The sequence below is a fragment of the Bos grunniens genome, chromosome 14 (assembly GCF_055505025.1).
Source record: "Bos grunniens cultivar Pamir isolate PY7600 chromosome 14, Bosgru_T2T1.0, whole genome shotgun sequence".
In the NCBI taxonomy this organism is placed as follows: domain Eukaryota; kingdom Metazoa; phylum Chordata; class Mammalia; order Artiodactyla; family Bovidae; genus Bos; species Bos grunniens.
This window is the reverse complement of record NC_141178.1, coordinates 27,275,511-27,563,868: the sequence shown is the minus strand read 5'-3', so window position 1 is coordinate 27,563,868 and position 288,358 is coordinate 27,275,511. Positions and strand designations below refer to the sequence as shown.

General features: G+C 39.8%; 3 protein-coding genes and 1 non-coding gene across 35 annotated transcripts in view; 2 read left to right on the top strand and 2 right to left on the bottom strand.

Moving 5' to 3' along the window:
- SYBU (syntabulin) overlaps positions 1 to 67,329 on the top strand; it is an 88,225-nt gene extending 20,896 nt beyond the window's left edge. For 11 of the 22 annotated variants that reach the window (XM_086335369.1, XM_086335368.1, XM_086335365.1 and 8 more), the window contains 6 exons: positions 7,154 to 7,351; positions 9,855 to 9,914; positions 51,956 to 52,058; positions 60,895 to 61,098; positions 63,272 to 63,421; positions 65,454 to 67,329. In XM_086335369.1, coding sequence (XP_086191495.1) covers positions 7,154 to 7,351; positions 9,855 to 9,914; positions 51,956 to 52,058; positions 60,895 to 61,098; positions 63,272 to 63,421; positions 65,454 to 66,570 — 1,832 coding nt within the window. In that variant the 3' untranslated portion in view covers positions 66,571 to 67,329. Of the gene's footprint in view, positions 1 to 7,153; positions 7,352 to 9,854; positions 9,915 to 22,772; positions 22,973 to 51,296; positions 51,803 to 51,955; positions 52,059 to 60,894; positions 61,099 to 63,271; positions 63,422 to 65,453 lie in introns of those variants that run through there. The other 11 variants (XM_086335375.1, XM_086335373.1, XM_086335363.1 and 8 more) reach the window with 4 other exon arrangements.
- On the top strand, positions 38,625 to 38,696 carry LOC147359229 (small nucleolar RNA SNORD112). Its single transcript, XR_015141383.1, has one exon. It is a non-coding gene; the product is annotated as a small nucleolar RNA SNORD112 (small nucleolar RNA).
- A 9,203-nt stretch (positions 67,330 to 76,532) lies between the features above and the next one.
- Positions 76,533 to 96,059, bottom strand: EBAG9 (estrogen receptor binding site associated antigen 9). Of its 8 annotated transcripts, none has more exons than XM_086335390.1 (7): positions 95,971 to 96,059; positions 89,499 to 89,596; positions 86,772 to 86,850; positions 85,853 to 86,011; positions 84,257 to 84,364; positions 82,630 to 82,721; positions 76,533 to 78,198 (listed from the first exon to the last, which is right to left on the bottom strand). In XM_086335390.1, the coding sequence occupies exons 2-7, from the start codon at positions 89,579 to 89,581 to the stop codon at positions 78,078 to 78,080; spliced, it is 642 nt and encodes a 213-aa protein (XP_086191516.1). In that variant the 5' UTR covers positions 89,582 to 89,596; positions 95,971 to 96,059; the 3' UTR covers positions 76,533 to 78,077. The 8 variants fall into 8 exon arrangements, with proteins under 8 accessions (XP_086191516.1, XP_086191513.1, XP_086191512.1 ...); XM_086335387.1 differs by having other exon boundaries at positions 95,739 to 96,050; XM_086335386.1 differs by lacking the exon at positions 95,971 to 96,059 and adding an exon at positions 95,180 to 95,745.
- Positions 96,060 to 110,414: 14,355 nt separating this feature from the next.
- On the bottom strand, positions 110,415 to 287,987 carry PKHD1L1 (PKHD1 like 1). 4 transcript variants are annotated; one of them, XM_086335355.1, is made up of 78 exons: positions 287,806 to 287,987; positions 285,631 to 285,720; positions 277,356 to 277,500; positions 276,241 to 276,349; positions 267,166 to 267,223; positions 265,825 to 265,918; positions 262,745 to 262,798; positions 262,094 to 262,167; positions 260,936 to 260,978; positions 256,371 to 256,441; positions 254,911 to 255,021; positions 252,888 to 252,977; positions 249,273 to 249,541; positions 247,552 to 247,643; positions 243,538 to 243,697; positions 243,125 to 243,260; positions 242,222 to 242,365; positions 238,967 to 239,124; positions 237,804 to 237,917; positions 236,180 to 236,329; positions 234,504 to 234,628; positions 230,089 to 230,252; positions 228,442 to 228,614; positions 223,564 to 223,711; positions 222,675 to 222,829; positions 220,629 to 220,751; positions 219,829 to 219,934; positions 216,680 to 216,790; positions 215,274 to 215,438; positions 214,270 to 214,391; positions 212,448 to 212,580; positions 210,571 to 210,766; positions 210,312 to 210,454; positions 209,700 to 209,804; positions 208,802 to 208,990; positions 207,867 to 208,037; positions 207,093 to 207,319; positions 204,978 to 205,962; positions 202,242 to 202,490; positions 201,411 to 201,560; positions 199,302 to 199,476; positions 197,875 to 198,031; positions 197,327 to 197,483; positions 196,030 to 196,109; positions 195,383 to 195,512; positions 193,815 to 193,944; positions 188,246 to 188,487; positions 186,313 to 186,449; positions 182,781 to 183,810; positions 180,876 to 181,067; positions 176,931 to 177,082; positions 174,548 to 174,707; positions 173,780 to 173,951; positions 169,686 to 169,774; positions 169,255 to 169,403; positions 167,653 to 167,782; positions 165,679 to 165,797; positions 163,407 to 163,536; positions 158,147 to 158,320; positions 154,374 to 154,477; positions 152,645 to 152,774; positions 151,790 to 151,911; positions 150,121 to 150,211; positions 146,861 to 147,009; positions 146,656 to 146,778; positions 146,008 to 146,119; positions 145,810 to 145,926; positions 142,945 to 143,110; positions 140,226 to 140,458; positions 139,872 to 140,039; positions 134,710 to 134,867; positions 131,803 to 131,938; positions 128,426 to 128,770; positions 122,595 to 122,746; positions 122,055 to 122,201; positions 121,540 to 121,693; positions 118,782 to 119,023; positions 110,415 to 110,622 (listed from the first exon to the last, which is right to left on the bottom strand). In XM_086335355.1, the coding sequence occupies exons 1-77, from the start codon at positions 287,876 to 287,878 to the stop codon at positions 118,782 to 118,784; spliced, it is 12,729 nt and encodes a 4,242-aa protein (XP_086191481.1). In that variant the 5' UTR covers positions 287,879 to 287,987; the 3' UTR covers positions 110,415 to 110,622. The 4 variants fall into 4 exon arrangements, 3 of the variants coding, with proteins under 3 accessions (XP_086191481.1, XP_086191482.1, XP_086191483.1); XM_086335356.1 differs by lacking the exons at positions 110,415 to 110,622; positions 118,782 to 119,023; positions 121,540 to 121,693; ... (2 more) ...; positions 128,426 to 128,770; positions 131,803 to 131,938 and adding an exon at positions 133,375 to 133,526; XM_086335357.1 differs by lacking the exons at positions 110,415 to 110,622; positions 118,782 to 119,023; positions 121,540 to 121,693; ... (6 more) ...; positions 140,226 to 140,458; positions 142,945 to 143,110 and having other exon boundaries at positions 145,837 to 145,926; positions 146,008 to 146,024.
- Between the last annotated feature and the right edge of the window lie 371 nt (positions 287,988 to 288,358).

Below are 288,358 nucleotides of genomic sequence, written 5' to 3'. Positions count from 1 at the left end.
CACCAACTCCTGGAGTTCACTCAAACTCATGTGCATCGAGTCAGTGATGCCATCCAGCCATCTCATCCTCTGCCATCCCCTTCTCCTCCTGCCCCCAATCCCTCCCAGCATCAGAGTCTTTTCCAATGAGTCAACTCTTTGCATGAGGTGGCCAAAGTACTGGAGTTTCAGCTTTAGCATCATTCCTTCCAAAGAACACCCAGGACTGATTTCCTTTAGGATGGACTAGTTGGATCTCCTTGCAGTCCAAGGGACTCTCAAGAGTCTTCTCCAACACCATGGTTCAAAAGCATCAATTCTTCAGCACTCAGCTTTCTTCACAGTCCAACTCTCACATCCATACATGACCACTGGAAAAACCATAGCCTTGACTAGACAGACCTTTGTTGGCAAAGTAATGTCTCCGCTTTTGAATATACTATCTAGGTTGGTCATAACTTTCCTTCCAAGGAGTAAGTGTCTTTTAATTTCATGGCTGCAATCACCATCTGCAGTGATTTGGTAATATTTAATTGATCCTGGAGTTAAAAATGACATTCTAAGCATTAAAGCATTGAAAGAAATCACAAAGGAAATATGGAGAGATTTAACAACTAGACATAGAAAAGGTTGGTTGTTGAAAACATTTTAAACTAAAAGCCAACAATAAATTTGGTGAACTATGCTGGAGGACTGTGCCTTCCATATGTAAGAATTTCTTATAGATCAATAAGAATTCCTTAACACCTTAATAGAAAAATTGTCAAAAACATGCACAGTGCATAGAATAAGTAAAAAAAAGACCAGCAAACATATGAAAGACATTAAGCCTCACTGATAATTAAATACATGCAAACTAAAACATCAGAAATACATTTTTCATATTAACTTGGCAAAAATGCAAACAAACTAGTATTCATTACTAGCATAAATTTAATAAGTAGGGTACTCTCATACGAAAGTAACAGGAATATAAATTGCCTGAAATTTCTCAAAATTGTTAGTTTTTGTAAAAAGTGTTCATTTTACTTTTAGAGATACGTTCTATGAGGTAATAAAAAAATGTGACCATAGATTTATCTGTAGAGTGTTATTAAAGCAATTTCAATAATAGAAAATTGGAAACAACCTAAAAAACCCTGCAAGAAGGAATTGATTTTTGGAAATACTGCATTCCTGTTTTAAACAGTTACTCATTTAAAAATAATATTTTTGAGAAATTAAATAAAATACTTTGAAACTTTTAAAAACATACCCAAAGAAAGATGAATACTATAGTAAACCCTAATATGCTGCTTGTCCGTTCTATCAAGATTAAGTAATAGCAAGATGTCGTATTTGCTGCATCTGTCTCTTTCTCTCTTTTTTAGTTTGCTGAAGCATTTTAAAGCTTATATCCAGACATCATGCCATTTCATGTCCATACCTTAGCACTCATTTCTTTAAAAAATGAACATTTTCTTGCAAAAATTAGTGTCATTTTCATTACTAACACAATTAACATAATTCCTTGGTACTATCGAGAACACCAAAATAGCCCCAGTCATCTCGAAAGTTTCTGTTTCCTTCCTCACGGTATTATTTAAACCAGAGGCCAACAAACTTTTCTGAAAAGGACGAGATAGTAAATAATTTCAGCTTTGCTGGCCAGATGATCTCTGTTGTAATTATTCAGCTCTGCTTTTGTGCTTGAAAGCCACAGCCCACACCATGTAAAGGATTGGGCTGTTTTCCAGTAACATTTGATTTACAAAAGCAGGCAGCGAACAGGATTTGGCCTTCAGGCTGCAGTTTGCCAACCCCTGATTTAACTCATTCCTGTTCTCCATATTGTGTGGTGGACATTAGCTTTAAAGCTTGATTAGATTTAGGGGAAGTTTTTTTGTGGCAAAAATACTTCATGGGGAGTGCCGTGTGTTTCATCTCATAGCCCGTCAGAAGGTACATAATGTCCTTTGCCCCAGTTACGCTAAGGATACTCAGTGGGTACAAATGGGTAAGGCTTGATCCCTCTACTACAGACTCTCCGTCAGCCTTTTGTCTAATGGTTTCATCCATTGTGTTGTTGCTTAAATCTGTTATTCCATTAGAAATAATTACAAAGTTGACCCTTGTGCAACATGGGTTTAAACTGCATGAGTCCACTTATACTCAGACTTTTTTAAATGAATATATACTATGAGCTAAGGTTTGTTGAATCCTTGAATGTAGAACTGCATACACGGTGGATCAACTGCTATGTTTTACTTGGTTTTCTACTGCATGGGGTCAGCACCCCCAACCACCAACCACCCACGTGTTCAAGGGTCAACCATAGTAACTTTCTATTATTCCATCTTACTTCCATTAACCAGAATGCTTCTGTAAGAAAGAACTTTCCAATATCAGTGAGTGATTTAAGTTATCATAAAATACAGATTGTCCAGTAACAGCTTTTACAATCAGGATATTTTTTGTTTCCTTTTAATTGTTTTGGTTCCTACTAGCCTTAACAGCTTCTTTCTGTCTAACCTAACAAATTCCAGGGAAAAAAAATTTTAATAGCAGAGTAAATAAGCTGTAATGTATGTTGAAATTTTAAAAAAACAGAAAACAAGCAAGCAAGTAAATAATATGCATAAAAAATCAGTAAGAAATATACCAAATAGTTAAATATTTCTTATTGGCAGTACAATTCTAGGAAACTATTATCTCTTTATTTTTTTTACTTCTTTGTGATTTTTTGTACTCTAGATGTTCTGCATTAAAGAGTATTACTTTTATAATTTAAAAACCCAACAGAATATTTTCTTTAACTTAAGTTTCTTTAGTACATTTAAAATAATATACAAATTATTTTAAAAGGTGGTTTTGCACACTTTTTTCAGAATTTTATATAGAATAATTGTACAATTTTTAGCTGTATCCCGTATTCTCAAAGAGCTTATAATATAAAGAGAGAAGAAAATAGATTAAAAAATCATTTTTAACAACCTCCAAGCTCCAAAACTGCATTAGATATTTGTTTCTCCCATCTGTCTTTGTAGACCTTAAAATTTTTTTCCCTTAAAATCAATTTGGAAATGAGTTAGTAGTATATTTCTTACAGCACTTGAGGTGGGCCACAACTTCTGGAGGTTCCTAAATCTGTAAATATTTTTCTATTATCCTTAATCCTGTGGGTTGACATATTCAAAGAAAATAAACAGGAACAAATCAATGAAAGAACTTATTCCTCAGTATAAATAAAAGTGAATATTCATTGGAAGGACTGATGCTGAACCTGAAGTTTCAATACTTTGGCTACCTGAAGTGAAGAACCAACTTATTGGAAAAGACCCTGATGCTGGGAAAGATTGAAGACAAAAAGAAAAGTGGGCGGCAGGGGTTGAGATGGTTAGGTAACATCACCAACTCAATGGACATGAATCTGAGCAAACTCCAGGAGATAGCAGAGGACAGGGGAGCCTGGTGTGCTGCAGTTCATGGGGTCGCAAGGAGTTGGACACAACTTAGGGATACAACCACAGCAAAATAAGTGAAAGGGGGCATGTAAATTTGTCTCCTTCACTGCAAATGGTAATCATTTGGCCCTGATGAGGGTCCCTTTACCCTGAGATCCACCAGGGGCCATTCTGGACTCATGTAAGTGGAATTTTAAATTGTTGACCCCGGAAGGAAATCATCTCAAATGGATCACGCTGTAAAACATGGAAGTGCTCCTATTTCATGTATATTCTTAAAATGAAATTATACTTACCATGAATAATACCATGAGAAAGAAACATAAAAGCTCTACTATGTAAGAGCTGGTGTGGGTGTGTGTTTAAGCATGTTTTAAGAGAAAAACCCCTTTTCAGTAGAAGTGAAAATCTCCTCCACTCTCTTTCTAAAGCCTTGGAGCAAAGTTTTCCTTAAAACCAAGTTGAAATGTTCTTACTTTTCTCAGACATTCTGGAAATTTAAAACAACCCACACTTCTCTGGGTAAATCATTCAGGATTTCTGCCATTTCCTGCCCAGAAACAGTTTCTTCGTGGTATCCTCTTAGAAATTTCTGCCACTGGTAATTCCTTTATACTAACATAAGTAATGAGAATTGTAATTCTGCAAGACAGATTTAACAGTCAAAATAGCAGCAGGAAACAGAAGGCATGAAGTATTTCACTGAAGTAGGTTTAATAAAGAAATCTATTATGTGCTGGATCCACATGTAGTTTGGCATGTAGTGAGATTAGACTTGAACAACCAAAGAACATCAATTGGACTGTTCTTAGAATCTTGGAATAAATGTGAACTAAGACTGTTTTACATAGAATTCTGGAAAGGAATATTATCTTCATCTGGACTGGTGGTCTGCTTCCAGCTATGATCATGAAGTTAAAAAGGAAGAGAGGAAGAGGAGGGATTGGGAAGGGGAGGAAAGAAAGGGCCCTAAACAAGACCTGTTGAAAAAAACAAGACCTGTTGAACCACTTCTTCAGTGCTGTGCAGAAGAAAACACCTCAAGTGCCACAGTTAACCAGTTGACTCTGGTACTGAATTTCTGTTGTTTTTGCTGGGGTCTTAGTTTGCATAACTTAAAGTGTAGTCTCTGCAGTAGGAAAATTAATGGCCCCGGCCTTTCCAAAACTAGATTCCTTTGTCAGTGTTGGTTCCATTAGACAAAACAGGCAAATACCCCAAGCTTCTCTCATAACTCAGTTTTTCTGGGGTGTGGATATGCCTTAACAGGCTTACTAGTTAACAAGAACTATGCACTGGGAGAGATATTTACCAACTCCCTTTACTTGCTTATAAGCTCTATCAGTATGGGGGCTGGGTACATTCCTGTGGCTGATTCAGTGCCAAGACTGGATATATATTTGTTTAACTAATGAAAGAGGATGTCTCATATTCCCATCATTTCCCCCTCAAAATGAAGTGTAATACCAGACAGTTAAGAGATGATAAATGAATACTAGTTTACCAGGTGGTGATTCAAATGCTGTATGAGGTACCTGAAGTTAAAAATTTATTCAAGTATTCATCTTCTCAATCCCTGCCCTGGAGATAACAGCTGTAAATTTTGATGGCAAGTGAGACATACATGCCAGGTGAAAAATTGCTACTGCCTTCCGTAAACTGCTACCATTCTGAATAATTTTAGTCCCCAATTTTTAATCAGACATGTAGTCCTTGAAATGACTAGTACTGAAAACATGGCATGCACACATTCCTTCTTGTTTAACTCTGGCTAAATGAGAGTAGAACCAAACAAAGCGTGTTCGTTTTCTATCTATTTAAATTACAGTTTTGACAGTGTTTCTCAATACTGGAAACTGTTTAATTTTGTCCCTTGGAGTCAGATTTCTCAAGAAAAATTGCTTTCGAGGGTAGAGAATCTGAAGCATGACTTTTTGTTAATTTGGGCCATCTCTCTTTCAAAAGAAGTAACTTATGGAACTGACTCATAAGGAAATACTTTTAAAGACAACAGGTAATTTTGGATGATTAGACTTCATTCATTTGGGTTTATCTGCTTTGGGATAGGAATCAGGAACCAGGCTCTCTTGAGGCCATGGGCAGACCTGTTGAGCCTCATAAAAGTACTGGAATCTGTCTTTGCACCTTAAGAAAGGAGCTCAGATTTCTTTGGACTGAAGCATGGGACAGGCAAAAGTAAGAAGCCAGGGACAAGAGTGAAATAGCTGAGCTGTAGCAGCCAAGAGGATTCTCATCACTTTGTGATTCAGGGCCACAGTTTCTTCAATTCAAGAAGAACATAGCACATTTAAAAGAGCAGCAAAGACAGAAGGTATGAACGGTGCACTAAAAACCATTTACTTCTAGAAATGGACCACTGAGATCCGATATAGACTATTATGTCCAAAAGTCTAAAAGGATACGTCATTTTACTAATGCCAAGTTCACTTTGTTCTAGTAGCTGGGATATTTCATAACAAAAATTGAAATAAAGGCCAAAAATGAAGCAATGGCAATTACTTTTTAGATGGATTATCTAGTCATGTTAATTCAGGCAACCAGTATATTTTATTCAGTCCTAGTTCTGTTTCTGTCTTCATTCAAGCCATGAAGTTTTATGATAGCCTTTGATAGATGGCAAATTATTTTAGTTCCTTTAATATTTATAAAAGTATAGTAGTCCTAAAAGTTATTAGTACCAAATTCATTTAGTAGTATTCATTAGTACTATTCATTTTTTTGCCTACTTAGTTACTAAAATAGCTCTGCTGTCAAAATATTTCCATATAATAGAGAATTTTTCAGCAATGAAAATTTACCACTAATTGATTATTTTGAGTAGACATACTTTTAAGTAATGCTGACTGGCTTTACATTCCATACATTTCTCCTCAACACAGTATTAATGAATTAATCAACCATTATAAACATTTAGTAGATATGGAAAGAACTTAAAGGAATCAGCAGTGTAACTTTCTTGTTTGCTTAATAAGTATTTACAAGGTCACTGCGTATTATGCATATTAACTTACATTAATAACTATGGTAGTTAATATATAGCTTGAGAGTTAAGGGAACATTTCTAATTTGAGTATTATTTTTATTTTGCCCATTTACCCCTGACAGCAAGATATCTGACTGATGTCCTTTTGGTTTGGATAGGTGCGTTCGATGATAAAACAGGATCACTGTCTTCTGATTCCTTGAACTCCTGAAGTCAGCTGCCTTCTCTTTCAAACTCTGGCAACCAACTGATGGGTCCAGTAATTGAAAACTGGGTGTGGTCAATAACATTCAAGCAACTTTTTCCTAATACAGACAACCCTGAAGAATTCATATCAATAATTCTGAATTGCTCTGACAAACGTTTTATTACTAACCCCATCAGAAATGTGTGGATGAATATGAACCAGCAGTATACCACCTAAAGTCTTAAACAACAGGCATAATTTAGGTTTGGACAACAAGAATGTCACAGAAATATTTGTGATCCAAAAGTCTTACAGGGTTTTGCCTTAGAATCTATTCTTTGATCGTTGGTATTTCCTTTGTTAATGTGATTGGCCAGAATATGGAAAATAAAAGGCAAGTCATCCACAGGAGTTAGCCTGTGCCTCCTGAGCAGAGTATGTGCGTGTGAGTGCGCGTGGGCATGGCTCACTGCCTGGCTCCCCTGCACCATCATTGATCTCCTCCTCCTCATTAAACACTCGTCGATTCCTGTCTTCCAGATGACACAGGCTGCCCTAGTAGCCAGTCAGTATCGCCTGTGAAGACGCCCTCAGATGCTGGGAACAGCCCCATTGGCTTTTGCCCTGGAAGTGATGAAGACTGTACCAGAAAGAAATGCACAATTGGAATGGTTGGTGAGGGAAGCCTCCAGTCAGCGCGACATAAGAAGGAACCGAAGTCAGGCCTCGTAAAGCCAGGTAAGTGACCTTACTCTTCATGTTCTTATCAGAGCAATATGACTGGAGTGGTTTCAAGTGAAATTTGAAATGAAGCCCCTGGATATCAGGATGAGGAACACTAATGCCTAGTACCCAGAAATATCTTTTTTTTTTCTACAAAAAGAGATAGAGCAGAGAGTGGAATATTTTCTATACTAGTTGTTAATTGAGAATGCATAGTGATATATGTGTCTATTATAAAGACATGTTAAAAAGGGAGGCGATTTGAAGAAATGTTAACTGAATGGTCTAATAGACATTTAAACTATATAATTAAATCTAGCATAAGTTATACTAAGAAATTACTCAGTACCATCTAAACTATGCACAGATTGTGAAAAGAACAGGTTATCTTGAGGCAGATCTGTAAGGCTGGGAGTGCTTGCTAACCTAGCTATTTTATTTGCTTTTTTAAGACTGAAATATGAGTATGCTGCTATATGTGTGTATGTGTGTTTATGTATATATATAGAATGTTCAATAATGACAAAATAGTAAAAGCTTTGAGATGAAATGGAGATCATTATTACAGTGAATAAGATGCCATGAACTTCAGAACAGTTCTCAGAATTTGCAATATAACAATAAGTATTTTACATCTCAAAAATATATACAGTGTATGAGCAAATAAAGTTTTAGTCAAACTAAAGCTATAACTTGAAAGTAAAAGGACCTGAATATTGGCATTGAGAGACAACCCCTATAATATTGTCATTTTCTTCAATATCACCAGTTGTGCTATACATATTAATGAGCCTGAAAAGACAGATTAATGGCTTGCATGAGTTCCATTCCTTACATTTGTCTTCTAATTTTTGTTTGGTGATGACATTATTGTGCAAGGAGCTGTAGGTGGCTTTATTTCAATGGAGCCAAAGCTTGGTCCTTGTCTGCTTCCATTGGGAGGTCCTACATCCACTTCCATCTCTCTCCGCTTTTGTTCTTCATGAAGAATTGATATGCAGAGCATATCTTAATGAATTATTCTTCATCTTGCTTTTGGTCAATCAGAAAAAATGCCGTTTAATTTGAGAGCAAAATTTAAACTGTGTGAGGAAGAAATCCTTTATTTCCTATTGGTTCCTGGTAAATGTCAGTCAAGATGAATTTGTTGTCTTTTGCTTTGGTATAATATGAAAAAGAAAGGAAATGATACACAGTGGAGAAGACAGCATAGGAGAAAGATGGATATTATAAAAGAGATGTTAAGTACCCCTTTTTATGCCTTTTATGCTCTTTTATATACTTAAGACAGAGACAGTGTGTTCAAGAATGTCATATAATTATTGTATTGTTGTTATTGAGTCGCTAAGTTGTATCCAAATGTAATTATGGTCAAGAAATAAACCATTACCTTGTGTATTCAGAAACTAGAATGTCCTTCCTCTCTTCCCCAGCTCGGCTGTCCTTTTAAAAAATTAAGATATAATTCACATACTATAAAATTCACCCCTTTAAAGTGTACATTTCCATGGTATTTAGTATATTCAAAAGATTGTACAAACATTACCACTGTCCAATTTCAGGGCACTTTTATATCCCTCCAAAGAAGCCCCATACCCATGAGACGTCACTGTCCACTCTTCCTTTCTCCCAGCCCCTGACAACGACTTACGTGCCCTCTGTCTGATCTGCCTGTTCTGGACATCACGTATAATGGCATTGTATAATCTATGGCCTTTTGTGTTTGGCTTCTTTTGCTTAGCATGATGTTTTCAAGGTTCATGCACTAGCCCATCATTCTTTTTATGGCTCAGTAATATTCTACTGTATGAATATACCACATTTTAAAGTAAACTTTTGGTGAGAAATTTTGGATGTACAGAAAAATTGAGCACCCAGTACAGGGTTCTCATATCCCCTACGATATCTCATATCTCATACCACTACCTCCAGCTTCTTCTATTATTAACATCTTGGCTTAGTGTGGTGTCACACCACATTTTGCTTATCCGTTCACAGTTGATGGACATTTGGGTTGTTTCCACTTTTGACCTATTGTGAATAATGGTGTCATGAACAGTCACATACAAGTTTTCATACAGACTTTCAGTTCTCTTGGGTGTATACCTAAGACTGAAATTTCTAAGTCATATGGTAACTCTATGTTTAACCCTTTGAGGAACTGCCGAACTTTTTTCCCTAATGGCTGTACTACCTTACATACCACCAGCAATGTCTAAGGGTTTCAGTTTCTCAGCATCCTTATTAACAGTTGTTATTGTCTATCCTTTTGGTTATACTTACTCTAGTGAGTGTGAGGCAGTATTTCATTGTGCTTTTGATTTCCATTTCCCTGATGGCTAAAGATGACGAGCACCTTTTCATGTGCGTATTGGCTGTTCGTGTATCTTCCTTGGAGAAATGTTCTCAATTTTCTTTTAGACAGTTGGGAGCAGTCACCAATAGATTCTGCTTCTTGCGGCATACAGGATGTGAGTTTAAGAACAGAAGCCCTGTCATCCTCTTTTTGTATTCCTAGCACACAGGGTCCGGTGTGTATCGAGGGCACAGTCGACACTGGTTAACCTCAACAGCAAAGGTAGGCTATGGCATTGAGAATGTAAAATGCTGCAGGAAAGAGTGTCGGCTTTGGGGGTGGCCAAGAAAAAATAGATTTTTATTGTGAAGATGTTGTAGGATTTGAATGCAACCTGAAATTATTTCACTTCTGTTATTCACCACCCACCACCTTCCCTGACGGAGAAGGCAATGGCACCCCGCTCCAGTACTCTTGCCTGGAAAATCCCATGGATGGAGGAGCCTGGTGGGCTGCAGTCCATGGGGTCTCTACGAGTCGGACAGGACTGAGCAACTTCACTTGCACTTTTCTCTTTCATGCGTTGGAGAAGGAAATGGCAACCCACGCCAGTGTTCTTGCCTGGAGAATCCCAGGGACAGCAGAGCCTGGTGGGCTGACGTCTCTGGGGTCGCACAGAGTCGGACACAACTGAAATGACTTAGCAGCAGCAGCAGCACCTCCCCCGATCCCCACCTCATCCTCAAAACATTTTACAGTGGTGACTATACAAGTAAACAGTGAAACAAGACACGAGTGTGGTGCAGCAAGAACAAACTAAGTTAAACAAACTAAGTCTAAACTAAGTTAAGACTATCCTTGGCCTTCCCTGGTGGCTCAGTTGGTAAAGAATCTGCCTGTAATGTAGGAGACCTGGGTTCGATCCCTGGGTTGGGAAGATCCCCTGGTGGAGGGCACAGCAACCCACCCCAGTATTCTTGCCTGGAGAATCCCAAGGACATAGGAGGCTGTCAGACTACAATGCACAGGGTCACAAAGAGTTGGGCACGACTAAGTGACTTACACTTTCACTTTCACTTCAAGACTACCCGTGCCCTTCCTTGTTTCAGTGGTCATCATATGCTCAGTCACTCAGTCGTGTCTGACTTTGTGACCATACACATTTTGGTCCTCCAGGCTTCTCCGGCCATGGGATTCTCCAGGAAAGAATGCTGGAGTGGGCTGCCATTTCCTTCTCCAGGGGATCTTCCCGATCCAGGGATAGAACCCGTGTCTCCTGCACTGCAGGCGGATTCTTCACTGCTAAGGCCCAGGGGAAGCCTTGTTTCAATAATCATCATAAGAATAATCATATCTTAATGAAGGTTAAAAACCCTGTGTGTATGCACAGAATTCACCCTGAGCAAGTCTTGGTTCCTACAGAAGATACGTGTTGAATATCAGCTACTTGTCTTGCTGAGGATGTTTAAGTAGAAAGTACAGACAAAAAGACTAACAAGGAGTGAGTGGGAGGGAGGAAGGAAAAGAAGGAAGGAGGAAAGAAAGGAAACACGAGTTGTTCTTCATGCTGTTTCAATAATAATGGATCCTTTGAGAATCCTGAAGGCCATGGACCCATATTCCAGAAAAATATGCACAAAATATCACATACTATTTCTGGGTTTTATGGGCCCCCTTTATTAGGATTTTTAACTCCTAGTTAATAACCCTGCCCAGTGGCAGAGCCTGAAATAGCACCTTTGTCAACTGCTTCTGATTTAATCACCTAAGCAGTGCTGACCTCAGGATCTTTTGATTTATTTGCATTTGATCAAGGTCACAAGGGTCTCTAAAGTGTATTTTTCAGTTGCCTGAGGTTCCTAATGTCATCACTAAAAGGCATTGCTTGAGCTTTTGAATGGGTCCCTATCTGTAGGGACCCATTGGTTCCCAGTGGTGGTGGTGGTTTAGTCGCTAAGTCATGTCCGACTCTTGCGACCCCATGGACTGTAGCCCGCCAGGCTCCTCTGTCCATGGGATACTCCAGGCAAGAATACTGGAGTGGGTTGCCATTTCCTTCTCCAGTCTGTACGGTAAGCTCTTTGTATTTAAAGCAGTCTGCACTGGGACCTATAGCTCTCTGAATTTTCAGCAGAATAAACCTGTCAGTCTCATAACTAAGAAGAGAGAAACCCAAGACACAAGGGCCTTGGGTTACTCCAAAATCTATAAAATGCAGAGAATCTGTCGTGAAACCACAAGAAGATACTGCTCACCGGTTATTAAAATGTTCCACCTCCTCCACAGCCCCAGGTGACCATCTCCCCTCAGCCTAAACTCATCTTCCACTCTTGATGTATGCTCTACTTTTTTAAAATAAATCAACTCATTAGAACCAATACCAGTTTATTAAAATAGCAAGCAATTAGTCTCCTACACAGATGCTCCAGGGCCCTTTAACATTAACCTGGGCGCATTTAATTTTAGGTCTGTTGTTCTAGATTCTGGAAACTGCTGTTCACCTTGGAAAGGAGTTATTGAAATGCCCCTTTGGTTGTTCAGATAAGAACTAATAATGTTGTATGTGTGTGTGTGTGTGTGTGCTTAGTCACTCAGTCATGTCCAACTCTTTGCAACTCCATGGACTGTAGCCCACCAAGCTCCTCTTTCCATGGTGATTCTCCAGGCAAGAATACTGGAGTGGGTTGCCATTCCCTCCTCCAGGAATCATCCCAACCCAGGGATCGAACCTGCATCTCCTGCATTGACAGGCAGATTCTTTACCACTGAGCCACCTGGGAAGCTCCATAGTAATGTTGGCTGGGTACCTAATGCAGAAGGAGAAGGGAACTGTGTCACGGGATGCCAGGAAGGGCTTAGAAAGGTAAGCTGAGCACACCCGCACCTCCCCAGCAGGGCACCACGGCACTCACAGCATGGAAGCCTTGCCTTCTAGGCAGGACTCGTGCTGGACCTTCTCGGAGGCAGTGCGCCTTCTGTCATTTTGGCTTCTATCACTTAATGCCTATTCAGATTTAATTAAAAATTGCCACCAAACAGTGAAAGAAAATAACCCTGGAGTCAGTTGGATAATGGCTTTGCCTTTTTCATGTTTTCATGAGTCAACTCAGCAGACGTTCAAGACTGTATCTCTAGAGCCTAATACGATGTCTGTCATGACACAGGTGTGCAGTAAATCCTTCAATGAGAATGGAATGATGTTTAGTGTGGGAGGAGTATGGGAAAGATAGGCAGAGATGACCTCAGCATCATTCTTGCTCTTGGGGACCTTATCATTCAAGACAGAAAACTGTACAATAAAGCTGGGCTATAGTACAGATTAAAAGGAAGGGAATGAAGGCATGCTGTAGGGACCTCTTTATAATAATTCATTTTTATTGGAATATAGTTGATTTACAATGTTGTGCTAGCTTCTGCTGTACAGCAGAGTGAATTAGTTGTACATACACACGCTGTGCTATGCTAAGTTGCTTCAATCGTGTCCGACTCTGCAAGCCTATGGACTACAGCCACCCCCTCCCCTTCTCTGTCCATGGGATCCTCCAGGCAAGAATACTGGAGTGGGTTGCCATTCCCTCCTCCAGGGGGTCTCCCTGACCCAGGGGTTGAACCTTCGTCTCTTATGTCTCCTGCACTGGCAGGCAGGTTCCTCACCACTGGTCCACCTGGGAAGCCAGTACATATACATATATTCTCTCTCTTTTTTAGGTTCTTTTCCCGTAGAGGTCATTACAGTGTACTGAGTAGAGCTCCCTGTGCTGTAGAGTAGGTAGGTCCTTCTTAGTTATCTATTTTACGTGTATTAATAGTAGTGTACGGGCTTCCCAGGTGACGTTAGTGGTAAGGAATCTGCCTGCCAATGCAGGAGACATAAGAGACGTGGGTCCCATCCCTGGGTCTGGAAGATCCCCTGGAGTAGGAAATGGCAATCAACTCTGGTATTCTTGCATGGAGAATCCTATGGACAGAGGAGCCTGGCAGGCTACAGTCCATAGGGTCACAAAGAGTAGGGCAAGACTGAAGCAGCTTAGCACACACACATGCAATAGTAGTGTATATATGCCAATCCCATTACTTTTTGAGAGATCTACATTGTTAGCATTCCTTCTCTCAGATGCTTATCCTGATTTTAGTCCACAGTCAGTTTTCCTGATGAGATTGTTGTCACCCAGAAAGGAAAGTTTTAATTGGATTTCTGCACTAGAACATTAAATGATTTTCCTGGGCCGCCTTTAATGCTTGATTGTCTACGTGGGGAGCATCTTAACCCAAAGGAGAAAAAGACCCAGTGTCAGTGTTCTACAAATGCAAGTACTAAATCCTTCCTATACAAGGCTTGTGGGAGAGCTAAGGAAACAACTACACAATTTGAACAAATAATTAGAAAAAGTGAAAGGGAGGAAAAAAAAAAACCTGCCGTTTAAGGAGGTAGATCAAGAGCAAATGGTTAGGGTCATTATAACTGAAAAGAAATCCACATTTAGAAACTGAAATGTTGAAAACTACATTTGAAAGATGTCACCGCCACCATCAGAATTCAGAGTAAGTTAGTATTCCCCTGTCGTCAGACACCACCCAGGCTATTGAAATCAGAAACCTGGCCAGATGAACTGTAATAACCTCACCACAGTAACAGAGGATGGGTGACTTTAAAAAGATGATTTCCCACTTTCAGAGGCATTTGCTAGGAAACTCAGAAGGCACCAACTGGACTGATGATTAATCAACACTGGCTTAAGGAGACGGAGGCTCCTTCACACACAGCCAACGGCCCGCAGGTGTTCCCGTGCTTATCAGGGGCATCGTCCCTTTCGCTTTAAAGTTAGTTGTGTCGAATAAAAGGGACAATGTACAGGGTGGGGCGTGAGCGGGGCATATGTTCTTACAATAACTTGACTACAAAGAGGACACTCAAGAACTTAGCTTACACTTCTCCGCAGGTTACCCAGCTTGTGGTTTCTTGGGGGAAAAAGTGTGAATGGATGGGTGGGGTGGGGCTGCAGGGATACCTGACTAACCACCAGACTCAGGAATCCAGTACACCAGGCTCACAGCTTCATGCCACCTCTTTAACAATGCACTCTTCAACTACTTGTTATCTTCCAGAAACTTTGTGTTTGGCATCTTTAGAATGGGTTATTGTGTCCATTAAACAGATTAAAGAATGTAAGATGCCCAGCGTTCCATCTGGCAGAAAACAATGCCTTAGTAAATGTTAATAACAGTCATTCGTTGCTCTTAAAATAGCTATCAGAGATTCCTTGCACTTTGTTTACAAGGAATATCCTTGAAACTATCACACAGAACTTATGTTTATTAAAACAAAATTCTAGCATGTCATGTTCTCCCAGTTCATATAAAACAAGAGGAGTGTTTGCTATTGGAGGACACTGGAGAGAGCGTGAGTTGATTGACAGATGATGGTTTGACAATGAGGAAAGAGAAAATATGAAAGGGAAAATATGTAAAAAGCAAACAAAAGACCACTAAAAAGCATGACAGCCTATTAAATGTTTGTAGCACTTGTGTGTGTATGTGTGCTCAGTTGTATCTGACTCTTTGTGACCCCATGGGCTGTTGCCTGCCAGGCTCCTCTGTCTGTGGGATTTCCCAGGCAAGAATGCTGAAGTGAGTTGCCATTCCCTACTCCAGGGAATCTTCCTGACCCCGCATCTCTTGCATCTCCTGCATTGGCAGGCACATTCTTTATCACTAGCACCACATGAGAGGCTTCTTATAGCACTTAATGCAATACTTAATGTTCTAGAAACAGACTGAGTCATTGTGATGGTGTAGTTGACAGAAAATTATGTGTATGAAGGCAGGAAAATTCCTGAAACATTTTAGAAATATTTTCATAGAATGGAAAAATTAAAATTTTAGTGCTAAAAGAGATTTGGGTTTTATGGAAACATTCTGCATTCTTTGGCAGACAGTGCTTTTCTAATAGCTTGTAGTCTTTCAGCAGCAAAGCCCAATCTCAAATAAAGTCTTTAGTCTGTTTCAGATGCTAAACATATCTGGAAGACTATATTAGATGTAATTGTGTGCTTGCATGACTCTGAAATTTGATTAAAAATTGTTGTAGCCCATATTTATTGAGACTTAACTGTCCCAGGCAAAATTCCAAGGACTTTACTCATTTAATCCTAATATCAGTGTGAGAAGGGGGTATCATTGTCCCCTCTTTTTCAGATGGAGAAACTGGCATAGAGAAGCTAATTCATGCAAGGTCACAGTCTGTAAATGGATTCTAAACAGTGTAGTTTTGCTTTTGACTCTTAACTACCACACTGGTTGTAAGGTCCAACTTCAAAGGAAAAATTTTAATTGTAACAGGGAAGTATGACAATTGAGAAAGATGTGTTGATATAAGACAGGGATTTTTAAAAAAATTATCTTTGGAGCCCTATAGATTATCTGATACAGTCCCTATACTTATTATGCTGGCTGCTGCTAACCAAATCAATGACCCTCAATGTAACTTCAATGAAATACAGAAAATTGAACACAGGAGGCTATTTGGATGCAGATCAGGAAAATAAACCATGAAGATGTCAACATCAAAGGATGTGAGGGTCTTCAGAGTTTTCCACTTGATCATGATTACTTCTTTCTCTACTTGTCACAGTGTTTAATGTGCCACCCTGTGTGTCATTAATAGTTTCATAAACAATGATCATTAGGTTTTGTCAACTTAAACAGGAGCTTTTGCACCGATACTGAAGTGGATCTCTGAAACTTTCACTCTGAGAGAAAAAATGCCCCCCCAGGAATCAGCACAAAATGTTTTATGATGAGCTGCTGTATAGTCTGCCTCTTCTCCCCAGCAGAGACCAGACGGGTGGAAAAAAAAACGCTGAACTGTGATGAGGAGCCCTGGGTGTTTATCTTTATCGCAGGGTTACTTACATATTTACTCTCATGGCTTCCTCCCATCTGTGCCTTTGATGGTGCACCCAATCAATGTGATGCGGCCAAATGGTCTGCTAATGGTTTTCCCATAAGAATTAGTGAGTTATAATCCTCTTCTTCTCAGAGGTGACTGCTGTCCACATCCCAGGTCTACTGGGATTTATTGCACCTACAGTGTTATAGCTACCGATTTGGGGGCTCGCCAGATGCTTCCTAAGTGCTCTAATGTGCTGAGAACAAAGCGATAGTGGTATCTCACACATAGCAGATGCCCCAGCAGACCACACACCCACCATTAAAGATGTTTATCGACTACCAGCCCAAGAGAAATAAACCTGAAAATGTATTTTACACACAAACCTATAAACTAAGAGTTATAAATCATGCAGATATATGCTTTAGGTTGGGCTTCTCCCCCACCCACAGCCAATTGAGAAGAGTTTATTGAGGACACTGCATGTACAGAAATGGGTTTAATTAAGGAAACCCATCCAGTATGGGGCTTCCCAAGTGGCACTAGTGGTAAAGAACCCGCCTGCCAACGCAGGAGATATAAGAGACGCAGGTTCAATCCCTGGGTCGGTAAGATCCCCTGGAGAAGGGCATGGCAACCCACTCCAGTATTCTTGCCTGGAGAATCCCAGGGACAGGGGAGCCTGGAGGGTTATAGTCCATAGGGTTGCAAAGAGTCAGACACAACTGAAGCCACTTAGCATATAGCACAACCAGTATGGGAATGGCAACAGCTTGGAGTCCTTCCCTGTCGTGAAGAGGCAGAGAAAGGTCAAGGTACCAGAACCCAGAGCCAGAGAATTCCCAGGCTGCATGTGAGGGAACCATGCACTTTGGTGGCAAAGTGTTAGCTGCTCAGTCATGTCTGATTCTTTGCAACCCCATGGACTGTAGTCCACGACGTGCTACAGCCCACGGGGTCAAAAAGAGTCAGACACGACTGAGCTGATTGACTGGACTATAGGCTACTAGGCCCCTCTGTCCATGGGATTTCCCAGGCAAGAGTACTGGAGTGGGTTGCCGTGTCCCCTCCAGTGAATCTTCCCGACCCAAGGATCGAACCTGGGTCTCCCGCATTGCGGGCAGATTCTTTACCATCTGAGCCACTAGGGAAACCCAGCAAAACAATGTGCCTAACAAGAAAGGAGGTAGAGGGAAAAGTACCCTGACTTCTCTGTCTTCTTTGTCTGTATAATTAGGTGGGTGGCGTTTGGGTGGACTGGGCTACTGGTGGAAGTTATGTGTTGAACCAAACTTAAGTAAGTTTGTTGGGGTATTTCAGTGAGTTACAGTCTTCTACCACCTGAACCTGTGTCTAACAGCAGCCAAGCAGTAGGCAGTGTTGCTGCAGGCCACAGTTAAGTGAGGTGAGCTTCAGGAAACTGGCCACAGTGGACTTACAATCCAAGACGTTTTCAATTCAAATCCATTACATGGACTAGAATGTCTGTGGCTTTGCAGGAAGGTGATTTTTGTGTAGGAGCCTAAAAGACAGCAAACCTCACTCACTTCACCACCTATAAGGGTTCTGCTCAACTTCAGTTTGAATCCTGGCTGTACACTGATTGACCAGCTTTCACTCATTCACTCAACAAGCATTTACAAAGCATTTATTCTGTGCTGACACCATTGTTCCAGGCTTTCAGGACAGAGGAGGGGAAAAAACAAATAAGATGCCTGTTCTCTTGGAACCTGCCTGATATAGGGAGATGGCTGATACACAAGCACACAAACAAGATAAGTTCAGATAGTGACACTTAAAACAAGGGAAGGCTATAGCCAGTGATGAGCATTGGGCAGGGAGTGTCTGGGGAGGTGACATTTGAGCTGAGAACTTAGTCATATTCCTTTGCACTTGCGGAGGGTTTGCAGGGACAGTGAGTGAAGCAGTGAGCTAGGAAGAAGAAAGAGTAATTGCAGGTGAAGTCTGCATCAAACAATGGGAACCTACTGGCCAGTTTTGAGAGAGACATAATTTAATATATGGGTTTCCCAGGTGGCTCAGTGATAAAGAATCTGCCTGCCAACGCAGGAGTCACAGGAGATGCAGGTTCCACCCCTAGGACAGGAAAATTCCCTGGACAGAGGAGCCTGGTGGGCTACAGTCCATAGAGCACAGAGTCAGACACAACTGAGCATGCTCTCAACGCAACACAATTTAGTGTATATGTTCAAGGCCCTTTTGGTTGCTCTGAGGAGCTTGCATTTTCAAGAGATGAAACTGGAAGCAGGTTAATGAAGGAGAAGGCAGTGAAAACAGAGCCAAGTGTAGGAAACAGTGTATATGAGAGAATACAAGGTCCTGCATTTTCCTAATGAGATTAAAAATGTTTTATTTGCTAACTTGCATAAACCTTTAGAGATGGATGAAATAGTCAATAGCTGGTAGGTTTTTTTAATTTATTTTTTTTTAAACATACAAATTTTTAAACATACAAATGTATACTCTGTTATTTATTTAGAAGCAGGAATCTTGTTATTCATCATTAATATAAAAAATTTATTGCCCTCCTCATCCCTGGAGCTAGTTTTCAACTCAGATGTCTTTTCCAATGTCTTTTCCAGAGCAAGTTATCTTCACTTCTGCCCAATTTGTTTGATACAAAGCCATTTTGAATTCATATCTGGAGCTCTCATTGAACATTATTTTCAAGCCTATGAGTACTGTGAGGGTAGCTGTTAAGTTAATGTAAAAAGAGGCTCCCAAATCCAGAGGTTAAAAACTAGACAGAAGCTGATCTTCGTCATAAAACAGTCCCTAGGTGTTTGGGGGACTGAGGCTGGTAGGCAGCATGTCAGGTCGGCTGTCCTTCTCCAGGAAGAAGGAGGGAGAGAGGGACCAGGGGATACTCACCCAATCACTTTACGGTCAGGGCACAGAAGTGGCACACGTCATTTCCAATTATATCCCAGAACATCTGAGTCAGCTGGGCATCTATTATTATGGCAGAAGGAAAGAATGGGGATGGACATTGGAGGACAGCTAGCAGACCATCACAGCACCCATGGAGAGCATGGGGGCAGCTGGTTTTCTGTTCCCCTGTAAATGCAATGTCAGTATCCGTCAATACCTAAAGCTATTCAGTTACTAAGTCCAGTTAGCAAAGAGTATGTTTTTTTTTTTCAATCTCCACAACTTAACCTTTGATTATTGCTATTTAATAGCAGAAGCAGCAGAGCATGAGATTGTTGGATGGCATCACCGATTCAGTGGACATGAACTTGGGCATACTCAGGGAGACAGTGAGGGACAAGGGAGACCAGGCGTGCTACGGTCCATGGGATTGCAAAGAGTCAGACACGACTTAGCGACTGAACAACACTGCTATTTAAGCTGATCTTTAAAAAAGGCTGGAGGAGTCATAGCAGTCATACCACAGGAATAATTACAAAATCTGCTTTTGAATTTCTTGGCCCCCTTCATTTTAAACAATCCCATCAGTCGACCCCTGAAGGCAGCCCAAAACAATACTGATTGAGGTCGATTCAGTCCCCTGTGTCTTTTTCAAATGACACTTTTTGTTCAAAGAAGGTAATTATAAGAGAGATCTCTATAATAAGAGGCTTTGGAAAGACTTTAAAATAAGGAGCTTGCTTTTGTGTGAGGTAATTGTGGGAAGAGAGTGCCTCATCTTATATTTAGATATTGAATAGGGTGCACCACGTCACTTGCCAAGCAGTGGGAGACAGGGGAGTTCATATGCCGGATAGTTTCTTTTGTAAATATGAGGAAATGATTTCTCTTTTGTCATATGGAGGAATAATTACTACTTATCTTTCTTATGTTGCTGTGAGAATCATAAAATGCTGGGGTCCAGCCCCGGCTGATCCAGGGTATTCGAAGCGGGGACAGCGTCGGCGAGGGTCAGGATACAATAGCTTCAATTAGATATTAATTAAAGATATAAAGAGTAATAGAATAAGGATAGCTCAGTAGGAAAATTCAGTGGAGAAAAGAGGCTGAATAGCTTGGTTTACGTGGGAGACCAATAAAACTTCAAGACAAGAAGCTTGCACCACTTACGTAGGCCGCAGGCATCCTTCCGTTCTCCCGAAGGAGAGGAGACACTGAGGCCTCGCCGGTCGGATCTTAGAAGCCCAGGCATAATTAGTAAGCATGGTGGGTTCAGTGCTCCAGATGGAGACTCAGCCAGAATGAGAGAGAGAGCGACATGGGGAGACCAGTATTTCGAGAAACTGATCCCAATTCTTTATTTTCCATGGTCTACATTTATACACTGAGATGTTATGCAAAAGTCACGTGGGGTCAGCAGTCCTGACTTTTATCAAAGTCAGGTGCTTCATACAAATGTATACAGAGGTCTTAGGGGTGTTACATCATCTTCTGGCAGGGGGCCTGCTGACAATTTATGACCCTCTCCTTGTGACAGTGGTCAGTCAACCAGGACACTTATTTCTCCAGGGGTGATTATTCTTAAAACAGACGCCACCCAAATAAAGTTACATTCCTATAGGGTGAGGGTGTAGTGGGTTTTAGTTAAGGAAAGAATTTACTTAGCCTAAGGTCTAACGTGATTAATATCAAAGGTTAATACTTATTTCTTCTATATATTCATTAATGTGTGTAAGGGCAGGGGATATGGAGACTTAGCAACAAACATTGGCTCAACAAATGAAAAACCCTTCACCAATACAATTTCTAATCAGCCCACTATACTTATACTAATAGTTTTCTAACTTTTCTAAGGAACCTGTTTTTAGAAGGTTTAAAGCATCTTGTGCCTCTCACGGTTGGGAGGCTGTGAGCAATCACATGTGGCCGGACAAGCCTGTCAGGCAGGCCAGAGAACCTTCAGAGGAGTTTGTAGGTTAAAATACTCTTGTCACGCCCAGGAGTTTTTATTAACTGGAGCTCTAAGTTAACTCCTTCTCCAAAAGAGGTGGTGGGGGACAGCCCCCTGTAAAGTCAGAGGTGTAGGTGAGAGCACAAAGTAGTAAAGTAGGCAGGCTCTGGTTATGGGGGTAGTTGCTCGAGGATTTCCAGGGGGACTCTGAGGCTCAATCCCGCCTTTGCGTATGTCGAGCCTCCTTCCTCATGACCTTTGCCACGGGTGGAGTACCTCACTCTGGCCCCCAACAATAAAACATGTTACGTACGTAACAGAGTACAGGCCTACCTTAGAGATTTTGTGGGTTTGGTTCCAGACCACTGCAGTCAAGTGAATATTGCAATGAAGTGAGTCATGTGAATTTTTTGGTTTCCTAAAGTATATAAAAGTTATATCTACTCTCTACTGTAGTATATGAAATGTGCAATAGCATTGGGTCTAAAAATATATACATTTAAAAATAGTTTATGCTATCATATGCAGACCATCATCTGACAACTCACAGTACCACATACCTTCAGGTTTTTAAAAAATGCAGTATCTGCGAAGCACAATACAACAAAACATAGTAAGGTGAGATATGCCTGTATGTGCATCGAGTAAATACTGCACGATGCTGAGAGGTAAACGTGCACGTCTTACACCTTTGCAAAAATCAGTGTCAGCATTTGGCAAGTGTTTGTAGTTACCGTATTTTCCTGTTCTGCAGTGTGTGCTCAGTAAATGATCATTATGGTGATTAAATGAGCAAAGTTTACAAATAGCTCAACTTTAAGGTATTTGAATGCTCGCTTCCCATCTTGTTTGCATTGGTCCTATTTATCACAGTTACCTTCTTAGTAAGAATTATTCTAATATAATAAAGGGCTTTTCTGGATGCTTAATAAACATCTTGGCTCTGAGCAAACTCCTGTTTGGAAACACTGTGCTAACAGTTGTCTCAGACAGCCTTCAATTCATTTTCTCCCTTGAGAACAAGGATTGTCTCCTGGTCCTCCCTCCCAGAGAGAACTGTGAAGTGCCTTGCATATTTAAATAGCTGGAAGTCAGGAAGTACACTGAAAAATTTCCTCAAAGTGTCACGTGCTTGCCATTACATGTAGGAATGTGTTGGGTTTTGATGTAATTTCTTCCTTGCTCTTTGGGATATAAAGGCTCTTAAGTGTTGCTCTATAATTGTCAAAGATTAGCCTTGACTGTCCTGTAGGCCTTTACCTCTGTTTGACAATTTGATGTTTCCTTAAATGCTTTGTGTCCATTCATGAGGGCGATGGTTTCATTTGAAATGCTGCAGTCACCAGGGAGAAGCTCTTGTGCTCTCTCCTGATTGGCCAGCCTCCCCTCTGCCTCCTGTTGCTATGGTGCCCAGCAGAGTAACTTCCTTGCCCTGTACAAGTAGGAGGCTCAGTCTCCATGGATACCCCACTCTGAGACTGTACTCCACGGAGAGATGAGCTGAGCTGCACATACTGTATTTCTGCACAAGACATACCCCAGCCTGTGGTGGGAGGCTGTTTGCAGAGGCAGTGTTTGCCATGAAAGTCTACGGAGCTTATCTTCTAAGTAAGTCATATTAGTCACAGTAAGTAAATAATTATATTGGATCCCAGAGGATACGTTCTTTGTGTATATGTGTGTGTCAAGTTACTTGTGGTAGGCTAAAAATGTAGTCTGGAAACAAATTTTCAACCGTCTGCCTTTCAGATATCCTGAATGCAGAGTCTGAAACTAAACTTTGAAAAATACACACCTATATTGTTTTAAGTACCCCTTGTCATTTGTGAATCTGCCGTTTGAGGCAAATGGGAAAAGATGGACATGGATGATCACACTTGAGAATGCTCTCCTAACTCTCAGCCTTGCATGCTGCATTTGTAAATGCAGAGCTTGTCCTTGCCCAGTGACGTGCTATGGGAATAGACGAGCACAGGCACAATTAATGCTAATTGGCCCTGCACACAGTGTGCAATGGGGCCTCTGTGTAGGCTGAGACTCGATGTATTTATTATCAAGAGTGATCTTGCTTATGTGCTCATCTCTGCCAGTTCACCATGGAAATTACTCAGAGACCATCTCTCTAGCCAGTTTTAATTTATTTTTCTCATATAGTGTTCAGGAAAAATTCAGAAACTCTTCAGGTCCGTGGAATTGGGATGGGGAAGAATTTTGTGTTTATTAATGATTTGCTCTAACATTTCCGCTTTCTTGTACCTTCCAAGAGCATAAGGGTTGGGTTTGCAATGTTGTAAAACACATGAGTCATCTTAGAGCAATTTTCATCTGCTGGGTGAATGATTAATGCCTGTGGTGTTAAAATTAATGAGTGGAAACAAAAGACTATACGTATGGTTACCCCAACTTAGTTCAGTAATTCTAAAATTACATTAAATTAGATCTTCAGACTGTCCACAGTAGGTAGCTGGCGTCTAGCAGCTCTAGACAAAAAGCAGAATATACACTGTACTGGTGTAAGAGTGATTCATTTTTAGTTATATAGAACAGTGAGCACAGACTGTCACGCTAGATTGTAAATGTCTCTTATTTTCTGTACTCATGACTAACCATTCATGTAGAGGAGAACTGGTGTAATGTCATCTCTTCCAGCTGTTAGTCATGGCTCAATTTTAATTGCCCCAAATGATGAAAAGTCACCACCCTTTGAAGATGTGAATGTCCTGGTGACTCCTCTGGCTCTGATTTTGTCACTGAGGTCAGACTTTAGGTCACTGTCTTAATATTTTATAAATATAATTTCCACTCATCAAAGGGGCAGCAGACAAATAAAAGTTCATGATACACTCTGTAGTGATCATGGCTTTAAAGACATGGAAACAATGTCGATGACACTTTCTGCAAAATTTCTCACCTCATTAGTTGTGGCTCAGCTGGTAAAGAATCTGCCTGCAATGCGAGAGACCTGGGTTCGATCCCTGGGTTGGGAAGATCCCCTGGAGAAGGGAAGAGCTACCCACTCCAGTATTCTGGAATGGAGAATTCCATGGACTGTATAGTCCATGGGGTTGCAAAGAGTTGGACACGACTAAGCGACTTTCACTTTCACTTTTGGTATTGTAGGCTCCATTTCTCGTTTTCAGTGTGTCTGTGACAAATTCTCCTGCCCATCTCTGCAAACCAGCAGAGTATGGGAATTTTTTCAGCCTCAAAATACTGGAATTTGCTGTTTCCTCATCTATATCAGTTCAGTTCAGTCGCTCAGTTGTGTCCAACTCTTTTCGACCCCATGAACCGCAGCACGCCAGGCCTCCCTGTCCCTCATCTATATACTGAACTAATAATAGTACCTATGACATAAAGCTACTTTGAAAATTCAGTGACACCATCAGTAGCACATGACATATACTAAATAGTCACTGCTGTTGTATTATGATTACTGTAAGCATCGTTATGATCATTTTTACAATCACTTGTAGTTAAGGGAGAGTGTATTGAAGAGTTTGAACAGTTCTTTGGTTTGATTCCATTCAGCTTATCAAATTTTCTAGCAAATACTAAGAACCTAACCGTGGGCTTGGTGCTTGGTTTTCTGATGGAAATTATGACATTCAATGTACTTGAAAATGTAGACAACAAAACAAAACGTGAGATGTGTAGTAGTTTTTTCTTTTCAAATGTGTGGCTTTCTGTTTTTGTCAAATGGCCGTATCTAGATCTACACAAGGAAATGTTTGCCAATTCATTTTGCTGCCACTAACGGATATGTAAGAGTCCACAGCAGATATGTAAGCTAAAAGGGGCTGGGCTATAGCTAAGTGTAGTTAATAGTTATACCTTGAATTAAAAATGTGACATTTAAAAACTTAGGTTCAGATTCTAAGCTCACTTCCTTTCCTGAAAAGTTTTCCATTCAGAGTGCAATAAATGACATATTTTGAATGAGAGCCGTTTCATTAAGTTGAGTTTTGGGAGTGATTAGAAAGGAAAGGAAAGGGAAATGATTGATTAATCTGTATAAAAATAGGCCCCATGCTGGGGTTTTTCCTTTTGCACTAATCCTCTGTGACATCCGAACCAAAAAAAAGAGTAAAACCAATGCCATATGTGCAGAGCCTGCTGGTGCTGATTTTAAAACACATGAAGAGTTGACCCAGATAATATTTTGCAGTTTTATTTTCATTACAATGTCATTTTCATTTTCCATTTCTTCTTTCTGGCATGTTCTCTTCCTTCCATCTGTTTGCCCTGGAAAGAACGTGGCATGTGGAATAAGGGCTATACCAATTTGCTTGAATGGAAGAAAAGGGGCGGACATTTGTAGAAGGTGATTTAATATGAGGTCTCTAGAGGTTGAGGACCTGGGACTCACTATCTGTCCAAACATAGAACTAAATATATTTTGCTAAACCTAATTTCAGATGCAATATCACTCAAGTAATGAAGCTAGAATAAGACTTCTCTTGGAATATTTCAAGGCAAAAATCAAATCCATAGCAACATCCCACTAGCACGGCCACCTTTTATCTATATGACACTGGTCTGTGACAACATAATCCCCGCTTTCCTTTTCCACTGTCTTTAGTCAGACAGGCACACGCTTCGACAATGCACAATTTGTCGAGCATTTGTTAGGTGACCGGAGCTGCTGTCATGAGTTGGGGATCACGTCCTTCTGTGGACATCTGAGGAGCATTCTGAGGTCTCAGTTGGCAGTTCTGTTTGCTGAGTCCTTTTTTATCTGAGGGAGTTTACAGCAGTTTCAGAGGGAGGGCTGTTCCCTTGTCCTGTGTGGTGGCAACATTATTCAGGGAAACTGGATCTTCCTGCAGGTTTTGCTTCTTGTGCTCACCCTTGTGGCTGAGATAACGCAGGCTCTGCAAGCCTCTGCCAGGAAGATCTGATTTCTGCCCCGGCGACTGGCGGGCCTGACTGTTCTTGAGAGATGGAGGCTGTGCCTGAACGTGATCCTGGGTTCCTACCTGACTTCAGTGCTTTCCCCCCCGTGTTTGCAGAGGAAGCAGAGGATTCAGGCTGAGGGGCTTTGGTCCTCTTTAGTGCAGTAGAGAGCAGTAGTTCAGGATCTATGGGCCATGCCATGGTCTCCTATATGGCCGAGCCCAGCTTACCAGGGATAGTGGAGGGGTTTTGTCTGTGCAGAGCTGGGGCCTTCTTGAGTTTGGGATGAGATTCTCCAGCTTTGCATTTCCAGCCTTTCTTTTCTCTTCTGTCTCAGTCACCACTTAACAGATCTGAACCCAGTGTGTGTATGTGTGCTAAGTTGCTTCAGTCGTGTCCGACTGTTTGCAACCCCGTGGACTGTAGCCCGTCAGGCTCCTCTGTCCATGGGATTCTCCAGGCAACCCAGTAATGCTCCTCATTTGTTGTTTCAGCAACTCTTTATTGATGTGCCAGCCAGTGAGCCAGGCACCGGAATACAACAGTAAGCCAGGAGCGCCACATATGTGTGTGATGTGATGTGTTTCCGGGGAAGGTGCTGAGTCCCCTGAGTGTACCGAGGAGGACCATGGAACCCAGACTTTGGAGTTCTGGGAAGGGTCTCAGGGAAGTAATGCTAGATTGACACTTAGAAAGGGTAAAACTAGGTTTTTAAGTGTGAAGACACTCAAGGATCTGAATTTTACATGCCATTGCTGTTAACTTTAGTACTACGTACTTTCTTGTTATGCTTTACCTGCTAAGTCATGTCCCACTCTTTTAAGATCCCCAGGGACTGTAGCCCGCCTGGCTTCTCTATCCATGGGATTTCCCAAGCAAGAATAATAGAGTAGGTTGCTATTTCCTTCTCCAGAGAATCTTCCTGACCCAGGGCTCCAACCCAAGTCTCCTGCATTGGCAGGTGGATTCTTTACCACTGAGCCACCAGGGAAGCCCCGTGTACTTCCTTTGGAGTTTAAGTTCTATTGTCATGGCTACCATGTTGCAGTTAACATGAGTCTTTCCTCTGCTAGGATGTGAGCCTCTTTAGGATGTGGACCATGTTTTTCCCCTTCTTTCCTTCCTTCTTTCATTCTTGCCATCCCCCACATTTTGTTTTTATTTTAAATAATTCATGCTGCCTTCTTTCTTTCTTTTTAAATATTATGTATTTAATATACTGCCCATAAAGAACAGATATAACATGTGTAAGCTATGCCATGCTGTGCCATTCTAAGTTGCTCTGTCGTGTCAGACTCTTTGTGACCCCGTGGACTACAGCCCACCAGGCTTCTCTGTCCATGGGATTCTCCCGGCAAGAATGCTGGAGTAGATTTCCATTCCGTCCTCCAGGGGATCTTCCTGACCTAGGAAGCCAATCCACATCTCTTCAGTTCAGTTCAGTCACTCAGTCGTGTCCAACTCTTTGCAACCCCATGAATCGCAGCACACCAGGCCTCCCTGTCCATCACCAACTCCCAGAGTTCACTCAAACTCACATCTATCGAGTCGGTGATGCCATCCAGCCATCTCATCCTCTGTCGTCTCCTTCTCCTCCTGCCCCTAATCCCTCCCAGCATCATTTTCCAATGAGTCAACTCTTCGCATGAGGTGGCCAAAGTACTGGAGTTTCAGCTTTAGCATCATTCTTTCCAAAGAACACCCAGGACTGATCTCCTTTAGAATGGACTGGTTGGATCTCCTTGCAGTCCAAGGGACTCTCAAGAGGCTTCTCCAACACCACAGTTCAAAAGCATCAATTCTTCGGTGCTCAGCTTTCTTCACAGTCCAACTCTCACATCCATACATGACCACAGGAAAAACCATAGCCTTGACTAGACATCTCCTGTATTGGCAGGTGGGTTCTTCACTGCTAGTGCCACTTGGAAAGCCCATATATAAGCTATAGAAAATAATAATAAAGCAGGCACTGTGACCCGTCTTCCGCTGTAAGAATTACCACCACTGAAGCTGCCTACAGGCTCTTCCAGATCTCATTCTTGGCCTTTCCCCAGAGGTAACCACTACATTGAAATGTGTGTTTTATCAATTCCTTTCATTTTAAAAATAATCTCTACCACCTTAGGTATGTGCCCCTACAAATATGTTGGAGCCCAAGGGTAAAATTTAAACATGGAGCTATCTGCCTTTGTGCTCTCCCTAAGTCGCACAGGGCCTAGAACTTAAGAGGTTCTCATTGGATGTTTGTGGACAGATGGATATGCCCTTGTAGAGCCTGGAAGATATCTTTGTGATGCTATACACCAAGGAGATACTGGAATTCAGTTTTAGTCAGTTTGTTCCTTTTGAGCCTTGTTGGTTTTGTTCCTTTGGGATGCTTATGGATGTAGGTCACAGAAATGAGTCACATACCGTTTAATTGTTTGGGGAGACTTCCTACTTGGGCTTCCCTGGTGGCTCAGTGGTAAAGAATCCACCTGCCAATGCAGGAGACGTGGGTTGGATCCCTGAGTCAGGAAGATCCCCTAGAGAAGGAAGTGGCAACTCACTCCAGTATTCTTGCCTGGGAAATCCCATGGACAGAGGAGCCTGGCGGGCTACAGTCCACGGGGTTGCAAAGAGTCAGACACGACTTAGCAACTAAACAACAAAAAACTTCCTACTTATCCTCTTCATTTCACTGCCATGCAAACAACTGTCCAGTGGTCCTAAAGAGAGTGGCCTTAATGTTTTTTTTCATAATCTGTTTTGCCTTTCCATTCCATTGTGGCTTTTCTTAGAACAGTGTGGAATGGGGAGGAGAGAGGTGGAGAGACTAAGGAACACTGAGTACACTTGAATTAAAAGTTAACTTGCGTCGGGGGGTGGGGCAGAGGAGCCAGGCAAGCAAAGGGTTGGCTGGGGAACGCGTGCTCCGTGCCAGACGTCACTTTGAGTTGAGAGCCTGGGGAAGGTTCCATTAAACAAATCCATGGAAATGCAGAGCATAATTTGTGTGCAGAGCATAATCTGATGGTGAGAGAGCTTCATTCTTTTTAAATGCCAGGCACCACACAAGAACCAGCAGAGAACATTTTCAGGGGGACATTCAAAAACATTTTGTTCAGAAGCTTGAGAGTCTCAGTAGTTTTCAGTGGGTTAAACAATGGGGTGAGGTGACCTTTGGAGCTTGCTGCTGGGAGCTCAGCTTGTTTGCAGAATGCCTGGCCTCTGCCCAGGGAGCACCCAGCTCTGAAGGCGCAGTGGGAGCATGGCCTCTGGGTGAAGTCCCCTCCCCAGAGGTGCCAGGCTCTGCTGGCCTTGATCAGGTGTCCCAGGGCGAGAGTGCAAGAGCTGGTTGACCTGCCTCACACCTGCTTTCCTCCTAGCCCATCCCTCCACTCATCCAGATATCCTCTTTTGTGTTGCCAGGTCCTTGCCAGAAACATTTCCATGTGACTTCATTTTTCCCTCTCTCCCCGATTCTCACTTTAGTTTCTTGAACACACATCTGAATTTAAACAAACCCCATGAGACCTTTCATTGCTCCATTTGCTTGCTTTTGTTCTAACACTATGTACAGATGCCAGGAATTGCCAGAATTTACCCAGCTTGTTTGTTTTTATTTTGTTGACATTTGTGCTTGCAAATAAAAAATATTTGTGTTAAAGATTGATTGCGTGCTCAGTTGCTCAGTCATGTCTGATTCTCTGTGACCCCGTGGACTGTAGCCTGCCAGGCTGCTTTGTCCATGGAATTTTCCAGGGAAGAATACTGGAGTGGGTTGCCATTTCCTTCTCCAAGGGATCTTCCTGACCCAGGGATCAAACCCGGGTCTCCTGCATTGACAGGTGGATTCTTTACTACTGCACCACCTGGGAAGCCCCCTTACAGCCTACTCTCCAGAAAATATTACACAGTGGTGAAGGTAGCATTGATCTTGGAGCATGGTCAATCCATTCTGATTAGAGAATTCAATTTTTCACATAGTCCTCGGGCCATATGAGAAACATTTTTTCCTTTCGTTTGGCAGAGATAATTACTGTACATATGGCCGTTTCAGTTGTTCTTTGGTGTGGGTAGCACTGCGGTCAAGTGTGTAACATAAGATCAACATGAACGTGTTCGTCGCTCAGTTGTGTCCGACTCTTTGCAATCCCATGGACTATAGCTCACCAGACTCCTCTGTCCATGTAATTCTCCAAGCAAAAATACTGGAGTAGGTTTCCATTCCCTTTTCCAGGGGATCTTCCCAACCCAGGGGTCAAACCTGGGTCTTCTGCATTGCAGGCAAATTCTTTACCATCTGAGCCACCAGGGAAACCCAGGGTAAGATGAGGTGTCTCTTAATATTTAACTTGCTCTGTGCTTTTCCTGTTTTAAATCCTTTTGTACAACTGGGGTTTTAACTGATTTTGAATCTATGCAGTTAACTTTGTGAACCTAAGAGCTACGTGGAGAGGAACTCTGTAGGCAGGGCGCTTTCCCCCTTAGATACAGCCTGGCTCCGAACTGTAACAGTCACCTGCCTGGCCTTCCCACCTCCAGTCCCTCCTGCAGATTTCACTGCTGCAAGATCTCCATAAAACATCAGTGTATTCATAATAAAGCCCTGTTCAAAACTCGCCATGGCTCCCTCTTGCCTTCAGAGTAAAGGTCCTTGTTGTTGTTCAGTTGCTAAGTCATGTCCAACTTTCTGCAGCATGCCAGGCTTCCCTGTCCTTCAGTATCTCCCAGAGTTTGCTCAGACTCACGTCCATTGAGTCAGTGATGCCATCCAACCATCTCATCCTCTGCCTCCCTTTTTTTCCTTTTGCCTTCAATCTTTCCCAGCATAGGCCCTTAGCATAGCTTTACATTCTTCAACTCTCTTCAACTCACCTTTGTGGCTGCATTTTCTCATCTGATCACTACATCCCAGCCAAAGAAGGGGTTCAGTATATGCTAAATATGCCCTGTGTTTTCCTTCCTCTGGGTTTCAGTTCATACCACCCCCTTCACCGAAAGTCCGCTCCCTTCTGTACCCCCAGCACTTAATCACGTTCTCCCGACTGCTCAAGGCATCTCTCCCTTGACATTGTCCCTGCCCTCTTCTGCTCACACAGCCGAGAGGATTTCTTCCTCCTCTGTGGTCCCCTAATGCCCTCTCTCTATCTTGCACTCAGCATGTCCTCTCATCTCCTAGTTTTTTGTCTCTGAAGCTCGTCTCCTCCTGAGAAGAGCCTTGAGCCCTGGTACCATACTTCTTGTTTCCTCCCCCGAGTGCCTGTGCACAGCTCAACACACATTTGAGTTGAATGCTATCATTTTGGTTTCCAGATCTTAGATCATTGTGAATTCTGATGACAAGATCCCAAGCAGCGTGGACAAAGAAGAAAGCCAACTCTGGAGTCAGACTGACCAGCTCTGCTGTTACCAGCTCCGTGACTTGGAGCAAGTTCCATCACCACTCAGAACCTCAGTTTCTTCTTTTACACCCTGTATGTCTTTAGAACAAATGTCTTTAGATTCAAGAAACTATCAGAGGTAGGTTAAGTAGGCTTTTAGTACACAGCGGTTAGTAACGTTCGTGTCTGACTCTGTTGTCTGTTGCATTAGTTATCCCTTCAAGGTCTGTATAATCTCTAGTCTGCCATCAGCACCAGGCCATCCATGCTTTCATCTGTGTCATTAACAAGGCATGTTAATAGGATAAGGGCAGATACAAAGCCAGGTGACACGTTACTAGAGATTTCCCTCGAGGTTGGCAGGCAATCCATTAGTCAACATCCTTTGGGTCCTGAACTGTGCTGCCATCCAGTTCCCATGGCAGCCTTGTTCATAAGACTTTCCGAAGTGTTGTGGCTAATTGCCTGCTGAATTCCAGGTAACCCATTTGTGTGGCCGCCCCAAATCATAGCGCCGTCAGGAAAGGAATGAAATTTTTTTTATGACTATAGTCATATGACTTCTCTTTCTGGCTTCTACTTACCTTATGAAGGGACCTTTCCTACAGTTTTACTGGAGATCAACACCAAATGTAGCAGTTTGTGATTTCCAGGATTTATTGTTTCTCTGCTTTGATAACCTCTGTACTTTTTGTTCATCACCAACCAGCTACATCTCTTCCTTTCTGATTTCCCCAAAATTGGTGGTATTTCCACAGTCATATCTGTAAGTTCTTTTAGTACCTTCCTTCACTCAGTAAATATTCTTCCGAATCTCCTCTGTCAGGTACAGTGTTTAGTTTGGGGGGATACAGTGATGAACAAGACAGAGGTCTTCCCAAACTGCATGGTTTTTGTGTGCTAAATTTGGGGCTGAAAACTTGAATTTTAAGAAATTTAGGCATATGGGTAGGTAGGTATGCGTGTGTACTCAGTTACTTCAGTCGTATCCGACTCTGTGCAACCCTATAGACTGTAGCCCACCAGGCTTCTCTGTCCATGGGATTCTCCAGACAAGAATACTGAAGTTGGTTGTCATGCCCTCCTTCAGGGGATTTTCCCAACCCAGGGATCAAACCCACATCTCCTGCATTGCAGGTGGATTCCTTACCACTGCCACCACCTGGAAAGCCCTATTGGTAGGTAGGATTGGAGGGAATATTTATCCTAACCGTAAAGAACAACAGGCTGTCAACCCAAACTGAAAGGAGAGAAAGAGGAAGGTAACTCAGTCAAGAGCATTTCCAGGCGCCCTTGCTGAATACTGAGTATAGAGGAACTTTCAGTGTTATGAAACCTTTCAAGGCCATAGCAGCTACTGTGTATTCAGTGCTGCATTAGACACGGGTACAGTCATAGAGGAGCCCTCAAGGAGCTGACAATGGGCTGGGAAATTACAGACGGTTGCAGTGCAATGAAATGAATGCTCATTAAAATTCTGGGTGGGGTGAGAGCATAAAGGAAGGGCTTCTGATCTCTTTCCTGAAGGAGTTAAAGGTTAAAGCTAAGCTGAGACCTGAAGAACAGGTAGTAGTTAGCCAGGCCCAGAGGGAAAGAAAACTCATCCTTCCAGGTGGAGGGAACAGCTTTTGTGAAAACTGGAATCCAGAGATGGTTGTGCTGCCTTCCAGAAATGTCGATGGTTCCACCAGCCGGGGTGCAGTTGTGGCAGTCGGGACAGATTCTATGGACGGCTTGTAGATTATGCATTGAAGTTTGGACTTTATCTTCAGGACACGAGCACCATTAAGGGTTTCAACAGGGGAATCACCTAATTAGATTTATGCTCTGGAGCAGCCTGGAAGATGGAGTGCTCGGGGCCACGATGAGCAGCTGGATTACAGTGGGTGGTGGTGTCATAATTCTGGTAAGAAATGATTGTGGCCTGGGGTGGAGCATTCAGGATGGGAAGAAGCAGACAGATCATGGAAGTTACTACAGGCAGATTCGAGTAGATGGCTGCAATCTATAGTTAAATATTGAAAACCAGAGTCATTTACTGTAGTGGTTCTCAGACTTTAGCATGCATAAAAGATCGCCTGGGCATTTGTAAAAATGTGTATTATGGGAATGACTTGAGGAAATGTCAGTGGACAGATTTGGGATGTAAGTCAAGAATCTGTGTTTTCAGCAAGTGTCCAGGTGACACTGATGCGGACGGGCCTCAGACCACACCGTCAAAAGCCCCTCTCTATGAGAGGTTTTAAACTGGCAGTCTCTTAAGCGTATCCATGACAGTTAACTTCTCATTTAAGAATGAAGCATCAGTCCTATTTTTAAAAACTTATGTATTTAATTATTTATTTCCGGCTGTGCTGGGCCTGTGTTGCTGCACCGGCTTTTTCTCTGGTTGCCGCGAGCAGGCCTCTCATTGTGGGGGCTTCTCTTGTGGAGCACAGGCTCTAGGGCGCTGAGGCTTCAGTAGTTGTGGCCCTTTGAGTTACTGCAGTCCAGGCGCTAAAGCACAGGCTCCATAGTTGTGGCTCACAGGCTTAGCTGCTCTGAGGCGTGTGGGATCTTCCTGAATCAAGGCTGGAACCCATGTCTCCAGCATTGGCAGGCAGATTCTTTACCACTGCACCATCAGGGAAGCCCCAGTCCTATTATTTTTGTTGAGAATAGGTGAGTGGCTCAGCCTGATGGGTTCAGGTGCTAAAAAAATTTAAAAAGTGCTGTCTCCTGGCTAGTGTGGTCTGTGTTCACTAATTGTTTGCTCTCTGGTAAGCGATGCGGGGCTTCCCAGGTGGCTCGGTGGTAAGGAATCCACCTGCAATGCAGGAGACTCGGGTTTGATCCCTGAGTTGGGAAGATCCCCAGAGGAGCAAATGGCAACCCACTTCATTATTCTTGCCTGGGAAATCCCATGGACAGAGGAGCGTGGTGGGCAACAGTTCATGGAGTCGCAGAGTCAAACATGACTTAGTGACTAAAACAAGGGAGGCAGAACAGAGGGTGATAATCTTATTAAGACTCCTACAGCAGATGGTTAGTAAATGAATTTTCCAAGGTTTCTGCAAGCCCTTTGGTTGAGCAAGCCAGCAACCACTTATGAGGAAGATAAAGTCTCCCAGCTCTTGGTGCAGGTGTGCATTCTTAGTGTTCAGGGCATATTTTGACGCGTATTATTGTGGTATTTCTCAAGCTTAGATGTCCACCTTCAAATCCCAGCTTCACTATATACAAGCTGTGTAATCTTGAGCAAGTTACCTGTTCTCTCCTTCTGTCATATGTAAAATGGGAGTAAAATTGTACCTGTCTCATAGTCTTGATATGTATTAAATGAGAATACATGTACAGCACATTGACAGCGTGTGAACACAATAAGCCATTTCTAATCATTACTGAGATCTGTAATAAACTCATCACTTGAATTAAGAGTTTCATCATGTAATAAAGTCTTCACCTTCTTATTTAAGTCATGGTGCTTTAGAAAAACACATTTATGGAGCCCATATGCAAGAATGCTTTGAGAAACTGAATATTTAGCAACACATATCAAACATGGGGTTAAGTCAGCCAATAAGTAATAATGCTGAATATTAATCAGATCAGATCAGATCAGTCGCTCAGTCGTGTCCGACTCTTTGTGACCCCATGAATCGCAGCACGCCAGGCCTCCCTGTCCATCACCAACTCCTGGAGTTCACTGAGACTCACGTCCATCGAGTCAGTGATGCCATCCAGCCATCTCATCTTCTGTCGTCCCCTTCTCCTCCTGCCCCCAATCCCTCCCAGCATCAGAGTCTTTTCCAATGAGTCAACTCTTCACATGAGGTGGCCAAAGTACTGGAGTTTCAGCTTTAGCATCATTCCTTCCAAAGAAATCCCAGGGCTGATCTCCTTCACAATGGACTGGTTGGATCTCCTTGCAGTCCAAGGGACTCTCAAGAGTCTTCTCCAACACCACAGTTCAAAAGCATCAATTCTTCAGCACTCAGCCTTCTTCACAGTCCAACTCTCACATCCGTACATGACCACAGGAAAAACCATAGCCTTGACTAGACGAACCTTTGTTGGCAAAGTAATGTCTCTGCTTTTGAATACGCTATCTAGGTTGGTCATAACTTTGCTTCCAAGGAGTAAGCGTCTTTTAATTTCATGGCTGCAGTCACCATCTGCAGTGATTTTGGAGCCCCCAAAAATAAAGTCTGACACTGTTTCCACTGTTTCCCCATCTATTTCCCATGAAGTAGTGGGACTGGATGCCATGATCTTCGTTTTCTGAATGTTGAGCTTTAAGCCAACTTTTTCACTCTCCACTTTCACTTTCATCAAGAGGCTTTTGAGTTCCTCTTCACTTTCTGCCATAAGGGTGGTGTCATCTGCATATCTGAGGTTATTGATATTTCTCCCGGCAATCTTGATTCCAGTTTGTGTTTCTTCCAGTCCAGCGTCTTAATACATGAATAGTAATATTAATGCACTTATCACAGTTCCCATTATGTCACTGAGTCCTCACAATGGTCCCATACAACCAGCCTGGGATCCCTTTTTAGAGTGAGGAAATGAGTCATAAAGAGATTAATCAATCACCAAGGTCACACTGGCATTAAATGAAAGATTAGATATTTTCTCTCAGAACCCACCAATGCTGCTGCTGCTGCTAAGTCACTTCAGTCGTGTCCAACTCTGTGCGACCCCATAGATGGCAGCCCACCAGGCCCTGCCATCACTGGGATTCTCCAGGCAAGAACACTGGAGTGGGGTGCCATTTCCTCCTCCAATGCATGAAAGTGAAAAGTGAAAGTGAAGGCGCTCAGTCATGTCTGACTCTTAGCGACCCATGGACTGCAGCCTACCAGGCTCCTCTGTCCATGGGATTTTCCAGGCAAGAGTACTGGAGTGGGCTGCCAGTGCCTTCTCCACCACCAATGCTGGACTCTGCTTTTAACCACAGATGTTAAATACCTACTATCAGTTACATGAAGCACAGTTAGTAACACTCAGTATTATGCCAAGTAAAATCAGAAATTGACTCATTTTGAGTGCGAAATATGTAAAAAATTATTCCCAAAATGCATGCTGTGCTGTGTAGCTATATTTTAAATCAGAGCCAAGCCTGCTGCTCTGTTTCTCAGAGGCAGCCATTCAGGAAGCCGATACATGTGATCTCAGTCAGAGGGTGTATTAGAATGATTCCCAAGTTTAGTGTTCAGAGACCTGAAGGGCTTGTTAAAATATGGGCTTCCCAGGTGGCTCAGCAGGTTAAGAGTCTGCCTGCAATGGAAAAGACACAGGAGACATGGGCTTGATCCCTGGGTCGGGAGGATCCCCTGGAGGAGGGCACAGCCCCCTCCAGTATTCTTACCTGGAGAATCCCATGAACAGTGGAGCCTGGTTGGCTATGGTCCATGGACACGACTGAAGCGACTGAGCATGTAGCCCTGCCTCTGAGTTGCTGACTCTGTAGGTCTGGGGTGGGGCCTGAGAATCTGCATTCCTGATAACTTCCCAGGTGATGCTGCTGCTGCTGCTGGTTTGGAACCACACTGTGAAAACCACTGTCTTAGAGGAATGGGAAGATGGTTGGTGACTTTAGGGGCAGAGGATAGTTTAAAGTCTACCCTATAATCACCAGACCTGCTTCACCAACCTAATTATTTAAATTCACAAAGATGTTCTGAAGCAACAGAATGTCCGCTCTAGCATGTAGATGCTTAGATGCAAATCAGAAGATGGTCATCTTTACTTCGGTTTTAACATTTCTAGAGCAGGGTAATTGCTTTCTAATGTAGAGACTTTTATATAGTAGCTCCCCCTTCTCTAAAACAGTGGGGCCTGATTTAAGACTCAGCTATGTATTCAGATGGAGAAGCCAGTGGCAACCCACTCCAGTACTCTTGCCTGGACAATCCCATGAACGGAGGAGCCTGGTAGGCTACAGTCCAGGGGGTCGCAAAGAAGCGGACACGACTGAGCAACATCACTTCACTTACATATTCAGAACTTCACCTGTGATGCAAACCCAGCATTTCGTCTTAAAACTAGGTACTTAGCTATTAATAAGTTCTGGGCTGTCTTAAGCCATTTCATATCCCCCTCCTCTGCCCTTTGAGGGCCAAGGTCTTTCTCCCTCTATGAGGTTGTATGCACAGTCCAGTAAACTCTGGGTTGGTTTCTCACATTCATGGACTGGTCTCATTGTCTAAGTTAAGGGGCGAGGTCATGGAGTGACCTAAGCTAAACCCAGTAGGTTATCAGGTGATTCTTGAGATTTTAGGGTTACTCCAGGTCAGAATGACGCTAGAAAGGATCACCTTGGGCATGTTGGATCCTAAAATTGGGACAGGGTAAAGCAGAGTCTAGTTTTATGTTTAACTCTTGATTTCTTCACAACAATGAGAGGGAAGGGATATAAAGACAAATGTGTAAGCGCAAGTGACCCACGAGCATTTTCTTTTGTCCTTGGAATGTATAACATAGAAGTAGATTCACTGAGTTGATAGTTTTCTTTGGAGGATTTGAGCCTCTGGAAATGCAAGTGGATGCTTTATCAGAATGAAAAACCTAGCTAGATGAGTAGCTGGAATTAACCGAACTAATTTTCTCATCATCAGAAGAATTAAGACCTAAATTATGGAATAAGTCATACAGTGGACTATTATACAGTTGTCAAATGAATGTACTATAACTATAGGAGTATTTTAGCAACATAATTTTGAGTGAAAATTTTCCCAAATACTATACATATCATGATAACCTGTTTATTAAAAAGTGAAAAATAGATGAAACAAGAAAAAAAAATTGCCATTTGGAAATTCAAATAGATGTGATTGCTCTTTGTAAAAATGAAAACCAGGAAATGGTGAACAGGCAATAAGAAGAAGAAGTATATGTAAGTTGGTGTCGACCATCCAGTGTTTCTGATGAGGGTGGTTTCTTTATTTATTATAATATTAACTGTGAATAAATAAACAAAAACATAAACCAGGTAGAAAATAAAAATAGATAGTCTTTCATGAGTCAATGAGGAGTGTGTGTCAAGAACAAAGGAATTTGATTAATCCAGTTCTGTGCCTCTGAGACTCATGTTTCCATGCGGACAGCAGGTGGGAAAATAGCTTTCTGGGTTTAAGAGAAAATAACGCAGCCCCACTCTGAAGGTCCAGGCTCGGGTCCACGCAGCGCTGTGACCTCAAGTCTTGGCCACTGCCTCTCACCTTGTCTCAGTTTGTGCAGCTTATCAACGGAGATCACTCAGGAGGCAGGGAGGTCAGGAGGTCATCGAAGATTGTCCGTAGAGTCACTTCAGACAAAACTAAAGGCTACAGTGTCCCTGAAGTAGGAAAAACATAGATGTTTCCTTCTCTTTCCTACCCACCTGCCTGAGAACGGTCACGTTTACATGTTTTCTCAGAGAAGCAAAGGTCGGAGTTCTAGAAATGGAAAGATCTGCATCCAACCAAACTTTTGGGGATTTTAAACTCAGCTGGGTCTAAACTGCCTTGATGGCCTCGTTCCCGATGCTGCTTCCGCTCCCGCACAGCGCTGCTGTCTCCTGCCGCCCCTTCGCCCTGGACGCCCCTCTCCGCACTCCTCCTGCCGCAGTCTCGGATAGTCGTGAATCGTTTCCAGAGCTTGCTGGTTCACTGAGCATCTCCTGGAATCGTAATCCTTCCAGTAGGGAACAGTGTTTTCCTTTGTTGACCTCTCTTAGCACCTAATGAATCTCTGTCCTGAGAAGTTTGCTTCTTTCTGAAGAAACAGGTTCAGCATCTCAGCATGACGGTTGCTGGGTGTGCAAAGGAACTGACGAAATCTCGCCCTCGTGGAGATGCTGTATCCTGAGCGTGTGTTTGTGACCCCTGACCCTGCGAGAAGGCTCGATGGTTAGCTCTCTGTTTTTTAGTGTGCTTGAGGCTTTCCTGTGAAATTGGAAGATTCAGTCAATACAGCCCAGGTCTGAGGATTTACTCAATTTAGAATCTAAAGGGAGGAGGCAGAATCTTTACCATCCTCTGGGAGAATCTTCTGTTTATTTTCTTGCTTGTTTTGAATGCTTGCTCATAACTACACCCCACACTACAGCCTCACCTCACTCCTGCTCTGTGCTCCCCACCCCGCTCCTGCTCTGTGCTCCCCACCCTGCTCCTGCTCTATGCTCCCACCTCGCTCCTGCTCTGTGCTCCTCACCTCACTCCTGCTCTGTGCTCCCACCCCACTCCTGCTCTGTGCTCCTCACCTTAGTCCTGCTGCGTGCTCCCCACCTTAGTCCTGCTCCGTGCTCCCCACCTCACTCCTGCTCTGTGCTCCAAGTCCTCTCTGACTGGGCCCATCGTGTACTGGGACTCACATGTTATTCAGAGAAGGAGATCGTGAGAAGAAAAATCAAAATAATAGCAGTATTTTTAAGTTCTTACCAAGCGCCAGGCCCTACGTTCTACATGGTTTACCTATAGTAGTTTACATAACCCTTACAACAACTCTGTAAGAAAGCTCCCGTTACCATTCTCTGTCCATAGAAGGCGCAGAGAGGCTGAGTGCCATTCCCAAGGTCACATAGCTAGTAACGGAGGCTACTGAACTGTACCACCGCATAAAAAGTGAAGAGAAACAACTTCATGGGGATTGAAATGCTAGAGAGAGAGAGGATAAATTCTTCAGGAATAAAGGTGAAAGGATGTCGAAATATTCGAAGTGGAGCGAGGCCACGTGCTGACAAGATCCAGTGATGTAGTTCGAGGCAGATGGTTCAGTGGAGTGAAGAGGAAGGTCGGGGCTTCCGCGAAAGTCAGGAGAGCGTGGCAGCGTGAGGCGCAGCTTCCCCGGGGGGTACTGGGCAGCAGCCCTCCAGGAGCCTGGAGCCGAGAGCGCACACCAATCGGCGTGCCCCGGGTCACGAGGCGGTGACCGTGACGAGGATGCCGGGAGGCAGTCGAAACTGTTCGGTCTTGGAGTCTATTTTAGAAACTGTGCTTAAGGAGGTTTAGAAAGAAAGAAAGAAATGCTGTTTTAGAACCCTGCTGTGTGTCTCTGCAACAAATTATAAATTATGTCATCTTCTTCCTTAGCAAGTGGGTGATGTTGTTCCATTCATGGTCTCAAACTGCTTGCAGAGAGCAGGGCCTCACTGAGTGTGCAAAGTCAGGGGACTTTGAACAAGACCCATCCCTAATCCTTCCCCCTTATATCCTGCAGTCCCAGACAGGAATCCGAGCCGTGCTCTGCCTTTGTCGTCTTAGTGACACGTCAGTCCCCAGTTCTCCCCCACCCCATCACCACCCCCTTCCTCCCCGTCAGCTGTCTCCACGGTGACACCCCTGCTCCGAACCCACCACTGCCACCTTGAGCGCTGCTTTTTCTCTGATTTAGGTTTTCCTGCCAGACACGGAGGGCAGGCACCTCATTTTGGTAAACGCTGGATAAACACGTCTCCTTAAATAGAAGCAGCCGGCTCACCAGCTGGCTTTTTTTCCCTAAGTGGCAGCAACTCAGTTGAATAAACTTGACAAGTCAATGATGAGGAACATGTAAGAGTGAAAAATTCTTCAAGGAGGATCAGCTCATGTTATTACCAGGCCCGCAAGATAATCAGTGTGGATGAAGTTCACGGCCACCGTGGAGGCCACCCTTCCCAGACCTGTTTAGCGGAAGGCTGTGTGGCTGAGGGTTGCCCTTCGAGCCCCTGTTCTTAAGGGCCTGTGCCCAACGCTGGTTCAGTGTGGGAGGCTCTGCACGCATGTGTGGTTCCTTGGTTTCACTTGGCATGTCAGCCAGGGACAGCTCGAGCCTACCAGAGGGTTGGGGCTGATGGGATGACCCAGTGGAGAGCTGGCTGGGCTGTGAGCTGTATCAGTGTTGGATGATTGCTGATACCCCCAAGTCCAAAGCGTTCAGCCCTTCCTCTTTAAAACCGGATTATGAGGACTTCAAACCATGGATAAACTGCTAAATGTCCTACTGGCTTTATAAACTGACATGTGTGCACATGCACTTGGCTGGAACTGGTACCTTCTATATGTTCCCCCTTTCCTTCCAGTCCTCTAAGAATGCACCTAGCCCGGGAACGTGCTTCTGGAGGGCTGCGAGGGCAGAGATCACTCTGTTACACTCCTCTCTCCTGTGTGCCTTGTCGTCGAGTGAAGCCTTCTTAACTTCTGCTCACTCGCCTTCCACTTGCCATGGAAGAAAGCTCTTGAGTTTGACCAGACTGGAGAGAGATTCCCTGCGCTCTGTATCTTTGGAGCTTTCCTCCTCACAGTGTGGTCCATAACCATCTGCTGCACAATCATCTATGGTAATTACTTAAAATGCTGATTCCTGGGTCACCCACCCTTCCCAGCCTTCTAAAGGAATTTCTATGAGTGTTTCCCAGAAGTCTCCACTTCCCAGGTGACGCTTATACACAGTAAGTTTTAGAAATCATTGCATTATTAATAATTATCAGATTAATATTTGTGAACATGTCAAGCACTTACCATGCATTTCACTTTCCATTCATTTCAACTTTACCACAGCTCTACAAGGTAGAAATCACCCACCTAGAGCAGGGCCTGACACATGGCACACAGCAGATGCTCAATACATTTTTTATTAAACAATAAGTTAACCTTAAATATATGTGTGTGTGTATATATATCAGTTCAGTTCAGTTGCTCAGTCATGCTCGACTCTTCACGACCCTATGGACTGCAGCTTGCCAAGCTTTCCTGTCCATCACCAGCTCCCGGAGCTTACTCAAACTCACTGTCCATCTTGTCGGTGATGCTATCCAACCACCTCATCCTCTGTCATCCCCATCTCCTCCTGCCTTCAATCTTTCCCAGCATCAGGGTCTTTTCAGATGAGTCAGTTCTTCACATCAGGTGGCCAAAGTATTGGAGTTTCAGCTTTAGCATCGGTCCTTCCAATGAATATTCAGGACTGATTTCCTTTAAGATGGACTGGTTGGATCTCCTTGCAGTCCAAAGGACTCTCAAGAGTCTTCTCCAATACCACAGTTCAAAAGCATCAATTTTTCAGCACTCAACTTTATAGTCCAACTTTCACATCCATACATGACTACTGAAAAAACCATAGCTTTGACTAGACGGACCTTTGTTGGTAATGTCTCTGCTTTTTAATATGCTCTCTGGGTTGGTCATAACTTTTCTTCCAAGGAGCAATCGTCTTTTAATTTCATGGCTGCAGTCACCATCTGCCATGACTTTGGAGCCCCCAAAAATTAAGTCTCTCACCTGTTTCCATTGTTTCTCCATCTCTTTGCCATGAAGTGATGGGACCGGATGCCATGATCTTAGTTCTCTGAATGTTGAGTTTTAAACCAACTTTTTCACTCTCCTCTTTCACTTTCATCAAGAGGCTTTTTAGTTCTTCTTCACTTTCTGCCACAAGGGTGGTGTTTTCTGCATATCTGAGGTTATTGATATTTCTTCCGGCAATTTTGATTCCAGTTTGTGCTTCATCCAGCCCCTCGTTTCGCATGATGTATTCTGCATATAAGTTAAATAAGCAGGGTGACAATATATAGCCTCGACGTACTCCTTTCCCGATTTGAAACCAGTCCATCCTTCCATGTCCAGTTCTAACTGTTGCTTCTTGACCTGCATACAGATTTCTCAGGAGGCAGGTCAGGCAGTTTGGTATTCCCATATCTTTAAGAATTTTCCACAGTTTGTTGTGATCCACACAGTCAAAGGCTTTGGAATAGTCAATAAAGCAGAAGTAGATGTTTTTCTGGCACTCTTGCTTTTTCGATGAGCCAACAGATGTTTTACATATATATATATATATGCCTCCTACCTGCTAAGTCACTTCAGTCATGTCAGATTCTTTGCAATATGGCTTGTAGCTTGCCAGGCTCCCCTGTTCATGGGATTCTCCGGGCAAGAGTACTGGAGTGGGTAGCCATACCCTCCTCCAGGGGATCTTTCCTAGTCTGTTACGTCACGTCCTACATTTAGGTTCTTTACCACTAGTGCCACCTATGAAGCCCATAAACATACACACAGACACACACATTTGCTCCATAAATAAATAAGGAAACTAAGGTTTACAGAAGTTAAAAACACCTGGCCAAGAACACATGGCAAGTGAGAGGTGGAGCCAGGCTTTGTAGAGCCTTCTTTGGGTAGAGCTTGTTGGTGTGTGAGCTTTCAGGCTGGCGCCCCCTTCTGGGGATGCTGAGTTGTGCACGGCAGTGGTGCCAGAGGACCCCAGAGGCATCTGATTGGCCTTAGGTTGAACTGATTGATCTCTATCATTCACCTCTTAGCCATCTCTGATAAATCGGCAGGATCACATTTATTTATCAGTAATGAAGATAACAGGCCCAGGGAACTTGGATGATTGTTCACGAAGCCAAACGGACCCATGCTCCTGCCCTGTACTCTGCTGAGGTTAACCAATGCAGAGTCTTAATTTTCCTGGGGGGTGAGGTAGAAGGATGCTAGTTATATCCTCAGGCCCTGTGGGAGATTAATAAGCTTTTTGCCCTGGTCAGAAATGTTCGCTTTCTCTTCCCTTCTGGAAGTTTATTTATACTCTGCTCTTTGCTTATCATTTCTTCCATCCACTTTTCTTGCTTGGCAGGTAGTTTGTATTTCTGCCAAATACAGGTAGCTGAGCCAGGCCAAGATAAAGAAGCGAAGCTGATGGTGTTATCCTTGACCTGTTGGCCCTCTGTGCCTCCTCTCCCATTGTCCCTCCCGCCCTTTCTCAGGGGACTGGCCTCTGCCAAGACTTGAGCTGTTGTAAAGGTGTGTGCATTTTCCCTGGGCTTTTCTGAAAGCAGGCTTCTAGTGCAGGAGCAACTCTAGAGATTTTTGGAGGCTGTCCATGGGGACTTTGTTTTAGGACCATGGATATTTTTTTAATATAATCTGATTTATTTATTAATGGCTGTGCTGGGTCTTCGTTGCTGTGTGGGCTTTTTCTCTAGTTGTAATGAGCGGGAGGTACTCCTCGTTGCAGGACGCAGGGTTCTCATTGCTGTGGCTTATTTTGTTACAGAGCACAGGCTCCAGGGGCCCGGGCTTCAGTTGCTGTGGCACATGGGCTCTAGAGCACAGGCTCAATAGTTGTGACGCACTGACTTAGTTGCTTCTCGGCATGTGGGATCTTCCTGGACCAGGGATCGAACCAGTGTCCCTTGCATTTCGAGGCAGATTCTTAACCACTGGACCGCCAGGGAAGCTCAGGACTGTGGATCTTTATTACATAGTCTATTGTGTACACACATACGTACACACATATGGTTAAAAATAGAAACATGCTCTCCACTGAGGGAAGACCACCATTTGTAAAGAGTGACTATAAAAATGCCTGACTCCAGTGAGATAAAGCATTTCCTGTTGTGGGGTTTTTTAAGGGAACGATGCCTGAAAAAGCCCTCTTCCAGCCCTCAAACCACTGTATCAGTAATTCTAGTTAGAAATAATTCTAGCTAGAAATAATAATTTTACTTAGAAATAATAATAGCTTACCTGTAACGAGTGCTTGCTGTGTGCCAGGCACTGTCTTCATTTCATGTTTCACCTAATCCCCACAGTCCCTTAGCACTACCTACTCTTAATATTTTCATCCCTGTTTTACAGATGGGGAAACTGAGGCAGAGAGAGGGTAAACAACTTGCTTGAGGCTCCATAGAGTTAACAGAAGGGCTGTAATTCAAACCCAAGTGGCTTGACTCCCAAACCCTCATAATACTGCATTATATGGTGTGATTACTTTTATTATATGATGATTTTCTTTTAAAATCTTAGACTTTCAAGGAAAAAACCAATTGTCCATAATTGTACTATTCCCCTACTTATAATTTTTATAACAAGAGTCATATGCACCTGGTTAGAAACGCCACATGGCTCAGGAAGTTATAAAATGAAAATAAGAGTCTGTTTATATCCTCATTGTCCTATTTTCAAGGGAAACCATTATACCAGATCTCTTTTTGTTCCCCAAGAAAAATGTTCTGTACATGTAGCAGTTTATGATTTAAAGGTTTATTTACAGAGAAGCAAGCATGCCGCACTCACTCTTCTGTATCTTGCTTTCCTGGTCGAGTAATAGGTCTTTCCATCTCAGCACACACAGGTGCGTGTCACCTCTCATCATGATTGTAGAGTATGCATTTAGTTTGCTGTGCTGCCCGACTTAGGCTGTCAGTACTGATGGACAATTTTCTTGGATGCTTACGTGCGGGGTAAGTTCCCAGCAGTACAGTGTTCTTTTTTATGCACGTTGCACCAATTCACACTAGTGTTTTGCCCCAAACCCTTAACAGAACCAGTGTTAGCAAACTCTTTTTTTTTTTGCTGATCTGTTGGAAAAAAATCCTTTTTCATTTCCATTTTTAATTTTATAAGTGAGATTGTATGGCATTTCAGGTATATCGGTGGTTTGTTTTTCTCTCTTTGTCTGCCATCTGACTGTTCATGTCCTTTGCCCATTTTTCTGTTCTTTGTTTTCCTCTCTTTTTTTTCTAATTTGTTTGAGCTTTTGGTAAGTTAAGGAAATTAGCCCTTTATCTATAAATGTGTTATAAATATTTTCATTCAATTTATTATTTGTCTTTGACTCTGCTATTTTATTTTTATGTAATTAGATTTATGTTTATAGTTATATAGTTAGATTTATCAATACAAAATTATTCACTTCTACATCGGACATGATCTGATATGCAAGACATATCAGATCATGTCTTCCTGAAAGGTTGTAAATACCATTTCCATTTTATCATAATTTCAGAAAAGATTTATCTTCATTCTGATTGACGTTCATATGGAACTGCCATACATTTAAAAGCATATATAAACATTTATAAACAGAAGTTCAAATTTAAAGTATGTAGAAATGAATAATTTTGTATTGATAAATCTAACTACATAACTATAAACATAAAATCTAAGTACATAAAAATACAGTAGACTCAAAGACAAATAATAAACTGAAAGAAAATATTTATAACATTTATAGATATATTTCAATCCCTTTGTTGATCTTTAGATCAAATATTCCCTTTCTGACATAAATACCTATGGAAGTTTTGGGATTAGTTTGCAATAAGTAAAACAAAAATCCTCTTTTGGCTGTGAAGCATTTTTTGGATTCCTTGGCTGGGCCCCCAGAGCTCAGCTCTGCAGCTAAGAGTCAGTGCTACTGAATAGACTTGGAGTAGCGTCATCTGTAATTACACATGTCCACTGCTCCAGCTGCTCCTTAATAGTGCTACTTGGCCTTAGTGAAAACGGCTCCTCTCCCTTCCCCAGAGACCTTTAAATAGAAGATCTGTGTATCTGTGTGTGGGGACGGGGGATGGGAAGATGAATTGATGGGGGTCTGGGTTTTTTTGTGTGTGTGTGTGTTTTTAATTTGCTGATTCTGTTTGAGGTGGAGATATAGGTGGCCAACCTGAATTAATCTGATTGTTTTGTGGTAACAAAGGATAAAGGAAGGTTTGGGGTTGCTTGAAGCAGTGGTTTAGGATGGCTTATTACCACTTCGTAGACGTTAGGAGTTCTCTGTTCTCAGAGGCCTGTGTGATATTCTGATGAATGAGGAATCCACAGTGTCCTGAAAGCAGGCAAAAATAATAACGTCCTAAGAGACTGGATCACAGTGTTTTAAAAAAAAATGCATCTAGTTATCAGTAAATTTTGCCCATATTTTTTGTTTCCATTTTCCCTTCCTTCTCTAATTCCCAGCCTTACCATCACATGCATAGAATGCTCATTACCCTAAGGTTATGAATAAAAGTAAGGCCTCTCAAGAGAATCCAGCAGCACTCCTGAACAAAAACCCGCAGAGCTTCTGGAGGCCGGCAAGCACAGCTCCTTTCTGGCTGGAAGGTGCTGTCTGCTGCCCAGTGTGTAATCACCAGCATCAGCATTGCAAGATATCTCAAAGGTCATCGTGCTCCGCCTACCTAGTACCTGATTGAAGACAGTATTGATGAGGATATTGACTTGGATATGCACATTTTAAAATTCCCTTCAGCTTTTCAAGCACAGCTCTTCAGTGGCCAAATATTTTTCCCTGTGCTTTGCTGAAGGAGTCCCTGTGACATCGGCGATTTACCAATAGGTATCTACATACCAGCGGATGCGGGCAAATACTTCCTTGTCCCCCAAAACTGCTTTAGGCTCATGCCATCCAAAAAATCCCTATGGAATATATATTAAAGTCTTAAAGTGGGTATATACTTTGGTTTTAATGTTCTACGTTTAGGAATTTATTCTAAGGAAATAATCAAACAAGAATGTAAATCTGTATGCTCAAGCGTATCCATTAAGCCCATGTGGGTTTAAGAGCGGGCACTCTGGGGTTAGACGGCTTGGTTTCCCTCTTGGCTCCACTTATTGTGTGACCTGGTGTGTGTCACTCAGCTTCTCTTCCGTATCTTTAAAATGGTCTGATAGCTGTCCCTACCACATAGAATTTGTCCTGTCATGAAAAATAAGTGGCTTAACATGTAAAAGATGCTCAGGATGGTTTCTGGTACATAATGTTTGGTATTAACCATAGAAAAATGAGCATGGCCTACATATTCATTGATTTAATAAAACAAAATATGCCATGTTTTAAAGTTATTCCATATTAAAAGAAAAACAATTAGGTTACATAATAGTGTATTAAGTATGAATGCTGAATAGTTACATACCAAAAGGTTATTTTTCGGTGATGGAATTATAGGCTATATTTTCCCCTCTGGATCATTGCTGTTTTCTAAGTCTTCCACAAAAGAAATGCATAGTATAATAAAAATTGCCTTTTCAAGTCCTGCAGAGTAATAATAACAGCTATTTTGAGAGCTTACAACAGATCAGGTGTTTTTCTGAGACAGGAGATAGATACTCACTGCTTATAATAACCCCATGAGGTGAGTGCTATGATTATCAATCTCCATTTACAGATTAAGAAATCAAGCAGAGTGAGGTGAAGTAATGTGCCTACTACATCTTCCATCTCATAAGCAATAGAGGTGGGATTTGAACCTGGGCTGTCTGATTCAGGGCTTATGTTTTTAGGTTAGGACCTCTCTTTGTATGGCAATGGCACCCGGCTCCAGTACTCTTGCCTGGAAAATCCCATGGACAGAGGAGCCTGGTAGGCTGCAGTCCATGGGGTCACGAAGAGTTGGACACGACTGAGCGACTTCACTTTCACTTTTCACTTTCATGCATTGGAGAAGGAAATGGCAACCCACTCCAGTGTTCTTGCCTGGAGAATCCCAGGGATGGGGGAGCCTGGTGGGCTGCCGTCTATGGGGTCAGATACGACTGAAGCAACTTAGCAGCAGCAGCAGCAGTGACCCACAAGAGCATTGAACTACATACAGTACCCACCACAATCATCTAGTTGCATACACTGTTTAAAGGAAATACATAAAGAGTGCCTCTCCTTCTTGGTATCTTTGCTGCAGCTAATAGATACATAAGAGGTTTTCAGGTCTCCAGCTGTCCTCTTAGTTACCCTGTTTAGTAAATGGGGAGAATATATTCAGACGCCATAGTAAAATTGACTTTTCTGTATATCCCTTTTTTAAAAAGAGTGCATTGACTTTACATGACAATAAGCAAACTGTAAATAGTTTATATTTTTAAAAGTCATCAACAGAAATAGGTAAGTAGCATTTACATTCTTCACTATAATGTTACTCAGATAGTCCTGAATACAGTTGTACCCTGGATGGGTCTTCTCAGTCTCTTTCTGACGTGTACAAGGTAAGCTAGAAAAGCACAGGGACAAAGTGCCCTAGGCCCTGCAAACACTAACAAGTCATATATTGAGTGCCAGGAGCAGTAAATGTAGAACAACGTGGTCCCTTCAGTTCAGGGTACGTAATAACTGCAGAGGGGCTTCCCCGGTGGCGCTAGTGGTAAAGAACCCACCTGCCAGTGCAGGAGACGTAAGAGATGCGGGTTCGATCCTGGGGCGAGAAGATGCCCTGGAGGAGGGCATGACAACCCACTCTAGTTTTATTGCCCGGAGAATCCCATGGATGGAGGAACCTAGTAGACTACAGTCCATGGGGTCAGGGTTACAAAGAACCAGACACTACTGAAGCAACTTAGCACACACACACAATAACTGCAGGTCAGAGGCATCGTTAAATAACAATGGATTTTCAGCAAACATCTGTTTCTGTTCTAGAATTTCCATTTTTATGCAGGCTGTCAAATTATATTGATGGGTCTTTGCATACCTTTTAAAGAATGAAAATTGGGTGTCTCAGAGTAATAATTTTACATCAGAAAATAATATCTTACCCCTGATGGCTGCAACCACAGGACCTATTTTTGAAAATCATCCACCTTTATCATTTTATAACCAACCTGGTAATTTGCTAGCAGACAAAGTTGGAGTAGACTGTCAGGGCTACTGTGTTCCTCGGTAGCATTACCAATCATGAGTCCTTGAAACTGTGAAATACTATAGTTTAGCCAACGTATTACTCAGAGGCAACTAATTAAGTTCAAGGAGCTTCTGAGAGTTCATTACATCATTAGACAAAGTCTCTCAAATCCAGAAGGAATAGCCAGTCCTGGTTCTGATAAATTGCTACTGTAATCCTCCCAGAATTCTGCTGGGAGCTGGGATTCGCAGCTGTCATCTGCCCTAAGGGGTCCTTCCTGATCTGTTTTCCAGAAGAGGCTGACCTTCCCGAGAGGTCCTAGAAACCAGACAAGGGATCTTTCTCTTTGCCTTGCTGTTACTTGCTTCCCCCTTCAGCAAAACCAAAACATGCCATCAGTAAGAGCATTTGTTCACCAGTGGGCCAGTCTGGCCACCTCTTGTCCTCGTGGCTCATCTTGGCTGTCAGGGAGATGGTAGTTTATTCAGGAACCTCCCCAGCTCCCGCTTCTTTTACAGTCTTCTTGGGACATGTTATCACAGGGGTAGCATGGGGATTTGGTCCTGGACAGAATTCATCACCCACAAGCCTTAGGCAAATAAATCAGCTTTTGTTTCCTCAACAGTAGAAGACAAGATTAATATCTGCCTTACAAGATGTCAAGATTAATAGGTCAAGGAATAGAAAGAATCTTGAACAATAGTCTGGAACCTAGTAGGTTCTCAATAAAGAGTCATGATCATCAGGACTTCAGTAATTAAAGTTCTGTGCATCCAAAGCTGGGGGCATGGGTTTGACCATGATTGGGGAACTAAGTTCCTACATGCACACAACGCAGCCTAAAAAATAAAATTAAATTCAAAATAATAATGATTACTAGTCACTGCATATCAGAAACTCAGGGGATTTAGATTATTCATAGTTTGCTCAGTCAGAAATGTGATCTGGTTCTGAATTCTAGGCCAGAAGAGTCACAAATTGTGGCACAGGAGTTGAGAAACAAGATCGAATAAAATTGTGTGCCTCAATTGATTTTTCCAAAAGCATTTGGAATTTCATCTTTAAAAAAAAAAATCCTCTTTTCTTCCTGTTGTCCTGTTACCTCTTCCATGCCCCTGAACTTCCAGACAATCCATGGAATGTTTTCATTATTACTATTTCAAAACTTTGTTTTGTTAAAAATGAATTTATGTTAATTATTCTACCACACAGCATGTTTTCAATTATACGCTGAACCCTAGTCTGTGCTTAAAACGTACTGTGATCTTTGTAAACTAATAAACAACCCCTCCACCCACCCCCAAAAACTGCGGTTTCAAATTTCAATGATCATTCCCATGTTCCATCACTGGTCACTGTGAACTTTTTTCACAACTCTCTGGAAATGTTAAGTTCCTGCTGTTCTGTTAAGGTTGTGTTCTTCATAGAAAAGCTGCAGCTGCGGTCAGAGAAGTGGAGGAAGATCAGATAGCGGGGCTTGGAGCTGTTATCTGGAGCGCAGGCTTTCCTATTTCGAACCGGTTGATTATCTCCAGACCCGAAAGTGCCAAATTCAAGTATGGCTAGCCGACTGCAAAGCCGAAAGATAAACTCTCTTGGAAAAACCGCTCTGGGGCTGACAAGCATGCTTTTCATGCTGCCGAACGTTGGAGTCGGCGCGTTCATGTTCCGGGCGCGCCCGGGGAACCGGGAGGGAGCGGCGGGCGCTGTCTCCGGACCGGGTGACCGCGGCTCGTCCGCGGGAAGCCGGGCATCTAGGAAACCGGCCTCTCGGTGCTTCCAGGCTGTGTTTAGGCGATGCCGTCCTCATGCCTGCGCCTCCTCTCGTCGGCTTTGAGGAAAACGGTGGGAGCCTGGGAGCGCTGGAACCCCGCCACGTGCTGCGTCCGTGTGCAAACGCGGGAGCCGGGGACCTCAGAGGGCAGGGCATCGGCCAGCGGGCTCTCGGGTTTCGAGTTTCCTGTCCTTCATGCTTCTCCCCCGCCTTTGTTTTTTCAGGTAGTGAAGCCGATTTCAGCTCCTCGAGCAGCACCGGCAGCATCTCGGCTCCTGAGGTCCCCATGTCTGCCGCCGGGAGCAAGCGGTCCTCTTTCTCACGCAAGTAGGCCCGCCTTCAGCTCCGGCTCTGTCCTCATTGAGACGCGATGCACGGGTGTCTTACCTGTCTTTAACCTGTTTTCCTAGACACCTGGCTTTACTGCTGTCCATTTCCATTTTGTGATTCTTCAGTGAATGGGTTTGGGGTTGGTGGCATTTTACAGTGATTCACGGTTGGTACTTTGCCCAGCCTTACCTGCCGTGGTCTCGTGCTTGGCCCCGCGTGTGCCCATGCGGGGCTCCCCCCTCATCCCGTCCCGCGCTCGGGGAGCCCTGCTTCTCTGGCCCCCACCCGTGTGCTCACCTGTGGATCAGGTCTTCCCGTCCCCACTTCCCACCCAGCCTCCGCCTTCTTGAATCTGTCCTCTTGGCCGTAAAGCCTCTGACTTCACCCTTTTCTTGCCTCTAGCTGAGCTTCCTTTTTGTGTGAAGCATGGTGACCCTCTGGGCCACCCCCAATATTCACTTGGGGAAGGGGTGAAGAAAGTATAAAGTTCATAGGTCGGGGTGCCCCCCACCCCCCAAAAGAAGAAGTGTAACAGAATAGTGACCTCTGTGGGCTCTTGGTTAGAATGCCAGCACCACCAACCCCAGGCCTTGTGGCCCCCAGCAAGTTGTTCAGCTTCTCTATGCCGGAGTGTCCTCATCTGGAAAGTAGGATAATAGTCATACCCACCTTGTAGGGTTTATTTATTGTTCTTTAGTTGCTGAGTCATGTCTGACTCTTTTGTGACCCCATGGACTGGAGCCTGCCAGGCTCCTCTGCCCATGAGATTTCCCAGGCAAAAATACTGGAGTGGGTTGCCATTTCCTTCTCCAGGGGACCTTCCCGATCCTAGGGATTGAACGTAGGTATTGAACCCACGTCTCCTGCTTTGGCAAGCAGGTTCTTTACTGCTGAGCCACCTGGGAAGCCCTGTAGGGTTTATAGTTGGGGTTAAACTAGTTAGTTGAGTAAAGTGTGTTTGCTGTGTTTGAAGCACAGTAAACATCAGCACATGATCGGTGCTGTTTGGACTGGGGGGGAGAAGGACCATGAGGAAAAAGGGGGCCACCGTTCACGTTTGGAGGGACACATTGTCAGCTCCAGGATCTCTGCTGCCATCTGTAGCTTCACTTATTCAATTAGAATTTATTGAGCATCCATTATGAGGCAGTTTCTAGAGATATGGCAGTAAACAAAACTTAGGAAAACTATATTTGTTCTAGGAGAGAAAGATAATGAATGCATGTAAATAATATAAATATATATTTTTTTTAATGTGCAGAATAAGGATACAGAGACCCACAGTGTGTGGTATATTCTGGATAGGCTGGTTCTGGGAGACTGTGTGATGAGGTTAGCTCTGGGCCGGGACCTGAACAAAGCGATGGAGTGAGTCACGTGACACCGGGGGTGATGGGTCCCTTGACTGTCCTGGACCACAGTGTCCGAATGTGTAAAAAGGAGGTTGGACCACATGATTCTTAAGGTCCCTTTTCTGGACAAAAACTGTTTAGTTTCTAACTGCTTGCATTTCCAGGACTGAGCAAGCAAATGTTTCCCACTTCTCTTGGGTGAGCAGAAGATGTGGCTAATATTTATAAAGGGATCTGAGGCCCACAGTGCAGAGTTTTATTGTTAAAAACAAAGCTGAAGCCAGACAAACTTGTAACTAAAGAGTGAAGTCTGCAGTGAAGAACAATTGTTCTATCTCCAAATACCGTGTATTTTGGAAATAAAGTTCCTCTGGGATCACAGGATGAGACTATAAACATTCTCTGTACAGATCAGATGTGGCTTGCTCTGAGAATAAGCCATTTACCTCACCCATTCAAGGAATTAGCACATACCCGTGGTGCAAGACATCAAAGAACAGAGAAGCAAAAGAAAAAAGAAATGGCCTGAAGAGCAAACCAATTTTAATAAGCATTTCAAAGGGATTTGAGTCTGTCGTTAAATTCCAAGGTAATGTCAGGTATACTGACTGACTTAGAGAAAATATTCTAGTCTGGAACCCATGAATTCCCTCAGTGATGGAAAATTAATGTTTTAAACATAAAATAGCTTAATATAATTATGTGCAAATCAGATATACGCTTAATAGACAGGAAATTGAAATAGGCCAAGTGTTCTGTCCATTATGCTCACTTGTTAAAAATCTGACCCAGGCACAGACAGAGCACCATCAGTGGATTTCTGGGATGGAATGGTGTGGGTGTTTCACGTAATCTGTGTGTTCTACAGGACCACGTTTTGAGAATAGCTTCTCTGGATGGGCTGGTTCAGTTCAGTTCAGTTCAGTTGCTCAGTTGTGTCTGACTCTTTGCGACCCCATGGACTGCAGCACACCAGGCCTCCCTGTCCATCACCAACTTCTGGAGCTTACTCAAACTCATGTCCATAGAGTCAGTGATGCCATCCAACCATCTCATCCTCTGTCGTCCCCTTCTCCACCCACCTTCAATCTTTCCAGGTATCCACACTAAACTTTTAAAGAGCTTATGATCCTTTTGGGCTTCCCAGCTGGTGCTAGTGGTAAAGAACCCGCCTGCCAATGCAGGAGGCATAAAAGAAGCAGGTGCCATCACTGGGTGAGGATCTCCTGGAGGAGAGCATGGCAACCCACTCCGTATTCTTGCCTGGAGAATCCCATGGTCAGAGGAGCCTGGTAGGCTACAGGCCATGGGGTGGCAAAAATTCAGATACAACTGAAGTGACTTAGCACGCAGCACACCCCTGCATTAGAATCGCGGCATCTCGGCCACTCAACCACCAGGGAAGTCCTGAAGAGAATATTTTTGACAGGTGATTTCACAAACAAAGGCAATGGCAGCCCACAGAGGAGACTGGCAGGCTGCAGTCCATGGGGTCGCCGCACGACTGAAGGACCAACTCTTTCACACTTCACAAACAAAACCTGGAAGATTTACAAACGACCTCCTCTTAGAAAAGGCCAACTCCCTGGTCTTTCTGAGAAATTCTCTTTCTTAAACCAAAACTCTAATCTGACTAGAGGCAGCTAGAAGTGAAAAGAAAAAAAAAAAAAGAATTTGGAGTCAGATGTACCTGGGTTTGACTTGAGCATCTATCGTTTATTAGGTACAAGAAAGACCCAGAGTGCCCAGCCTCAGTTTCCTTTTCTGGAAATGGGGTAATAATGGCATTCACCTTCCTGATTTAAATAAACTGAGAAATCTTTGCTACCCTATGCACTAGCCCACCAGGCTCCTCTGTCCATGGGGATTCTCCAGGAAAGAACACTGGAGTGGGATGCCATGCCCTTCTCTAAGGGATCTTCTTGACACAGGGATTGAACCTGTGTCTCTTATGTCTCCTGTATTGGCAGGCAGGAGCCAGAGCTACCTGGGAAGCCCCTTAACACAGTGCCCAGAACTCAGGAAAAGAGTCATTAGATGGTTATTTTTAGTCAGAAGTGATAAAAATAATACTAATGAGTGGGCAAGATGCTGGTGCTGCCGCGGCCGATGGTGCTGGTGGTGGCGATGGTGATTATCATACCAGTTTGCTCAGGCTGTTATAACAAAAAAACACAGACTGGGGAGCTCTAAACAGCAGAAATTCACTTTGCACTATTGTGGAGGCTGGAAATCCAAGATCAAGGTGTTGGCAGGACTGGCTTCTTGCGGCGCCCCCTCTCCTTGACTTGGAGATGGCCATCTCGTCCTTCTTTCCTCACATGCTCTTTTCTCTGTGTCTGTGTCCAAGTTCCCTCTTCCTATAACCATACTAGTCATACTGGATTGAGGCCCACCCTAGCACGTTGTTTAAACAGAAATACCCTTTTTAAAGCCCTGTTTCCAAATACAGTCACATTCTTAGGTGCTGGGAGTCAGAGCTTCCACCTGTGAATTGGAGGGCAACATTGTTCAGCCTGTGACAATATGATGAAGACGGTGAGGGCAAGGGTGAGGATGTTACCTGAAGGAAAGGGCAAGGGCTGGCAAAGGGAGATTCCCCTGGGTGCCTTCTGAGGATCCCTTCTTCACCTCCCCGTTTCTCTCATTTCCAGTTACTGGTGCAGGTTTGCAGGAAGGGGCTCAGCGTAGCGGAATTCTCTCTCTGTGTGGACTGCATTCGTCGTATCCACCAGACCAGCACATGGGGAGGGCTAGGAAGGCAGTGTCCAATTTGCCTTTGCACGGCCTTGACCAGCATGGAAGCCTGCTTCTCCACTGAAATTTTTTTTATCATCATCCACGATGTTTCTCCCACGTTTGTACCCACATAAGTTAGCGTTTGAACTAAACTAAATGTAAGGGACAGAACTGATCATTTAAAGCATGCAGTTTCTTTTTTACAAGTTGGCTCTTACAAACAGCCTAGTAACTCATTTCCTGAAATATATTTCAAGACTCAGTTGTACTTGAGTAGTGTTTGATAGCTTGAAGAGTTTTTGCTTTATTTTGTATAGCTGAGGAATTCTTACAAAATCCTCACTTCATTTAATGTATATGTCACTAATCATACATCTTAGTGCAAGCACCAAACTAAAGAAGTTGGTGGTGAATTCTTCAGGTTAATAACCACATACCTCGCCAGTAGCTAGTATACCTGTTTACAAGCCCAAAACAATATACTCCATTTGTGAAAAGATGGAGACATATCTGTAGAGTTAAGAGACCTGGATTTAAATCCCAGTTGAGTTGTGAGTTCTTGGACCAGTTTTTTTTTTTTTTTTTCCCTGCTTGGGTGCGTGCTAAGTTGCTTCAGCTGAGTCCAACTCTTTGTGACCCCTTGGAGTGTAGCCTGCCAGGCTCTTCTGTCCATGGGATTCTCCAGGCAAGCATACTGGAGTGAGTTGCTATGCCCTCCCCAGGGAATCTTCCCAACCTAGGGATAGAACATGAGTCTCTTTCATCTCATGCATTGGCAGGGGGGTTCTTTACCACTAGCACCACCTGGAAAGCCCTTTCCTCCCCCCTGAGCTTCATTTATTGCTCATAACTTTAGTACTTCCCATACTTCATGTAATGTAAAAAGAAAATGATCATCTGACCAGTCTTACTGTCATAAATCTTATTGCCCTGATGGTCAAAGTTAAGTGAAACGATGTTCATAAAGCCCTTACAACAGAGCTTGGGTTGCAGAAGGTTCTTGGTGAAGAATTCCCTGGATAAACATGAGGGGTTGATCATGTTGAGGGGTTGAGGGCTTTACTTTTTCTCCTAACTTGTAATGGTTAACCCTCCACATGTCTCATAGCCACATGAAGAACTAGTCAGGCCAGTCAGTGCCAGACTTAGAAGTGAAGCAGAGAGAAGCACCTCCCAAGCCAGAGAACATGTTCTTTCCTGCCCCGCCCCTACCACAGAGTTGCTGAAGTTGGTTTGTCACAAAGCCATCAGCCCATCTGTTCCATATAAAGTGTCCCCTTTCACAAAAAAAAGGAGGCAGAGTCCATTTGGATGATTTCAAAAGGAAAGAACTTTTTAACTTGAGAATTTCATGATGTTTCATTTATATGTGATTTACTGGGTTGAGTACTAGTTCAAATTGTATTAGATTTTAAGTAATTGCAATTTTGGAGCCAAGTAGACCCAAGCACACACACTTATACTGACACTCATGTTTCTCAGTGAGATGTGTCTGTTGGATACACTTGCAATCAAAATTGCAAAGAGAGACTGTCAAAAAGCAGCCCTGCTGCGTGAAAAGTAACCTTTTCCCTTTTACTTCCTTGTAATGTCATCAACGGAAAAGGCAATGGCACCCCACTCCAGTACTCTTGCCTGGAAAATCCCATGGACAGAGGACCCTGGTAGGCTGCAGTCCATGGGGTCACTAAGAGTCGGACACGACTGAGCAACTTCACTTTCACTTTTCACTTTCATGCATTGGAGAAGGAAATGGCAACCCACTCCAGTGTCCTTGCCTGGAGAATCCCAGGGACGGGGGAGCTTGGTGGGCTGCCGTCTATGGGGTCGCACAGAGTCAGACACGACTGAAGCGACTTAGCAGCAGCAGCAGCAATGTCATCAAGATGTATTCCTGACATAGATGTGCTATCCTATTTAAGTAATTTCTACATTCTTAAGATGCTTCCTTACATTGCGTTGTTGTTGTTGTTTAATCACTGTGTCTGACTCTTTGCAACCCTATGGACTCTAGTCCACCAGGCCCCTCTGTCTATGGGATTTCCCAGGCAAGAATACTGGAGTAGGCTGCCATTTCCTTCTCCAAGGGATCTTTCTGACCCAGGGGTCAAACTCACATTTCCCGCATTGGCAGGCAGATTCTTTACCACTGAGCCACCAAGAAAGCCCATTCCTTACACTGTTTTGTGTGTATGTGTACTCAGTCGTGTCCAACTCTTTGCAGCCCCATGGACTGTAGCCCGCTAGGCTCCTCTGTCCATGGAATTCTCCAGGCATGAATACTGGATTCATGTTGCCATTTCCTCCTTCAGGGGATCTTCCCGACGCAGGGATCAGACCGGCATCTCTTGCATCTCCTGCATTGGCAAGCAGATTCTTTACCACTGTGCCACCTGGGAAGCCCCATTCCTTACACTCAGTTCAGTTCAGTCGCTCAGTCGTGTCCAACTCTTTGCCACCCCGTGAACTGCAGCACGCCGGGCCTCCCTGTCCATCACCAACTCCCGGAGTTCACTCAGACTCACGTCCATTGAGTCCGTGATGCCATCCAGCCATCTCATCCTCTGTCGTCCCCTTCTCCTCCTGCCCCCAATCCCTCCCAGCATCACAGTCTTTTCCAATGAGTCAACTCTTCGCATGAGGTGGCCAAAGTACTGGAGTTTCAGCTTTAGCATCAGTCCTTCCAATGAACACTCAGGACTGATCTCCTTTAGAATGGACTGGTTGGATCTCCTTGCAGTCCAAGGGACTCTCAAGAGCCTTCTCCAACACCACAGTTCAAAAGCATCAATTCTTCGGCACTCAGCTTTCTTCATAGTCAAACTTTCACATCCATTCCTTACACTGCTGCTGTTGCTGCTAAGTCGCTTCAGTCGTGTCCGACTCTGTGCGACCCCATAGACGGCAGCCCACCAGGCTCCCCCGTCCCTGGGATTCCCCAGGCAAGAACACTGGAGTGGGTTGCCATTGCCTTCTCCAGTGCATGAAAGTGAAAAGTGAAAGTGAAGTCGCTAAGTCATGTCTGACTCTTTAGCGATCCCATGGACTGCAGCCTACCAGGCTCCTCTGTCCATGGGATTTTCCAGGCAAGAGTACTGGAGTGGGGTACCATTTAGGGAGTGTCAAATCTATGGAACTAGATTAACAGGGAAGTTCAAACAAGATTATCCAAAAATAGTACCTTGCAGTTGAATTGCCCTTAACAGCTTATCCAGTGTATTCAACATGCATTCTTTAATTCCACATCACCTCTGTGAAAGTTTTCATATATCCCCAATAGTAAGTGGCTTACTTGCTAAGTTCCTAGTAAGTGGCAGTGCCAGGATTTCAACCCAGTTTATTCACTTAGCAGTCATTTAGGGAGAACCTACCTGTGCTAGGATGTAGTGGGGATGTAACAGCACAAGCTATGTTTCTGCCCTCAGGATGCCCTAGTCTGGTGGGAAGGACAGACAAGCCTGCCATGGTAAAGCACTGTGATAAGTTCCATGGTGAAGTCTGCACAGTGGGGTGGGAAGCCCCAGGGGACAGCACCCACACCAGCCTAGAGAAAGAAGAGTCCAGAGAAGGCTCCCATCCGTCTCAAAGTAGGAGGTATCCAGAGGCTCAGGGTAGGGAGCAGAAGAACATTCTAGACAGAGAAAATAAGTTCAGAATTAAAAGGATGATGGAGAGCATGGACCATCAGGAAATGAAATTGTCTGGAATGCAGGGGAAGGGGGGAGGAGGGGCAGGGAGAGGATGGGTTGAATGCGGTGGTGTGGGGATGGGATCAGACCTTGGGTATTGTATTAAGGAGTCTGGATTTTATTCTGGAAGCTGAATGGCTTTGAGGAGGCCAATGACACTCAAATTGCGCATTGGAAAAGCTGCTTTTACCGCAGGGACAACCTCCTTGCTGAGAGGGCCAGACAAGAGGCAGGGAAAGAAAAGGGGTAATATTTCAGCAGTCAAATGATAAAGGTTTTGCTAAGTCATTGGGGGCTTCCCAGGTGGCTCAGTGGTAAAGAACCCACCTGCCAATACAGGAGATGTGGGTGCCATCCCTAGGCTGGGAAGATCCCCTGGAGGAGGAAATGGCACCCCATTCTAGTATTCTTGCTGGGAAATCCCATGGACAGAGAAGCCTGGTGGGCTTCAGTCCACAGCATCCAAAAGAGTTGGACACAACTCAGCAACTGAAAGAACGACAAGTCATTGGGAACAGAAAGAAAAAGAAAACATATAGGTGGTTAAAATTATAGACGATGCATTTATGTGGGTTATATTTATCTGTCCTGTTTTTTCCTTCTTCCTTATGGGCAAACTCCTTCTCCCTGATCCTCCAAATGATCCACCCCAGTTTTCTGACCCAACATGAGCAAAACCTGAATATTTTAAAGTAGAAACAGGTATACTGAAATAGACGCCACGTCTTTAAAACAGCCTCTGGAACAAAACTAAACCAAAGCAACCTTTTACATGGTTTGTGTTCTTAGCAGGCTTTAATCCAAAACAAGCTTTATGGTCAGAAACTATTTGAAAGAACAGCAGAGTGCTGACAACACAGGAGAGAAAATATCGGGCAGGTGGGAAGAAGGCGCTCATAAAGCCACGTTGCTCTAATCATTATAGGGTTGACCCTTTCCAACCCTATAGGTTGGATTTCCTCGGTGGTGACTAGGTTTAAGAAGGAATAGAACGTTTGCACTTGGGTATCCCCGGCCCCAGGGATTCTAACATGCTTCATGCTTCTCTCCTAGTCGAGGTCCCCACGGGCGGAGCAATGGAGCTTCGTCCTACAAGTCTGCCAACAGCCCACCCTCCCCACGGGAGAAGGACCTTCTGGCCATGCTCTGCAGGAACCAGTTGAGTCCCGTTAACATCCACCCCAGTTATGCGCCTTCTTCCCCGAGCAGCAGCAACTCCGGCTCCTACAAAGGAAGTGACTGTAGCCCTGTCATGAGGTGAGTGCCGTCCATCTCCTGACTCATGGTTCTTAGTTTGTCCTACTTGTAAGCTTCTCTTTAAAAAAAAAAAAAAAATTTTTATATATATATATATATATATAAATTATACATACGTATATATATAAAAGTATATAAAACTCGCAGTGGCTTCCCTGGTGGCTCAGTGGTAAAGAATTCTGTCTGCCAAGTAGGAGAGTCAGGTTTGATTCCTGGGTTGGGAAGATCCCCTGGAGGAAGGCATGGCATGGCACTCCAGTATTCTTACCTGGCGAATCCACCAGGACAGAGGAGCCTGGCGGACTACAGTCCATGGGGTCGCAGAGTCAGACACGACTGAGAGACTGAGCATGCATGCATATAACTCTCAATCCCCTGCCTTGTCCTGCAATATGACACATCTCTTTACTTTCCCGCACTCAGTAACAATCCTTCAAGGGCTGCTGCAGAAAGGACAGGAGCCACAATTTCTAATAAGGCTCAGCAGTCCCAGGAATTACTGGCTGGGCAGGAGAAATGGCACAGCAGCAGTAGGACGGTCCTACGCATTTCCCTCCGAATGGGGAAGAGTCGTTCGTGTGTTTGCCGGTTCATTCAAACACCAGATGTTTACTGAGTACCACACTGTATCCAGTGCTGTGTGAAGCACTGGGAATAGAGCCATGAACAACAGAGGTCCCCATGCTGATGCCCAGAGGAGAAGAAAAACAGTAGCCATCTAATGACAGAAATGCATTAGGATTATTCTGCAAGTACCTGTCATTCTGTGTAAAAGCTGGGAACTGGGAATTCCCTGGCCGTCCAGTGGTTAAAGACTTCGCCTTCCAGTGCAGGGGAGTGCAGGGTCAGTCCCTGGTCAGGGAGCTAGGATCCCACATGCCTCGCAGCCAAAACATAAAAACAGAAGCAATACTGTAATAAATTCAATAGCGACTTTTAAAATGGCCTGCATCAAAAAAAAAAAAGTGGACACAGGATCCATTTGGAGGGGTCAAAGGAGGCCTCTCTGAAAAAGCGAAATTGAAATGAGATCTGAAGGTCAAGAAAGGAATGAATTAGTCCCTGGAAGGCACGAGGTTGCAGAAAAAAGGAACTGCACATCCAGATGGGCCCTAGCAGGCCAGTTGGGAACTGGATGCTGGGCACGGGCCATCTTGGATGGAGCGCAGGCTCAGGGCCAGCAGGGCGGATGCGGCGGCTTGGCCCAGGTCCTGAATTGGGGAAGAAGCTGCCAGCCCTCCTCCTTCCATCTTCCTCTTCCCGGGCATCCGGGTCTCACAGTCAGCTTTCTTAGAGCAGGAGGGATGCCCCGCTCTCGGCCAGGCCTGACAGGGGCCAGGACTCCAGTGAAGGAAGCTTCACAGAGCGCTGGACACCTGTCTTACAAACCCTATCTGGTGCGAGTAGACCAGCTCTTTTCCCTTCAAAAGAAGGAAACTTTACACCAAATCAGCACACTCACGTCAGGGACTGATATCAGAACAATCTGAATTCAACCAACAACAATCAAGATCTTTAGGCAAGTGGCACATTGTGTGGAAGCGAGGTCATCTCGCTCCCTTCCTGCCCCCACTCATTGTCCTTTAACATAACAGCCTCCTACTCTGAACTGACAGGTGGGTCTCTGGACAGTTGTGCGTTATTTTACAGGAGATCGTCCCTAAGCCACAGAAAATCTCCCTCTCCTGGCCCCACCCCCTTGACAAAGCTCCGCCCTCAATCTTCCCAGTTATGTGTAGTCCTAAGAGTGGCAGGTGGATGACTGTCCCCCTTCTGAAGTGAAGAGAAGTGAAAGTCGCTCAGTCATGTCTGACTCTGCGAACCCAAGGACTGTAGCCTGCCAGGCTCCTCTGTCCATGGAATTTTCCAGGCAAAAATACTGTTCCCTTCTCCAGGGGATTTTCCCAACCCAGGGATTGAACCCAGGTCTCTCCCACAATGTAGGCGGATTCTTTATCGTCTGAACCAGCAGGGAAGCCCAAGGAGACTCCAGTGGGTAGCCTATCCCTTCTCCAGGGGATGTTCCCAACCCAGGGATCAAAGTGAGGCCACTCACTGTTGGACTTTAAGATCCCAGCACACAGCTGCCGTTTCTTCTCAAGCTGTTTTAGCTGTGCCTTAACTTTCCTTTTTTATAGAAAAAGTAATATTTCATTTACTTGGATTGTTTCAGGCGGTCTGGAAGGTACATGTCCTGTGGTGAAAATCATGGTGTCAAACCCCCAAATCCAGAGCAGTACTTGACCCCTCTGCAGCAGAAAGAGGTTACGGTGAGACACCTGAAGACCAAGCTCAAGGAGTCCGAGCGCCGACTGCATGAGAGGTGAAGTCGCATTCCTTGCACGCTGTGATTTAGAACGCTTTCTTTTTCCATAAAGTGAAATGTGAACCCACGCTGTAGAACAGAAGAAAAATTACTTCATTTAATTTTTGTCGGATTTCTTAACTCAGTCTCTCAGAAGAGTCATTTGATAATCCTGAGTGATTTGACTCTTAGGAGTTCAGGGAACCCTCCTGGGTTTGAAGGGACCCTCTGCTTTTTCTGGGTGTGTCTAGCTTTGACGTGAAGAGCTGGGTGTGTGCAGAGCTATTTTTAAAGGACAGAACACTTGCAGGAACAATGCCGTACTTCCAGTAGACTGGGTCACACACAGCTGGCCCCTATGAAGCCCTGTTTATATGTGTCAGAGAGTGGATGGCCATGTGCATTGTGATTCCTGCAAGCTATTTCTGTGCTGAAGGAAAAGGTTCATTATTCTTCGCCAAGTGTTATGGTAATTAAAAAAAAAGAAAAACAACAGCCCAAGCTTAAGAGATCTTATCTCAGAGAGAAAAGACCTTTGACGTATTGGGACAGGCCAGATTTTTGCTTGGTAGTTTTTCTGAGAGCTCTGACCAGGGTTGATGGTGACATGAGTCAGATCATACTTTCTGGAAGTCTTGGTTTATGTTTTGAGGAATCTCTGGGATGGTTTGAATCTCTAGGAGGGAGGTGTGGAAAGGCAGTGAAACTAGAGAATAGTGAAGCCTAAACTTAAAGAAGCAATATGTACAACATCTGTTCAAATATGTCAGTATCCTGACTATGTGGTCTTGTCCTAGTCACTGAGAGAATGAGTACATACATTTACATTGACTAGGAAGAAATTATATGTAAGGAAACATTTTTTTTTTACAAATATCTAGAAATATTGTCCTGTGAAGAAGCTAACCATTCCCTTCAGTGTAGGATGGATCTAATGTCATCTAGCCTGAGAAGAGGTAGAATTATCAACATTTCATAAAGTCCTTGAAACATGTAACTTTTTATGATTTAAAAAAGTTTTTTTATCATTGGAATATGATCAGAACTGTTTTGCAATGCTAAAGTTTATCAGTCTGTCTTCTGCCTTTGACACATAATTAAAAGTGATATGGACTTTCCTTTCCCAAATTGTTTTGTGGACATATGAAAGAGTAGGCTATGGAGATTAAAGCAGGCTAAGAGACTCTAATGTGTTCTAATAAAATCATTTCCAGTATTAAGTACAGGATTGCCTCAGAGATATTGCAGGTTTGGTTCCAGACCACTGCAATAAAGCAAATTGCAATAAAGTGATTTATATGAAATTTGTCACTTCTTAGCATGTATAAAAGTTGTTTTACTACACTGGAGTCTATTAAGTGTACAATAGCATTATACCTAAAAAAATGTACAAACCTTAATTTAAAAATACCTTAATTGCTAAAAAATGCTAATCAGTGTCTGACAAAGCAGGGTTGCCACAAACCTTCAATTTGTAAAAGACATAGTATCTACAAAGCATGATAAGGCAAAGTGCAATAAAACTGTCTGTATTAAGCAGAGGATAATGCTTGAAAGATGGCTCAGACCACTGTAAAGAATATAAAGAATATGCCTGCAATGCGGGAGACCTGGTTCAATCCCTGGATTGGGAAGTTCTGGAGGAGGGCATGGCAACCCACTCCAGTATTCTTGCCTGGAGAATCCCCATGGACAGAGGAGCCTGGCGGGCTACAGTCTATGGGGGTCACAAAGAGTCAGACACGACTGAGCGACTAAGCAGGATGCTTGAAAAGTACTTAGTGCCATGTCAGACATAGAGTGGACACTATGAAAAAGGAGAGAAAAACAATCACAGCAAAATTTTTTTTCTGATTCTAGTAACTGTTATTATTTTAGCTATTTTACAATTAAAAGGGGGGCAGTTCAGAGCTAATACCTTCAAAAGAAAGAAAAAAAAAAAATAGAAAGTTACATAACCTGCACGTTTCCGGTGGGAGAGCATGGGCTCCAGGCGGGTGTCCGAGTTGACCTTTTTTCTTTCTGAGTCGCCCTTGTCTTCCGGCTCTAGGGAGAGTGAGATCGTGGAGCTGAAGTCCCAGCTGGCCCGAATGCGCGAGGACTGGATTGAGGAAGAGTGCCACCGGGTGGAGGCCCAGCTGGCCCTCAAGGAGGCCCGGAAGGAGATCAAGCAACTCAAACAGGTCATCGAAACGATGCGGAGCAGCCTGGCCGATAAAGACAAAGGCATTCAGAAATATTTTGTGGACATCAACATTCAGAACAAGAAGCTGGAGTCGCTCCTCCAGAGCATGGAGATGGCGCACAGCGGCTTGCTGAGGGACGAGCTGTGCCTCGACTTCCCCTGTGAGTCCCCGGAGAAGGGCTTGGCCCTCGGCGCGGCCTTGGGGCCGACGGAGGATGCTCTGTCCCCGGAGGAGCCGGCCACGGAAGAAGGGGCCGACAGCGAGCTGCTGGGGGCAGACGGCGCGGCCCCCGGCGAGGATGTGTTGGAGGAGCTGGTGACAGGCGCCATCCCGGAGCCGGAGCTGCCAGGAGCCGAGGTCGTGGCGCTGGGCGGCGAGGCGGCGGCGGTGGGCCGCGGAGGGCGCCGCGCGGTGGCGGAGCGGGCGGTGCAGACCGACGTGGTGCCCTACAGCCCGGCCTTCTCCGAGCTCCTCCGGCACGTGCTCCGGCTGCAGGACCCCTGGCCCTCCTCCAGCGCCGCGACCCCCGACGAGGAGTCCGGGGACGACTCGACCGAAAGCTTCCCAGAGCCCATCTCCACCTTCGTGGTCGATTTAACTCCCCGGAATCCAAACTCGGCTATCCTTTTGTCTCCCGTGGAGACCCCGTCCCCCGCGGCGGGTCCCGAGGCTCGTGGGAACCGCCTCATGAGAGAGCTGGATTTTGCGGGCTCGGAGGCGGCGGCGGAGGAGGAGGAGGTGAGGCTGGACGGCCCGGGCCCACTGGCCCGCGCAGGGGGCATCGCCGGGCGCTACTGGAGCCGCAGCTTCCTGGTGGATCTGCTGGCCGTGGGGGCCCCCGTGGTCCCCACCGTGCTGTGGGCGTTCAGTACTCAGAGGGGGGGCACGGATCCCCTGTACAACATCGGGGCCCTGCTACGGGGCTGCTGCGTGGTGGCCCTGCACTCGCTCCGCCGCACCACCGAGCACATCAAAACCTAAAGAGACGATGTGGCTTTGGTGGGGTGGGCCCGCCTGCCCCCACCCCGTGCAGCACGGTGCCCGGTGGAGAAGCCGCGGGGTCGACCGGTGGCGGGTCTGGTTCTGTCGTTCTTTGCTCCTCGGTATTTGATTTGCACTATATTTAGTTGAAAGCCTGTTCCCTGTTGAAAACCGGAGGTATCTTCAAAGGCATGGAGACCTGGTTCCAGTCAATGTCCCACCGGTGTGATAGAGAAAGCATGTTCGTGACCCTGCCCTTGTCGTCCAAGGTACCCCTGCTTATTATCCTAGTGGTTCAGGAAGAGAAAATGCAGAGTTTGCACTTTCAAGACAGCTTCTGTAAGGCTGGCATGTTATCTCCTTGCTTTGCTTTGTCCCGTTTTTCAAAAATGTGTAATTGTTAACAGCATTCCAATGGTCTTGTGCATAGCAGGGGACTGTAACCAAAAATAAAAATGTATTTGTGTAATGGGTTGGAAGAAGTCTTGAATAGCTCTTTAGTGTCTTAATTGGGGTTGATAAGGTTTGAGTGTTTGCAGTTTTTTTAAAACTAAATGTAGCTCCAGAGTCTGAAATGGCTTGTGTGTTCCTAAACCTGGTAATTGATGAAACTGTATGTAAGGTTTACATTGTATTAACTTATTTTTTGCTTATTATATATAGTGTTTTGTTGAAAATTGTTTGTAACCACACACTAAAGCATGATGAAAATAAAGATTAGTGTTTCCATTGAAATAAATGTTCTATCCTCCTATAAAATAACTATCTCTGTGATTTTACTTCTGCATATGATAAGAAAGACTATATGGATGGCACACCCTTCCATCTTTAAAAGTAGAAACTGTAAAAATGGAATTACATGATAAAGAGGGAAAAATAATTGTTCAATAAAGGCGAGGACTTCCCACTCTATCTTTTAAAATGCATTATTTTCTGGGCTTCCCTGGTGGCTCAGTGGTAAAGAATCTACCTGCCAATGCAGGAGACACAGGTTCGATCCCTGACCTGGGAAGATCCCACATGCAGCTAAGTCCGTGTGCCACAACTATTGGGCCTGTACTCTAGAGCCTGGAAACTGCAACTACTGAGCCCAAGCCCCATAACTACCAAAGCTCGAGAGCCCTAGAGTCCCATGCTCTGCAACAAGAGAAGCCGCTGCAAGGAGAAGCCCAAGTACTGCAGCGCAACTGTAGAGTAGCCCCTGCTCGCCACAACCGGAGAAAAGTGTATGAAGCCATGAAGACCCAGCACAGCCAAAAATAGAAATAAATAGAGACTACAATTGAAAAAATGTTTACGAAGCATTATTTCTGAGTAAAAGTAGCTTTGATTGTTTGCTCTGCGGTTATCCGTACACTTGTTTGTCCCCATGTTGGGTTGGCCACAAAGTTGTTCATGTTTTTTCATAAGATGTAACAGAAGAAACCAATCGAACTTTTGGCCAACCCTGTACTTATTTAAATACACTGAGTGTTTTCAGGAATTTGGGTTGATTTTGTTTGAAAGCATGCTAGGGGTTCAGAGAGGGAGGAAATACTGCACCATTTGGCTCCTGCCCTTGGAGTGATAGGGTGAGGGTGGGTGACTGGAAGGGATGAGATAGTATCAAATCTGTATTATTTCATTTGTTCTTTACACCAGCCTGGAGAAGTGGGTATTATTCTATTTTACAGTTAAAGGAGCTGAGCCTTAAAAGAGGTAAATTGCTCAGAGTGTCATCATTCATCTGTAGAAGCCAAGGTTTCAAGTGTGCAAAGCACATGCCTTTTCCACTTTGCACACAAAGGGAAGAGACTGGAGAATATCCTAAGTTTTCCCCAGAAACAATTCTTCCACAGCACCTAATCAGCTTTGTGTGCTAAGTCGCTTCAGTCACGTCCAACTCTTTGCAACCCCATGGACTGTAGCCCACCAGGCTCCTCCGTCCATGGGATTCTCCAGGCAAGAATACTGGAGTGGGTTGCCATGCCCTCGGACATACTATATTTTTGCTGACTATGTCTTAGTTAGTGCCCATCTGCCCCACTAAAATATTAGGGATCTGTGTTCTGTTTTATTCACAGATAAATGTCAAGAGCTTAGAACGGTAGGTGGCACATAATAGGGAGTTCTAATCAGAGCTGTTGAATGAATTCATCAAACAAATACTTATTGGGTGCTCTCATCCTAGACACCTTGCTAGGTCTGTTACCAATAATGAAGGGGACAGGCAAGGATTCTGCCCTCAGGGAGCTTACATTCTATCTGTGAAAGACACAGAACATGCCATCGGATGAACAAGTTAACTCTGAATAATGGTAAGTGCTTCCAAGGAAATAAGATGTTTTGAACAAGAGATTTGGGGGTAAAGGCAAGGAACACATATCTGAAGAAATGCCAACAATGTTAGTGTTAACAGATGAAAGAGAGCCAATCAGTGAAGATATGGGAGGTAAAATGTTGCAGAAAGAACAGAGGCAAAGTTTCTGAGGCAGAAAAGGGCTGGATATGTTAGAGGGACATCAAGGAGGCCAGTGTGTCTAAAGCAGAGTGAGGGGAAGGAGGTGGTTGAGAAGGGGAGGACAAGCTAGTTCATATGGGGCCATGCAAACTGTGGGAGGGTTGGTTTGAATTTATTCCCAGAGCAGTGAGAAATATTAACAGACTTTATACAGGGCAATGATACAATCTGGTTTTTCTTCTTTTTTATAAACTCTGTCTGCTTTGTGCAGGATGTACAGGAGCAGGAGTGACAGCAGGAAGACCATTGTGATAGTCCGAATGAGTGATGATGACAATTTGGAGGTAGAAGTGGATATAAAGATGAAGTTGAACAATTAAAGATATATCTTGAAAAGAAAACTGATGTGATTTGCTGATTGGTGGAATATGGGGAAGAGATGAGGTAGGGTTTAAGGAAGAGAAACTAAGGATGTCTCACAGTGTTTGACTTGAGCATCTGGCTCAATAGCGGTGTCATTTACTGAGAATGGAAAAGTCCAAGAGAAATGAGTTTAAAACAATGAATTTGAGATGTCAAGAGAGTAATGGTGTGTATGAATGTGAAAATCACAGGAGTCATCAGGACCAGGATTCTTCAGCATTCACACACTATGTCAAACCATGGGATGGATGAAATCATCCAGGGAGGGTGTAAAGAGGAGAAGGTTGGGAACTGAGTCCTATGGTGCTTCCACATCTAGACAGAGTTAGAGGATGAATAACCAACAAAACATCTGGAGAGAGGCAGCCCAAAGGCAGGAGGAAAACTTGGTGGAGGCAGGATCCCAAAAGCCAAGAGCAGAGAATGGTCAACTGTGTTGAAGTCCTATTAGAAGCTGAGTTGCATGAGAAGAGATAGGTGTCCACTGGCTTTGACAACAAAATCTTAGTGACTGTGGAGATCATTTTATTGCAAAAATGGGAATTGAAGCTAGATGGGAGTAGGTTGGAGAGTGAGTGGAAGAGAGAAAGAATCAATGTGTGCAGCTAACTTATTTTGAAGTTTTACTATGAAGAAGAGGCAGGCTGTGGGTAATAATTATAAGGGGATATGAGTTGCAAGGATTTATTTTTTTCAATACCGAGAAGAAATAATGTTTGTACACTTTTGTGACTGAGCCAATGAAGAAAGAAACTGATGACCTAGGAGAGAAAAAATTAATTGAAGGAGGGAAGTCCTTGGGAAGTGAGAGGGATAAGATGGAGCCATGGAGAGAAGTGGGTTGTCTTGGATAGTCCTCTTCTTCCGTGGGACACACATACGCCTCAGGGATACATGTGGGTTCTCACACTGCACACACTCAGTAGCAGAGGGACTTGGCAGAAATGAAAGGGAAGCTGTTTCTGGAAGTGAGTAATCGGAAGCCTCCCAAAATAATGAACCATGCTGACTCAGGTCCCTTCCTGCTGTCCAGCCCAGACCAACACCTAGATCTGGCCATCTTCCTTACAATCCCTCCCTGTGTTGTTTATTTTTTGTCATTGCCAAGTTAAGCATTTTTAAGAAAAATTACAAGTGTGCTTTTGGTATCCATGTGTTGCTACAGAAACGAATAGAACCACATAAAATCAGCACTGTTCTTCATCAGTTCAAGATGGATGGCAAGATGGGTTCTGGTGAAGGAGCTTTATCCATGAACCACAAACGTTTATGCTGATCATCACACTGGAGGCAGCTGATCACAAACAGCAACTTGCTTTGTTGTCTTAATGACCTGTATCTTTTTAAAACATAAACCAGAAGACTCACAGAAAGTTAATTCATTGAAACACTGGACACTGTACAACATGTGTTATACACATGGAAACAAATTTGTGCAAAGGTAAAACAGGAGAGCTTAGAGCGGTTATCCCACTTTTCTTTTTCTCCCCATTTCCTTCCTCCTCCTCCTTTTCCAGGGTTTCACTATGTATAGTCTGTGGAAAATTACTGCTTTTATTCAGAACAAAGTCTCTTACAAATGAGTCCCTCGGAGTAAATAAAAGAGGGAACACAGCCTGCGTTTCGGAAGTCCAAGGCGTTGGCTGGTTTTGTGGACAGGATCATCTGACCCCATAGAAAGAAGCGCCTCAAAGTTGCTTTCCACAATTTGGGTGCCTGTGATGTACAAACAGACAGGAAAATGGAAAAAGGAGAACAATTCTACTCTATTGAACAAACTGCTGTCCCATCAAAGCAAATGTTAAACATTTCCTACAGTTTTGTGTGCAAACATTCCAATTTACAAGAAAAGATTTTTCCCAAAGGGATAGGCTGACCTTTCCAAGTTGAGCTGTTCAGAAAGGAGAAAAAAAAAATGCAATACACTCAGATGCCAGGCGTTTCTGGCATTTGTGGCAGAAGAAAAAGGAAGTCTGTGATTTGTGTTTGTCTTAGGCTCTGCCTTAGTCGTGGTTGGGTCTGATACGTTTTTTCTTTTGAGGATTTTTCATTTTAAAAGTTTTGGGGTGGTTTCTGACTTCCATTTTGGCTCAGTGAGCTCTTTTACAAAATTCACTTACTCCCAGTCTTGCCAGGCAAAATGTGTACAATGAAGCAGTAACTTGGGCCATTAAAAACAGCAGTTTACAGAAATCAAGTCTTGAAAGAATGTCAACAAACGCCCAATGGTCCTGAGAAATCAATTAGAAATCCAAATAGAATACAAGTTTCTATCAGGTAGTTTCCCTGCCCTTCCCTGGAGGATAATTGCTTTACAACGAACCCAGATCCTACTTTACAGAGTGAAGTAAGTCAGGTAGTTATTTTTAAACCACAGGAAGGCAGGCTCCGCTTTGACCAGATTCTCCCTCAGTCACAGTGATTGTGGTAACTAATCGTTATACAATGATTTCAAAGAATTTTAAAATTAAAAAAAGGTTTAAATGCTACTCAAAAGAGTTTGTGTTAAAATACTGGAATATTTCAGCAGTGTTTAAGTTCTGTAAAAGGCACGGCACGTCTCTGTCAAAATAATTTTTCAACATTAAAAAACCTAATACACTGAACACACAAAAGTGCAGATCTGGGAACAGCACACCAGGCCTGGAGACCTCCCATCTGCCTCTCTCTCATCTCCGGCAGTGGTTCCAGGGTCACCTCTGAGAACGGTTTGAAAGTCAGTTCACCATATACCAGTTCTTTGAAAACTGCCGGTTCATGTAAGAGCTCCTGGTGGTAACTCTCAGTTCGTTGGAAGAGTAAGTACTCTGGATAATGCTGAAGGACTCTATCCTCTACTGTCCTAAACAATTGAATGCTTAATGGAAATGTTTTCTGCTTGATGGAGATGTTTTCTAACCATTTCTCACAGAACTTCGTTGGCCACTTTCTGTTGATTTGGCTGGGAAGAGGATCTCTCATTCCATCTACAGAGGCCATGGAGGCATCTGGGATTATGGATGTGAAATGATGATGTAAAACCCACAGTCCAGGCTCCCTTGTGTCTGTGTGTGTTAGTCACTCAGTCACGTCTGACTGTTTGCGGTCCCACGGACTATAATCCTCCAGGCTGCTCTGTCCATGGAATTCTCCAGGCGAGAATACTAGAGTGAGTTGCCTTTCCCTTCTCCAGGGGACCTTCCCCACCCAGGGATGGAACTCAGGTCTCCCGCATTGCAGGCATATTCTTTACCATCTGAGCCACCAGAGAAGCCTAGGCTCCCCTACTGAATGCTATTAAAGGCAGGTATCAGAACTTTTCTCCTCATGGTCACAGAATTCCTCCCTGTGCCAATCCTACCTGACTCACCTTCAGAGATATTTTCGCTCTTGTTCCTTGAAAGTTATCACTTCTGATCAAAGCTATTTGAATAACTGAAAAGTTAAAATTTTGCTAGACCATAGCTTTAATAGACTAGAATATGAAAGCCATTAACAACAGCAGTATTTCTCTAATTTGATGGTGAATGAGATCCTTCCTCTCCTTTCTTGCAATCAAATAGCTAACAGAGTTTGAAGTGGTTTGGTAGCCTCACTTTCTACAGTAAACAATAGGTGCTGGCATTTTAAACTGACGTTTAATTTTTCTGAACCAGCATGTTATTTCTGACTTGGTTGTATGGAGAAAATGCAAAATGAAAGCAGTCTTACTAATTTTCACACTGTGCTGTGCAGTGCTGTGTCTCAGTCATGTACGACTCTTTGCGGCCCCATGGACTGTAGCTTGCCAGGCTCCTCTATCCATGGGATTTTCCAGGCAAGATTACTGGAGTGGGTTGCCATGCCTTCCTCCAAGGAATCTTCCCGACCTAGGGATAGAATCCGCGTCTCTTACACCTCCTGCATTGGCAGGCAGGTTCTTGCCACTAGCGCCATTTAAGAACTAGAGAGGAATTCCTAAAAGCTCACTCTTTGGCAGCTCATAATTTCACCAAGAGAAGAGAGGCTTTGGAAATCACAGTCCACTTAGAATGTTGACCTAACCACTAAAAAACCTGCTCCCAAAGCTTACTGATTTCTTTTAAATTAAGCTGGCACACAATGCCTTTCCAAGCTTTAGTTTCCTTACACGTGTAGTGGGGATAATGTTCACCTCCCTGGATTATGAGGAGTCATTCATTGATAGTTAAAATTCTTAGGTGGTGCCGAGCACCAAGTAAATCTTTCCTCTTATTATAGTTCAACTTAAAGGTGTGTAAAAATGAACTTAGTTAAGATCAGTCAAGTTTCCCCACTCTGCTCAGGGAAAGGGCTGCAACATCAATGGGTGGTGTAATGTATGGGAGGTGTGCACAGGATCCCACGAGGAGGAAGAGTGCGCAGGGACTTGTAAAGAAGTGTGTCTAGGAGCCCACAACACCTACCATTGCTGAGCACCTGTTATGTGTGCATCAGGCACTGTACTGAACACTGTCTCGGTTAATCCTTAATACCACCACCACCATTTAAAAGATTTGCAACTGCAGGCACTTTAATACTGCTACATCTCTACAGCAGCTGGAGAACTCTGAGAAGCTCTCAAAATGGATGTGATCAGAGCAGTAAATAGGCAAAGTCCTTTAAACAGCCATGAAGTTCCCTGATGGGAAAGGCGGAGATTGACTTGGGTGACCACCGACTTTTCGGCTAGAGTTTCTCTGTAACACTCCAGCTTGTGATTAGCAGTGTCCACAGCAGCTCTGCAAGGGTAGAAATCTGTTTTATGGGGTGATGACAAGCAGGCTCCTAGAAAAGTGGTTCTTTACAGCCCTAGGAGATTGAGGCTTCTGGTGGAAAAGCATCTGATACTCTCGAAACTTACTCTGGTTACTGAGCAGTCCAAAGGCCGTGACAAATGGACACTGAAAAAGGTAGAAAGCCAAGTAAACAGAAAGTGTTATCAGCTGTTGCTATAACCTTGGAGCAGCCTTGGATGCATTAAAGAAAGTGGAAGTAAATGACACAAAGGAAAAAAGCTGTCTTTGATATGAGGGGTGCCATTGCCTTCTCTGTGATGAGGGGAGAGGAACTTAAATTTTAAAAATCTGCGTAAATGGGAAAAACAAGTTACTAGCTACTAAAATTGGAGAAGGCAATGGCACCCCACTCCAGTACTCTTGCCTGGAAAATCCCATGGACAGAGGAGCCTGGTGGGCTGAAGTCCATGGGGTCGCTAAGAGTCAGACACGACTGAGTGACTTCACTTTCACTTTTCACTTTCATGCATTGGAGAAGGAAACGGCAACCCACTCCAGTGTTCTTGCCTGGAAAATCCCATGGACGGAGGAGCCTGGTAGACTGCGGTCCATGGGGTCGCTAAGAGTCGGACACAACTGAGCGACTTCACTTTCACTTTTCACTTTCATGCATTGGAGAAGGAAACGGCAACCCACTCCAGTGTTCTTGCCTGGAAAATCCCATGGACGGAGGAGCCTGGTAGACTGCGGTCCATGGGGTCGCTAAGAGTCGGACACAACTGAGCGACTTCACTTTCACTTTTCACTTTCATGCATTGGAGAAGGAAACGGCAACCCACTCCAGTGTTCTTGCCTGGAAAATCCCATGGACGGAGGAGCCTGGTAGACTGCGGTCCATGGGGTCGCTAAGAGTCGGACACGACTGAGTGACTTCACTTTCACTTTCATGCATTGGAGAAGGAAATGGCAATCCACTCCAGTGTTCTTGCCTGGAGAATCCCAGGGACGGGGAGCCTGGTGGGCTGCCGTCTATGGGGTTGAAGAGAGTTGGACACGACTGAAGCAACTTTGCAGCAGCAGCAGTAGCAGCTAGTAAAATAAACTCTTCATGGACCCACCATCTTCTTTACAACTTGGCTGTTAGGCCCAAGGAGGCCTGGTTTTGGCCTATCTCAGCTTTCAGTGGGTGTTTCTCACGACTAAAATCATTTCTAGCTTTTTGATTGAGAGAAAGAGTTGTGTGACTCTTTTTTGAACACTTAGAGAAGCCATTGTAAAGTTTTAAATTTGCCTAGTTTCAATATTCCCGTGTCTCAGGAAATAGGGAGGTGGGAGGAGAGGGAGAAAGGCAGTGGAAGGGCTAGTTGGTAAAGCAGGCAGGACGCACACATTTATCCACTAAATTTGCTATCTTATACGGGTGTGGTTCACACCCGTAAAACACCATAACAAATATAATAATGAAACAGTTTGAAATATTGTGAAAATACCGAAATGTAAAAGAAGTGAGCAAAGGCTGTTGGAAAAATGGTGCTGATAAGCTTGTTCAGCACAGGGTTGCCAGAAGACTTCAATTTGTTAAAAATACACTATCTGCAAAGCACAATAAAGCAAAGTGTAATAGAACAAGGTGCACCTATAATGACAAAATTTCGGCTTTTGGGAACATTTTAGCTGTGGTTAGATTCATTCTGTTGTAGTAGCTTGTAGCGTGGTGCTGAAGATCAATCCAGACGCCAGTTTCCATAGCTACCACCTGCTTCCCAAGCACCAATCTTCATCCAGGAACGGTCACTGCCCTGGCAAGTGCATGTCGAAAATGAGGAATTCAGATGCCGGGTATTGACTCAAAGATGCCACTAAAACAGAGCCAGGATTCAACTAGAGGATGAATCCTGAATTTTTAACTTCTACTAATAAGCTCCTAAAAGTGATAATCCTTTGCTAAAATTACGGAAACAAAAACAGAAACCATAAATTTAGAAGCTGAAGGAACCAGTTTGCTACTATAAAGGGCTTATCATGTCTGACTTCTGTTGGGACAATATACCCAGCAAAACACAGGAATCTAGTTTACACCAACAGAGGTCAAAAAATACAAGAATTCACTCTATTCTTTCCATGAGAAAAATCTCTTTCTTCCTAATTAATCATACAGACTGTGATTCCATCCAGTCTTTACTTCTAAATAAAAATTAAAAAATCAAACAAAAAAAGGTCACCCATGAAAATCATGACCAAAGCAGACTTCAATACTTGTCCACTCTGGGGAAAAGCAGTAAAAACCAATTGTACTGAAGGAAAATTAGCCTTTATGAACCCTCGGTTTAGAGAAATCATGTAGCATTCCCATAATAACTAAAAATAAATAAATACAAAGGACATAAAATAATTCATTTATTATTACAAATTTGAGTCTAATTCTATTTAATAGGGAGTTCACTGGCAAAAGCTAATAACCATAACTGAAAATATAGCTTGGGGCTATAACAGGAAGCTTTTTACCAAAGTTAAATTTCAACCTATTTCATTTGCTGTACATCTGAAATTACACAACATTGTAAATCAACAATACTCCAATAAAAATTCTAAGAAAATAAAAAAACAACTGCATTTAGTCTAGATGCTTAGGCTAAGAACTTAAGGAGTTTATTGTATAGTTTGTGATTTTACTATGAAATATCACTTTAATGCCAATGAATTAGCAGTATTTGGCTTGTATTTATGACATTTTAAAAACTCACAAAATGTTAATTTTGGGCAGCAATTTTTAAGAAAGTAAAAATCTTAAATTCCAAAGCCAAAGAAGGTCAGGCTGGATGTATTTTAAATGGGGAGACAAAATTAATGAGATTTTAAACTATCAAATCTACACTTTCCCCTATGAACACAGTCTATATCTATTTTCTGAAAACTATTTTGGAGCTTGTCAACATCCAAAAATAGAAGTATTATTATTCCTATCTTGGTTTAATAAATCAATGTTACCTTAGTAAACAACATAGGTAACTTGCATTATGTCATTATACAAAACTGATACAGAAATCATCTAAAAGCTTTGAAACAGTAGAACTGAAGGCTTTATGCATTTGTAAATTAATGGCTTTTGGCAGAGAGGAGCTAAGGTACTTAAAGATACCATAACATCTTAAAATCTACAATGACAGAGAAAAACTACAAATACTAGCTTTTAAAACTCACAAATTATAATAATGTAAAACAAATTTGCCATTTTAGCTTATTTTCGGTATGTTTATACATGCAATATAAATTACAAATAAGTAAAACATTACAACACCATCTAAAAGAAAACAATGACGTATAAAATGTTTGTGATAAATAAAATTATTGCATTTAATGTCATTTTCTTGAAAACTGAAATGACCAGATGCCTTAATGAATGCCAGTTCAAGTCAGAGCAAATATATGCCAACACGAGCTTCTGACAACAGAAATAAGAAGTTAAAGCCCTGCAAGTCTGTCTGATTTAGGTTGGGTAATCATGGAAACAAACAAATATTTAAAATTATTTATTTTAACATTATACACATTGAAGGAAAGCACTATAGACAGCAGAATTCTTTCCCATCATAGAATTATTTACACCCATTGAATCAGCTAGAAACACTAGCTTGAAGAGGTACTGATATATTCCATTTGTAATAATTTCTCTACAACAAACAATTGTCGTACACTTGGAACACACTGAAGAAAATATTGTCTCATAAGTCTTTTTTGTTCTCCGAGTCTCAATCACTAAGAGTTCAGGGGGCTTTGAGAGAATCCTGGTGTCCTGGCTGGCTGATGAATGCATTAAAATCAAGCAGGGTATTTGTATTCTGAAAATACTTTTGGCTCCATATAAACGCTGCTTGGCTTGTAGAGCTCGCATTTCTCCCACTGGCACTAGGACATCTGAAGAGCATTTGTTATGAAAGTTTCACACCAATTTTATTTTGTTCCTTCTTCATTAGCCGCTGGGCTTCCTTTTCCATTTTCTTCCTTTGTTGTTCTGCTGCTCTCTTTTCTCTGTCTGCTATCTTCTGCTGCCTGAAAAGAAGCATATTTTTACTTTTAGAGAACCCTGCTGCTGCTGCTAAGTCGCTTCAGTTGTGTATGACTCTGTGTGACCCCACAGACAGCAGCCCACCAGGCTCCCCCGTCCCTGGGATTCTCCAGGAAAGAACACTGGAGTGGGTTGCCATTTCCTTCTCCAATGCAGGAAAGTGAAAAGTGAAAGTGAATTCACTCAGTCGTGTCTGACTCTTCTCGACCCCATGGACTGCAGCCCACCAGGCTCCTCTGTCCATGGGATTTTCCAGGCAAGAGTACTGGAGTGGGGTGCCATTGCCTTCTCCGTTAGAGAACACTACACAGGTAAAATGGCAAATAAGGTCCAGAAAGAAAGAGCACTTCCCTTCAACTATCATCAAATGTAAGTTTAAAAAGTCTTCATTCTTCTCACTGCTTTGAAAATTTCAAGGATTTTCAAAATAGTACTTCTTTTAATCCTTAGAACATGACTTACAAATAAAAAAGGTATTATCTCTGTTTTAAGAATAACTAAAATGGGGCATTCAGGCTAAGTAAAACGGCCGAAGTCATAAGATTAAGTATAAGGCTAAGAACCTATATCTCCTGACTCCTTTTCTTCAGATTATTTTCACTAAAACACTATTTCCATTGGACCACATCTCCTTCTGAGAAAAGCCTGATATTTATGATTAAATATCCTGCTATGATAATAGTTAAAAGCTTGTCAGCTGAACGATATCAAGAACACAGATGGACAGAGCACAATGCAAAAACAAAATGCAAAGACATACCTTCCAATTAGAAGCTAGAACTCTAAGGATTAAAATTTAACTAGCTCTACTAATGAAGGGCTTCCCTCATAGCTCAGTTGGTAAAGAATCCACCTGCAATGCAGGAAACCCCGGTTAGATTCCTGGGTCAGGAAGATCCACTGAGAAGGGATAGGCTACCCACTCCAGTATTCTTGGGCTTCCCTTGTGGCTCAGCTGGTAAAGAATCTGCCCCCAATGTGGGAGACCTGGGTTTGATTCCTGGGTTGGGAAGATTCCCCTGGAGAAGGAAAAGGCAACCCACTCCAGTATTCTGGCCTAGAGAATTCCATGGACTGTATAGGCCATGGGGTCACAAAGAGTGAGACACGACTGAGCAACTTTCACTTCACTTCAATTATGAAGGGACAGAATGGTGGAAATTTAATAATTATACTTTATGAAGTGCCTTCTCCCAGCTCCTCCCTAACTCTACTGATATAGAACCTCTAAACACTTCTATCTTTATTGATTTTTAAATTGAACTATAGTTGATTTACAATGTTCTGTTAATTTCTACTGTTCAGGAAAGTGATTTAGTTATAAATACACATATATATATTCTTTTTAATATTCTTTTCCATTATGGTTTATCACAGGATACTGAATGTAGTCTGTGTGCTATACAGTGGGACCTCATTGTTCACCCATTCTATATATAATAGTTTCCATCTATATATAATAGTTTCCACCTCCCACCCCACCCCAGCACCACAAGTCTGTTCTTTATGTCTGTGAGTCTGTTTCTACTTCGTAGATGGGTTCATTTGTATCATATTTTATTTATTTTTTAAATGATTTTTTGATGTGCACCACTTTTAAAGTCTTTACTGAATTTGTTACAACATTGCTTGCTTTGAGTTTTGGTTTTTTGGCCACATCGAACCCGCATCCCTACACAGGAAGGCAAAGTATTAACCTTGGGACCACCAGGGAAGTCCCTGTGTCATAGTTTAGATTCCACATATAAGTGCTCTATCTTTACTGACCGACTCGCGTGGAAAGTGGGGACAGGAGTAGGGTAATGAAATAGGAGAAAGGAGAACAGAAGTTGGTCCTGGATCTGAAGGCTTAGGGTCTGAGAAAGTAAGTCAAGAAGCATGCAAGGCTGAGGAAGGAAGCAGTAGGGCACAGGACAGGCAACACTGGGTTATATATAGAAAAATCTAACGTGCATTACCCATACACGGGATAGCTCAAAGCTGGCTATAGTGAGTGAAAGGTATATATATAATTCTCAGTCATACTTATAAATGGGAGTAAGCAGAGGTATGGATGACCAAAATTCAACAAAGTAGAGAGACTTACTTTAGGCAACATTTTGACCATCACCACCAACTAATTAAAATTTCAAAAGAATAGTTTTAAAAAATCTACTTTTCATTAGCTCTGTTCACTTTCAAGAAAAACTGATAATATGCACTAAAAACATCAAAATGTCAGTGGCAGAAAAAAGAAAAAGAATTATGAAAGGCTTGCTAGGTTACAAACAAATATAATCCAGCTCTGACCTAGTTACCAGCAGAAATATAAGCATCAACAATTAATCTTCCTGGTACCAGAGGCAACTTGGACATTACTGCTGATAAAATATATTTTTCTTGTCCAGATACATGTCTGGAATGATTAAAGTACCAGAATTTTTTCCTTAATGATACTGATCATAGTACTGGTAGTATTTAAAGTAGCAATGGGAAACAGGCTAGGATAGAAGCCATGGATTATGGATACACTTTTAAAATTCTCAGTGTTCTCCTGGGGGTGGTAACAACATATGGAAGCCTCCAGGTGTCTTTGGCTCTACTTATGCAACTTGCAGCTTGAAGCATGTCTATTACTAATAGTCTCCGCCTCCCAAGCTGTTGTTTCAAAAGCACGGAGTTTGCGGAGGTTTTTTTGTCTTGTCTTGTTTTGTTCAGGGTGCACGATGACAGGGTGAAAAAGAGATGGTTTTTATACCGTGAATGTTCAGCTATGATCAGTGAACTCATAAACTCTATAGTGCTGTCATTAAGATGATTAGATTAAAAATGAATAGCCCCTTCCTTTATCCTTGTGGTTGATAAACCAATCATCACTAAGTCCCAATTCCAAAATGTTTTAAAAATACTCAGACTTCTATGATATATATCCAAAAGAAATAGATTTTAAAAAAGTGACATCTTTTTTTGACAATTCATGGAACATAAATGTTGCTGTTTACAGTTTTAAAACTGTTTCATTTATACTGAATGATTATCAAACAGGAACTAAATATTTAAAACTGTCACACCTTTACTGACTTTTATAATGTGACCTCCTTCTGTTTAAAAAAAAAATGCTGAAAACAGTACTGACAAGACCAAAAAAGTCAGTCTTAACTCAGTTATTTAACTGCACCCTCTGCTGGCTACTCAAGGTAATTACAATTTATTGGTAAACATGGGAAAGGAAAATACAAAAATGAAACCAGTTGTTTCAAGATGGTCAGATAAGGGTAATTCATTTTTTTATCCCAATTATAAAAACCATATTTGAAGAAAACATACTGCTATATTTTACTTTATCATCTTTAAAATGCAAAAGTAATTCAGATATATTTACATAGAGTTTTTATCAGTGATAACAGTCACAAACTCTCAAGGTAAATTTTCTTTTTACTCTTTGATCTAATGCGGTAGTAGCAAGAATTACGTTTACTCTTCACAAAAACAAAGAAAAAAGAACATAACTAACAAAAACAAACTTGTAAACCTCCAGAAAAAGTATCTTCTGTAGAGTAGGCAGTAAGTATTATGACTTATGTTATCTACCTCAGGGCTTTCAAGTACCTCAGGTGAAACACACATACAAATGTAGAGTGCAACACACATTACTTTCAAATAGCAGTGCTGGGGGCTTCCAGTGGTTAAGAACCCACCTGCCAAAGCAGGAGACTTGGGTTTGATCCTGGGTTGAGAAGATCCCCTGGAGAAGGAAATGGCAACACACTCCAGTATTCTTGCCTGGGAAATCTCATGGACAGAGGAGCCTGACAGGCTACAGTCCTTGGGATCGCAAAGAGCTGGAGACAACTTAGCGACTGAGCACACATGCACAGAGAGCTAAGATCCCACAGGCCACGGGCAACTAAGCCCGAGCGCTGCAACAGAGTCCAGGCACTGCAAGAGAGATCCCGCGTGCAGCAGCCAAGAGCGGACACGACCACAGAAACCCAGCGGAGCTATTCACTACTATACTGAACGAGCAGGGCTGGACTATGCTAGGCCATGGGGAAAGAGAACTAAAGCTGCAATTTCTGACCCAGAGAACATATTAATACATCGTCGTGACTCACATTTCAAGAGATACATTTTATAGGGAATGAAGTATGAAGCATACAGTACAATATGGTGTCTGTATGTAGATAATCTCCTTCTTCGTTAGTAAATTATTCTTTTGTATCTATAATGCTTTAAATTGTTGGTTTCTGTGAGGTTTTAATCATATAAAATAGTACATGTAGTCTGAAATACAAAAAAACTATCCCAGATTGGTTAAGGCTCAAATGAGAAGGAAGAAAAATATAACATTTGGCAGAAGATACTTTCTTGACCTTAAATGTAACATGAACAAAACCGGTTCTACTCCAGCGACAGTGTAAATATTACTCAAATACCTCAGAACTTCTTCGGCTTGCCAGGCCGCATCTTCTTCTTCTTCCCAAGCATTGGTGTTTTCCTGCCAGGTATCTAAGTCACCTAATTCAGGCTACAATAAAACAAAACAAAACAAAATTACAACAGTCAAGAGCCATCCTTGGTGGCTTACACGGTAAAGAGTCTACCTGCAGTTTGGAGTGCAGAAGACCTGGGTTCGATCCCTGGGTCAGGAAGATCTCCCGGAAAAGGAAATGGTAACCCGCTCCAGTATTCTTGCCTGGAGAATCCTACAGATAGAAGAGCCTGGCGAGCCCCAGTCTTTGGGGTCACAAAGAGTCAGACACGACTGAGAGACTAACTTCGCTTCATCCTTTTTCCACTCAGTGGTCAAGAAGAGGATATATTTTAAAGCATAACTCAGACCTCATCACTGCCCTGTGTCTTCTTCACTTTCTTATCACATCCTCTACAGGATCAAATGACTGCCCCTGGTGTGCCTGGAACTAAGGGGTTTCCTGAGACGCATGACCTTCCATACGTAAGTCTCAGCAAGTCCAGCTTTCTTCCTATTTCATGTTTTAAAGAATATTCCTTTAATATACTAACTTTTCCTTTACTTTCCTAACTTTTCCTTTACTTTCTCCTACTTTAGTTTGGAAAAAATAAGAATAGGACATACCTTCTGTTTCTCTCTCTCTTGAGTAAGAAGAAGGAGTGTGTAAGTGGGGGGAAAGAGAAGAGAGAGGCTGACCCCACACTGGATTAGATGCTTGACTGGACTACTCTTCGGCTGGGAAGGTGAACTCGAAGAACCTACGTTTCCAACCTAGTACAGTCATCTCCCTTTAAGCACAAGTAATTTTCTAGACTTTTCAATGGCACTTATTGTCTGGGTCCCATGCACAAATGACAAGTCAGGAAAAGTTTACTCTTTATTGGAGTACTTTTGTATTGTGCTTCCTTTTGCCTGTCTTACCTGATACCATTAGGCAGGCCACACTAGCTTCCACTATTCCCCAGGCCAGGCCTCTAAGTTCACTTTTTCCTTCCACAAACCAATGAAAATGCTCATTCTGGAATGTTTAGTTAGTGAGGAAATAATTAAATGAGTAAGATAACTGCATAAAATAATCAAAACATATCAATACTTAAAAGCTGGGGATGGGTTTGGACAGTGATGTGTCTCAAAAGTTTCAAAGATGAATCTGATGGCCTCCAAAGTTGAAAACATATACCTTCTTCACTACTTTTGTCCTTAAAAGTGTTGTATTTAAGTCAAATCCATTTTAAGTTAAACCACACTTTAAATGTACATATAAGTCTTTAACTTAATAATTCATAATTTACTTTAAAAAAAGCTGCTATTGAGGTTAAATTTTAGGGGTAATCTCTTTAAAGGTCATACTTTTATATTTTCACATTTTTGTCTCCATCTTTTATGTGTGCAGTGGACTCTGATCTTAGTATCTGATGTAATTTAGAGTCTCATAAAAGGACAGGACTGGCAACTGCTCTTGATCTGCTAAACCAGTTCCAAAGTCATACAAATACTATGTTCAAGTCATTTTAATTTTTTTCTTTTTCCTTAAAAAAAACAGAAATGAAAAAAAAAATCTCTTGCCTAGATACAATTAACATACTTACAGATTGATGAATGAAAGGCATATCTTGTGTAGCTGCTAGTCTACTAGAGAAGCCTGTGCTACCATCTGGGATGCCAAAATTTAATGGTTCTCGCTTCTTAATGATGATCTGAAAGATTAATTGAAATAGAATTACGGAAACATTTTACACACCACTCTATAAAAAGAGACGAATTAACTGACCAAAGCATTTTATAATTATTCAAAATATGTTCTGCCTTTCTTTCCTGTTCTATATTTTCTTAAAGCATATCCTCTGGTAGGATAGGGTCACTGTCCTACCAAAAGTATAACCAGCTCTCCAAGCATGTGGCTACCTATGAACACATTAACTCTTTCAAGCCAGTAGTATTAGCTTTGTACCTTAAAAGTACTTTCATTCTAACTTACTAAGGTATTACTTGTAATATACTAAGTTCCTATTAAGAGCAGCAATAGACTTTCAAAACAAAAAGCATTCATCTACTAAGAAATTCACTTAAAACTCCTTGAAAAATATACAACTTAATGCTTTTCAGCACTGAGACATTTGGACAAATAAAAACAACTATGATTACAGTATGTCAATGTTATCAGCCTTGAACATCTAAAAATAAATGTACAGCTAAAACTGACTGGACGGTAGAAGAGGGTGAAAACCCTATTAGAGAACTGCAGAATAAACAGTGTCCTCATTTTATGAAATATATTCATAAGAAATATTTTCTATGCTTGACTGAATAAGAAATGGCACTTAAAGTAAATTTTTTTTTTTTTTTTGAAACAGCAGGATGATTGATGAGGTAGACGGGAATAATAGCATTACATTATTTGAAATGGGTGTAAGGGTGGTATGAAATAAACCCCCATTTACCACAGTGTGAAGCTGGTAGACAATACCTGTGACTGGCCTAAGAACAGCAAGATAAGAATACTGTATACAGATAAACAGAAAAAATTGTGAGTGGCTGCTTTTAGTAGAACTGGTTTGAAGAATGATGGGGCAGAAGTCTATTGCTTTTCATTATAAGCTTTTCTATATCTTTAATTTAAAAATAAATTTTAAATGTACATGTACTATTTTGATAAAAAGAAAGAAAACTGCTTAGCCATTGTTCTTTTGCTAATAATTTCCTGCATATTGAAGTGACTGTCCACATTCAATTCAAACGGGATAAAATAAAGTGTGAATGACTATGCAAACCCACCACAATTACTCTAAGTTCTCAGAGCTCTGCATCAGTTTGATAATGTTATAAACAATGGATACTATCAGTATTATTGGTTTGTAGAAATCACTGTACTATGAATTCTTTCAAGGCTAGAACTGTATCTTATTCAGTTTAGTCTTCACAGTAGAGACTGGAGTCTAGAATCTGACATACAGGAGGATTTCTATGAACGCTTAGATATAATTTTAAAAGATGTGGGGGTACAATTTACCAGATCTATGGCCAGCTCACTTGAATATATAAACTTCTCTAATATGACAAAAAACACAATGACAGTTGGAAATAGGCTTTCTACCAAATACTAAGTATACTGTCTAGCTTTAATTATAGGAATCTGAAGCACAGTCTCATAGTTTAATTTCCAAGAGCACACATCTTTAACGTACCTTCTGGGTTTTCCGTATAGTTGGTGTCATGTCCTTAAAATAGTCAGGTTCCAGTTGCTCTAAAGCATTTTGTTGTGTTGCCACATTCCCATTCCCTCCTTCAATCTTGACACTTGTGGGTGCATCCTCATCCCAGGAAGTCCACTCTTCCACATCTGTCTAAATTTAAATGATCAGCATTGTCAGTCAAAAATTTCATCATTCATTACAAAAATGAGCTTTCTAAAACAGTGGTTTTTTCAAAATTTGTTGACCAATGGGAAAATATACATTTTATGCCAGATAGCAAAACTAGATCAAAAGTTAAGAAAGAAACACTCTGTGAGTTAGACATTCTGTTCCAACCATTAAAATAAAAACAACCAAACAAAGCAAAAGAAAATGCTTCAAAAACTGAACTGATATTAGAACTACAGCCCACAGAAAGAGGACTGGAACTTACAATCTATCCCTAACTAGGTTTATTGCCTGATGAAATAATAAATAATAACATTCTTTATAGGATTTAAATAAGATATAGTCTCAAACATAATATTCAAAAAAATCCATGAAATAACTTGAAATTATTCAGCAAACAAGGAATCAATAAATCTCAACTTGAAAAAGTCAAGCAACAGACAACAAACCCAAGATGATACAAATGATGTAATTATCTAAGGCTTTAAATATGTTATTGCAAAAATGCTCCAATAAGCAACAGCAAACACTCTTAAAACCAAAGAAAAAAATAGAAAATCTCAGCAGAGAAATAGAAAATAAAGAATAAAGTTAAAATTTTAGAATAAAGAAATTTAACAATAGAACAACAAAAATCCTGACCGTGACTACCAAATTAATTTCATGACACATTAATAGTTTGCAACCCACTTTGAAAAATATGGTTCGGGAGCACTTATTCAATGTACAAAAAAAGTTTTACCTGTTTGGGAACTGATGAATAATCAACAGTAGTTGGCAAAGTTATTTGGTCTCCACTTAATTTCCGTCCTCTACCAGATCTAAAACAAAAATATGAAATAATTTATTTCAAGAAACCACCAAAACAAGCATAAGTAAAAGCACTAAAGACAGTAACTTAAGATTTATAGAGAAGGTCTTCTGCAGCTTTAAATTATTTACTTTAATAATTAACAGTTGTTTGTTAATATATGAAAAGAAAGGCATATATTAGAGATCTTTTCAATGTTTTTAAATACTGGACCAGAATATCACACTGCTTTTTGGCTTAGGACTCAGAATTAGAGTCAAACTCAGGAGGACTATAAAGCCAAAACCAAAACCAGAAACTGGTTTCAAATCACACTCCTGAGAGTTCTGTGAGTTCTGTGGGTGATGCTCTGGGATGTCTACGCTGCTTTAACCAGGGTGGCCTGGCTTTTGTTTGTTTTACATAGTTGGTTTCTTATTAAGATTACTATTAAACTATTGAAAAGTTTGAAAATCACTGGGTTGAATTGTAAACTGTACCCAGTAACTTTCAAGGATTAGTGAAGTACTACATGAAACAAGATAGGTATTGTCATAGAGTTGTTAAGAGCATGGGCAATGGAATCTGTGTAAACCATGGTTTTCAATGTTACTTCTATTAATTATGAATTAGTTAGAATTACCTATGTCTGAGCCTCAGTATCCTCATCTGTAAAAGGCAGGTATTCAAACTGACCTTTGCAAGGTTGCTGTGAAGATTTAACTGACATATTTAAAATAGTGAGACACGAGACTGTGCCTGCTTTTTAATGACATTAAAAAATGATAGCTATTATAAATGATTAGTCACTTGCTTCATGTCAAATAATCTATGAAACACCTGCTTAGAGCTAGTTGATAAAGTCAACTAAGTTTAGAAATCTTATTTTATTTGTTTAAAGGATGCATTAAAAAGTACTATGGTCTATTTTGTATCCCCAGGGACTGCAGCCCGCCAGGCTCCACTGTCCATGGAATTTTCCAGGCAAGAATAATGGAACAGGTTGCCATTTCCTACTCCAGGGATCTTCCCCACCTAGGGATGGAACCCACATCTCCTGCATTGCAGGTGGATTCTTTACCACTGAGATACCAGGGAAACGTATATAGATGATAGAAAATTGCAATATCTTATATTAAAAGTAACTTATATTCAACAAAAATTTTTTGAAATAACAGATGCAAAGAGAAAAACACCTAGAATTTATCACCACAGTTAAAACAACTTATTCCTTTCAACCTCTAGTCTCCTGGCATTAATACCCATTCTCATCCTGCTTTAACCTAGTTATTTTCTGGTCATGATACTTCTAACAATAAATTCTATGCCATTTAATCCTCAGAGTTTTAGTAGTTATAAAATGGCCCTTTAGTCAGAGAATACATTTCCTAGCCTCCCTTGTAGCTAGGTGCCTAAGCTCTGGACAGTAGGCTGTGAACAGAATTATGTGTACTTTCTAAATCATATCCACTAAAAAAGAGAGCTGACTACCCTCCATCTCCTCTCTATCCGACTCTTACTCTGTAGGTGCTTTTTTCACAGTACTCTAGGCCAAAGGAAATACCTAACAGTTCCACTGATTAAGTACATAGGCCCAAACAATACTTATGTATGTCCTATCTGCTTAGTAGCCATTAGGAAAAATCACATATGAAATTAGAGAAAAAACATTTTCATTTCATTCTTTAATAACTACAACTTACTAAGAGAATGTGTGTACCTGTTGGGTACTGTATAGCTTCTCAAGCCTTGGAATCAGACTGGATTCTGTCAGCTTCATTTTCTGTTCTATGTTAGTTCTGATTTAGTGCTTGCTCTTAATTACAACCTAAAATCCTAGCTTTGTAAAGATAGGTCACTCCAAACACAAGTAAACAAAAACTTATCTCAAATATTCAAGAACATCATCAAAAGTAATACTGCAGGATCTAATGTTACAAACGTGAACTATCTTGAGCCAACAGATTGTATAATTTCAATAGACATTATCACATTCAGCGTGTTTTGTTAGAAATTTAGAGTATCCTTCGGTACCCCTGTGACTGTAATGCGAGCCCTGAAGTGCCCTGGCATACCATTCAGGAACTGTATCTCTTGGGTACAGGAGAATGACAAAATAGAAGGAATACAAGTCTCTGAATGACTTACTGAAGCAGAAGGACTTACCTAGCCTGGACTCCCAGTACATTCTGAAATATTATTTAAAAGATCAAAAAAAAAAAAAGAAAATCTATTTTCTTTGGGGTTTTTCTGTTAAACTTTTCTTTTTCCAATATAAACATAACACTCATAATGTACTATGTAAAGAAATACCTATGCCTAATTCCACCTAATCATCTTAAAAATACCCTGATAATAAAACACTTATGTACATAAAAACTTCATAATGATTACAATATGAAAGTTGGTTTGCTTATCTCTGAAATTCTACAGTACAGAATGCTATTTTAATGGAAGATGTAAGAATCTGATGAAAAGACCTGAACCTCTGCTTTCTAGATCTGAAAAAACATATAAAAATCTGAGAAAATATTTTAAAAACTACTAGAGATTAATGTATGAATACTGCAATCAAGATGCTTAGCTTAAATATAATATGCCCTGCCTTTTTGAACTTATGAAGGTATCCAAAATTAGCAAGAAGATAACCAGATCAATCTGAACATAAAATTTCTTTACCTGCATATTAACCTCTTTAGGAATGAGAATACTGTTGCTAGGCAGGTACAAACTTTAAATAACCGAAACTGTGTGATAGCCATGATGGAAAGCAAAACCTGTGGAAAAAAGCACAAAAATAAATGCATTAGGGTGATTTCATAAGCTATATTTATGTTCTGAAGTCAACCTGAAAAGTCCTATTTTGAACTGTAAAAATCAGACATATTTTTACTTTCCTTTAGACAGCACAGATAAAACACAGTAAATTTAAAAATTAAAACGTAAATCATGTTGACAAGAAAGTTCTGAAGAGTTTTCAACAGTTGAGAGGAAAAAAGCCTTTTCAAAATATTCTCAGAGTGGTTTTCTAAGTTGTACTTAAATATTTATTTACAATTTATTTATAATTTGTTTTCTAGGAAAAATCAAAGTGTATGAAACAGAATGTACTGAGTCTTCCTTATCTTTTGAAATTTGAATCATATGAACATAGAAATACTATTCAAAATATTTTTAAACTTTTTCAACTTCTAGATACATTTCATTATACCCATTTTATAGGTGAGGAAATTAAGAGAAGTCAAATAACTTAAAAGCACACAGTTAACAAGTTAGAACTACAGAGATCATCTAGACCAGTGGCCCACACATATTTAAAGAAATACTGAAAAATGGCCCAGCACCAGCAAATCTATTAAGTCATATTCTCTGAGGGGTAAAGTCCAGTTACAGTCAAAAAGCCAACAAAGGAGATAAAAAATACTCAACAGAAAAGCAAAAGGTTAAAATATTTCAATGTCAGAGAGTAGATTTTTAGGGAAAATACCATTAGCAGGCATAAAAATGCTCATTTCATAATGATAAAGGGGTCAGTTAATCAAAAGTACATAACAATTCAAAACATATGTCCCTAAAAACAAATTATGCCAATATCAGAAAAGAGAGGTGACATTACCAGAGTCTGCAAATATGAAGAGGATATTGAGAAAAATATAACTTTATCCCTGTATTTGACACGATGAAATCGACAAATTCTTTGAAAGAAACAAGTTATGAAAACACAGCAAGAAGACAGAGATAACTTGAAAATCTCTAAATTTATTAAAGATATTTAATTTATACTTAAAAATCCCCTAAGCCCAGATGGTTTCATGAGTGAACTCTACCAAATACTTAAGAAGTAGTGCCAATTCTATACAAACTGCCAGAAAACGGAAGGAAGGGATTATTTATTAATTCACTCTTTGAGGCTAGCATTACACTGATACTAATCTAGACCAAAGACATTACCAGAAAAGAAAACTGAAGACCAATATCTTATGAACACAGACACAAAACTCCTTGAAAACTCACAACCAACTAGAAATAGAAGGGAACTTTCTCAACCTGACCAAGGACACCTATGAAAAGCCTATAGCAACTTGAGACTTAACAGTGAAAAACTGGCTACTTCCCACCAGCATATCTGTTTTCGCCATTTCTGCTCAACACTGTATGGCCAGTGCAATCGAGCAAGAAAAGAAAATAAAACGCATTCAGATTGGAAAGGAAGAAGTAAAACTGTATCTATACTCTATGTAGAAAATTCAATGGAATCTATAATCAACAGTATTTTTATATGGTAGCAACAACAAACAATCACAAAGTAAAATTTTAAGGAATCTGTAAGAGTACAAAACATACGAAGTACTTAGGGACAAATCTAGTGAAAAACATATATATTGGAAACTACAAAATATTGCTGACAGAAATTTAAAGACCCTTATTAATTTTTAAAAAGATCTTTAAGGGCTCAAAGACGTGATACTATTAAGATAGCGAATCACTCTAAATTGAACTACAGAGTCAATGAAATCCCAATCAAAATCTCAGGAGGCTTTTTTCTCTAAAATTCGATAAGCTAATTCTAAGATTCATATAGAAATATAAAGGGTCTATAATGGTCAAACAATGTTGAAAAAGATCAAAGCAGATGGGCTAATACTACCTGATTCCAAGATTTGTTATAAAGCTGCAGTAATCAAAACGGTATAGTACTGGAGTCGATTGATAAACAGATTGATAAACAGATCGATGGAACAAATGGGAGGTAGAGAAATAGGCCCATAAAATATGAAGAACTGAAATTTATGAAGATGTAAAACCCATTCAGTGGAGAAGAGTTTTTTTGACAAAAAGTAATGGAAAAACTGGATATCCATATGCAAAACAAAAACAAAAACAAAAACCACCAAAACCTGAAGAACTACAATCCATATTTCATGCCATTTACAAAAAATACTCAAAATGGATTGCATATGTAAATATAAAACCCAATTACAAAAGTGCTTAGAGAAACAAAATTGGACAAAATCTTTATGACCTGGGTTAGGAAAAGAGTTTTTTAGATAATGACACCAAAAGTACAACCCATTAAAAGAAAATGGATAAACAGGGCTTCATCAAAATTAAAAATTTATATAATTCAAAGACACTGTTAAGGGAATATAAAGACAAGCCACAGACTAGGAGAAAACTTTTGCAAAGCATATATCTGATAAAGGACTTGTATCCAGAATATATAAGGTTCTCCCAAAACGCAGTAAGAAAACCTAATTTTTAAAAAATGGGTGAAAGCTGTGCATAGGCACTTCACAAAGCAGATACACAATAGTAAATATGTACATGAAACAACGGTCAAGTCATTGATTTCTGGAGTTGGTTTACTAATTGAGAGGATGAAAAGAACAGTTACTCTAAAAGAAATTGAACAAAAAAACATTAAAAATCTCACTGTTCAAGTAACTTATTTCTGTCAAAAACATCTCCAAACAGTGGTTTACTAGTGATAAACCACCCAACAGAGGTTCAAAAAATGCAACAACTTTGACTCCTCCTTTGTCTTATCCCCTTATATGCCAACTACAAAAAAGACTTTATCCTGTTTCCTAATAATGCCCATATTCTTTCCTATTTCCACTGAGGTCTCCCAGGCATAAGACTTCATTACTTATTGCTGAACTACTGCAAAGTTTTAATTCCAGTATTTTTCTCTTACTGTACCTATATTTTCCATTTTGTACCTTAGTTATTTCTATATACTGTATTCTTCCAGCACAATCCTTCCTGTGAGGATCTTGTTCATGTTACCTTGCCAGTTACTGTTTGCAAAGTAAGACCTGGAAGAAAGATTTGATTGCTTCCATACAAGTAGAATAATCTGAACAATTAAGATGATGAATAAAAGCTTCATTTTAAGGCTGATTTGTCAAGGATTAAACTCAACCAAAAGAAAGCAAACTTCCTAAATGAAGATTTAGAATTTTCAGAAAAAAAATATAAACAAAAAAAAGATAGCTAGGAAAGAAACTGCAGAGCATGTGGCACTAGGGGGAAAAGGGGAAAGAGTTGAGACCCTCTCTCAGGATGTTTGAAGGAAGAAGATGTTTAATATTTAAGGACTGGAGCGGAGAGTCAGTCTCAGGATTTATATGAATGAAGATTTGAGAATAAGTTTCATGCGGAGTTTTGGTAACAACGGTCATCACCCTGCCATAAATACTGCTACGTGTCATTTTCAATAAGTATTCTCAATGTGAATGACTAATGATGCCTGCAAATAAAATCTAAAGTTTTGTTTCAATAGTAAATTGTCAAGTGGGACTATTACTGACACCAGAACAGAATTCTCTCCCTAGCAATTAAAAATATCTTCATTTTATGGAAAATTTGCTTTTACAATTAATAAAAGAGAAAAACTAATAGTCACTGATCAGCTACTATGTGCCAAGCACTAGGTATTCTCTCAACCCATAAAGCCATTTTATGAGATAGATATTATTGTTCTCTTTTCATAGAATTGAAGCACAAAGTGTAAGCTTATGTTTTCACACCCAATGATCTAGATTCAAACCTGCTACTGCTAAGTCGCTTCAGTCGGTCCGACTCTGTACGACCCCATAGATGGCAGCCCACCAGGCTCCCCCGTCCCTGGGGTTCTCCAGGCAAAAACACTGGAGTGGGTTGCCATTTCCTTCTCCAATGCATGAAAGTGAAAAGTGAAAGTGAAGTCGCTCAGTCGTGTCCGACTGTTAGTGACCCCCATGGACTGCAGCCCACCAGGCCCTCCGTCCATGGGATTTTCCAGGCAAGAGTACTGGAGTGGGGGTGCCATTGCCTTCTCCGAGATTCAAACCTAGGTCTGTTTAATTCGAAAACCAAGAATACCTCACTAACAATAAACTATCTTAGCAATTCAATGATGGTATTATAATTTTCAAGATAAATTTTCTGACCAACTGCAACTGAAAGGTGGGGAAATGTAATCAAGTTGACCACATCAAGCAACAGTTTTTATTTTATCAATTACACTGATTTGAAGGCAGGAATATTCTTTGGGACCTGTTTACTTACTGTTCCAATCCAGTTCAAGTATCCACTCTGTAACAGATACTACTACCCTGGGTGATAGGAAATACTACTGACCCAGTACACAGACCACGCTGTTGCTCAAGTGTCAAAAGCTAGTGACAATGCAAGGCTCTAGGAAGGCAGAGCCCCATCAGTCTTGCTCAGTTTGGTTATTTCTAGGTCTTAGCCAATGTCAAGCACATGGCAGGTATTCAAATACTTGCTGAAGGAAGGGAAATTATCATTCCTTGAGCACTCAATATAGTTCAAGACAATCTATTTCGTTTCTATAGTCTCACGGGAATCCTAAGGACAAAGGAAGTGAGTTTCACTACTCCCATTTAACAGATGAGGCTCAATTACTAGTGAAACTCACATTCACTCACCCAGAAGTTAAAGAGACTGACCCCAAAGCCAAGGTTCTTCCCACACCGCATCCCATTTAAGAGATCTCTTTGACACTCAATGCCTCAGTTGATTTTTGAAATGCTCTCTAGATCACTAATCTGAGAAGTACACATCTTAGGCTACCTGCATTTTGACTGCTTCAAACTACTTAGTAGGGCTGAGAAATGCTAAAACAATTTTAAAATTAAGATTTCCTTAAAAATTACTACAAAAATACAAAACCCTGAGATAAAGCCGAAATAAGCATCAAGGACAAATAATCTCTCTAGGAAATCAATAGCAATGACAGCTTGGCTATGTAAAGTGAAAAAGATTCACCTACAATTTTAAAAAAGAATGCTGCATTAGAATCTGAAAGATTAAATGTACCTTTCCTCCCTGTAATTCCATGTAAACTGCTTTTCTGTAGTCACTATATCATACTATGTCATAAATCGTTAAATAAGCCAAGCCAAAATCTATGTTGGAACACACTAAACAAGTCATTAATTGCTGAATTTCTAAAACGATAGTTCTGAATTTTCCTAATACCAAAATTTGAAACTCCATATGATCTACTACAGTACAGAAATCTTAAATTAAGTTTGTAACTCTCTAAAGTAGGTTATGGTATATCGCAATGCTCCAAAAATAAAACCACCTGACCTCACTCAAATTTGAAAAACCAAAGTTCAGCAGCGGCAAGAGAAAGGGAACAAGAAGTAGAATGAGAGAGCAGGTGGTAAACTTCAACACCGGACTGTCTCTGGCAACTCAAAGCCAGACCCTCGAACACCACCGAGGCTCTTACTAAGGCAGAGCAAAGTCTCCTGAAAGGCTCAAAAGGAACGAGTTTCAAAACTAAAATGCTTTAACTTCAGATTACCCACCTGAAATTAACTGATGAAAAAAAAAAATCATACCCACTGTACAGATGCAAAAATCGACAGAAGCGTTTTCAGGTTACACAATCCGACGCCATACATACGGCGTTCGGTGAAACGCTCTCAATTGCTCCATGTGGGTGCCCAGTGGACTGGGATTTGGATTTTGGAAAAATCTGTCTGGGAAGGAGCAAGGCCTGTAGAGGAAGGGCAGGAAGAAGGGGCAAATTTCCCCTTGGGGGGGGGCAGATCTGGGGAGAGGGGAGACTCTGGGCCGGGGCCCCGCCAGCCGCTCTCCCACGCGAGAAAAGCATGGTGAAGGCTGCTCGACCGGGGCCCGCTCCGGGTCGCAGGTCCCTCACCCCAGAGGTCACCCTGACCCGGAAACAGTATCCTAGAGTGGCAGTCGGCCTGGGTTGGGGGGAAGACCGGGTGAAAGAAAAGGAAGGTGGGAGGGCGGGAAGTGCGGGGCAAAGAGGAGAGCTAACCCGAGAACAGCAGAGGACAACCCCGCCCCCCTCCTCAAGACTCGGGTCCAGATCTGGATGGGGGTGGGGGAGGGAAGCCCCTCGAGGGCGCGCGAGCCGCACACACTCACCTGCCCCTCCCCCTCCCCGCCCGCCCGGCGGAGGCTCCAAGCTGCCGCGAGCCGCGCGCGCACTCAAGGCGCGCGCACGCGCGCTGCCGGTCGCTTCCTCGAGCTCGCGCTCCGCCGGTTCAGTCCCAGCCCTGCTCATTCAAAGCCGGGCGCGCGCTCTGTCTAAGCCGCCGCTGCCTCCGCGCAGCTGCCATAGCCGCCCCCTCCTCGGGAAACCCTCCCCTGGTCCCACCTCCTGCCCCTCCTCCTTCGCTCCAGAAGGCGGCTCTCAGGAGTCCCAAGCTCTCACTTCCGCACCCCGCCCCAGGTCCTGTCTGGCCCAATAGGCAAGAGGTTATGGGTCCGGCGTCGGGGCTGAGAACCAATGAGCATTGGGGGGCGGGCCGAGCGGCGGCGGCTGGCGTGGCAGCTGCTGGGGCTGGGTTAGGAGTAGGTTTTTTTTTTTTTCCCTAGTGTTAACTTCTTTCATTTTATTAAAGGAGTAGGTTTTTTGTGACCGTTTCTGTCAGCGCAGACTGCTGTTTTTGTGGAGTGGATGGACTTCTCCCGTGTTCTCTACTTTCTGTGCACAGAGCCTCAGCTCCAAACTATACCCTTTTTCGTTAAACCCACAGAATCCCCCTACCAGATGGAACCAAGAGAAATAAATACATATTTGAGTGAGTGAGTGAAGTCGCTCAGTCGTGTCCGACTGTTTGCGACCCCGTGGACTGTAGCCCACCAGGCTCCTCCGTCCATGGGATTCTCCAGGCAAGAATACTGGAGTGGGTTGCCATTTCCTTCTCCAGGGGATCTTCCCGACGCAGGGACTGAACCCAGGTCTCCCACATTGCAGGCAGACGCTTTAACCTCTGAGCCTAGATTGCCAAAAATGAGGGAGGCCCATGTGTCTGGATATTGGACCTGGGTAGGTCAGATCTCATTCAATCTACCACTGTACAGGTGCGAAACCCCGAGTTTAATTCAGAATTTAGGATTCTGCAAGTAATTTTTGGTGGAATTTCCTTTAACTGAAAGTTAAAAAGTGACATTTCACCGCGTGCTTGCCTTTGTTCCTCTCTTGCTTACCAAGTTAGTCTTTCTTCAAACTAAGGTGTTTTCTATGAATTTCTCTTCGAAGCCTGATTGTTTTTTTTCTTTTCATGCCATTTGCTATCAAAAGGCTAAGATCCTTTGATGTTGTGGGTAAGGGGCCCTGAAGTAACTGCTTCACTGTTGTAAAGTGACCAGTGAGGGAGGTTAGAAATTTATATAGTCAAAGACTGAAAGCTGTTCTTGCAAATTGTTCCCCAACCAGCCTTTTTTCTCCTTTTATTTGGCTACAACTATCGTTGTTCTGTTACCCTGACCAACACTTATCTCCCTATTTTACTTTATAGTATTAATATCTTCACCACTTCTACCCTCCAAATCTGTACCACATTTCTATTAATTTAACTTGTTTATCCTCAAGAGGGGAAGAAAGAGAATGTTTATGACTTTGTTTTGGATTTATTCTATGTAACAACCTTGAATAAGGTATTAGTTCTTAAACCTCATTTTGCTCATCAGTGAAATGGACGTAATAGTGCCTACTTCATGGTCAAAGCTTATAAAGTTCTTACGGCAGGACCTGGTGTATAGCAAACATTCTTAAATAAGAGCTGTTACTACTACATTACCACTACATCATTCCTAGTAACCATAGCTCCTGAAGGTCCACTTTGCCCTCCACAGTCCCTTAAACACCTGTTCTAGCCCTTAATTTCTTCAAATGCCTAAATTCCAATAATTAAAAATTTCTAGAATTTTTTTTTGATTCCCCAAATCCAGTAATCCAGACTAGTTTACATCTTGATATGAACATGTTTTCAAAATGCTTTTCCTTAGTGATGTGTATACTTGCTTCAGCTATTTATTATTATTATTATTTGTTGTTGTTGTTGTTGTTCAGTGGCTAAGTCCCACTCTGCCGCCCCATGGACTGCAGCATGCCAGGCTCTTCTGTCTTTTCTTCTTTTTAAAAATTATTTGTCAGTTTTCTTTATTAAAGTTTCCATTTCCAAATGAAACAAAACAAAAGGTACATATTTTCTAGAAACAAATAATGAATATTTGCTTTCCAGCACAATAAGAAAACAAACAGAAATCTTGCTAGACTGCAAACTTAAAATTTGCTTTAAAAATACCGACGTGGTGGTGGTGGTTTAATTGCTAAGTTGTGTCCAACTCTTGCAACCCCTATGTACTGTAAGCCTGCCAGGCTCCTCTGTCCATAGGATTTCCCAGGCAAGAATACTGGAGTGGGTTGCCATTTCTTTCTCCAGGGTAACTTCCCAACCCAGGGATTGAACCCATGTCTCCTGCATTGGCAGATGGATTCTCCACTGCTGTGCCACCAGGGAAAAATACCTATAAAAGAATATTTAAAAGTCATCATTAGTTGTTGAGCATTAATCCCATAACTGGGAATTAAGTCTCGATAATTTGAGGTCTTGTTTGGGGACCACTCTTGGAAGTGTGCAGTGTGAAGTCCTGTCCTCTGCCCAAGTCTTGGATGGGGTAGGGATGGGGACCACCAAATGTCAAGTGGGAGGAGCATAAGGGATAGAACCTGATATGTGAATTATCTCTTTTTTGGATTGCCTCTCTTTCATGTGTGTGTGCATGTGAAGTCACATCAGTCATTTCTGACTCTTTGTGACCCTATGGACCTTAGGCTGCCAGGCTCCTCTGACCCTGGGATTCTCCAGGCAAGAATACTGGAGTGGGTTGCCATGCCCTTCTCCAGGGCATCTTCCCAACCCAGAGATGGAACCCGCATCTTATGTCTCCTGCATTGGCAGGCAGGTTCTTTACCACTAGCACCACCTGAGAAGCCCTCTTTCGTGGGGTACAGCTAACTCTACTTACTCTGTGTCAGGACCATTTTGCCCACGTTAAGGCTTCTGATTTGCCTGCCCAGTTCCCAATCACCAGCTTGATTTTTTCATTCTTTCAGCTTTCAACACACCACTTAGTCTCCCAGTTCAAAGCCTGGGTAGAATTCCTTATTCTGAGCTGTCCAGGTTCTGAGTAGTGTCTTGCCAACTGATCTCTCATCCTGCCTGGGAGGTAGGGCAGACGGTGCAAACACAGTGTAAGGCTTCCAGATCTTCCCCCATTCAGTTCCCTGACTTTTCATTAAAGGAATGGTTTTTCCTCAAGCACAATCTTAGACCCATTGTCCTGACATTTGTGTGCTCAGTCGCTTAGTCAGGCCTGACTTTTTGAGACGCATAGCCCACTAGGCTCTTCTGTCCGTGGGATTTTCCAGGCAAGAATACTGGAGTGGGTTGCCATTTCCTACTCCAGGGGATCTTCCTGATCCAGGGATTGGATCTGTGTCTCTTGCACCTCCTGCATTGGCAGGCAGATTCTTTACCACTGTGCCACCTGGAAAGCACGGTTCTGACATTAATGACTTTTTATTGATGAGCAGCTGTTCATGGTTGAATACAGATCATAAAGTCACATTCATTTCTTGATCAAGCAAAACAAAACCTTACAGCTTATAGAGTGACAGTTTTGAACGGATACATTTGAAAGCAAAGAATTATCTGGGGATAATTCTAATGGATTGATCTACTGATATTTCTGTCTACAGAATTTTGCTTGCTTTCAAAATGGTACATTTTAATATTATAGAAAACCATAATTTATTTTTTAATATCCAAAATTACCATTGCTTAATAGAGAAATCAAAAACCCTGAAGCAGCTTTTTAATTTCTTTTTTATTAAAAGAAAATTAACATTCTGTGAAACATTTAAATAAATATTTTTCATCATAGTTATTTCTATAGCATAGCTTCAATTAATAGTAATTTTTATTGCTAAATACAGGAAGACCCAAGGTTTAAGAATAATTAAGAGTTTACCAGGTCCCTTCAGATGTCTGGATAGGAATGGAGACAAATAATTTATTAGATTAGAAATAATCTAATCTAATCATAGATTAGAAATAAATTCATATAAAAAATGGCATGAACTCTTCACTCTTATGTTTCAGTAGAGAGGTTCAGCCATGTAATACCCCTTGGTGCTGTCCATATTGTTATTAGAGCTATAATATAGTTCTGCTTTATTATGAGTTACATAGACCTGATTTGAGCAAGTCTGGCGATCTAATGCCATTTATGATTTCTAATAATAAATATGTTGAGATTCATTTAACCAATATAACTTTACAGTTTATAATATAATTTATCCTGTATGTGAATTGAAAACTAAAAAATTAAATAGGGAAGTCACTAGTTAAGACTCGGTGTTTTCACTGTCGTGGGCCTAGGTTTGATTCCTGGTCCAGGAACTACGATCTTGCAAGCTGCGTAGCACAAACAAAAAAAAAAAAGAAAGCAACACTGAATCAATAATGAAAGCCTAATTGATGCTATAGCATGATAGACATTGTAGCTTTGATCTTGAACAAATTTGAGCCTTTACTGCAAAATTAGGTTAATAATTCCTGCCTTATGAATTTCTTTTGTAAAGTAAGGGGCATAATGTACATGGAAATGTGATGGAAACAAAGCAATAAAATCAATGAAAGCTTTTAGGTGTACAAGTTTATCCTCTTCAAGTCCCTAGAATCTTCTTTTAGCTCACAACAAGGACTAAGTCCTTCCAAGTGTCAGGTGAGTGTATGCTCCTCGGTTCTGTCTTGTCACAACAAAGATTTGGAGTGACGGACATTAAAGCCCTCGGCGTGTCACAGCTCTTGGGTCTTGGACAGACCATGTTATACCTCTCAGGTCTCGAACAGATGGTGTTGTAGCTCTTAGACAAATCAAGTGTTACAGCTCTGTGTTACAGCTCTATTTTATTTAGAAAATATCAGGAAAATCCATCTTCGAGGCGTGAGGACATGTCGACCCAAAGACGTGAAGAGAAGAGCACCCCAGTGCGCGGGAGACAGAGAGAGAGACCCTGGCGCTTTGGCTCCTCTTTTTATATGTTTTTTCCTCCCCCTGGGCCTGCCCTATGTAAACTGGGCTAGCCACGAGTGTTGTTTGTTCTACCTGAGGTCCTCACTCAGGTCCTCAGACCTTCCTTTGTTCTGTTTTTATGGGCTTTTCCCTTCCTTATGTTTTAGCCACTGCCATTCTGGACTGTTTCCTATTCTAACTACCTAACACAAGGAACACAGGGATGAATTTTATGTCATCAGCAACCAGAACTAGACATATATATTAGTAATGTGTTACAAAGGTGAAAAGAGGAGGAAACACTCAGCTTTGAAGCTAAGCTCTGAGTTCACCCCCCACCTCCTTTGCCTCCTTGGCTTTAAAGACACGGGGTGAAAGAGCAGCTGTTAGAACAAAAACACCTTCAACTCTTCTCTTCCCTCTCTGGTCTTTTCCTTATTAATTATGGTATATTTTTCTTATAATAGCATCCATTGCCACATTTTGTCCATTTTTTCTTCTCAGTGTCTATTATCTATTATCTTAGCATACCAGGATTATGATAATGATCTTCGATCTTCTAATTCAGCTTGGTGCTTCACTGCACGATTAATATAAATATTTTTCAAGCACATACTTCTTCATGCTAAAGCTCCTGTTGAAAATACAGAGAGAGTTGCTGTTGTCCATCAATTCAAATTCACCTTAGGAGGATATGTGTCTTGACTTTTGCTTTTTAATTTCTTAGTTTCAAACTGCTGCTCTTGGATCTTTCTCTGACCACCTCTGGCCCTTTAAAATATTAGACATATCAATACTTCTTGTTAAAGGGACTTGTTTGTATATGACGCACATTTCATTCAGTGAAAATTACTCACCTCCTCACAATGGAATATGTTGTCCTTGCTCTAATTTTTATGTGAAATTAAACCTTTTATAAGTGAGAATTTAATCCATATTATCATCATCCTAGAAGTTTCTAGTATAAAGAACTTAATTTGTTTTCCCTCTTCCTAGGAAGAATTTACATCTATAGAGGATTGAGAGGGTAACAGGCAGGAAGGCCAGGGGTCTCCAAACAGAGGAAATAGGTTGCAAGTGTGAGACATTTTTATCTCTCTCTCAAGTGGCAGGAGGAAACAAACTAGTGATATATTTTTCCCCCTTCTCTATACAAATTTTAAAAGGGGGTTTCTCTTAAAATACTGTGTTGCCATAATGACACCTGGTCCCACCTGAAGTTAACTATTCTCAAACCTTGAGTTAACCAATGCATTTTTCTTACGGAAATGTTTGTCTTAAACTATGTTAATATACTATGCATTTATCCCAGATTCTAGTGGCTCAGAACCTACTTGACAAACCATTATGTTATACTCAGACATTGTTCCCCCAATCTTTGTGAAAGAAACTATTTATATGGTAATCTGCCCTTCTACAAGATTCAAGTCAATTGTTTTATGACCCGAGATGACTCGTCTGGTGCCAAGATTATCCCAAAATACATTTTATGAATGAGGGGCCTGGTGTCATTCTGAGTTTTGAGACATTCCTTTCTTTCATTAACAAACTGCTAGTGACTATATAACATCCAGCTGAAGACTAGCAGAGGGATACTCTTTCTGCCCCCTTCTGATGCCTATGTCAGAAGCTTTCTCTATCTCCTTTATACTTTAATAAAACTTTATCACATAAAAGCTCTGAGCAATCAAGCCTCGTCTCTGGCCCCGGATTGAATTCTTCTCCTCCAGAGGCCGAGAATCCTGGTGTCTTTTCGTGGTTCAGCAACAAACTTTCAGGATCATCTGATTAAATACATAAATTATTCTGAAGAAAAACAAAAGGAAAATACTCTTTCCACACAGCCAGACACATTCAAGTATCTTGCCCAAAAGGAATCATCTTTTTCTGCTCATAGGCACAGGACCCATTACCATGGTAACAGTAACTAGTGGTCTCTAACTGGATGTGAATTTTATACAGTTATTTGAAATACTCAGGCATCAAGTCAAGATAAAGTGCAATTTCTGTAATATATATTTTGTTAGGATGTTTTTTATCTCAAAAATCTTATTGAGGGAAAGTTTCATCATACTGTCTATTCATTTGCTTAATTAAACAGCTTACTCAACACTTGGGCACAGTGTGTGCTAAGCATGTTAGAGGAGTTGAAAGTACCTTAACCGAGAGTAATTTCTCTTGTAAAATCAGTTTGTCATGGGTAAACAGAATTCCTGGAAGGACAGTTTTTCCTAAGAGCTTTTTTAATTTTAGCAAGATCTGATCATAATAACTAGACTGGTATATCAGAGCCTGCAAGTAATGTGGGAAGAGGTCTGTAGCTGGGCAGTGTGCTAGTATCCAGGTACCCACTGTAACCCCAGGCAGCAGGCCCCTTCTTTTTGGTCTTAAACATGCTGTCTGCGGCTACTTTCAGGGAAGGCAAAGTCAGGGGAGATAAATCTTTATGTTTCTTTCGCTGGAGCTTGGACACTTCCTTTCAGCTAGTGCCAACCTGAGGAAACTGGAAATGCCTACTAATGAGAATGGAAGAAGATTGTGACCCTCCAATGGTTTTCCCAAACCAAATACACCATGGATTCAGATCAAGGGTTAAGCATCTCAGTTTTGGAGGATACACATAATAATTTCAAGGATGTATGTGCTGGGGCTTCCCTGATGGCTCAGTGGTAAAGAATCTGCCTGCTGATGCAGGAGACACAGGTTCAATCCCTGGTCCAGGAAGATCCCACACGTCTCTGAGCAACTAAACCTGTGTGCCACAAGCCTGTGCTCTAGAGCCTGAGAGCTGCAACTACTGAAGTCCTTGCTCCCTAGAGCCGGTGCTCTGCAACAAGAGAAACCACTGCAATGAAAAGCTCACATACCTCTCAACTAGAGTGTAACTCCCACTCTCCGCGAGTAGAGAAAGCCCACGCAGTGGTGAAGACCCAGTACAACCTCAAATAAATAAAGTAAAATTACTTGAAAAAAAAATGATATGTGATGATCTCAAATAATTATCTCAAAATAAAAAGGTTAAAAATATTTGTGCAATTTGAAACAATTTCTTTGCCCTGGCATTGTCTCTGCCTACCTTCCCCTGTAGGGAGGATGCATTCCCTATTTTCTTGTTCTGCTAATATTTTGCCTGATGAAACCAGGAGACGGAGCAGTTAGGATTGGGTCTCTGGTCAAGTAGCAATGCAACCCTGAAAGAGCAAAGGCTGGTATTGTCAGGGACCCAACCTCTTTTCAGCTCAGTTCTCTACACCTTCCCCAAAGGGGCTGGCGTTTGCCCTCCTGGTCCCACGAGGCACCCTGCTCCATGCAGCAGGAAAAACGGGAAAGGCTGGAGAAAGGCAAAGGAATGCATGACAGCCATCTTTTAAGGTAAGTTTCTAGAATACGCCACAAGATTACTTCTGTTTCCATAACTCACCGTACACAAGTTTGTCGCTCTTCACTGCACTCACTGATGAGAAATAGTCTCTTCTTCATGGCCCTGTGCCCGGCCAATGATTCTAACAATTAACACTCGCACTGTGTTCATTACGTGCTAGGCATTGTTCTGGTGTAATAAGAAGCCTAATGGGCCAGCGATTGACATAATATAGGCAACAGCACAGTCGTAACAATAATAGGAGTGGCCATCCCTTACTGAGAGCTTACCACCTGGTGGGCATTGTGTTAGATGCCTTATGTATGATGTAATCAGTCCTCAGATTGGTCCGCATCGCAAGGTAGATATTTTCCATATTTTACAGGTGAAGAAACTGAAGATAAAGGAGACTAAGAATTCGCCCAAGGGCACAGAGGTGGTAAAACATAAACTTACAATTTGAATCGGAATTTGGACCTAAATATGTTTTTCTAAAAACTCTCTTCATAGTGAAACACTTTCTCCTACTTGGGGAAAAGTGGGAGGCAATTAAATGTTGGAGCTGGGATCTGGAGTTAGATTTGAATCTCAGCTTTACTGTTAAAAGCTCTGCGAACTGGGACATTTGATTTAATTTTTAGGTTTTGTTTCCTCATCCGGAAAAAGGGATAATAACTTCATAGTAAAAATGTAAGGAAAGTGTCCATGTAGAACACTCAGTGTAGTAAGGATGTGGTAAATCTCTAATTATTATTAGTAGTAGTAGCAGTAGTAGCAGTAGCATTTTAGATAGCACTCTTTAGGATAAAGTGGACAAGAGGTAAAATTAGATGTATTACCCAGAAATCACTGCAATGATCAAAAGGTGATGGAACTTAGAAGAGTAGAGACAGTTGTAAAAGAATAAATGTTTCACTTATTATCAGAAATGTAGGAAGATATTCTTATTACTTCCTTATTCTCTGTTCCTTACATTGACCAAGATGGGAACATCATATTGATTTACTTTATGAATTTTTCAGATCCTGAAGAAACAATGCTAATATACAAAGTATTTTTTAATGACTTGCTCAACAGCTAAGTAGCCATTTTTTACATTAAAAATTATTTTTAAAAAATTAAACACAAATTTGTAAGGCAGAATTATTCTGAGAAACTTTTTTTTTTTTTTTTTAAGTAGCTGGCTTATGAATGAAGGCTATGTGAAGCCATATTGCCCATGGATTTTTAACAATTAAGCATTTAAAAAAGTCTTAGTTAAAACTGCAGTTTTTCTGGTACAAATGTAACCTATATGCAGAGTACATCATGAGAAACGCTGGGCTGGAAGAAGCACAAGCTGGAATCAAGATTGCCTGGAGAAATAGCAATAACCTCAGATATGCAGATGACACCACCCTTATGGCACAAAGTGAAGAGAACTAAAAAGCCTCCTGATGAAAGTGAAAGAGGAGAGTGAAAAAGTTGGCTTAAAGCTGAACATTCAGAAAACAAAGATCGTGGCATCCCGTCCCATCCCTTCATGGGAAATAGATAGGGAAACAGTGGAAACAGTGTCTGATTTTATTTTGGGGGGCTCCAAAATCACTGCAGATGGTGATTGCAGCCATGAAATTAAAAGACGCTTACTCCTTGGAAGGAAAGTTATGACCAACCTAGATAGCATATTCAAAAGCAGAGACATTACTTTGCCAACAAAGGTCCATCTAGAGAAGGCAATGGCACCCCACTCCAGTATTCTTGCCTGGAAAATCCCATGGGTGGAGGAGCCTGGTAGACTGCAGTCCATGGGGTCGCTACGAGTCAGACACGACTGAGTGACTTCACTTTCACTTTTCACTTTCACGCATTGGAGAAGGAAATGGCAACCCACTCCAGTGTTCTTGCCTGGAGAATCCCAGGGACGGGGGAGCCTGGTGGGCTGCTGTCTATGGGGTCACACAGAGTCGGACACGACTGAAGTGATTTAGCAGCAGCAGCAGCAGCAGCAGCAGTCAAGGCTATGGTTTTTCCTGTGGTCATGTATGGATGTGAGAGTTGGACTATGAAGAAAGCTGAGTGCTGAAGAATTGATGCTTTTGAACTGTGGTGTTGGAGAAGACTCTTGAGAGTCCCTTGGACTGCAAGGAGATCCAACCAGACCATTCTGAAGATCAGCCCTGGGTGTTCTTTGGAAGGAATGATGCTGAGGCTGAAACTCCAGTACTTTGGCCACCTCATGTGAAAAGTTGACTCATTGGAAAAGACTCTGATGCTGGGAGGGATTGAGGGCAGGAGAAAAAGGGGACAACAGAGGATAAGATGGCTGGATGGCATCACCGACTCGATGGACGTGAGTTTGAGTGAAATCCGGGAGTTGGTGATGGACAGGGAGGCCTGGTGTGCTGCAATTCATGGGGTCACAAAGAGTCAGACATGACTGAGTGACTGAACTGACTGACTGACTATAATAACTGTTGGAGTAGGAAATGGCAACCTACTCCAGTATTCTTGCCAGGAAAATTCCATGGACAGAAGAGCCTGGTGGGCTACAGTTCATGGGGTCGCAAAGAGTTGGACACGACTGAGCAACTGAGCAAGTAATCGCTATAATAATTTTAGGAAAAATTTTAAAAGCAGACAGCCAGAAACCTAGAGCAATTGAATTAGAAACTTTTTGACAAAGTCTGTGGCTAAGAAGCAAATTTTTAGAAATTCCCTTTACTCTCAAATGATTTGTCCAGAGAAATCCAGTCCTCTTAAAACTGAGTTCCCCTGAGATTATGGGTAATACTTCTATCCCAAACTTTCCCCCCTTTCTTGTCCTACCTCTGTTCCCCTCAGGATTGAGGAGTATCAAAGAAAGAGGCGGGGCTGAAACCAAGCAGAACCCTGTGGAGTTTTTCCAGGTATAAAAGTCCCTTCATATCCCCCATTACCCTAATGATAGGAACAGAAGAGTCACAAGACTCCTCGTCCCTCCTGAAGGAATATATAAAGCAATCTGATGCATATCTATGAGTTTCTCAGTAAAAACTAAGTCACCCTCACCCAGTGGAGGAGGATGACTGCATGCTATCCACAAGCACACAGATCCCAGCCTGGAGCCAGATGGTTGATGACAGAGATTCCTGAAAATCACCCTGTTACTTCACCACTGGCCAGTGAGTCAGAATGTCCATGAGCTGATGAGGCGTCCTGAGACCCTGTTATCTTCATCCTAATTATCTTCCCTAACCCTTGTTTAAAAGCCACTGGGGAGTTCTGAGCTGCCCTTTCTCTTTGCTTGCCACCCTGCAAAGAAACCCTTACTTTGTTGCAAACACCTTCTGTCCGAATTTGGCTTTCTGTGCCACAGGCCCATGAGCCCTTGCTCTGTTACATTAGAAAAGTTCTTTTTTGAAAATCTATAGAAATTTAAAAAAAAAATCCAGTGGACTGAATACAGCTTGAGGTAAGGAAAGCCTACAGAGAGTAATCAATTTTGTGGCTTTCACAGTGTTTAGATATGAAGATTTCTGCATCTTTTCCAGAAGCCAAATGTAGGAATTTGTTCCTTAGATGTCACAATTGTAGTTCTTGGAATTTAGTTTTCCAAGCAAAAGAAAGTGTTGTGAAATGGAGAATAAATTGGATTTTCATTAGGAAATCTGGTTTTTAAGTCTTTCTTGTCAGTCTCTCTCTCTCCTCCTCATTTTAATGGTAGAGTTTTCTTGCCTCTTTGGGGTGGAACTGAGGGAATTATTAGGGTTCTCAATTAACAAGTGGTGTGGTCTCATCAATTCTCTCGGGACATGAAAGCTGTTCCTCACGGAGTAGACTGGTGCTCCAGTAACATCAGATGGCTTCTTCTTTTTTTTTTTTAACTGGGGCATAATTGCTTTACAATGTCGTGTTAGTTTCTGCTATGCAACGAAGTGAAACAGCCATGTGTATACATATTTGTTGTTGTTTAGTCTCTCAGTCATCATGTCCAACTCTTTGTGACCCATATACTGTAGCCTGCCAGGCTCCTCTGTCCACGGGATTTTCCAGGCAAGAATACTGGAGTGGGTTGCCATTTCTTCCTCCAGAGGATCTTCTGGACCCAGGGACTGAACCCCCAAGTCTCTGCATATCCTTCATAGCAAGTGGATTCTTTACTGCTGAGCCACCAGTATACCCTCCCTTTTAGACTTCACTCCCACCCCCTATTCCACTTCTCTAGGTCATCAACAGACCACAGACCTGAGCTCCCAGTGCTGTGCTAGCTATCTGTTTTACACATGGCAGTGCCCATACTACAGATGGCGTCTTGATTTCCCCAAGCTCCGTGCTGCATTCACACACTGAACAGTGAGTCTGCATCTCCTAGTGTCAGACATCTCATAAGATGGCAAACAAAACGTTGAGTAAGGAAGAGCCTCACTACCTCCAAGGAGCTCGCTATCTAGTGGTGTTTCAGCCTTCGTTCTTACCCCCACACTTTCTGTCAGAACGCTCTTACTTGGCTAATCTCATGTTTATCTCACCACTTATTTCAGGCATCATGGTCTTCTGGAATCTGTCCCTCATCCATCTCCATCCTCACAAGATGCCCTCCCTCCAGCCAAGTGCCCTTCCACTGTACCCCTCCAGCACCCTAACGTCTCTCTCTCGTGTACCATGTTACACTTCTGTGTATTGTATATCACCTTTTCTGCTACTATTTCCCCAACTACCTTGCAGACTCCTGGAAGGTGAAGACACAATCTTATTTTTTGTAGTCTTCTCACTAGAATGCCTGTTATTGAGTAAATGTATACAAAGTAAATATATACAAAGATACCTGGATTTATTACATGGTAACATTCAGAAAACTAAGATCATGGCATCTGGTCCCATCACTTCATGGGAAATAGATGGGGAAACAGTGGAAACAGTGTCAGACTTTATTTTTCTGGGCTCCATAATCACTGCAGATGGTGATGGCGGCCATGAAATTAAAAGACACTTACTCCTTGGAAGGAAAGTTATGACCAACCTAGACAGCATATTCAAAAGCAGAGACATTACTTTGCCAACAAAGGTCCGTCTAGTCAAGGCTATGGTTTTTCCTGTGGTCATGTATGGATGTGAGAGTTGGACTGTGAGGAAAGCTGAGCACTGAAGAATTGATGTTTTTGAACTGTGGTGTTGGAGAAGACTCTTGAGAGTCCCATGGACTGCAAGGAGATCCAACCAGTCCATTCTAAAGGAGATCAGTCCTGGGTGTTCTTTGGAAGGACAGATGCTAAAGCTGAAACTCCAGTACTTTGGCCACCTCATGCGAAGAGTTGACTCATTGGAAAAGACCCTGATGCTGGGAGGGATTGGGGGCAGGAAGAGAAGGGGACGACAGAGGATGAGATGGCTGGATGGCATCACCGACTCGATGGAAGTGAGTTTGAGTGAAATCCGGGAGTTGGTGATGGACAGGGAGGCCTGGTGTGCTGCAATTTATGGGGTTGCAAAAAGTTGGACATGATCGAGTGACTGAACTGAACTGAACTGAATAACTTTTCATGATTTAGCAAGATTAAACTTTTCATGTTTAGCAAGATTAACAATGACCTGGGGCGAGTATTCTAGGGAGCGGTATCCTGTAGAAAGAGCTCTGAGACTTGCTGCATTCTCCCAGCTGTTCCATATGCTTCCTGAGTGTCACTTGCTGGAAGGTGACTTGTGAATGTCACTTCTCCTTGCTTGCGACATGGCCACAAAGCCTTGATTAGAGTTATTCTTCTAAATTGAGCATTTCCTTTAGACTTTTCTGAGTAGAAAGTGTAATTTTTATAGTATGAGAGCTTTTGGTTAACTTAGCCATGGTAATTTGTGGCTTTTTTGCACTCTCTAATTTTATCTCTTGAAAATAAGTATCTCTTTCGGTATAATCTTGGGTTGCAGGAGGTCACACTCTTCATAGTGACAGTTTTGAGTGGGAAGAAGGGGATAGCAGAGGAGTTTGGATTTGTTCAAACAAAGGACAGCAGGAAAGCTCTTCTTAGAAGACTGACCAGGGGTGGCAGACTCAGAAATCTAGGATAATCTAGAATTCCTGGCATTTCTGTGGATTCGAAAAATATCAACTTTGACTGAAAAAAAAAAAAAAGGTTTAAAACAATCTCATTTCTCCAAAATCCTTAGAAATTAAAATGGCTTAGATCATCAGAAATTATAGCCTTATGAGGATAGAGAAAAACAGATCCCCTGGTACAATATAAAAATTCAGAATGCTTTCAATCTAATCTAGAGAAATTGAGTCAAAACTAGACAGCTCTTTCAACTCTTTAAAGGATTTTATGATCTGTTGGGACAGCAACTTGGAGGTGGTATATCTACTTACAAATCAAATATTTCTAAAAGTTTTTAAAATGAAATAACATACGAACACAAAGAAGCAAAAGAAATTTGTATTTTGAGGAAGTCTGATTTTTGTGATTAAAGCTAAGTAATACATTTTATATATAGTAAAAATATTTTTAGCATATTTTCTTGAAAACATTAGACTTTTTATTGATGTGCAACACAACAGTTCCTAAATATGCAGTTTCTATGTTTGTGTTTCCAACCTGTTCTTCAGAATAGCACTTCAGTTGCTTCCTGAAAAGTAAAAACAATACAAACATTTTTTAAGAACATATAGTGTAATTTTAAAATATGTTTAATTAATTTTAACTTTCTTACTGTTTCATGGAATGGTTAATAAGACAAAAATCACTATTTCAGAGTTTACCAATTTAAGTTGCTCTTGTGCGGAACTGTGGAGAGAGAACAGTGGTCCTTATATATTGTAGTTTTCACATTCAAGTTTTCTTATTTTATTTAGTATAATTTTGCCGGGGTCCAGCCCCGGTTAGATCCAGGGATTCCCTCGGGAGGACGGCATTGGCGACTGAGAGAAATAGAGAAGGAGATAAGGAAAGAATTTTGCAGTTAAGAAAACAGAGGAGAGAAAAGAGGCTGATATTCCTTGGTTTATGCAGAAAGCCAATAAAGCCCCAGCATGGGACTTGCTCTGTTCATGTAGGCTGCAGGCGCCCCCTCAAATAGCTGAAGATGCCCCACCTTAGGCACCTTCTCGAGTGGGTCTTAGAAGCCCAGGCAGGAAAGTGAACACAGAAGGCCCCTGTGCTCCAGGGAATCAGCCTGAAAAGGAAAATGAAAGAGAAAGAATGACATGGGGAGACCAAGCTTGATGAGCATGGCCCACACTTTATTTTCCAAAGTAGTTTTTATACCTTAAGTTGTGCATAGAGGATAATGGGGGGGTGGGGGTGGGGCGGGGGTAGAGTCATGCAAGGTCAGCAGTCCTTCATCCTTATCGAAGCCAGGCTTTCTTTCTGCAAACTTATCATACGCAAAAGCTTTAGGTGATTTACATCATCTTCTGGCCAGGAGGCCTGTTAACATTTTATGACCCTTTCTTCAGAAAACTTATTTTTCTCTAAAGGTGATTATTCTAAAGTCAGGCGCCACCCTCTGAAAGCATTAGATAAAGTTGCATTCCTATAGGGCTAAAGTGTGGTGGGCTATAACAAGAAAAGAATTAATTCAAGGGTCCAAGGTTACTAACATTAAAGCTACTACTTACATTTCTATATACCAACTGTATTAATCAATATACTCCCAGGGACACAATAGGTAAGGGATATGGAAACTTGGCAGCAAGCATTAGCTCAACAAAGAAATCCTCTACTAGTTCTATTCTAACAATTTTAACTCTCTGAGAAGCTCTGCATTGTTAGAATATCTTAAGCTTCCTGTGCCTCTTGTGGTTGGGAGGCTGTGAACAATCACATGTGTAGCTGCAGGAGTCTGAACAAACCTGTCAGGCAAGCTAGAAAGTCATCAGAAGGGTTTGAATTGAAACACACCTATTATGTCCAGGAGACTTATTAACTAGGGTTTTAAGTTGATTTTCTTACAGAGAAAGGTGGTTGGGAATAGCCCCCCGTTAATGTCAGAAGAGTTGGTGAAAGTCGTGAAATAGTAAAACAGACAGATTTTGGTTTTGGGGTAGATGCTCAGGCAGGTCCAGGGGGGCCCCTTGAGTTCTGATTCACCTTTGCATGTCAGATCTCTCCGCATGACCTTTGTCATGGGTGGGAACTCCCGTGCTGGCTCCCAGCATAATTTCAGGACTCTCTTAAAACTAAAATATTGTTAATCCAGAATGCAAAGTTATTAAAAAAGAAAAACAGAATTTCATCAACTGTTGCTATGAGCTGAATATGTGAGTGTGTGCTGTGTCTGACTCTTTGCAATCCCATGGACTGTGGCCCGCCAGGCTCCACCGTCCATGGAATTTTCCAGGCAAGAATACTGGAGTGCGTGGCCATTTGCTCGTCTAGGGGATTTTCCCCACCCAGGAATTGAACCCACCCAGGAATCTCTTAAGTCTCCTGCACTGGCAGGCAGATTCTTTACCAATAGTGCCACCTGGGAAACCCCATCTGAATGGGAAAGAAAGTGAAAGTCACTCAGTCATGTGTCTGACTCTTTGCTATCCCATGAACTATACAGTCCATGGAATTCTCCAGGCCAGAATACTGGAGTGGGTAACCTTTCCCTTCTCCAGGGGATCTTCCCAACTCAGGGATGGAACCCAGGTCTCCTGCACTGCAGGTGGAATCTTTACCAGCTGAGCCACCAGGGAAGCCCCACCTCAAATTTATGTTTTAAAATCTAATGTCCAATGTGATGGTATTAGGGATAGGGCTTTTGATAGGTGCTTAGGTCTTGAGGGCAGAGCCTCCATGAATGCGAAGAGACTCCACAGAATTCCCCAGCCCCTTCGACCACATAAAGATACAGTGGAAGTCTGTGACCCAGAAGAGGGCCCTAATTTGACCATGCTGGCACCCTGATCTCAGACTTCTGGCCTCCAGAATTGTGAGAAATAAATTTCTGTTGTTCTTAAGCCATTCAATCTTTGGTATTTTGTTATAGCAGCCTGAAAGGACGAAGACAGTGTTTAAGTCTTCTCATGTCTTGATTGAAGAATTATGGATTATTTAGTAGCAAAGGGGAGGCTGCTAACTTTTTATCTGCGAAAAAAGTCCTAAAAAACACCATGAACAATATCATTTACCAATGACTTGAAAGTAGGATTTTATGAATTTTGTAAAATTCCAAAGTTGTAGATACAAGTAGGGAGGAAGTCAATGAAGATAATTAGGAAAAAAATCCGTTTAATGAAGAAACACAAAATGTACAGATATAATAATACTGTACAAATATAATAATAATAAGCAGTATTTATACTTTATATTTTAATGCTTCTTGGAAGAAAGAAATGAACTTAAACAGTACCTATCACATGATTCTAAAACAGACAGCAAGTTTACTCTTACTAGAATTCTAGGGACAAGAAAACTGGCATTAAAATACAATAACTTGTGTGCTGCTGTTTACCTTTGATCCTTCAGCTCCAAACCCATCCTCTCTATTATCTATAAGAGGCAGGGCTGGGACTTTTCAAATTGTGCTTCTCCCTTGACAGCTGGTTTCTAATTAGTTTCTACCAGGAGGAGGGAAGAACGGATTATTTCTTCTTGAAGCCCCAGGCTCCAGTTGTTCTGCCACTCTCCCAGAAAGCTAGCCTTATTGTTTCCCTTCATCCTGACTTTTTTTTTTTTTAAATTTTAAATTTAGTCTTGGCTTTTAGTACTGAAATACTTTATTCTCCTTCTAAATTATTCAGTTCAATTCAGTTCAGTCATTCAGTCATGTCTGACTCTTTGCAACTCCATGGACTGCAGCATGCCAGGCCCCCCTGTCCATCACCAACTCCCGGAGTTTACTCAAACTCATGTCCATTGAGTTGGTGATGCCATCCAATCATCTCAATCTCTGTCGTCCCCTTCTCCCAACTTCAATCTTTCCCAGCATCAGGGTCTTTTCAGTTGAGTCAGTTCTTTGCATCAGGTGGCCAAAGTATTGGACTATCAGCTTCAGCATCAGTCCTTCCAGTGAATATTCAGGACTGATTTCCTTTAGCATGGACTGGTTGGATCTCCTTGTAGTCCAAGGGACTCTCAAGAGTCTTCTCCAACACCACAGATAAAAAGCATCAATTCTTTGGCACTCAGCTTTCTTTATAGTCCAACTCTCACCTCCATACATGATTACTGGAAAAACCATAGCTTTCACTAGACGTACCTTTGTTGGCAAAGTAATGCCTCTGCTTTTTAATATGCTGTCTCGGTTCATCATAACTTCCAAGGAGCAAGCGTCTTTTAATTTCATGGCTGCAATCACCATTTGCAGTGACTTTGGAGACCAAAAAAATAAAGTCTGTCACTGTTTCCACTGTTTCCCCATCTATTTCCCATGAAGTGATGGGACCAGATGCCATGATCTTCGTTTTCTGAATGTTCAGCTTTAAGCCAACATTTTCCTCTCCTCTTTCACTTTCATCAAGAGGCTCTTTAGTTTTTCTTCGCTTTCTGCCATAAGGGTGGTGTCATCTGCATATCTGAGGTTATTGATATTTCTCCCGGCAATCTTGGTTCCAGCCTGTGGTTCATCCAGCCCAGCGTTTCTCATGATGTACTCTGCATAGAAGTTAAATAAGCAGGGTGACAAAATACAGCCTAGACGTACTCCTTTTCCTATTTGGAACCAGTCTGTTGTTCCATGTCCAGTTCTAACTGTTGCTTCTTGACCTGCATACAGATTTCTCAGGAGGCAAGTCAAGTGGTCTAGTATTCCCATCTCTTAAAGAATTTTCCACAGTTTGTTGTGATCCACACAATTAAAGGCTCTGGCATAGTCAATAAAGCAGAAATAGATGTTTTTCTGGAACTCTCTTGCTTTTTCGATGATCCAACAGATGTTGGTAATTTGATCTCTGGTTCTTCTGTCTTCTAAATCCAGCTTGAACATCTGAAAGTTCAAGGCTCATGTACTGTTGAAGCCTGGCTTGGAGAATTTTGAGCATTACTTTGCTAGCAGGTGAGATAAATGCAATGTGCCATAGTTTGAGCATTCTTTGGCATTGCCCTTCTTTGGGATTGGAATGAAAACTGACCTTTTCCAGTCCTGTGGTCACTGCTGAGTTTTCCAAATTTGCTGGCTTGTTGGGTGCAGCACTTTCACAGCATCATCTTTTAGGATTTGAAATAGTTCAACTGGAATTCCATCACTACCACTAGCTTTGTTCATAGTGATGCTTTGTAAGGCCCACTTGACTTCGCATTCCAGGATGTCTGGCTCTAGGTGAGTGATCACACCATCGTGATTATCTGGGTCATGAAGATTTTTTTTTTTGTATAGTTAGTCTGTGTATTCTTGCCACCTCTTCTTAATATCTTCTGCTTCTGTTAGGTCCATACCATTTCTGTCCTTTATTGAGCCCATCTTTGCATGAAATATTCCCTTGGTATCTCTAATTTTCTTGAAGAGATCTCTAGTCTTTCCCATTTTATTGTTTTCCTCTATTTCTTTGATTGTTCACTGAGGAAGGCTTTCTAATCTCTCCCTGCTGTTCTTTGGAACTCTGCATTCAAATGGGTATATCTTTTCTTTTCTCCTTTGCCTTCGTGTTTCTTCTTTTCACAGCTATTTGTAAGGCCTCCTCGGACAACCATTTTGCCTTTTCACATTTCTTTTTCTTGGGTGTGGTCTTGATCCCTGCTCTTGTACAATATCACAAACCTCTGTCCATAGTTCTTCAGGCACTCTGTCTATCAGATCTAATCCCTTGAATCTATTTCTCACCTCCACTGTATAATCATAAGGAATTTGATTTAGGTCATACCTGAATGGTCTAATGGTTTTCCCCACTTTCTTCAATTTAAGCCTGAATTTGCCAATAAGGAGATCATGATCCGAGCCACAGTCAGCTTGAGATTTTGTTTTTGCTGACTGTATAGAGCTTCTCCATCTTTGGCTGCAAACAATATAATCAATCTGACTTAGGTATTGACCATCTGGTGATGTCCATGTGTAGAGTCTTCTCTTGTGTTGTTGGAAGAGGGTGTTTGCTATGACCAGTGCGTTCTCTTGGCAAAACTGTTAGTTTTTGACCTGCTTCATTCTGTACTCCAAGGCCAAATTTGCCTGTTACTTCAGGTATTTCTTGACTTCCTATTTTTGCATTCCAATCCCCTATAATGGAAAGGACATCTTTTTTGGGCATTAGTCCTAGAAGGTCTTGTAGGTCTTCATAGAACTGTTCAGCTTCTTCAGCATTACTGGTCGGGGCATAGGCTCCAATTACTATGATATTGAATGGTTTGCCTTGGAAACAAACAGAGATCATTCTGTTGTTTTTGATACTGCATCCAAATACTGCATTTCGGTCTCTTTTGTTGACTATGATGGCTACTCCATTTCTTCTAAGGAATTCTTGCCCACGGTAGTAAATATAATGGTAATCTGAGTTAAATTCACCCATTCCAGTCCATTTGAGTTCACTGATTCCTAAAATGTTGATGTTCACTCTTGCCATCTCTTGTTTGACCATGTCCAATTTGCCTTGATTCATGGACCTAACATTCCAGGTTCCTGTGCAATATTGCTCTTACAGCATCAGACTTCTATCACCAGTCACATCAACAACTGGGTGTTGTGTTTGCTCTGGCTCTGTCTCTTCATTCTTTCTGGAGTCATTTCTCCACTGATCTCCAGTAGCATATTGGGCACCTACTGACCTGGGGAGTTCCTCTTTCAGTGTCCTCTCTTTTTGTTTTTTCATACTGTTCATGGGGTTCTCAAGGCAAGAATACTGAAGTGGTTTGCCATTCCCTTCTCCAGTGGACCATGTTTTTTCAGAACTCTCCACCATGACCCATCCATCTTGGATGGCCCTACATGGCACGGCTGGAGTTTCCTTGAGTTAGACAAGGCTGTTGGTTAGTTTTCTGTGATTGAGGTTTTCAGTCTGTCTGCCCTCTGATGGAGAAGGATAAGAGGCTTATGGAAGCTTCCTGATGGGAGAGACTGACTGAGGAAACTAAGTCTTGTTCTGATGGGCGGGGCCAGGCTCAGTAAATTTTTAATCCAATTTTCTGTTGATGGGTGGGGCTGTGTTCCCTTCCTTTTATTTGACTTGGGGCCAAACTATGAGGGAGGTAATGAAGATAATGAAGACCTCCTTCAAAAGGTCCCATGCATGCACTGCTACACTCAGTGCCCCCAGCCCTGCAGCAGGCCACTGCCAACCCACGCCTCTGTTGGAGACTCCTGCACATTCCCCAGGCAAGTCCGGGTCAGTCTCTTGTGGGGTCACTGCTCCTTTCTCTTGGGACGTGGTAGGCACAAGGTTCTGTTTGCATCCTCTAAGAGTCTGTTTCCCCAGTTCTGTGTAAGTTCTGGCGGCTCTATGGTGGGGTTAACGAGACCTCTTCCAAGAGGGCTTATGCCATACCCATGTCTGCTGCATCCAGAGCCCCTGCCCCAGGTGCAGTCCACTGCAGACCTGTACCTCCACAGGAGATGCATGAACACCATTTTGTCTCAGTCTCTGTGAGGTCTCTGGGTCCTGGTGTGCACAAGGTTTGTTTGAACCCTCTGAGCCTCTCTGACCAGTAGGGGGTTTGATTCAAAACACGATTTCGTTCCTCCTACCAACTTGCTGGGGATTCTCTGCCCTTGGACGTGGGGTATCTCCTCACAAATTTATGGCAACGTGTGGCCACAGAGAATGGTTTAGGAATGGGCATGTGACCCAAGCTGAGTCAATGACAATAATTTTGGGACTTTTTCTGGAAGTGTTGGGCAAGAGGTTTGTTCTTTCTGCATTAGCTGCATTAGAATGTAAACATGAAGATGCTGGTGGTATTTGTACATGAGGGTTGGGGTGGATGATGCAGAAAGAGAGTCTGGGAATGAATCTATCACTGAGGAGAATGGAGCAGAGAGACAGAGACTCAGGCTCTGGATGATGTCATTTGAGTCTTTGGTTCTTGCTCTGCCAGAAATCAGATTACTTCTGAGTGTCTCAGTTAAGCGAGTTCACTTTATTGTCCAAACCAACTGGAGCTGAGCTTTTGCACCTTGAAAGAATACTGACGTAACCTGAACTTCTCACTCCCCACATTCTTATACCCCATCATATAATGGAATAACATTTCCACAGGGTGGTATTTTGTCTTTACATTTGAAGCTATCACTTCCTTGGACAGCAAGGAGATCAAACCAGTCAATCCTAAAGGAAATCAACCCTGAATATCCACTGGAGGGACTGATGCTGAAGCTAAAGCTCCAATACTTTGGCCACCTGATGCGAAGAGTTGACTCATCGGAAAAGACCCTGATGCTTGGAAAGATTGAGGGCAGGAGGAGAAGGGGGCAACAGAGTGTGAGATGGTTGGATGGCATCATGGACACAACAGACACGAGTTTCTGCAGTCCATGGGGTGGCAAAGAGTTGGACATGACTGAGCAGCTGAACCACAATAACAAGTATTACTAATTAAGGAGAACAAAGAAGGAAAGAAAAGTGTATGTCTCAGTTTTGAGTACCAAATTCAATTCACTAGCTGTATCAACAGAGGATGAGGTGGTTAGATGGAATCATGGACACAACAGACACGAGTTTCAGCAAACTCCAGGAGATGGTGAAGGACAGGGAAGCCTGGGGTGCAACCGTCCATGGGGTCACCAAGAGTCAGACACAACTGAGCAGCTGAACAACAACGTCCTTAATGGCCGAGACTCTTTGTGACCATAGTGGTGCCATGCTGCGGTCTTTCTTCAGTAAACATTTTCTGATACTTTAGTACGTGGAGACAAACAGCATGTACCGTACTTACCTAGAGTACGTTCAATGTCAAAACTGCAGTCATAAATATTTCCAAGAGCAACACTCTTCCCACCAGACAGCTTATCACTGTAGTCACTATCTGGGCAGCTGTACCCAAAGTGGACGCTTTGCTGTTGCTGCTGCCACTGCTGCTACTGCCCGGGCTGGAGACAGACTGCGAAGCCAGGCCGAGAGGCTGGGACTCCACCCGAACGAACTCATCCAGGATAAATTCAATCTTAAAATTTTTTCCTGGGGGGGAAAAAATAAGCAGTGTTTGACTTCCTTTGATTATCTGTTTGTTGTCATACACTTCCAACTGGGTTTTCATCAACTTACAAATACTGTATAACCCCTAATGAAGTACTTTTGGAAACTGAGTCAAATGAACTGAAGTATAAACAATGGTAGAGAGGGTCTCAGAGTCAGAAGTGTTCTATTTGCCATAGTTAACTTCCCTGGTGGCTCAGATGGTCAGGAATCCACCTGCAGTGCAGGAAACCCAGGTTCAATCTCTGGGTCAGGAAAATCCCCTGGAGAAAGGATTGGCTACCCACTCTAGTATTCCTGCCTGGAGAATTCCATGGACAGAGGAGCCTGGTGGGCTACAGTCCATGGAGTCACAAAGAGTCAGACAGAACTGAGCGATTAACACTTTCACTTCTATCTGCTCATCAGCTATGGACAGGAGGACTCTGGATAGATTTTCCTTCTGGTCTGTCAATACCTACTTCTTAGGGGTTCTCTCCTAGTGCCCAGGACTGGCTGTTAGAAAAAAGGACAGTATGGAAGAGAGCTGAGGGTGCTGAGCCTTGTCTGATCATTGTACACTTGACCAAGGAGCAATGGAAAGACACTTTATCACTTTTCTTGCATATGCTTTGTTGTTTGTACAGTTTTACACTGGTTAATCTACAAACTGGCTAGCTGATCTAAAAATCATGAAGAGATGACTATATTTGACCTTCCTTACTGTACACAAGCAGGGAACTGAAAGCCTACACTTATGGGAAAAAAGAAAGCAAGAAATAGGGAAGAAAGGAGGAAGGGAGGGAGGGAGGAAGAGAATTAGAAACAACAGATAGACATTCCAAGGGAAGCTTTGAACTCTAAAGGAAAATTTACTGGATAAAAGGAGAGCACTATTTTGTTATCATGAAAAGTGTCAAAATCTACATTATTGCTTCAGCACTCTAGTGATCCCAGTTACTTTGGAACACTGCCTTTGAAAGTCATAGTATGAAGACCTTGATCCTCAGGTTGGGTCTCTGCCACTGGGCACCTTCCCAGGGAGGTGGGCAACCTTCTTTCAGAGGGGGTTCTTGTCAAGTGCCTCATAGCTCATCATTTAGGCTGACTGTTAGAGCTTATAGGACACTGCAGGCTCTTGCCCCAGGGCACAATGTTGAACTCATTGCCACTGGATTTCCATAAAACTCTAGGTTGAGATATTGCTGCCCAGTAGGAAGATCAAGTTTCTCTCTTTTGGAATGATATTAGCTTTTGATATTTAGGCCTTATGAAAAAAAAAAAATCCAGATTATTGTTAGAATTTCTTTAACTTATCTTACTCTTTATTTTGGTTTTTTTAAAGAGAATTTATTTTTGGCTGTGTTGGGTTTTCATTGCTGTGCTGAGCAGGGGCAACTCTCTAATTGCAGTGCAAGGGTTTCTCATTGTGGTGGCTTCTCTTGTTGCAGAGCATGGGCTCTAAAGCTTAGGCTCAACAGTTGTGGTACACAGGCTTAGTTGTTTTGTGGCATGTGAAATCTTCCTGGATCAGGGATCAAACCCATCTCCTGCACGGGCACATGGATTCTTTACCACTGAGCCACCAGGAAAGCCCTATTGTGGCTTTTATTCTGACTTTTAGTATGTGTGTGTTTGAAATAATATTGGTGAGGAGAGTGAGGGCTGAGATAAAACTTTTTCAGGAGTTAGGGCTTATAAAGGTCCTAAATGAGCCCTGGGTTGAGGTAAACGGAGTAATGCTGGTCTGTGTCCAGCACAGCGAGTCTATTTCCTTCCTTTTGACATTGATTCATCTATCATCACTAGAGACCTACTTTTTGGATGTATCATTTTTGCCACGGTAGAAAGGCTTTTACCAGTTGAAGCTATGCCATCAGTCCACATGGAAATAATATAAGAAACCTCACTGTGGGAGTTGTGACTATATTTACGCTAACCATGTTGAAGAGCTCATGAGTATACTTCATGAGAACTCACAGGAGACATCTGTTCTGGTCTCAGAGCAAATTGTAATTCATCAGAGCGACTGTTTTATCTTTAGAGAGCTATGAATCATGAAAACACTCATGTTTTCTCCTTCGCATTGGCTTATAGAAAGACTAGAACCCACTTTCCAGCCCAACTCTGAACTCCAGCATGGGCCATTAAAATTACCTGATACTATCTTACCCTTTCTTTTCTTGAACTGAAAACTCTATATATTAAATTTTCTTACTATACATGTAATATGTAATTTTTACATAGATGATTTAGAAAAATTACACATGGATAAGGAAGAAAATATGAATCATGATATAATTTTGATTTACATCCTCAAATTACCTGTTTTAATTCCCTTAATTGCTTATTTTATTTTTCACCTTATTTTGCATATTAGATATATTTTTGTAAGCTAGACATTCTGATTTCTATAATTTATTGACCAGAGTAGTATAGACCACTTTGTTCATTAAAAGGAAATTATAATTATCCTTATTTATGGGTATACATGTGAGGATCAAAAATAGTACACTCACCTGTTCTAAGAAGAGTAAGATCTGTGTAGTTGGCCCAACAGCTGCTAAACGGAATTGTTGTATTCCCACTAAGTCCACTGATTTGGTTATTATTGGAGTCCTTTAGTATGGCCTTCAAAGCCAGTGCAGTAATCCCAACTGATACACAATTACCCTAAAGAAAAAAAAGAGTAGAGAATTACAACAATTGGCCTGTTACCATGCTTTTTTTTTTTTCCTAAAAAAAAAAAAAAGATATATAGAACATTATCTTTGTCAATGTCTCATTTCAAATTTTAAATCTACAGAAGCTCCTTTTCCTACACAAAGAGTTCAAATAACAAGCTGTGGAGCAAGTTCACAGAGAAGGCACATTTTTAAAACATAAAAGACGACATTCATAGATAACAGTCCAACATTGAAGAGGCAGTGCCATTCCCAGGTTGTCAGTGTACCAGGATTAGTGAAGTTGGATCACCCTCCAGAACTGATAACTTCATTCTTCCACTTAAATAAATCTCTGAGTTATAACTTACATCAGCATCTTCTGCCTTTACTGAAGGCTGTTGAGAAAATGGCTGTCCCAGCTGTGTGGCCACCGGCTGAGTGACCACTGAGAGCGAAGTCACAAGGGCTACATGATGAACAGGAAATGAAAGCCTTCCAACCGGCTGGGCAGCCACCTGTGAATGGTCACGAGCGACAGAGTGGTGATCACGTGATCAACTACATTCAGTAGCAAACTCGTCTTGGCCAGGCTAAGTGTTTAACGTTCTTTGTTAAAAGTATGTTCAAGGCGTGAAGTCAATATTATTACAATATTTCCTCTAGAGCATATTCATGAAGCACTGTTGTAAATAAGCAAAGCAAAGCATATTTTACACCAATAAATACTTTTTTAGAAGATACACTCCTTTTTCAACTACTTTATGATTTTGGCAATACTTAAAAAAAATAGGCAACAATTAGAAAGACATGCTCTCTAAATTACTGTACTGAAATAGAAGAACAGTTAAAATAAGAAAGAAGCAATGTTTTAAATAGCAAAATGCATCTTTCTAGTTGCATTTTCTTACCTTAGCCCAGCCAGAATCACTGGGGCTGGGGATAGGATCGGTAATAGACATGGAAGAGACATTAAATCCGAGGATACTATTGGTTTTTCCTAAAATTACAGCTTGTCCAAGAGAACCAGCAATTTCTTGGAGTTCAGGTAACTGCATCTGACCTATGAGGAAAGTGTTATGACACGTGGACTGTAAGAATATGGAATAGGGAGAACATGTGAGAATATTCCACTTCAGTTTTTGTGTGTGCCACTCGCTCCATCCACATTAGAGAATTCTACAGCTTTTTAACCATTCCTGAGCTAAACATGACAAAGTCATACTAAGGAGGTCAGGAACATAAAAAACTCTGTAGAATATATATATATATATATATATATATATATATATATATATTTAGCTAGAATTAAAGAAAAAAAGACAAAACAAAGGTGATAATATAATTTCAAGAAAAATGAGTGAGAGTATGCAGGGAAAAATGTTTCTTAATTTAATACTTTCCTATGTCATTCTTTGTTTAGAAGTGAAGCACTCTCATGTATGTCTATCATTAAATATTACTTTTTAAAAAACTAGAGTGTTCATTGCAGAATGGAAGGAGATAATCAGCACCATTGAATTTATAGTATATATTAATGAGTGGCTAACATTATCATTAAATTACTAACAAAACTGTTCCTTGCTCTGGACACTGACGATTTTCAAGGTTAATTCTGACACTGTAGGTAGTTTCTATTCCCTTTTTCTAGCTTTGCAGTTCCTTGTAAACCTACTTCCCCTGCTAAGGCTCTTTACCTTGTGAAGTGGCACCTCTTATCAGAGAAGCCTGGAACTCTCTCTTGAGCCCTTTTTCTCCTTCACCTCTCCCCCACACCATATAATCAGTTCTCCATTTCGAAATCTCTCTGACTCCATTGCTCAAATCCTAGTTAACCCATCAGCAGCAGAGATACGAAAACAGATTTCAAACTGGCTTACTGACATCCATTCTCTCCCTCTTGCATTCTGTTCTACACACTGCAGTCAGAGCGATCATTTAAGAAACAACTACAGAGTGAAGCCCGTCAGAAAGAGACAAACAAACACTGTACATTACTGCATATATATGGAATCTAGAAAAAGGGTACTGATGAACCTTTTTGCAGGGAAGAAACAGAGACACAGATGTAGAGAATGGACCCTGTGGACATAGTGGGAGAAGGAGGGTGGGATGAACTGAGAGAGTATCACTGGCATATATACCCTACCATGTGTAAAACAGCTAGTGGGAAGTTGTCATACAGCACAGGGAGCTCAGCTCAGTGCTCTGAGATGACCTAGAGGGCTGGAACTGTGATAACTTAGATGAGTGGAATGGGACAGTGGGAGGGGGGCTCAAGAAGGAGGGGATATATGTACACATATACACATATGTATCCCCTCCTTAGGGCAGTATTAAAGAATGACCTAATCATCAGACAATTGCCTCATCTCCCAGGTCTAATCAGAACCTGCTTAATCATCAGGTCATGCTTAAAATTTTGCATGCTAGGCTTCAGCATTATGAGAACCAAGAACTTCCAGACATACAAGCTGGGTTTAGAAAAGGCAGAGGAACCAGAGATTTAAATTGCCAACATTTGTTAGTTCATAGAGAAAGAAAGGAAATTCCAGAAAAACATCTACCTCTCTTTTATCAACTACACTAAAGCCTTTGACTGTGTGGATCATAACATATTGTGGAAAACTCTTAAAGAGATGGGGATACCAACCATCTTACCTGTCTCCTGAGAAACCTGTATGCAGATCAAGAAGCAACAGTTAGAACCCTGTATGGAACAGTTGATTGGTTCAGGATTGAGAAAGCAGTTCAATAGGGCTGTCTGCTGTCACCATGTTTATTTAACATATACACTGAGCACATCATGAGAAATGCTGAGCTGGATGAGTTACAAGCTGGAATCAGGACAGGTGGGAGAAATATCAACGACCTCACTTGTGTGGATGATGCCACTCTAATGGCAGAAAGTGAAGAGGATCTAAAGAGCCTCTTGATGAGAGTGAAGGAGGAGAATGAAAAAGCTGGCTTAAAACTAAACATTAAAAAAACTAAAATTATGTCATCCAATACCATTACTTCATGCATATAAAAGGGGAAAAGGTGGAGCTAGTGACAGATTTCCTCTTCTTGGGCTCTAAAATCACTGCAGACGGTGTCTGCAGCCATGAAATCAGAAGACATTAGCTTCTTGGCAGGAAAGCTATGATAAACCTAGACAGTGTGTTGAAAAGCAGATACATTACTCTCCTGTCAAAGGTCCATATAGTCAAGGCTATGGTCTTCCCAGTGGTCATGTACTGTTGTGGGAGCTGGACTGTAAAGAAGGCAGAACGCCAAAGAATTGATGCCTTTGAACTGTGGTGCTGGAGAAGACTCCTGAGTGTCCCTTGGACAGCAAGGAGATCAAACCAGTCAATATTAAGGGAAATCAACTCTGAATACTTATTGGAAGGACTGATGCTGAAGCTGAAGCGCTTGTATTTTGGTCACCTGGTGTGAACAGTCGACTCATTGGAAAAGTCCCTGATGCTAGGAAAGCATCAGAGGAAGAGATGGCTGGATGGTATCACTGATGCAATGGACATGAAACTGGGCAAATTCTGGGAGATGGTGATGGACACAGAGGCCTGGCGTGCTGCACTCTATGGGGTCGCAAAGAGTTGGACACGACTGGACGACTGAACAACAATGGCTGATTCATGATGTTGTACAGCAGGAACTAACACAACACTGTACAATCAATTATATTCCAATAAAAAAGAAAAAATAAAAGAACAACAACAACCACAGCCAGTGTCTTGGTGTACTGTTCCTACGTCTCTAGCACCTTCCTTATCCAGACTCATGCCCTGAGGGCTTTAGTCACTGAGTTTCTTCCATGAAGCCTAGGCCCTCAAGCTTAGTGTGCTCAGGCGGTGCTCTCGGGCAGAAGGTCTCATGTGACACTGAAAATCACAGTCTTGGGTATTTTTAGTCCCTGTCCATTTTAAAGGCCTCTTTTGGTTGATTCAGTCTCTTTGGGATAAATGGCAGTCTTTCAGACTCTCCCCACCCACACACGCTCCTACACGATGGCTTTCTGGGTATGCCACGTGACCTCGTGCCAGCTGTACAAAGGTGCTTCACATCCATACACTGCTACTCCCATCTCTCCTCAGTGGTTTTTGGTGCAGGGTGGCACGTCTGACCTGCTGGCATGATTAACAGGTTCTCTCTGACCATCTGACATGTGAAGGCATTGATTTCTGCTGACTGCCAGCTAGAAACCAAAGACTTTCACTTGAAGAGCTGTTTTTTCTGACACGACTCTTTGTCCAGAGGTCCCCTCAGTACTTAAGCAACCACTTCCTAGGACACCTGGAAACTTATAGATGTCCTAACATTTTGTGAAGGCTGTGAGGGGCCAGAAGTGTTATTCCATGCATATCTTTCTTGCCACTTTGCAAAATTTTGCTGTGATGTCACTCCTTGCCAGACTATAGGGCTTTCCTTGAGACCTCAAACCCTAATTCAGTTTAAGTCTTAGAAACAAGCCATTAGCCTATCTGTCCTCCTGCCCCTATTTCCATGTTTTTAAACAGCAGTGTGCTTATATCTGGGTATCTAAATATCCAAATTTATATCTAAATCTGGCTAGCAAGATAAAACTGCTTTAAGAGAATGGAGGGTAGGAGAGGTTGTATGTGAAGCAATTTAGATTACATACAGGAAATAAATCACAGGGTTTTTTGACATTAGAGTGGCTAGTGTAGTAAGTACTGGACCTCAATACACATAAGGGCTTACCAGGGAAATTTTTAGTCAGTGAACAATCTATATATACAGACCTGTATCTCAACGTGATGCAACTCCTAGACTAAATTAGAGACTATGTTGATCCCAAATCCCTGACCCTGTAGATATAAGGAAACCCAAGGCTGATGAAGAAGAGTAACCTATGACTGGGCAGAGAGTGAAAGTCTCTCAGTCTTGTCTGACTCTTTACGACTCCATGGACTATACAGTCTACGTAATTCTTAAGACCAGAATACTGGAGTGGATAGCCATTCCCTATTCCTGGGGATCTTCTCAACCCAGGGATCGAACCCAGGTCTCCCACATTGCAGGCGGATTCTCTACCAGCTGAGCCACCAGGGAAGCCCAGTGGAAGATCTGGCTGCAAACACTAGCCTGTGCTTCCTATTTCCTTCAACAGAGAGCTGATCAGCACTTCCTTCCATTCATGCAAGCCTTTCCACAGGCTGATCCCCACAAGGGAGGAAGCTTTTGCCTGCCTAACTGGTAGAATTCCAGAAGAGCAACATGGCTGGTGCATGGGGTTAAAGCTCAGAAGCAAACCGCCGGGGAAATGAGTGATGACCCTGGTGGCAGAAGATGAGAACACTCAGCACCTAAGTGGACACATAAGAGAGCCTGGGAGTTGAATGAAGAAGATGCTTAACAGGAATGGGGTAGATGAGGATTTTCTGAGTCTGAAATTCATACAACAAGGAGACTCTCTTTAAGAATAAGTCTTATTTGTACAACTTTTATAATAGTCAATTATTTGACCACATTATTAAGTGGACCATTCTTCCAGGGCCTTGAAAGTCAAAGCCCATCCCAGGACTTGTACAAGTAAAGGGACTTGAAGTTTAAGCTGGATGCTAATCTTCCCCCTACAAAGACCCATATCTCATCCTCTTGGAGACGCGTATGCCTAGACACTTGGCTTGACCACCAGAGACATCGGCATGGAATTACAGCTCAGAATGTGATTGCATGTCAAGAGGCCGGGAAAGTTCAGTTGCACCAGAGAGGTTTGGGCAGAGCAAAGAAGACCACCCACCCTATCACAGAAACTATGAAGACAAGAGGGCAACGTGAGGGTCTGAGGTCAAGAAAGTCCCTTGTCATTCAGATACCAACTTGAAAAGATGGAGAGGAACAAAATCTGAAGGTCTGAACATTTACCCAAATGCTCAGCCAGAGTAAGCCTAAGGAAACCATAATTTAAGCCACCAAAGTTACCTCTGGCGGAATAGCTGAGCTTATTTTTATCTCTGATACCTAGAAAATAGAGTATAGTGAGTGAGTGTCAGAGAAAGGGGTGATGGCTAGCAAGGCTGATTAGGTCATTCACAGAAATGAAAGACAGGACATATTCTTGCACATTTGTACTTATTAGGGCAAATAGATGACTTTAGAAATCCATCCTACTACTCCACCTCTCAGAATCTCCAAGGGTTTATTTATCTCCCTTAGGAAGACCCCTACTTCCTTTTTCTGGGCTTACAAAGAGGAGAACCTCTTTCGGTTTCCCACGATCTAGTACCTGTCTACCTCTCAACCTCGTCTCCAGCAGCTTGTTCTTCCTGGAGCCTTCTGCTGCAGATCTTCTGGGTCCTTTCCAGTTCTTCAATTGGACCAAACTCTCACTACCTATTTCCTCAGCTCCAGTATTCTTACCACCCACTTTGACCAACTCTTTTCATTCATTGACCAACTCTTTTCATCCTGAATCTCTCAACTATGAGGTCACTTCCTTAGGTCATTTTTTGGATCTTACGTTAGGTCAAATCCTATTATGGAAGTAATCAATTGCTATAATTACAAAATAGAGGTTGAAGTTTCTTCATAATTCAAAATAATTTGAGATTACAGGAGTAGAGCAGAGAAAAGGGTTTCCAGGTCCTTAGAGGGTTCAGGATGTGGGGTTGGTGAGATTTCCTGAGCCTGGCTTATCAAGCCTCAATAGTGTTATTTGTGGATGCGGTTTTGGTAATGACATTACCCTTTCTCAAGTGTTTACTTTTCATACCTGCGGTGTCATTGGTTATGAGCTGAGGGGGAGGATCACCAATCTCCAGTTCAACTGTGAGCTCCATGGATCTCTTCCTCCGCAGGCTCTCCCCTCGTATTACTTTGCTGACACGGATTTTGTCACTTGGTATCTTTAGGAACAAAGCAAGATTTCTAACCAGATTATGAGAGCTATAGAAGTCATCCTCTGTTACAGCAGGTAATTGGAAAGAGACAAATATGACTGCAGTGGTGTGAACTTCAACAGGTATAGTTCCTTTAACCAAAAGGTAAAGCATCTGGTAGGTTCTATCAAAGTAGTTTTCACCAGGGAGAGTGGAATTCAGGTTAGGAAGTAATTGCTCTATAAAGGAAAAAAAGCCAAAACAGCACAGTTACATTTATTTATATTATCATAATTACCATGCAGTATTTAATATTTGTTTAAATGTACGAAATTCTGAAAAAGTTCAATATTATCATTCTTTTACAGGAAAATGTGCATATTAAAAGCAAAAACATTTATAGAACTGACGTGCAAAATTAGTCAATTTTTAAAATAAAACTATTAATAATCATTATATATTAAATTTAGTATAAAAAACAACTAGCTATAGACATACTAATGAGAAATAAAATCTAATTATAAACTAGAAATCTATGTTGTACTTATAATACTCTTTATATTTTCAGAATTTTAAAGCCGTGACTAAAGGCATTTTGTAATTTAAAAATGTAAATTTAACTTTAATAGCCATTTAGTTTATGCAGTGCTCTATACCAGCTCTTAAGGAAAATTGATGATTCAGTGCTTCTATTTTTACTAAGGACAAAAGTATATACTATAAATGAAGTTTATATGAAAACATCTCAGAAGGATCTCACATCAATAACACAAGTTTACATTTCAGACTGAAAACCCTTTAGTTAATGCAAAACAAATTCTTCTAGGGCACTGAATTTTTGTAAAAGTGATTGAGATTATATATACCTATATATGTAATGAATAAGTATATATGTGATTTTAGGGCATAGTATAAACAATGTCTAAGAAGTAATAAATCCACTAACACATACTGAACACAAAGTCTGACTGTATAATACTGGAATGTGATATGAAGCTTCTTACCACATTTCATAGTGGGGCATACTGAGGAAAAGAAATTAGAATCTTAGAAAAAAGAGATTATTTCTTACTAACATAATAGACATTCATAGCAATGGCATTAAGAAGGCATTTCATTATTACTATATATTTTTGAACATCTACTTGCAATTTGGCTTAAACATTCCATGAATCTGAAGCATGTGCTTTTGTATTATAAATTGAAGCTGTTCTCAAGCTACCATTAGAGATGCATATATCATTTATTCTAGGTAACTTTCTCATGTCTTCACATTTTGGGCAACCTAAAGAGATATGTCAGAGAAGGCAGTGGCACCCCACTCCAGTACTCTTGCCTGGAAAATCCCATGGATGGAGGAGCCTGGTGGGCTGCAGTCCATGGGGTCGCTGAGGGTCAGACACGACTGAGCGACTTCACTTTCACTTTTCACTTTCCTGCATTGGAGAAGGAAATGGCAACCCACTCCAGTGTTCTTGCCTGGAGAATCCGAGGGACGGGGGAGCCTGGTGGGCTGCTGTCTATGGGGTCACATAGAGTCGGACACGACTGAAGTGACTTAGCAGCAGCAGCAGCAGCAAAGCGATATGTACAGTCATAATAGGATATTATTCTCATTCCAAGTGTCAAAGCAAAATGTTTGTCTAAAAACAATGCTATTTCAGAAAAAAATGTTCTAAAAGGGCGGTGGTGGTACTGTTTTGCAAACTTCTGTAATCAATTCCCTGTAACCAATTTATTAAATTCTGTCTGTTGATATTCTATTTCCTTGACTTGAATGATGGAGTACTTTGAATCAAAAGTATTGTCTTTTTTTTTTAAAAAAAGAGTTGAAATTTATAAAAATTAAGCTGCAAATAGGTGCAATCATTTGTGTCTAAAAATAACACTGACTCTCCTGGTTTACAAGGAGGCCAAGGAGCATAACAAAGAGCGTGGGTTATAGAGCTAGACTCTATGTGTTCAGTACCTTGCTCTGCCCCTCCAGCTTTGACATTGCTCTGGACTGAATTGTGTCCCCCCACTCAAATTCACCTACGGTAGCCATAACCCGCAATGTGACAGGATTTCGAGATGAAGCCTTTGTGAAGTAATTAGGTTCAGATGAAGTGAGGGTGGGGACTTCATGATGAATTAAGGCCCTTATAAGAAGGGACACCAGAGAGCTCACGCTCTCTCCCCAGCCCCTCCCTGCCACCTGAGATTACAGTGAGAAGACAGCCATCTGCAAGTATTCAGAACCAGACCATAATGGTATCCTGATCTCACAGCCTCCAGAATAGTAAAAAAATAAATTTCTGTTTTAAGCCATCTAGTTTATGGTGTTTTCTTATGGCAGCCTGAGCTAAGACAGAGACCTTGGCAAATTACTTCATTGCCCTGTGTCTCAGTTTACTCATCTGTGCCTACCTCAGAGGGTTATTATTAGGACATAGGAACAGCGAGTTATTATATACAAAGCACTTAGCACAGTGCCTGACACATAGCAACGTCTCTGGAAATAGCAGCTATTCATATTAGTAGAAGTAGGACTTGCTTCATAGACAGTAATGATTATGGGTTGTTCATTCATACTCTCCTGTCTAGCTTCTATTATGATCTACAGCACACATTGATGTAATCATTAACCAGGATTAGGGGGCACAACTAAAATATGATGATAAGTAGCACACGTAGAAAGGAGTGGACTGGGCTTATTAGGACCATGTTTAACAAAAAAAAATTCCAGGAGCAGAGATAAATCCCAGTTTTGCAACACTGGTAAATCCGCAAGTTAGCTTCTTTCATATATTTCCTTTAAATCCAGAGTTTATTTCACATATTTACTTCACAGTGTTCAACTGCTGTTATACTAACTTTCTCGGCAATACTTCTGGTGACTACCAATGAAGTTAGGTTCTGACCTCTACGAAAGAGAAGTGAAGCAAACATAGGGTAAAAATTCTAAGCGAAATGTCTTCTGTACGCAGGAATAACTGAACTAAATGCATAGCATATAAATGTTCCTGGGGCAAAGGAATAGCCATGGTACACACAGACATTTATCTGCAGGTGTGCAGATAGATAAGAATTCCATCAGAAGGGATCTTTCAGGGCACACATGTTCTAAATGAACACATCTTAGTGTGTGGTGGACCGTGGGTAAACATTTATTTTCTTTGTATTTGTCAAGGGCTAAGGAACTAAAAACATTAATAATGAAACACTATGAAGAATTTTATACACCGTTAAGTACATATACAATGTATGCTGTATTTTTCTGAGCAAATACCTGTATATAGTTGTCTAGTAAGTTCACAATGTTTCTGTTGGGAGTTCCACACTGTGTTTTGGGGGCAGACCAGTGTATTGTTCACATAGACATCCAAACGCTGACGTGTGGGGAAAAAAATTCCTACCAGAACAGCCTATTAAAAATAAACAACATTTTTACATCTAAAGAGAACAATGAAACAGAATACTAGAATTTAGCACTTTGAAAATATTCTTTATACATGCCTTCCATAGAATATTAAAACAAAGTTTTATGGATTTAGGGTAAATATTAAACTAAAAACTTTACACAGATTTACATTCAATATGGGATCGCAAGGAGTTGGACATGACTGAAGCGACTCAGCATGCATGCAGGCACGCAAGGCGCGTGTGAATTCATGGAAGGGCTTCCCGTGTGGTGCAGTGGTAAAGGATCTGCCTGCCAATGCAGGAGAAGCAAGAGACTTGGTTTCAATCCCTGGGTCAGGAAGATCCCCTGGAGAAGGAAATGGCAACCCACTCCAGTATTCTTGCCTGGGAAATCCCATGGACAGAGAAGCCTGGCGGGCTATAGTTCACAGGGTCTCAAAGAATAAGATATGACTGAGCGATTGAGCATGCATGCATTCATAGGAAAGAAAGTAATGTAAGAAAAAATACTAGAGGACAACCTCTAAATTAAAGAAAGAATTCCTTTAAAAGATGATGTTCAACACAGGCTTTCAACTCCAGGGGCAGGGGAAATGGGAACATTAGCAGTGCTCTTCTGTACAATGCAACCACACAAAATTAGGTACTTAATGTTGAAAACACTGCTCATCTCTGAGAAAATTTTGTTATTAAGACAAAAAAAACAAAAAAATCAGTCAAAATAACTATCCTGATTAAGTGTGGGTCATCCTTCATGTTCATTCCCCATATTTCATGCTATCAAATAAAGTAAGGAGACTTGGCTTTTGCAAAGGCGGGGCAGAATTTACAAGAAATCTAATAAGTTACACAAAAATATTCTCTTTCACTCAAAAAATTGAGTCCCTGTCTGATTTAGGCACTATTTTAGGAACTTTCAAAAGTCCCTGCCCTCTTCGAGCTTACATTCTAGAATAGGGAGAGACAATAACTAATAGAAATAATAAAAATTAGAGTATGAAGCATGTTAAAAGGTGAGAAGTGCCATAGAAAAAAAAGGAAAGGTAGATCAGAGTCTGACTAACTGGGTGAGCCAGCAGGGAGGGGTGGTCAGGGTAGGCCTACAAAGGAGAATGAGAGTTGAGGAAGTTGGGAGTAGAATGTAGAATGTTCCAGGCAGACTTACCATCATCAGAAATGCAGGCCCAGAGGGTAAGATGTCTGGTGTGGTGAGGAATAGCAAGGGGCACAGGATGGCTGGAGGAGAAGTCAGAGCGCTAAGGGATGCAGGAGATTCTTAGGTGCCCTGTAGACCATCGTGAGGACTCCGGCTCTTGTACGGAGACAATGGGGAAATTATTGCAGGATTTGGAGCACAGGCGTGGCCTGCTCTGACCTGTGTTTTTGAAGGTATCTTGGTGGTTACTGAGCTCTGTTACTGAGAACAGACCACAGAGGGGGCAAAGTCAGAGCAGGAGGAGGAGTTGGGAGGGAACTGCGTTACTTCAGGGAGGAGATAATGTTGGCTCAAGCTGGATAGAAGCACTGGAGGTGAGGAGTGGCCAGATCCTGGACATTTTGCAGGAACACTCAATAGGATTTGCAGATGGGCTAGATGAGGAATGTGAAAGAAAGAGAGGAATAAAGAATGATTCCAAGGTTTTATCTTGAGCAGCTGAGAGGATGGAAATGCTCTCGCCATTCTCAAGTGTCTCCTTTCCTTACTCCTCTCTGTGCCTCGTCTCATACTCATTACTGATGAGTATCAGTTGCTGATACTCTGGGACTTCTGAGTCTCATACTCAGAAAAAAAATCTATAGTATGAGACTTCTACTTAACCTCATACTCTTTTCCCACTGACATAGCATAAAGTTAATTATCTCTGCTGAATTCATTTTACAGCAAAGAGCTGACATTATTGAAGATATTTTAGATAATGTGTTGTGATCTCTGAAGTAAGTTCCAAAGGTGTATTCCTGACATATATGAATAACAGCAGCATGGAAGAATGACAGTATAATCCTAAGGGGCTGGTTTTAGATGCATGGTATTTTTATGTACAAGTTCAGGTTTGCTTGCTAATCACACAAATCATAGGGCTCACTGTCACACCTCAGATGTAGCAGCACAAGCCAGTGCCTATGTGGAGAGGTGTTGGGAACTCCTGTGTGCTCTCAGGCTGATAAAGCTGTCTGGATTCTCAGTATTCTTAGTGGTACCCTACTGGTTCCTGAAAAGGAGCTGTAAGGCTGATGTTGTTCCAGAGGACAGGGAAGGAAGTAAAGTCCTTAGCGGATAGATATATATGCAAATAACTTCAATAACTCTTTATTTAAGCCTTTGATTTTAAGTTTATTCATTCTTTTTTTCTGGCCACACTGTATGGCATGCTGGATCTTAGTTCCCCGACCCATGCAGTAGAAGCCTCGAGTCTAAACCACTAGACTACCAGGGGATTCCCCAGTAATTCTTTTTTTCTGTTTGTTTTTAGACTTTTTAAAATAAATTACTTCGAAATAATTGAACAGAAATAATCGTCATAGAATTACTGAATGATAAAGTGCATTTCTTGACAAAGTCAATAAATGAAATAATTTTTATTATTTTTTACATGCCTATCAATAATTACTTCATTTATTTCTTTAAATACTTTTTATTTTATATTGGAGTATAGTTGGTTAACAGTGTGTGTTAGTTTCAGATAGACACGTGTATATGTACCACTGAATCAATCACTTTGCTGTACACCTGGAACCAATAATAAAATAAGAAATTATTTCTGTCTTGCCTTACCTTGTCATGGTCAGCATTAAGCAACATCAGTCGAAGATTCTGAGGACTGGTGCCTGTGAAGTAGACCTCGTAAGATTTGCCCAGAGCCACGATGCTGTGAAACAGGGACAATCTTCTCTGGCATGTGTACCCGGCACACCAGCCATGATCCTGTGGGCCTACATCCACACAAATGAAAGTTCATGTTCCATATTATGAATATTACTAGTGCAAAGCCTGAAGTGTAACTGCATTCAAAATAAATTGCAGTGGTCAAGTTCAGCATTTACAGCCATTATCCATCCACATGTCCATTCAGTGATCTAAGCTATTTCTGAAGCCTTGCCTTAAAAAAGAAGGCAGGGGTCTTTCCTGTGGTTCAGTGGTTAAGAAGCCACCTGCTAATGTGGGGGACACAGATTTGTTCCCTGGTGGGAAGATAAGCCCGTGCACCACGACTGTTGAGCCTGTGCACCTTAGGGCCTGTGCTCCACAACTAGAGAAGCCACCTGAACAGGGAGTCTGGGCACCACAGCTAGAGAGCAGCCCACGCTCGCTGCAACTAGATGAAGCCCAGCACAGCAACAAAAATCTGTGCGTGGCAACAGAGGCCCAGTGCAGCCAGCAAATAAAGGCTCCTGACGGACTTTAAGCAGACAACAATGGGTTGCACGGAAACTTTTTTTTTTTTGAAAAGGAACGCAGGGAAGCAACTCCCTCTCTACTATCCTTACTTTTAGACAGCCCAGGGTCAGAAGGTAAATTAATATGTTGAGGATCTGCATTGGAAGGTTATTAAAGGAAATAGCAGGTTTACTTATATATCTATTTTAATAATCATGTCCAGGCCCCACAGTGAGGAAGAAAATGCTTGATGCTTTCTCCTGTTTCTCCTATGAAATGTGACTTTGGGTGGGGAAACAACTTTCTCAAACCATTTATTGAGAAATACACTCCAGCAGAGCTACTTTGCTAAAAATACAGCTTGTACCTAGAAAACATACACATTTGAATGTCCAAATCACTGATGTATTATTTCTTTCACACACTTATTTGTTCATTAGTTAATTTCTTAACTTGACAAACTTTTAAGTTAATTTTTTTGCCTTTAACATTCCTTCTTACTTTAATATTTTTGTGAATGAGGATAGGTACTATTGGAGGGTCAACATCATACATAAACAGAAGAAACATGAAAAATAACACTCCCTTAAACTCTCTCAAAAGCCAAAAGAAAGTGGACAATTTCACCTGAATCCAGACATTTCCAGAACACATGTAACATGACTTGTAAGAAACTTCTCTATTGCACTTCAGTTTTAAAGTGGCTGGGATTATATATATACACAGCAGTGAGATATGGAATGATGAATTTTCCTGATGTATTTATTCATTAGTTTTGCTCAATTTCCTAGCTTGCTTGGAATTATCAATATTTATAACTGAACTTCGATTGAATTTTACATCAATATAAACTTCTGAAGCTCAAATAGAGCATAACATATTCCTTAGCATTAGAAACATAAATCCTAGGATGGGGAACACGTGTATACCCATGGTGGATTCATATTGATGTATGGCAAAACAAATACAATATTGTAAAGTAATTAGCCTCCAATTAAAATAAATAAATTTATATTAAAAAAACAAAAACATAAATCCTGCTTTTAAATAAACCTTCTTTGTGGGTTTTGGACACAGACATTTCTATGCATAAAATAAAAAATTTAGAGTAACATAAGCCATATTTTAAAAACAAATAAAATTGAGGGAAACTTTAGTGGTATATACTAATTTTATCTTGGAATTATTCTTTCCACCTAGCAGAGACATTCCAAGCTTCAATAATCCTTCTAACACTGTCATAATTTTTGCCACATTGCTATTATTTCCTAACAGAGGCAGAAGATATCAAGAAGAGGTGGCAAGAATACACAGAAGAACTGTACAAAAAAGACCTTCATGACCCAGATAATCATGATGGTGTGATCACTGACCTACAGCCAGACATCCTGGAATGTGAAGTCAAGTGGGCCTTAGAAAGCATCACTACGAACAAAGCTAGTGGAGGTGATGGAATCCAGTTGAGCTCTTTCAAATCCTGAAAGATAATGCTGTGAAAGTGCTGCACTCAATATGCCAGCAAATTTGGAAAACTCAGCAGTGGCCACAGGACTAGAAAAGGTCAGTTTTCATTCCAATCCCAAAGAAAGGCAATGCCAAAGAATGCTCAAACTACCGCACAATTGCACTCATCTCACACGCTAGGAAAGTAATGCTCAAAATTCTCCAAGCCAGGCTTAAGCAATATGTGAACTGTGAACTTCCAGATGTTCAAGCTGGTTTTAGAAAAGGCAGAGGAACCAGAGATCAAATTGCCAACATCTGCTGGATCATGGAAAAAGCAAGAGAGTTCCAGAAAAACATCTATTTCTGCTTTATTGACTATGCCAAAGCCTTTGACTGTGTGGATCACAACAAACTGTAGAAAATTCTTCAAGAGATGGGAATACCAGACCATCAGACCTGCCTCTTGAGAAATCTGTATGCAGGTCAGGAAGCACCAGTTAGAACTGGACATGGAACAACAGACTGGTTCCAAATAGGAAAAGGAGTACATCAAGGCTGTATATTGTCACCCTGCTTATTTAACTTCTATGCAGAGTACATCATGAGAAACACTGGGCTGGAAGAAACACAAGCTGGAATCAAGATTGCCTGGAGAAATATCAATAACCTCAGATACGCAGATGACACCACCCTTATGGCAGAAAGTGAAGAGGAACTAAAAAGCCTCTTGATGAAAGTGAAAGTGGAGAGTGAAAAAGTTGGCTTAAAGCTCAACATTCAGAAAACGAAGATCATGGCATCCGGTCCCATCACTTCATGGGAAATAGATGGGGAAACAGTGGAAAAAGTGTCAGACTTTATTTTTCTGGGCTCCAAAATCACTGCAGATGGTGACTGCAGCCATGAAATTAAAAGACGCTTACTCCTTGGAAGGAAAGTTATGTCCAACCTAGATAACATATTCAAAAGCAGAGACATCACTTTGCCAACAAAGATCCATCTAGTCAAGGCTATGGTTTTTCCTGTGGTCATGTATGGATGTCACGGTTCGACTGTGAAGAAGGCTGAGCACCGAAGAATTGATGCTTTTGAACTGTGGTGTTGGAGAAGCCTCTTGAGAGTCCCTTGGACTGCAAGGAGATCCAACCAGTCCATTCTGAAGGAGATGAGCCCTGGGATTTCTTTGGAAGGAATGATGCTGAAGCTGAAACTCCAGTACTTTGGCCACCTCATGTGAAGAGTTGACTCACTGGAAAAGACTCTGATGCTGGGAGGGATTGGGGGCAGGAGGAGAAGGGGACGACAGAGGATGAGATGGCTGGATGGCATCACTGACTGGATGGACGTGAGTCTCAGTGAACTCTGGGAGTTGGTGATGGACAGGGAGGCCTGGCGTGCTATGATTCATGGTGTCGCAAAGAGTCGGACATGACTGAGCAACTGAACTGAACTGAAACTATATTCTCATTAAACTGACGTGCATGTGTGCTAAGTCAGTTTAGTCATGTCCAACTCTTTGTGACCCTATGGACTGTAGCCCGCCAGGCTCCTCTGTCCATGGGATTCTTCAGGCAAGAATACTGGAGTGGGTTGCCATCACCTCCTCCAGGGGATCTTCTCAATCCAGGGATCGAACACACATCTCATGTCTCTTGCGTTGGCAGGTGGGTTCTTTACCCTTAGACAGTCACTTTTTAAAATTTATTTAAAAGAGAAATGTCATATCACTATTATAAATGCAAAACTTGTAATGTCTTTCAGGAAAAGCAAAATATAAAAATAAGAAGAATAAAATCTTTCCTCATACAAAACAGAGCAATTTGTAAACCTTTTCATTAGTCACTTACTGGTCTAAAATTCTTTCCATGATTTCTCTGCTTTATAAATCTGAAAGGTAGAATTTGAAACTGGGTTGACTGTAGGTCATAGAAACCAGGCAGATTATATGTCAGAGCAGAATTGTGGAGCGAGTTAAAATCAACGAGCTGACATAGCTTATTCTAGTCTCTTCAACAAGGTAAAAAAATGAACTTGTAGGGTATTGGCTCTTTTGGGAATTTCAGAATATTCTGGTATATGTTGTGACATTGTCAGGACAGAGAGATCTTTCTGATCCTGGTTATGTGCCCCTTCAGCATTTCAAAGACTCTAAAAGCACGATTAGGGACTAATATTTGAGCCCCCAATGCCACTTCAGGGATATATAATGAGTCCTTGCCCTCTGTTTTAAGTAGCTTTTAGAACGTCACCTGTTTATTCAAAAACTCTTGGACACCAGAGTTGATCTGAATCCTCAGGAGACCACTGCCTTCCATTATATGAGAGCCAACAAGGGCCAGAATGGAAGGGACCTAGACTCTGGAGCTTGACAAGATAGTCTTCATAGTCAAAGAAATCAGGATGGACAAAAACCAAAGCCAAACAAAAAACCTCACAACTCACTGATTCAAGATTAAATCTTCCAAGGGTTCATGAAAATGAAAGGTGTAGGTTGACACTGTTCCTCCTCAAGTATTACAAATAACACATTATCCGTTTTTTAATTTATGTAAGGAAAATTGGGGGTTTTTTGCAGACATTCAGATCAATTTTTTCTTAAATGTATTTATGCCACTGCTGCTGCTGCTGCTGCTAAGTCGCTTCAGTCATGTTCAACTCTGTGCGACCCCATAGACGGCAGCCCACCAGGCTCTGCCGTCCCTGGGATTCTCCAGGCAAGAACACTGGAGTGGGCTGCCATTTCCTTCTCCAGTGCATAAAAGTGAAAAGTGAAAGTGAAGTTGCTCAGTTGTGTCCGACTCCTAGCGACCCCATGGACTGCAGCCTACCAGGCTCCTCCGTCCACATTCATACCTATAAAGATGACTCAAGGCATAACCTGCCTGCTCTTCTTTTAACGGTCAGTTTAGAGTCATTGCCTGCTTTCTAATGGGAGGGGTACTGCTGAAGAGTCAAGTCTCTTTACCTTCCTTAGATCTTTCTTACAATCAGAAGGCAAGGAAGTTCAGATGTTTGCTAGTTCTTTGTGACAGATAATTTATGAGATATGTCCATGAATCTAATAAAGAGTGAATGCTTTGAGTAACTCTATTTGATTTACATTGAATACCTACCATTAATGAGATCAACATAACCATTGCTCACTATAGCCACCGGGGAGAGTCTTCGAGTTTCTGTGTCGGAATCCAGGCTTTCGATAACCATCATTGCATATTCCATCCCAAAGCACCTATGACCCTGCCATTCTGGAATGTATTTACAGGTTGAATCTCTAATGATTCCTGGAAATGGTAGAAAACACATTTATAAATGAAACAGAATCTCCTTACAAAAGCATTCACATATTATCTTTTGCTTGTACATATGACTAATAAGTGCAAAATATACATTAGAGTACATCAATCATTAAAAATAAAAAATGTTTTGTTCCATGAACCTGAAGACTAACAGAATAAGAGCCAACAAACCTTTATAAGGTGCTTTTTCAGTGACAGGAATTCTACTTCCATTTGGGAATGTGAGCATCACCTTAGGAATTCTATAGTCTCCAATTCCAAACTGGCTATTGCCATTCCATTCATATTCTGCTTCAGGTATCACTGAACCAGAATTCCCCAGGAAGGAGCCATCCATATCTCTAAGTAAAGATTTCCTTTTGGCATCACAAACCATATCTACACAATCTGATGGATTCACCTTACTGTGGAGAAAAGGTGAAATGCATAAATATTTAGATTTAGTATAAACTCCCTATTTCTGGAGAGCATTAAAATATAGTTGCATATTTGATTAGAGTACCACAACATTGTTTGAATCTTATTTCAGAAAGGATTCAAAGTGGGACCAAGTAGCATATATAATTAGCATTGTAATGATGCTTTTCCATTGTATTGACTTGGTCTATTATTGTGATTCATTAACATTTCAAAAGGACAATTTATATCTGTGAGAAAAAAATTAAATTCCATTTGGCTATTTTATATTTTGTTGAATGATACATTTCATATTTGTGCATTGCTCAAAATATATTAACACTGCTCAAAGAGTAGGTAAATTACTCAGTAGTACAGACATATAAAATCCTTGTGTTGGCAGGGAAATCTTTATATTTTTACCTTCCTTTTCTTCTTTTTAATGGTTCTCTAAGAATTATAAATGTACTGCATGTTTCCTATAAAATAAATCCTTAATAAAATCTCAGTCCACTTTACCTTTCTATCCCAAGTTTTTAGGCTCATCAACAATTATAGATTAGTATATATTTATTCTTGTAGGCTTTTGTCTATGTATATACAAGCGGATATATTTAAATTATAATTTTTATGCTACATATTTTAATAACCATTCTGTAGATATCCAAACCGTAAGAGATGAAATACTATAATCCCATCATGCAGTTCAATGATAGATGGTATTCTGCTTTCATCTTGAGCCACTTGGAGTGTTGACTGTTATTAGGTATAATAATAAAAACGGCCGCTTAATTTGCAATGTACTAGACATTGTATATACATGGTATATAGTATACTTACACTATATGATATATACAATGGGGAAATAAAATTTATTCCAGAGTTACAACAACAAAATACTATCTAGTAGACCTGAGCTTTTTGCTAAAAAAGACATGAAACTATAAACTATTCCTTCCTCTATTAGTTTTGGAGATGATTTGAATAAGCATTTCTGTAGGCTATGTGTTCTTTGTGTTCAAGTGTGTGCAGAGTGTTTTTGTGAGCAAGTCTGTGAATAGAGTGCCCAGTAGCACTCTTACATTATAGTGTAGGGCTCCATCTTACTTCAGGTTCCAAAGAAACAGAACCTGAGATGCGGATTTTTGTTCAAGTGAGTTATAAAGAGAGTTCTCAATAAGGAAAGGAGAGAAGAGCAAAGGAGAGAAGCCATATACAGCAAGGGAAAGAAAAGGGGAACAACTGTGGTCTACATACCAGCTTCAATCTGATCTCAAGAGAACCTCTGGATCATGAATTACACCCAGAGGGGTTCTACCTCTTCTTGTATAATTTAATCATTTTTTTTATGGACTGCAAGAAGGTGGTAGTAGGGAGCGCTTTAGCCTCTCAGAACTACTCCTGTTTGAATAATCTTCTGGAAAAGCAGGCAAATGCAGGTCATTACTGGCCAACATGTAGAGCATTTGAGGGCTAGATGAGCTACCTAGTAAAAGGGATCTGGGACTGTGCCAACAGTATCCCAATAAAAGCATAAAATTCAAAGACATATTTTAAAACATAATGTTTTCTCCATGACCTAGATATTAAAGTTATATATGAAATATGAAAGATTCAATGATAACTAAATAGGAGCTAATAGCTCCTATTAGCTATTAGGAGAGGGGAGCCTCCAGTGAGCCAAAAAACACTTTGGTTTAACAGTTATTGAGGAGATACTGGGTTTTCATCAAAATAAGATCAGATGAAATCAAACTAATTAAGAAATACTGCATTTCTCTGAAAAGATGTCTATCTAATTAGCATTATTTCTTGTCTTCTCTCTGTACTAAAAATGGTCAAAGAGCTCTAATGGAAATTTTCTTTCCTCCAGTACCTTCTTATATCTAAATTCCTGGTCTGTCCATCTTAACGAAGAATAGAAGTTACTGGCTATATTCTTTCAAGACTTAGGATCTAAGTGGTTCAACTTCTAGAAATATTCTGACACCAACTAACCTTTGTGATTGAAAAAAAATCATCATTCAAAGTTTCTTCATATTCTCAATCACAATGATTATAATGATTCTCATTTAATTTCCAAATATACACTGCGGTGCACATAATAAGATATTTGGATAGCAAAAGGAAATAAAAGAGGTAAGGAAAAGAGAAGAAATGATAGACATGATTTTCATTTCTAATGACTATTAACAGAGAGATCTTAATGTACAAATACACTTTGGACTCAGTCTGTTATCTTTCATGTTTAAAGATGGTGCTATTTATGATACACGAGCAGAAAAGCATGGGAAAATATACATAATAAGGCCTAGATTCTTCAACTTACCTGAAGGCATAGATATATTAGACACTTTCATAATGCTGATTAAAATTTCATAGACATGAACAGTTACTTTAAATACAGCAACTTTCTCAGGTCTATGGCAGGGAAATAAAACAATGGAAAACTGTGATGACAGGGAAGAAGAAGCTTAATTTTCACATATTTTACCTTAAATCAGGCCTATGGATAAATATTTTCGATTGTTCAGTAGTGTCAACCAGCTGTATGTTCTTCACATGAATTGGATGCTGTAAATCCTCATTTAAAGGGTTAGTAATGAATATTACATTAGTTTCACCTGAACAAACATTTTTAAATCCAACAAATGTTGTATCTAAAACAAAAATAATAGGAAAATGATAATCTGCTGTAGAGAAAGTGTCGAATCAGTTTTGTTTCAAATCTATTGCACCAAACATGTCATTTAACACTACCTTGAACACGGAGCTCTTACGTGTCAGGTAAGTGTTAGTCGCTCAGTCATGTCTGACTCTTTGCAACCCCATGGACTGTATAGCCCACTTGGCTCCTCTGTCTTTGGGATTCTCTAGGCAAGAATACTGGAGTGGGTTGCCATTCTCTTCTCCAGGAGATCTTCCTGGCCCAGGGATCAAACTCGAGTCTCCTGCACTGCAGGAGGACTTTTTACTCTTTGAGCTACCAGGCGACCCACGTGTCGGGTAAGACCACCAGTATTTGTGGACTAAATCCACACCACTGAGTAGTCTTCTCTTGTATTTTCTCTGAGCTTGGCATATTTTCTCTGTGATTTGCTTTATACAATGGGACAAGAGTAACATAAACAGATCTGAAAAGAGCTTGCATATGAGGGCTCACTCTCTTGGTACTTTGGGGGAATTCTGTGATTATCAGCATGTGAGTAAGCCTAGGAGATGTTTGGCTCAATCATTCCCATTATCCCATCAAGGGCCAGCACTAATCACCAGACATGGAAGTGAAACTATCCCAGACTAACCAGTCCCTAAGACATCTTGTAAAATGACAGCAGCTCAGTGAACAGTCCTAGGTAAGATTAGCAGAACTACTCAGCTGAACAAAACCTAGATTGCCAAGCCACAGAATCATGAGCTAATAAATGGTTGTTTAAAGGCTCTCAATTTGGAGGATGGTTTGTTATACAGAAAAGGATAACTGAAACACTATTGCTCCCTTGGTTTTACTGCAAATATTTGTGGTCCAAAGATAAAACTGATTGGATCAAAAAACAAGCTCTTTCACACTTAAAATTTCATTACTCAAAACTTAAAACAGTAAAAAGTGGCTCCAAAGAATGCTCAAATTAGCTATGTGCTATCTACTACCCTGCTTGATTACATTTTACTGTAAGAAAATACTGCATATACATGAATATAAACCTGTAGAATAATATTAACAAAATATTGCAGCAGTAGATGCTGTTCATACACTACGCAGATATCCTTTACTGGTCTCAAACCCATGCGGCACGTTAAGCAATTTTTGGCGAGGCTATCCACGTTAGAAAGTGAAAGTCGCTCAGTCATGTCTGACTCTTTGCAACCCCATGGACTACACAGTCCAAGAAATTCTCTAGGCCAGAATACTGGAGTGGGTAGCCTTTCCCTTCTCCAGGGGATCTTCCCAACCCAGGAATCGAACCCAGGTCTCCCACACTGCAGGCGAATTCTTTACTAGCTGAGCCACAAGGGAAGCCCATCAACAAAGACACCAGGTCAATAACTTAGACATCTATTTTTGTTTTGACATACTATTTCTCATAATTTTAACTCCTAAAAATGTGAAACAAATTTTCATCATTTCCCCAACTCTGTCCTCACTATGCACTGACTGTGCCCCTCAACAGGCCCTGAGTCTGTTCTCACGATGGTCCGACCCTGGTCCTCACATCAGCCTGTCTCTTGTCCCCACTAGGGCCTGAAACTCGCCCCTAGAGCCTGACACTAGTCCTTTCGATGGCCTGATTCTTTGCCTTGCAAATGCCTTACTCTATGCCTCACTACGGCCTGAAAGTTTTCCTCACTGAAGCCTGATTCTTTGGCTCACTGGGCATGCCTCCTTTTCTCACTAAAGCCTGAATGATTCCTTACTGGGACCTGATTCTGGTCCTCACTATGGCCTGACTCTTGTCCGCCTTGTTGCAAGACTCTCATACTCATTATGGCTGACTCTCATGCTCACTAGGGTCTGATCCTAATCCTCATTTTGGCCTGACACTTACCCTCACCATAGCCTCACTCTGGTCCTCACTACAGACAAATGATGATAATTTGTTTTGCATTTCTAGGAATTAAAATTATGAGAAATAGTATGTCAAAACTTAGGTGTCTAAGTTATTGACCTGGTTTCTTTGAGGGGACACTGGTTAAAGTTTTCATGAAAGGGAGACTTGCTAAGCTGAAATAGAGAATGACTCAGTATATTTAATGGGAAAATTGAAAATACTTGCTATATTCTCTATATGAATTTATATATAACTATTTTATATTTTTAAGGATGCAGCCTGGTTCAGTGAAAAAGCAGTGTATTTTTAAGTCAAGAGATCTTGATTCTAATCCTGGCTCTGCCAAAAGCAGTGGAAGTTTGGGAAAACATTTAAGTTCTATGAACTAAAATTTTTTCAGCTGTAAAAGGTTCTAATAAAATATAACCCAAATGATACAAAAGGGCATTCCAATTTAGAGAAACTAAGTAATATTAAATCATTATACCAGTGCCTTTTCTCTTGTTTGAGAAGGAAAATGTAATGTTAATTCTTTAATATTTATACAAAAATGGTATTTTTTAATTTTAATTTTTTAATTTTTAATTTTTCTGGCCACATCACATGCAGGTCCTAACCACTGAACTGCCAGAGAACTCCCAAGGGAACCATTCTTGAAATTGACTCTGATGTCCAGTTTCTTTGCTTGTCATATTGAGCAGATTACTTTAATCATTACTTTTTTAAACTAACAATGAAATTACTAGTTATATTCTACATAGTCTTTACATAACTTAATTGAGTAGATTTTCAAAGACTATGTTTAAACTTGCCTGAGATGTCCAAAAGACCACTGATGGAGTTATAACTCATGATCCCTGCATGGGGTTTCCGAGGCGCCATGTTATGTGCTGAAGAAAAGGTAGGCCAGCAAATCCCACTTCTCCCACCTTTTATAAGAAGAAGAAAGTCAATGAAATTTGCACATGCACTCTTATGAACCCCAAAATCAAAAGTTTTAAAATCTTTACCTGATGGAGGTCTAGAACTTCGATGGGCAGCAGAAAGTTCAATATTGGGATCATCATTAGTTAGGACATCAGAGCAATTAAATTCAGGGCTACTTCCAACAATTAGGGAGTTCTATTTTAAAAAGTTCAAAAGGTAACCTTTAATAACAACATGACAACGAATAGTACTGAATTCCACTGTAGCAAAGCACAACCTGTATAACTTTGAGAAATGGATCATTCAGTAAACCAAGATGCAAAAAATGTGATTTCTACCCTGAGTGGATGACACTTAAAGCAGGAGTGGGGGGACAGGATTATAAATAATTATATATAATGGCATGTTGTGTTTCTATGATAGGAATTTGTGCACAAAACAGTAGCAACAGAAAGAGGACAAAGTGTCAAAACTACCTAAGCTGGTTCAGGAGACTTTGTAGTGTGAGTGTAAATTAAACTAACTGTGACAAGATTAGTAGGTGATAAGTAAGAAGAGATGAGGGAAGGAGCGGGCAGAGGGAAGGATGGAGAGATTCCTGGCAGAAGACGACGGGCACAAAAGCAGGAGGTATGACTAGAAGGGCGAAGTCGAGAAAATCATTTGCATTCAGTATTTTACCCTTCTCAGAGTTGTTCTTTCTGCTTTGTGTGGCTGCATTCAATTCTTACCTTAATTTGCACTGTTTTACTGGAAATCTTGTGAGATACAGCAGACGGCATGTAAATCATTGAAAAAATGGCCATTCCATTGTCAATCAGGGTCACGTTGTAGATATGCACACTCTCCGTGGTCTATAATAGAATTTGTAGGTTACACAGTACAGAATACAATCATTAAAGAAAATAAACAATCACTTTTTGGGGATCCATTTACCTGAAAATAAATTCCGTAATCCCAGCATGACCAAATGGTAAATCCCTGTATAAGCGAACATCCAGGAAGGCCATCTTGGTTCATATAGATACCAAATAAACCTCCATGGACTTCATTGTCAAACCACTTTTCCAGAGAATTAGACTGACCTTTGAAGGAAATAGAGAAGCAAAGAATTAACATTATGAATCAAATGACAGTTATAAGCAGTATTGGTTAAAGTTGAAATTCTTTTCAAAAATTAAATATATAATTCTGATGCAAGTTTTAACAAGATAATCAAATATTTGCATGGCTCTGCCATTTATGGTTTATTTAACATTTTTCTCATCTAATTTGTCTCTTCACTGTTACTCAGAATAATTGTATATTCATTTGCAAAAGTTTGACTTAGAGTTAGTACCCTTAACTTATTATATCTGATTAAAGATTAGTTTCCTTAGAAAGATTATGAAGTTTGGATTCAAACAAGGCTAAACTGAAAAATACAATGGTAGCACTTGTTGCCTATCAATGTTGCTGGTCTCTTCTGATCATCCCTGTGTCAAATTAAGAGTCACTTCCTTAAAAAGCTTTCTCTGACAACCTGATTCAAAGTAGCACTTCAGGGGGACTTTCCTAGTGGTCCTGTGGCTAAGACTTTATGCTCCAAGTGCAGAGGGAGGAGGTTCAAGCCCTAGTTGGCAAACTAGATTCTGCACACTGCAACTAAAAGATCCCGCGTGCTGCAACTAAGACCTGGTGCAGTCAAGTAAATAAACAAATGTTTTTAAAAAAACACAAAAAACAAAATGAGGCAGCACCTCAAGTCACTTAACATGGCATTACATTTTTTTCACTTTGATGTTTAATTACCACTTATTTGTGAATTATTCATCTCCTCTCTTCTATTAGAAATAAGCTTCATAAGAGAAGGAACTGTCTCTAGCTCCTTCACTGCCAGATTCCTAAAGCCTAGAAGGTAATGAAGAGGTAGGTGCTCATCAAGTATTTCTTGAATTAATGCATGCATGATCTTGGGAAAGATGCTTAAAATTTTATAACTTCAGTTTCCTCATATATAAAAAATTTTAATGCCTAATTCAGGGTTGTTTCAAAATGAAATAATCAAATAAAGTGCTTCAATAAATGGAAGCTATATCCATTATTAATATCCAGGATAATTAAAGTGGATTTTCATGAAAGTTTTACTTATGGACAAACCAGAGCAGTAACCTTAAACAATCCCTCCTGCTGCTGCTGCTGCTGCTAAGTCACTTAAGTTGTGTCAGACTCTGTGCGACCCCAGAGATGGCAGCCCACCAGGCTCCCCTGTCCCTGGGATTTTCCAGGCAAGAGTACTGGAGTGGGGTGCCATTGCCTTCTCCGACAACCCCTCCTAACCATGCATAAATTTAAGGATTCCTTATAAAGAGGGCCACTGTCTCCTAAATTGTACATTGTACCAGCTCTTTTGTCCAATTTCCCCAAGATCTCACTTCCTCCATCTTCTACTGCTTATCCCTTCTTTCTTTGACACTGACATTTCGCCTGTGGTCAGTTTGCCTGATTTCTGTTTTGTTTTCTCCCTAAGAAGCCGTTTTCATGTCTCCACCTTGCTTCTGCACAGCGTGGCCCCATGGACAAGCATGGCTTCACCTCTGCACCTACTTGTGTCAGAGCTCCTTTCCCAGCTTCCCAGCCCCTCACTTGTCTGGGACATGAATTGCGTAAATTGATGTTGCATCCCAGGAATTAAATCTTCAATTCCTTTGTGATGTCTCACTTTTCAATTGCTTTAAATCTAAAACCTCCTTATAAACACTCCCAATTATTTGGGAAGATCAACATAGTCAGTAAAAATGTATTACATGGCATTACACATATTAGTAAATACTCATATTCACAGGTCATATTTTGATTTAAACAAACCCACAACACTTCAAAGAAAGTTTACAAAATTACATATTTTAAAATTTTAAGTCACAGGAAAGCCACTTTTACGCTGTGAACTACAATATTTAAAAGGAGCATACATCAAGGAATCAGTTAAACCTGTGCCAAAGTTGTTTTATTCCTTCAAAATGTATTTTGCACAAAAATAAAATTAGCTAAAGTCCAATATTTTTTGAATTTATAGAAAAATGCTTACTCAAAAAAATTTCAAAAATAACTACAGAGATGTAAAAAAAATCAACTGTAGAAGGGCTATACATTTTTCAGAGAAAATTCCATTTCCTTTACCTAAGTTTCTCCAGAGGTAAGGCCTGCATTTCTCTTATTCTATTTTTTTGATTCAATAATTAATTTACCTGGTTTAGTAGTCAAGAGGTTATAAAAATTTATACAGTAGTAAGTGACCAGGCACCCTGTTCCTACTTACCTTCAATGACTTTTTGCTTTAACACTTTCAATGTTTTTTTATGTAAATGTATATACTGTGTGTGTGTATGTGTGTGTGTGAGTTGCTCAGTCATATCCAACTCTTGGTGACCCCATGGACTGTAGCTTGCCACGCTCATCTGTCCATGGAATTCTCCAGGCAAGAATACTGGAGTGGGTTGCCATGCCCTTCTCCAGGGGATCTTCCCAACCCAGGGACTAAACCCAAGTCTCCCACATTATAGGCAGAGTCTCAACCATCTGGGGCACCTGAGAAGCCCTCATAGACCACTCATAGTCTTTTCTTCCCTTTCTTCCACGAAACATACTATACACAAAACAGTTTTACATACACTATTCTGCAACCTCCACTTATCATTTTAGAATATCCTGGTGATTTCTCCATGCTAATACAGAGGTATGCATCTTTTTCCTTCTTTTTTAGAGGGGCCTAGTGTTCCAATGTTTGGCTTTCTATAACTAGCCCACAATAACTGGACACAGGGTAGCTTTCAGTTTTCTGCCGGTATAGACAACGCTGTGATGAATAACCTTGTTCACAAATCTTTTTCTCACTGTTGTAGAGGCAACTGTTAGATTACAGGAAGTAGAAATGTTGAGTCAAAGGTAAATGCCTCTATAATTCTGGTAGCTTTTGCCAGATTCCCCTTTGGAAGGGTTATATCACTGTGTGAAGAATGATGTGGGTGAAGGAGGAGAGGAAAATCGGTTTTAATTTTTTCTTTAAACCCAATATTATATAGAAAAAATTTTATTTGTTGAGTTCTTTCAGTGCCCAGGAAGAGGTGATATTACATATTCAACTGACAAACAATAATTATTTATTTCTAACAAATTTGGACAAGATATTTACTAATTTTAATGACCCAAAGACTTACCTGAGCAAGGTTCACCATCGATGCGGTATCCAGCCCTTCCAAATCCAGCCACTACATTATTTTGTAAGACTGTATTGGTCCCTCTATTTATCTAGTACAATGATAAAGAAAATGCTTTAGGTCAGGCTTTTACACAATTACGCAATGAGAGCAGGTATGCAACATACACCGGTAAAGTAATTATCACAATGCTTTCTGAAATAAAAATTTAATTCATTATTCACCCACATTCAAATTTATAATGCAAATGAAGTGCTGAAATTACCTTAGGTTCTTGGTGTAAACCCACCACTAGATATTATACCTTAGTCTTCATTAGAAAAATACATTAAAGTACATTTCAGTCACAAAATCCACTGGACGTGGTTCAATATTAACAAGCCGTACACCAAATTCCAGTATTATAGTAAGATCACAAAACTTTTGTCACTCTTTTTGGTTATATTCTGTCCACCAATTTGATTAGTTAAGAAAAAGGCAACCGAGGCAATTATAGTGGGTCATTAAATTCAGTAGAGGCCTTCATTAAAGAAAATCTGCTATAATAAAAACAGGGTTAGAACGAGTATTAGGTAATTATGAAACAATTTTACTTTACAAGCCAAATCAGAGTGGTAGAAATGAAAGGTTACAAGCATAGAAGGTTTATTTCTTGCCTAATGGTATCAGCAAAACAGACAAAATCGAACTGAAAGCATATTAAACACCCTTATCTTTAAAGATGATAAAAATAGTCAAATACAACTCATAAAAGTAAAATAAATTGTCTTTCAAAAGATATAACTAACTTTAATTGACATTTGGTTACATTCTAACATCTATAAACAGATGAAAAGAGAACATTATTATCTCATAAATGTATACTAAGGTCCAGACTTTTGGATTTTGCTTTAAGGTGATTATTAACGGTTGCACAAGAACAAAATTCAATCCCTATCCCATCTTTCAAAGTGAGCTATTTTTAATTCCTTTTCCTTCCTATGGTTTAAGTAAGCAAAATAAAAACAAAAGGAAGCTGTCTTTCCTCCAAATCCTCCTTCTGTACTTTCTATTTTCTTGTTCACAATCTCACTCTACATCTAAACAAATAGCTAAAGTAACTGAAGAAATTTCACGGGAAATAGGGTTCAATTAGTAATATCTGATAAGAGTAAATAATCTTGCATAGAGAAGAATTTCAGATGAAAAATGAATTTTAGACCTTCTATATAAGTCTATCATTCCAATTTTTCATATAAGGAAGGAAACTAAATTTAGAGTTAAACAGTAATATGTGTAAGGCATTCAGTCAATTGGCAGCAGAGAAATCCTGTAGTGGAGCTTGAAAGCAGTAATTAATATTGGAGAAGCAAGGAAATAAGGGAAAACTACTTAAACCAAAGGATGCCAACACAGAAAAATCCAATGGCGACTGGAGCTCACCTTTTTTAAAAATTGGAGTATAATTGCTTTACCATATTGTGTTGGTTTCTGCTGTACAACAAAGTGAATCAGCTATATGTATACAAATATCCCCCTACTTGGAACGCCCACCCACCCCACTCCCCCATCTCACCCTTCTAGATCATCAGGGAGCACTGAGCTGATTTCCCTGTGCTATACCACAGGTTCCCACTATCTCTCCCTTTTACACATGGTAGCTTACAGTCTTCAAATTTGTTCATACTACCTCAATTGCAGCATGCCAGAGAGTGGAACTCAGATCTTTTCTGTTCTGATAGGTTCCTGGCCAAACTGAAAGTGTAACCAAGTTTCCCCGGACTCTGTTGGCATTCCCCCATATTCTTATGCCTAGAAAAAAATAAAGTCCCCCCATACATATAAATTTGTAATGAGTACTATGGAGAATGTTGTTCATTTCTTCAATGAAATTAGTTTTCTAGTTTGAGCCTGACAAACGAACCTCTTCAATTTTAGAGCAAATCCTCTAAACTCTTTGATACTCTACCTCTTTAACAGATTTCCTGAAATAGAATTTTCTGTGGTGTTTGTTAAATATGTGGGTTCACAGGTTCTGCCCTAGATTTTAACAAACACACACTCATACTGTATACACCTTCACTGAGTTTATATTATGCTTTAGACTGATATTCAAGACAGGTTAATTCCCTACAATCAAACTTACTTTTTATAAAATAATAGCATTTATTTGTGAATAATCTTTCTGATTGATATGTTAAAAGTCATAGTAATTTAAAATATTGGTGATTAGATAATTCACACAAGAGCACCGTCTGGTAAATAATTCTAGAGCTGTACTGTCCATAGCTACATATGACTACTTATATGTACAGTAAGTACAATTAAATTAAGTATAATTAAACTTAAAAATACAGCTTATCAGTCACATTAGCCACATTTCAAGTGTTCAATGGCCACATGCAGTTTAGTAACTCCCATGTTAGCACAAACTTAGGCCATTTCCATTTTTGCAGAAAGACCAATTGGACACCATGGCTCCAAAGCTTGCATTCAAGGCTATCTGAGAAAGACAGATTATTGAACCAAAATATTATCATATTACCTTCCCCCACTGTAAAGTGAATGATATTATCATCTATGTCCAATCCATCTGTCCCAAATACACCTATTGCAGGGGAAAAGCCGTTGTGAAAAGCACAGCCTCGAACATAAGATGAGCCACGTTCTTGAATCTATAAAACATTGAGATTTAGTAAACATTTAAAAAATAAAACTAAAGTATATTTAAAGAAAAAAAAATTGAAGTAGGTGATTTTCAGTAAACAAATCTTGATAAATAAAATACTCAGTTTACATTCCATGAAAGGATATGATTTCCCAGGAGATCTTTTAATCCTAGGAAATGGCTATATTACTCAATTTATGATTAAATAAAGCAAAAAAAAAATGTTTACCTTAAAAGTTAATTAAAAATTCTCCAGTGGTTTTCAATGCATTTATATTTTATCACTACTTATAAAATGCAATCCACGGGGTCGCTACGAGTCGGATACGACTGAGCGACTTCACTTTCACTTTTCACTTTCATGCGTTGGAGAAGGAAATGGCAACCCACTCCAGCATTCTTGCCTGGAAAATCCCAGGGACAGGGGAGCCTGGTGGGCTGCCGTCTATGGGGTCACACAGTAAGCAAAGTGATTCAGTTACACATATATATCTATTCTTTTTCATAGTTTTTCCTATTATAGGTTATTACAAGAATATTGACCATAGTTTCCCTTGCTATACTGCAGGTCCCTGTTTATCTATTTTACATACAGTAGTGTGTATATCGGAGAAGGCAATGGCACCCCACTCCAGTACCATTGCCTGGAAAATCCCATGGACGGAGGAGCCTGGTAGGCTGCAGTCCATGGGGTCGCACAGTCAGACACGACTGAAGCAACTTAGGAGCAGCAGCAGCAGCAGCAGTGTGTATATGGAGAATGCAATGGCAACCCGTTTCAGTATTCTTGCCTGGAAAATCCCAGGGACAGAGGAGCCTGGTCTATGGGGTCACACAGTCAAACACGACTGAAGCGACTTAGCAGCAGCAGCAGCAGCAGCAGCAGCAGCAGCAGTGTGTATATGTTAATCCCAGACTCCCAATTTATCTCCTCCCCAATAATATATGTACATATTTTATTTAAACACTTTTATTTTATATTGGAGCGTAGTTGGTTACAGTGTTGTGTGAGTTTCAGATGTACAGCAAAGTGATTCAGTTATACATATATGTATCAATTCTTTTTCAAATTCCATATAAGAAATACACTCTTTCTCATTTTTCTTAAGTCACCAGCCCTCTAGGCATATTTATCTTCCCAGATATCTGGGAAGATAAATATGCCCTTTTGACCGAGGCATGGATATTCAGACATGGTTTTCATTTGAGAAATTTAAGCAGTACTCACTTTGTTTAATAGTAACTATTTGGACATATTTTTGATCATTGTAAAACAAAGCAGAGATGTGAAATACTATCATAGATCTTCAATTTTTCTACCTCCTGTGCTCCATTTCCTTTTTTTTTCTTACTGGCCTTAAATAAATGAATGACATGGTTGGAGTCAAATGGTTCCCACATGACATGCATGACACAACCAGCAGGACCTGGTCAGACTCCTGCTGTGAGTCTAAAAATGTCAATGGGAAATACAGCTACGAAATTTTTATTATATTAAATTTAGTTTCAGAAATTCTAAGATATGGCTATTAAGTAAAGTTAAATGAAAATAAAATTAAAATATTTAATTTTGAGTATATGCAAAAATTCAAAATAAAGTACAAACCTGTCCGAGGTTAAGAAATGTTACAGCATATCTTGGGTCTGTGCTATCTCTGAAGGCTTCTTGACCACTGTGATAAAATTCCACATTACTTATTCTTGCATTTCCTGGTGGGGAAAAGAGTTACACATTTTTTTCTTTGAAACTGAATAAAAATTTTTCAAAAACTATGAAAGTTCTAGTAATTTTCCAAATTACAAATTTGTTTTCAACTTTTTCAAGGAAATTACATTCATTTTTTATTCTTTTAATCCAAATAAGGTAATGTTTCTAAAGATGTTTTTTCACTGCCCTTCCAAAAACCTCTTTAGATATTTTTTTCTGAATAGCATCCATTCTCCATGAAATTTTAATATCACAGATGTACCACACATTGGGGTCACAAAGAGTCGGACACGACCTAGCAACTGAACAACAACTACATATCTGTCACTGTATAGCGGCCCTTTGGAGGACCATAGACTGTTTAAACTTTTTTTGCCCCCAAGAGTCAGTTTACACCTGTCGGTGTTATACTGTCCCTGTTAAGAATGCATGGCATGAGATACAATTTATAATTTACCTGACATTTCAATTTTGATGCTCCAAAGAGCTTTTTAAAGACATTATCTTTACATAATTGTTTCCAGAATATGTACTGCCAAGTATCTGCAGATTGAGTTTGTTGTAAGTGCCACTGAAGTGACAAAAAGCAATTTCATAGATTATTAGGAACAGCCATGACAATCTGTGAGAGATGACTCTATGTCAAGTTCTGTACTAAGTGCTTAACAGGCTATGTTTAATTCTCGTACAACATCTATGAGTCAGGAACTCTGATTACTCCTGTTTTTTATACAGGTTAACTGGGGCACAATGATTCATGTCTGAAAAAAAAAAAAAACCAGTAGAGAATATTCGTTGTTTCAAAAACTGATATCTAATGAAATGCATTGGAGAAGAGTTATTTTACACTAGAAGGAAAAATTGATTTCTGTCTGTAAATCCATGAGCCAGTGTTTGTATATATGGTGAAGAACTTAAGAAGTTCATAATGATACTAATAAGAAAACAAAACTAAAACTCCTTGTCACCTTCAGAGGATGATTGGGAACAAGTTCATTATTTTGAAAACCAAAAAATAAAAGGAAAGAATTCAACATTTTTTCCATCTAAATTATCCTTCAAGGTGGTCAAACAGTTGTCTGGGGAAGCTTCTCTTTATAGAAATATTCAAGATTATAAAGAGGGGGGAATGGTAGTATTATCTTTTTAAACCTCAGTGATTTAATAGATCCAGGCAATGATTATTAATAACAGCTAATTTCACAAAAGGAAGAACAATTGTATATTATGTGCCTATTAATGGAAAAACAACCACCAGTTGTGAGGAATTCTTGCCTAAAAGTCGACTCTGGGTCTGGTCATTTTACTAGTTCTAAATTTGCTACTTATTCATAGAGAATACAAAGGAGGCAGGAACATGTTAAATTCTAGGGGTGCATCACTAATTGGGGCTATTGCAGACACTATATGACAGATGACCTAGCTTCTTTTATTAGTAAATTACAAGGGAAGAAAAATGAATCAGAGATTTAAGATGCATAACCAGTTGCAATATGGATCTATTTAGAGTCCAACTTGAACAAAAAGAGTCAAAGAGAAAGAAGGAAATAAAGAAAGGAAGAAAGATAAAGAAAGAAGAGGAAAATGGGAAAGGGGAGGAGGAAAGAAGAGGGAGTGGGAGGGAGGGAAGAAAGGAGGAAGGAGAAGAAGGAATGAATTGGAGAATTCTGAACAGTCGTTTGATGTTTAGAAATTATAGCTAACATTTTAAAATCTGATTCTTACAGATGTTTTTAATGATGTCTTTTAGATTTACACACTGAAATATCTCTAGATGAATATGTGGTTGCTCCATTCATAACAGCCAAGATATAGAAACAACCCAACTGTCCATCAATGGATGAAAGGATGAAGATGTGAGGTACCCTCCCCTCTATCTATCTAAAATATTCCACTCTCTATATACATATATCACATCATTCAGCCATCAGTAACACAGAATGAAGTTCTGTCATTTGGGACAACATGGATGGGCCTGGAGGGAATTACGATCAGTGAGATAAGTCAGACAGAGAAAGATAAACGCTGTATGATCTCATTTATATGCGGAATCTTTAAAAACTTCTGCATATAAATGAAATGGACTCGGGTTCGATCCCTGGGTCAGGAAGATTCCCTGGAGAAGGAAACGGCAATCTGCTCCAGTATTCTTGCATGGAGAATTCCACGGACAGAGGAGCCTGGCAGGCTACAGTCCTTGGCATCGTGAAGAGTTGGACACAGCTGAGTGACTAACATACACAAGAAAGCTGAACTCATAAAAACAGAAAAGAGAAAGGTGGTTATCAGGATCTATGGGGTGGGAGAAATAGGGAGCTATTTAAGGGTATAAACTTGCAACTAGTAGATAAATAAGTCCTGGAGATCCGATGCACAGCATGGGGAAACAGTAAAAATACCATATTATAAACTTCAAAGTTGCTAAGAGACTAGGTCTTAATTGTGCTCACCGCAAACAAAGAAATAATACTTATATGACATGACAGAGATGTTAGTTAACACTACTGTGGTAATCAAATGGCAATATATAAAAGTATCAAATCAACATACTGTACACCTGAAACTTACCCAATATTATGTGTCCATTATATCTTAAAAAATATATGCCTACTGCTTCAAAATAATCTGGGGCTTGAAGAAAGTGGGTGAGCACATAGGTAAAACAAGATAGGCCAAAGCTGATACTTGTGATAATTGGTGATCATAAGCATTATACATTTCTCTATTTTTAATATATGTTAGAAATTTTCCTTCACACAAGAATAACAGATTGGTTGTGCTTGTTATGAATTGATTTGTCTCTGAGTGTGATGCTGGGCGGGCTTCCCAGGCGGCACTAGTGGGAAAGAACCTGCCTGCCAATCCAGGAGATATAAGAGATGCAGGTTCGACCCCTGGCCTGGGAAAATCCCCTGAAGGAGGGCATGGCAACCCACTCCAGGATTCTTGCCTGGAGAATTCCATGGACAGAGGAACCTAGTGGGCTACCAGTCCATAGCATCGCAGAGTTGGACATGACTGAAGCAACTTAGCACCAGGCATCAGTGGGTAAGCTGTTACCTAAGGTCATTGTTAATTTGATAATTAGTTTGTCTATGAAGATAAAATTAGAAGAATAATGTTAAGAATTTGGTTCTGGAGGGTGGTACCTGGACTATATAATACATATCAAGGCTCTGTTTTTCAATGTTAAAAAACAATACATCAGGCCGAAAACAGAGTCCCTTTTGCTAAGCCCTGCATCACCAAACAGACTTAATTACATTTTTAGCTCTCCTGAAATGGAATCTTAAACCAGCCCATTAGGAATTGCCTGATTAGCATTGATTAGGTAATCTGCTTGATAAACCTCTGCTCCCCCTACATTAGCCTTGCAACTGCCAATCCTCTTTTTGCCTAGTATAACTACCTTGTTGCTGCTTCCTTCTGCCTACAAGTCTTCTGTTTTGCACAGCTCTTTGATGCTCCTTTGCATTTGTTAGATTGGCTGCTGCCCCTTTCGTGTATCCTTGAATAAAGCTAATGAGATCTTTAAAATTTACTCAGTTGGATATATATATATATATTTATAACACAAGTGATCCTATAAAGAGTGAGGATTATTTAAAAATTAAACATGGAAGAGACCATGCTATATTTCATTTAGAAAAATAAACTGAATCTGTACTAACCTTTAAAAGTCACCATATTTTCAGTGAAGGAACTGACTAGGACGCGTGCACCAAAAGATTCCTTCAACCAACCTGGATAATCCTCACCAAGTATTTTGATGTTCCTACTCAGTATCCCAACGTCGGCGGCTAACGTGTAGCTCTGACTAGTTCCAGGAACATGGTATCTTTCAGCTGCAGCAGAAGGACAGTTGGATTATTACCAACACAGAACTATCTGTCTTTATTAGTTTCTTTGCAGCTTACAGGCCACATAACTTTCTAATATGCCAAAAATCAGAACAAATACATGAATTGATTCGAGTTACACACTTAAACGTATACAGATGGCAGCTAGAAATTACACCTTTTTATTTATAAAAAAATAATCAAAAGGAGTTCTTCCATTTATACCAAAGCAATTATTATAATTGCTTAGAAAGTTATTGCTTCATAGGTATTTTGCAATCACTTCAAATTATACATAAAGATACACTTGTAAGGCAAGTTGGGGAGCTTACTGTAATTTTAACAGATGAGGAAATGAGATAGAGAAGTAAAAGAACTTGCCTATGGCCACGTGGAGAATCAGTAACACATAGATATTACCTCTCCTGATGCTTAAACCTTGGTTTGCTCTGCTTTTCCTGTGATATGTTTTACCAAATACAATTCTTTATAAATGTGTAGTATATCCTATTTATCAAACACAGTCTGTACATTTACATTTTCATGATTTAAAAACATAACCTAAATTACATTCTACATTTCAAGAGATCTCACTCAAAACTTTAAGACAAGCAGGTACATTTCAAACAGAGAGAAGTATCTGGCACTTTAAATGAAAGAATCTATACTATCAAACTTCAAAAACTACCTTATGATTAAAATATTCTTCAAAGAAACCCTTTACTTTTGATTTAAAGAAAAAATATGTGATATAGAATGATAAACACGTGCTTCTATCAAAATACTGCTTTAAAAAGTTTCTCTTATCATGCAGGTCAGATATCCACCAGTGTATCATGCCGCCTTAGCTGGGTTCTCAGGAACATCAGAAGTACCTGAATGGCTTTTCTAACATTACACTCCTGTCTGCTTCCACCTCCTCTGATTCAGATGAAGATAAGGGTGGCGGTGAGAAGATACCCCTCGTCCAAGGTAAGGAGCATTGGCTGCGCTTTGCTGGAGGAGCAGTGAAGAGATACCCCACGCCCAAGGTAAGAGAAACCCAAGTAAGACGGTAGGTGTTGCAAGAGGGCATCAGAGGGCAAACACACTGAAACCATACTCACAGAAAACTAGTCAACCTAATCACACGAGGACCACAGTCTTGTCTAACTCAATGAAACTAAGCCATGCCCGTGGGGCAACCCAAGACGGGCGGGTCATGGTGGAGAGATTTGACAGAATGTGGTCCACTGGAGAAGGGAATGGCAAACCACTTCAGTATTCTTGCCTTGAGAACCCCATGAACAGTATGAAAAGGCAAAATGATAGGATACTGAAAGAGAAACTCCCCAGGTCAGTAGGTGCCCAATATGCTACTGGAGATCAGTGGAGAAATAACTCCAGAAAGAATGAAGGGATAGAGACAAAGCAAAAACAATACCCAGCTGTGGATGTGACTGGTGATAGAAGCAAGGTCCGATGCTGTAAAGAGCAATATTGCATAGGAACCTGGAATGTCAGGTCCATGAATCAAGGCAAATTGGAAGTGGTCAAACAAGAGATGGCAAGAGTGAATGTTGACATTCTAGGAATCAGCGAACTCAAATGGACTGGAATGGGTGAATTTAACTCAGATGACCATTATATCTACTACTGTGGGCAGGAATCCCTCAGAAGAAATGGAGTGGCCATCATGGTCAACAAAAGAGTCCGAAATGCAGTACTTGGATGCAATCTCAAAAACGACAGAATGATCTCTGTTCATTTCCAAGGAAAACCATTCCATATCACAGTAATCCAAGTCTATGCCCCAACCAGTAACGCTGAAGAAGCTGAAGTTAAATGGTTCTATGAAGACCTACAAGACCTTTTAGAACTAACACCCAAAAAAGATGTCCTTTTCATTATAGGGGACTGGAATGCAAAAGTAAGAAGTCAAGAAACACCTGGAGTAACAGGCAAATTTGGCCTTGGAATACGGAATGAATCAGGGTAAAGATTAATAGAGTTTTGCCAAGAAAATGCACTGGTCATAACAAACACCCTCTTCCAACAACAGAAGAGAAGACTCTATACATGGACATCACCAGATGGTCAACACCGAAATCAGATTGTTTATATTCTTTGCAGCCAAAGATGGAGAAGCTCTATACAGTCAGCAAAAACAAGACCAGGAGCTGACTGTGGCTCAGACCATGAACTCCTTATAGCCAAATTCAGACTTAAATTGAAGAAAGTAGGGAAAACCACTAGACCATTCAGGTATGACCTAAATCAAATCCCTTATGATTATACAGTGGAAGTGAGAAAGAGATTTAAGGGCCTAGATCTGATAGATAGAGTGCCTGATGAACTATGGAATGAGGTTCGTGACATTGTACAGGAGACAGGGATCAAGACCATTCCCATAAAAAAGAATTGCAAAAAAGCAAAATGGCTGTCTGGGGAGGCCTTACAAATAGCTGTGAAAAGAAGAGAAGCGAAAAGCAAAGGAGAAAAGGAAAGATATAAACATCTGAATGCAGAGTTCCAAAAAATAGCAAGAAGAGATAAGAAAGCCTTCTTCAGCAATCAATGCAAAGAAAAAGAGGAAAACAACAGAATGGGAAAGACTAGAGATCTCTTCAAGAAAATCAGAGATACCAAAGGAACATTTCATGCAAAGATGGACTTGATAAAGGACAGAAATGGTATGGACCTAACAGAAGCAGAAGATATTAAAAAGAAATGGCAAGAATACACAGAAGAACTGTACAAAAAAGATCTTCATGACCCAGATAATCACGATGGTGTGATCACTGACCTACAGCCAGACATCCTGGAATGTGAAGTCAAGTGGGCCTTAGAAAGCATCACTACGAACAAAGCTAGTGGAGGTGATGGAATTCCAGTTGAGCTCTTTCAAATCCTGAAAGATGATGCTGTGAAAGTGATGCACTCAATATGCCAGCAAATTTGGAAAACTCAGCAGTGGCCACAGGTCTGGAAAAGGTCAGTTTTCATTTCAATCCCAAAGAAAGGCAATGCCGAAGAATGCTCAAACTAATGCACAATTGCACTCATCTCACACGCTAGTAAAGTAACGCTCAAAATTCTCCAAGCCAGGCTTCAGCAATATGTGAACCATGAACTTCCTGATGTTCAAGCTGGTTTTAGAAAAGGCAGAGGAACCAGAGATCAAATTGCCAACATCCACTGGATCATGGAAAAAGCAAGAGAGTTCAGAAAAACATCTATTTCTGCTTTATTGACTATGCCAAAGCCTTTCACTGTGTGGATCACAATAAACTGTGGAAAATTCTGAAAGAGATGGGAATACCAGACCACCTGATCTGCCTCTTGAGAAATCTGTATGCAGGTGAGGAAGCACCAGTTAGAACTGGACATGGAACAACAGACTGGTTCCAAATAGGAAAAGGAGTATGTCAAGGCTGTATATTGTAAGCCTGCTTATTTAACTTCTATGCAGAGTACATCATGAGAAACGCTGGCTGGAAGAAGCACAAGCTGGAATCAAGATTGCCTGGAGAAATATCAATAACCTCAGATATGCAGATGACACCACCCTTATGGCAGAAAGTGAAGAGGAACTCAAAAGCCTCTTGATGAAAATGAAAGTGGAGAGTGAAAAAGTTGGCTTAAAGCTCAACACTCAGAAAACGAAGATCATGGCATGCGGTCCCACCACTTCATGGGAAATAGATGGGGAAACAGTGGAAACAGTGTCAGACTTTATTTTTCTGGGCTCCAAAATCACTGCAGATGGTGACTGCAGCCATGAAATTAAAAGACGCTTGCTCCTTGGAAGGAAAGTTATGACCAACCTAGATAGCATATTCAAAAGCAGAGACGTTACTTTGCCAACAAAGGTTCATCTAGTCAAGGCTATGGTTTTTCCTGTGGTCATGTATGGATGTGAGAGTTGGACTGTGAAGAAGGCTGAGTGCCGAAGAATTGATGCTTCTGAACTGTGGTGTTGGAGAAGACTCTTGAGAGTCCCTTGGACTGCAAGGAGATCCAACCAGTCCATTCTGAAGGACATAAGCCCTGGGATTTCTTTGGAAGGAATGATGCTAAAGCTGAAACTCCAGTACTTTGGCCACCTCATGCGAAGAGTTGACTCATTGGAAAAGACTCTGATGCTGGGAGGAATTGGGGGCAGGAGGAGAAGGGGACGACAGAGGATGAGATGGCTGGATGGCATCACTGACTCGATGGACGTGTCTCAGTGAACTCCGGGAGTTGGTGATGGACTGGGAGGCCTGGCGTGCTGTGATTCATGGGGTCGCAAAGAGTCGGACACGACTGAGTACTGATCTGATCTGATGTGATCTGAGCATGTGAAATGAGGCATCCCTGGTGGCTAAGATGGTAAAGAATCCGCCTACTATGCAGGATACCTGGGTTTGATCCCTGGGTTGTGAAGATTCCCTGGAGGAGGGCATGGCAGCCCACTCCAGTATTCCCGCATGGAGAATTCCCATGGACAGAGGAGCCTGACAGGCTACAGTCCGTGGGGTAGCAGAGTTGGACATGATTGAGTGACTAAGCACAGCACAGCATGTGAAATGGGAAAAGGCTGGGGTGTTGGGAAGGCCCTGATTCTACAAGCTGAAAGATCACCTTCAATTGATTCTGATTAATTCCTTCTCTCCTTGAGAATGAGAGTATACCATTTTGCAGTAGCTTGTCTAAATGCAGTTACCACTGAGGAATGTGTCAGTGAAACCAATCAGGGCAAAGATGCTCTTGGATCAAGATTCCTCAAATTTCAGCGTGCATAAGTATGTCTGCTGCTCCTGCTTCTACTGCTGCTGCGTATGTCTAGAAGCTTGCTTAAAACAGGAAGTGCCAGCCTTATCCCATGGAATATAACGGTCACTGCCGAATATTTGCTGAATAAACGAATACATATAGCAGGAACTCTTGACAGCCAACGCATGAAGAGTAGCACCCGCTGGGTACCACTGCCAATTTCACTGAAATGCACCTATAAAATAACTGTGAGATATTTCATCAAATAATTGCAATTACAGAGGAGAGGACTAAAATGTGACTCTTTCAAGACATTTTAATGATATAGCTATTTGGTTAAAGAACAGCCACTTACCAAAGTGGGTGTAGGAAAGGGTATCATTGAGAATGAGAATTTTGTGATCATGCAGGATTTTAACGATGCTTCTAGTTTCCGTCTGGTGGAAATCATAGCTTGTGGTTGTTATCACAATCTCTTCACCCTCCTTAGAAAAATTCCAAATTCAAGACAATTTTAAAAAATAGGTTTATATCTCTTAATAACTATTAAATAATTCTAATTTAACTTACATTGGTTACAACCATAGTATTATCAGAGAAAACAAACCATATCTTTAGGTTTCTAAAATAAATATGCTTTAGTTTGATACCAAGAATTCTATATCCTGAATTATGTCAATATTTCCTCAAGTTGAATTCAGTCACTTAATATACATTTTTAAAATTAGATAGATCAAAGCAAATATATTCATATATATATTAAAAATTGGTCAGAATAATATTCTTAAGACTTAAAAAAACTCCCCCCAGCTTTTTTTACACAATTAACTATCACTGGATATTCCTGAAAGATGAGAAAGGCAGAGAAAAGTGACAGTACAGGGTCAAGTCTTAGAATCTCTATCATATATGACAAGCTCCTCTTTGTCATCCAAGCCTCTGCTCAACTATACTTGCAGAGGAGGAAAAAGATGTTTTGCTTCTACCCTACCAAGTTCTTAGCTAGGACCTCTATAACAAAAGACCGAATAACATGAGAAAAACGTATGTTTTATTCAGTGTAAGTTTTAAATGACAGAAAACCTGAAGAAATTGTTAAACCTGAGCACTTAAAAAATTATTCATTTGTTAAATTTACTGATGCGCTGACTCTCTGCGGTTGCACGCAGGCCTTCCCTAGTTGTGGCGAGCGAGGCTACTCTCTAGCTGCAGTGCACGGGCTTCCCATGCATGGCTTCTCTTGCTGCAGAGACCAGGCTCTAGGGCACGTGGGCTTCAGGAGTTGCGGTACTTGGGCTCAGTTGTTGCAACCTGGGGGTTCTAGAATGCAGGTTCAGTAGTTGGGGTGCACGGGTTTAGTTGCCCCACAGCATGTGGAATCTTCCCATACCAGGGATTGAACCCATGTCCTCTGTATTGGCCCTGTGTCCCCTGTATTGGCAGGCAGATTCTTAACTACTGGGCCACAACCTTGAGCATTTTTATGGAACAGTGGGGAGTATAGGGAAAATGTGATAGGGTATGAGGTAAGTGTAGGGAACTGGGATAAACAGCAACACCTGTCCATTCTGATTCCTATGTCTCTTTGTCTTTAAAACTGAGGATGGTCCTTTCTTCTGGGTATAGGCAACTTTCACATGAAGGTTTTAAGACCTGCTTCAGGGGAAGGTCGGAAAGTCCTCCTGCACACGCAGAAATTTTTCGGCTTAAAATAGTCAATATTTTTGGATAGTATGTCCTGAATACTGTCACACCTTTGACAGAGGCCTTCTTTGGCAACTCAATTTAATGTCATCTGCCACCCTCTACCATGGCAGTCTCTATCACACCTGATTTATTTCCTTCATTATGAAGATTATGATCTAAAATTAACACGTATTTATTTATTTATTCATTTAGTGTCTGCCTCTCCCACCTCAATGCAATTTCCTCTCTATTTTGACCAATTTCTTCACAAATGAATCCTCTGTGCCTAGAAAATGTTTGACACTCAGCTAAATATCAACTGTATAATTAATATGCATAAAATATTAACTGGATAAGTAATAATAAATGATAATTGGATAACGGGGATATTTAAATCATTTAATCACCTTTAAAAAGTAATCACACCTCAACTATCACAATTATCACATGCAAACCTATGAATGTAGTAGAGATTGGAATTGCCACTGTTCATATTCTACCAAAATCTCTTACTTAATATAGGCCTTTTTTGAATATCACTAGGCATCAAGATCTGGTTTCTTTCCAAACACTTAATGTGTAAAATCACAAATTAGAAGCAAATCTCAGACAAGTGAGATAACACAAAAGTGCATTTAAAAAAATTCCTTTTTCTGTTTGCCAAGAATTTGTAAACAATTTTTTTTTTACCCTCAAACCTTCATATTTCCCTTTTATAACTTATACATAACGTTCTTTATATATTCTGAAGAACCTCTGACACCACAATTTTTAAATGCCTGCTGTCAAAGTCAGATTTTTGAGTGCAAGCTAATTGTAAAACACACATTTCTTGCCTGGGTAATCATGTGAGAAAATTAATGTCCATGAAAATAAAGAAGAAACCTTTTTAAGTTGACCCACTGCGTGTTTTTACTTCCCCTGCAGAGTAATTCCTCTACCTGCCAATCCACAGCATCCATCAGAGAAAGGACTCTGGAACCTGCCGCTGCAGTTTCTGAGAGTTTAGTTTTATATATCGAATGTGGAATTCCATGAAGGTCCAGTTCACCAAACACCCCTGAAGGAGAAAAACCCACTCCTATTTATTCACCATACAGAACTGAGTTAGGTGCTAGTATAAAATGAAACAATAGATATATTTCAGTAAGTGATTGAACATTTTAGAATTAAGGCAAAGGATTAGGGTTATCTGCTCAGGGCTATAGAAGAAGGCTTTGGCTGTCTGACCCATTGCTAGGAATCTGGTCCCTAGAAATTAAATCCAGTACACAAGGATACACGAATGAGGATGCTTAATACAGCAATATTTGGAAATACTAGAAAAACTAGAATTAATCTAAATGTACACCGATAGCAGAATGAAGGAGTAAATTAGAATATATTATAATACTGTAGTGTAATATGCCATAAAAAGAAAGAGCTTTATATGTAAGTATCGATCTGGAAAGATAGTCATATGTTAACAAGAAAACACACAGTAATATATTTAGCTTGACCATGTTTTTGGTCAAGTCATTTTATGTAATATGAATATAGACAAAGATAAAAAGCATGAAAAGAACATGTAGAAACTGCTAATGTTAGTTTCCTCATGCAGAGAGAACTGGTAAGATGTATGTCTTTTCTTGATATTGTTCTGTGTTGTTAGAACTGGTATTTTTGAAATAAAAAAATAAACACATAAAAGCAAAAAAAAATTTTTTTAAGGTTGCATTTGTCTGCCTCAGGAAATTTTTTTTTTCTTTTTCCTTTTCTTTATCCCACACGGTGTGGGATTTTAGCTCCCCGACTAGGGATCAAACCTATACTCCTTGCCCAAGAAGTAAAGTCTTAACCAAATGAGCCCCCAAGGAAGTCCCAGGAAACTTTTAAGATTTGAATTTGTCTGTCTTGGAAGAGCTAACTCAATTTTAAGCCATTTAAAAAATCCCCTTACTTACTATCACTGTTTTAGAAATTGTACATTAGAGCGAGTGAAGCACATTTATTGAGTTGGCCAAAAAGTTCGTTTTCAGTTTTTTCATAAGATAGTATGGGGGAAGAAAAGTCTGAATGAACGAGCTTTTTGGCCAACACAGCATGTATCTTTTAAGTAAAGATGCAGTGGTGATTTGAGAGACTAGCATTGAACCATGTATATTATTGTATGTGAAATAGATCGTCAGTTCAGGTTCGATGCATGAGACAGGGTGCTCAGGGCTGGTGCACTGGGATGACCCTGAGGGATGGGATAGGGAGGGAAGCGGGAGAGGGTTCAGGATGGGGAACACATGTACACCCATGGCTGATTCATGTCAATGTATGGCAAAAACTGCTACAATATTTTAAAGTAATTAGCCTCCTATTAAAATAAATAAATTAAAAAAAAAGATACAGTGGTATTAATAAAAGCGGTTATTTACTAGGACCAAATTAAACCCTCTCAGGTCCATTGCTTTCTAGGCTCAAATGGGAATCTGTACAACCACACAAATGCAACTGGAAAATTAAAACACAACAATAGTTACAACTGGATAACTGACACCAGAGTCAACTGATCCACAGATTACTAATACTGTGTAGGAATAATGTGCAGGAAAGTTACCTTAAAGGGGAAAAGTCCTAAAGTATGAAAAATAGTATTGTTTCTACAAAAGAAAGATTATGAAGAAAACCAGATTAGAGAAATAATCTACATATGGAGTGACCAATGTTAGTTTTGTAATAAATTACATTTTGGTTTAGAATTTAATGTGGCACGATTTAATTTTTTTAAATGTTGGCAACTTTTATAACCCATTACTACAAATCAGTGTTTGTAAAAACTTCTAATACTGTAAATTTATGAACTGAGGGCAAGTCTATTAGTGCTCCATGTTTTAAAGCAGATTCTCAAAACTAACACGATTCTTTCGGTGTCTGGGAGCACATACCTAAGACCTTGGATCCTTGATTTGGTCCTTCTGGAAGAGCCCACTCTGGAGTAGAATGATTCCCTCTCAGAACAATCTGTAATTCTCCTTTGAAAGGATTGTCTTCCCAGCCACCGATTAATCTACCTCCCTGAAGTGAAGCAGAAAGTTGTTAATACTTAGAAACTGAGCAGGACAAACTTCCCCATAAAAAAGGAATTAGGAAGGCTTGCAGCCTCTCCTAATGAAAATATACGAACTGTTGTTTTACAGAAAAACAGTATTGTAACTAGAAGTAATCTTAATTTAACTCCTCCACTTTGGGATAGGCAGTTTAAATGATTTTTTCCAAGGCCAAATTCAACTTCTACTGGTCAGAACTGGACCTAAAACTGAGACCTCCTGACACCTAAACTAATGCCGTTTGAACAGATCACACCGTATCTTAAAATAACACAGCATATATAAAGTATATTCTTTTCATTTTTGTTCAGTTGCTATGACTCTTTTGTGACCCCATGGGCTGTATCCCACTAGGCTTCTCTGTCCATGGAATTCTGCAGGCAGGAAGACTGGAATGGGTTGCCAGTTCTTTCTCCAGGGGATTTTCCCAACTCAGGGATCCAACTCCTGTCTCCTGCATTGCAGGTGGATTCTTTACTGCTGAGTCACTGGGGAAGCCAAGCTATGCTATTCATGAGCCATCACTGTTAATAAAAATTACTATTACTAAATGGTTTCTGATTCTATGCCAGGTTTAACATGCAAGGCTTTACATATTTTATATCATTTCATCTTTACACTAAACCCATGAATTGGAATTATTATCCTCATTTCATAGATCATAAAACTGATGTGGAAAGAAGTCAAATAACCTAACTTGTTACCCAACAATTTAACAACGAGGTAAGGATTCAATTGTAGCGGTAACTTCCCTCTAAGCTCTGCATCTAACCAAAATATCCCATATCTTTAAAGCTTTAAAGGCCTAGTTTTATGAAAGAAGGCTCCCATTTATTTTTTAGTGGTGCTTAATAGCTTTTGGTTAAGCTATTCTTTTAAATGAACACCAATAAAACACTGACAGAACAATTAAATTGATTAAACTACTACATATTCAAGACCATCTGAGGTTTATGAGAGAACGAGGTGATTATTTCAAACTGAAATATTTTTATTAGCCTGCTCCTGGTTTCCATAATCCCTTCTACATCCATTCATCTTAAGAAATACTGTTCACTTTCTTTTCTTTTCTTTTTTTTAAAAAAAGACTTAAAATCTTTTTTTCCCCCAGAACTCTAGGGAATTCTCTCTTAGTTGCAGCAAGCTGTGAGTCTAGTTTTACCTAACAATGATATAAATTATTTTAAAGGACTGAAAATGAGGAGACCTCATACTACAAAGTAGCATGATAATTACCACATAAGGAATGTGTTAAAATGTAACGGAGAGCAGAAATATAAGTTCAGTGTATTGAACTTAGGCTTGCATTTCATGGGGTAGAGCCAGTTGTGTTTCAATTCACATCAGTTGAATATGCTTTCTTATAAGCTGTTCAATAAATCTCCAACATTTTAGCACTTGGCTAGTAAGGGTGAAAGTTAACAAGACCCTCAGTCTTACCTGCAGTGATATGTAGGTAGCATTCAGAACAACTTTTCTGTAAGAAGACTCTGCAGCTCCTACATTATGTTTATCTTCCAATTCTAGAACCCCCCAAATAACAAGCCTTTCCATTGGTGGAGTATCTGTGTCTGCCACAATCCATGTTCCTACAAAACAAGACTTTCATGTAAGGAATATGACGTAACCCATAGACTATAGCCTATAGATAAAACATGGACAGCCTTATCAGTGAGTCCTAATTTTGAAGTTAGTGAGCCTTTTTTCCATATAATATAACATCCAGGATACAGAATGGAACCCACCTCTTCACATTTTCTTTCTCCAGGGTGTGCTGCATAACAGTATCTACCCTAACTGCTAAGTATTTTGGCATCTATCCTAAAGGTGATAAACACAAGCATTTTATTTATTTACATTTATGCATTTACCTTCAGGAATAACAACATTTGCCCCTGGGTAAGGTATGGTATAATTATTTTCTTGAGATGATTGCCAGAAAGAATTATTCGACCATAAGCTGAAAAGAGAAAAGAAATATTTCCATTTAGTATTATCTCTGTTTATTTAATAAGCATCTCCTTAGAGTGTAGCACTATACTAGATGTTTTGGGGATAACAGAATGCAAATTAGATAGTTTGTAATTTCACTGAAAGCTAATGTATGCAATTAGTAAAAGACTCAACACACATAACTACATAGAGATTTTTCTCCATTGAAGAAAACTATCTGAATCACTTTTTATCCTACTAAAGCCTTATTGTGATACGCTAATTTTGTCTATCACATGAATAATTTGATTTCTTTAGAAGATTTCTTTTCTAAAACTTTTAAATTTTATATTGAAGCATAGTTGATTAGCAATGTTGTGATACTTTCAGGTGTACAGCAAAGTGATTCAGTTATACATAAACATGTGCCTATTCTTTTTCAAATTCTTTACCCATTTAGCTTGTTACGTCATATGGAGCAGAGTTCTCTGTGCTGTACAGTACGTCCTTGTTAGTTACCTACTTTATTTTTAATTTTATTTTATTTTTAAACTTTACAATATTGTATTGGTTTTGCCAAATATCGAAATGAATCCACCACAGGTATACATGTGTTCCCCATCCTGAACCCTCCTCCCTAGTTACCTACTTTAAATATAGCAGTGTGTATGCAGGTGGAAAAGTGAAAAGAAACGCATTCTTTGTCCATTTAAAGATTCTTAGATATGGTGCTATTTCAAGGGGAAAACGGCAAGAGGGCATATAGTTGGTTAGATTCTGTGAAGGAGGCCTGGAAGAATGGTCTCTGAATTGGAAAGGGTGGGTCAATGAGAGTAAGGCCCTGGGCTGGGTGCACAGGTAATAGTCTATAACCAGAGTGAAAAGTGTTATGTTAAATTGAAATAAATATGGAAAGTGTGCAGCTTTTCAGATGGCACCAGTGGTAAAGAATCCTCCTGCCAGTGCAGGAGATACAAGAGATACAGGTTCAATCCCTGGGTTGGGAAGATCCCCTGGAGAAGGAAATGGCAACTCACTTCACTATTCTTGACTGGAAAATTCCATGGACACAGGAATTTGGTGGGCTACATTCCATGGGGTTGCAAAGAGTCAGACACGACTGACCATGCATGCATAGCACAGCATACGGAAAGTGTGTTGGAGGAGACACCATCTCTACTCACCGTCACTATGCCTGCTAGAAACCATCTCAGTACAAACTGTTACAAACAATATTATTACCCAGTTGAGGGTATTTTCCTGTTTAAGAATGATCACAGAGGTTGCTATGCTGCCTGAGTAAGAAATTTAAAAAATTTTCTGATACTAATGCAGGAAGTCTAAAGAATACCAACATAGTTTGTTTGGTTAAAAGTGTATTTTTATGACACGTTTTAATTACTCAGGTGTATTACTAAAAAAATCTGTTGCTCAGAAATCCTGTTATAAAAATTTTGTCTTCATGGGTTTAAAACAGAAGCTAGCGGGTCATTTAGGATTATTTATACTCACAATAATACATTTTTTAATGAAGCGATCTCAATGAAGGTTGTTTAAAGGTTATATCTATCTAATTGAATAACTTGATCAGCATTGTACAGATTCAATAGTTGAGTTCTCAAGCTTTTCTCAAGCCTTTCAGTCTTATGCCCAGCAGCACTATACCAGATGCTATATATTCTTCTAATTGCCCACTGTTATGATCAATAAAGCCTAATACCTCTTGGACTAAGCACTTGTGTGTTGCGTAGGTAGAACTGCATATTCTATTCCTGAGGTACAATTTTGGATCAAGAGTCTATTTGTTCTCACTGCTGCTGCTGCTGGTTAGCTGCTTCAGTCGTGTCCAACTCTTTGTGACTCTATGGAATGTAGTCCACCAGGCTCCTCTGTCCATGGGTTTCTCCAGGCAAGAATACTGGAGGGGGTTGCCTTGCCCTTCTCCAGGGAATCTTCCCGACCCAGGGATCGAACCTGGGTCTCCTGCATTGCAGGAAGGTTCTTTACTGCTGAGCCACCAGGGAAGCCCACTCTCACTGATAGCTATCTGCAAAATACAAACTAACAAGTCCAATTGCAACTATTTTTAGTGAGCAGAACTCATACTGTGGGAGGGAAAAACTCTTCCTATGGTATATATGTGAAGTATATGTTAGGGGGGCAGAGGCCACATCTCTCAACCTAATCTCAGTGCTCAGCACAGTGCCTGGAACATGGCAGGTACTCAGTAAACTTTTTTTTTATGGTTGAATGTATAAACAAATTCAATTATTATTCTTTTGTGCAACAGTTATCACAGTATCTGTATATTTTGAAATTATAATTCACTTAATAAATATTGATTTGTACTTGATGTGCAGTACTGGGCTCTTACATGCCTACTGATTGTTAATTTTTATCATTACCAACATTATTTTTATGGTTATTATTTGCCTGTAGGTGACGCAATATACATCAAATCAGGATCATGCCTTTAAAGGTCTTAAAGACTAGTACTGTCACGTACTGCTGCTGCTAAGTCACTTCAGTCGTGTCCAACTCTGTGTGACCCCATAGATGGCAGCCCACCAGGCTCCCCAGTCCCTGGAATTCTCCAGGCAAGAACACTGGAGTGGGTTGCCATTTCCTTCTCCAATGCAGGAAAGTGAAAAGTGAAAGGGAAGTCGCTCAGTCGTGTCCGACTCTTAGCGACCCCATGGACTACAGCCCACCAGGCTCCTCCGTCCATGGGATTTTCCCACCATATATGGTAATTACTATAATATGAGGTAGAAAGTGATGTTTCATATGAGAAATATAGGTAAAGGACTTTACAAGTTTCAAAGATAGAAAAATTATTTTTAACTAGGAGAGTTAACATATATTTAGGAAATCAAATATCTGAAATAAAATTAAACAAGCTGTATTATGAGATTTGACCAAGACAGTCTATCTAAAAAATGATACAAATGAATTTTATTTACAAAATGGAAACAGACACAGAAAACAAACTTATGGTTACCAAAGGGAAAAAGGTGTAAGAGGGATAAATTAGGAGTTTGGGGTTAGCAGATATACACTACTATGTATACAATAAACAATAAAGTCCTCCTGTATGGCAAGGGAATTACACACAATATCTTGTAATAAACTATAATGGAAAAGAATATGAAAAATCTATATGTATAACTGAATCACTTTGCTGTGCACCAGAAACTAGCACAACATTATAAATCACCTATACTTCAATAAAAAATAAACACACACACACACACACCGACACAAAAAGACTGTTATTCTAGAGAAAGAAGTGCTGCCTGCTAAGAAAGCATTGCTTCCTTGGTAGCTCAGCTGGTAAAGAATCTGCCTGCAATGCAGGAGAGCCTGGTTTGATTCCTGGGTCAGGAAGATCACCTGGAGAAGGGATAGGCTACCCCCTCCAGTATTCCTGTGCTTCCTTGGTGGCTCGGACAATAAAGAAATCACCTGTAATGTGGGAGATCTGGGTTCAATCCCTAGGTTGGGAAGATCCCCTGGATGAGGGCATGGCAACCCACTCCAGTATTCTTGCCTGGAGAATCCCCAAGAACAGAGAAGCTGTAGCCTGGCGGGCTACAGTCCATGGGGTTGAAAAGAGTCAGACACGACTGAGCAGCTAAGCACAGCACAGCACCAGAAAGCACTGGATCAATGAGGAGACAGTTTCTGGTGCTGTTCTGAGTGTGTCATTGAGAAGTTTTGTGATCTCAGGTAATTCATTTAAGGTCTTTGGGCTTCAGCTCTCTCATCAAATAATAAGGGAGTTGGTCTAATAATTCTGATCTAACATTCTGCAAGTATGAGATTCCCAGTAACTTTCACACATAATTTTTGTGAGATTTTTCCATCTTGTCATCAGGTAGCTGCAATGCTCAAGTGAGGCAATGAATGTGGAAGTGTTTTGGGACCCTCTGTGCAGGAGGAGGGCACAGTATCTCAGCCAGAATGACACAGGAAAAGGATGCTGTCAGGAACCGCTGAAGCGTATTAATGAATAGAAAGAAGGCCTGTATACTTATATGCGGCTGGTCGCTTCCTAGGAATTGGTTTTCTTGGTGGAGGATGTACAGGAAAGCAATCCTGGAGAACACAGCAGTAAGCTTGGAAATTAATAATAACGTCCTTCACATCAGGATCCAGGGTCCCAGAAATTGACTGGCTCTGATGGTGGTCATTTTTTCCTGACACTGGAAGCGAAAATAAAAACAGTTTAAACTAACATGATGATCAAAGCATCTGAATGTAAACAAAATCACGGCAATTTGAAAATACTCTTTAGACAGTAACTGAGTATAATTCAAATGTCTGGAATAGGTATGAAGAAATTCCGACAAAATGCACATCTGAGAAGTAGAGTCAAAGTATCTTGACAAAACCAAATATTTGAGAACTCTTAAGAGTTCTTAACTCTTAACTCAATAAGAGAATTCTTAAATATTTTTATTTTCTAAAACTAGTTAAACAATAAAAATGGAAACAAAATATATGACAGTTCATTGTACTCATTTCCTCTAATTTTGTAAAATAAATGTTGGAGTCAATTATGAATGATGGTGCTACCTCCAAGCATAAAACGTTAAGTTCTTAATTCAATTCAAGGCCTTTTCCAGCATAAATTTAGTCTCATTCTTTAATTCAACAAACACTCATTAAATCCTGCTGTATACAAGGCATATATAATATATATAACATATATATATATAATGCATTTGCCCATTGAGCCACTATTCTCCTCCTTTAGATGAAGCAATAAATAAATCACTTTGGCCTACTGAATACATACCCAGGTAGTACAGAGTACTAGTGTTTGCTTCAAGGTGCCAGTCTCCATTCTTGTTAGTATTCCAATTCAGCGGATTTGAAGAGCCATTCCTCATATCAATGATATTAAACATATCAGGATTTTGAGTGAAGTTATGAGATATGATTACATAGTCTTCTTCCTATTAAAGTTTATTTTAGATGTTAATATACTGGATAATATACACTCATTTTGATGACATGAATCACTTAACCCCCATATTAAAAGTTAAGTTTGGGTTTAGTTTGTTTTTCATTTTGCATTTATATTTTGTTTAACATTTTATCTGTGTATGGCAATAATGCTAAGTTTATCACCAAGGCAATGAAAATTTTTTTTCTTCTTTTATATGTATATATACGTATATATATGTATACGTTTATATGTACATACATATATGTACTGCTGCTGCTAAGTCGCTTCAGTCGTGTCCGACTCTGTGTGTCCCCATAGACGGCAGCCCACCAGGCTCCTCCGTCCCTGGGATTCTCCAGGCAAGAACACCGGAGTGGGTTGCCATTTCCTTCTCCAATGCATGAAAGTGAAAAGTGAAAAGGAAGTCGCTCTGTCATGTCTGACTCTTAGCGACCCCATGGACTACAGCTTACCAGGCTCCTCCGTCCATGGGATTTTCCAGGCAAGAGGACTGGAGTGGGGTGCCATTGCCTTCTCCGACATATATGTACACACATATACATATATGTATATATGTGTCAGTTCAGTTCAGTTCAGTTCAGTCGCTCAGTCGTGTCCGACTCTTTGCGACCTCATGAATCGCAGCACGCCAGGCCTCCCTGTCCATCACCAACTCCCAGAGTTCACTCAGACTCATGTCCATTGAGTCAGTGATGCCATCCAGCCATCTCATCCTCTGTCGTCCCCTTCTCCTCCTGCCCCCAATCCCTCCCAGCATCAGAGTCTTTTCCAATGAGTCAACTCTTCGCATGAGGTGGCCAAAGTACTGGAGTTTCAGCTTCAGTATCTGCTTTTGAATATGCTATCTAGGTTGGTCATAACTTTCCTTTCAAGGAGTAAGCGTCTTTTACTTTCATGGCTGAAGTCACCATCTGCAGTGATTTTGGAGCCCAGAAAAATAAAGTCTGACACTGTTTCCCCTGTTTCCCCATCTATTTCCCATGAAGTGATGGGACTGGATGCCATGATCTTCATTTTCTGAATGTTGAGCTGAAGCCAACTTTTTAACTCTCCACTTTCACTTTCATCAAAAGGCTTTTTAGTTCCTCTTCACTTTCTGCCATAAGGGTGGTGTCATCTGCATATCTGAGGTTATCGATATTTCTCCAGGCAATCTTGATTCCAGCTTGTGTTTCTTCCAGTCCAGCGTTTCTCATGATGTACTCTGCATATAAGTTAAATAAACAGGGTGACAATATACAGCCTTGACGTACTCCTTTTCCTATTTGGAACCAGTCTGTTGTTCCATGTCCAGTTCTAACTGTTGCTTCCTCACCTGCATACACATTTCTCAAGAGGCAGATCAGGTGGTCTGGTATTCCCATCTCTTTCAGAATTTTCCACAGTTTATTGTGATCCACACAGTGAAAGGCTTTGGCATAGTCAATAAAGCAGAAATAGATGTTTTTCTGGAACTCTCTTGCTTTTTCCATGATGCAGCGGATGTTGGCAATTTGATCTCTGGTTCCTCTGCCTTTTCTAAAACAAGCTTGAGCATCATATATATATATACCTAACACATACACACATACATACGCATACATTCAGAGAATATTTAATTTCTATAATATTTCAAAACATCTGAAACAATGCTAGGCTTTTTTTTTTGGTTGCCACATGTAGTATAAGCAGAAGAATGTGAACCGGGAGGAAGATACACAATTCAGGAAACTGGTGACCATTAGCAGTAGAGTGATGACTGGTATCAGAGTAAGCCATGCAGAGGACTTCCACTTCATCCAAAAATATTTATTTCTTTAAAAAAATCTGAAGTAAAGAGTCACAAAATGTTACAGAATGTTTGATTCAGATAGCTAGGTAGTGGGCATATGGGATTTGGGCCTGCTATTTTCTGTATCTGCTGTATTGCACAATACAAATAATAAAGCCCTTTACTGTTTTCCAAAACATCATAAGTACTCAATAAATGTTAGCTATTATCATGGATATAATAAGCTTAGTACTACAGAAATGTGGCAGAAAGATTGCTTACTTCTGAGTTTTGAAGAAGGATTTTTTTGGCTTGCTTCTGAGATTTAAGATGGGTCATGAAAAGTGTAAATATGTGAGGCAGGGACAGTCTGGGTCTCACAACTGGTGTGAGTGGGCTGCGTTAGAATAATATGCAGCATAAGTGATCAGAAGATGGATTGTGCAACTCTTTATTTACCTTAAATCCATAGAATGTTGACGTATACGATATGTTGGTTATGTGATCTACACCTTTAAAATACCAGTTAATGTGTTTTGCATTCGGAATCAGAGCCATCCAGCCAGACATATGAGTTAGCCGTTTCTTCTGAAAGGGAACAATGCTTGTGCCTATAGGACATAAACAAACAATAGTAATCTATCTCTAGAAAATTTCTTCTGTTATGAGTAAGTGCAAAGGTAAATATTAGTCTAGTCAATGGAAGCCTCTAAAGAGATCAGTATAGCATTTCATTACTTATGTTCTAAACGTCTTTGTTGACCTGAAGGCCCCAATACTTAATATCACACTTAACCGAAACATAAAATGTTTTCTCACTTGGAATTTTGAATTGATATGGAGCTTATATTCCCTGGGGAAAGATAAAATTGAAATATGATGACATAATGACTAAGACAAAGTGCTTAAATATATCAATACAATTTTTAAAATATCATTGATCTGAAATATTATTCCATTTCTATTCTTCTTCAAAATCCTTGATTTGCAGAGTATGTAAATATATGTCCTAAACATTATTAGATTCTCTCATACTTGCTGTGTTAATAATAATCAGCCTAATGAGTATGAATGGAAATCTTTGATTGATAGCTCTTAGGGTAGGCTACAAGCAGCCTCTAACACTGGCTGTAATACTCTAAATTTTGTTAATGACAAACCTGGAACCTGAACTACCTGTTAGGGGAAAAAGATTTAATCTGAATAAATGCCTGACAACTTCGGGTGAAGATATGAAAGTATCTCTCACAATATAAAGAAAAAAATCTGTGATTAATTAATCATATTTTTTCCTCTCCCTTCTTTCATCTTTGATTGAATTTTACATTAAATTTGCAACCTCTTCCCTTTCCAAATTAGGAGGAAGAAGTCAGAAGTGAGATTACAAAATAGACTGTCAAGCACACACAGCTATATTTAAAATGCATAATCAACAAGGTCCTACTGCACAGCACAGGGTACTCTGCTTATTGTTATGTGGCAGCCTGGGGGGAATCTGGAGGAGAATGGATACATGTATATGCATGACTGAGTCCCTTAGATGTCCACCTGAAATTATCACAACATTGTTAATTGGTTATATTCCAATATAAAGCAAAAAATTTAAAAAAAAAACAAGTAACAAAATCACACCAAAGTTAAAAAAACAAAAAATGAACAAAACAAAAATAAACTGTCATTCTTTTCCTTTGGGGATGTGTACATGCATGCTAAGTCACTTCAGCTGTGTCTGACTCTTTGCGACCACATAGATTGTAGCCCGCCAGACTGCCCTGTCCATGGGATTCTCCAGGCAAGAATACTAGAGTGGGTTGCCATGCCCTTCTCCAGGGGGTCTTCCCAACCCAGGGATAGAACCGGAGTCTTCTGCATTGCAGGCAAGTTCTTTATCATCTGAGCCACTAGGGAATAAAGCAAAATGAATTCCAATATTAAGGGTGAACATATTTTTAGGCTTATGAACTAGCATTAAGTTTTGAAGAGCCCATGACCAGAGGCACTAAAAACAGTTTAAAAAGATATGCAGTATATGAGAAGAACAATGATAATTTGGATTATTCAGCAAATATCCACTCCTCTCCTGTCCTTGAGGGCAGAATACACTCGTGTTCTGTTGATACTGGGTGACTACTTCGGCCCAGGAACTATTAGCAGAACTGACACTGCAAAGACTTAAAAAGTGCTTGCTGGGTGAAACACACCCTCTTGAGCCTCTGTCACTGCAATGCAAAGAGGCACCCCTAGGAGAACAGTGGGTAGCACACTAAGGTGACGTTTGGCATACATGGATAGAAAAAGTATATAGATCTTAGGGGCATGGATTTAACTCAAGTTACCCAAATGGACACTTGCTACTTCTCATCTATTTCCTAGATCCAAGCCAATTCACAGACTAAAAACACCTAACACCGAGTGAGAGAAACATAGCCATTTATGGGGCTACTGCCTACTAGGGAGAGCAAACTAACCAAATCTTCCAATAATTGTTAGTTTCTGGATCTGAACTGATATAAACCCTCGAAGACTAAATGCCACCACAGTCAACCAGCTGGAGTGGCAGCTTACAAAGGCCAGGCCATAGAATGAGTCTTTGCTCATCTCATGGCTGGTCCATTGAGGCCACTGGGTCATCTTATGGTAATTCCTCAGTTCCAAAAAGTATAGTGGGAATAGATATAGAACTCTGTTTGGAGAAAGAGCAGAAGTTGAAATGCTCACAAGAAATATCCTACCAAGAGGATCTGATAATATGGGGTGAAGTAACAAAACCCTAGCATGTCCTGATGGATTTGACATAGCTATAATTTTAGCAGCTATAGTATTACTGGTATAATCATGCTACATGTTTTCAAAATTCATTTGGCTTATATTGAGATACATAATTTTAGTTTCAAATTGCAAGTTTCTACCTTGTAAATATCATTAAACATGGAAATTTGGAAACACTATCATCAAGAAGCTGTATCATTTAGATTTATGCAGAAAATGTGGAAAACTATATTTGAGAATCATGTCTGGCAAATCTTTGATGCACCAATGCTTTTCCTATTTTCCAAAATCTGCAGTCTATCAGAACAGTGTATAGGAGACTGGATTAATTATAGATGTTTTAACTAATGCAGCTTCCAGCTGGCTAAGTGGTAAAGAATCCACCTGCCAATGCAGGAGATGAAAGTGATGTGGATTCAATCCCTGTGTTGGGAAGATCCCCTGGAGGAGGAAATGGCCACCCACTCTAGTATTCTTGCCTGGAAAACCCTGTGGACAGAGGAGCTTGGTGGGCTACAGTTCATGGGTCACAAAGAGTTGAACACAACTGAGCAACTGAGAACACACACATTTTAACCAATAATTCAAACAGATGATGGATGTGTGTATAAAGGGATGGAGGGAATGATATAGAGATAAGAGCTAGTCCAGTCAGGCCAGGTCAGACATGATGAAAATAGACATATTTAGTAACTGGAAGAGTTCCCAATGGAGGGAAGGAAAATCAGGTAGGAAGGACTGAGTGAACACTTCAGGAACCATACTTCCCCCTGTCACCCCCTTATCAAGATAACAAATTAAAAGCAATTCTAAACCCTCGAGGGGGGAAAATATAGAAAATAATGCCACAACAAAAAATCTGAGAGATGTGATGATCAGGATTCCTACCAATCTCCATTTAACTTGCTTGTCTGGCTGGTGCAAATGCCAGATGGATCATGAATAATGATGGTAAATTAATGCAATCTCATCAGGCAACAATGTCAAGCACATGTGGTGTTCCACATATAGTATCTTTACTCAAACGACTCAGTAAATCAACAGCCTCTGGCACCTGGGGTGCAGCCAGGGACCTAGCAGATGCACCCCCATCCTACATCAATCAGCAAAGATAATCAAAATAATTTGCTTTCAGGGGCAGAAACGATGTATTTTCACTGTCTTAATCCAAAAGCTATGCCAACTATCCTGCTCTCTGTCACAGTACTGGCTGTGGTTGCACGCTGCTTAGTCCCTCAGTTGTGTCTGACTCTCTGTGACCCCATGGACTGTAGTCTGCCAGGCTCCTCTGTCCATGGGATTCTCCAGGCAAGAATACTGGAGTATCCTCCAGGGGATCTTCCTGACCCAGGGATCAAACCCAGGCCTCCTGCATTACAGGCAGATTCTTTACTAGGGGAGCCCATGATATTAGGGTGCCTTAATCAGCAGAATGTCATGCTCGTCCACACATTTACTCAATAGTCCTCATAAGTCGTTTCGGGGTGTGTTATTAGTTTCCTGCCTGGCTTATGACTGATATCAATATTATTCTTTTTTCAGTGTTCTAAATAGTGAGTGACAACTCAGGAAGGTGATGATGAAAATTGAGGAAAACATTTAAATGAGTGGGTCACCTGATTACATTCCACTTACCAAAAGAGTCTGAGAGAACCACATCCTTTTCGAGCAGGGACACTGGAGACGGCTTGTTGAATGCTATCCGGTGGAAGCTGACCGAGGTGTCACAGACAGACCCGGGGAACCCTGTGCTCCACTCGGCTTCTTGAGTGCAGTGAGAAGGGTCCAGCAGAGGGCTGTGTGGAATGACGGTGTGTCCTTTGTGACCTAGGAGATGGACGCAACAGCACGTTTCACGTCAGAAAACTGAAAAGCCGAACTGTCCACAGCATATGCTTACTATGATCCAGAGTGCCACCAATACAATCTAGAAGTCTTGGTTCATTTTTTCTTTTTTTGTCATGGAGTAAGGGGCCCTCCTAAAAAGGCTTTACAATGGACTCTTTGCTCAGGGAGCTTATCATGAACATAGCAGAAATATGGGATCTGAAGAACCCATGAGAGACAAAGTAGGGGATGGGATGGGGAATAGGTGACTTGGTCAAGGACACAAGGAAGGATGTAAATCCAGGCTGTCTGACCATAAAGCCTGGGCTCTCAACCGAGAGTCTGTCAACAAACATTAAGAATCCATGCTGAGGGACATCCCTGGAGGTCCAGTGCCTAGGACTCCATGCTCCCAAAGCAGGGGCTGCAGGTTTGATCCCTGATCAGGGAACTAGATCACCAAATGCCACAACTAAGAGTTCATATGCCCCAACTAAATATTCTGCATGTTACAACTAAGACCTGGCACAGCCTAACACATAAATATTAAAAAAAAAAGAAGAATCTAAGCTGAATTAAGGAATAAAGGTCAATAAAGCTCTATATATTGGAATTATCCAAATGTTCTCCTTCTTAAAGCCACAATTAAAATAGGAAACAAATCAACAATTATAGGTGAGTATTCAGTCTCTTTGACTATTGAGATGAACCTTCTTTCCAAGGCTTTCAAAAACATTTGTTAGTATCTGTAGGTTTACTTGTCAGTTGTTCCTCTTTTATAAGGTATTATGCAGAATCATACATACATACACATCCTTCCTATCTTATTTAGCCAAATTGTTATTGTTGTTTAGTCGCTAAGTCATGTCCAACTCTTGCCACCCCATGGACTGTAGCCCTCCAGGCTCCTCTGTCCATGGGATTTCCCAGGCAAGAATACTGGAATGGGTTGCCATTTCCTTCTTCAGGGGGTCTTCCCAACTCAGGGATCGAACTTGTGTCTCCTGCACTGGTAGGCAGACTCTTTACCACTGAGGCACCAGGGAAGCCAAGTCGTTATCATTAAAATTTTATAAAAATGCTAAATTCTAGGAATCATATTTACAGAAAGATCTGAACTTCAGATGGTAGAAAAATTTAACCTACAAAGAATGTTGAATTTTGTACTAAAGTTCACATATTCTTTGAACCAATTCCAAATTCAGAATTTAGATTGGAAAGAAAAAGGCTAACAGTAGGCCTGGGACTTACTACTTCCCTCTAAGGTACTTGAACAGGATGTATCCAGTCTGTCCACATTGCTTATGTAAATAAACCTGGAATTTATACCTCTATGGGCCTGACTGGCTGGAGAATTTGGGTAGTCATGTAATTAACTGACATTACTGAATGACATTTTCAGACTGACATGGCTTTCTTTTGTGATTCCTAATTCCATAAATATTGTTTAAAATTCGCTATTAACTCAAAACCAAAGTTCGAATGCAGGAAAAAAAAGGACACACGTGGAGGCTGAATGTGATAGGTTGGCACTTCTCCAGAAAGGGATGTGTCATCTATGACTAGTGCTGACCTACATCTTTAGGTCATCAGGAAAGTTTGGTACCAGGTAAGATCTGTGATTCACCTGAATATGCTATGACAATTAAAGTCCGTGTTAAGTGAAAAATGTAGTTCCAAAATATTTTATCAGAAATGAAAACATCACCTTACCTGTAAGCGAACCATCAACATCAATCAGTACCACTTCATGTTCCCATCGAAAGCCAGCCTTGTTCGGCGTGTGAGAATACTGGACGCCAGCGAATTTTGCACTCCACCCTCCACATCTGTGGTTACAAACACCTGTGATGGACGTCACTCCCAAAGCTGCACATCCAGGACGGTCAAAGTTCATGAAGTGTACGGAAGAAACAGTCAATCCTTCACTAAACGGGAGAACCAGGCCTTTTGTCGTGCAAAATGCAGACCCCATCCCCAGTTCATCAAGATGACCAACTATTTTGGCATTTTTAATCATTGCTCCATTGGTTTCACCCCATCCTCCAACGTAAGGAGCCAGGATCCTCTTTGTTTCAATTCCAGCCTCGTAATTATTTACCATCACAAAGTTATGGAACTGAAGGGCACCTCCGTTGACCCATTCGGCTCCTTTTTGACAATTCCAAGTTGTCAGTGAATGAAATACTGCAGGCATTGGCACCGAAGAAGTACACGATCCTGTCTGCATGGGGAAATATTCTTCAAAGATCCACAATCCAAACCAACCTTGAGAATGAACAGTGTTGTTAAAGAATTCTCCAAGAGGGACTCTTTTTTGGCAAATGTTTCGGTCATAAGACGGCCCATCAGGGTGGTTGTTCATTCGGTACCAAAAGCCAAAGTGAGTGCCACCAGCAGCCGCGTTGTGTCGTATGGTGTTGTTTGGATTGGTTACCCAAAATGCGGCTGGAGTCACATCGTCATTCAGAAGACTAGTACTCTGATGTACAAATACTGCCAAGTTATATTGCAGGATATTGCCATGTTCAATGCCATCTTCTATAAAAAATGCTCCTCCCCTGATATCATATATAATATTCCTCTCGACCAGAAGGTGATGTGTGTTATGGATAGTAATAGCCCTGTTATAGGTCTGGTGAATTGCACAGCCTTTTACATAAGATTTAAACTGTAAATCTCCAAGAAGGTGCCAATGTATTGGATATCGTCCCAACCGGAATGCCTGACCAGCATGGAATATCTGTCAAGCCCAGAAATTACAGCTATTCAGTGATACACATAGAGTTTGCTGGCTCATACTTTCTTGTTTCAAAATAATATCCACTTTCACATTAATTATTATTAATGCATTGATCTCTCCCATATTATTCCTGTTTATCATTTTAAAATGTTCTTTGACCCCCAACCCACCTTGTTTTATTCAATATATGAATATAACAGCCCATGTGTGCTCATGCTTTTTATCGAATGAAAGAATGAACAAAAGTCATCTTCAACTCTTCCACTTTTCACCTGACTCTGATATGAAACTGTGGTGTTGAGCAACACACAGCCTCTTAAAATACTTCTTTTTCTCCTCCTCTTAATCCTTACTTAATTATAAGAAATATTTCTTGAATATTTATCAAGTGCCAGATATTGTGCTAAATGTCATATGCATGATCACACTCTTTACTACAATCTTAGGAAGTAGCCACTCATCAGAAGCTTCATTTTATAGATGAAGAAAGTGAAATGTTGAAATGCTGAGTATCTATTTCATAGTCACAAAGCTCCACCTAAACCCACTGGTCTGATTAGAGAGTTGGCGCTCTTACTAACCACTCTGCTATACTTTCAAAGGTCTACAATCCACCTGATGCAAAGGGCCAACTCATTGGAAAAAACCCTGATGCTGGGAAAGATGGGAGGCAAAAGGAGAAGTGGGCAGCAGAGGATCAAATAATTATACAGCATCACCAACTCAATGGACATGAATCTGAGCAAATTCCGGGAGATAGTGATGGACAGGAGAGCCTGGCATGCTGCAGTCCATGGAGTCGCAAAGAGTCAGACACGACTTAGTGACTGAACAACCAAAACGATCTAATAATCTAAGACAGAAGACACCTCTGTGTGTGTGTATGTGTGTGTATCTGTGTAATATAATCTTATGAGGTTTGGAAATAAAATGTTATGTCACCCATTTATTTTCATTCTTCATATAAAAATAAAAATTAACTATTACTAATATTTACTATACAGGTCAACCCTGGTAACGTGACTTAGTCCATATCCAGAAGTTACACATGTGTAATATAACCTAGGAGGAGGAGAATTTTACCAAATGTAGCCATTGACTTTGCCACCCTTACTACAGTTGGATGTTCCCAATTTAACGAATTTATGGATTTTACTATCCTTCCTTCCTTCGCATCCTCCTTCCTTTTATTGAATACTTGATAAAAACTGTGCTAAACCCAGATTATATAGACTAAAGATACAGAAGAGCTCCTAATATCTTGGGTATATTTATTCTTTTATTTATGTGTTTATTCAATTTATAGGCAATTAAGAATCTGGTTTGTGCCAAGCACTGCTCCAGCTACAGAGGAATCAGTAGAAAACTAGAAGGATTGCTTATGTTCTAGAAGAAGAGATTAAAAAATAAAACCAAAATATATCTGGAGTTATGAGTTAATAAAGAAAAATAGGAATTTGGCAGCTCTTTCAAATAAAGGTGGTGAGGCACGGCCTCTCTGAGGAGATACACTTGAGGAGAGATTTGACTGAAATGAGTGTGAACACAGAAGTACCTGGGAAAGAAGCACTGTAAGGAAGATGAAGAGCGTGTGCAAAGAACCGAGCTAGGAACGTGCCTGACGTGGTCACATACACAGGGAGGCCTATGTGGCCAGCACGGCGGGCGCCAAGGATGGTTCACCAAGACAGCAAGAGGCCAGAGTGGGTCAGATGATGTGGCTCCTCTGGGAAGAGCTTGGACATTTTGTTTTAAGTGTATTGTGAAGCTCCTGAAGAGTTTCGAACACAGTGTGGCAAGATCTGATTCGCACTTTAACGCCTGAACTTTGTCCACAAGTCTCTTCTCTACGTCTGTGTCTCCACTGCTCCCCTACAAACAAGTTCGTCAGGACCGTCTTTCTAGATTCCATACACGTGCGCTAATATATGTTATTTTCTCTTTCTGACTTACTTCACGCTGGATAATAGGCTCTAGGGAAATGGGAGGAGGGTTCAGGAGGGAGGGGACATATGTATACCTGTGGCTGATTCATGGGGACGTATGGCAGAAACCAACACAAGATTGCAAAGCAATTATTCGCCAATAAAATAAATTAAAAAATAAAAAAGCTGAACTTTGGCTGTGGTGTGGAGATTACGCTGCAAAAAAGGTGGAAGCAGGAAGACCAATTAGGAGAAAAGCATAGTAGTCCAGGTGAGAGGTGACAGTGGTTTGGGTTCGGAACCAGGTGGAGTGCTGGAAAAATAGTGGATTCAGGATACACTATTTTGGGATAGAACTTGTTAATGAATTTGACATGGGGTGGGTATAAGAAAAGCAGAGAAACAAAATTTTGGCATGATGACATACATGAATAACAATAGATGTATCGACACTGTTTATTTATCTGTCTCCTCTACCAAACATCATTATAAGCAGCATCTGGCAAAAAGCAGGTGCTCAATACATACTCATTGTATAGACAACTTTGGACAAACCGCTAATAATAGTGTCTCTTACCTCTACATATTCTATCCTTCCAGTTACCATGTTAGCACCAGCTATAGGAGCATGAAGCATAATGCAGCCTCCAAACTGGTCACGTCCTATTTCTTCTCCAAACTTTCCTTGGAGACATGTCTGTGTAGCAAATTCACCTTTAAAAATAATTTTTAAGATACAATAAAGGAAAACCATGTCAAAATCCTCTCATATAAAGACTGCTTTTCACACCTAGTTATATCTTTTTATTTACATATAATTTTAATCTTATCCTAGAACATAATTGCTTGCATTCATGTTATCTTTTCCTCTGCACAGTGAGGAAGGTAAGAGCCTTGTCTTGTTCACCTCTGCATTCCCTAAAGTACTTTGCTGTGCTGTGCTTAGTCTCTCACTTGTATCTTACTCTTTGTGACCCCATGGACTATAGCCTGCCAGGCTCTTCAGTCCATAGGGGAGTCTCCAGGCAAGAACACTGGAGTGGGTTGCCATACACTCTCCAGGGGATCTTCTCAAACCAGGGATTGAACCCAGGTCTCCCACATTGCAGGCAGATTCTTTACTGTCTGAGCTACCAGAGAAGCCCAAAAGTACTTACTTTAGTATCTTTCAAAGATACTAGATAGATGTTTGAATGGCTGAATGAATGCTGATAAAGGTATTTTGCTTTATTATCTCTGAATTTATTTTCTGCAACATTTGGGATTAACATAGTTGATACAATCTTACACTGGTACAAGATTAGAACATGCATTATCGCACTTAATTCTTACAACGATAGTAGGTTGGCAGAACAGGAAGTATATTTATATAAATAATCAGGATGAATCTAGGTTTATGATGGACACAGTGAGATGTTGCAGATGAACTGGAATCAGAATGCAGGTCACTTGACATTGAATCCATTGAGCTTTGTCTTATGCTTCCCACTGAAGAAAAGGCTATACCTAAGGTGTACCAGTTATTATTCAACTATTTATAGGATTGTAATGGCAGTGGGCTTCACTGGCAGCTCAGCGGTAAAAAATCTGCCTGCCAATGCAGGAGATGCAGGTTCAATCCCCTGGGGAAGGAAACGGCAACCCACTCCGGTATTCTTGCCTGGCGAATCCACGGACAGGAGACCCTAGCCGGCTGCAGTCCACAGGGTCTCAAAGACTTGGACACGACTTAGCAACTAACCAACAACAACAGTAGTAGTGATCACATAAAATATTTAAAGAGACTTAAATGCACTGTGCTTCCTAACTATACACATTTATATAGTTATACATAGTTTTATGTAAACATATATACACACATATGCATATGTATGTGTGTGTGTGTGTATACACACACATACATGTGTGCATGCTAAGTAGCTTCAGTTGTGTCTAACTCTTTGCAGAGCTATGGACTGTAGCCTGCCAGGCTCCTCTATCCATGGGATTCTCCAGGCAAGAATACTGGAGTAGGTTGCCATGTCCTCCTCCAGGGAATCTTCCCGACCCAGGGACGGAACCTCCATTTTCCACAGCTGCTGCACAGTAGGTGGATTCTTTATTGTGGTAGGTTAAGGATAGCCATAGAACCAGTCCCAACTACTGACACGTGAGTAGAAGAGCACATGTCCCTTTAGGACCAAAGTAACTAACTGCTGGTGCTTAACTTCCCGGCCTTCTGATCTCCTGTCTCAGAGACCATGGAAACCCATGTGGAGATGAAGCCTCCATCAACCCAGACATTGGAAAATTACAGTGATCAGAGCCCCCCTGTTGACTCATACTGGACACATGTAGCATAAATAAGAAATAAACCTTTACGATTTTAACTCGCTAAAATTTGGGGCTTATTTATTGCCTGTGCATAACCAAGTCTCTTAGTTCTGAACAGGAGCTGATTTTGCCCACAGGGAATATTTCTGCAATGTCTGGAAACATTAAAGTTGACACACTAAGGCTACTAAAGTTACCTGTGTCAAATCCATCAGGACACGCTGGGATTTTGTTATTCCACTCCACGTTGTTAGATCCTCTTATTAAAATATTTCTTGTAAGAATTCCAATTTCTGCTCTTGCTTCAAAAAGAGTTCCATCAGAGAGGGTGACAGTGATCCCCAAGTGTGTGTAATTCAGTGGATCAGTGAGTGTTATGTTCCTGCCATCAGCAGATACAGATGCAATGGTCCTTTTTTCATTTTCTCGTTGGCTGTGTCTGTAAAAATTTTAACCACAAGCTCTCAGAATTAATATAAAACACAGTATTGCTTTGGTATATTTGTTTTATTCTATTTTGAAAACTTCATCTGTAAAATAGGAAAAAAATGTTTATGTCATACAATATGCTGAAGAGGAATTTGAAGATGGTATTTTACTCTCTCTAAAGTATTCAAAAGAACAACTCCTTTACAACTTTGAGGATCACACACAGTGGCTCTCAACCAAGGATGATTTTATTCCCCTGGGGACATTTGGCGATGCCTGGACACATTTTTGGTTGTTATAACACAGCAAAGCAGGGGCTGTTGTATTGGTGTAGGTGGTGTTGGTGTTGGTATTGGTGGTACTAGTGGTGGTGTTGTTGTTGTTGTTGGTATTGGTATTGGTGGTGGTGGTGTTGGTGGAGGTGGTGTTGGTGGAGGTGGTGTTGGTGGTATTGGTATTGGTGGTGGTGGTGTTGGTAGAGGTGGTATTGGTGGTGGTGTTGGTGGAGGTGGTGTTGGTGGTGGTGGTGTTGGTGGAGGTGGTGTTGGTGGTATTGGTATTGGTGGTGGTGTTGGTGGAGGTGGTGTTGGTGGTATTGGTATTGGTGGTGGTGGTGTTTGTAGAGGTGGTGTTGGTGGTGGTGTTGGTGGAGGTGGTGTTGGTGGTGGTGTGTTGGTGGTGATATTGGTATTGATGGTGGTGGTGTTGGTGGAGGTGGGGTTGGTGGAGGTGGGGTTGGTGGAGGTGGTGTTGGTGGTATTGGTATTGGTGGTGGTGGTGTTTGTAGAGGTGGTGTTGGTGGTGGTGTTGGTGGAGGTGGTGTTGGTGGTGGTGTGTTGGTGGTGATATTGGTATTGATGGTGGTGGTGTTGGTGGAGGTGGGGTTGGTGGAGGTGGGGTTGGTGGAGGTGGTGTTGGTGGTATTGGTATTGGTGGTGGTGGTGTTGATGGTGGTGGTGGTGTTGGTGGTGGTGGTGGTGGTGGTGGTGTTGATGGTGGTGGTAGTGGTGTTGGTGGTGGTGGTGGTATTAGTATTGGTGTTGGTATTGGTGGTGGTGGTGGTGGTATTGTTGGTGTTGGTGGTGTTGGTACTGGTGGTGTTGGTAGTGGTGGTGGTGCTGTTGGTGGTGGTGGTGGTGGTATTGTTATTGGTGGTGGTGGTGTTGGTGGAGGTGGTGTTGGTGGGAGTGGTGTTGGTGGTGTTATTGGTATTGGTGTTGGTGTTGGTGGTGTTGGTGGTGGTGGTGGTGGTGTTGGTGTGGTGGTGTTGGTGGAGGTGGTGGTGGTGGGAGTGGTGTTGGTGTTGGTGTTGGTTGAGGTGGTGTTGGTGTTGGTGGTGATGGTGGTGGTGGTGTTGGTGTTAGTGGTGGTATTGGTATTGGTGGTGGTGGTGTTGGTAGAGGTGGTGTTGGTGGTGGTGGTGTTGGTGGAGGTGGTGGTGGTGGGAGTGGTGTTGGTGTTGGTTGAGGTGGTGTTGGTATTGGTGGTGATGGTGGTGGTGGTGTTGGTGTTAGTGGTGGTATTGGTATTGATGGTGGTGGTGTTGGTAGAGGTGGTGTTGGTGGTGGTGGTGTTGGTGGAGGTGGTGTTGTTGGTGGTGGTATTGTTATTGGTGGTGGTGGTGTTGGTGGAGGTGGTGTTGGTGGGAGTGGTGTTGGTGGTGTTGTTGGTATTGGTATTGGTGGTGTTGGTGGTGGTGGTGGTGGTGTTGGTGTTGCTACTAGTAGGCAATGGCTGAGGATGTTCCCAAACCTCCTGTGATAAACAAAGAATTAACCTGTCCAAAATGTCAATAGTGCTGAGGTTGGAAAAAACCTTACAGAGGGAGTCTACTGGAGGTTTCAGAGCACGGTAAAGAAATGACTGAGGTGGGTTCAGGAGGTCTTATTTCTACTCATTCCTTCAACACACCCCAAGTTCCAACAAAAGGACTGGCCAAATTGATAATATACACATTCATGTATGAATCCTTCCAACAAATGTTTATTGAGTGTCTAGGAGAAAATGGCAACCCACTCCAATATTCTTGCCTGCAAATTCCATAGACAGGAAATTCTATGAACAGAGGTAGGCGACAGTTCACAGGGTTGCAAAGAGTCAGACACTACATAGCCACTGAACAAGAACAAGCCTGTTTTCTAGACATAGAGTTAAATACTGGGAGGTGGGTACCAAGCAGAAGTGCCCTTAACTTCAGAGAGACAGTGTTTCTATGGCTGATTTTGTGTTTTATCTACTAAAGCATGTGACTGGTGCAATTGACAGAGGTGCCTTTAGGGGAGTTATCAATGTATCTTCCTGATACTGCTTTTTGATTCCTCTCTTCCTTGCAAATCTTTCTCCTCCTTTAACTACCAGGTCAAATAACAATGTTGCATCTTAAATAGATTGGAAGGCACCTGTCTCAACTTTCCCAGCCCTTCTAGATTCCCCATAAGTGCTGCCCGAGGCCCCATGAGCACTCACAGTTACCACACTGCAGACCTATCCCCCATTTACTTCTTTGTCCTCCCATACCTGTCTGCTCCTCTAGGTAAGGCAACCACTGAATCATTCTGTATGCTGAGTACCTGTCACAACTCAATCATAGATTTGACTGACTGAACAAATCAATGCAGAATAAATTCCTGAGGGAAGAAGGTAGAGGAACGGAACCCAAATAAGAAGATGATGGAATATTCCAGCATGAGGGACTGGAAGTCTAAATTCAACTGAAAGTAAGGAAAGCTGATGGAAGAGGCATTTCAAGGGCAGAACCCAAAGAACTTGGTGATGTGCAGGAAGTGAAGACAGCTGATATTCAGGTCACTAGGCAAATTTTTGTGAAGATGAAAATTAGATTGTAGGGCTTAAAGGGAAAAAAAATGGAGAGTGAAAATGAAATGGAAGAAATGGGCATGGTATTTAAGTGACTGAATAACTGAGAGAGAGAAAGGGAGGTGGCGAGGGGAGAGACAGAAAAGCTAGAAGAAACAGGAGACCAAAGCTGTTTTTTTTTCCAAAAGGGTAAGTGGATGGAAAGACATAATTCCCAAAGACCCAAGGAAGGAATTAGAGGGGGAGCGGGGAGGGGGAAGTGGAGATTAAGGATGTTTGAGATAGGGTGTATCAATAATATTATAAGATCCCTCAGGTGATTTGGACTAACCTCTCCCAATTCTCTTGGATTCAGATGATACAGAGATTATATTTTTAGAAAAGAAGTTCTCAAAAGGATTTTTATATGTTGCTGCTGCTGCTGTAGCAGCAGTCGTGTCCGACTCTGTGTGACCCCATAGTCGGCAGCCCGTCAGGCTCCCCCATCCCTGGGATTCTCCAGGCAAGAACACTGGAGTGGGTTGCCATTTCCTTCTCCAGTGCATGAAAATGAAAAGTGAAGGGGAAGTCGCTCAGTCATGTCTGACTCTTAGCGACCCCATGGACTGCAGCCTACCAGGCTCCTCTGTCCATGGGATTTTCCAGGCAAGAGTACTGGAGTGGGGTGCCATTTTATATGTTAGGTACACCTAAATGCACCTTTCCTTCCTTTGTAATAATATCCAACATTTATATAGCACTAACTTTGAGCCAAGTTCCACTCTGTTTTACACATACTAACTCATTTAATCCTTACACTAATTCTGCGATACACACTAACAGCATTCCAATTTTAGTGAAGCACAGAGAGGGGCATTGCTGGGGGTTGGACCTAGGTCGACTGACTTTAGAAGTAGTATTCTTAACCACCTGCTTTGCAAACTCTCAAATAGGATTTACAAATGAAATAGTGAACAACTAATTAGATTTGGTGGGAAATTCCTAAATTCTTGTTTAAAACATTAAAACTTTGGTTTGTTGTTCAGTCACTCAGTCGTGTCTGACTCTTTGTGACCCCCTAAATTCTAAACTTAATTTTCTTTCACCCAGAAAAGCTATGAGGACTTCCTATTCTATAAGCAAGCCCTGTCATTTTGCTGCTTTTTAATTTTGTCATTATATCATCCCAAGGGCAGAGGAAAAAAAAAGAGGGTGCTTATAAAGCTAAGTGTGTATTTAACTCTTCCTAACATCTGCAAGTCTATTTTTAACTTGGAAAGGGACAAATTCAAAATGCCATCTTGAATTTTAATTCTAAATTGAGTCACGACCTTAATACAACTTAGCTGTTTCTTGTCGTAAATTACTATTTGTTCCCTGATCCACATAACTATATCCAATTTTGCTATTACATAATTTGAACAATAAAGCAAAAATAAAGCTCCTCTTGCTTTATCTCCCCACCAGTATTCCTGATGTAGCTATATTAGTTTTGTTCCTTGTATTTCTTATTTGCTAAAATATATAATTAAACATTAATTAAGGGTCATAAGCAGTTTCATGATAAAATGTCAGACATCAAAGGTCATGTTAATCATTACTTACACTATAATTTTATCTCTATCATTCAATCATTACTAACAATTTTGCTCCATGGGAACCACTGCCAAGACTGTAAGATTAAAAAGACTTAACTAGCTGCTTTCAACTGTGCTCGTTGGTGACCCCAAACAAAGAAGCTCATTTACATTTTTGCATGCATTGATGTACTCAGCTACAGCTCTCACTCAGAGGTTTTCTTTTTTTTTATTGGAGTGTAATTGCTTTCAATGTTGTGTTAATTTCTGCTGTACAATGTGAGTCAGCCGTAAGTATACACATATCCCCTTCTTCTTGCCTCTCTCTCCCACCCCAACCCCCATCCCATGCCTCTTGGTCATCACAGAGCACTGAGGTGAGCCCCCTGTGCTGTACAGCAGCTTCCCATAGCCCATCTATTCCACACGTGGTCGTGTATATATGTCAATGCTACTCTCCCAATTCGTTACACCCTCCCTTTCCCCACTCTGTCCACATGTCCATTTCCCACATCTACATCTCTATTCCTTCCCTGCAAAAAGAAATCATCTGTACCATCTTTCTAGATTCCACATTCATACATTAATATATGGTATTTGTTTTTCTCTTTCTGACTTACTGCACTCTGTGGGACATCACTCAGAGGTTTTCAAATAACTTTTAATAGCAGAATGCTCTTGTCAAATGAAATCTTATGTGGGAACTGCACCATGAAAAACGACTAAAATCTTTTATTAGTATATATTTATACTTTTTCTTATAGTAAATTCAGTCAATAAAAACTCATGCAGGGGATCAACTCAATGTTAATATCTGGCAAATAAATATTTGGCTGTCCAGGCTTCTTTACTTGAGGTTTCAAATTTAAATTAAATGGCTGTGGACCTCCTGAATCTTACCTTTTTTACACAGTTACACATTTCTATCCTAAATCAAAATTATCAGACCTAGAAGATATCATACCTGTGTCCTGTGCTTGCAATTACAATCTTATCTCCTGGTTTCCATGTTACTGCTTCTTGTAAAATCAAAGTCCGTTCCCCTGCCTTTGCAGTATGAGCCAAACGAGTCCAGATTACAGGAACAGGCAGGCCTGGAGCCAACATACAAACCAACTGAGAGTTTCCTCAGGTATGTCTTCTGGAATACTAAGAGTTTTATGCATTTTAATCTCCTGGATTGAATAACTTTTGAGAAGATTCATTTTAACTTACCATCTTATACCTTTCTCAAAAAAAAAAACAAAAAACATTTAGAGTGCTTGCTTTATAAAAGTAACAGTCACATTTGTAATAACATGTATGGGTCTGCACATTTTGTAAAAGTCCTTCTGCAATGATATATTTTATTGATGACAATCTCCTTTATATAAACTCAGTATCAATGGCATCATTTTGCTGTTTAGTCCCTCAGTTATGTCCGACTCTCTGCGACCCCATGGACTGTAGCCCACCAGGCTCCTCTGTCCATGGGATTTCCCAGGCAAGAACACTAGAGCGGGTAGCCATTTCCTTCTCCAGAATGGTATGATACTCTTGATAAAATGGCCAGAGGCATACATTGATAAAATGACCAGGGACATACATTGATAACATGGGCAGAGGCCTATTACCTTGTCTTTGTTGATAGGAGTTGCTTAAATTGATAATCTGGAAACAAATGAAATGTGTAAATTTCTGAAAATTTCATTAGTGTAGATATTTAGCCCAATGCAGGACATATATGGTCATAATTGGGTATTGTGTTTCTATATTATAAACTTATAAAAGAAGTAGATTATTACAATAGAGAGGGCTTCCCAGGTGGCACTAGTGGTAAAGAACGCACCTGCCAATGCAGGAGACATAAGAGATGTGGGTTCAATTCCTGGGTTGGGAAGATCCCCTGGAAGAAGGCATGGCAACCCACTCCAGTATTCTTGCCTGGAGAATCCCATGGACAGAGGAGCCCAGTGGGCTACAGTCTATAGGATCACACAGAGTCAGACACGACTGGAGTGACTTAGCACACATGCACATTACAATAGAGAAGACTTCATATAAAAAGGTTCACACCATACTTCCTTTAAACAATGCTACCCTGACACCACAAACAGGATTACAATAATTTTTCTTTGCTGATAATTTTCCAGAATATAGTTACAGAAAAATGCAACTATAAATGTATAGTTGTATGTTAGGAAGAGCCCATTTTAAAATACAAATGTAAGACGTGACAATTTTTGCTTCCAGACTTAATGCTTTTCTATTCAGATAGGATGAATAAAGAAAACAATCAATATGGACAGTCTCAAGCGCTAAATTAGGCAAACAATGTGACGGAAGGGCTTTCCAGGAGTGACCCTGGTTGTGTGTCTTGGTAGTCTGTAGGGGCTGACCTGGCCTGTGTGAAGGAGGGAAGAGATAAAGGGGGGTAAAGAGAGAATCCATAAAGACAGGAGAAGCTTGGCAAGGCTGCATTTAGAGAGTTATCAGGAGGATTATCTCTGGCTTCTTGGCTAGTCTCTCCTGGACCAATTCCCTGAGCCATACCATGCAGATCCAGGATTCCTTCCCTCACAGCCAGCGTTTTGGCACCATATACTGGGAGTTCAGGAGACCTCAGGTGCCCGTGCAAGGTAATGACCGCCCTGTGTTGAAATGGGGCTGCTTCTGTCCCAATCTGCAAGGGATTTCACGAGCATCACTCAAAAAGCTGAAACTCATTAGCCACGATTGTAATCACCCAAAAACAAATTCCTTCCTTCTCTCCCCTCTTTTGAGAATGGATTACTCCATTCTCAATATGGAGAGAGAAAGATAAACCTTACATTTTCCTCCATAAGATAAACCTTACATTTTCCTCCATAAGATAAACCTTACATTTTCTAGTCAGTCAAATACACTGTGTCAGGCCTTTGGAAAGGATACTGATTGACTTTGGCCACATATAGCTCAGAGGTAATTTTTTTTTTTGCACTATTTAAATTTCTGCTCTCTGCAAGTATGCTTTATCTTCGCATTAAAAGCACAAAAATATTCTGGGATCCAGGAAAAAAGACTTTATGCTAAGAACTGAGATCTACAAAAAAGTAAATTGGTGATAGTATAGCATAATTAACTGTCCACTTTACACATGATATTTTAAAAAGAAATGGAGAGAGGTTATCAATAAACACAGTTCAAATTATCTCATATACCTGCAGAATGCCTCCATCTGTAATTAGAATATTTTCTGCCTGGAGTTCAATGTCAGCTTCATGAAATATTAGAGTTCCACCTAAAAACCATATAATTTTGAAATATATTACAAGGAAAATTCATATTAAAGCTATTTATTAAATTATACATTAAAAATTTGATTTTTTATTCCTATCTGCTATCACTATGCATGTCACTTCACTTCAGTTCTTTGGCAATATTAAGTAAAATCAAACCCCAAGCCAGATTATTTTCCCTTGATCATTTGTTATTTTAAATGCTACTAAATAGTGCAGCTACAGTTTCTAGTTCTACAAACACAGGACCTCAAATTTAAATTAAGAACAAAAAATTGAAAGAAAAGAAAAATACTTTTTACAGAAAGTATTGTAATGTCAACATTAGCATTGAACTTTTATCCACTAATTTTCACCAGCAATAGCTATAGCCTATGATTAGCATAATTAAAGAATGTGCTGGGATACATTTTTTTAAGAGACTGATGTAGTTTTGTGGACAGTAAAACTTCACTTGTTCAAATGTTCAATAATTATTAACTTCAAAGAAGTGAAATGCTGCTATTATATCAGGATTTGAAACAAAAACAAAAAGCAAAGGTCTTTGATTAGCTAAGACCATTATGGCAAAGCTTTATATATTAAAGCTCCAAGTGTTTTATTCTTGCCAATTATTCTCTCTTTTACACATAGTTGTACCAGTTCTGGTTATTTAATTTTCTGTATTAAAAATAGAATATTAAGAAGCAGAGAGAACTTTGGGTAACAGTTGAAAGCAGGTTCACAGGCAAAGGTTAAACCCCAATCTGACATCCAAGAGGAGCAAGAGGGGGTCATTTAGTATAGAATTTAACACATCTCCGTGGTTTTTACAATCCCCAGGACCCACTATACTAGTTTTTCTAAATAGGAAATACTATTTTACTGTTTAATTCACTCCATGTGGATTCACTTACACATATACACACACAAACACACACAGTTATTGAAACAAAAGTTTAAGAAATATTTAACTTAAAAAAAACACGCTTACCCATATGAATGTGGTACACTCTGATATTTTCTATTCTATTTTATTAAAAACATTCTGGTGGCAACACAGTAAATAATTTTATAACCACAAATGGATAATAACACTCAATTTAATAAATTTAGCACTACACTCTGAATTTGAAACATGATATAACTGTGGATGTTCATAATCATGAATCTTGATTAAATTAATCTCACAGAACCATTTCATAGGCAGAGTCTTAGAAACAGATTTTCAGAAATTTACCTTGAATAAGCAACATTTTCAGGATAGGGGTATTTTGATCCAGCAAAATTGTCTGTCCTTTTGTAATAACAACTAGGGAGCCTTCCTCTGGGGGAGATTTTCCTCCCCATGAGGAGTTGGAGGACCAAGTGTCCACATACAGGAAGTCAGCATTAGCCTGTAACATAACACAAGAGACTTTAAAAATTTAATTTAGAGATTTCATCATTTAATTTCTCAAAATGAAGAAATCTGACAACAAACATCTTCATTAACAATAAAGTATAACCTACTTTAAATACATTAGAGCTGCCAGTTGATTCATTTCACAATAATAAAAAACTTAAAAAATCTATTACCAATTACCTGCAACCCAGAATAATCAGAAGTCTGAAATTATAAACATTTTAGTAATAAGTAAAAAAAAACCTACTTTAAATTTTTTATAGTCACATCTCAGTTATTTTTTGGAGAAATTAACAAAGTAAAAAGTCCATTACTAGTGACTTCACTTCCCATAAGGGTAGTTTTTCTACTGCCGAGACTACTCTATGCCACAGCACTGTTACCCGTTTGGCCAGGCCGGTGCTTCTGATGCTGACATGGACTGGAGCCCACCCTGAAGGAGAGTGGGCATTTGTCATGCAGATGACACAGGTCTCGTTGGAATACTCAACATCACACGTGGCTTCAGCTACGGTAACGAGAACATCCTCTACATTTTCACTGTAAAGTAAAAAGGAGGAAAACAAAACGTTGATGTTTTTCTCAAATTTCTAGGTCACACTGACCACCCTATTATTTGTATTATTGTAAAAATAATGATCTTACCCCATGAGCTATCAAAGTGCAGACTGACACTTTTTTGAGCAGTAAAACTTTAAAATATTTGTTGACAAAAAGTAAACAAAGAGATTAAGAGGTTGGGAAATAAAACTATATAAACTAGCAAGTTCTGCAGCACTGGAGAAAAAAATGCTTCGGTTCAAACTACTGAGAGATTCTACATTCTTCTCCAAAATGGCACTTCAATAAGAGACTTTATTGTGATCATTTTGTCTAGCTGACATTTTTGCCATATTCATAGACTTTGGGACTTAACCACTGTGTAAAAATCCAAGTCCAATGTAGTTATAAGTATGTGAGGAATTAGCTTTGCCTGCTATGATTTCAATGATCTGGGGTTTGAAGTCAGCCTTAACTACTTGAAGGATGATGGTAGTGCAGTACATCAGTTTGAGCCAAAATAATGAACATGTTTAGGAAGAAGGAATCTAAATAGTTACAATGAAATGGATCTGGTGCTTGAAGAGATGTTTCATTCAACCAATGAAGCAGATGATGGTTGGAAATGAGATTTGGCGGAAAGCATAACAGGAAAGTGATTTATACTTGTGATGTTACTAGGATATGGGGAAAATCAGTATCTTCTTTAATTTTAGTTTTCTAACTATAAAATGGGATTTAAAAATATCTAACAAGGTAAGCCAGGAAGATTCTATGGAGTAGAAAGGTTTGTGACACAGAGTGTGCAGTCAGTAAACAGTAGTGTGGCTTTTCAGCAGATGGGCACACATTTTAAGTGCTCAGTTGCTCAGTTGTGTCTGACTCTTTGCGATCCCATGGACTGTAGTCCGCCAGGCTGGAGTTTCCATTTCCTCCTCATTCCAACCCAGGGATCAAACCCATGTCTCTTGCAGCTCCTGCAGTGGCAGGTGGATTCTTTACTGCTGCGCCACCTGGGAAACCCAGGTACACAATGTTGTTATTTAGGCACGAAATCGTGTCTGACTATTTTGCAACTCCATGGACTGTGGCCTCCAGGCTCCTCTGTCCATGGGATTTCAGGGAAGAATACTGCAGTGGGTTGCCGTTTCCTTCTCTGGGTACACATTATTTGACTATATTTAAACACTGTCCTGGCACATGAGAAAGCAGGTGTAATGGCTTGAGTCTGGAAAGACGCACTCCTGTACGTGTAATGTGAAGACAGTACCTGAAGCCTGATCCCAAGACTGTAAGTCTGGTGCCCCCTGCTGTACTGCCTCTCTTGGGAGCTATTTCCGTGATGAACGGCGTCATTGACATGTTGTATGTAAAAGGAGCCGTGGACTGAGAGGAATCATTCCCGTTGACCACACTCACTTCACAGGCTTGCTCGGGTCCCCTCCCTGTGATAGGAGGACATCAAACTGAGTTCAGTTCTGCCATCAGGCCCTTACTCATGTCCAAAACCCCCAAATATTTTCAATAACACCTTCCTTACCCAAAGTCACTTTCACTGGCTATATGTGAGTTAATAAGAATGTCTAGCATTAGTCAAAAACCTCACAAAATAAATGCACGTTCTCACCAGAGGGAAAACCCTTAGGTCCTTCCTCAGAGCCTCTTACTATAGATGATTCTACAAACCTGCCTGTTCAGTTTTCCAGTCTTAGAGGATTCAACACTGCAAATTAGAGAGGCAGGAACAAAGAACCACTCACAGCAGGTGCGCTGACAATGGCAAGGAGTGGCAGTTAAAAGCAAGGTGAGAGACAGAAAAACTACAGACATGCAATCCAAAAATGTTGAAAAAAGAAGCAGAGCTCATGTTAAGGCAAACAAATCTTGACAGGTCTTGATAGCATTGCTGCATTAAAAAAAAAAAAACAATCAGAATACCAACTCTGATGTTAAAATGATAAACAAGCCCAGTCACAAAATGTTACATTTTCCTAAATATTCTTTAAGAAATAAGAAGAAGCAAAAATGTTTAGAAAAGCTTCATCAAATTTTGTTAATGCTTTAAAAAATGTTTATATATAAACCATATCCCTTATTCATCTATATTATTCTCTTTGGTTCTTCTTAAATTTTGCTAGATAATTAAAGTTTATTGTGTACTTAAGATACCCGATATTTAAACTCCACAATAACCCATCGAATTAGGGTTAATATTATCTCCTTTCAATAGCTGGACAAATTGAAGCAGAAAGGAGTTGAGTCACTTAGCTGAGATGACAATGGTAGAATGAATTCAGGGGCTCCTTAAAGGGCGGGCTTTTAACCATTAAATAAACTAAGTAAGAGTGGACTTCCCTGGTGGTCCACTGGTTAATAATCCACTTGTCAATGCAGGAGACATGGGTTGGGGCCCTGGTCTGGGAAGACTCCACGCGCTGCAGGAAAACTAAACCCATGGACCACAGCTACTGAGCCCGTGTGCTCCTACAGCCTGTGCTCACAGCAAGAGAAGCCACCGCAATGAGAAGCCTGCACGTCGCAAGGAAGAGCAGCCCCTGCTGGCCCCAACTAGCGAACACCTGTGCAAAAAGCAACGAAGGCCCAGTGCAGCCAAAAGTAAATAAATAATTAAAAATTTAAAAAATAAATAAGAGTAATAATAACAGCAAGTCACGGATCGTGTTTTGGATATCATTTTATCCACTTTATATACATTGGCTTATCAAGCCTCACAATAAGTAGGCTAATTATTTTCCTTTTACAGAGGAGGGAACCAAGGCATGGAGAGGTTGAATAACTTGCTCAGAAACACAGCCTGGGTTGGCATCTTGGCAATGAGTTATCAGAATTCACTTCCTTCATAACCAGTATACTATATATATATATATATGCACACACACCATATATATAGCATACTGTACCATATACACTGTCCTAACTTTAAGGAAAAGTTAATACTCCAATAGGTACTAAAAACTTGTTTTCCATTTGGTATGCTCCTTATGTAATAAACCAAAAAACTGCAATTTGTTACAAACAATTCAGTTTAACTCAGATATCATGAATCTTGGAAATACGCAAGGGTAGAAAGGAAAATTCTGAAGAAACTGCTGAAAATCAGGAAATCCATAAAGTTGATTCAGTTGCCCTAATGAACACTAAACCTTGATAAAAAAGAAACTCAGACTGATCTCTATAAAATGAAACAGTTCTCAAAGACTGCCATTCTTTTTCTGACTGTTCGTGCGTGCTAAGTTCAGTCATGTCTGACTCTGTGCGACCCTATGGACTGTAGCCTGCCAGGCTCCTCTGTCCATGGGATTCTCCAGGCAAGAATACTGGAGTGCGTTGCCATGCTCTCCTCCAAGGGACTACTTACCATTACTTGGTGGAATGTCACATAATAATGTTGTGAGATTAGATTTCAGTTTGTTGACTGCACATTTTGAGCCACACACTAACACAACTGAATTTTGTGGATTAAACCCAGTGCCTGTCACAGTCATGGTTTGACCACCACCGAAGCTCCCTAGTGAAGAGATGTAAGAAGGAAAGACAAAGTTAATGAAAAGAAAACCTCATCTGTACATATATTTAATACCTGAAATGGAAGCTAATTTCATTAAATGAAAAGATTCTTAGAACTGAAAATTTTGATATTATTGCAGCAGAATCTCTTTTGATTGTAGTGTTTTAAACCCCTCACTGAGTAAATGTCACATTTAGTCATTTATTTAAACTACTTCTAGGAATTTAAATTTTATTTAATAGAAATGTCACAAAGAATTTGAATAGTCAAAATGCAAATGTAAAATTACTATTTTAGTTAAAAGTACATTGGTTATAATTTCTTAAGGTTTTTAACCACTAAAATAATTTTCAAACAGAAAAAGATATTTATTTATGTAGACATAATTATATGTCAGTGATATTTAAACATTTTTTTAAAACATTTCCACATACAATCTGGACATTTTCAATAGTATTAAAATTTAAATATATTCTACAGCAGGAAGAGAAATATAAGCATTAAACAAATATTTTGAAACTATGGATACCTTTGCATGCTTCTTGGTGCATAAACAAAAATATTTTAATGTGCTACAGGAACTATATATTTTAGCAGGGTTGGAAGCATATGTTTCTTTCTAAATAAGTGTTTGCTGAAACAATGTGAAATATTTCTAGGCTCTGGCACATTCATGCTTACCTTGGCTTGGATGAATACTGTCAATAGTAAGTGGGTACTTAAATACAACTGCAGACATGGCAAAGCCTTTTGTTTTATGATGCATCGTGACGGGAAAAGTGCCACCAGCATGATCTCCAACAATGCACTGCAATACAGTATCACTGACCATGGTCACATTACACTGCGTGTCACTTATCATCACCGAAATTTCCAAGATGTCAGTACCAAAATTAGATCCAGTGATCCGAATTTCAGTTTCAGGAGGACCTTAAAAAGAAAGGCAGTCCATTATCTATCCTATACATATACATACCTAAACTCTAATACTTAGATATGCATTTAAAGATATACCTATTCACCTACATAAACAAAATTATATCTAGTATTTTAAAACTAATGTTAATGTAAACAATACATGTCATACACATTTTGGCTATAATCTCATTGCAGTTTTTGGTATCTTAACTGTAAGATATTTATAACAATGTTTATTATTTTCCAGTGCATCTGTCCATTCTACAGATGGAAGTTATAAGTTACTCGTAATTCAGGTTAATGGAAAAGAGAGAATAAAATAGACAAGATCTAGAGTTAGGAAGGAAGGACGAATGCCTGGAAGATGAAATGAATGCCTGAGCAGTGGGTGGTGGGTTAGAGTATATTTCAGGGATGAAACTTATTTTGTAAAACTTTTGGTACTTTCTTGATATTTGCAACCTTTCTGAGGAATGAACTATTTCTTCTTCACTCAGATATTTTCAATATACATGACTTGATAAACAAATCATGATATATAAATAATTAGGTGTACGATAATCAACACAGAAAGAAGGAATTAAAGACATAGATGAATGTTGATGTTAATGCCTTGAAAAAATGAAACTGGAATAAAGTATTTCAATCCTTCTGTTTCCTTTCTTCCTTCTTTTGACAAAAAGCATTGAGGGCATTACACATATGGAATTTTTCACAGGTCATCCAAACACATACTTATATACCTAAACAATAAGTGAATAGATATTAATCAACATAACTTGTTACAAATGCAGAATCACCAAGTAGTAGTTGGTTTTTAATTCAACTAGTGATAGTAAAAATAACCATATAATTGACCATAGTAAGCATCACTGAAATGTAAGTTGGCATTTTAAAGACCATAGATATTAATGAGATCTTTCATGTTGAGAATAGTTTTAGGATATAAGATTTTAAAATGTTTTAAGGTCTTAAAGTTTTAATCTTGTCTAGTATTTGCACTGTTCAAATGGAAGCATTGTTCTAAGAACTATCTGTACCTTGTGTCTCTTCAGTAAATAAAATAGCTCAGTTCTCACTTGTCTACAAGTCTCTTCTATCTTCAGATATGCTGCTTTCAAAAATACATTCAAAGTGAGATGAGACAGAAATGGTTCATGGAAATAAGGAGCATATGTCAATATCTAGTTCTTCATTTGCAATGATTACAAATATATGGGGGAGATGGACAGGGAGGCCTGGCATGCTGTGATTCATGGGGTTGCAAAGTAGTCAGACATGACTGAGCGACTGAACTGAACTGATGCCATTGTTATTGCTAATATTTACTTTTTAAAATTCTAAATGAGAAAACTTGATGTCTAACAAAAAATGTCAATAGCAAGCTTCTTGAAAGCAGAGAATATCTCTTACCCATGACACTATAAACTAACAAAGACTTTTTTAAAAAGCCCAACATTTAATAAGTTCTTTATTAAAGGAACTTTTAAGTTGCATTATGTGAATGAACTTCTATAACCTTATGAGAAAGGTATCTGCATGTATAAGGAATCTGATATTTTAAGAAACGTATCCAAAGTTTCACCACTGAAAAGTAGAACAGAGAAGATGTGAACCCAGGTATCTAGGCCATGTTCTCAGCCACGAGACTATAGCTGCCTCTCCAGAATTCATTACATGGATCATAAGCATTCCAACAGCTTGAAGATGATCAGAAACAGCACAGCACAGTGACAAAGGATCAAGAAGTCACTCCATCGATTCTTAGCTTAGAAAAACAACTCACACCAAATAATTGAATAAATATTGTTTTATAATATTTTTTCCATCTGAATGGGCCAATTACTCCCTTAAGAAGAATTTTGTTGTGTTAATAATCAACTGAAGTTTCATGGAAACAAAAGAACGACTACTTATGAATTTTAACAGGTATTTTCTGTGCCATATCAACACCAATGACACAAACTAATGACCAATTTTATCCATCGATATCCAGCTATTTCTTCCTCATTTCAAAATTAGTTCAAGTTCATGGGGATTTTGTTTTAAAATAGAAGTGGGAATTTCACTACAATTATCATCTCAAGAATGTACAAAAATAATCACAAAATAGACACTACGTGCTGTGCTTAGTTGCTCAGTTGTGTATGATTCTGTGTGACTCCATAGGTTCCTCTATCCATGGGGATTCTCTAGGCAAAAATACTGGAGTGGGTTGCCATGCCCTCCTCCAGGGGATCTTCCAGACCTGGGGATCGAACCCAGGTCTCCCACATTCCAGGCAGATTCTTTACCATCTGAGCCACCAGGGAAGCCCAAGAATATACAAAAAATAATCACAAAACAGAGACTATACAGAACTCAAATCCCACATATTGATTAAGAGGTATTGTCTAAAAACAATCCTATATTCATTTGTAAATATTATTTCAATTCTATGCTAACAAATATTACTGATCATATTATATCAAGACACCCAAAAGGCAGGTCTTGGAGTACCTGTACTTGGGACAATTCCTTTGAGAAGTGGAGTATCTTCCAAGGCATACATAAATGACAGAGGCGGGTAAGCGACTGCATTCACAGAGATCTTCACACTGACCCTTCCAGCCGTCCCTGCCGGGGTATGGCAGTGGATGTCACTGGAATTGACAGAAAGAATTTGACAAGGTTCATCCCCAACAGTGACTGTGGTGTTGCCTGGAGAGAAGCCATTTCCTGTGACCATCAGAGTCGTTCCACCCCCAATGCTTCCAGAAGTCGGGGTGACAGATGCTACTGCGGGGCTGCTGACAGTCAAGTTTCCCAGAGCCAAGCCTTTTGTTCCCACCACCACACTAAGAGAATGAAGTCCAGCCGGAAGGGGAGTCATGAGAACAGTGATGTTGTTTTCATTAACATCGATTGCTCTGAACTGTTGGTTTCCAATGAAAACAGAAATGTCCTCCAAGACAGTGCCAAAACCTTCCCCTTCAATAAGAACTTTTTCAGATCCTTGGATAGAGTTTGGGAAGATTCTTGTTACAAACACAGCGATGCTTTCTAAGTAGGAAAAGCTGCAGTTCCCCTGACACTGAGCAGGCACCCCGTGGATTAGGAGATTTACTTTCACAAGCTGTTGGGGTGCAGGAGATGTTTCACACTCAATGGCTGTATAATTCACTGACAGAACTTTACATGGAGAATGACCCATCAGGACTTGTGCACCAGCAGAAGAAACTGCAAATCCAGAGCCTTTTATGGTCACTTTGGTCATTCCTGTAGTTGACCCTGCATTTGGTGATATCATGTCGATGTTTGGCAAAAGTACAAACCGCCTATCAAGTTCACTGGACAGTGTGTTGATGGCAGTGCCCAGGTTGTAGACAGTTACTGAGACAATTTCCCTGATGCCAACATCCATTGAGTTTTGAGGGTCAATACGACACACAATGGAATTGTTACTACTTTCTTCTACAACACAGGGATAGCTACCAATGTTAACCTGAAAGTAAAGTGAACAGACGAACAAGTCAATACATTACTCGAGCATGAACTTAGATTTTGCATTAGCAATGACTAAATTTGAAAAATCGATCATGTGAAAACTTTTTATTCATAAAATTAATTTGGGAGACTGATTAAGGTATATTTTGGATTGACCTTAAAACTAAACTATGAGGACTTCCCTGGTGGTCCAGTGGCTGGAACTGCAGGCTCCCAGTGCAGGGGGCCTGGGTTCGATCCCTGGTTGGGAAACTAGATCCCACATGCCACAACTAAGACTCAGAGCAGCCAAATAAATAAATAAATATTTTTTAAAAACCTAAACTATGATCATACACAAATATTTGTAGCTACATTATTGATAATAGCCAAAAAGGTGAAAAGAACCCAAATATCCATGAGCAAATGGGTGGATAAATAAACTGTATACCTTATGCAATGGAATATTATTCAGCCGAAAAAGAAATGAAGTACTGCTACATGGTACATCGTGGATGAACCTTGAAAACGCTATGCTTAGTGAATACAGCTAGTCACAAATGACCACATATTCTAAGATTCTATTTATAAGAATATTCACAAGAGGCAAATCCACAGAGACAGAAGGATTCATGGTTGTCTAGGGAGGGCCAGAGGTATGGAGGGGTTGCGGATAATATCTAAGGGTCATGGGGTTCCTTTTTGGAGTAATGAAAGTGAAAGTGAAGTTGCTCAGTCGTGTCCTACTCTTTGCGACCCCATGGACTGTAGCCTACCAGGCTCCTCTGTCCATGGGATTTTCCAGGCAATAGTACTGGAGTGGATTGCCATTTCCTTCTCCAGAGGATCTTCCCAACCCAGGGTTCAAACCCAGCTCTTCCGCATTGTAGACAGACGCTTTACTGTCTGAGCCACCAGGTAAGTCACCAGGGAGTAATGAAAACATTCTAAAATTGACCACAGTAATGGATACACAACTCTGTGAATATATTAAAAGCTTCTGAATTTTGCACATTAAATAAATGCATTGTATGGTATATGAATTATATCGTAATTTTGAGCTGCTATAAATTAAACTATGAGGTTACGGATGAAACATCTTCCTTGTATGCATATACAGAAGTAAAAAGAAGATCTTTATAGTCTTACCTTATTAGCACATGTGAGATTACTGAAGCCACGTCCAGTAATTGTTATCAATTCATTTAGTGTTCCGACGGATGGACTAATGTGGCTTATAGACGGGGAAAGACAACTTGAAAGCTCAAAGAGCAATCTCTCTGAATTTTCAACCCTGGTACTGTTCAGGGCACACAGGGGTTCTCTTGCTTGGCAGCCTGCCACAGAGCTTCCCAAGTGCAAACTCACGGGTCTGCCTTTAAACAAAAGAACTGCTTGTAAGTCATGGATAAAATTCTAAAACAAGAACTGTTTTCAGGCTACATTACTCTATTTTGATGATGGTGGTTTATATTCTGGTAAATCCTTTTTATTTTTCAAATGACAAGAGGAGCCCCAGGCACTGCAAAGTTAAAAGACCTGGACAAAGATGATATGGTTAAGAGTGAATATAAGATTAATTTTTCAATTTCTCTAAGGCCAGATCCTATGGGGAAAATAAAATAATAACATTATCTCACATTTTAATATATTTTCAGACACTCACAGAGTATCAGAACTTTTTCACATTACATCTTATTTGAGGCACATGAGGATTCTGCAGACTGGCAGGACAGTATTAACGGGATCCTCATTTTATAGAATAAATGCTAGCCTCAGAGCAGTCCGGACCCATTCAAGGTCATGCAGCTAGTTAGAGACAGTCAGAGCCAGTCATCTGCCTCCTACTTCAGAAAGACTGCATACCCCCTGGGTTTCCATCTTTAACAGAAGTGACAGGGTTTCCACCTTTAACCTTCTTACCCTGAGCATATGTGGCTTCAGTGCCCCCCACAAACAGGTGCAGGGGAATGTGACTGGTTTCAGCTGGGAAAACGTTAATGACTCCTTGGAGAAAAATGGAGTGAGCCTCATCAACATACCCGCTGCTATAATAATGGATTCCAGGTGAAGTAAACTGGTAAGAAAATGAACCTGCCATAAAATGAGATTGTACATAATAAATATAAGCAATTAATGCATCTTTGAAAATAAATTTGAAATGATCCTTCAGACTCACATACAGACGACAGGTTTTCAAGAATATGATATTTCAACAGAAGTAGTAAGGAAATGACTATCAAAAGACCATAAAATGGCTATAAAAGAGCTGTCCTGTATAATGAAATTCTATTCCATAAAGGCAAGCTCCAGCATTAATTTTTCTAGAAAAAAACATGTGATATCTGGCATAACTTACTGACTCCTACAGAAAAACTCAACAGGCAATGAAAAATAGTTCATGAATAAGAAGTTCAAGTTGCTACACATGAAGAACAAAATGGGAAGTCTAAAAGGCACATTGTACACTAAGCTGTCCTGGAAGACTGATTTTAGAGCTGATTTCAATCAACAGAAATTCATTACTTGCTACCAGGTTGGTATCATTAAAACACATACTTCAGTTATCTTTGTATTTTGCTTGTTTCAATATACTTTTCTGGTTGATTATTTCAGAATGAAAAGAGATATATCTGATATCAAAACTCAACTCTGATGTACAAAATGCCTTGCAGGCATTCATTAAGAATATTTTATAAATTTGAAGTATTTTGTGATAACAATAAAATGTCAACTAAACCATATCCTGTATTTGTATATATTATTTATGCAAAAGTATTTTAAATCTAAACAAATTTCTTTTTATTATATTTGGGAAAAAGAAACATGATGCAAAATGCAGCAAAGTGGAAACATACCTGATGCAGATTTTTCTCTTCCGTTGGTAAATCCTTTGCCATCATAAATTACACTTCCAGGACTGGAGACAGAGAAAACGCTGTATCCTATTCCCCTGAGATATGGATGTGCTTGCCAAAGCCATGTCACTGTGTCTCCCACAGACACATTTAAGACTGATGGTGACCAGGCATAACCTAATCCATGTACTGGGAGCAATTAAGTCATATTTTTTTAAATAAAAAAGGAAAAGTAGGAAAAATTCTTAATAACTATCTTTTAAAATATTGCCACTAGTGAAAAAATTTCAGTTAACATTATAAAATTTTTATGTGTCTAACTCAAACACATAATAAAAATAAACAGAAATAATGGAAAGTGAGATAATGTGAAGCTAAGGAAAAGATAAATCACAAAACTTCAAAACTGATGACTAAGAGACAATCAGAGTCTTTTTTGCAGACAATCTGCAAAAAATTAGAGTCAATAAACAAAATTGTTCAGAAATATCACATGGGGCTATTTTTTAAAGCTATGATCAATTCTTTAAACTCAAAAATTTTCTCAGGCATTGAGGCATGCAAAATTCTACATAATTTCAATTTGGATATTTATTTAGAAGCCCACAATGGGAAACAAACTATAGTAATTCAGAAGGTTCTGAATGGCAATAAAACCAAATGGCAATTCCTGAACTTGGAAATTTTAAACCTAGCCTTCTTAGACTCAAGTCTACCACTGATTCATACTACATGTGGCCCCCTATGTCAAATGGATAAATTCTACACAAACTATAAACAAATTATACAAAGAGATAACAATACTTATGCTCTGAATACTCTGAAATATTATAATTAAAAATCTAATTCCAAGGTAACATGCCTCCATTATTTACAACATATAAAGGCCATCTTATACCTGAATCTTCCCCATTGTTGGTAATCCTAAATACATTCCCTGTTGAATGTAGAACACATTTTATGACAGTTTGTGATGATGATGTCACATTGCAAGGGAAGGACCCTGGAAAGAATAAAGATGGGGGAAAATACATTTTCTCAAATAGTTTTTGAGAAATACAGAGATGAAGCATAAGTAATAGATAGTCAAAGCCCTAGAAAGCTCCAATTACACAGTAGGATCTTTGGTACTTTTTTCTGATAGTAATTATGTTGAGTACTGATTACTTTTAGAACAGAGACCTCTCATTTAAAGTGTTTGATACACATTAAATATTCAGACTATTTACTGGAGATGATGAGGGGCAGTGAAGCCTGGAGTGCTGCAATCCATGGGGTTGCAAAGAGTCGGACACAACTGAGCGACTGAACAACAATAACAAACTATCAAAATCAAAAACAGTTAGTTTCTTTTATACCAGCTAACCAAATACACTTAACCTTTTATACATTAATAGAAAATATGAAGCTTCCATGACTGAGAGTATTTGTGTAATAACTCGGCACCCAGAGCACATCTTTTAAGATGAGAAATAGGATAACAGCCCTCCTGTGAGGATGAAATTATTACCTAAAAGCACAGTGTTCTCAGTTGGGATCGTGCTGAATCCAAAACCCATTATAGTGATTTCAGTTCCACCATATAAGGAGCCTTTCTGTGGAAACATGTTGGTCACTTCCAAAATATACTGTATAGAAGCACTTAACTTGTCTCTGCAAAAAAAAAATTAACAGCTATTTCAAGGAGCCTTACATGGGGTCATATTGCTTAACTCTACTTAGGACATGGTTCATTTAAGAGAAAATAATTGAATATCAAATTACCATACCTTGTTGATGCAAAACCCCAGTTTGTGACTTCGACACAGATATCATGTTTTCCAGGAGACAACTTGGGCAAAAGGCATCTAATGTCTGTGAAGTTCCGGTGAAGGACCTGGCAGGATTTCCCTCCAACGTAGACCTCCGTGTTTTGTGTCAGTTCATTTCCAAAGTTATAACCCTTAATCATTAAATTAACTTCTCCTATTATTTTAAAAGGAAAGAAAATTTTACAAAAAGAGCCCATGTATTATTTAGTACAAAATTTGAATATTAAGTAAACCAACTCATCTCTTATCTTTCATTGGATTTAGGACATCCTAACACTTTGGCTGTGTGGATCACAATAAACTGTGGAAAATTCTGAAAGAGATGGGAATACCACACCACCTGACCTGCCTCTTGAGAAACCTATATGCAGGTCAGGAAGCAGCAGTTAGAACTGGACATGGAACAACAGACTGGTTCCAAATAGGAAAGGAGTACGTCAAGGCTGTATATTGTCACCCTGCTTATTTAACTTATATGCAGAGTACATCATGAGAAACGCTGGCTGGAAGAAGCACAAGCTGGAAACAAGATTGCTGGGAGAAATGTCAATAACCTCAGATATACTGATGACACCACCCTTATGGCAGAAAGTGAAGAGGAACTAAAAAGCCTCTTGATGAAAGTGAAAGAGGAGAGTGAAAAAGTTGGCTTAAAGCTCAACATTCAGAAAACGAAGATCATGGCATCTGGTCCCATCACTTCATGGGAAATAGATGGGGAAACAGTGGAAACAATGTCAGACTTTATTTTGGGGGGCTCCAAAATCACTGCAGATGGTGACTGCAGCCATGAAATTAAAAGACGCTTACTCCTTGGAAGGAAAGTTATAACCAACCTAGATAGCATATTCAAAAGCAGAGACATTACTTTGCCAACAAAGGTCCGTCTAGTCAAGGCTCTGGTTTTTCCAGTGGTCATGTATGGATGTGAGAGTTGGACTGTGAAGAAAGATGAGCACCGAAGAATTGATGCTTTTGAACTGTGGTGTTGGAGAAGACTCTTGAGAGTCCCTTGGACTGCAAGGAGATCCAACCAGTCCATTCTAAAGGAGATCAGTCCTGGGTGTTTATTGGAAGGACTGATGCTAAAGCTGAAACTCCAATACTTTGGCCACCTCATGCGAAGAGTTGACACATTGGAAAAGACTCTGATGCTGGGAGGGATTGGGGGCAGGAGGAGAAGGAGACTACAGAGGATGAGATGGCTGGATGGCATCACCGACTCGATGGACATGAGTTTGAGTGAACTCCGGGAGTTGGTGATGGACAGGGAGGCCTGGTGTGCTGTGATTCATGGGGTCGCAAAGAGTCAGACACAACAGAGTGACTGAACTGAACTGATCTGAACACTTTCAGAAGTAAAAGAAAATCAGTGAAAGAATTGATAGCTGCCAGAGGGAGATAAAATTCATGTTCAATTGTTTAACAGGGAAAAGAAGATGGCAAAGAATTATTTTTAATTTAAATTTTTCTTATTGCATATGTTCTAAGTGATATAATAAACAGACCAGTTCATGGTTAAAAAAGAAAACCTGTGACAGGTTTTGCTTCAAGAAACATAACTGCAGGAGAAACTGCTTCAACAGCCTGTCCAGAAATGGCACAAATACATATATTATTATATATGTATTCTGTTCTGTTCTGTTTAGTCGCCCAGTCATGTCCAACTATTTGTGATCGCATAGACTGCAGCACGCCAGGCCTCTGTCACTCACCATCTCCCGAAGTTTGCCCAAGTTCATGTCCATTGCATCAGACAAATACATATATTGTCCAATGCACTGGATATACACATATATATATCAAAAGACTAATTTTGTTGAAGAATTCCTTACCCAATATTATCCGTACTTTTGGACTAAAATCGGTTATAACTGGAGTCTGTAAACAACTATAACTATAAGCATTTTTTGCTGTGGCTTGAACTCCACTGGTAATAACTGAAATATCAACTGTACCCTCAATTCTCTGAAACAAGAGGGAAAAGTAAAACAATTAGAAAATACTAAATGTTAAGATACAGAAATTCCATGGCTAAAAGCAAAAAGAATCTCTCAAAATAAACCTTTAAAGATTTTTTTCCCCAAAGTCATGAATCAGAGTAATTACCAGATACTCTGAAAGTTGTGATGTCAAAGGAGGAAAGTTATTGTACCAAATGTAGGTTATATGTTTAAATTCTTAGATAAAGGTATATGATATAGTGGTTTTGTGGGTGCTTATGATCAATTCAAACACATCTACATTACTGGATTCCCCAGGGTTCTTCAATGTTTTGGACAAGTGATTCTCTAATTAATAAAGCATATGATTCTAAAAGTTTTGAGTCTTTTGCTCTTAAAATAGGCTTGAATGAAATATTTATTCCTCTTCATGGACAAAAGACATTATTATATCTTTTGTTGACATGGTTCCAGAATCCAAGACTGAAACCTAAGAAAAATAGATGCTTTCACCAATACAGCACACAATTCCCAATTAGGAAAAACAGTTTTCCCAGCATCTAGTATTTACTTCGTGCCCACTCAGTGTTTAACTGAATGACATAATTTAAATGAAGTTTTAATTTGCTATATCCCCCAAATTCTTATCTCCATCATTCAGTCCAATGCATGCTCAAATTCGGGGCTTCCCTGATAGTTCAGCTGGTAAAGAAATGAAAGAGATCTGCAATGAAAGAGATCCCTGTTTGACTCTTAGGTCGGGAAGATCCCCTGGAGAAGGGATAGGCTATCCACTCCAGTATTCTTGGGCTTCCCTGGTGGCTCAGATGGTAAAGAATCTGCTTGCAATGTGGGAGACCTGGGTTCGATCCCTGGGTTTTGAAGATCCCCTGGAGAAGGGAATGGCTACCCACTCCAATATTCTGGCCTGGAGAATTCTATGGACAAAGGAGCCTGGCAGGCTACAGTTCATGGGGTCACAAAGAGTCGGACACAATTAAGCAAACTTCACTTCTCATATCAACTACATAGTAATATATACACTTGATTGCCTATAGCCTTAGATATTAGTGTCTTAACTCATCATCCTTCTGCACACAGTAAGTAAAACAGTTTTGGTTTAAATTTAAACACTATTTTTAAAAATAGAGGAACAATGAGTGGTCCTAAAATGTAAAATTCCATGGGAAAACTCACATTTTGTGTGTTTTCTCAACAAACTGAAACTTTAACACATTTAACGTATTTATATATTCCTTTAAAAAACCCAAAATGTCTAGAGTTGCTTCCCTGAATTTTTTATACTATTTATTACTGGTATATTTTTTCATCCTTGGATTTTCCTGGTCAACTCCCATTCATCATCCTTCCACTTCTGACAAGACACGAACCTGCTCATGAAACTCTTCCTGACATCCTCTCCCCACTGTATTTTACCTTCACTTGTGTGTTTACTTCTATTATTTCACATGAAACACACTATTTAACATAAGTGTATGTGCCTCTCTTCCTCAATGATGTTAAGTATCTAGATTGTGGAGATAATATTTTGTATTTGGATCTTGGCAGAAAAATGTTGAAGAATTGTTAAAGAGCATAATGAACCTCTGCACTCATTAGGTAAACAAGGCATTTGTTTCACCCTCTACTGAGATGCTCCTTAATTCGCACAATTTCAGAGTTAGAAAAAAATAACCAAAACTGGATGCCTTACTTTGGGTGTTCTGCAGGTTATTTTATTCAAATCCCCTTCAATTACATTGCAGGTTTCATTTCCGACTAATACCTTTGAATATTCATGAAAGCCAAATCCAGATACAGTCAGAAGAGTACCACCTTCATTAGTAAAAACACAAAATCAAGTAACAACAAAAACACAATAGATTAACAATAACAAAAAGACCCTTTGGCGTAATCTAACTCATCATTCAAGAATTGTCTAATCATCCAAGAGATGGGTTGGCAAGTAGATCAGGGACCACATAGCCTGAGCTCCAGAGTCTGGAATTGTAAAGGGGCTGGGCTAGGTGACTGAATGAAATAACACAGATTTGCAACTAACATTTGCTTCTGGACATTACTAGCAGCAACTGCTATTTTCCATAGTGTCTTCTTCATCCTATGCTATTTGTATTTATTCAACTAGTGGGAAATGAGAGTGAATTACTTTTAAGTAAATTAAAAACCCCAACAAAATAAAAATAACTTAAAATATAAACACAGAACACACCCAAAAAATCAAGACCAAAGCACAAAATCCAAAACTAAGCATGATCAAACAAACAAGCAAACAAAACGCAAAAGAAATAAAGCAAGACTGGAAAAATGCGTTATTTTCTTTCATCTTCTGCATCAGCCTCCCTTTCCCCGATTTATTCCTGGAACTTTTTCTGGGTCAAGTAGCTCCACTGAGACTGTGATTACAAATGGAGCAGTTGGTAAGCAGAATAATAACTAATAAATCTTATCTTGACATAATTAATGAGCTTGTTATAGAAACATGTAATAATTGATGATATTAATTCAATAACCTAAGACGTAGTAGAAGCAGTCACCCTGACTTGTGCTTCATAAGAAACAAAAGAATTAGTCATCCAGGGAATCACCGTGCCTTCCGAAGGAGGTGTCTCCTTTGTTCTGTACGAGGAAGGTTTGGAGTCCTCTCCCTTCACCCTGTTCTAGAAATAGTTCTAATTGTTTGGAACAATTAACTGTTACCTGCGAGGCTTCCAGAAGCAGGCCAGATGTGTGAGATCTGGCTCTGATAAATGAAGTGGAATCCCTTCTCCTCTGCATTCTGTGCTAGTCCAGTACCAGCGATGGACACAGCAACTGGGAAACGTCCAGCACTTCCGTTCAGAATCTGGCATTTGATCTCATTTTCTTGTGATAAAAGAAGAAGAAAATGGTCAAGAAATGTTTTTGTTGTATAAAATTACTGAAAATTTATGTTTGCAAATATAAAAGTGGCCTTCATTTTTATATTCCAAAGAAACATATCTGAGGAAAATTACTCATGTATTAATGGGAGGAAAACCTTTACAATCTACCTAATGCTATGGATCAGACCCTCCCAGAAAAAGAGTAAGGTAAAATAATAATGAGGGTAGAATAAACAATTTGCTCCTGAGTACTACTGTGGCAAAATAGTTACTATAATAACAATTTTAAATCCTAATATATAAGGTAATTTATATCAATAATTTAAAGATTTTGGTCCAATACATTGTTTATGTCACAAACTGAGTAAAATACTAGGTTTCAACAAGAAAAGTGATTAAAAACTAAGTTAAAAAACCAATTCTTCATTTAGAACAGTATATGTGTATTTACAGTACAGTGCATGTCATCACCATCATTGTTATTATTATATACCATATAATAATATTGGATATTAGATCTCAAGAATCCATAGAAGATGCAAATTTAAAACAATTTAAATAAGGAATTTCCCTGGTGTTCCAGTGGTTAAGACTCTGTGCTTCTAAGGCAGGAGGCACAGGTTCGATACCTAGTCAGAGAACTAAGATCCCCTGTGCCATGTGGTACAAAAAAAAAAGACATAAATGATACAGAAAATGAATTTACTTATATAATCTAAACTTACTAAAATTAGGGAAAATAACTAGGATTATGAAAGAGAATTTTTAGGTAAATAAATAGTTATGCTCCTCATTTCCATGAATAGAAAGTATCAATGATATTTAACTTTTATATTAATGGGTAGAGGTTCTTTTGGACTATAAGTCCAGGAAGATGGCTATGGCCTCTTGCTATGACTAATGTGACATTTTCAAAGCATGAGCAGAGGGGATTGCGGAATATCAGAGCAGCAATCTATGTGTTTTTGTGTTCCAGAGACATAGCAAAGAAGGAAAGATTTGAGGGGAAAAAGAACAAAAATCATCTGTTACGGATAGAGGTACTACACAACAGAACAAGAATTAGTCTGTGGTTATAACCAAAGATTAAAAAGATAAGGTATTTATCTAGAGGAGTTTCCCAATTTCATGACCACAAAGGAACTCTATAGGCAAATTATTATTGTAACACTGCTCTTTGATTCTATTTTCTCTTATAGAAAAACAATTAGACTCAAAAATAGTCATTTTAAAAGAACCTACCACTCAGAGAAAGAAGAGAGCAACCTGCTGGCCCAACTGAGACTGAGACAGATGAACTAGGAGAAAATCCTGAACCCGAGATGGTTAGAATTGTGCTTTCTTCATAGGACCCTGAAAATGATAAATATAAATGACAATATTAAAATGACAAAACATAGAATCTGTTGCTTAAAATCAGACATTTTAGAGGAAAATGACTCTACCTTCTAAAATATATAAATAATAAGCCTTTAAGCAAGCAGAGAAAAAAGACATTTATTTAGCAATGGTATTTTTTTTCCCATTTTATTACTGCACATTGCTTCGTGTTTGGAATTTGTGTGTTGATAGAGATTAGTGGCAAGAATTATCTGAGGAATGGAATGAGGTAAGTAAAGGAAAATTATTCTTATGACAAAGAAATTAAACAGATATCTCCATATGGTAACTTAGACTGTGACAGAACTGCCATCACAAACTCATGAAAAAAGAATAAACTGTGCAAGTAATGTAGTGGACACTTTCCATTTGAAACAGGATATGATTACTTAAGCTGGAGTGACACCAATCCTGAAGTGCCTGGGCTATTCCAGGCTTATACTCTCTGGCCCAGGATCTTATACTGAATGTTCTCCATTGACTCTTAAGGTATCCAGGTTTGATCGATTAATGAAATGGTCACCCTAACTTATATAACATCACACACAACATAGATTTCACATGGATTTAAATAGCTAAGAATGAAAAATCAAAACTTCAACATTTTAGAAAAATACATAGTCAAATATCTTAAAGACTTTTATGTAGAGATGGATTTGGTAAGATACAAAAAGCCATGGTTAACCATAAAGGAAAACATACACAAATTAACTGTTTCCACGAACAAGATACTAAAACAAATTGTAAGTGATACACTAGGAAAAGACATGTGCAAAGAATTGACAAACATAATATATAATACACAGTGCAAGTTGATAGGAAAAAGACAATCTGGTAAATGGATAAAAGATGTTAACAAGCAATTTGCAGAAGAAGAAATAATCTAAATGTCCAAGAAACATAGAAGATGTTCCTGTGCATTACTAACTAGGGAATAGACAACATAAAAACAATGATGAGATAACTTCTTACACTCATCAAATTGACCAAAATTAGAAAACTCATATTATTAATTGTTGGTAAGGGTGTGGATAATATGATGCTCTCATACCCACTGGAGGTACAGTCAGTTAGGGGAGCAATTTGGTCATCTAATGAAGTGAATACACATATGCCTAGTAATCCATATGTAGGATGCAAATCCTAAAGAAATTCTAGCATGTATGTTACAGCAGATTTGCATAAGAAAGTTCAATACAGTCATGGGCAAAAACAAAAACCCTTGTAAACAGTCTCAATGTCCATCAATAGAGGAACAAATAAACTGGTTTATCTATGAAGTATTTTAAACTGATTAATTACATATACATAAAACCATATATTTCTCAAAACAAATGCTGAATGACAAAAGTAAGGTGGAAGTGATATATACAACGAAATAGCTCATAAACTTAAAAAACTGGAAAAATTACCATGTCTGTGTTATACACAAAGGGTAATTAAAATGGCATGGATGAATACAGACAAAATTAATTATTGAGCTTGCCTCTGGGGAAGGTGGTAGGGCACTTGCACTGAGCACAGTGCTTAGAGACAACTATAACTGCTCCTATAATATTTTCTTTCTGATGGTTAGAAATAAATATGACAAGTGTTAACAGCTGTTAAATTTTCATTGAGGAGAAAATGGGTGTTTTTAATAGCATTATTATACTTACTTTTTTTTATTACTTTTACATTTAAAGTGTGGCAAAAGGTACTTCATGTTAACTGAGTAAGAAATATTATTTTCAAGAATTAAAAGTGGAAAGTGAAAATGAAGTCGCTCAGTCGTGTCCGACTCTTTGTGACCCCGTGGACTGTAGCCCACCAGACTCCTCTGTCCATGGGATTCTCCAGGCAAGAATACTGGAGTGGGTTGCCATTTCCTTCTCCAGGGGATCTTCCCAACCCAAGGATAGAACCCAGGTCTCCCGCATTGCGGGCAGACGCTTTAACCTCTGAGCCACCAGGGAAGCCCTAAAAGTGGAAGTCCATTACAAAGTACAAAGATGTATTCAAAAACAAGAATACCAAAGTGGAATTTAAAAGTGGAAATCCATTACAAAATACAAGGATGGATTCAAAAACAAGAATATCAAAGGACTAAAACCAAATTAAAGTTCATGAAATCTTTATTCTTGAGAGTTCTGAAGGTTTTACAGTAGTGATACTAACTTTGGGATAACATGAATTTATATATAATACTATAAAAAGGTATTAGTATAATAATTACATTAGAAAGTATTATGAACAGTATTACAACAATTATAATACTATGATAAAATACTATATATTCTTCAGAATATATTCTTTCAACATAATGTGATATTTTAAAGATTTCAATGGGTGTTTTTTTGCTTGCTGAAATAATTAGCAGGTGAGTTTTCCTACTAGCCATTAATACTAAATAAGTGATTACAGTATCTGAGCTTATCTTTCTGTCTGAAAAAAAGCCATCCCTTACAATCCTTAGTAATTCTTAGTCATTACAATCTTAGTCATTCAACCCTTGGAGTTCAGACATAAAGTGTAATACTTTTTAAAAGCAATCACATACCATGAAAGTGTTTCATGATGCATCCCTCTAGACTGAGTTCTTGACAATAATTTTTCTTTCTCTTATCCTCAAACCTGGGGCCTAATTATTTTCTTTTACTAAACAGCAGCTGTCCTGGTCCTGACCTTTTAGTATTATATCTCCTAGGAGAAGTGGTCTCATATGATGAAAGATTCCAGTTAAAACCCTAGGTGGTAGAGTTCAACAAAACTGCCTCAATATCAGAAATCTTAGGTATTGATTTTAACTTGGTGAAATGCGAAAAGTAGAATACTAGTGAGTCCAATGTAAACACTGATATTTTTCCCAAAGAAAATTAATGATCTTTCCATAGCTTTCTGATTTGACACATTTTTTTCACTATGTAGAACTGTCTGCTTACCTTATTTAGAAATTAAAAACCACTATCAGAGTTTACATTTTTGCTAATTGTCTTCCACCCTACACTCCAAATTCGAAAGCAAGAGATTACCTTGGGAAGGGTTTATGGCCCGGATTTGAGGAGTAGTTGTGGGTTCCCATGTAAACCCACAGTTGCCTGAACATTTAGCTGGAATTTCATTGACAAAGACTTCAACCTACAAATAAACAAACACAGAGATAACAGAGGTAGCATGGTTAAACAGAATATATGTAGGATTTAGAAAAGTAATAGAATTTTGCTTGTTTGCTAGTTTGCTGGTTTCCAAAAATTAGTCTATTCTACTCATACTTTTTCTGCTTTGACACTTCATTGACTCATTCTACAAATGTGTCCATTGTATCAGGCACAGCTGTAAATGGACGAGTACATTTAACAAAACAGATGACATTCCTGTTGTCACTCAACTTACATTCTAGTAGAGGTAGGGCAGAGATTTGCATAAGGCTATAAACTTATCCAAAAAAATAAATGAACATTATGCCCTGGGGGTAAGTAGTGCTATGGATAAAAACAAAGGTTGCTCTTGAGAAAGTCATCTAAACTCCTTACTCTTTAACTCCCTCTCTCTCAGGAAGTGGTAAGGTTAATAATCGCATTACAGAGACACGACAAAGATTAAATGAAAGGATATATTTTCAAATACCAACAGCAGAGCTTAAAATCCATTTTTATCATAAAGAAGATATTAATAATTTTCCCAAAAGTCATGAAATAATATTATTGAATTGATCCTCTGTTAACAAAAAGTCACATGAAAATAAGGATGTCACCTCTTCAATTTTACTGGGTCTTAAATTTATTACAAAATTGTTATATGTTTAAAATTATGAAGAAACTTTTAATAATACCTGTGGCTGTTTGCTAGGTGTACGAAGTAGGTCTCCCAGTATACGCTGTCTGAATAAGCCACCTTCCTTTATCTTTGTTACTGTCATGTTAGCATTTTCTCCAAAAATGTTGGAATCGTTGATCTATTTTTAGATAAGACTATTTTACTAGCAATGTTATGATAAATATGACCACACCAGTTTTTCTTTTTAAATTTAAGCATGGTTAAAAGTGAAATGCCAGAAGATTAAAAATTTCAAAACCATTTGGTCACATTTTTGAAAAAGAAGCCTCTTCAAAAATGATCATAAATCTACTGAAGAAAAAACTGGTAACATCATAGCATTACCAGATATTGCAGCAGTCACAACTTGAATTAAATGACTAAAATTAACTTGAATATTTAGAATAAAATATGTCTGAGAAACACAAATTTATTAATTTTTGTCAAAATATTCTATGCTTTTTCTGAAAATGACCATTTTGATTAATGATTCTTAAATAATTGAAAAAAAGTGGTCTTCTTTCCACCCAAAAGTCAATGTTTCCCCTTTAGCAGTTTTGGCCTCTGACTACCCCTGGTTTTTCATCTACTGATGAAGTTATATTTTCTGCCAATGGTAAAAATGAAACCAAGTCGGATCAATATGCATACTTTGGTCATTCCAAAGTTCACTGTTAACACGGTAGCCTTCCGATGCATACAGAGGCCAGAAAAGAGACAGGAGTCTTCATGCTGGGTCTGTGGGAGCCAAAGTGACCAGGAGCAGAAATGATGAACAAGCAGAGGAGGCCGGTCAGGGAAGAACGAAGGGAAGAGTGCGCAGACACCCGCAGAGGTACCAAGGGGACATCGGTCATTAGAGATGTCTCAGTTACAGAATTTTCTAATTTCAGGAACATGTCTAGTTTCAGGATATGTGCTTTCTTAAAATAAGGCCCACCTCTGTATGACATCCATACAGTCTATGGCATATTATATTCTATGTTTATATACTTCTTTGAGTCTCCTCTGTTATTTTCCCAAAGCAGTTTTGTATTTTTTTCCACCTTTTGTCAAGGACATCTTTCCAGGTGAACATATGTGGGTCTATACATGGCTGCTTGGTGTTCATGCTATTTGTGTCATTTTAACAACTATTTTTCTATTGATGGGGATTTAGGTTTCTAGGAGTTTTTTTCTTTTACTATTACAAATAATGCTGCATTGACTAACTCTGTGCCTATCTCATTTCCTATTTGTATTATTATTTCAGTAGAATGGAGTTATAGATCTGAAATGGCTGAATCATAAGGTTTATGTATACAGATGCAACTAAATTATCCTCCCAAATGGCCTTACCAGTTTTACTGTCTCACCAATAGTACATGAGGATAAGAGTGCCTCTCACACTCTCATCATCACTAGAAAGCACACTTTTGATGTTTACCATCTGAGCCCAAAGTCTCTTCCAGACCCTTCACCTTCAAATATACTAAATGTGACTTCCCTCCTGTACTCCCAACCACACTCTAAGCGAAAGTCATTAGATAAGCGCTTAAAAGTGTGGCTCTGTTATGAACTTGAAAAGGTCATCTTTGGAACCAGAAAACTATCCAAGGACCCAGAATACAGCTCTAGCGAACAGACAGAATTATAGACAGCAAGGCAGATTACGCTTGGCCCCCCATACAGTATATCCCCAGTATACCCTCCCCCTTACACAATGCCTTCCCTCACAGTTTATGCAGATTTAGTTCTGAGACTGGCCCTGCCTCTGCTCTTCCTGCCCCTATCAAGGGTCTTCTAATCCATATATTCCTGAACTTCCCCCATAGGATGTCAGGCATAAAGCACCAACAGCTGTTCTCCACAAAAGAGAATACCTGGTCAACTTCATTTTGAATAATCTTCTTTCCCTCAATTTTCTTTTATGGAAAAGAATGGAAAGGAATTCCTTGAATGTTTAGTCTATCATTTGCATTTTTAAAATACACACAGTCTCCAGGTCTCCTTGGCATGAGGCAGGGTGCAAATAAGCAAAGAACACATAGAAGAAAACAAAACCCAGGTGATGTGAGGGAACCTGCAGGAGAGGCTGCTTTCCACATGTACTTCTCCACTTGACACGCCATGAGTATCCAGCACAGCTTCCCTCTCGGGTCACCGAGACTTGTCCCACTTCTTCAAGACTCTGGAGAGCAAACTGCAAATCTGCGGCGGACACGGCAGCGGGGATACCTGCACTCACAGAAGGACGGCAAACAGTGGGAATCAAAAATTCACAAAACCGTGGTCACTCTTGTACATGCTAAGCTGCTTCAGTCGTGCCTGACTCTCTGCGACCCTACGGACTGTAGCCCACCAGGCCCCTCTGTCCATGGAATTCTCCAGGCAAGAATACTGGAGTGGGTTGCCATGCCCTCCTCCAGGGGATCTTCCCCACCCAGGGATTGAACCCACATCCCTTACGACTCCTGCACTGTAGGCAGATTCTTTACCGCTGAGCCGTTGGGGAAGGCCCATGGTCACCTTTAACATACATGAGATGTAGTTTATTACTTGTAAACCAACTGTTCTCCTCTAATACGGAAAAAAAATGAAATTTCTATATTGCTTATGCAACAAATTTACATATTCCTTAGAAACAAAAATTACATGAGTAATGTACCTCAGACATTGATCCTTGGCTCAAATACTTAAAAACAATTTCATAGGTAACCAAAAAGCTATGGACATAAAAGAGAAACAAACTTTTGGGAATTTAACCTAGGGTATCTGGTGAGGTGATGAAGAAAACATGAAAATGTCATTTGTTCTCAATAATCTAGCTTTACATTAATGAAGATTTCAACTCTATAAATTACATAAAGCAATAATATTAAAAGGAAATACACTGAAATGTTTATGATGGTTATCTAGATCAGTACAGTTCAACTGATACACAGACCAAAGTTACAGACTTTTTCATGTACCTGTGAGAACATGTCCATACGCGTGAATGTCAAAGCTGCCCCTGAGAGGTGGAGATGCTGCTTGAATTCTTTGAATACGAATCTTTGACTCCCCGGGCCAGTTATTTCCTCTATAAACAGACTCATTCTCTGTCTCATTTGTGATTCTCTAATTTCCAAAATAAATATTGATAAAATGGTTAAATATAACAATGGTGAACACGATTTCTATTTCACCAGGGTACAATCCTGTGACATGACATAAATGAGCCTCAGGTATTCAGGACTCCTCAGAACATTAAGGAGAGTCACATAAATCAACACAGGCCGTACCAACGTGGCTGCGCTAATGAGGCTCAAGTCAACGCAGTCATCTGTGCGGCAATCAGCTGGAACCACAGTAATACCTCATTAATTCAGAGAGTGCCCGCCATCATTCAAGGAACAAATATTTACTGAGCAGGCATTCTGTTCAAGGTACAATGCTAATCACATTGGGTGGTGAGGCAAAGAAGTACGAAACATGGTCTTGGCTATCAAAAAATTAAAAACCTTTTTAGAAAAATAACATACAAAAACTTGAAAACTTAACTAATGATATAAAGAAATATATGATCAATACAGTGCCTAATCCAGACTCAGGAAATACCTGTCTAATATTAAGTGCCAAGTGACAGAAGCAATGTGTGCGATAAACATTCATAGATTGTAACTCTAATAGTGAAGATGATATTCTCCGGGTGCTGATCCTTGTTAATCTTGTGGAATTTAAAGTTATAAGTCCTATTGCCCACACAAATGAGCAAATATAAGTCCCAAAAGACATGTGCAAGAATGTTCAGAGCAGCTTTATTTATAATAATCCCAAACTGGAAATAGTGCAAAAGCCCATCAACAGAATAGATAAATTGTTGTATGTTAACACCATGGCATCTGGTCCCATCACTTTATGGGAAATAGATGGGGAAACTGTGGAAACAGTGTCAGACTTTATTTTTCTGGGCTCCAAAATCACTGCAGATGGTGACTGCAGCCATGAAATTAAAAGACGCTTACTCCTTGGAAGGAAAGTTATGACCAACCTAGATAGCATATTCAAAAGCAGAGACATCACTTTGCCAACCAAGGTCCGTCTAGTCAAGGCTCTGGTTTTTCCAGTGGTCATGTATGGATGTGAGAGTTGGACTGTGAAGAAAGCTGAGCACCGAAGAATTGATGCTTTTGAACTGTGGTGTTGGAGAAGACTCTTGAGAGTCCCTTGGACTGCAAGGAGATCCAACCAGTCCATTCTTAAGGAGATCAGCCCTGGGATTTCTTTGGAAGGAATGATGCTAAAGCTGAAACTCCAGTACTTTGGCCACCACATGAGAAGAGTTGACTCACTGGAAAAGACTCTGATGCTGGGAGGGATTGGGGGCAGGAGGAAAAGGGGACGACAGAGGATGAGATGGCTGGATGGCATCACTAACTCGATGGACATGAGTTTGAGTGAACTCCAGGAGTTGGTGATGGACAGGGAGGCCTGGCGTGCTGCGATTCATGGGGTCGCAAAGAGTCGGACACTACTGAGCGACTGAACTGAACACCATGGAATACTGTACAGTGAAAAAGAACAAACTTCAGCTAGCTGTATGCAACAACATGAATGTCATAATAACAAACAAAAGAGTACATAGTGTATTGTTATTGATATGATGAGTTAAAAAAGCAAAACTAACTAATGTTGGTAAAGTTAAAATAGTAGTTATCTAGGGCTGTGGGCAAATAATCCAATGACAAGGAAAAGGCACAAAGAAGGTTCTCGGGGGTCTAATGATTTTCTTTATCTTGAAGTGATTACATGAGTGCCTTTACTTTGTAAAAAGTCATGGACTTTGGCAAGGTTGCAGGATACAAGAGCAACACACAAAAACCAATCATATTTTTATGTGAAAATAACAAGCATGGAGAAACTGAACTTAACATAAGATCCATGACAACGACCTCAAAGAAAAGGAAACACTTACATATAAATGTAACAAAACATGTACTGAATCTGACCTGAAATTACAAAATGCTGGTAAATGTAATCAAAAAGTTAAAAATGTTGGGAAAAAAAGCAAAGAAGATAAAATATATGGAGAGACAAATTGCATTCATAGATTGGAAGACTCAATATGGTAAAGGCATCAATTCCTTCCAAAAGAATATATTGATTTAATGCAATTCTTATCAAAATACCAGCAAGATTTTTGTAGGTATTAACAAGCTTATTTCAAATTTTATATGGAAAGACACAGGACCTCGAATAGCTAAAACAATTTTTCACAGGAAGAGTGAGGTCAGAAGAATCACTCTACCCAATGTTAGGGCTCACTACATAGCTACGGTGATCAAGAGGGTGTGGTATTTATTGGTGGAAAGAATGACACACAGAACAATGGGACAGAATAGAGAGAAGTGAACCTGAATGTCACGCAGTCATGTCTGACTCTTTGTGATCCCACAGACTATACAGTCCACGGAATTCTCCAGGCCAGAATACTGGAGTGGAATCCAGAAACATATCCACACAAATATGCCCAACTGATTTTTTTTTAATAAAGATACGAAAGTAATGCAAATGGAGAAAGGATAGTTTTTTCAATAAATGGTACTCGAGCAACCATAGGGATAAGCAAACAAGTGAACCTTGACCTAGAACTTCGTATCTCATACAAAAGTTAACTCAGAATGGATCGTGGCCTTAAATGTAAAATGCATAACTATATAACTTTCAGGGGAAGCAAAGAAGAATATTTAGGACTTAGGGCTAAGAGTAGAGTTCTTAGACTTGAAACCAAAAGCACCATTCATAGAAGAAAATACTTGATAAACTGAGACTCGTCAAATTAAGATTGTTGCTCTGTGAAAGACCTCATGAAGATCATGAAAAGGCAAGGTACAGACTGGGACAAAATATTTTCAAAGCACACACCTGACAAAGGACTTATATCTAGGATACAGAAAGACCTTAAAAGTTCAACAATAGGAAGATAGTCCAATTAAAAAATGGGCAAAAGGCATGAACAGATATCACAGAAGGACATATATGGTGTTTGACATTAGCCATCAGGGAATGCAAATTAAGACCAAAATGAGCTAACAGTATATACCACATCAGAATGGCTGGAACAAAAAATAGTGATAATGCTAGATGCTGGCATATTTGTGCAGACAATGGATCACTCATACATTGCTGTATGAGGGAAGGTAAAATGGTGTAGCCACTTTGTAAAAGAGTATGGTAGTTTCTTATAAAGCTGTACATGTGTTTGTCACATGACCCCATAATTACACTGTTGGGCAATTAACTCAGAAAATGAAAACTTATGTCACATGGAAACCCACATATGAATGTTCATAGTAACTTTATTCAAGCAGCAAAAACCTAGAAACAACTCAAATGTCCTTCAAGAATTAAGTGGTTAAATAGACTTATGGTGCATCCATACCATTAAACACTACTCAGCAATCAAAATGAACAAACTGTTAATATATACAACAATTTGGAGAGATCTCGAGGGAATTACTCAGAGTGAAAAAAGTCCGTATCAAAAGACTTAATGCTAGCATGATTATATAAAGTCTAATTCCATTTATGTAACATTGTAAATGCCACAATTACAGAGATAATTAGTGGTTGCCAGATATAAGACAGTGGCAAAGGGAGGTAGGTGGTGTGGCTATATGAAAGTGTATCCATAGGGATTCTCAGGATGGAACTGTTCCGTGGTGGTCAGCTGAATCTATACATGCAATAAAAAGCTGTGTGTAAGAATCGTACACACACACACCACACACAAATGAAAGCATGTAGAGCTGATAACATCCAAGTAAGGTTGGTAAACTGTATCAAAGTCAATTTTCCTGTTGTGCTATTATGTTATGCTTATAGATGCTACCCTTGGGGGATAATGGTGAAAGGTATGGGAATATTCCTGTATTAATTCTTACAACTGCACATGAGTCTACAATGATCTCAAAGTTAGTTTTTAAAACAATTCATTCATGTGGACATTTAAGTATGAGCATATACACATATGACACATTGTGTCAGCTCACAGACTGAAAAACATACGATGTTTATCTTAGAGATACCAAGACTAAAACACTGGGTCTGGAGGGGCTAAAAGCAGTTTTTGTGGAACACTTACAGTGTTTTAGTCTTTTAAATCATAAAGCTTAACAGAAAGTTCTTTGTGAGGCTCAAATTATAATATTTAATTATTATTTAACCTTGAATTTTGAATGCTGTATACTTGGTTTTGGTTTGCTGTGGGAAGTTATATAACTAATTGTAGATGTTATAAAAATTAAATGTAAAATTAATTCTCATATCTGTAACATTTAACACAGATCTCATACTCAAAGAGTATAAAACAACTCTTTAGATCCTTTTGGAATTATGGAAAACCATCTCTTTCCCCTTGTATCAATTTTTATACAAATAATAAACAGTGTTTATAACAGAAACAATTTAACAACCTAATGCAGAAATTTTCTTCCAATAATCTCTGTTCAAAGATCTTTATTGGGAGAGCCCACAGCTTTTTCTTCTACATCACCAGAGAAAACTCTGGCTAGCTGATTTAAAACTTAAATCTGGTTAGCTGATTCTTAAGGTTATTTCCTCCCGCTTTTTTCCCCATAGATACATTTCTTTAAAAAATTTTAATGTTTAAAGTGAATTATCATGGTCAATGTGAAAATTTATGCTCAATTTCAAGCCTATAAATCCTCATTTAATCCTAAGAATAACTGTCTTGTCTTATTAAAAGGTATCTATTCTGTGTCATCTATTCGTAATAATGTTTTAGGTTTACTGGGTCAAAGCTAATGTTAAGTTGAAGATACTTACTTGTAAAATTCTAAGCTTACCTGCCCAAAGCTTACAGCCATCATGGGTATATTATAACTGCAATTATATGATGTCATGGTGACAGAATACTGGTTGGTTATACTGGATCCATTACTTTTGGTCTGATTCACCTGAAAGTCCTTTAAAAATATTCCTTTATTTGCTAATGCTGGAAGTCTTCTCTTTGACATTTCTAAAGAATACAAATAAACAAAATAATGGGAGATAAAATTGCATAGCTTCTGCTGCTAAAAAAAGAAAGCATCAAATGATAGCCATGTGTCATGGAATAAACTGTTTGAAATCAACTTTTAGAAAGACCTTAAGGTAAGTAGTTTGTGAGGCTTGGCAAACTTTCACTTCTAGAACATAAAGCTTTGAAGTCTTTTGATATATGAGTCTCATTGGGTAATTAAAACAAAATACTGAAACGCCATCAAGCTCTGGGCTCCATGCAGCCCTCTGCTGGCCACTTAGTTTTGTTCGGGCATAGGTCCCTGAATGTGGTGCTCACTATGACCTGAGCCTTTAACCCGGCACAAATCATCTGTCTCCTGTGCTCCACCAATCACAAAGGCCCAGTGATAGCGGATTCATTTAGTTTTAAAATAGTTCCAAAGAAAAGGACTCCAAAACTCCTCTGAAATATGGTAAAAGTCACTTATTAAGGTGACTGTTTGGAATTAGGCTGATCTTTTTTTTTTTTTTTTTTTGAAGACTGGGCTTTCCTTGTGGCTCAGCTGGTAAAGAATCCGTCTGCAATGCAGAAGCCCTGGGTTTGATCCCTGGGTTGGGAAGATCCCCTGGAGAAGGGAAAGGCTACCCACTCCAGTATTCTGGCCTGGAGAATTCCATGGACTGTATAGTCCATGAAGTCGCAAAGAATCGGACATGGCTGAGCTATCTTCACTTTCACTTTTTTGAAGACTGAAGTTTAATTTTTATTATCTTATTAGCACATTTCACATAAATGAGTCTATTAACATAACTAGAAAAAAAAACTAAAACTATCAGAAATAAGATTTTCATTTATATTTTTACTAATTATCACAATAAAGCCCATGGAAGGTTTCAACTCATTCTTACTAGACAGATATCAATGGCAATAGTTGCCTTTCAGGAACAGATCTCTAGCTTGGTGATTCATTTCTCAAAAATCAAACTAGGCAAAATTAGAATGTTTTCCACAGCATGGTGGTGGTTAGTCGCTCAGTCATGTATGACTCTTTGCGACCCCACAGACTGTAGCCCACCAGGCTTTTCTGTCCATGGGGCTTCTCCAGGCAAGAATACTGGAGTGGGGTTGCCATGCCCTCCTCCATGGGATCTTCCCTACCCAGGGATCGAACCCAGGTCTCCCATATTGCAGGCAGATTCTTTACCAACTGAGTCACCAGAGAAGCCCTTCCACAGTGTACTTAACTATAAATAGAATCTAGAACTATAAAGCGAATTCCTGCTATACTGACAAAGTTTACATTAAGGATGCTTTCATCTTTAGAATAATCATCTGGCCCTATTCATTGAAAATATGATTTAAACCACAATACTATTGAGATGAAACATTTCTGTCTAAGCTACAGAATATAAATAACATCTATGATAAGATTTTAGTACAAAATAGGTTTAAAAGGTTTAAGTTTTAGATATGAAATGATACTATGTACCATCCAATGTTGTCATTGTAGATGTCTGTCCAATGTATACAATATCCACATAGAAAGACTGTGATTCTGATGCTTTCTGCAAGCTAATCCTCTGAAGAGAAAAACTGGTCCCAGTGTATTTGGTTTGTACAAGATCCAGAAGGTCTACACAAGTGTAGGTCCAGCTGAAATATGGTTGTTTAATTAGATGTACAGTTCAGTTACAATGTTTAATGTAAACCAATACACTATAAAACACATTAAAATCTTAAGGAAGAAAAGTCTTTCTTTTCCCACAAGACTATAAGCATACTTTAATGGCACAGAAAAGCAGTCACAACAAGGGATAGCAGGCAGAAACTTACACTGGCAGGGAAAGATTTAATGTTGCGAAGATAGCTTTTATTTGTAGCCTTGGCAGTAGGCATAGGAATGTAAAGCAATATTCTACAGTGACAAGTAAGTCAACTAAGGAGCATGCACCTTGATGGAAAGCATATAAAATTAAGACACAAGAATAAAGAAATCATTTTAGTAAAAAAATATATTTATCAGGGATAGAGCAGTGAATTCAGCGAATAGTAAGAGGCAAGGCTGTAACTTGATAATACTTCCAAAAGAGCTCAGTGGAGTTGCATTGTCCACTATAACTAAGGGACAAACATTGCAGAAGTTATTAATCCATACAAATGGTTTCACAGTACCATCTAAATTTAGATTCAGAGTTCCATTAAATATTAACTGCATTGGAATCTCATAAATTACAAAAGCAATTCAGTAACTGGAGTTTGCAATAAAGAGATAAATACTGCCATTCAAATAACTAAATACAATTTAACAATAATCTTTGCGCCAGCTACCGATGAACTGATTAACTGATTGTTTGAGCACCTTCTATGCTCATTTTGAAACTCCATGGTTTGCAAATTCATCATTGAGTCCATTTCTAGTGCATCAAAGCTCAGACTGCATCATTTAAAAAATTATATGCAGAACTACATTAAGTTAAAGTGCTCTTTAAAATAAAAAAGTACTTTGGGATTCTAAGCAGACTTCTATGACTAATTATATGATTCTGAAGTTCTAAAAACTACTTAGGAAAAAATAGCCCACAGAGCCAGACCCTTTATAAGACAAATGGAGACTACAGACGATATCAAAACTTAAGCAAATAGTACTCTTTGTGTTTTGTGGATAGATAATTTCATTTTCTAAGGGAAAACCAGATTTTGTCTTTGGGATTTTGAAGCTGAATTTACAGCTATACATATCACTGGTTTTGGAGACAACATTTGAGAAAATGTGGCTCTTTTGATACTAACAATGTACAGAAAATAAACTAATGCTAACACACCTAATTGATCTATAAATGGACTGTCTTACCTACATAAAAGCAGGTCTAGAAATATCAGCTAGGAGCAGGAGAATTTACTTTGCCTTCATTGGTAACATTAATAGGTTTTAACCAGAGAACCATCCTCTTTTAAAGCATGATATTCTTGTTGAAAGATCTTGTGGCATTTAAGGTAAAGGAAGCCCATTAATTTCACCAAATGTAATGCATCTTCACATTAATGCACAGCAGATACACTGCAGACTAAAGGAAGGACTACTTAGTGATGTGCTCAGTGACGGTTTGACTAACATGGAAGAACTGAGATCTGTGAAATCTTCCAAAATCCCGCTGCAATAAGAAGAATGAAATGCATATAGGTGGTGGTGATCAAAATTAAAATTGTGATTCCATAGTTCAATTTGGGTATGAGGGATGTTCCTTCAAGAAGGACTTTTGCTTCACAATAATCCCTCACAGACTACCCCTGATTTGAATCAAACTGAGTATGACACATTGGGTACGTTCTTTCTGTGCACAGGCTTTCCATGCTCCTTGCCTATTAACATGGAGAGAGCTACCTTGATCCTTGGCATTGCTTCCTCCTGTGTGACAGCTAACAGACAGTGGCTGTGGCCTCTTCAGATTCAACAATTACCCTAGGGAATTGCAGAATTGTTCTCAGTCACTTCATTCATTCCAGGAGCTAACTTTGGTCAGATTTTATATATTGGATTAAACTGTTATAATAGCCTCAAAGATATATTTATGCATGGGAGGGGAAACCAACACCTTCTTCAATACTCTGTCTCTCTCTATCTGTCTCTGACTCTCTCTTTTTCTGCCTATCTTCTTCATCTTCTGTCGAAAATAAGGATGAAGTGAAAAAGTGAAAGTGTTAGTCACCCAGTTGTGTCTGAATCTTTGTGACCCCATGGACTGTAGCCCACCAGACTCCTCTGTCCATGGAATTCTCCAGGCAAGAATACTGGAGTGGGTTGCTATTCCTTTATCCAGGGCATCTTCCCGACCCAGAGACTGAAGCCAGGTCTGCTCTTGCACTGCAGGCAGATTCTTTATGATCTGAGCCACCAGGGAAGCCCCAGACAAAGATGGAGCAAATGTATAAAACATGCCAAAAGTGCGAACATAAGAACCATACTCAGTTTAATCAATGTCATTTGAGAGTGAAATCTGAATTGTCAGGAAAAGGACATTTTTTAAAGCATTAATTCAGGAAGGTTACTTTTCTTTTATTAGGGCAGGGAAGGAATTGGTTTTGACTCATCTTAAGACAAGACTCAAGAGTGTCCTGCAACTTTCTGAGAGAGCAGCTTCCCATAGTTCTGTGCTAACACAGTCCACTTCATACACAGAGCTCCCTCAGCTCTCTGCCCTTCGAAGTCCACTTCAAGTTTACCAAACTTCAGAATCTGATGAACTTTCTGTCTTTGTGTATAAAAATTTTTTTTATTTCTTTACATCCTATGAAAGCATGATTTTAGATTTTATTCCTTGGGTAAAACACAAATAAGTATCCTTTAATGCTTAATCTAATAATGTAAGGAATATTCAGTGGTAGAATTTTCATGTGTTCTGAACCATTCTTTGAAAGGTTCTTCTTAAATATTTCCTCTTTGACAAACATCTCTTGGGTACCTACATTTCAACTATGGCTTCCTACCTCAAGATTAGAGATTCTGACACCAATATCTAAAATTGGTTCCCAGTTGCCCCCACTTCATCTAACTGAGCAGAAGATCTCGAAGGTCGTTAGGGCTATATGCTCAGGATATGATGCCAGAAGGCTATGCGTGAAACACAACATTTTTTTTTTTTGAAAACCAAAGACTATAACTTCCCTTCTTTTCTTAACAAAAGGTCATCCCACTTCTGCAAGGAGAAAGCTACGAGCACTGGCAAAACTTAAAAACTTTCAAATTAATCTGTAAAGCAATTATCCTTCAATAAAAAATAAATTAATTAAAAAATACATACAAGGGAGGAAGGAAGGAAAGAAGGGAGGAAACAAGGAAACATAATAATGGTACATTCTAGGAGCTCACCATAGATATTTACATTGGCACAATAATGTGAATGTTAAATATGATTTTAACTAAATACATAAGATATGACAACAACAACAACAACAACAAAAAGCTGGGCTGGGGCACAGAAGTGCAGTGTATCATTAGATACTGCATCCAAGTCCACAACTCTGACTGGCTCTGTCTGCTCCCACCTGTCTGGTCCTGTCATCTGCTCCTGTCATCAGGCCAGTGGGCACATCTTGTTTTCTCCTGATGGAATTCAGGGAGCACCAACAGGCAACTCTAGTTTTCTCCTTACAACACTCCTTCCCTCCCATTCATGGGAAATCCATCTAAAAAGTTTTCTTAAATCTTTAACAAATAAAATTCCCCTTATAGTCCAATATATTTATATGTGTTTTGGAGTTTACACATTTCTGAAGGTATGGAATAAAAGCTGATCCCTACATTTTGAAAACAACGTTGAGATGATCAAGAAAGCAGGAAGCCTGAAATGGCCTGCTCCTGAAATGGAGCAGTTTCTTCATCCAGCGGCAATTCATTCAGGAATTCCGTGGTGGTCCAGTGGTTAAGACTGTGTGCTACCGTCTATGGAGTTGCAAAAAGTTGGACACGACTGAGGACTAAGCGACGAATGCTTTCTTTTCTCCCTTTGGTATGTCCATCAAAATATTTTATTTTCTCCATTCACACATTCACTTTTTTTTCAGTGATCAGTCTAATGATAATACTGTGATAAAGCAGTCTCTACCTTCCTTCAGTAACTAGAAACACTATTAGATTTAATAATATATAACTTAAATTCTAAAGTTTACCATTGTTTTGTCTTTTAAATGGTCATGGATGATGAAACAAACAGTTTTTATTTTCATAATCTACAGATATATTTTTGGCACAACTACTTCTGTAAGGAAACTTATGTAGAAGGCAGAAAAATCGTGGTTGGACCCATGGGGCACAAGATTTCTCAAAAACAAACAAACAAGAAATGAATTTATATTTATAGTTTACACACTATAGTATAAAGTTTCCAAATTCACAGTGCAACTTACTTGTTTCCATATGCAAACTTGAATGTAAATTGCGTATCAGTGCTTCTAGTAATCTTGCTTCTGTCTTGGTATTGAAATTTTAGACCAATATAATTTGCCAGGAATCCTTTGTATGCTAAACATAACTACATAGAAAATATAAAAAAATTATTAAAATATCTTGCCATTAAGGTTTTTTTTAGAAATTCAAATTAATTCAATACAATCCAATAAATGTCTACTGAGCTTTTTTAATGCAAAATATATCAGAACATAGAGGAAGGAATGATTAACTCTGGAAACACAGATACAGAAGAACTGGGAAGGTTTTATAGAAGAGGAAGTGGAGTGATGTGACCTCATAATAAATGATTAATTCTTTTATTGTTTTCTTAGATATTATTTCCTTAAGAAAAGGAAATAATTCACTCTCTTTAGTCATAGAGCTATGTAAAGAGGAAGGTCAACTCTAAACACTTCAGTGAATTTAAAAGCCCTTTACACACATAAAGAAGACAGAAGCATTCAGGTAGATTAACTAGGATGTGAATACAGGTAAGCATTTACAGATGGACATGTTACCATCATGCATGCTAAGGAGCTTCAGTCATGTCCAACTCTGCGACCCTATGGACTATAGTTTGCCAGGCTCCTCTGTCGATGGGATTCTCCAGGCAAGAACACTGGAGTGGGTTGCCACACCCTCCTCCAGGGGTATTCCTAACCTGGGAATCAAACCCGTGTCTCCTGTGTCTCCTGCATCAGCAGGTGTCTTCTTTAGCACTAGTGCCAGCTGGGAAGCCCTGTTATCATACAAAACTCATTAAATACTAATTTTAATTGTCCATAATTCCTAAGAATGCCAGGTATATCTAGAATTTAGAAGTTCAGAACATGTGTTGTAACAACTGGAAAATTTTTTTAAAATAGAAAGGGTAAATCTATGATCTCTTGGCTTAGATGTGTGTAATATCTATCCTAAAACTGGCATTTCCTCTGTGATTTTCTTTCACTTTTTCCTGAGTGGATACCCAAAATCACTATAATGGCTATCCATTTTTGTTTCTTCTTAAATAATGAGGAATATTGAGGAGATTATATATTTTTAATTGTTTTACTATTTACACTAATGTGCACATAATTTTTTCCAAAATTATAAGATAAAGCAGAATACATGTGTGTGGCACTACATATTTTTTAAATGTATTTATTTATTTTAGTTGGAGGATGATTATTTTGAAACATCGTGGTGGCCTCTGCCATACATCTATATGAATCAGCCATAGGCATACATGTGACCCCTCCCTCCTGAGGCTCCTCTCACCTCCCTCCCCACCCCATCCTCTCCAGGTTGTCACAGAGCACCAGCTTTGGGTTCCCTGCATCATACATCAAACTCCCACCGGCTACCTATTTCACATATGGTAATGTATATGTTTCAATGCTATTCTCTGAAAGCAGCCCACCCTCTCCTCTCAGTGTCCACAAGTTTGTTCTTTACATCTGTGACTCCAAATTTCTTTACTTGAGAATCAGCAGAAGAGGAAATCGTAAGCCCCTAGAAGGTGAATCATGGTGCGAGGCCAGTGTGATGAGATTTCACATGACAAGCAATTCTCCTTGTCTCAAAATTTCATGAAATTTTATTACCAAGGTATTTTACAAATTCAATTAGCATATCATTTTGTTGAGCTTACCTGATTATAAGGAAATAATAAAATGTCTCCATATGGTAGTCTGTTTTGTTTAACATCTGCTGAGTCAAAAAGAATAGCTGGGTTTTTCAGGGAATAACGACCACAGTAAGCATCCGTTTCAGCTGTCTTCTGCCCTCTATTAATATGCTCCTACAGCAATAATAATATTTCAAATGAAAACATGATTTATTTTTCTGGTTTATTCCCCAGCCTCTTCACCTAAGTCGTTCAAGTTCCAACTCAGATCCCACTGTTTCCCAAACTGCTTTAACTTGAAATATTTTCTCTCTTCTTTGAAAGTCTAAGGCTCTCATTCTATATCATTCACTTAGATCCATAATCATATAATCCCTGTACCTGTATTTGACTATTTCCTAAGTCCTATATTTCCCTTTACATTATGAACTCCTTAAGGATATTTATTCACTCTTTTCACAAATGATTTTTAGTGTTCATTCTGTGCCTGGTGTTTGCTTGCTTGTTCATTTGCTTGTTTTTTGTTTAATCTTCAGGGTTCAAGGAGCGAAGCACCCTACCTGTACACACAGGGGCCTACCAGTTTGGGACAAAGGAACCAAGGATTATAAAACTAAGCCTGAAGGGAGGTGTCTAATTCATATAATAGTATTAAAAAAGATGACTCAGGAGACGAGACAAATGGATTGCTTTCTAAAAGGAAAAGGGAGCTAAGGAGCATCAGAGAGAGGGTTAAAATATATGCAGACAAGTAGGGATGTGAGACTGGTGCTGGGAAACTAAAGGAGTCAAGGTAACATGAGTCAAGAATGTGTGTTATGATGATGACTGTAGAGGAAGTAGGAAAGGAATATAATGTAAATTAGTTGTTCAGTTTCCTTGTCTGCAAGTATCACATTCAGGACAGAAGAACCTCAATACATGTATATTAAAACATGGCCCATTAAATGATTTTCCCTTTTCACTAACATATCTGTTTGCATAAAGTATGACATGATGTATGTTTTTATATATATATATATATATTTTTTTTTTTTTAAAGGCGCATTTAGTTCTGGAGTATTGATCTAAATTGAATAACTTGCCTAAATATTTCTTATTCCTGAGGTATTCACTTGGAAATGGTGACTATCTGGCTTCCTTGAGTCTTCAAAATAAGAATTAGGAAGATAAGTATATTTTAAATTTTCTTTACTGTAAATCAAAGAAAAATCTTTGTATTTTATCAAGAAATAAATACTGACTAGGCCTCATACTAACTGACCAGAGGGTGATCTCAAAAAGCAATGGAAGCAATTTCACTATATAATGCTCTATTACAAATTATATTCTCTGAAGCCATGAGGAGAAAGAATATACTCTGAATCTAAGAAAGCAAACAAAAAACCCTACAGATCTCACATTTACCCATCTTGCCTACTGTCTCTTGATTAAGAAAATTCATATGTGGTAGAAATACTGCTTTTACATATGAATCATTTTATAATGCAGGAAGATGCTAGAACCTTATCAATAAACATATAACAAAATTATATTTGTAACTTGACTTTAAATGATAAAGTAATTAATGCTAATCAAAAAATGACAAAATTCCAAACATTTATATGAATTCTTATCTTGTCCATTTTGAGGTTGATTAAATACATACCAGGTTAAAATCAGTTTCATAATCTCTGAAGTATTTCACAACAAATCCTTCTTCAAAATTTGCAATTTGTGGTGGACACTTGCTGCTAACCATTTCTTCCAGTGCTGCCTGAAACTAAGTTAACAATAATTAATAAATAATTACTAAAGCTTTAGTAATTTCTTCATGAAGGGTTAGAACATTAGTAATTTTACTACTAATTCTAATTAGTTTTAAAGGAATAATTTCATAAGATAATTCCCATGTTAGCCATAATTATGAGGTAATTTCTTAAATAATTTTTAAGTTTATATATGATAATCTCAGTATAATGACTGTTTCAAAATTTTTATTTTAGGGAAGTCCCTGATGGTCCAGCAGTTAGGACTCGGCACTTTTACTGCCAAGGGCCTGAGTTTGATCTCCAGTCAGGGAACTAAGATCCCATGAGATGCTTGGCATGGCCAAAAATTTTTTTTAATTAAAATAAAAAAGATTTTTATTTTAGAATGTCAATAGTTACATCCAACTGGCTGACCTTAGCTTATTATGTTATTACATACTGTAGGCATATTTGTTTAGCAGTTTTTTAAAAGCGTCAATGAGGTAAAACTAAGTGAATTAGCCCCTCATTAAACAGTTTCAAATAAATAGCTTTCCCAATCAAATGAAAAACTAACTGGAAAATATATATATACTCCAATGCATTTTGTTTCTCAAAAGAAGAAATACAGATTATGCAATCCTTTATTATTTAAGAAAAAATCTAGATAATACAGGAATTGGCACACATTCACGAGGTCTATAATTTCCACATTGTTATTTCTCTGGCAAAGCATACATATTTAGAATTAAAGAGTTGAAATAGCGTATGATCTTTAGTCATCAAACAAATATTAACTCATGCTCATTGTACAGGCAGTTGTGGAAATGCAGTAACTCACAAGCAAACGTTCCTTATGAGCAGATGCCCCATATACAGATACCCGGACCCTGTTGGCACAGACCTAAGAACTCCCCATTCATTCCCTCTGTCACTGTGGTATCTCCCACTTCTCTGCTCGCTATGAGTTGGCTCTAACCCACCATGCCAAGTAGGAGATGTATTACCACTCCTTAAAATATGTTTTTGTAGAAGGCTGATGTTTAAGTAGCTTTCTGCTTGAAAAATGAACACAGCATACTTCAGCTTCTGATGACTGCGGTGTCAGAGGCCTAGAAGTGATCCCATCCCAGTTGAGTGTGAAGGTGTCCAAACTGGGTTTTCCTTTGGTTTGTTCTGTAATAGCCAGCATGACATTGTTCCCTTCAAATGCTTCATAACTGAGCAGATCAAAGTCTCCTGTAATGAAATACCAAACATAACTTGAGGCAGTCAATTAATTACCAATATAGCCATGAAAGAAATTTAGATTTAACAAAACTTGTTTTATTTGGAATTGAATTATCACACACAAAAAAGGATGAACGGAGAAGATGCAGATCCTCGAATCTGAGACTTAGCCATAGTCAGTTCAGTTCAGTCGCTAAGTTGTGTCCGACTCTTTGTGACCCCATGAACTGCAGCACTCCAGGCCTCCTTGTCCATCACCAACTCCCAGCATCCACCCAAACCCATGTCCATCGAGTCGATGATGTCATCCAACCATCTCATCCTCTGTCGTTGCCTTCTCTTCCTGCCCTCAATCTTTCCCAGCATCAGGGTCTTTTCCAATGAGTCAGCTCTTCGCATCAGGTGGCCAAGTGTTGGAGTTTCAGCTTCAAATCAGTCCTTCCAATGAACACCCAGGATCAATCTCCTTTAGGATGGACTGGTTGGATCTCCTTGCAGTCCAAGGGACTCTCAAGAGTCTTCTCCAACACCACAGTTCAAAAGCATCAATTCTTCGGCACTCAGCCTTCTTTATAGTCCAACTCTCACATCCATACATGACCACTGGAAAAATCATAGCCTTGACTAGACAGACCTTTGTTGGCAAAGTAATGTCTCTGCTTTTTAATATGCTGTCTAGGTTGGTCGTAACTTTCCTTCCAAGGAGTAAGCATCTTTTAATTTCATGGCTGCCATCACCATCTGCAGTGATTTTGAAGCCCAGAAAAATAGTCAGCCACTGTTTCCCCATCTATCTGCAATGAAGTGATGGGACCGGATACCATGATCTTAGTTTTCTGAAAGTTGAGCTTTAAGCCAACTTTTTCACTCTCCTCTTTCACTTTCATCAAGAGGCTCTTCAGCTCTTCTTCACTTTCTGCCACAAGGGTGGCGTCATCTGCATATCTGAGGTGATTGATATTTCTCCCGGCAATCTTGATTCCAGCTTGTGCTTCCTCCAGCCCAGTGTTTCTCATGATGTACTCTGCATAGAAGTTAAATAAGCAGGGTGACAATATATAGCCTTGATGTACTCCTTTTCCTATTTGGAACCAGTGTGTTGTTCCATGTCCAGTTCTAACTGTTGCTTCCTGACCTGCATACGGGTTTCTCAAGAGGCAGGTCAGGTGGTCTGGTATTGCCATCTCTTTCAGAATTTTCCACAGTTTATTGTGATCCACACAGTCAAAGGCTTTGGCATAGTCAATGAAGCAGAAATAGATGCTTTTCTGGAACTCTCTTGCTTTTTCCACAATCCAGCGGATGTTGGCAATTTGATCTCTGGTTCCTCTGCCTTTTCTAAAACCAGCTTGAACATCTGGAAGTTCATGGTTCACGTATTGCTGAAGCCTGGCTTAGAGAATTTTAAGCATTACTTTACTAGCGCGTGAGTTGAGTGCAATTGTGCGGTATTTTGAGCATTCTTTGGCATTGCTTTTCTTTGGGATTGGAATGAAAACTGACCTCTTCCAGTCCATTTAGCCATAGTAGAAATAGCAAAATAGCAGAGAAAGGTAACCTATATATTTTAAGGTTCTGTTTTTGTAGCTTAAAAGGATGTTTTGTAAGATAAATAGAAGTTGGGCATTGGAATCAAGAGGTAAAAATCAATGGGCAACAGAATATTCCAAAAATCCTTTTATTTTTGCTCCAGTACCACCATCATAGTGTAAAGGGCTAGGCTGGGAACTGCTCTTTTCCTCAGATATGAATAGAGTACAAAGGTGAATCACAGGAAACAGTCTCATGCCTGTGAGGCTTGTTCATACCATCTCACTTTGAGAGAAATCAGGCTTTGTCCTCAGATGTTTCTCTTCACTGGGAAGATGCTTTAACAATGGAATCCTATTGCCTTTCTCTGTTGAGTAAAGTACTAGAATCTGCCCAGTTATGACTTAAGTACCATATTGGTTAAGGTTTCTGCTGAACCTTTAAAATTTCTCTTTGATCTAAAACCATGTTTCTGAGAGAACAAAGATAACAATATCTTTATTTATATAGCATTTTGACAAGATAACCTATGGGAAATTTTTAGAACTTTATGTTAAACAAAATTCTCTACTCAGCAATGAAATTAACAATTTCATTCAATGAGACATAAATATTGATGTAACATTTTACTTATATGAATTAGAAAATAGTGATTGCTCAAAAAAAAGCAATTTATTCAGGGATCGATTTCATGGGCCAGAAATCCCAAATACCCAAAGAAAGAAAGAAAGTGCTAGTTGCTCAGTTGTGTCCAACTCTTTGCAACCCCATGGACTGTAGCCCTCCAGGCTCCTCTATCCATGGGATTTTCCATGCAAGAATACTGGAGTGGGTTCTCATTTCCTTCTTCAGCAGATCTTCCTGACCCAGGGATCAAACCTGGGTCTCCTCCATTGCAGGCAGGGTCTTTACTGTCTGAGACACCAAACTGGTTGCTAAATTTGTCTTTAAGACTTGAAAATGTAATTGGAAGCTAATAGCTATTACTTGAAAAGGGTAAAGAAATCAAATAATTTTGGAAAATGCTATATTAAATACAAGTGCACTGCTTTTTTTTTTTTTATTGCTTTGTTGTTTTTATTGCTCACTGCAGGATTCCTTGGGGATTTTAATATTCTAATGGGTTCTATAAATCTTCAAGGAGAAGGTGTGGTATGCAGTGTTTCCTATGTGGGTTTGACCCGAGAATCATTTCAGTGGGCAAGATCTGGCCAGACTAAGTGTCTCCTGAGAAATACTGATTTACTTAAATTTCATTTCCAGAATTAAATATCTTCACTAATTTTTGCTAAATATAAAGTAGACTATTACTAATAGAGTATTTGTAGTTTATAGTGCAGTGTATTTCTCATGCATTTGGAGCTGTACACTCTTTGAAATACAACTAAAATTTAAATTACAATATAAAAAATTAACCATTTAATTTGTTTCTCCTGAAGTTGATCAACACTATGAATCCACTTCCTTTCTCCTCTCATTTTATGGTGCTTTTACCTTTTTCAGTGGAGGTGCACAGGATACGAATTTGTTTCCTAGAAAAAACATTACAGAACTTCAAAATGAAATACAGGCTTACCTCTAGTTGATATAAAGGTTATCAGGTAAACATAGCTTCGGGGGTCTTCTGTTCTTATGACTTGCACTGTGTCGGGTTTTATAGACCAGAGGTCATTTAAGGCTGACTGCAGTATGAACTCAGAAGCATCAGCAGGTAGCCAGACTTTGTACGAAATAAAATAAAATTTAAAAGTCAAATGATTAGGAACTTTAATCAGAAAAAAAATGGGTTGCAATCTCCGCTCTACCCCAACCAGCAGTGATGCCTTATATTTGAATTTTTTAAAGTACCTATAGCCTGTACCATAAGTTATTAATGAAATTATGTTCTGAAAGATTCAAATTCAATATTATTGAGTACTTAATGGGATTGTGATCTATTGAGGACAGGTTCATATTTTACTGTTTCAATGTTCCCATGGTAATAAGCATCCCATGTGGCAAATAGTAAGTATTCATCAGTATTTACTTATTGAAATGATAGAAGTAGCAAAAATTATTTTTCTGGATTTGTTATAAAATAAGAAATACAATATCTTTATTAACAGATAAACTAGTGTCTTATAGGTCTATTGCTTAATTTGAGAAATTGAAAGAAATGATTACCTGTGTGTAATGATAAATTTAATTCCTATTAACTTATACCTGTGAGTTGCAGGTATGTTTTTGTGTGTTTAAATACGCATTTATCATGATCCTTATAGAAGAAAGTGACAGTATATACCTGAAAGTTGTTTTTATTGATGCCATTTTCTATCCCAGTCTGAGGAGTTTTCTTCATAATATTTTTTTTTGCTTCTTTACCAAGCATACTATTAAAACTGTATTTTCCATATAGTAGAACTTGACTAGAGCAAATACCTTTTTAAAATTTTGTCTAACATAAAGAGAAATAAAGTCTCCCTTATTTTTTACAACTTACCAGTTTTTTCCATGTTGTAGATCAATCTATACTGGTAATGTGAACATAAATTAGCTTCCACACATGGGCTGGTTACCACGACCTTCTGCACTTCATTTGTTGCATGAGTTGTTTCCCAGTTTTCCAATGTTATAACCTATTCCCCAATTTAAAAAAAGCATCTATTTACTACATGGAAAAATACATTTTTAAAAGCATCATAAACCAGCTACTGTAAACAATAAACTATTTTAAAGGGTAAGTCATCAAACAACAGGCTCTTTATAATTACAGATATTCCAAGGCACAATTTAATAATTTTCCACGACTGCTTCCCCTTCAAACAGTATCTTACCTCGTACAGTTAATAACCAAATAGAGTTCTATCTTTGAACATTTGCTCTTTCTAAGGTGACTCTATAACCACAGCCAACCTGTACTTCCTGGACAACTGCTGACTGGGATTTGATGACTTGTTCTTCATTCACTGCATCTTCTGTTTGTTGTTCAGTATAGACACTTTTATACTGGTACAGTCCAACATCCACAAAAGCGCTTAGTCTGTACTCCTGCAGCAAGATTTCAATGTAATATCTGGAAAATAGAACAACTAAAGATTGGAACTTTTTCTCCAGAACACTTAATCATGAATTTTGCTTTCAATGAATAAATTTCTACACGATACAAAATACCTGCCCAATAAATGATTTATATTGTCCCCAGGTGGCGCTAGTGGTAAAGAACCTACTTGCCAATGCAGGAGATGTAAGAGACAAGGGTTTGATCCCTGGGTCGGGAAGATCCCCTGGAGGAGGGCATGACAACCCACTCCAGCATTCTTGCCTGGAGAATCTCAAGGACAGAGGAGCCTGGTGGGCTATAGTCCAGAGGGTCTCAAAGAGTCGGACACAACTGAAGTGACTAGCACACACACATACACACATCCTTGATTTTAACTATCAAATTATTTCACAGCAGTTTGCTAAAAGAAAATGAGTTGTGTAAGATATCTGCATTAGAGATAGAGAAACTGACGAATTGAGAAGAGATACTACCTTCTATCCTCAAGGAGCTGAAAACAATTACATTGTAGGTTATAACAAACTTCCTGACATAAAACCAGAGGACACAAAGAGGTTAAAGTACTGTAATGTACATAAGAAAATGTCAGGTAGACTCAGACATACCACATATTTTGTATCTGAGTGGTTATATGTGTCAGGGATGAAATTCTCCCCTAAGTTCCTTAAATATTGTCTCCACTTGTAACTTGGGAAATAAAACACTGCCTTAGGAAACTTTTACTGATTAGGCTGATCACGGCCCTCCAACAAGCTGGATGAGATTCACACCTTAAATCTGGAATTCTTGATTCCTGAGGGTCCCTGCCCATCATCCAACTGCCTATTGAGAATTAGCTGTTCACCCACCAGTCGTTACAGGTGAGTGCAAAGCTACTACTGTTTATGTGCTCAGTCGCTCAGTTGTGTCTGGCTCTTTGGGACCCCATGGACTATAGCCCACCAGGCTGCTCTGTCCATGAGCCTTCCCAGGCAAGAATACTGGAGTGGGTTGCCATTTTTTCCTCCAGGGGACCTTTCCTACCTAAGTCTCAATCAGTGTCACACTGCTCCCATCTTTGAAGAGGCCAGCTAGGAGTTCCTTTAAATGGCCTCACATCATTCAGCAGATACTCTTGTATATGGAGATGAAGTGTCCACGGTTCATGAAAGACTGTGAATGGAGTGCATTTTTTATCTCCCATCTGGCAAGGAGATGGGGCTCTGGGTCATTTCCTCCACAGGACTGATACTGGAGGATTATGTCAGGCTTTCAGCTGCCCTGAGAAACCTGTTTGCCATCTCTGCCAAATCAAGGTGGGCAATACTAACTACGGAGCAGGACTTGGAGAAGTGAAGTAAAGTGAAAGTCACTCAGTCATGTCCTACTCTTTGAGACCCAGTGGATTATACAGTCCATGGAATTCTCCAGGCCAGAATACTGGAGCGGGTAGCTTTTTCCTTCTCCAGGGGATCTTCCCAACCCAGGGGTCGAACTCAGGTCTCCTGTATTGTGGGTGGATTCTTTACCAGTTGACCCATAAGGGAAGCCTGGACTTGGAGAAGAACCACTAAATTCTGTATCCTTATTGGCAGCTTAAATATATTTTAAGGCACTTTCTACATGCTAGCACTTCACAGACATTACTCTATTTAAGTGTCACAAAGTCCTATAAATACATATATTATTCTGTTTGTTTATATGAATTACAGAAACTAAGAATTTTAAAGACTGAAAAATTATTTAGAAGTTAGTAACTGAGGTAGGATTCAAATAGAAAGGGGGGTGACCCAAGAGATATGCATGTAGAGATAGGCTGTATTATTTGAGTAAAATGAACTGGCAAGACAAGTTATCTTCAAAAAGGTCCCAGGGACCATTGTGCAACAAACCAGCCATGTGGCCTCAATTTCAGAACTCACAGGCATCATTATTCCTGCCAATGTGTAAATTCCAAGCTAGTTTGCAGAAGCACAGATAAACCAGGTGGCAGATGTATTACAAGCCACCTTCATGCAAGCTCTGTGCTCTTATCAAGCAGGTAAATTGAACTCATTTTCCAAGGTCAAAGCAAAGCCTGAAGGTGTATTGACACTGAATAGCAATAGAAATTAACAAGGTAGTCCATTTTCTCTGAATTGGCCTGGCAATCTTGGTTAAAAAAGAAAAGGCTTAAGTATATAAAGCAGTGATATTAGAAGGGGGAAGAGAAAAAGAATGGAATGCTTGTTATTCCTAAGACTTCAGTGAGAACATTAAGTGTAGCTTCTCTCAGGTACTATTGATCCCAACCCTCTCTGACCAACTCCATGATGCTGCCTATGAGCATAACCTAATCAATATCTGGAAGGGTGATGTGGTAGAATGAAAAACAAAACTCCTCCCACCAGGAAGAGAAGCCCAGGACGTCCCCGGTGGTCGAGTGGTTTAGAATCCACCTGCCAAAGCAGAGGACACAGGTTTGATCCCTGTTCCGGAACATCCCACATATCTCAGAGCAACTAAGCCCATGTGCCACAACTACCAATGCTACACTCAGTAGAGCCTGAGAGCTTCAACCACTGAAGCCTGTGTGGCTAGAGCCCGTGCTCTGCAACAAGAGAAGCCACCGCAACGAGAAGCCCGTGCACCGTGACGAACAGAGCCCCTCTCTGCGGCAACTAGAGAAAGCCTGAGTGCAGCGATAGGGACCCAGTGCAGGCAAAAATAAATTAAAAAATAAAAGGAGTGAAGTCTGTTTCTTCACCCACTGAATATAAGCCTGGCCTTTTGCTTTAGTCACTGAGATATTAGCAAATGTGACATAAGCAGAGTTTAAAAAGCCCCTGTGCATTAAGAATTGCCCTCTTGCCTGCGGGGACACTGCAACACACCGTCATGAAAGACCTTCTGGCTGGAGATATCCTCGATACTTCAGTCCCTGCCAGGCCAGCCGAGACTCCAGATATGCGAACAAGGCGGTCCTGGACCATTAAACACCAGCTAACACAGCCAGGATCAAAAGACCTACCTAGATAATCACAAAATTGGGTTGCTTCAAGCTACCAAATCTGGGGGAATGGTTTCTTACACAGCAAAACCTAACAAATACAAATGGTAAATGGAAGGTAATTCACATGTACCTCTTGATGTTCTCTATGTAACAGCTATTTTACATATATCACATTTTTTAACCTCCCTGTTTTCTAGGAATCCTGAAGAGCTTTTTGAATGGGATTATTAGCTATTTGAATAATATTCTCATTTTCTTTCTGAAATTGGACCTTTCAGCACTAAAAAATATACCACTTAAGGGCAGGGAGTATGTTTTAATATCTTTAGTATTAAATTTCCAGTACTGGCAGGCCCAGGGTCTGAAATAAATCATGAGACTATTAAATACATATTAACTGTGGCACCAGTTAATGTGGTTTTGTGGTTTATCTCCAGCAATAGAGAAAATAAGAGCAGAGAACTTGATGGCTGGATTGACTGAAAGGTCCTAGTAAGAAACTGAAGCAGGATTAAGAAAATTTCACAAAATTATAATTTCTGTAACAGGAATAATTTAGATTTCGAATTTCCCTAGTTAGCTGAATGCTAACTAATAAATAGCTAATAATCCCATTCAAAAAGCTCTTCAGGATTCCTAGAAAACAGGGAGGTAAAAAACGTGATATATGCAAAAGAGCTGTTACATGGAGAAGTATTCTTGAGAATATAGGAACAAAATGTAACAAAATTACGGAGAATGGCCAATTACAAATTGATTATTAGCATAATAATATTATTAGCATAATAAATTAGCATCACTTCCACCCATGAAACAAATTTAAAATGTTTTTATATATAAACTTATGGCTTTTAAATATCACATAATAGTTTAAAGAAAAGAAAACAAATCTTACTCTTTTCCTTCTTGAAGATGAATATCATCTGATCTCTGTGTTGGGTTGGAAAAATAATTGTTGGCATTGGAAGAATGATAGGCAATCCTCACCTTATCCCAAAAAGACAGAGAAAGAGAGAGGGGAGGAGAGAGAGAACTTATTAATAAGACTTTCAGCATTTATTTATCATTTATTATTTCTCTCAGTCTTAGACCTTTTATGAACAGAAAAACATGAAAATACTTCATATTTTTCTTCTATTACTCATGATGAAAAGGATCTTAAAAAATTATCAAAGCTCATTTCACTCCTGCCAACCTTAATGAATATCAACCATACTATTCCATGAACACACACAGATCATAGCTTTTCCACAATTAGAACTGCAAATGGAAAATTTAAAGACCCATCCTGGGAGGAAGGTTGCTTATTGTTAAGTAAAATATTCTTTTTTTCTGCAGAAAACTTTGAGGGACTTAATCCAAATTAGATCATTAAAAAGAGATATGAAAGATGCCAAAGATCACTAAATGCGTCTACACTCTACAAAGAGAAGACTTGAGGCTTCTCAACAGAAATGACTACACTGTCCTTAAAAGAAACATGCTGAAAAACTACTGCAAAATTGGAATTCATGTGTTACAGGCAGGCATCTAAGTCTGGGAGACAACCTTGCCATATATGTAGTGAGTCATTTTGATTTGATCTATCAGTTTCACATTTGTGAAATGGTCCTTCCCTCATAGCTCAGTTGGTAAAGAATCTGCCTGCAACGCAGGAGGCCCTGGTTCAATTCCTGGGTTAGGAAGATCCGCTGGAGAAGGGATAGGCTACCAGCTTCAGTATTCTTGGGCTTCCCGTGTAGCTCAGCTGGTAAAGAATCTGTCTGCAATGTGGGACACCTGGGTTTGATTCCTGGGTTGGGAAGATCCCCTGGAGAAGGGAAAGGCTACACACTCCAGTATTCTAGCCTAGAGAATTCCATGGACAGTCCATGGGGTCGCAAACCTTGGGGCCTCAAACCTTGGGGCCTCAAACCATGAGGTTGCAAAGAGTCGGACATGACTGAGCGACTTTCACTTTCACTTCCTAAAGAAATAACATAAAACATGTAATAATGTAATGAACACAAATGTTTAACAGAGTATTATTTGTGATCATAAAATATCAGAAGTTAAAAATGTATCAGTATGTGGAAAGTTACTTAAGTTTAGTAACTCACCCAATAACATACTATTTAGTCATCAAACACTGCATCATAAAAGCTATTTAATAATATGTGAAAAGACTAATACATGATAAAAGTGATTATAAATTTGGTCACAGGATCCTATTTATGTAAAAAATAAAATATAGACAAAAGGAGATAAAAGATTTTAATCTCATGATCAAGTAATAGTGAAACAGATCTAGTAGAACAGTGAAATATGTGTACTTTTCTCCAAATTCCCTATGGGTGATTATAATTCTTTCATAATAAAAATAATCTTTAATTTTAAAGAAAATGTCTATTTTTTTCTTAGTGAAGGAAAATTTAGGTATGGGAAAAACATTTTCTTTTAGACAACAAGTTTTCCATAATGACTTTATGGCTCATATCACATGTGTTAAAATAGTCAAATACCCACCACATAGATTCTTTAGTATATTCATTGGTTTTAGTGTCAAATAAATGGGACACATATAAAGGTTACCATATTGTTTCTATGATACCATGTGGTATGCTGTGGCTTCCCTACCTTATCTTCTGGAAGTCCAGTCTGGCTGAAATAAATGGCATAACGGTCATCACCTTTGATGTAGAATCTATAAACGTCAGATTCTGGAGCCACCAAAAATCCACTGAAACGTGCAACAAATGTGTCTTGTTCCATGGGCCAAACATAGGAAGCTGAATCTACCCAAATGGCACCCAAGTACCCTGGAGTTTTTTCACTGTATTGGAGTATCTCTTCAAGACGTGCTGGCCGGCTATTATTCCACACCTCAAGCATTAGGCCTCTCCCTCCTGAACGTAATAAAGAAGGCTCTCATCAGAATTTTGATGCAGTATCTCAATAACTTTTACTTGGGTAGTGCTTATAGATATTCTATTTCTATTCATATTTTTAGACTATATGTATAAACAGAAGAATTACATATATCTCTACCTGTATCTGTGCCCAGAGGATAGAGTGCTATTAAGACAGTCTACAATTTTATTTATTATTTCATACATCTAAACCTCTGATTCTACATTCTATAAAATGAGTCTAATATTATGACTTGCGTAGCTGCTATAGGGATTACATATTACACACACACACACACACACACACACAAACACATGCAAAGTACCTGGTACTCAGTGAATGCCTTACATAAGATAGTAATAATATAATTATTACTTTTGATAAGACTGATGTTGCTTTATGTAGTCAAGACTCAAAACTTCAAGATTCAGACTATTTCATTACAAAACATTCACCCTGATTATTATCTCTAATAAAAGTTAGTCATTTAATGGCTCAATGAACACACACTGTTGGCCTTAGGTTTCTGTTAGTACTTTTCTTCTTTTTAACATTACTTTGTGCTCTAGGATTTCATCTCCTTCTTGGACAGAATCAGAGAGAAAACATTCTCATTTAAAGTAAGCTTACACTTGCCAGATTGAGGGCAAGAGGAGAAGGGGGCAACAGAGGATGAGATAGTTGGATGGCATCACTGACTCAATGGACATGAGTTTGAGCAAACTCAGGGAGATAGTGAAGGACAGGAAAGTCTGGCCTGCTGCAGTTCATGGGGTCACAAAGAGTCGGACATGACTTAGTGACTGAACAACAACAACACTTGCCAGTGTTATTTTTTCATAATTATAATGGAGCCATCTCAGTTTTTATTTTTCTTCCTTAAAATACAACACGAGTCAAGTGCAGGTTTTTCTCCAGCAGCTTAGGCTTGGCTGGAGTGTCAGAATCTGGAAAATAATGACTGCAACTCTTCCTCTGCAACTCTTCTCTTTGAAGTGCTTGAGCACTTCAAACTTTTTAAGCAACAGTATGCTCTTGTATACACAAATTTCTTTAAAGTAATCAATTATGAATACCAAAATTCTCCTCTTAAACTGGTCATTTAAAAAATATCATTCAAGAGCTTTCTTTGTGGCTCAGTGGTAAAGAATCCACCTGCCAATGCAGGAGACACGGGTTCGATCCGTGATCCAGGATGATCCCACATGCTGCAGAGCAACAGCCCGTGCACCATAACTATTGAGCCTGTGCCCTACAGCCTGGGAGTCACGACTACTGAGGCCACAGGCCACGACTACTGAAGTCTACGTGCCCTAGATCCTGTGCTCTGCAACAAGAGAAGCCACGGAAATGAGAAACCTGTGCACTGCAACTACAGAGCTGCAATGTGGAAGGAAATGGCAACCCACTCCGGTATTCTTGCCTGGAAAATCTTATGGACAGAGGAGCCTGGTGGGCTACAGCTCATGGGGTCTCAAAGAATTGGACATGACTGAGTGACTAAACCACCACCACCTGCTCGCTGCAACTAGAGAAAAGCCTGCACAACGATGAAGATCCAACACAACTGTAAATAAATAAAATCATTTTTTAAAATATCATTCAAAACAAAGACATTTAAAAGGTTAATAAACTGAATTTGTTTGGCTTCAAACACCAACCAATGACACAATTATAAACTGATTTCACTGGGGGCACAAGATGAGATACAAAATCCACCTGCACACATGTACAGCATCACGGGGGTCTAGTTTCAGACCTCAAAGCCCTCAGCTGCACTTTTAATGGCCACAGGTGAAAAATCTGGAAAGACTTTTGAGTTCCATTTTTCCCCATTCCCTGTGATCACACCTAAATCATACTAGATAAGGATTTAACCTCTGCCATTTAAGAAGAACTAAAGAGCCTCGTGATGAAAGTGAAAGAGGAGAGTGAAAAAGTTCGCTTAAAACTCAACATTCAGAAAACTAAGATCATGGCATCTAGTCCCATCACTTCATGGTAAATAGATGGGGAAACAATGGAAACAGTGAGAGACTTTATTTTTTGGGCTCCAAAATCACTGCAGATGGTGACTGCAGCCATGAAATTAAAAGACGCTTGCTCCTTGGAAGAAAAGCTATGACCAACCTAGACAGCATACTAAAAAGCAAAGACATTACTTTGCCAACAAAGGTCCATCTAGTCAAAGCTATGGTTTTCCCAGTAGTCATGTGTAGATGTGAGAGTTGGACTATAAAGAAAGCTGAGCACCAAAGAATTGATGTTTTTGAACTGTGGTGTTGGAGAAGACTCTTGAGAGTCCCTTGGACTGCAAGGAGATCCAACCAGTCCATCCTAAAGGAAATCAGTCCTGAATATTCATTGGAAGGACTGATGCTGAAGCTGAAACTCCAATACTTTTCCCCCCTGATGTAAACAGCTGACTCATTGGAAAAGACCCTGATGCTGGGAAAGATTGAAGGTGGGAGGAGAAGGGGATGACAGAGGATGAAATGGTTGGATGGAATCACTGACTTAAAGGACATGAGTTTGAGCAAGCTCCAGGAGCTGGTGATGGACAGCGAAGCCTGGCATGCTGCGGTCCATGTGGTTGCAAAGAGTCGGACACGACTGAGTGACTGAACTGAACTGATTTATTTTTTCACTAGGAAAAAAGCATTTAAAATGTTTCCATTAGCCTGTACCAACATTTAGTAACAATCATTTGATTTGAAATAAAAGTACCTTCATACTCTATCAAAAGAGCTTTCACAGGGTGTCTGAGAAATTTAGGCCAAGTTTACCTCCACTGGTATAGCCTTGATTCAACTAATTGAATAGAAATATTTCCTAATCCAGAAATAAAAAGAAAAGAAAAACTAGGAAGAAATTTATTATCATTCTCACTACAAATTGTAAAAAGCTCAAATAGTATTTTTTGTTACTATGTTATGGGCTGAATGTTTGGGTCCCCTCAAAACTAAAATGTTGAAACCTAGTGAAACCTAATGCCCAATGTGATGGTATTAGGAGGTGTGGCCTTTGGGGAGTGTTCAGGCCATGGGAGTAGAGCCCTCATGAATGGGATTAGTGTCCTTATGAGAGACCCCACAGAGCACCATACCCCTTCAAATGCCTCATCTATGAGGAACAGGTTCTCATCAGATACCTAATCTGCCAGGGCCATGATCTTGGATTCCTAGCCTCCAGAATCTTGAGAAATCAATGGTGTTTATAAGCTGCTCAGTCTATGATGTTTTGTTATAGCAGCCTGGACAGACTAAGACACTATAGATATCTGTCAGTAATATTCCTCTTATGCAAATATAGAAATGGTCTTTCTCTCCAATGGTGACTTACCTGGATATATAGTTCTGAGAATATCAGGTTTAGGGGGTGTCTTGCAACATATGCTATTTTCTGTGACATTCAAAATATGACAGGCTTGACCTACAGAGAAGCAAGGGCAGAGCCATTACTACAGAGCTTCAGAATGCAAATCACACCAGCCTAACTTGGAGTGCTTTTTCAATTAGAACCAAGACGCACAAGCAAGAGGCAAAGCTGAAGGGTCTTCATTTCCTTTACGTGTTCTCCATCAAAGCTTATCACTCATTAATTGTACTTTAGTTGTACTTCCACAGGGCAACACTTTGCTGGCAAAATCTCACAAATCTGAGTTAGAATATTTCATAATTTCTGAGAAACAAAGTTAAAAGTTTGATAAAATGATGTCACTGTAAACTATTTTATCTGGGTCCGAAGTGAAGCCTTATATGTTTTGTTCCCTGGAGAAAAGTTTTGGAATAAATCAGTCATGTTTAAAATTTACAAAAGTAGATGATTCCAGTCTTCTTAGGATAATAGTGGTTTTGTTCAAGTTTTTAAAATAAAAACAAAAAGGATAATAATTTTAAAATAAATTTATAATAATTTATGTCACAGACAGATGGAAACCAAAACAGACAAGGTTTTAAATAAGAACGATTATCGTAATACATAAGCACAAATAGACTTGAGTAAGAGTGTACATTTTAGACTCCCAAGTGCTCCTCACAGTGCTTCATGAAAGGTCGACCCTCATTAACTATTTATTGACATGGAAATAATCCATGAATACAGAAGTAAGGGAAACGGAGGAAAGCATCTTTACCAGGTTTTGTTTGGTGGCCTGGAAAATGTATACTTCACCACAACCTTTCACTATTTGAATGCTTTGTGGATACAAAGTCACTGAACTATAAAACAGTACATTTTAACAATATTTTAAACCAACTTAACTCATTTTTGTTGGAGCAAAGGAAAGATACAAAAACCAATGATTTTCAAGAAATTATTGAGGATTCAGAATCTCAAATCTGCCTGCACTTTAATGGCAAAGAAATACTATTAAAAAAACTTAACATGTAATCTTTGTATATCAGCTGTATCATAATGTCAGAGGTAAAACACACAAATTCAAAATTATGTTCCTGTTTTTAATATTTTAAAAGATAGTAAAACAGAATAATGTATTATATGAAATGTTAAAATTTTTTGGCCTATGCAGGTGGCCAGGAAGAATTCATGGGATAGGAAAGATGTCCTATGAATGCTACACAGGATTGCTTTCTGTGAATTTCTTTTCTTGGAATCACATTTTGGCTAGCTCATCAGCAGATTCCTTAAAAGCAGAAATCATCTGAGCAGAAGGCTTGATCAGAAAAATTACATGCCAGGTACTTGGACAGACGTCCTGTTCTTTGTCCATCAAGGTAAGTAAGGTCATTTTAACTCAGTGAGAAGATCCCCATTATACATTCATTCCCAACTTCCCATTTGAGTTGCCTAGCTCCCTACCTTTGAGCAGATCTGAACCAGACATATGAAAGTGACGCACATCCAGGGAATCAAGCCCAATGTACATTTTGTGAATCAATTAATGCTTTTTCTAAGGCCAAAACAATCTGTAATTACTGATGTCCAGACAAGACAGAGTATATGACAAAGGGATGAGGAGTCTCCCGAAATGCCATTTTAAATTTCCCTGTAATTATCTAACCCATTAAGAAATAGTAACAGTTCAGAGAGGTAATTTGAAAGTCTATTAAATAGAGGTTATGTGTGTCTTTAGCGTGGCGAGCAATTTGTTGATGGCAGCCATGATGCTGCTGTGCAATGCCCTTCAGTGCTGACCTCAGAGCCCAAATCCTGGTCACATAAGGCTGCAAGGAGCAGTCCTCACTGGAAAATTGCAGTGGGAAAAGCATCAAGCTCCAGGACCAAATGCCCATCTGGAAATACCAGTTCTTAAATTAATACATTAATTGAGCACAACTACTATTTTTCACAGAAATAATTAAAGGAAGTATTCATTCTTTTATTAAAAAATCATGAAAAATACCTCCAACTAAAACTCGGACTGGGAAATCTGTCTGATCAAAGAACCGTCCACTGATTGTTAGCCAAGTGCCGCCTTGAGTGCTTCCTTGTGAAGGTGAAATCCTAGTAATCTCTGGAATGGGGAGGGGAAGGACAAGAAATAAAATGTCATGAACATTCCACATAAACGTAAACGTTTGTCTTTTACAAATTTTCCAAATTCCCTAGACATAGCAAATAACACAGCGAAGGTACTGGATTACCAAAGGAATGAAGCAGGTGTTTCGTTCTTTTGTCTCTGATGCAGTCTTGCAAAGAGGACAATAAACATGGCTTTCACACAGACCTGCATTTCCTGGGGACCAAGGGTAAGTGGTAACTGGCACCAAACAGACACTGGTAATGGAAGGATCCAGAGAACAAGGAAAGCCTGGGCTAAGCACAGATGTTTGCTTCCAAAAGAAAACAAGAAAGCAAGAGAACAGCCTCTTCTCTATGCTCTTTAAAAATGAAATCTTTCTTATATTTACGGACCAACATCTTATATTTTTCTCACTTACTGATACATTAACTATGACTGGAATGCTTGCAGCTTTGTATATAAGAGTCTTAGATATACTGATAAAATAGACCAGTAATGATACATGGTACATTCTTTTTAAAATTTACTCTTATTAGTTCATTCTATCAAAGTTCTATGTATTTTTCCATAGGAGTTTCACATTCAATAAAACAGACTTCTGTAGCCTAGACGGTAAAGAATATGCCTGCAATGCAGGAGACCTGGGTTCCATCCTTGGGTTGGAAAGACCCTTTGGAGAAGGGAATAGCAACCCACTCTGGTATCCTTGCCTGGAGAATCCCATAGACAGAGGAGCCTGGCAGGCTATAGTCCGTGGGATCGCAAAAGTTGGACACAACTAACATTTTCACGTAAGTTTCATAGTATGTTTCCAGAAAAAAACAGGATAGATCATATTTGGTTGATTCCAAGACACATATTTTTTTCATTTTTGAACATCTTTCACGTCTGAATCACCCCAGGCCTGGCACTGAGATCTCTTTAAATTGAGATAAATTATATTCTCCTTGAGGAATTTTTTGGACCACACTGAAAGCATAAATCCCCGAGAGTGCTGGTTTGTGGGTTTAAATTGACAGCAGAGATTTTTTTTCCTTCCTTGATCAACATCCCAAGTTGAGACGCATGTTTCCCTGCTGTCTCTTTTAGTGAGATAAGTTTATTTCTCAATCAACCTGACACCAGAAATGTAGTTTTTGGCTACAGATCCTGGCTTTTTGTAGATCCTGGCTTAATGTCAGGGCTTCCTAGTACAATCCTTATCTTGGGTGTTTTTTCGTTCTTAGAACTACATAAAATAATACAGTACACTTTACAATCATTGTTGTATTTGATTTGATGAAATAAAGTATATGCCCTTCTCTTCCCCTGCCTTTCCCTCACACAGAAAGGTCACATACCTGCATATGTTTGAAACATTGAAATTTTATTGAGAGAAGAAACGAAATATGCCATTTTTTCTGGTAAACTCCTGTTTAAAAAAAAGTAAAAATTCTTGCTTTAAAAATGACCTTAAAAAAATAAAATAAAATAAAAATGACCTTTATTTTAGGAAATTTTCTTTTACTTCAGTGATAGAAATCATATCAAAATTTACAAAGGACCAACAAAGAACTTTTGAGGAAAATAAAGATGTTCTAGAGCCTGCTTTATTAAATCCACAAATATACCAAACATATTTGCCAGCACTCACTGAACTGCACATTTAAAATATGCACCTTTTATTATATGCAAATAAATAAAGTTCAATAAAGTAAGAATTTGTATTAACATAAAAAATAAACACACAGGAGGATTGCCCTTCATAAAAGTTGGGCTCTATGGATGACCATCTTGGGCTTTCTGTGCTCTTATAACCCATTTCGGAGAAGGCAATGGCAACCCACTCCAGTACTCTTGCCTGGAAAATCCTATGGACGGAGGAGCCTGGTAGGCTGCAGTCCATGGGGTCGCGAAGAGTTGGACACAACTGAGCGACTTCACTTTGACTTTTCACTTTCACGCATTGGAGAAGGAAATGGCAACCCACTCCAGTGTTCTTGCCTAGAGAATCCCAGGGACGGGGGAGCCTGGTGGGTTGCCGTCTATGGGGTCGCACAGAGTCGGACACGACTGAAGCGACGCAGCAGCAGCAGCATAACCCATTTAGTGAACGAGTAACTAAGATCATTGAACTATTATCAGGTATGCTAAAATTTTAAATTTTTTAAGCTTCTAATTAGTATGCTATTTAATTCTTATATCAATCCCATGAGGTAGGTAATACTCAAGAGAAATTTTTTCTTAGTCAAGATCAGTGATTTCCCTGGCAATCCAGTGGTTAAGACTCTACCCTTCCAATGCAGGGGGCATGGGTTTGATCCCTGACCAGGGAACCAAAATCCCACATGCCATGCAGCATGGCAAAAAAAAAAAAAAAAAAAAATTAGTTGACATTTATCTTAGTCAAGGTCACAAAGACAGTAGCAGAAATGGAATTTGAACCAGGCAGTTTGAGTCCAGAGCCCTGGGTACTACACAGTTCTCCTCTCTAGCCACTAACTTACATGAGATACAAAGTATGAGTGCAAGTTCACAACAGTCCGCCACAGCTAAGTCACCCTTAATAAACACGGAGCCTATTCATGTTTTTGATAGATACGTACTTGGACTTCCATAGCCTAAAGGGCTAGGGATGGAAAGAATATGACCCTAAAACTGAATGCTTTCTCTTAGTTACCTCCATTAAATTCATAATTAGAAAGGTTAAAATATTCTAACGTTATCTAAGACTCCAAACTCATTCATCATAATTAGAGCACAATGAACCGGAATCTATAAGGATAACGGAAACCTTGTGGTGGAGACCAGCAATCAACTCCCTGTGAATCAAACACAGGCATTATAATGTGCATCTGCAAAGCTAGAGAGTCCCTGAAAACATGCTATGCTAACTTAGCTATTTAAGAAGTTCACACTGGATTTTAAATGTTTATATTATATGAAGCCAGTTCCAACAATGTCTGTGGTCAGATCCTGTCTCTGAAAAATTAAGTCTGCTTTTTAAGCTGGTGGGGAAATTGCCTCCTGAAATAAAATTTGAATGTAATTTATTTGGTATGACACTGAGGTGATTTTCACTAATTCACTGATAATAACTAGGCATTTCTCAATTAAGAGAGTCTCATCTAAACCTTATCAGTTTGGAACAGCTGTTGTTTGACTTGGGGTAATAGAAGAGGGAAGGTTGCCCATTAAAAGAAATAGAGAATGCATACAATATTGTAAATCAACTGTACTTCAACAAATTTTCTTTTTAAAAGTAATACAAAATAGATGTCACATGGTCTCCAATTGGTTCATCTGATATTCAGTAATGCTCCAGAAATTTGTAAAATATTGATTTTATTAATTATAAAATGATGACATTTTAAAAATGCCATGTAATCTTAAAACTAGATTTTTAAGTAGTAAATATCATGTTTTTAACAATCACCTTAAATTCTTAAGACTGTTTTATATAGAAATACAATTTCTTAAACTCTGAGACCCTAAAACAAAAGGAAATCCATTGGCTTAAAAAAGGAAACAATGATTATAAGTCAAGATCACAGAATTTTATGCAATAAATTTTATGCAATAACAATTGTATGCAATATTTTTGCCTACATATGCACAAATTTTCTAATTTGGGGGGTATGTTAATGCTGCATATTGACTTATGTATACCTATCAATCACAATCAAGCTCAATCACTCAAACCTTCTATTTTTGGATAATTATTTCTCTGAGAGAGATATGATGAATTTGGCAATTAGCACCTCTCATTCAGACTTGGAACTAAGAATTCGCTTTTCTCACCTTAGGAAGAATGACATTGAGAGCATAAAGGAACCATATATAGTTCACAAAATCATTTAAAACTCCATATCATTGCTTCTAACACGTTTTGCTAATATTTCAATAAAATCCTATTGTCCGATCTTATCAAGTTATATCTAAGTAGGCCATGTCCTTACAGAAAATCACAGTTAAGTTATGGGACAAGTCACTGTCCCTTGTAAATCATAAAGGTAAATCTTAGCACTGTTTACATATCACCCACTCTGGCTTTATCTTGAATTATAAAATTCTTCACGATTTTAGTGCAGTGTATTTTATTCTATAATAAAGTGTCCGGTGGTTAGGACTTGGCACTTTAAGTAATTCCCTGATGGTGATCCAGTGGTTATGACTTGACACTTTCACTGCTGGAGCCTGGGTTCAATCCCTGGTTGGGGAACTAAGATTCCACAAGCCATGAGTCATGGTCCAAAACAAATAATAACAAAAACTTGTAAAAAAGAAAAAATACAGTCCCTGGGCTTTGGGAACCCACAAGTTTTTAAAAAGTGTGCCTCAATTTCTTCAGCTGAAAAATGGTACTAATAGTACACATTCCATAAGGTTGTTTTGATACTCATTAATGGCTTAAAATAGGGCAGGTACACAGTAAGTCTCAAATTTAAGTATTATGGTTATTATTATCATAAATAATTTTAAAAATAACTAATTAAAAAAAAAATGTCCAGCCCACGTTTATAACTTGGCAATAAATCTACTGACTTTAGGTGTCTAGAACTAGCTCATCTGTAAATACAGTGATAGTGGATTTAGTTTCACCAACCCAACTGCATTTCCATACATGCAGGGACCAAATCTCATCCTTCTCTTACAGCCTGTAAACAATGAACAGGAATAACATCTGCTTTGATTATAATATTGCCACTCTTTCCAAACTTCTAATCACTGAGTCTCTCTTCAGAGACAAAAAAATAAACAATTTTTCATCATCGGTCTACTACAACTATATTAGTATTGGATGGCTAAATGATGTGACTTATTTGGATTTCAATCAACCAGTTCACTTTCCAAACGGGAGATGCTATGACAATTTGGGAAGAAAAATTTAGGTTTGGCACATCATGGTCCTGCCCATAAAAGGCCAGCAGCATGCTCCAGTGACTGGGAGGGCCAACGAATGCCCCACACACACCCTTGTGAATGCTCCAGGAGTGGGGTAATCCCCCCACGGTAGAGAATCCTGGGTCAGGGCGTTAAACAGTGATGAGATGTGGTTCTTTGACTGAGACCCTCCATTGGTCATGACAAAGCATGGGGAAGAAAGGCTTAGGTCCTGGAGTCAGACTGCATGGGTTCACATTCTAGCTCTGTTTCCTACCAGCTGAATATTCCTAGGCAAATAATTTAATGTTCCTAAGTGTTGCTTTCCCAGTGTGCAATATGGGATAGATGAAAACATCCAATTTATAGGTTCTCTGGGAGTATTAAGCTAGATAATATGTGTAAAGTGCTTAATGCCATGCCTGCCACTAAAGGTTCTTCATTATATCTATGAGACTTGCAACATGTGCTGAGATTTGCATATTCTCATATTTCTATAGGTATGTGATGGTCTTTCTGACTGAAATTAGGATATCTGGAAATAAGTTCTAGTTTTACTAGAAATCATAAATATAAGTTATTAATATTGGTATTAGAATGAACAATTAAAAGCTGTAGCTACCATCTTTCACAATTCTATTTGTCTTGATACTTTAGGAGAAAATCATTATCAGGTAATATTAATCATGAAGCTTTATTCCTATATTCAAAAAAATTTAATTAGTTATCAAAACAATTTTATAAACAAGAAGGGCTAAAAACATAAAATCACACTTTTTCATATCACAATCAAATATTTTTTTTATTTACTGTTTTAAGTAATGCTAGATTTCCCAGCAACTGAAAGGCCATGTCTGAGACACAAATTACTAGTGAACAGGAGTTACAGACTCCTTAAATGTTAATTTGGGTAAAGTGATTAATTTTTTGAAAGTAATTAAGTTTTTAATCTAGGGATATATAGCACAAAGTAAATATACACTTTTATTTTATTTTCCCAGTTGAATCAATTATGAAAATTATTATTTACAAAATGATCTACCTTCCATAATCACTATCCAAGATGAAGCTGACATTGTGATGACCTGGAATTAATTAAAATACACAATCAATTAAATTCTCAATCACAGGAGAATAATAACTATATATTATAAAGCTGATTTAAAAGCAAGGAAAATTAACACCGTAATTATGCAACCATCTACTAATCCTCAAAGAAATGAAAACGAAATATCTTAAAGAAACACCTACTACTTTAAGATATACAAATAAGATGTCTCAACGTTGTAACCAGGAAAACCTCACAAAGTATAATAATGAATAAAGAATAAAAGAACATATATGTAATCATATTGCCCTCAATTTTCTTTCATTCATTTAACAGCTACTTAATTGGGTCAGTGACGGGTTGAGAGGTGCAGGGTGAGCACACTGTCAAAAGGAGGATATAGTCAGTCAAAAGCAACGACACAGAGAACTAAGTACTGTGATAAAGCTATCAAGGAAAAGGAGAACAAACTTTGAGAATGTAAAGCTGGGGATCAGGCTTTTTCGAAGACATGACATGTTATTTGAAACTTTCAGGACCGGGAACTTGCAAAGGCTGTGAAGCAGAAGGAATGTGTATATGTGTGTGTGCGTGTGTGTATATGTGTGCGCGCACGTGTGTTAGTCGTTCAGTCGCGTCCGCATAGACTGTAGCCCTCTAGGCTCCTCTGTCCATGGAATTCTCCAGGCAAGAATACTGGAGTAGGTTGCCATTCTCTTCTCCAGGGGATCTTCCCAACTCAGGGATTGAACCTGGATCTCCCTAGTTTCAGGTGGATTCTTTACTGTCTGAGCCACCAGAGAAGCCCGAGGCAGAAGGAATAAAGCTCATTAACTAAAATGCTTATGATTCTGAAGTACATAGAGCAAGGAATAAAAATCAGAGTAAAATTAAAGCTACAGGTAAACAGCTAAATTAGTAATGGAAACATTTAAATGACAGAAGAAATGGAAAAAAAGATACTTGAAGACACTTCAGTGTAAATCTTAGAAAAAGGTTTTTCATACATGCTTACGTGATGCTGAAAAAAAGCCAGGAAGTGCTAATTTTTAAAAAAGGGATGAGGCTACAGGAGCGGTCTAAGAGAATACCAAACAAGGAAATACAGTCAGGCATTTCTGAAAACTATGATAAATGATGGTCAACACTTACCAATGTAAGTTCCACTCATCTTACAAACCATAGAACCCATGTCTCCATTTGGATGATCTAGTTTTAGACCATACCTAATAAAATATGCATTTTAATTTCAAAGTTTACATTGACATTGAAGTTTTAAAATATTGTGTTTCCCTCAAAAAATCTTATGAATTTCAGAATATGTATCAGGACAGAAACTGTTGCTACAACAAAGATTTTTGTAAAATAAAAATATTTCCCAATCTTAGCTGAAGTTATTTGAATAAATATTTCCCAATATTAGCTGAAGCTATTTGAATAAATATTTCCCAGTCTTTGTTGAAGTTATTTAAAAATTAAATATTTTGTCATTAATTTGGTCATCCCCATTGATATTCCTTTTAAAGAATTCAAAACACTACCAAGTGAAACAATTATTTGATAAAGGTATTTCTCAAAACACTTTATTCAAAATAATTTAAACAGTTCATATCATAATACACTGGAGATAGTGGAGATCAGGTTACATCTAACTATATCAATGACTGATAAATTACCATATCAAATATTACAATTTATACTGTGTTATAAAGCATTTGGATATGCACTATTGCTAGAAATTACTATTTAAATCTAGTATATCTACTATTTATTTTTCTAAAGAAAATTATTTGAATTACTTACAAATTATCAGATTGTGATATGAGAAGCTCACAGGGCATTCCTCCAATATAAACCCTGTATAAATATTTTATTGGAAAAGATCAAATTGTGTTTAATATATTGTTTCAAAATGCTCTCCTCCCACCAAGCTTACTGCCACCTTATTTTTTTTTTTCTCCCAATCACTTAATAGTATCCATCATTCATTCAACAAACATCTACTGACCACTTATTATGTTACAGTTTTTGCTCTAGATGCTGGAGCACATCAGTGAGCCAAGATCTCTGCCGTTATAGGGCTGACAATCTAACTGGGGAAGAATGACAATAAACATGATAATCATAACATATTTGGTGTGTTATAAAGTGATGAATACTATAGGGATAGCAAATGTAGATAACGGGGACTCTTCCATCTGAAGTTCAATTAATTCCAATACAAAACATAATTTTGTAGTTAAGTTTCATATGAGTTAAACAAGGCTCACGTCTCACAAAATAATTGGGATGAAAAGAATGTCTAATAGGATCAGTGCCAATGAAATGGGAACAAGAAGCTGAGAAGGATTAGAAGCCGAGAGGAAAATCTGCCTTCACATTTCTTTCCCCAGCTGACTAGACTGAACTATTACTTTAAGGCTGATAGAAGCCAGTGATACTGGAGGCTTGTAGGTAACTGACAGCTATCAGATTCTTTGCAACACCAGACTAAATCCCCAGCTTCTGGGACAGCAAATCCAGATACAAAATAAGGCCAGATACAAGCCTGAATTACTAGCATATCTCCTAGCAGAGAACTTTGAACTTTTTAACATACTTTTCATACAAATTCTTTCATTTGATCAATACATTAGGTTATAAAGAATAAACTGAATTACTATACCTATTACAGAAATGTATGAGTTCATATTCTCTTTCTAACCTTTTGCTTCAGGCAAATAAACAACAAACTTAGCAGCCAGCATTTACAGCATTACTACATTAAGTCCTGGCAACTTATGTGTTAGTACTTACACATTAGTAACTAATATCCTTCCATTTTACAGGTGAAGAGACTGAGCCAGGGAGGTTAAGTAGCTTGCCCAAGCCTGCAGCCAGGAAGGGGTAGAGCAGGAATTCAAACCTAGAAAGCTCTGCTCCAGTGTACATTCTTAACCACACCCTGTAATTCCTACAGTGGTGTGGGTTTGCCTCTCTCTGGTAATATTACCCTATTTGCCCTTAAATACATATATTTATTATTTTTTTTCCCTCACTTTAAGACCAAAAGCTCCTTTAGTGGCACTAGGTCCTTGAGTCATTTGCATGTCCTCTATCATTTGTACCTGGTCTGAATGTGGAGATTTGGCCAAACTGACAAAGCTTGTGAGAAGCAGAAGCAGCTTGGGTGCTTGGTCTCCTGACTTCCTGTCAAGACTCAGCCCATTCACTGCTCCCACTTACAAAATTCAGGCACAACAGAGTGCCTTGAGGGCTCCAGTGTCAAAATGAATGTGATAGAAATGAGATAAAAGCAGTTCTAAAACTTTTGCCTATAGTTCAATGTGTGATTTTTTTTCTACATTTATATATACTAATAGTATCTCAGGGTTACCAGAGTATAGGGGCTGGGCAGCCTGCTCTGTGGTCTCTTCTGATTGTGATTCTGTGATTTCATGAAATAATTTCTATCCATTCCTTTGTATTAAAGAGAAGTAAATTTCAACTACTGAGGAGGAAAAAAGGAATCACTTGAAAGTTAAATTTTCTATTTCCTGGCATCATTAGGGAAAGGATGACTTAGAAAATCTGCTTTTAGAATTGAGATATAAAACATTCATAATACTCAACTATACAGAAATAGACAAAATACTTATACTAAACAGTCCATATAAAATGTTAAATATTTGTTTATTTTAGTAGTCCTTTTATTTTATATAAGGAATCAATAAAAATATTTCTAGAATAATAGATTCATGCAAATGTGATTTAATTGAGAGCTCTGCCCCATAGAATGCCAGACAAATCATCTTTATTTCATTTAGCAAAACCTTTCAAATTGCATGTTTTATAAAATTATATATATATATGTACATATATGTGTGCTGAATATTAATTTATTCATTTTCCCATTTTATACATGTGTTCAATAAGCATGAAGTATCTTGGAAACTATGATTTAATTCTGTGTGAATTTTTTTCTATGTTTATATATAGTATCTCAGGGTTACCAGAATATAGAGGCTGGGTAGCCTGATATCTGAAGTCTTGTCTGACTGTGATTTTTGATTTCAAGAAATAATTTCTATCCATTCCTTTGTATTAAAGAGAAGTAAATTTCAACTACAGAGGAAATGAGCAAGACTTCCGGTCTTTTAAGGCAGGACCGAGATAACCCTACCAACGCTGCAGAAAGTTATATAACTCTAGCGACATTGCAATTTCCTGCCCAAAGTGTGGACAGTACTTTTGATAACCAGCAATGTTACCATCTGGTACACAATTAGAACATGGAGGAATTAGGATTCAAATCCTGGCCTGTTAATACATTATTGACTTTTTTCAGTTTCAACTCTCCCCTAATACACCATGTGCAGTAGAAAAAGTGCCAAAATGCCTGTTGGGAAACTTGGGTTCTCCTCCTGACCTTTACTAACTCATGGACCTCCAGGCTTTAAAGGTTTTGTTGTTGTTGTTTTTTTTCTTTAATATGTACAAAATGAGGCAGCTTGATAAAGTAATAAAGTTCTCCAGTAATGAAGTTCTGCGATTTCAGCTCAATTACTATTAGACTTCTTCCATGTACCTCCTATTAATAAAGTCCATCATAGAAAAATAAGCAGTTTTGTCAGACCAAAAGAGAAAAGTATATTGGCCATGGTTTCTCCTTTTTTTAGCTTTTTATTTTGTATTGGAATATAGCTGATTAACAATGATGGCCATTGTTTCTATGTCAATGAACTATGCAATAGTCTATTTTTCCTTGCATAATATGGCTGGAAAATACTGGGAATCTCATCACATTGTAGTGATTTTTAATATCATTGGACCCATTATTCATGGGCTATCACATCTCATCTATAAGTTATAAGAATATTTTTGTTGCCACATCAAAAACTTACCTCAAAATCCTCACATTTTTCCCATTAGAGCTTAGTGCCGTATTACTTCCATAGACATCAGTGAAGGTTCTGCCTCGGATTGTTATTAGTGTACCTAAAAGCAAATAGAAAAAAACTCAGTGCAAGATCATCTATCTATATATCCATACATTTAATATTAAAACTTTACAGGTTATCCCAATAAAACCAGCATTCAGATACTTATATCTTGTGTTCATTGTATCATTTAGAACTGCTCTGAAAGTTCTAATAAAAAAATAAATCATAAATAAATATGTATAGTATTAAAGAGGTATCTATAAGTATTTATAGCTTAAGAGGTGTTTCGTGGAAGATAGGATGAATTATTCAATAAATATTGCTCGGGTCATGAGTGATTTATTTGAGAAAATGTAAATAAGATCCCTACTTTATACCAAAAAATGAAGTAAATTCTAGGTGAAATAAAAATTAAATATAAATAATAAAACCACAAAAACTCTTGCAAAATAAGCAAAGATTTATGTAGTAAATTTATTTAGTATTTATATAGTCAGGATAGTGGGATCCTGACTATAAAATGAAGGGAGCATAAAATGAAGGGAGAAATAACAAAGGTTAAGATCTATAGATTTAATAATAAAAATTAAGTGAGGACAGAAACATCATTAATATATTTAAAAAGCAAATAATAAATTAAAAAATATTTCCCATCAGTAAGATATATATATGACATACAGTCTTAAGATACAAATAATTCTTGTAACTTAATATGGAAATAAATGACTAGCCTTAAATTATCAAAGAGATGAATTGGTAATTCATGAAAAGAAGAAATAAAAAACTTTAATAAATACAAAATTAATTACATAAATCAAAGAAGTGGAAAAATTCAGGACAAAATCTACAATACTTTTCACATAAATTCTTTTTATAAAAAAGGAAAAGGAGAAGAGCCCTTCTGCCTCCCAGTAACCAATGTCCACTGGGCTTGGAGGAGGTGAAGCCAGCGTCAGCCCCCTAGGGGCTGTGTAGGAGTACATTTTTCACATAAATTCTTGAAAATACAAGAGTACCTAGAATTGTCAAGGTTTAAAAAGAAGGACATTCTCACATTTTCCTGTTGGAATTACAAGCTGATACAACTATAGTTATAATAAAAAACACTGGAAGCCAACTAACATTCAATATAGGGAAAGTTTAATATATTATAATAGATTCAGATGCAGCTATTAAAAAGCATTAAACAATATTTTATAATCAGAAAATGCTATTTATAAATTTTTAGGTATCATATATTTTACATACTAAAAATTAATTACTATAAACCAAAAAAGATATTTTGGTTGTTATATAACAGACCTGGAGTTCCAGATAAAGGTGTGATGCTCCTTATTGTTGGGGTTCTGAAACTTTTTGCCTGCAAAATAATATTGTTGATAAACAATCTTATCTCTATCTTATTCCTAGCTTTATGAAATATCTCTGCTTCTTTCATTATTTTATATTTGAACAACAGCCATAATATGACTATGAAAATATTCTTTTTTATATGTAAGAAATAGAGTTTAGATAATTATTGATTATTCCAAATTTTTTTCCCTGTCCCTAAAAATCATCTTTCATTTCAAAGTGTTTCTTTTTGAAGGTTTAAAATTCAATCACTCTTTGTCATCAGTATAAGCCAAACCACAGTAATAAAGCTGTCAAGTAAAGACTTTTAAGAATTTGGTGGAATAAAATTAAATAAAGCCTACATGGGTTTTCACCCTTTATGGGTTACACTCATAAAGAAAAAATAGCAAAGCATTTTTCAAAAACATAGAAGCAAAATTTGGGAAGAGTTCATCAAAATAAGTTTTAGTAACTAAGCTAATGATAACTCCAGAGTTACACAAAAAATACTTAGACCACCACCTGACACATTAGTAAAATCAACATTTTATTAATCATTGGTTATTATTAGTCAATCAAGTAAACATATGCCAACTTCGTTTGAAAAGAAAAAAATGAGAAATAATTACCACAAAAGGGAAATATACTATAATTGAAAAACAAAATTCTGAATTTTGTAAATTCAGGTAAAAAGCAGAACTGATGGACAGATTAAGATTCCTCAATGACTGGGATACGTGCAGATCAAAATCCACACCTAGAAACAAACAATACAGGAGAAAACAAGCTAGAAATAGATCAAGAAGAGTCCATCTGCAGAAAGAAAAGGGTGCTTCAGAAAATGGAAGAGGACAGGAACATGGGCAGGAGTTAAAGGAATAACTGAAGTTTTTGGAGGAGGAATAATGCTGGTGGAGAAAAGGATGACCTCTGCATGGATACAAAAACTACACAAGCAAAAAAACTTAACACGAAGTTGACTCTCAGTGAATGGCAGCTGTCCCCCTCCCCACTCCTTCTCATTCAGGAACAACCTAAAAGAAAGATGCTCAGGTACTTGAAGTAAAAGGACAGATTTTTTTTTTTTTTAAGACTGCCAATAAGAGAGATAAATTTTGAAATTTGAGGCTAAGGATGACTTTGGACTCATTCTTTCACACTTTAGAAACGCCTAATGGAGAATCAATGTAAAGGTAGTAGGATGTAAAACACCCAGTCAAAATATTACTTTTAAAATTTTTTTATTTTGGGCAAAATACCACTTTTAGAGGTAGAATAATAGAGAAGGTGGAGGAAGAGAAGCTATAGGAACTGCCAAATTGTGGGCAAATCAATCTAAGTCAAAGTATACTCACATAAATTATATCTGTGGTAAAAAATAATTGAAGAATGCATATTAAACAACAGATTAGTTACTATTATAATTTGAGGAGACAGATCAGAAACAGATTTTCAATACACCACCAGCAAAGGATCAGTGAAGATGGCAGATAAAATTATTTCATAGAAAACAGAAAAAGAAGGTAAAAGATTGTGAAAATTAAGAATAATTAACCTGAAATACAACAGCAATCAAGGATAATGCTTTATCATGATAAATGAATATCATGAAAGTGACAAAATTAAAAAATAGTATGAGAATTAGATCCTACAAATGTGTAACAGTGTAAAGGGTTTTAAAAAACTCAATGAAAGTGTGCAAATGTTATTGGTTCTCAGTGAGAACAAAAAGTAAGAGTGAGCACTTCAGTTCAGTTCAGTCACTCAGTCGTGTTCAACTCTTTGTGACCCCATGGACTGCAGCAAACTGGACTTCCCTGTCCATCACCAACTCCCAGAGTTTACTTAAACTCATGTCCATTGAGTGGGTGATGCCATCCAACCATCTCATCCTCTGTCGTCCCCTTCTCCTCCTGCCTTCAATCTTTCCCAGCATCAGGGTCTTTCTAAATGAGTCACTTCGCATGAGATGGCCAAAATGTTGGAGCTTCTTCAGCTTCAGCATCATCCTTCCAATGAATGGTCAGGACTGATTTCCTTTAGGATGGACTGGTTGGATCTCCATGCTGTCCAAGGGACTCTCAAGAGTCATCTCCAACACCACAGTTCAAAAGCATCAATTCTTTGGTACTCAGCTTTCTTTATAGTCCAACTCTCACATCCATACATGACTACTGGAAAAACCATAGCTTTGACTTGACAGACCTTTGTTGGCAAAGTAACGTCTCTGGTTTTTAATATGCTGTCTAGGTTGGTCATAACTTTCCTTCCAAGGAGCAAGCGTCTTTTAATTTCATGGCTGCAGTCCCCATCTGCAGTGATTTTAGAGACCAAAAAAATAAAGTTTCTCACTTTTTCCATTGTCTCCCCATCTATTTGCCACGGGGGAAGTGATGGGACCAGATGTCATGATCTTAGTTTTCTGAATGTTGAGTTTTAAGCCAACTTTTTCACTCCTCTTTCACTTTCATCAAGAGGCTCCTTAGTTCTTCATTTTCTGCCACAAGTGTGGTGTCATCTGCATATCTGAGGTTATTGACATTTCTCCTTGATTCCAGCTTGTGCTTCATCCAGTCCAGCATTTCTCATGATGTATTCTGCATATAAGCTAAATAAGCAGAGTGACCATATACAGCCTTGATGTACTCCTTTCCAAATCTGGAACCAGTCTGTTGTTCCATACCCAGTTCTAACTGTTGCTTCTTGACCTGCATACAAATTTCTCAAGAGGCAGGTCAGGTGGTCTGGTATTGCCATCTCTTTCAGAATTTTCCACAGTTTGTTGTGATCTACACAGTCAAAGGTTTTGGCATAGTCAATAAAGCAGAAGTAGATGTTTTTCTGGAACTCTCTCGCTTTTTCAGTGATCCAACGGATGTTGGCAATTTGATCTCTGGTTCCTCTGCCTTTTCTAAATCCAGCTTGAACACCTGGAAGTTCACAGTTCACATATTGTTGAATTCTGGCCTGGAGAATTTTGAGCATTACTTTGCTAGTGGGTGAGATGAGTACAACTGTGCGATAGTTTGAGCATTCTTTGGCATTGCCTTTCTTTGGGATTGGAATGAAAACTGACCTCTTCCAGTCCTGTGGCCACTGCTGACTTTCCCAAATTTGCTGGCATATTGACTGCAGCATTTTCACAGCATCATCTTTTAGGATTTCAAATAGCTCAATTGGAATCCCATCGCCTTCGCTAGCTTTGTTCGTAGTGATGCTTCCTAAGGCCCACTTGACTTCGCATTCCAGGATGTCTGACTCTAGGTGAGTCATCACACCACTGTGGTTATCTGGGTCATGAAGATCTTTTCTGTATAGTTTTTCTGTGTATTCTTGTCACCTCTTCCTAATATCTTCTGCTTCTGTTAGGTCCATACCATTTCTGTCCTTTATTGAGCCCATCTTTGCATGAAATGTTCCCTTGGTATCTCTAATTTTCTTGAAGAGATCTCTAGTCTTTCCCATTCTGTTGTTTTCCTCTATTTCTTAGCATTGATCACTGAGGAAGATTTTCTTATCTCCCTTTGCTGTTCTTTGGAACTCTGCATTCAAATGGGTTTATCTTTCCTTTTCTCCTTTGCCTTTCACTTCTCTTCTTTTCACAGCTGTTTGTAAGGCCTCCTGAGACAAACATTTTGCCTTTTTGCATTTCTTTTTCTTGGGGATGGTCTTCATCACTGCCTCCTGTACAGTGTCACAAACCTCTGTCCATAGTTTTTCAGGCACCCTGTCTATCACAGCTAATCCCTTGAATCTATTTGTCATTTCCACTGTATAATCAAGGGATTTGATTCGGGTCATACCTGAATGATCTAGTGGTTTTCCCTACTTTCTTCAATTTAAGTCTGAATTTTCCAATAAAGAGTTCATGATCTGAGCCACAGTCAGCTCCAGGTTTTGTTTTTACTGATTGTATAGAGCTTCTTCATCTTTGGCCCAAAGAATATAATCAATCTGATTTCGGTATTGACCATCTGGTGATGTCCATGTGTAGAGTCTTCTCTTGTGTTGTTGGAAGAGGGTGTTTGCTATGACCAGTGCGTTCTCTTGGCAAAACTCTATTAGCCTTTGCCCTGCTTCATTCCGTATTCCAAAGCCAAATTTGCCTGTTATTCCTGGTATTTCTTGACTTCCTACTTTCACATTCCAGTCTCCTATAATGAAAAAGACATCTTTAGGGGGTGTTAGTTCTAGAAGGTCTTGTAGGTCTTCATAGAACCATTCAACTTCAGCTTCTTCAGCGTTACTGGTTGGGGCATAGACTTGGATTACTGTGATATTGAATGGTTTGCCTTGGAAGTGAACAGAGATCATTCTGTCATTTTTGAGACTGTATCCAAGTACTGCATTTCGGACTCTTTTGTTGACTATGATGGCTACTCCATTTTTTCTAAGGGATTCTTGCCCACAGTAGTAGATATAATGGGCATCTGAATTAAATTCACCCATTCCAGTCCATTTTATTTGCTGATTTCTAAAATGTCGATTATCATTCTTGCCAACTCCTGTTTGACCACTTTCAATTTGCCTTGATTCATGGACCTAACATTCCAGGTTCCTATGCAATACTGCTTTTTACAGCATCAGATTTTATTTCCATCACCAGTAATATCCACAGCTGGGTGTTCTTTTTGCTTTGGCTTCATCTCTTCATTCTTCCTCTAGTTTTTTGTCCACTGATCTCCAGTAGCATGTTGGGCACCTACCGACCTGGGGAGTTCATCTTTCAGTGTCCTATCTTTTTGCCTTTTCATACTGTTCATGGGGTCCACAAGGCAAGAATACTAAAGTGGTTTGTCATTCACTTCTCCAGTGAACCACATTTTGTCAGAACTCTCCACCTATGACCTGTCCATCTTGGGTGGCCCTATATGGCATGGCATATGAGCCATAGAGACTTAGAGACTTTTAAAGCAACTGGACATTGCTGTCACATTTTTATTGTATTTTACATGATACTGAGCCATGTTATGATGTTATGAATATTGATCTAAAAGATTGTGTGTGTGTGTATGTTTCTGACTCTTTGCAACACCATGGACTGTAGCCCTACAGGCTCCTCTGTCCATGCGATTCTCCAGGCAAGAACACTGGAGTGAGTTGCCATTTGCTACTCCAGGGGATCTTCACGAACTGCGCCAGGCATCAAACCTGCATATCCTGTGTCTCCTGCACTGGTAGGCAGAGTCTTTATCCCTGCGCCACCTGGGAAGCAACTAAAAACTGGGGCACATCTAACTAGAGGAGCAGTGGGAGGATAAGTGTGTTGGACGTGGGAAGCGGTAGCAGGTTTATTTCATACATGGCTTTCGCTCCCCATATCTTCACCTGCAATTTCTCTTTACAGCTCTTCTTAGTGGGAGATGTGAATACAGACTGGCCTTAGAACCTGCTTTGGCCACTCGAATGTAGTACAGGTAGCATGACATTTTTGAGCCTAGTCTTAAAGGCTCCCTGCACACTTCTGCTCTCCTGAGGGATCCCTGCCTCTAGTATCTGATAAGTTGGGCTACTGTGTGGAGGGCAGAGACACTACACCGAACAAAGCCTAATTAGCTGGATTGTTCCAGCTGAAGCCCTCCAAAGTACCCAGTCGAGGGTGGCAAAGCCTCCTGCCTCACCCACAGCTGACCATAGATACAGGAGTAAGCGCAGCAGAGATCAGTCTAGCTCTGTCCAGAACAGAAGAACCACACAGCTGACCCATGAATACATAAGCAATATGAACAGTTGCTGCTTGACGCTGCTAAGCTTGGGACTTGTGTGACGCAGTAGTAGTGAATAGATGTAGGAAAACAGGTGTTAAAATCTCATCTTCCATTGTAAGAATAAAGTAGATAATAAACTTTAAAGACTCAGTAATAGTAATAAACATATTTCTTAATAAGAAGCATATTATTTAGAAATATCACAATAGAGAATATGAAATACTTCTACATACATTAAAAGTAATACTCTTTGGACTTCCCTGGTGGTCCAATGGTTAAGAATCTGTTTGCCAATGCAGGGGACACAGGTTCGATCCCTGGTCTGGGGAAATCCCACAGGCTTTGAGGCAACTAAGCCCCTGTGCCATAATCACTGAAGCCTGTGCACTGCAATGAAGAGCAGACTCCATTTGTCTCAACTAGAGAAAGCCAGCGCAGCAACAAAACCCCAGTGAAACCAAAATAAATATTTTTTCAACTTTTTAAAAACCATAAAAAAATTCTTCTTGTTTAGAAATACCACAATAATGAATACACATACATTGGCAGCATTCTCTCCATCAAAAAAAAAAAAAAAAAGAAATACCACAATAAAAAACTAAAGTTATTGAAAGTGGGGGAATGTGAAGAATGAACACGAGGTGGACTGAGTAGTCAAAGAGGTCCTGTTTGTTTTTGATTAACCTTGTAGAACCAGTTGTTTTTCATTATATAAAACTATAACTTTGTTAAATAAAAAAATTTTAATTTTCTGTATTACATTTTCAGGCCACACACCACTAAAATTTGAAATTATTAAAGGACAAAAATAATTTAAGAAGATTCAGTTGCATGGCATTAAATCTCTTATTTTTGTCTTAATCAGAGGAAAAGTACAGAGCATCAGTCAGCAAATATAACCTGTGCTCCTACTAAGTGCTGAATGTTATGCTTGTTCTAGGGATGAAACATTGAATAAAACCCTCTAACTCGGAAAAACACAGAAAATATAATCACTGCACAGTGGATTAGGTGCTAAAATAGTAATAAATGGGATATATAGATAAAACACTATATAGTAATAACTATGTGTGGGTTCTTTCTGATCACTTTATTATTTAATCCTCCATTTTACATGATGCGATGAGATAGTCTTCATTTTACGTATCTCCATTTTATAGAAAACGAAGAAACTGAGGCAGAGTTTCACTATGACCAAGTCAGAGTAGACAATGAAGCCTGTATATGAACCCTGACCAGCACTGAGCCACTATACAGTTGAGGAACACAAGGGAAATCACTTAGCTCTGCAGGGGGAATCTTCAGAGTCCCGAGCAGAGAGCAGGACTCGCTAAGCAGAAGTGAGCAAGCTGTATGGATCCTTGGTCACGCAGAATGTTAGGAGACACTGCTGGAAACGATTGGTTCCAGACTATGAAATAATAGAGGAAACTTACAGATAATGGGTAAAGGAGAGATACTGAGTAGGGGAAAGACATAATAATATGCATGGTTTTGAATGCGGCATCTGAATGGTGCCATCAAAAAGGATGTGCCCAATGGGCCACAGTGATGGTGGGTGAGAAGTGACAAGACCAGAATTAAAACCAAGGGTATGGCAGGAAAGAGGATAAGGGGACAATGGACTTCAGAGCTAAGTTGGAGGGTAAGATCATCATGGTTTGGTTTCTGAATAGCTCTGGAGCTGAAGATGAAGTCAAGGAAGACACTAGGGATGTAACAGACTTCTAGCTTGAGACGTGTGATAAATATCAGAAATTTTCTAGCAGTCATGTATGGATGTGAGAGTTGGACCACAAAGAAAGCTGAGTGCCAAAGAATTGATGATTTTAAACAGTGGTGTTGGAGAAGATTCTTGAGAGTCCCTTGGACTGCAAGGAGATCCAACCAGTCCATACTAAAGGAAATCAGTCCTGGGTGTTCATTGGAAGGACTGATGCTGAAGCTGAAGCTCCAATACTTTGGCCACCTGATGTGAAGAACTGACTCACTGGAAAAGGCCCTGATGCTAGGAAAGATTGAAGGCAGGAGCAGAAGGGGACGACAGAGGATGAGATGGCTGGATATCACTGATTCAATGGACAAGAGTTTGAGCAACCTCCAGGAGTTGGTGATGGACAGGGAGGCCTGGCCTGCTGCAGTCCATGAGGTTGCAAAGAGTTGGACACGACTGAGCGACTGAACTGAAGTTTAAGGAGGAATACTAGACGTCCAATTTGAGATCAGTTGAATTGAGGTTGCTTTGGGGCCATTTAGGTGTTTTATTCTGGCAAACAAAAGATGGCTCCCAATTTAGGAAGAAAAAGTGAGCCAAAGATATTTGGGAATCATATGTTTGAGAATCATAGGCGCTTCTTGAGGACAGAAGTCATTACTAATTTCCTCAGCATTTTGTCTTACATTGGAACGTTATAGCACTCAGTAATCAACAACTTAAAATATAAATACAGTTTTTAAATTACATGAGATGGTCTGTAGAAGAAAATATTATTATTATGAACACCTATATTTAGGGGAACTAAATTTTGAATGATTCTGGTCTACATGCAGTCACATTTGTGCTCACTGCATCAGAAAATACAAAGAAAGAGAACATAATTATGTTTCTATTTAAAATGAAGATGAGAGACTTCCCTGGTTAAGACTCCATGCTCCCAACTAGAGAACTTGGGTTTGAACCCTGGTCAGGGAACTAGATCCCACATGCCATTCTCATACCACAGCTAAAGATTCTGCATGCCGCAACTAAAAAACAAATCCCTCATGTGGCAACTAAGACCTACTATAGTCAAATAAATAAATATTTTTAAAAATAAAATGAAGCTTAGTCTGATGAAAACAGAAAAAGGGAAATCAAAGTAAGAGCAGAAATGGAGAAAGTGAAAAAACAGTATGAACAAGAAAACAATTTGAAAGTAAAAAAGCTGAATTCATTAATAAAATTAATTTGAAAAGCAAAACAGGAAATGGTAAGATTTCATTACTATAAAAGATAATTTAAACTGGGTGAAATTATCCTTAGCTTCAGTTCAGTCGCTCAGTCGTGTCTGACTCTTTGCAACCCCATGAATCGCAGCACCCAGGCCTCCCTGTCCATCACCAACTCCCAGAGTTCACTCAGACTCACGTCCATCGAGTCAGTGATGCCATCCAGCCATCTTATCCTCTGTCGTCCCCTTCTCCTTCTGCCCCCAATCCCTCCCAGCATCATGCCAGTAAATTTTTTAATGTGGAAATAGATAACAATTTGTAAATTAAAATATAAAAATCCAGTTCTGAAAGAAACCAAGTACAAGATCAAGTACACGTAAGTCAGAGAGAAAATGCCACCTACACTGAAGATGCAGGCCCAGCTGCTGACGTGACCTTTGCAGGTATTATTTTCTGTAACAGGAACCCCATCCACACTGACTCTAACAGTGTAGGAATCTTCTGGCATTGCTCTGGAAAGCAAATGGAAAACACATATGGAATGCAAAAGTCTGTTACTTAATGTATAGCATTCATGAAAAATACCATCCCAGACTACATGTCATTTTGGTAAAAAAAAAAAAAATAAGTGTCTGAAATTCTAACTGTGTATGTGTGTGCATGCATGCTAAGTTGCTGTTGTACAACTGTGCTGTTGTAGAATTAAATTCAAAATTAATTGTGCTTCTGTGCAATTCAATTCTATATTATGGAAAGATGCTCTCCATCCTGAACTCTGTACTGCAAATTCTCACATCATAGATCTCAGGCAAATGCTTATTCTGACCAATGCACTGGTTATTGAGAAGAAAAACAATAATAACAATCACTTAAAATTGTAACATATCACGTTGGTACAATTATTTTATACTTTGCTTTTTAAAAAGTTTTAATCATGTTTCTCTCTAAGTAAGCTGCAAAACATCAACAAGCCTAATACGGATAGAATCCTCTGGAATACAGGCTACCTGTCTCAGTATTCAAAGTGGCCATTTAAAATGATTAATTTTTCTCCTAAGTAGCTAATAACAAACATCAATTTGAGTTGATAGTAAAGAACTTGAAATGTCAATCTACAAAATGATCATCTTTAATCTTAATGAGCATGTCAAGATTCTGAACAAAATTAATCAAACCAGACAGGAAGGTATAATTTTGATATTTTGAGGAGCATCATTGCAATTTAATAGTGGCCATTTATCTTCTAAAAGAGATCAATAATGATTAGATAATAGCTCTAATAACCTGGGAAAGGATATAGAACACATTTTGATCATGCCAGTATGTGGAAAGAGTACTACAAGTGAATATAATAAAGATATAAAATGGTCTAAACATCATGAAGTCAAAAATAATAACTGATAATCAGAAAAATATTATTGTAATTGCCAGAGTGATTAAACTATTATAAAAATAATATGTATAACTGTGGTTCTGATATGATGAAAATGATGTTATTAAAGACACTTTGCAACATACCTAGTATAACATGTAATATGGGTTGAATGACTTGAATCTTTTTCTACATCACAAGAAATTGATCGGAAAGAAGAAATTAATTGCACTCTGTTTCCCAATTCAGCATTGTCAACTCCATAGTCAAACTGGTTTGCTTGGGCAAAACCTGGAAGAGTAAAAACACTCAATTATTACTAACGGAACTCTGTTTTCAAAGATCTAACAATTATCATTTTGTGTTGAATCACCAAATGAATAAGGAAGAGTATTGATGTAAGCAGTTAATCTACATTTACCCCTGTGATTGCAACCCTCTTTGAAAACATAAAAATTAGCCTATAATTAATGAATTCATAAAAGCAATGCTTGCAAATCTATTATGTCTATTATCTATTAAAGGCATTGGAATCAAATGGCTTATATCGTACTAATGGGAGAGATGGGTAAAGAAATAGAGAATATACAAATACATACCACCAGATGTTGTATCTGGTGGTGATAACTACTATGAAAACAGCAGGCAAAGGGGCACAGCAAGATCAGACAAAGTGAACAGGATTTTATAAGGCGTGGGGTCTTTACCTTGAGTACCTATAAAGCAAAATCTGAGGTAAGGACTTGCAAGTAGAGAGTTTGAACGTTAATCCCTTAAGAACAAGAGAGAAGAAAACCTGGACTCCACTGAAGGCAGCTGGGGCTCAATCTTGCTGGGAAAGACTTTTAAGGAAAACACAGATAGCCTCTCAGAAGCAAAGAATCAACGAGAAGAAGCGTATATTCATCGAATTCTCTCCCATTCACTGAGGGTTCCCCATGGGGGAAATGGTTTTTCCTGCACCTTCAGGCTGCACATAGGTACATGCCATCTAGGTTCCAACGCCACTGCATCCAAGAAGCCCTGGGACAAAGACACACTGTGGGGCCTGGTGGTGAGAGCTGGAAGCGTGGACTGAGTCAGGGTACACAGGGACGTTTTGCCACAGCTGCGGCTAGAATAAGAGGTGGGAACCAGGATGTGCGGCTGAGTAAAAAAGGCATCTGATAGAGTTGACTCCTTGTGCCATACAGATATGCTCATGAATGCTAAGTCACTTCAGTCATGTCTGACTCTCGGCAACCCTATGGACTGTAGCCTGCCAGGCTCCTCTGTCCATGGAATTCTCCAGGTAAGAATACTGGAATGCCCTGCTATGCCCTTCTCCAGTGGCCCTTCCCGACCCAGGGATCGAACCCGTGTCTCTTACGTCTCCTGCATGGGCAAGTGGGTTGTTTACTGCTAGTGCCACCTGGGAAGCCCACAGATATGCTCAGACCCTACATTTGAAGTAGAATGCATTATCAAGTCTACCAGACAGTGGTCAGCTAAGAGCTCTGTTAAAGATGTAATAGAGGGACTTTCCTGGTGATCCAGTGCAAGGTACGTGGGTTCAATCCCTGGTCAGGAAACTAAGATCACATCTGCCTTGGGGCAACTAAGACCTAATGCAGTCAAATAAAAAAATAAAAAATTTTCTAAAAGATTTAACACAACAGGGTTAATGGGACAAGCAACAGGCCTCCCGGGCCCTGAGGCTACAACTGATACTTGTTTGACCTCTCTCAGCCATTGTACTTTCCCTACCCAAATGCCAGAACTTCAGCTAATGGAGTGATGCTAACCTTTATCCTGAGGATCTGAGCCCTTGGTTTTCTTCCCCACGTGTGGTTGTGGCTGTCTCCTATGCCTATTGACAGTTATTACTGCACACGGAAGCCAAGAGACGCCCCAAGAATACCACAAATTCCAGACACACTCCTCCCTCTCCGTATTAAGGAAAAGCAACCCTGCCTCTTCAGGATCATCAGAACTGACTATCTCTAGCAGTCTACCGCTTACATTTGCTGAATTCAAACTGACAGGATAGTAGCGGTAGTTTCAGTTCAGTGGAACCCAGACTGGGATCCCTGCCAGAAGCATCTTCTATCTGGAAACTCAGACCCAGAACCCAGCAGAACCTAAAATTGCAAGGACAGAAAGCACAGATTCAATCTTTTGATGACTGGAAGTGATAAGGACAGGGAGTAACCCTTCATTCCCAGCTCCATGTATCCATCTGTTGGGAAACAATAGTTCGGATCTGCCACTGGCTCAGTGCCTATGGCTCTGATGACAGACAGTGTCCCACCTCACAGGATGTTGTTCCCAAGCTGGGCTCTAAGTCTTGCCAGCTGTGGGCTGTTCCATCATTCTGTTAGGCCACATGTTTCAGGAAGACGCAAGGTTCATGGTCATGTGTCCAATATCACAACTTTTCACGATAAAATATGTTCCTTGTTTTGAGGTCCTATCTTGTGAAATATTATGGCTCTTAATGGAATTTCATGGTATTTTGTGGAATTATACTCTCAGAAGATGAGGCCAGCAAAGGCACTGTGGAAAGAGAAGGCAAAAGCCTTCTGTGGAGCGGGTGTCAGTACCAGGAATAATGAATCTCTGCTTGTCCACGAGGGAAGGAAAGTGACGCAGCTGACATGACTGAGTGGCTGGGTGGACTTCTTGAGGATGGTCCCTACTGAGACTACCCTACGTGCTGGTCTCTGCTACTGACAGGGCAGGTAGTCAGCAGCAGCAGTAGGCAGCTCAGTGTTGATGAAAAGAGGTCCCTAGTGTTGGCCCACGCATAGCCTTCCCCCACGGCCCTCTGTTCATAGGTCATTGGACAAGCACTCAAGTAGTGAAGGAGAGAAGCTTCTGAACGAGTCATCTAGTCAACCCAGTCGTTCTGCTGTCTCTGTCTTGTGGAAATTAACTTGAGATCTGCAGGTTTGCAGCCCTGCCTTGTGGCTCAGATGGTGAAGAATCTGCCTACAGTGTGGGAGACCTGGGTTCAATCCCTGGGTCACTGTGTCAGGTTCATCAAATGACAGAGCCATAAACTACAGCTGTGGGAACACTGCATGCTAGGGGACAGTGCTGTTTACAGGAAAAGGCGTCTGGACCCTGACATCCTGGGTTGGAATCCCAGCTTCAGCAATTCCTTGCTGTCTGAACTTGAGCATTAGCTTTAGACATAAACGCAGTTAGTCATTTTTCAGCAGAAAAATGACAATAATCTACTTAGCAGGAATTATCAGGAAGACTAAATGAGGCCTTATATATAGTACTTAACATGGTGCCTGGCTCCTAGGTTAAGAGCTCAATTGATAAATACTCAGTTGATATATACTATATTTTAAGTCGGCTTCCCAGGTGGCTTTTAGTGGTAAAGAACCCACCTGTCAACACAGGAGGCATAAGAGATGCAGGTTTGATCCCTGGGTTGGGAAGATCCCCTAGATGGGGAAATGGCGACCCACTCCAGTATTTTACCTGGAAAATTCCATGGACAGAGGAGCCTGCAGGCTATGGTCCATAGGTCACAAAGAGTCAAATACAACTAAAGCAACTTAGCGTGCATACAAAGTCACAAAATATTATAGTCATTATTAGTGAATATTAATATCCTTTTAAAAAAATAACAGAACAAATAAGTGAGAGGCCAGGATCTGAACCACAGCTGTGATGCCAACCTGGCACCCTTGTGATGTTCAGAGAAAAATAATATTTAAAAATGCACATTACAAAGCCATTCCCAGTTATCCAATGTAAGTTCCTCTAGAACCTATGTTCTTAGCTTAGAAACAGTAAGCAGAAACTAGGTAGAAAAAGTAGATAGGTAGGTAGAAAAAGTAAGCAGAAACTAAACAAAGGGTGGGATTTTAATAAACTTCTTCTCTTCTTCTAAGCTTAAAACTTCACCAAATAGGACTCATCCAATATAGGTTAAAATACAAACATATCAATTTGACATGTGAAAGATACTTGCATTGAGTTTGCAATCTAGGAAGGCAGTTACTGCTCAAATGGAATTTTGAGAGGATACATGAAAACAGAAAAGCAAACTACTTGCAAAGCCACTTTTTCCTTTTGCCAATTTCTGCTTATCTCTGTTCTTCACATTGAGTTTGGAACACACAGATGGGCTGCTGGCCACTAACTAAAGAACAGAGTTTTACTTGTGGTGTGGCTCAGGATGAGATATGTGTATTTATTTTCCTGTTAGGCACATGTCACATCAATGATATGGTAATGTGGATAATGTTTTTCAGCATTTCTATGACAAATACAAATCTAAAAAATAACACCAACAAAAGATGATATTGTTTTTAGCTTAGGAATTGTTTCAATGTGTTTTATATATTATAACTTATTAGCTACTTCCAAAGAGTTAAAAGGAAATAGAAAAGAATCAGCTTAAGTATAATTCTAAGTAAGTCACTGGGTATAAAGAAGATACCTTTGGAAGTACTCCAAAGCATAAAGATTACATGAAGGGTTGGGTGTACCCTGGAAACAGAAAAGGTGGAGGCTTCAGATGGAAATTCCTGACATGTTGATGTATTTTTTTCCTTTTTTCAGAAGAACTGGAGACAAGACTAGCCAGGCACGCGGTCCTGGGTCTCCTGATAGCAGCCTGTACTACTATGATGAAAAATGTGTGTGCTGTCACAGCCAGCAGTTGGCATGTACCATGCAGGCTGTTTTGATTCCTCTGGTTTAAAAAATAAAAAAATCAGGGTTGAGAAAGTACAAACCCATTTAAAATCTGTAACATTAAAAACAATGGGAAAAATGATGCAGTGTGATGGAGGAGAACTTCTAAAGAAGAAAACCATCCCTATAACATAAATGCAAAAGAATAATAGAAATAAAATGTCTCTAATTTATGGAGCAGATATTATATACCAGTGCCTTAGCTACATCGTCCTTTTCAATATTCACGATAGCCCCAACAGGTAGGAATTAATAGCCCGTTTCATTGATGAGGAAGCCGAGGCTTAGATAAGAAACTTGCCCCAGTCCCCTAGCGGGAAGTGGCAAAGTTGGAGCTGAAAGCCAGTTGAACCTGACTAAAGTCTATGTGCTTTCCATAATATTATAAAGCTTATATAATTCAGCACTTCAGTTAAACAAAAATATACCTGCTAGACATTGTAATAAGGGAATATCTAGAAAACAACAAAAGTAAAATGTTATACCTTCCAATTGATTTTTTTAACAAAGAGAAATATCAAGGAAGACAATTGAGAAATACAAGGAATGAACATCAAGAAATAAACACAATAAAGTTAGAAACACTCCAGAACTTATTAAAATGATAACACTCCTCATTAAATCAGCCATCTTAGAAGGAGATACAATGATTTCTACAATTTTGCCGCTGCTCAAAACACTTACTTGGGCAGCATAATTATAAAACTGTATAACTTTGACTCCTGAAGATAGACTTTAGAAGAAAGTAAAACACTAGCAAATTTTTACCTGTAAAGTTCATTATGTGTGGAAATATACAAAAGCCATTTGGATGCCAAAAAAATACTAACAATAGATCTTTCTGGAAGGTGGAATTTCAGAGAATTCAAGTTAAATATTTCTATATTTTAGTTTTTCATCATGACCACTACAAAAATTTTAAAAGTTATATGGGACCAACATTTAGGTGATCAAGTATTTAAAAAGCCATTACCAACATTTAGGTGATAGAGTATTTAAAATCCCATTAGAAGGTGTTCTTCTGTGATTAATAAATTATCTCTGTATTCAATTCTAAACATGGAGTCTGGGTCAGACACAACACTAACAGGTTAAAGTAGTTACTCCAAATAAATTTCGTTCAAGTACCACATTCACGTAGCCTTGGAGGTCTGGTGTGTTTTGTAAATTCATTATCATTACCTTAGACACATTCTATATATATCATTGGTCCCTAAACAGTATTTAGACCCACCTTTGAGAAAGACATTAGGTATCACAATTTTAGTCACCTACTGTGTGTGGTTAAAGCAAGGCGAGGCAAGACATATCAGAGTAGGCAGACATATCTGCAATTCAAATAGGATTTAACTATTTTATAATTCTTGGCCAGAAGCATCCAGAAATACAGATTGATGGGAAAACTAGAAGAAATACAAATTCATCATGACATTTTGTGCTTCATAAGTAAGAGGACTACTCCTGAGACTCAGAAAGTTTACCAAAGAGAAAAGGTTATAGCTGGATTAATAAGGATGTTCCTCCAAAATGCCTTAAGAATGGAATGGTTTGTTTTGTTTTTCCCTATTTCTAACTAGGGATGATCTGAGTCTATGTAACTAAACTCAAGCCATGGTTTCTGGATGATAAAAAGTATGTGTCCTAAGCCGCTTCAGTGGCATCCAACTCTTTGTGACCCTGTGGACCACAGCCCAGCAGGCTCCTCTCTCCATGGGATTCTCCAGGCAAGAATACTGGAGTGGGTGGCCGTGCCCTCCTCCAGGGGGATCTTCCCAACCCAGGGGGATTAAAACCCTGTCTCTTACGTCTCCTGCATTGGCAGGCAGGTTCTTTACCACTAGCACCACCTCGGAAGCCCACAGAAAAGGTGTAGGTGTTTATTTATTTATTTTTAATTGGAGGTAACTGCTTTATAATGCAGAGAAGGCAATGGCACCCCACTCCAGTACTTTTGCCTAGAAAATCCCATGGATGGAGGAGCCTGGTAGGCTGCAGTCCATGGGGTCGCTAGAGTCAGACACGACTGAGCGACTTCACTTTCACTTTTTACTTTCATGCATTGGAGAAGTAAATGGCAACCCACTCCAGTGTTCTTGCCTGGAGAATCCCAGGGACGGGGAAGCCTAGTGGGCTGCCGTCTATAGGGTCGCACAGAGTTGGACACGACTGAAGCGACTTAGCAGCAACAGCAGCTTTATAATGTGTTGGTTTCTGCTGTGCAACATCACAAATCAGTCATAATTATATATATATATATAAGTAAATAAGTGTTAGTCGCTCAGTCGTGCCCAACTCTTTGCGACCCCATGGACTGCAGCCCACCAGGCTCCTCTGTCCATGAGATTGTCCAGGCAAGGATACTGGCGTAGGTTGCCATTTCCTTCTCCAGGGGATCTTCCCAATCCAGGGATCGAACCCCGGTCTCCTGCACTGCAGGCAAATTCTTTACCGACTGAGCTACAAAGGAAGCCCTATACACACACACACACACACACACACACACACACATATCCCTCCCTCTTGAGTCTCCCACCCACCCCCATCCTACCCTTAGGTAGTCACAGAGCACCAGGCTGGGCTCCCTGTGTGAATATAGCAGCTTCCCACTTTTGCGGCAGAAGGAAATAGCTGAGCGGTTTTATTGTTTTGTTTTGTTTCGGGTGCTTCTCTCATGGCATCTAAATCTCTGTTAAAAATCCAGCACTATCTAAGAAATACTAACAATAAATATTATAAGGGACCTATGGATAAAGACATTTTAAAAAGTCTTTAACAAACACATTGTCTCCAGGTGTCTAACTCTTAAAACAAACAAACAAACAAACACACACACTTTAATCCAAAATGTACTGTTCACAATTTAGAGGCACAAACCATTTCAAGTACACCCGAGAGATTAAAATTCTACAGAAATTTTACTTAGAAATATTGAAAGACACTTCAATACAGATGACAGAATTGTTAAATATCTTGCTTTGTTAATTCTCTGACTCCAAAAAAATCCCATTGCACTTTTTATTTTAAAGACTAAATAAAAGTTTTTATTAATATTCTTTAAAAACCTTTCTTTCCCATCCTTCAAAAATTCATAACTATCTGAATACTACCATCATTTAGATTGTAAAGGCTGAATAGCTAAATGAACCATGTATTTCTATTTAACTCAAGAAACGGTTGCTCATTAAATATATTTGGTAATTGCCTACTTTGTTTCCATCCCAAGACCAGGCAAGGAGAAAGTCATACATAACCCATGTTCTGATTAAGTATATGATAAGGATTGCATGGCAGAAGAAGGGATCCAAAGCTTTGCTTTCAACTGTCTTTTTCCCTTCATAACCATTCTACTTCTCCATCATACCTCCTTACTAACATCCTACTCCCCCGAACTCCACAAATATTTTATTTAATATAAAAATAAATGCTATTAGACCCATGAGGAACAAAGTAGGTAATGCAGAGTTGGGTTACAGATGTTCCTTTCAATTCAGTCATTATAGTCCAGATCCTGGAGTTAAACAAGTAATTATAATACAAATTCAGATTGTCAGGTTGATAGAGACTCTCTGGGGTTTCATTAGGTGTCAAAGAGGATAGAGTTTTCCTACTCTGGCCAAATAGAAAAGCAACTCTAGTGGATTTAGAAGAGGAAAAAAATCAATCTCTAAATGTGAAAGTCTTTAAAATACCTCAACCTTGGTGAAAAATAAAAGGCAACCGTACCTTCTCCTTTGATAGTCAGCCTTGTTGCTCCATTTATGCTGCCATATTTAGGTATTATTTCTGTGATTTTGGGAATTATTTTAGAGCCATCTGAAAGATATGAAAGTACAGTAGAAGTAAAAGCCTCAAGTACGTCATTTCAGCATCAAATGTTATGTTACAAATTACAATGGTATAAGAAAATCATCATGGAGATTACAGGACAGAAAGTAAATACACTTATGTTTTATTTTTGGTTCTATTCCTAACCAATGACCAGACAGGGAGTTAAGTCTTTAACTTAGTTAATACTCATTGGCTTCATGTAGAGCACTATCTTACCTGCTACAAAGAGGAATAATACATGATCATTTTCAGCATTCGTACCTATCATATTAAACATTTATTAGACCCTTAATTGCATATAGAGCTCTGCTAGATACAGTCAGTTCCATAACTACAGCTATCAGCCCACACAAGCAGCAGACAAGGCTGGAGAAACAGCTCTGTGGAGAATATGGTCATTATCAAAACCCCTAAGAAATGCATAGCCTGGTAAGTTGAAAGAATAGTCCAGGTACAGAAAGGAATGGTGTGTTTTAAGAAGAAACTGTTTTCTGTGACAGAGTTAAGACTTCAGGGAAGATCATTTCTGAAACTTTCTGATAATAGTGAGTTCTCAATGTAAAGGTCACTAATTCATTCAATAAACAGTGTTAGGCTCCTGGGCATTGACAAATGTGTGGCATTCCCAACTTTTCCAAAAGCTCAACTTGTAGAGTGACAGAAGAGAGCACAGGGGTGACGTGAGTAAGAAGGGGTATTTCATCCACACTGCTTGGGTCATACTGGCTTTTTGAAAAAAGAATGTAGCTGCTGCACCTGGGAGAGCAAACACGGATTAGCTAGACTGGACAAACCGGGGGCAAGGTGGACTTCTAGGCCAAGACAGGTGCCTCTGCAAACACAGGGATGAGTGAGCAGTTTCTTTGGGGAACTGGAATTCATGCTTCAAAATAACTCAAAAGTTACAGCATGGCTTAAGGGATTTATTTTCTGCTTAAACTGTACTGGTAATTATTTGGTCCAGTAACAAATTCTCAGAATAGGTGGGAAAAGTTAAGTGATACAAAGAAAAGCCACAGATGTTTGAAATGGACGACTGAGAAAAAGTTTAAAAATTATGATTTAATTCATTCCTGCCTGAGAAAAGTTTAGTGTGGACTTCACCTACAGTGGCAAAAGCTCTCCACCATAAAGAAGACTGCCTCCCCGCTCCAAGACCCAATGACTGCCCCTGACGTCTGTCTTTGTCAAGAGTTTCAAGGCCACTCCTGCTTCAGGCACATTTGTAACCTGGAGCAGTCCACAGCCAGGAGTAGGAAACTCCAGTGAACAGGCTGGATCCTATCTCCTAGATGCACTGCTTCTCACCTATCTCAGGTTCATCCTTCCCGTTATCTCCACCGCCAACTCCAGTTTCTTATCTTATCAAGTCTCGTCCCAGCCCTCTCTTGGGTATTAGTTGAAGGCACAGGGCAGCTGCCCCTGGAAATGACTGACACCCGCCACAAAGACCCATTCCTGTCCTACTGGGAGACTCTGTCCTTCTTTAATGGAGAAGGGACCCAAAAATGGAGAAGAGAGGGGTCGGATTGTGTCCTCCACCCCCAGCCAAGTGAAAAAGGTGAAGTTTTAGTTCCTCAGTCGTGTCCGACTCTACGACCGCATGCACTGAAGCCCATCAGGTTCCCCCGTCTATGGGATTCTCCAGGCAAGAATACTGGAGTGGGTTGCCATACCCTTTTCCAGGGGATCTTCCCGACCCAGGTCTCCCGCATTGCAGGCGGGGTCTTTACCGTCTGAGGCAACAGGGAAGCCCACCCGCAGCCAAACTGCAGTCTATTTTTCAACTGAGTCACCACGGATGAAAGGCGTGAGGTTCCATAATTCAAACAGCACCTCTGACGGCAAGAGCAATCTGTCTTCGTATGTCTTTCTGTGACTGCGTGTCTGTCTGTCTCAGGCTAATCCTGCGTTCCAGGATTACTAAACCTAGTCCCCAGGATCGCCATGCAGTTGCGCACCCTCAGCCTTGACCTAGGCAGGAGCCAGGCGGTGCCGCCCCTCCCCGGACCTCGGGAGCATCTACACCAAACTCTCCTGCTTGCCTCCCTGGTGCCCCAACTGAGTTACCTGCGCGGGGCTCTACGATGCTCAGGAGCAGCCCCCAGAGGCCGCAGGTCGCCCAAAGCCACAGGTGTCCCATTGCAGCGCTAGAGGCACAGGGTCCACGCCCGCTACTCGCCTGCAGCTCGGCCAGCGCCGCGTTCAGCCCGCTAGCGCGCCCGCCTCGTCCAGGCGCGCAGGCGGACTCGCAGCCCCGGGGCCGCCCCACGCCCGCCCCGCCCCGCCCCGCCCCGCCGGCGCCGGCGCCCCCGGGGTTCGCGCGCAGACGCACACCTTTCACCCAGCGCCTGGCGCCCTGGCCCGTTGGTCGCTATCGCACCTCCGCACTCAGACTTGAGTGCTGACGCTGCAAGGCTGTCTCCACAGGTTCAATAACCCCACTTTTTCTTCGCAAGAAAGATCCAGCGGCAAGTGTTCCATCAACTCCGCCTTTTCTCCCTCCCGCTATTCACCTCCTCCCCCACCCCGTCCTTCCTCCCTTCCTTCCAAACTTCCTTCGCTCCTTCGTTCCTTTCTCTCTTTTCACCCCCGCCCCCGCCCCACCATTTCTGGACTTCAA

Coding starts and splice junctions, on each gene's coding strand:
- EBAG9 (XM_086335382.1), bottom strand. CDS start 95,242: ATGTATGGCGTCGGATTGTGTAACCTGAAAACGCTTCTGTCGATTTTT. Junction 86,851..89,498: donor CTAAAGAGGTTAATATGCAG/GTAAAGAAATTT, acceptor TTTTTGTTTTAG/ATCTGGTAGAGGACGGAAAT. Junction 82,722..84,256: donor TGCCTTTCATTCATCAATCT/GTAAGTATGTTA, acceptor GTTTTATTGTAG/CCTGAATTAGGTGACTTAGA.
- PKHD1L1 (XM_086335355.1), bottom strand. CDS start 287,878: ATGGGACACCTGTGGCTTTGGGCGACCTGCGGCCTCTGGGGGCTGCTC. Junction 169,404..169,685: donor AAATGTTGTTATTCCTGAAG/GTAAATGCATAA, acceptor CTTGTTTTGTAG/GAACATGGATTGTGGCAGAC. Junction 147,010..150,120: donor CGATGGTGAACCTTGCTCAG/GTAAGTCTTTGG, acceptor TTTCCTTCAAAG/GTCAGTCTAATTCTCTGGAA.